This window comes from Asterias rubens, chromosome 7 (genome assembly GCF_902459465.1).
Source record: "Asterias rubens chromosome 7, eAstRub1.3, whole genome shotgun sequence".
In the NCBI taxonomy this organism is placed as follows: Eukaryota; Metazoa; Echinodermata; class Asteroidea; order Forcipulatida; family Asteriidae; genus Asterias; species Asterias rubens.
The window spans coordinates 12,513,097-12,726,986 of record NC_047068.1 but is presented as its reverse complement, the minus strand read 5'-3'; the positions used below and the strand labels follow the sequence as shown (position 1 = coordinate 12,726,986).

The window sequence follows — 213,890 nt, the reverse complement described above, 5'->3', positions numbered from 1 at the left end:
ACTAAGTACATACCAAATAAATAAACTGTGCATTCGTAGGACATGAGTGTGTTAGTTTTGTTTGGCGTGGAATGGGGTGCATGCTGGTCTAGCTATAGCGAACCAGGTTGGTCCCTAGCTAGACCAGCATGCACCCCATTCAACAGTTAGCGCGTGCGCAATGTGTATTTTGCGAAAAGGGTTCAATTGGGGAACCTCTACCGGGTTTTCGTACGTGTTAAAAAAACCGAGCGTGAATGCCCTTCTCTCTATAATAGGTTGGTAAACTTTTAAATTAAGGGAAACCATTTAAATACATTGGACACCTTCGGTAATTCTCCAAGACCTGTCTTCTCACTGTGTATCTCAACATGTGCACAATATAACAAACCTGTGAAAATTTGAACTCAATTGGTCGTCAAAGTTGAGAGATAATAATGGAAGAAAAAAAAACCTTGTCACACGAAGTTGTGTGCTTTCAGATGCTTGATTTCGGGACCTCAAAATGAAATTCTGAGGTCTCGGAATCAAATTCACATATTTTAGTGGAAAATTACTTCTTTCTCGAAACAGACGTCCAGATGGAACCGTTTCTCACAATGTTTTATATTATCAACCTCTCCCCATTACTCGTTACCAAGTAAGTTTTTTTGCTAACAATTTCTTGAGTAATTACCAATAGTGTCCATTGCCTTTAAATGGCAAAAACTTGCAAGCGTCTAACATCACTCTAACATCACCGGTCTCACTAGGTAGAAATATCGCTAGAGTTACCCGCACTTCTCAGGCGGAGCTTGGGTGGCTCACGCGTGCCCAGCAACTCGGTCACGCTTCGGCTCAGGAGTGGCATTTTTATTAGAATACTCGATGAATTTAAAAAATAAAAATAAAAATCCAATATGTAGGCTATATATAAATACGATCCCGCCCGATAAACCTCTATTAGAATTTTAATTGTTATCCCGGTTTTAGGATTACTCGATAATGTTCAATCTATTTTTGTTTTCGCAATTTGTTTAAAAAAAGAATTGACATATTATTGCATAAAACATTCTCCGCGGTATAATTTTTTTCTGAGTTAAGTCAACAGCATAGTCAACATGATATACTGGGAGCATATTTATACTTATTAAATACTAGAGATTTATGCGAAGCTGTTAAGAATTTAAATGCTGTTCGAATAGATTGTTAATTTGAGCGGTTATCTTTTCTAATCGCGTATAACAATTTCTTTGGGGAATTGATTGTCTGATTTGAGGATTTTTTTATTTGACAGAAAATATAATAACGCGATACTTAAATTCCGGGAAAACTTTTTATGCATATAAATATTTTAAATATCACGACATACAAAAACAAGTCATATGACTTACTCTTTAAGTCAGTTTTCGATTTCAACATTATTTATTTCCAATTTACAAATTTATATTTGAAAACATAACAACAAAGGTATTTTGTAAATTCGTCCTGAGAACCACACGACTTTATGCAGTTAACTTGTTTTCGAAAATCCAGCCCCTATCTTTTAAACCAGCACACGTCACAGAGTGTTATGAAGGGTAATTTTCAAAATAATTAGGTAGTTTTATCCCGCACTTTAACATAATTTGTTTCTCCACAAGACACTACATTCAAAAAGCTGCAAAAGCTTGTTTTTCCCTGCAAATTCATTCAATTTAATACCTGGCTTATTAAAGTACGTTTGTCACTTGCATCATCAGCCAACACACAAAAATAGTACTTCATTCAACAGTTTGGCATTCACTTATAGTTAAAGGCATTGGACACCTTTGGTAATTGTCAAAGACCTGCATCCTCACTTGGTGTGTTCCAACATGATATGCATAAAATATACAACTCTGTTAAAATCATTGGGCATCGAAGTTGCAAGAGAATATTGAAAGAAAATTTATGTGTTTTTATCTGCCACATTAAATGCTTCAGTAAGAACAAACAACCTTGTTGCACAAAATCAGTATTGGCCCATTGATATCGAGACCTCAAAGTCTCGAAATAAAATTAAAATATTTTAGTGGAAAATTAACTATTTCTCAAAAACTACGTTACTTCAAGAAAGTTTTTATGCTAACAACCATATTGAGTAATTACCATTAGTGTCCAGTGCCTTTAAACGGAAACAAAATTGAATGCAGCAGTAGCTAAAGAAGAAACCTTAGTTTGAATGAACGAGGGGAACAGTGATTGAAGTTGAATTCGTTTTAATGAAAATTAATTATTTTTGTTGCTGAAGTTGACCGGAAAATTCGTTTCTAAGTGCATTACTCCCCCACATACACATTTTCTCGAGAAATGCAACAATTACCAATGACAAATGCCCTTAAACGTATTTTTGTATTTTGAAAAATGTCTCTCAAAATGTTTTTACTTTATTTTAAACTCGGATAGTTAGAAAGTCAATTGTGATAAAAAAGGATCTACAAAAATAAAAAATATTTTGTTGTAAGATGCTTGCTCCATTTTCAAATCTTACGACTTTAAGAAAAGTGGAAATGCACTTGTGACTTGGTTCCTGGGCAGTTTGCGTACATCTATCTAAGAGAAAATCGCTTAAATTTTGACTAGAACGTATGGGACAAACCAAATAAATGAATAAATAAACAAATCAATACAACAAATATAGTCCCTTAATGAGTCATTGACCCAGATGACACACTGTACAATTGCTGGTTTCTTTGTTCTTAGTTCTTGTTTCATTATTAATTGTACTCAATATGGGTATAAAGATTGTTCCATAGTCATTATTTCAGTATGCTGTTGGTAATAATCACCCGGATTAAAGAGCGAGCACTCGGAGCCATCGGAACTCGTCGGCGTGCGTGCAGAAGGCCTGCTCAAAACGACCGGTTTCTCGGACGACAGGCGACAGTCGGAATACTCCCCGGGGTTCCGGAGTATATCCTCAAGAGTCTGAATGTAGTTCTGGGCCAACACCAGCGTGGAGATCTTAGAGAGTTTCTGCCGGTGAGGGCCTCGCTTAGGCTTCTTGAAGGGAAGTACTTGCCGGAGTCTCTCGAAGGCGTCGCACAGCATGTGCATTCGTTCTCGTTCTCGTTCGTTGATGCGGTCCCGTCGCTCGCCGCTGGATCGCCGCCCGGTGTCGGCAGCTCGATGCTGACGTTCGCCGTGCTGCTCGTGATGGCTCGTAGTGATTGCAAAAGATGCTTCTGTCCCGTATTTACACGCACTGGCGTTGTTTACTTTGAGACGGGTGTGTAGCAACTTCTTCGCCGTGTCGAAACCATCAACGCCCCGCGGGCTTGCGAAGCCCGTCTCGGAGGTACCACCCATGCTCGGTGATGATGCATAGTGGAAAGACGTAGGGTACGGATCAGGTATACTACTCTGTTCCGTCACGTAGTTATATAAGTCAAACTGTGAGACGTGTGGCTGATGGGTCAGTGGTTCGACCACCGGGTCATAGAACATCATGCTCTCGGCTGTTGTCTGCTCACAAGGAGTCTGGTAGTCAAGAAAACTCATCATCATCACACACTTCAGTCGAAAAATAATTTGAGCAAACTTTTGTTTGCGAAAAATGAAATTCAGTCAGGATTTTTTTTGTGTAGAAGAACTTACAAAATAATTACCAAGTTGAATCCGAATTTGGCAAGTAGTCTATTTCTGTAATGAACTCGCAAAATAATTGCCGAGTTGAATCCAAATTCACTCAGCAAACTACGTTTGTCAAAGAACTCGCAAAAATAATTGTCAAAAGTTGATCCAAATTCAGAGTGGTGTTTACTGTACCTCTTTTTATTTTTACATCGTATTGGGCATGGCATGCGTACCACTGACATATCAAGATATGCCGACTGACGTCACTGTCTGCTGACACCATAATCATCTCAGCAGTATTGTGATTATTGATAATACAAACAAAAATTAACTCACCGCCAATTAAATTTTATGAGTGGGGAGTGGCCAAAACTGTCATACAAAAATGCACATTTTGAGGGCGTATCCCATATCATCAGTGACGCGTGGCGTAATACCACCATCATGCCCAGCATAACGTACCGTAATTTGGTTATAGAAATACATAATTATTGAGCAACAAATTAATAATTGTGCAGGTATCTCGTGGGTTAACGTAGAGACAATCGATTTACGGTGTTTTTCGTATAGGGGACACGTGATTTGTTAAGCGAGATAGTGTTTTTCCCACGGGGTCAATTGCTAGCATGGTGTATGTATAGTTGTTTGGGAGTCAGTGCTCCGTTTTCCATTTAAAGGCAGTGAACACTATTGGTAATTACTCAAAATAATTTTTAGCATAACGAGTAATGGGGAGAGGTTGATAGTATAAAACATTGCGAGAAATGGCTCCCACTGAAGTGACGTTTTCGAGAAAGAAGTAATTTTCCACGAATTTGATTTCGAGACCTCAGATTTAGAACTTGAGTTCTCGAAATCAACCATCTAAACGCACACAACTTTGTGTGACAAGGGTGTTTTTTTCTTTCATTATTATCTCGCAAGTTCGATGACCGATTGAGCTCAAATTTTCACAGGTTTGTCATTTTATGTATATGTTGAGATACACCTAGTGAGAAGACTGGTCTTTGACAATTACCAATAGTGTTCAGTGTTTTGTATTGTTTTAACGGGCACATACATCACAAGCCTCGGCTTTTAGGATGATGCCTTTATGTGCAAATGTGGAAATTGATGTTGCATTGAATTGAACAGTCCAACGTGAAAAGAAACTAATCCTCAAACCAGCATGAGCCCAATTTCATAGAGCTGCTTGCTAAACACGAACATTTGCTCAGCATGAAATTTCTTACTTGATAAAAACAGGATTACCGATTACCAACAAAATTTCCATGTTGCATACTGCTTGTTCTGGAAAACCTGTTTTTATCAAGGCAAACATTTCATGCTGAGCAAATGTTTGTGCTTAGCAGCTCTATTAAATTGGGCCCTGGAGACAATCATACCAAAGTACTGATCTTAGCAGAAAACAACTTTTACCCATTTTGTCCTATCGGAGATTCTTTCCTCCCTATCTGAAATAAACGTGTCGGCTTGAAAGGTGGTTGGATAAAAAGAGGGCGCTATCAGGAGCAATTTGTGCACGGGTGGTTTCGCTTGGCCACAGCGGCCACTCTGGGCCCAATTTCACAGAACTTTAAGCACAAAAATTTGCATAGCATGAAATTTCTTCCTTGATAAAAACAGGATTACCAACCAAATTTCTATTCGTTGCATATTGCTTGTTAATACTGGTATTCAGTTGTTGTTTGCTTGTCCTGAAAATTTGGTCGGTAATCCTGTTTTTATCAAGACGCAACAATCTCATGCTAAGCAATTTTTGTGTGCTCAGCAGCTCTTTGAAATTGGGCCCTGTAGACAATGATTCCAAGACGCTGATCTTAGCAGAAAACAGCTTGTTCACAGTGTCCCATGGAAGTCTCGTCCCCTGAAATAAGCCCAAATGCGGTTGATTCAAAAGAGGGCGATATCAGGAAAATTTGTGCACGGGTGGTTTCGCTTGGCCCAAGCGGCTGCTCAGGTCTATCCACCGCTTGAATGGGCTAATCATTCTGCACAGATTATTGTGTATAGGAGGTACATGTATGTCGTGCGTGCATGCAATGGGCGCGTTCGTTTAGCTTCCCTGGGTCGACCCCGCAGTGCTCACTCGGGTGAGCCCCTGACAAGAGCTAATCGAACGATCACACTCGCACTCTCGTGGTGACGGCATGCACCTCAGGTCACCCCCAAGTGACCCACTCCACAAGCAGGGCACTGAGGGCGAGCCCCGTCAAAGCTATTCGAACGTACCGGGGCAGACCGGGGTCGACCCAAGGAAGCTAAACGAATGCACCCAGTGTATGAGATTGACGAGTGTGATGCACGATGGGACTGAACATTAACCAATGACCGTGCTTGATACGTTTGCCCATCTCAGCGTCTTTGGTTAGGGCAAGGCGCTGGGGACGAGCGAACACAGGTTAAACTAGAGAAGGCAAAATCTATTTTTTTTATATAAATAAACGTCTTTGGGATCATGCAATTTATAGATTGTGTAAAAACAACAATCAATCCAAACCTGGGGGCTTCTGTGCTTTTTAGGGGACGTGATAAACTTGGGTTTTTAAGTTGGTCCTATCTGGCTTGGGAAGCGGATAAGTACTTTACGATAAATATGTCAATATTCAAATAAGTAGGATTTGAAACTTACCATACTGATCGAAACGTCGAGTTGAAACCAACGGTTCTTTCAGAACCACCCTAACTTAATATTCAAATAATGCCTTTTCGTCTTGGAAGATTGCCTTGGAAGATTGCCAATCCAATTCAATTCACTTTATTTTTCACGATTGGAAGTTAATTTTGGCCTTTAATACAACTTCCAAAATTTACATAAAATTATTATCTACCATAAAACAGAACAAAAAAACAGTACAAGCCACAAAAGTCTATAAAAAATATCTATAAAGTCTATAAAAAATATCTATACATGAAAAGCTGCAAGTAATATAAGCCCGAGATCTTCATGATGAAAATGAAAATCATCAGAAACAGACATGTTTCTGGCAGACCTATCCGACAGTTTGATGATAAAGGCACAAAACAAATATTATTATTTTTTCTTCGAGAATGTGAACCATTCAGGATACATGTATTGCAAACCATCAACACACATAATTAACAATCCAACAGGAAAACTTGAGTTAAAACACACTAGATGTATGCCTACATTAAGTTCTGAAAGTGGCACAAGGATTTGTTTTGGTGTGTATTTTTCCGCAAAGGTTTTTTTTTTAGGGAGACGGCTGGTGCTCCTTAATCATTTGTACATGAATGTGAAGAAGAAAAAAACCTTGGTGGCTTGTCATCATATTTATGAAAGCATCAATTGAGCTGTTTAGTCTTATCACCTAACCCCCTTTCAACCACAAAGCACCGATGCACTTAAATACAAGTTCTCTAAGAATGCACAGACAAACAATAATAATAATAATAATTATAATAATGGATTTATAATGCTCACTTCTCCAGAAAACCGATCAAGGCGCCTACACAAAATGATTTGCGAATTTTGGCTGTGTTAATCAAATTAACAACTCTTTCTTTATTTGATGGAAGCGGTCTTTAATATAGTTGTAGATACGACACTCCATCTTCATCAGTCCTCGTAGCTTCTCTTCAGCCTCTGACGTCAGTTGTTCCTTATGCGCCGATTTGGTCGCAGTTGTCTGCTTAGCTGAAAATAATATTAAATTCAATCAATAATTATAATGAAACCTAATTTAACGTAGTGAGTGTGTAATTCAAGAAGGCATTTCAAAGTATTTTAAATATTGTGTCCCCATAGTTTGTGTCGTGTCATAGACTAACTTTATGGCAAATACTCGGTACGCGCGTGTAATTGGGCGTGTAATGAGTGTATTCTCAATTGAATGAGGAATGAGGTGCATGCATATCAGTAGTCATCGTGCATAAAGTACAGTCTACATTTCTTGCAAAATTGCTGGACGAAATCGTTCCCTGAATGCGAAACACTACTAACCTGCCATAGATATCGGCTGTTTATACGCAGAATATATATTGCTGAACAAATCTGGTGCAAGACGTTCAACTACACGTAAAAAATCGTCAGTTTCCTCGGACACTCCAACTGCAAGTGCACCATTAACGTGTTTTACGGCGTTGTTGTATGCCCACTCACCAGCGTCACTTGAAAATGAAGGAATTGAAAGGCAAAACGGAAATTTTAAACAGGAAAACAAGGGGGGAAATGGAACTTGGCAGAAAATGATTTTGTCCAGAAGGATGTATACAATGATGTGCTGTTGATTAGTTCTTACTCTTTTTATGATATTGTTATCAAACGAAAGACAACATGAGTAGCATGGGGCTCCCCAAGGTCAAATTCAGGTTTGCGATGAACTCATTCAACAGATAAAGTCTTCATGAAAATGTGGAACAATATACTCATGAATATGGTAAAACATGTCATTTTATTGGAGACTCTTTCTGAGCGAAACTTTACACATGACGTCATTAGACAAACAAATGTAATTTGTTTTTCTTCTGAAAAAAAATTGCACTTGAAGGAACAAACAAACACCGCCTAAGCCGAAGTTAAAAACCTGGGCCCAATTTCATAGAGCTGCTAAGCATGAAATTTCTTCCTTGAAAAAAACCCAGGATTACCAACCAAATTTCCACGCGATTTTCAGGATAAGCTCTTAACAGCCGAATACCAGTAATGTGAAATATGCACCAAATAAAAATTTTGTTGGTAATCCTGTTTTTATCAAGGAAGAAATTTCATGCTAAGCAAATTTTTGTGCTTAGCAGCTCTATGAAATTGGGCCCTGTTTTATTTTATCCACACATGGGATTAAAGGACCTCTCCTACATGGATTAGCTATTTTCTCTATGATCGTAAACGAAGGGTCGTGTTTCACGGTTGTCACTCTACCTGAAAGGATATGGGCTTGTTTTAGGGCGGAAAGTGGACAGTGGGTGTTTACGGCGTCTTTTTCGGAGTCAATAATGTGACTGCCTTGCGCAAGGCTAGCCCCAATCACCCGTTCACACAGCTCTGACCTTACAAAGACCATGTCGATCACCGCGATCTTTGTATTGCTTGTTATTTTGATGTTTTTGATGTGGTTTTTATCTCCAGTCGAGTTCACTATTCAGCGTGTGCTCATCATGGTTGTTGGCTCTAGTGCCCGTTCTCGTCTCTTGGTGTTTTTACATCTGATTTTTATCATACATAAGTCACGGGTTCAAACCTTTCCTGATGCTGAGACTGTCAGAAATGAGTATTTTGTGTCTTCAGACCAATACTTGTGTCTGACTAATTTTGTTGTGTCATTTTCACTTTGTGCTTTTCAACAAGTGTTCTGCGCCTCTGATCTTTTTGTATGTAAGGGGCGCAATATAAAATTTAAATATTATTATTAATATTATCTCAAAAATGTATCAAGTCGGGACACAATCGCAGTCAAAATCAAGCAATAATGCAAAGTAAAGGTAAGTAATTTTCTCGGCCACGCTCTCGGCAACTTTTCCATCGTAGTAGAAGCGGCATCTATGTGTGAATGAGATAATTGCAGAAACACCTTCTGTGTTTAAACAGATTTGGTCTGACAGTAACAATTTTTACGTTATTGGGTGCATCACAAAGCTAAATTTAACTTGGAGCCCATTTTAAAGTTTTTTTTAAAATATGTTTTGTTCCCTGGGGGAAAACTGAGTTTTCTTACCTGCATCGTGGGTCCCAACCGCAGAGTAATATCAAAGTTGGAAACAGTAAACGATCTTTCTCCATACAGAATGGCATTTCCTGCAAAATACACTCACTCGATGTCTGTATATAAACAAAATGCAACACATAAAAAAACCCTGGTCTTTAATTGTTATCGAAAAAAAAACACCTTTGTGTTTGAGGCAAGGCAAGCCCAACACAATACAGAAACACATTCAGTCTGTGTTTAAATATAGTAACACCTTTGTAAATCGCACCTTTGTGTTTGAGGAAAGGCTAGCCCTAACACAATATAGAAACACATTCAGTCTGTAAACAGATTTGGTGTGACAGTAACAATGTTCACGATCAAAATCATGTCTCATGTAACTAATCAGTGTTGTTTTGACTAATATATTTTTAGAGTGAGCTGTTGCCTCATTGACTTATTAATTTAACTTTTCTTTCCATCCCCTCTCTCTTTCCCTCTTTTTAATTTTTAATTACCAAGCCAGTTTTCGCAATGGTTTCTTTCTTGGTTGTAAGGATTAGATTACATGCAATGTTGAACACAAAAACATTGCACTGGCTAATATATAATGAGCTGTCAGTTTTAAGGACCTCTCTTTTGTACATTTAAAGGGAAGGTACACATTTGGTAACTACTCAAACAAATATTAACTTAAAAACTTACTTGGTAACGAGCAATGGAGAGCTGTTGATAGTATAATACATTGTGGGAAATGACTCCCTCTGAAGTAACGTAGTTTTGGAGAAAGAGGTTATTTCTCACTAAAATAATAAAACACTTTTATTCCTATCTGAAAGCACACAAATTCGTCGCAACAATTTTTTCCCCCATCATTTTCTCACAACTTCGATGACCGATTGAGCCCAAATCTTCACAGGTTTGTTATTTTATGCATGTGTCGGGATACACCAAGTGAGAACACTGGTCTTTGACAATAAAAGTTACCAAACGTGTACAGTACCATTAACCCTGTATATAATTATTGCTGTGCATAATTTGTAATCCATACCTGACACTTTATACCTGTTATTCTGAATTAATATTATTAATCAATCTGTCTGTTTATTGTTATATAATGTTCGTCTTTGTGTCTATACTGGTTGAACCAAGGCCAGTTTTCATTTCCCACGTGTGGGATAATAAAGTTCTTATCTTATCTTATCTTATCTTATCTTATCAGTAAACCTACCGGAATAGTGTTGTTACCGCCTCTAGATTTGGCCATCTCCGCTCTATTGAACATCATGTTCTTCACGACATAGTCTGGGTTATCCTTGTCGCCATAAAAAGAGTAGCTGAAATAAGACTTAAATCTTTCGACCGGATCACGAGTTATACTAATGTAAATGGGAGGAGTTGGCCTGCAAAATTGGGAGAAATGAAAAAAAATTCATTAAAAACTGTATATTAACCCAATTCAGCAGATGACATCAGCTTCACAATTTGGGGAGTCAAATTAAATATAATGAGGATAATACATAAAAGCGATGGCCTTTAATAGCTTTTGATCCAAACTGAACCATCGTCAGAGGCATACAAAAAAAAACACCCAAAAGATAAAACAGATTATGATTTTTATACATGGTTCTCTTACATTATTAATTAACGCATTTTTCCAAATGTGTTTCACAATCAACTCACTATGCTTGAATTGAATTCTTTTAGGTATTTTCCGTTAACTCAAACGAGGAAATACTTGTGAGAACGGTGCATTTGTCATAATTTACAATTCGCTTGGAAATGTTTTCGATTTCATTTTGAACTATTTAGCCCACACACGGTGCAACAAACAAACAAACAAACAAACAAACAAACACACAACTAACAAACTAACAAACAAACAAACAAACAAACAAACAAACAAACAAACAAACAAACAAACAAACAAACAAACAAACAAACAGACAGACAGACAGACAGACAGACAAACAAACAAACAAACAAACGAGCGAGCAAGCAAGCAAGCAAACAAGCAGCTAGCAAGCACGCAAGCAAACACGCAAACACGCAAACAAACAAACAAACAAACACCAAACACAAAAACCACCTCTCATCTTTTCCTGAAGTCTGTGCTTAAGTATTTGACCGTGGCCTTTGACAATGATTTTAGATTAAAGGAACGTTACAGAAATTGTATGAAACACAAATCTTGAAGATCACAGATTTACATAAAACTTACATGGTCTAATGATGATGATAGTAGAAAACATCCCTTGAAATATGTCTGTCTGAAATGTCATGTTTGATGAGAAATAAATAATCTAACTTCGCGTTTGGAGTTTATCGCTCAGTGAGCGGTTTATTCATTTTTATTTTGGCATCGATGCAATGCACAATTTGTAATCAATTTTCACTATTCTCTCGTTACCCAGATGGCCGATCGATCTCAAACATCTACAGTTTTGTCAGTTTATGTATAATGGTGGATTACATAAAGTGGTTACACTACCAGCAACTGTTTTGTTAGCAAAAAACAATTCTGTAAAGTTCCTTTAAATGGGTTCATGTATAGTGGCATGTTTTTATAGAGATTAAATTTGTAATTAGTGTGGTTCGTTATCTACGAACGCAGTATAGTTGTTGGTGTTAAGTTAGGGGATGTCCAAAGTTTGCAATGCTAGAGAGGGGGCTAGAAACCATAAGATTATGTTTATATTTGAGTTATGTACATACATTTTTATATTTGAGTTATGTGCATACATTTTAAAAGAAACCTACTTTGGGGAAGGGCAGGTCCTCAAAAGTAGTATTGTCTGTACGACTTGAACATTTTGAAAACTTGTGACGGCCCCCCCCCCACCGTCCCATATTTCATCTATTGTTTTATTCTCATTTACCATTGAAATTCCATATGTCTTGTATGTCCGGAAAAAAGAACCTTCCCTTTTTGACTGAAGATTCTGCGTTTGTCACCTTCGACCTGTCAGAAAGAATGTAAAACAGGATTATGACCCTATATAATGAGAATGACATCTACAGTTACAGTGGAATCAGCTTAACAATTTCCGCATGAACGAAATTGAGTTTGTATAGGGAATGTAATTTCATAAACTTAGCAACATCTAATTATTATATATGAGTTACACCTACTTATCACCATGTTACTTTATACAGCATGTGGCCCCTATTCGCCAACAGTGACAGTGATATACAATTGCTAAGATCGTCTTGCTGGTGCGAAATTATTTGGTTTTTACCATTAAGAACACTCATCAATTTTACAAAGTGGTACTGACAGCAGCGAACAAAATCAGGCGAAACCGGCATTACAAAATACGGCTAATTGCTAGAACATGTAGACACAAATTTGCGTTTGGGCTGTGCATACGCAGCAAGTACCTTTCAAATTATACATGGAGCTTATTCTGCCTATGGCCAACACTTAAAGTCACCTGGAAATAGAATTTGTTTTTCTTTCAAACATAAGAGTATATGCTTACGAACAATAAAACAATTTTTTTAGTAATTGTTTGTCACGATTTATATGTTTAACAAATATATAAAGTTGTTTGGGGGGCTGACTCCGCCTACCCCTTTTGTGACGTCAATCGAGGCAGACTTTGCCTGCAATGCGTATAGTAAACACACGTGCAAAGTACATGTACGTCCAAGTCGTGAGTTGGTGCATTTCAAAAAGTGTTTTTCTGCATTCAGCAGCAATACACTTGGTCGGCATTTTTTTTTTAAACGAACAAACTCACGACTTGGTCCGTACACATGTACTTTGCAATTGGGTTTACTCTACGCATTACAGGAAAAGTCTGCCTCGATTGACGTCACGGACAGCGCCCTCTCGGGTCGGGGTCTACTCTTAAATTTGTAAATAACATAAGAACTGATTTTTTAAAACCTTAGTTAACTGTTTATTCACATTCCACTCATCAAAACACATATATTAGTGACAAAAGCTTTATTTTGAAAAAATACCACTTCCAGGTGACTTTAAAGGAACACGTTTTCTTGGATCAGTCGAGTTGGTCTTTCAAAGGCGTTTGTAACCGTTTGCTACAAAATGCATATGGTTGGAAAGATGTTTTAAAAGTCAAATACAATGATCCACACAAATATGTCTCGAAATTGCGCGGTTTTCCTTTTACGTCGTCGACTAACACGGTTGGCCATTTTTGTGAGTGAAAATTTGTGTGGATCATTGTATTCTACTTTTAAAACATCTTTCCAACCATTATGCATTTTATAACAAATGGTTACAAATGTTTTTTATACTGCCAACTCGTCCGATCCAAGGCAACGTGTTCCTCACGTCGAGATAGAGAGAAGTGCTTTTATGAAATTTGTTGGATAATGCAGATAAAGGAGCTTTTCAAATGAGTTGATAAATAAGGGTTTTGCATGCACAGAACGGTCTAACTGAAATTGGTAGGAAGGCCCTATACTACAAAAATTTGAATAACGCAAACAACTATAAAAACATTTTGTGTTACCTTCGAGAATTTGACGACGACATGACGAAATCCCTTTCCGCTGAGTTGTTGTTCAACCAGGCCCCCCATCGTACGGCTTCCAGTTTTAGGGATGCGAATGAAAATCACCTTGAGATTTACCTTCACACAAAACGAATAATAAAATAGAAGACACAGGATAAAAAAAAAAACCAATCACAATTATACAGCTCGGGGATGTCTATGTTGTGTGAAAATGGCTTATAGGTAATTCCCGGGAAATTCCCGGGTAATTCCCGGGAAATTCACGGCTGGAACTTTTGGTCGATCTTCTCACAATACAAAACAACTCCCTGGAACTTTCCGGGAAGTAACTTATTCCTGGGAAATAATTAACCCTGCTCAGGGGTATGGTTAAGGAAGTTAACCCCGGGGTAAAATGTTTTTCGTAAATCGACCGTGCATGTTCCTTGGAAGGATAGTGAGAACGGTTGCTGGGGTGGCGGTGGGGTTAACTAAAAACTCCCGGGATATTCCCGGGAGTTTATTTCATGGGAAATGGCTCTGTAGCGTGAAGAAGGCTTAAGTGTATCATAAAAAGTCAAGTGGAAATACGTGTAATGAATGGAGTTGGATAGCAAGCATAACAAAAACAAGGGATGGCCTAAAAACAATGAATATAGCGAGACAAAAATAGTGGGTGCGGTTGAAGGGAAGAGGCTGGTTTGACCACAAGAAGATGGAAACACAAATGACATTATCAAGGGTGGGAAAAGGGAAAAAAGGGATATCTGTGGGGATAAGGAGATAGCAAAACAAAAGGTTTATAAGTAATTTCCTTCTTGGATGTTCAGACCATGGGGGTTGAATGGTCTGAATTTTTTTTTTCTCTTTTTTTTTTTTTTTTTTTTTTTACTTACATCGTCAGTTTTGGGTTTCCAAAGCAAGGAGGACTCCATTCCTGCATCAGGTTCGAGTGTGGTATTTCCATTCACACAGTCTGATAAGTAAAAAAGTAAAAAATGAATTAAAACAAAAGTTTCACCGAAAAGCTAATATACTATGATTTGGTAGGCCTATATCTGACCTTTGCTATTATAGCAAAATTAGTAAAATTCACTCCAATGCACGGTCTTGTAGGGATAACCAAGAGAATCAGTTTTTCGTAATTACAAGACCAGTACTGTTTTAGCAAAATTAGGTTAAACCTTTTATCTTAAGACAGACCTGATGGACATGGCCGTTGACACTTTCAACATGCCTCTGTGGAAAGAAATACTGCGGTCTCACATAGTGTAAAAGCTAAATATATATAACCAAAAAAAAAAACAATATTAAAAACAAAATTTTGTGTACTTATAGAACCTTTTAAAAAGTTATTATGCTCTGTAAAGCAGGCTGTGCTTCTCTACCATTTTGGTCATGCGCTCTGGGCATTATGTAGTGTCTAGTCTTTTGTACGCTTTGTATAGTCTGTTGCGTCCTGTCACTGTCTTTTGTTATGTGTGGGGTTGAATACCTGCGGGTAATAGTGGTTAATACTTGTTCAGCCCCTGATCCAAATCCGTTACTTTTGTTTGGGTTTTCTCCATTTGGGTTCGTCCTTGGCTAGGGGATGTATTTATGGTGCGTTCGTCTAGCTTCCCTGAGTCATCCCCGGTGTGTGGCGGCTTTTTTTCCAGGACGAAGGTGGGTAATTATCTGCACACGTTCGTCCTGGAAAAAAACCCGTCACACACTGGGGTCGACCCAGGGAAGCTAAACGAACGCACCTATAGTTGTATTGGCCCTTTTAAGATGTATATTAGGAGTAGGGTACACTGGGGAAAGATGAGACACTCGTGGTAAATGGTGTGTAGTGCTTGAGATATGGTTCCGCTTCCGGTTGGCGGAAGTAAAGGTCAACAATTACATAGGGTCAAGGTAATCCAAGTTCAACATTTAATGATCGAGGGTGTAGAGCTGTTTAGAAATTAAACAGATAAATATTGTAAAACTCAATTTTTTATTTTGTTCTGATCGGATGCAACATTATTTTGAAAGTTACGGGCACATGGTGCGTTTGGCACTCACTAGTCATAACAGGGTTGGTTAATCGTGATACTCAATAGACCTTTATCATTGTACAGCCATCTTGAATTGATGTCAATGTAACCATGATGTAACCAAGTCTAGGCTGGAATAACAAAATAGTCTGGTTCCTATGAGCAAAGTTATTATTTAGCATTCATTATTGTTATTCGATACGATGAACATGACCAAGATGGAGGCAGCATAATAAAAGTCTATAATTATAGCTCTACCATGGAGGACCATGGCTCTACACAGTATTTACCTTTACCATGTGATATTGCAAATGATTCATTAAGCAGGCTCGTCGTAACTCCGGCGTCTCTTACTCTACTCAGTTTGCTCACGTTGCGTTCACTCGAAGATGATGAGTGTCGGTAGTTTCCTATCCAAGCAAAGGCCAGGAGGAATGAGGCGACAAAACAGCACACAGGCAGAGACTTCTTTAAATCCTTGATCGTCATCGTGTCAATTATTATTCAGCTTCATGGAATCTGGAAATCTGTTTAATACACAGCGGGAGCAAGGAGTTTCTAGCAAGCTTTCGCAAGCAAGGTGTAATGAATTCCTTTAAGAATAAATAAAGCCTTCTTGGTGCACAAAAGACGCACGCTTTTGTTTCCTTCTTCTGTTGAACACCGCTGAACCGTAGCAATAATGAGGGGTGCATATAGCCAAAGATTATAGAGCAAGATGCTGAACTCGGGCTGAAATGGCGCCCATGCGTATTTCACTTTCCAACACTAGATAAAGCTTCAGTTCCGCATATTGTGCCTTGCGTCGCTCTATAATCTTTGATATACATGTAGCAAAAGCTCGTCCACTTCACCATCAGCTCTGGTCAGGGAAGGTTCTTTAATATTAAGATAGTTTCCTTCACTATATGTTCCTTTGGCCAATGTAGCAGAATTGGACTTGGCTTGGTGGTGTTTGCCCCTCACCGGGAAGAACCTGCGCATTGGTTAATGTTGTAAGTGATAGATATTGACTATTATTCATTATTTCGCGTATGCAGTTGCAGGCATTTTTTTTTGGCTCGGCATTTACAGGCCAATCTAATTTAAATTGTTGGTAACGTTATACAATTATCTAACTCTTGCCACAAAAAAAAGGCAACGGGAGGAGTGAGGCGACGGTAAAAAATTCTAAGCGCCCAAACTAATGACGGCAGAAAGATCATAATATAGGTATTCCACAAATGTGTGTAAAGCGTCCAGTATTAAATAATAGTCGTCGTATCAACACGTTGCTTAAAGGGAATGTACACGTTTGGTAATTACTCAAAACAAATATTAACTTAAAAACTGACTTTGTAACGAGCATTGGAGAGCTGTCATGATAGTAGAAAACATTGTGAGAAACGGCTCCCTCTGAAGTAGCATAGATTTTGAGAAAGAGGTAATTTCTCACTAAGCTAGAAGTCTTTTATTCCTCTCTGAAAGCACACAAATTCGTCCAACAAGGGTGTTTTTTCCTTTCATCATTTTCTCGCAACTCCGATGACCAATTGAGCTCAAATTTGTACAGTCTTGTTATATGCTTATGTTGGGATACACACACCAAGTGAGAACACTGGTCTTTGACAATTACCAAAAGTGTACCTTCCCTTTAAATAATAATGTCGACAAGTTTTCTGGGCGTTGTTGATGGTTGCCTTGTGCTCTGCTGGTATGATGCTCCGGTCTTTGTGGGCCGGCGCTATGCAAATACTTATTGTATTATATTGATCTTCAGGTACTTTGATGCTTTGACAAGGCTTTTGAAAACCATCTTCACCTCCATTTATTCACACTGTCTTGTCGGAGTGCACACGCACTAAAATATTAAAATAAATGCCTTTTCTTCTGTGAGATTGCCCGCGACCTGTTGCATGTAAATTGTCTCGTACATGTATATGGCCCTAGGAAACCATGATCATCATGCTGAATATATTACAAATAGACAAGTTTCTGTCAGACCTATCTGACACTTTGGTGACAAAGGCACAATTTTGTTGTTTAAAGGCAGTGGACACTTGGTGTATCTCAATATATGCATAAAATAACAAACCTGTGAAAATTTGAGCTCAATCGGTCATCGAACTTGCGAGATAATAATGCAAGAAAAATAACCCTTGTCACACGAAGTTGTGTGCGTTTAGATGGTTGATTTCGAGACCTCAAGTTCTAAATCTGAGGTCTCGAAATCAAATTCGTGGAAAATTACTTCTTTCTCGAAAACTATGGCACTTCAGAGGGAGCCGTTTCTCACAATGTTTTATACCATCAACCTCTCCCCAAAAATGTTATGCCAATAATTATTTTGAGTATTTACCAATAGTGTCCACTGGCTTTAACTGTTTTATTTTTTCTTGAGGATTGGAAACACTCACTGGTCCATTTGCTGCGAACTATCGACACACATATATTAACTGACAATAGCATCAGCAAGAAAACTGGAGTTAAAACAAAACCATTACAATAATTAGTCACAGAACAATCATTATGAAACAATTTAAAAGTTGAACACAAGAGACTCATTTTGAAAGTTCTTCTCGGGAGGCGTACGGCTGTGCTCTAAACAAAGAAATTTGTTGAGCCAAATTTGAATCCAAACAGAAAATGTTTGTTTGTTTGTTATATGTGTGTAAGTGCGTGTTTGTTTGTTTGTTCGTTCGTTCGTTTGTTTGTTATTTGTTTGTTTGTTACATAACTGACGAGCAATGTATGTGTGAAAGATTGCTGACAAAAACGTTCAAGGTCGTTATAGGCATCCAAATTGTGTGCATGGATCACTCATACATGTTTCTGTCAGTCTCAAAAAAATAACATGCATTAACAGTCAACGGAGGGTGACATATTCTGTTCATTTACGAGGGAGCAATTCATTTTGACCGAACCCTGATCTCTGTCTAGACTTGATTTCAAGATTGCGGTTATTCCTCTGCCGATCAGCCACGAAAAACGTCACCAACGAGTAACTATCACACGCCCTAACTCGCAATCTCTCTATGGGTGTGTTCGTTTAGCTCCCCTGGGTCGACCCCGGTGTGTGTATCTGCACACATTCTTCCTGGGAAAAAACCCCGCCACACACCGGGGTCGACCCAGGGAAGCTAAACGAACGCACCCTATGATCGCTAGCCTGAACATCACACATTGAGGCTCTTGAATAAAGACTGGAGACCAGTTTCGCGATCGTAGACTTAATAGATACAAGAGGGCGCTATTTCAGGCAATATTGACTTGGCTACCGGGTCGACTAAACGCCATGATCGCAGCCTTGTAAGAAGTCTAATGTCTGTCAAACTGACTGATGGATAGCGGGTCAGGCCCACTGGTATACGCGTTTAGACCGACTACAAAACAGAAAAGGGAACATATTAAGGTAGGGATGGAAATTATAAAGACGGGTGTGCTCCATGAGAAATGTTGTTTACAAAGAATTATAATATTTCCCCGTCACAGACAGGAAACATTAATTTCATACTGACTCAACAATGAGAATGAGATACATATTGTAGAAAAGCAATAATTTACTAGAATTTAGTGTTCGTAGAAACAAACACAATGTTTTTGGGCCCCGTCTGGTCAGTGTTATGTTCATGTCAGAACATTTTAGCTGAATCAGTTAAAAAGTGTTGACCCGATGAGTGTATAGATTTCTAAAAATCCATTGCGTATTCATGAGTTATGATTTTTCCAAATATTAAACTTTTATTTGTCATCAAGCTTGTATCATCTTGATGTTCAGACTTAGTTGTCTGACGAGTCTTAAGGTTAAATTCAATTCCAATCTTGAGGTTTGGTGTAGATAAGCCCCCGAAAACACATTTTTTGAGAAATTATACAAAGACAAACTTTGACTTTCCGGTACGACCGGAAGGAGAGGTCATACGATTTTGGCATTTAATTTGTAAACGTTGCCCTTGTCTTTATCTATCATATTCCCAAATATGAACACTATAGCTTCCAAATTCAATAAAGTACAGCGCTTAGAAAAATTTGTCATTTTTTCAACTTAAAAAACCCCTGTACATTCGACACCTGATGACGTCATCATCACGTAATGACAGCTGGTTGATATTGGGGTTCAATTGTCCGATGAATTTGTTAACCGTTTGTAAATATCTTTTGAGTAGTATTGGTTCTGTTTGCCGCAAAACCTCTATTATTAAACCCATATTTAGTGCACTACCTACTTTGATATAACTAATTTGTATATCATCAATAATCCTGAATAATCACCCCAAAAATATTACACTCTCTAATTCTTCCCAGCCTTGGAATAATTACAATACTTTTTGATAGACGCAGCAGCAGAAACCCACGCTATAATACTAGGCGTTCTCTCCAACAGTCACGGTCTGCTGCGCTGAAATTGACTATGTCCAGAATTTGAAAGCACCTCTTTTGTTTAAAGTTGGGCTAGGAGTACCTCGCTCCTACGCATCTTCAACTCAACGGTGATTTGCCCAATTTGTCAACAAACAAAAAAACACCGCATTAGTACATTTTTTGGTGCGGAAAATGGAGAACTCAGATGTTCAGAGTTCCCCAGCTGGTGGACATTTTGCTGCGGTGGTGCTCGCTCTTGATGGAGACTTCGGCACGGGGAAGAGGAGCGGGAACCCCCACTGGCTCGCCGGGCGGCCCCTGGAAGATTTTGCCGTGAGATCGGCGCTTCTCTCTAGGCGTAAGTTCACACGAAAACCTGTTGCGCTAATGTATTACTGGAACATCGCACATGCACAGGCGTTGTCCTATGCAGGCTAGATAAATATTTTATCGCTTGCCTAAAATCCGGCCAATTTCAGCAAAATGTCATCAACTTGCATTCAAATTCACGCATTTCGTATCTAATTAAACATTCAATTTCGTTTTAGTGTACACGATAGCAACAAGAATGTAACATTAATGCCATAATGTTTTTTTTTTTTTGCCAGTAGCCTTTGGACTGATTGCATACAGCCTTCTCATACTGGAAAAGAGTACTGTGTCTGGAAGAAGGGCTTATAGCTTTTCACCATTTTTCTGCTCAGATAACCAAATCAATTACCAATTTCAAAATTTCAGATAACTTGACGTGTGTTTTTCCCCTTTCTTTTCCAGAGTTCGACAGCGAACATATTTACGTTTACACGAGCCAGCCAGATGTAGCCAGGCGGCTGGCTGATAACCTCGGTGCTCAGGTCTTCCTCTCTCAGAGACAGTCAGGAAGCGGCAACACTCCTGAAATAACGGCGGCACAAGAAGTTCTGAGTCAATTTACCGGTAAAGCTATAGTCTTGGTCCAAGACGTCATTATCTTATACAATTATACAATACTCGTGAAAACCCGAGAGGGGGTGCGCGGTTCTTCACGACTGTACCAAGAAAAGACTTGCGCAAAGCTATCGGGCGGCGATACGGCGTGCTGTCATGCCGACATGGTAGTGAGAATATGGGTGCGTTCGATTAGCTTCCCTGTGTTGACCCCGCGGTGCTCATTCTGGTGAGCCCCTGACAAGAGCTAATCGAACGATCACTCACCCTCTCGTGGTGAAGTCATGCACCTCGGGCAAGCCCCAAGTGACCCGTTCCACGAGCAGGCCACTTGGGGCTGACCGGGGTGAGCCCCTGGAATGACGTCAAAGCTATTCGAACCTAGCGGTGGCAGATCGGGGTCGACCCGGGGAAGCTAATCAACTGCACCCTACACAAAGTTAGCAGGCGATAGTTACTGCACGCTGCCCATGCAAATTAGCGCCGGTATAGGAAATAAACCATGCGAAGGTCTTTAAACCAAGACTAAGGTAAAGTCAGCATTTCCCCCCAAAATCTCTATTTTACAGGTTATTGATCTCATTATGGGTTTGGGGGGGGGGGGGTTACCTCTCCTCTTGTTACGCCACACAACACCCGCTATCGTCAATGCTAGACTGGTTCCCTGTAAAGACAGTCACTGGTCTTACAGGCCCAATGATTTCATTTGATGCAGTTATTTCCTTAAAGGAACACGTTGCCTTGGGTCGGTCGAGTTGGTCTTTAAAAGGTGTTTGTAACTGTTTTTTATAAAATGCATATGAGTAGAAAGATGTTGTAAAAGTAGAATACAATGACACACACAAACATGCATCGAAATTGCACGGTTTTCCTTTTACCTCGTCGACTATACACGGTCGGCCATTTTGGGGAGTCAAATTTTTGACTCCCATAAATGGCCGACCGTGTTAGTTCGCGCAGTAAAAGGAAAACCACGCAATTTCGAGGCAAACTTGTGTGGATCATTGTATTCTACTTTTAAAACATCTTTCCAACCATATGCATTTCATACAAAACGGTTACAAACGCTTTTGATAGACCAACTCGTCCGATCCAAGGCAACGTGTTCCTTTAATGGATAAACGTGCTGTGACGTACCAGCTTTCCATTATCTGTGCTAGGATTGGTCAATGATGATGATAATACATGATAGCATTGTCAACGGATTGCATGTAGTGTACGTGAGCATAATGTTGTGTTTACATGTACATATTGTTGTATCGGTTTATAGTCATTCATGTGAATTGACTGCGAATCTCCGTGTGATATTGAATGAACGCGAGGTCAAAGGTTTATATCTGGCGTATTTAGCCTTTTTGGGGTATGTTGGCGGACATATTGTCCAATGTTTGGTTTGGGTGTACACAAACAAATTTACCCAAACCCAATAGACCTTATGCATATGACGTCATTTCAGTAGGGCGCCCTCACCTAGAGGTCAAAAGGAGGTTGTTCATTGGCCAATACTGTGCGCCGCGCGTACAAATCTGTGCGTCTCGATTGTTTCGTCACCGTTTTTCCTCTAAGATGGCGGCTGGATGACGTCAATGCATAAGGTCTATAGTGTAATCGTATCTGGCGTAATGCACGACCCTCGAAGTGTGACGTCAGGCTACGTTCTTGGGATACTTTAGGCAGCGACTTAAATATTTCATTGCTCTTCTATTGCCAGAGGTAGATGGAATAGTAGTCATATCAAGCACTTCGGTACTCCTTCAACCGCATCACGTGACCGAAGCCTGTCGTCTGATTGGTGAGGGCTACGATTCCGTAGTGAGCATAAGCAACCGTAACCAAGCAATAATATGTCGAACTGAAGACAATGTAACAGGTGAGTTTCTGTAAAAGAATTAACAGTGGGTATAATTGTGTTTCTTTTTACACTGTGTTGCCTGTTTTATACAAAAATGTGTAATGTAAAATGTATATGTGTATTCCATTGCTTTTCTGGCAGGTAAGATACCACACTGGCTCTAAGAGAAGGTTTATAACTTTACAGAGCTGTTACAACATTGCAAAAAGGATAGAGCGTATACATGTAGGCCTATGTGAGTACAGGGTCGAACTTGAACACTTGGGATTTCTTCAGTTGCAAAAGTTCCTCGTAAAATGAACGTTGTGCTTTCTTCCAATTTGCTGCGTACAACTTGTGCATTTAGGAAGTCCAGGTTATGTGGCTCTTTTGCAAACGTCGTGACGCAAACATCGTATAACGTCGTCAAGATGCAGGAATTTACTATATCAATGCCGTGAAACAGTTACGCTTTGTTTAGAGCCTTCGTTTGATATTTTGTTTTTCTGTTTTTCAAACTAACTCAGAGGATCCACCGATGGAGTCATCGGATCATCGGGTTCCCCAAGGGTCACTAAATATGGGTCCAGTTATCCAGCTAGAGGGGTATAAATGCAACGTGAATGGCCTCTTCTTCTGCGCAACTAGGGAAGTCATAAATGGCGGACGAATCATAGGAGACAGGTTTGGCATTTTCACAGTTTTAAAACAAACTTTATTTTCCATGGAAATTTCAGTCAAAGGATTATTCGATATTGGATCACTTAGTTTGGTAACACATGAGTGATTTTTCAAACAGTGTCTTTTTGAGGCATTACTTTGTTCTTTAGTGCATGATCCCAAAGAAAATGTGAACATTAAAATACAATGGACACTAGTGGTAGTTGTCAAAGACGAGTCTTCACTTGGTGCTTTCAGATGCTTGATTTCGAGACCTCAAATTCTAAATCTGAGGTCTCGAAATCAAATTCGTGGAAAATTACTTCTTTCTCGAAAACTAAATTACTTCAGAGGGAGCCGTTTATCACGATGTTTTATACTATCAACTTATCACCATTATTCGTTACCAAGCGAGGTTTTATGCTGATAGTCCACTGCCTTTAAATTATTAAAGTGAATGCTTTTTCTTTTAATGGAGCTGACTGGTTGCCGGTTGCCCCGTGTGACATGGAGCTCTACACTTTCATTAAAACTCGTCCTCTTTTTCTTTTCTAAGGGTCGCCACGGTAGAAATCGATACCAAGTACACACCCAACTTGAATCCCAACCACGACTCCGACTGGCTGCTGATGGAGCAACGAGTCATGCGCATTGGCAGTATGGATAACGATAGTCTGGTGCCGGTTTGTCTGGTCGTGTTAGCCGGCGAAAGCGCTATTACTGATAACCAAGTGTACGATGGAGAAAACGGTAACCAATAAGGTTAAACCGCCTTTAAAGGGGCTGCATGCGCTGGGTAATGACTCTGACTATGGCAATAATAATGCATTTTGAGAAACTTTTTACTTCGAAATTTACTGCTCTGGATAAAAAAAACAAAAATTATTTCCTGAAGATTGAATCTGAGAAGCGTAACTGAGAGTAAAACTTTTCTTATTGCATATTTCTTCACTGGAAACAAGGGATAGGTCTATTCATCAAAATGTCACCTGTTGACGTCGATCCAATCCACATTGCATGCAACAGACTATGTGCGTAGCCTAAGCGGGTTTGTCTGTGTACGGAGTGACCTTGATTGATTGTGTGTCAATAATGCTGTGAAAATCAACAGTTGTTATGCATAATTTATTGCACCCCTTATGGTAATACACGTGGTAGTGTATTGAATTGATTTCATTATCAGTTAGTCAACAACTTTTACATTTTGTTTGGCGTCGAAATGCTGACGTACCATAGAAACATAATTAGCACACACATTCCATTTTTTACATCCGGCCCTGTGGAGACATCTTTTGTTCTTTCCTTTGTCCTTGAAATTTCAGAGCCTCCTATAGACTTTGTACACATTCAAAACTCCTTGCGGAGCACCCATGTCTTTAGAATAACCCTATGGAGTCCTTTTTATTTTCCGTTTTTTTTTTTTTGTCATTGGTCTCCACAAGGTCGTGAAAATTAAATCAAGAAAACACTTTATATCCCCTTGGGGAATTTGCCGAGTTCCCTTGTTTAGGTCGCCTAAACAAAAATTACAATGTTTTTAAAAGTATGTTTTCGGCCCGCCAAAAAGCAGCCTATAACACTTCTACGCATTCGTGTAAAATTTAGTTTGCCCCTACAGTAGAAGCCGCTAGTTTAGTTATGCGAACTTATTTTATATGCAAAATATCAGTCAGTGATTATATCGTGCTGACAGATGTTCATGCTAGCAATGAATTATCATATTATCTGTGAAAATGATGGACACAGTAAAGATTTGTTTTATTAAAGGCACTGGACACTATAAGCTGTTGGAAAGTTACTCAAATAATTTGTTAGCATAGAAACTTAATACTTGGCAAATTGAGAGCTGTTGATAGTGTATAACACTTTGTCTGAAGTAACGTAGTTTTTAAGAAAGTGGTAAATTCTTACTCAAGTATTAAAAGGCTTCGAACCTGAAGTACTTTAATGTTTTAGGCATATGAGAAGCACACGAATGTATGCAAAAATTGTGGGTTTTTTTTTTCGTGGAACTTCGATGACCAATTGAGCTAACATTTTCACAGGTTTGGTGTTTGGTGCATGTGTTTGAATACTTGTCTTTGACAATCTACCTTATAGGAGGTTGATTAAAAAAAAGGGCATGTATCAAAAGAAGTTTTAAATAGTTCGCCAGGGGGGGGGGGGCACATAATCTCCTGCACCGTCTTATTTACTTCGTGTTGTCCCTTTTTTAATCAAGGTATTCGGTACAGCAGTTACAATGTGGGTGATGTTGAAGGGATCCGGATGCTTCTGGAAAGAGAAATCGAAGTGCAGATAATCACCGGTGGGCCTAAACTCTTTTTTTTTTTTTTGGGGGGGGGTTGTTTGTTTATTTGTTTTACAAAGTTGCAGCCCAATGCAGCGAATAAGAGCAGGGGCCAATTTCATAGAGCTGCTTAAGCAAAAAATTTGCTTAAGCACGAAAATAGCTCGCTTATTTACCACATGTTACTGGTCAAAGTTTCATGCCATGTACATTGCTTATGACTAGTATTTAGCTGTTGTTTACTTAGCATAACATTAAATTGAGTGGAGTCTTGGCCGGTAATCTGATTTTACTAAGAAATGAATTTTTCGCTTAAGCAAAATATTGTGCTTAAGCAGCTCTATGAAATTGGGCCCTCTTCGCGTTAGGGACTATTAGGAGCGTATCCGGAACGGCGACTTCGGCTTCAGCTGCAGCTATGGCCCTTTTCGAAACCACGGCTTCGGCTTTGGATTCGACTCAGACTAGCTTGGCCCCGCGGTTGACAATTGCGCGAGTTTTGCGTATACGTGATCGGGGCTTCAGCACCGAGGATGGAGCTTGAAGCCGAATCCAAAGCCGAAGCCGTCGCTTCGAAAGGGCCTCTCATATCTCAACCATCTTCCCTCAATATACTCCTTTACCTTTTCTCTTGCCTTGGTTGCCAGTCCATTATTATTGTTGGCCATCTTTTGTTATTTCTTCTCCATTGGCAGTGCTTCGTTGTCCTTTTATGATGTATCTTAAACCCGGTCCATACATCCTGCGAATGCGAATGCGAATGCGATACGAATGTTGACGTCACAAATTCGCAACGAATAATTCGCAGCCAAATCTTTTTTTTTTTGCCAAATCTAGGAATAATCCCCCATTTTGCATTTTAGTAATGTTGCGAATTTGTGACGTCAAGATTCACTTCGCATTCGCAGGAAGTATAAACTGGGCTTACCCCTTGTTTTCTTCTGTATTTCTGTGCATCTATCCCTGATAAAATGGAAAAGCATAGTATCATGAGTAAAAAAAACAATTTCTGAGTGATGTAATTACCAAAACAGTATTAACACAAATTTTATTGACATCAATTTCGTAAAAAAAAAAAAAAAAATAGAAACGGAAAACCTCGTCGTAGAAAAGGTTGCTGAAAAAGTAGGAGTTACGACGTCAATGCTGTGTGCAGCGGATAAAGCAGGGACACTCAACACGTGGAGACTGGAGAGGAGACTAGGCTGGAATCGTGTCGCCTTTATGGGTGGGTTGAAATGTCGAAAGTCGTATTCAATTGACAAACATTCTCTATAGACCACTTTTGCCACTTTTCCTTTGACAGAGGGCGCTGTATGTTATAACAATAGGTCACATTATCTATTGCTCTATTCCTCGAGATTGGGTGCGTTCGATCATGGTTCGATTAGCTTCCCTGTGTCGACCCTGCGGTTCTCATTCGGGTGAGCCCCTGACAAGAGCTAATCGAACGATCACTCACTCTCTCGTGGTGACGTCATTGCACCTCGGGCCAGCCCCAATTGATCCGATCTACAGGGCACTTGTGGCTGACCAGGGTGAGCCCCTAAAATGACGTCAAAGCTATTCGAACGTATAGCGAGGGCAAGTCGGGGTCGATCCGGTGAAACCAGTCGGACGCACCTCATAGGTGCCTGTGTGGCAGGGGATTCTACCCCCTTACACGTGGAGACACTGCACCCCCCCCCCCCCCCCCGATAAAGCGAACGGCGTACAAACTTCTTCTGATAGTTCCCTCTTTTGAATCGCCCTTCTTCAGATCATTACTAATTTCCCATAATGGGGGAAAGAATCTCCGGGGGACTGCTAGATTTCTCTATTATGACACTGGAACCAACCGAACCGGCCCAAGTCGAATTTTTGAAAAAGCTCAACTATTGCTGATCTTCTGATTTGTTTACACAGGGGGAAACTCCGCTGGTGATCTCGACTGTCTCCAGCGGGTCAGTGATGGACACGGGGCTGTCCCTTGCGATGCCGGGCCGGATGCTTGCAGAGCGGCTACCTTCGTCTCCCGTAAAGCCGGTGGAAGGGGAGCATTCCGGGAATTCTGCAACTTTCTTATTGCACTGTTGGACAGAAATAATAACAATACGGAGATGGAAGAGGCTTACCTTTGATGAATATTTCAGTTGCCTGAAATCTTTATTGCAACTTGCCAAATCATAATTTCGTTTTTAAATTCACCAATTTGCGGCAGAATACTCAAGAGGTTTGATTTATAAGAACATTTTTTGTCAACCTCGTTTTATACTATCGACAAGTTTGGGTTGTCTGATATTGTGTTAGGTCATTTCTAGTAAAGCGCTATGACTATGTTCTTTGGAATAGCGCTATACAAGTAACTGTTTTGTAAACATCATTATAAAGTTTAGACACTTTTAGTCATGACGTCCTTGTTATTTATTTCAATGTTTTCTCCAAAGTGCAGCGCCCATTGGAACCAAAGTCATTGATATCCTGAAATGGACTGTTCCACGTATCCACAACGCACAGCGCACATGCACGCGCGTCTCCTGTCCGCCATTTTGTGTGTACATGCAGCTCAAATTTTCACATGTTTGTTTCTGCATAAAATGTTGAGAGTTGACAATTACCAACAGTGTCCAGTGTCTTTAGTCAACAACTGGGAATACGGGAATAATTATGAACTTTAATAACATAATAGAGCTCTTTTGTATACTACATGAACATTCTGAGGGAAAACTGAATATTTTTTTATAGGTAGTGAAATGTTAAGTATTTTCTTAGAGCCTAGGAGTGAATACCTTTGTAGCCTATTATGCAACTTAGAGCAGCAGACTTGATTACCATAATAGCCAAATGACTGAGAGCACTTGTAATCTATGGTTATAGAAAATAATATAACAGTACAAACCTAAGAAATTTCAGCTCATTCCATTGTACCGCGCGGCTGGTGTACTGTCTAAATGCTATTAATCGAAACAAAATGCCAACGATTGATTGCCGACACTGAAAATGTATACCATTCTGACAAATAATGACTCTTCAAATTAAAATGTTCTGAGCATGATCAAAATAATCAAAAGCAGCCTTTCACATGACTGATTTAAAGGCAGTGTACACTATTGGTAATTACTCAAAATAATTATTAACATAAAACCTTTCTTGGTTGATGGTTTAAAACATTGTGAGAAACGGCTCCCTCTGAAGTGCCATAGTTTTCGAGAAAGAAGTAATTTTCCACGAATTTGATTTCAAGACCTCAAGTTTAGAACTTGAAGTCTCGAAATCAACCATCTAAACGCACACAACTTCGTTCTGACAAGGGTGTTTTTTCTTTCATTATTATCTCGCAAGTTCGATGACCGACTGAGCTCAAATTTTCACAGGTTTGTTATTAATTTTGTATGCATTTATGTTGAGATACACCAACTGTGAAGGCTAGTCTTTGACAGTTACCAATAGTGTCCACTTCCCTAAAAACAAAATTGGCACAGTAAATAATATGGCTAATCATTATATGATTTTTTTTTTTAGCTCCAAGGGTGGGTGAGATTTGAGTTAGCTTTCTTGCCGAAAGAACTTCATTTGTACGGTGAGGGCGCACTGCTCTGTACGGCTTGTTTTCTAGTTGGCAATTTTACAAAGTTTCTCACAGCTCCGGGATCTGGTAAGACGACTTTGGCTACCCGAGTTAAGTTAAGTTTTTTTTTTTTTTTTTTTGGGGGGGGGGGGGGATGATGACGTCATTACTGGTCGAAAAATTACCACCACAGAAAGTTCGCTCGTCAGCGCCTTGCTTTAGACTGTCCGGAGCCGAGTGAACACACAAAGTTACTTTATATGGGGTCCTGGCAACAGAGGGCGCTGTTGAAGATAAAACGAGGAGCGATCGGTTTATTTTACACACCCGGAACCGTCCGTGTTTACATTTCATGGAAGTACCGAGTTACTTAGACAAGACCCATTCATTGAGGTCACCGAATTTAAGTCACACATCTATTTGTGAGATTCACTGCCTCCGTTTTTTGTTCACGAGAAGTAGAGACTGTGGTGGTGTGGTGTGGTAAGATTAATTTTTTTTGTATTTTTGTTTGGTCGGTTTCAATGCCGAACAGAGCGCTAATTAGAAAGAGCCTTCACCCTCACCTCGTCACACGCCTTTTTAACAACTGAATTGCAAAAGAATGCAGCTTTTTATGCGCCCTTTGACTGTGCCAGCAATGTTATGGTTATCCAGGTGTGTTTTTTCCCGCAACTTTTAGAACAATTTGTTTTATACATTGTAATGTGTAATACTAATAGTATGATTTTTTCTTATTTATAATCTCTGTATATTTTCCTGTAATTCGAACTCCGGTCGCCATGGGAATTTGTTTTTAAATAATAAACCAATAATGAATGAATGAATGAATGAATACTTCTCACAAAAGCCATAGAGTCAGGACAGCCTTACTGAGTGGCTAGACCCAGTGACTGGGGCGCTAGATTCCTTTATTCGAAATTTTGACATTATCGGTCATCTAGGATTCTACTTTCTAGGGCGCTGTACTCCTATATTTTTTTTCGAAATATAGGTCGTCGACTGTTGCGGTAGCTTGATGAAGTTCTTTTGCTGCAATCAGGGGCCTTTTTATTAGTCTCAAACTCCGGTCTGGGCTTCAGCCTCCAACTTGGGCTTGTGCGTACACAGTGGAAATGGAGTCAACTCAAAATCAAACACTAGCCCACCTTGTTGAGCTGTTAATGGCTCCGCTTTTAACATCGGTCACATCGCTGTCGCCATTACATCGGTCTCATCACTGTCGCCTTTACAATGTCGCCATTGTCGCCATTACAATGTAATGGCGACAGTGATGAGACCGATATTAAAAGCAGAGCCATTAACAGCTCAACAAGGTGGGCTACACTCAAACACCAGCGCACGGAGCCGGAGCCCGAGGCGAGGTTTGATAAATGCTTCAAGTTAAGACGCTACCATACCACACAATTATAAATATTATTATGAGCTTATTATATATATGCATTGACATTACTTCTAGAAACCATAATGCTCCCCTACTTCTAGAAACTATAAGGCTCCCCCGTGAGCCTTAATAGTTTCTAGAAGTACATCTTAGAGGTAAAACGATGACGAAACAATCAAAACGCACAGATTTGTACGCATGGCACACAGGTTTGGCCACTGAACAGCCGTTTTTTTGCCTCTAGCTAGGTGAGGGCGCCCTTATGATTTCATGTGCATCAAAAAAAGGTCTATTCCAACAATTTGTCCTCTCTTTTTTTTTTCAAAGCTACTTCAGGCCTTCTACTTATTGAGTGTTGGTAAACGTTTGATGTACCCAACCTTATTCATCCGACCAAGAAATTGCAGACAGATGGCTCGCCACGGTCATCATCATCGCCACCATGCAGCTCACCACCATGCAGCTCGTCACCACCATAGAGCTCGTCACCACCATGGAGCTCATCATCACATTGCAGCCCACCACCACCATGCAACCCATCACCACAATGCAGCCCATCACCACAATGCAGCCCAAGGTGGTGGTTTACCCAGTGTTGGGATCCAGTTCTCGCGTGCTGGGCGGCTATCCATTTTTTTGTCGATGTGCATGGGAATGTTCGGCGGCGGTTTTATATTTGTTGGGGGGGTCTTGATGGTCACTAGGGATATTTTAAAAGGTAGCATCATGCTCAGTTTGGGATTACTCATGGCCATTTTCTGTGTCATCTTTTGCATACGGGGTCGGAAACAACAGACGAACATGGCAATTGTGACCCAACCAACAACTGGGACCACAACTCTTGGATATAACCCGTCAGGGACACAGCCGGCTATCGTCCATCCGCCAGCGGTGGGGGCAACTGGCGTTTATGGCCCCGGGGCAGTAAATAGCTACCAGGGGCCGCCTGTTCATCAAGGACAACCACAAGCTTACCAAGCACAACCCCAAGAGTATCCGCAAGTTCCTCCAGTACAGTATCCGCAAGTTCCTCCAGTACAGTATCCGCAAGTTCCTCCTGCACAGTATCCGCAAGTTCCCCCAGCACAGTATCCGCAAGCTGGAGCTCCCTACCCAACTCAGTAAGGTTTCTTTCCTATCTATTAGGACAGATTTTTAGAGGAAGGCACTATCTTGAACCATCAACCCATCAATTTTACTCAACCAGCTCAAGTTTTCTGTGTACGGTTCACTGTTAAAGGATTTGGGTACTTTTTCAAAATGTCCATAGATTTACATTAAACTTTCAGGGTTTGAAGATAATGATAGTGGAAAGCTTCCCTTCAAATCTTACTTACTGAGGGCTGTAGTTTTTGAGAAATGAGTAAAACAATGTCATGAAAGTACGTTTGTAAATGATTAAAAAAAATTTCGTCTCATGAGATGAAAATTATTTTCATGACAATGTTTTACTCATTTCCCTAAAACTACAGCACCTCAGCACGTAGTATTTTCAGGGAAGCTTTCTACTATCATTATCTTCAAACTGTGTAAGTTTAGTGTAAATCTGTGGACATTGTGTTTTTTGTCCTACAAAAGTTACACAGACCCTTTAAACAATTTTTTAAAAACTTTTTTTAACCATTATACACTTTCGGTATAGAAAAAAAAAATAAGTTCACAGATTAACAACTAATTTACAGGGTTTACAGAAGGTAATGATGAAAGACTTCTCTTGAAATCGTGTTCCATGAAATGCTGTACTTTTTGAGAAAACATTAATACAATATAAATTCTCGATAGCGAGAATTACGGATTTATTTTAAACACATGTCATGACACGGCGAAACATGGGGAAACAAGGGTGGGTTTTCCCTTTATTTTCTCCCGACTTCGATTACCGATTGAGCCTAAATTTTCACAGGTTTGTTATTTTATACATAAGTTGTGATACACGAAGTGTGGGCCTTGGACAATACGGTTTACCGAAAGTGTCCAATGGCTTTAATCAGTTTGATATATTCTGCATTATCAAAAGTTTTTCTGTGTTGAATCTTCTATTGCCAAAAGAGCAATTCAAATTATTGATGGATAACTAAAAAATGGCTGATGATACACTTCAAAAATCGTTGTGTTCATTTTTCCTTGGACCTGCAGTGCCTTGGGAAAATAGAACACTCTGGGGATCACCTCGTGAGTCGTAGTTTTAACCGTAGTACACGCAGCAGTCAATATTTGTATGGACCTTTATCATGGTGCAGTCATTTTGAATGTCTCCCATTGATCTCAATTTAACCAAACCAAGGCTGGAATAACAAAATAGTCTGGTGCCTATTAGAAAAATTATTATTAGCATTCTTTATTGTTATTTGATATGAAGAACATGACCAAGATGGAGGCAGCATAACAAAGGTCTATACTATTGCCTCTTGAGAGTTTCCATACACTGTGTTTGATAATGTGTTTTATTCATGTAGTTGTATTTTTTATTTGTTTTATCGCATTCCTTGCTCAATGGCTCTCTTTATTTCCACAGAGCACCATATCCCCCGCAACCGGACAGTCAGGAAAGTATACCAGAAGCCCCACCCCCATCCTATGAGGATGCTGTTAAGCAACAGGTAATAACAGAATGAAGAGGGTCACCTGCAATTGTTTGATACTGTCTACTGTTTGGGGGAGGGGGATGGGTTGTCGTTATGAGTAGTCTATCATACAAACTCCAGCTCTGTAATGTACATTATGTGGGCTTGAATCCTGACATGGTCAGTGGCAACATCTGTATCCTTGAGCATCATTGCTCCACTCCACCCAGGAATATAAATGCAAACTGGGTAATGGCGAGGTAACTGCACTGTGTGCCACGTCTGGGTTAAAGACACTGGACACTATAGACTGCAAGTCTCGTGCTCACCGGAGCGAGAAAGCATCACCAACAAAAAAAATATTTTTTATGAAATCAAATCTTTGCTTTCAATTATTCTTTGTGCCGAATCTTACCTTTTAAAACAAAAAATTCAAATAATAGGGTTTGAGTTTATGTATAGACAAAATTAAAACTCTGGGACTAGGATGTTTATTTGATCTTTATTTTTTTTAAACCCCCTGTTGTAAATCTACGCCCAAATGTGAAACTACTCTAAGCTGGTTTATACGCGGACGCACGTGGGCGCCAGGGCGTTAGATCAACGCGTTATGCAGTTTAAAGAGTAAAAAGACGCCTAAGTGACCAATGAAAGGGCTTTCCACCCGGCGCAACCAAAACAAACTTCTGCTTTATTTGTTTCAAGTAACCTGACCTGAGGTCAAGTTTAAATTTCTGTTTTTCTCTGCAATTATGTTGAATTTATTTGTACTTTTATATATATGTTGTTAATTAGTATTACATTTTCCACAACATATGTAATTTTTATGGTCATAAGGTATGTTGAACTGAAATAATGGACGAAACAAAACAAAACAATGTGAAGTAGCGTACTTTTTGAGAAAGAAGTAATTTACCACAAATTTGATTTCGAGACCTTAGATTTAGATTTTGAGGTCTCGAAATCAAGCGTCTGAAAGCACACAACTTCGTATGACAAGGGTGTGTTTTATATCAATCATATCTCGCAACTTCGACGACCAATTCAGCTCTTTGACAATTACCAATAGTGTCCAGTGTCTTTTTAACAAAAGCACTTTGCATACAAGTTGTGAATAATGCACATAAATACTGTTAAAAAAAAACACAGGTTGAAAAAGACCCTCTTGGCTTTGATTAATAAATTCATTCATTCATTTCACATTTTTTTCCATATCACTATGAGACGAAATTACAGAAGTGCATGCAGGAAATAGACAAATGGATTCAGTAAACAAACAAAAGAGGCATATATATTCTAAACAAGAACTTAAAGATGAAGTGATATAGCAGAGCTTGGAGAGGGATGCCTTAAAGGCACTGGACACTAGTGGTAATTACTCAAAATAATTATTAGCATAAAACCTTACTTTGTGACGAGTAATGGGGAGAGGTTGATGGTATAAAACATTGTGAGAAACGGCTCCCTCTGAAGTGACATAGTTTTCGAGAAAGAAGTAATTTTCCATGAATTTGATTTTGAGAACTCAGATTTAGAATTTGAGGTCTCGAAATCAACCATCTAAACGCACACAACTTCGTGTGACTGGGATGTTTTTTCTTTCATTATTATCTCGCAACTTTGACGACCAATCGAGCTCAAATTTTCACAGGTTTGTTATTCCATGCATATGTTGAGATACACCAAGTCTGAATCTTTGTCTTTGACAATTACCGATAGTGTCCACTGTCTTTCAAGGACGGAAAGACAGACAAACAAGCGGACAACAAAACATAGAAAAATGAGCAAAACATAGATACATAAATGATTGTGTAGAGCAGGGGTTGGTAAACAGAGAGAAAAAAAAAACAAGAAGGAAAATATTTAAGTGAAAATAAACACTGGACTCACGTGAGTGGTCTTCCCTTTCAGTCGCTTGGGATTGTGGCTCTATGAATGAGGGTTGAATGAGGTTGAATTAGGTTGACCACTGGTTTCATGGCTTGAAATAACCATTGGATCAGAAAGTCACAAAGAAACAATTCCAATTCAAAAGTCTATATTTTAGACTCTTAATTTTAAAGGTAGCATCATACATGTATTTTGGTAATAGCTCCGAAAAAAAGTAGGTCTTTCCTGATATTATGAAGATTTATAATGGCAGTAAGTATTCTGCAAAATTATTTCATCGAAGTGTGATCCCTTTTTGTTAAAGTTAAACACTGAAAAGTAAAAGTATACTTCTGTTCTCAGATACTATTGAATTTTTTTTAAATATTGCATATTTCTTTAATTTTTTGTAATATTTCGCTTGTATTTGTTGCTGATTTTAAACTTATTTTTTATACCTTTGCTAATGACTTTGTGTTTCTTTATAGGATTTTGTTTTTAAATTGTACTCTGTTAGCGCCATGGAACATTGTTTTCGATGGATTTGGCGCAATAAAGTTTTTATTTTTATTTTATTATACTAGACCTTTGGTAAAGAAATATTTCTTAAAACTTTTCTTTAAAGAATTATTAATTGTCATATTATAAAATAATTATGATATTTAACAAACCATATCATGCGCACACATCTACAGTAGAGTGCTCAAAGCACACATATATGTGGAAAATATATGTATAATAAATAGGGTAGATGGCCTTAGCTTTCGATCCAAACCGGACCTTCTTCAGAGGTTGCGGTTGTTTAAAAATATATATATATTAGAAAAGCAGAACTAATTGTGAAACATGTTGGTGCTTTTGATATGCATTTTATGGTATTAATTACTGTACTAATATCTCTGAAATATGGCATGGACATTTTGTACTTTGTTTGTTTTCTTCCTTGTTGGTCATTTAACAATGTTTACTACAAGTGTTTTTCTGCATTACATGAGATCTAAGGTATTCTTGACACAAACTTATAGAAGGGAAACAGTTCAATGTATTGTCTTCGAGGAAATAGTTGGAGTGTATTCATTGCGTTTTTGTACCATGTTTAAAAACCTTAACACTAATCAGAAATAATATAGACTAAAAATTAGTATTAAAAATATTTATCGTCTTGATAAAAAAACATGAAATTTGTCTTCCCTGTGTATTATAGGAGAAAAGTATTATAATATACTAAATCGTTGGTTGACTGGGCTACACACCCCTATGTTAAAAAAAAATGTAATTTTTACGTTAGGGTTTAGGGTTAGGATTAGGAAAATACAACAGTGGTGTTGCCCTAAAGCGTGCTGCCCGGAACATTAAAAAACCCTGTGGTTCCCACTACTGCTACAATGAAAAGATTTGAATTGCCTATGGGAGCTATCGGGCAAGATATGGTAAAGATGTGTTCTCTAGAATGGTCAAATGTTGTGGGTTCGACTCTCGTTCATGTTATCATGCCTGTGGGTTTTGTTTTATTTTATGAGGTTCAGGAAAGTACTGAATGTATCCCTTTTTAAAGGCAGTGGACACTATTGGTAATTACTCAAAATAATTATTAGCATAAAACCTCTCTTGGTGACCAGTAATGGGGAGAGGTTGATGGTATACAACATTGTGAGAAACGGCTCCCTCTGAAGTGCCATAGTTTTTAAGAAAGGAGTAATTTTCCACGAGTTTGATTTCGAGACCTCGGATTTAGAACTTGTGGTCTCGAAATCAACCATCTAAGCGCACACAATGTTTTTTTCTTTCATTATATTATCTTGCAACTTCGATGACCGATTGAGCTCAAATTTTCACAGCTTAGTTATTTTTTGCATATGTTGAGATACACCATGGGTGAAGGCTAGTCTTTGACAATTACCAATAGTGTCCACTGCCTTTAAGATACAACAGTGTAAATGTAAAAACATAAATAGTATTCTTTATACCTGCATGTAAGTTTAACATGCATGGATTGGCAATGGTCATCTTATTAGATATAAGCCAAGAGTTATGCTATATGGAGTGGGCGGGGCCTCTCCCCTCCCTTCCTCCCGGCAAGGATATAAGCAGACCTTCCCCTGAGTTTGAACAGTTCATAGACAATAAAGTACGTCCGATGTCATTGGGGAATTATGTTTCTCTTGAGAGATGCTGTCCCTCATTTTTTGCAGATTATAATTATTAGCTGAAGGCGGTTGATTCACAAGAGGGCGCTTTATCAGACGAATCACCATACTATTGTTAGGGCACTGGCCTGGTGACCAGTGTTTTGTCTTTGTCTTTTTCTTCCACTCTGTGCTTTTTAACATGTGTTCTGCGCCTTTTATCATTTTGTATGTGAGGGGCGCAATATACACTTTTAAATATTATTAGTTTGTAGACACTTCGCGGGTGGGGAGGGGCTTCGCTCCACCCCAGCGGTCAGGTCTATCAAGGACCGCTGGGACTGGCTAACCAGTGTGCAGATTCTTGCTCAGCGCTTTTTCTACGGTGTGGTACGTGGGTGTGATGCAAGATGAGAATTAGCCTTTTCTTGATAGACCAATGAGCGTGCTTGATACGTTTGCCCATCCCAGTTGAATCTCCTGCCAAACGGCGTCATTTGAGGAGTTATAATTAATTAATTGACCTCTGCATTTTCATAAGTAATCAAACTGAGCAATTGGAAATAATAAGATTCAAGATTTGTTTTTAAAAACTACGACTCTGCTCCCAACCTGCACGGTCCTTGTTCTATGGTGAGTTATACATTATATTATAACACCCCTTACAAGTATTCTGCCAGCTCATTGGTTTAGAGCGCGTCACATGACATGTCTTAGTTTTGCTAGACGACGGTTGTGATAGTGCGTCGGTTTGCCGTGCGCTAGTCCGAAGACTAGCACACGGCGTGCATTACCCAGACGTCCGTTGCGTGTACGAGAATGATAAATTAATAGTCTGTAACCATTTCGGATTGCACGACTACATGCAGCACAGTTAAGGTTTTTGCAATCTGTATTCGCGTCGTCCGTGGATTGTAGCATTCAGGTCTGTGACTTAATAATCATTAGTACAGTATTTAGAAATGTTTGGGGTGTTATAAAACAAATATTTACTGCTTTTACTCGTGCCATGGTTAACACTATGACTCCCTCGGTGATCCCCGGAGCGTTCTATTTTCCCTCGGCTTCGCCTCGGGAAAATAGAACGCTCCAGGGATCACCTCGGGAGTCATAGTTATAACCATGGCACTCGAAGCAGTCAATATTTGTATACTATTGTTTGTAGCAGAGGGCCGGTGTATCTGTCCGTTCCCAGAGATTTAGACTGGTCCCCTGTCCTTTTTCCGAAGGATACAGACTGCTTTTACAGAACCAGTGATTTCGTTGTCATGTGAGGTTTATGACAAATATGATCTTTCATGTTCGTGCAGTGTGACGTAAGCTTTCTATATCTGCGTTTTGATTGGTCCGAGGTGACGTTTGACAGTTGCACTTTCGGCAGATTTTCAGGCTACTGCGAAACCGGTTTTCCCCGCGCTGCCGGTGCCCCCCATACGGCGGGCTCTAACTCATAAGAGGGCGCTATCAGACGAAATCTCAACGCGATTCGCACAACAACGGGACAAAATTATCCGTCTTTGAGCTGACATTGCGGTGGTACGGTGAGTCATGGATTTATTTTGATAGCGGGTGTTTTTCTGATGTTTCTGATGTTTCTCAATTGTGGTATCTAGTATTAGCGAGTGGCATGTAAGTCAGTAGGAGTTTTCCCATTGAATGAAAGAACCACGGAGATCAAAGACTGTAGAGACTTCTTGCTAAACTGTGGACCCTTAGTCAAGAAAGCATGGACCGTAATTGGCTTATTCGTCATTAATGGTGAGTGCACATTGGTAATGGTAACCCGTGTACTGATGATGAGTTTTAAAAATCCACTGTGTTATTTCACGGAGGTAGAAATGTTTCATGACCGCAAACCCTTCATTTTCGTATAAATTATGATAATTAAGACGTTCCCGGATTTTCCATTCACTTCGATACTGCATGAGTACAGGTCTAAGCATTCTAGGTTGCAATGTATGTAGAGCGTCGATTACAGGTCTTGGATTTCATCTTCGAGAGGGCAAGGCCACTTCCATTTGTGAATTTATTCTTACATTGGGAACTTTTAAAGGGGGCACCAGGGCAAAGACTAGGAGCAACAGAGGTCATCAGCTTTAGCATTCGTGACTTACATAATATTCCAGGCCTGAATCACTATAATACTGAAAATAAAAAGGGGCGCCAGGGGAGAGACGTATTAAGGATTTTTTTTTGGGGGGGGGGTGGGGCTAATTTCCAAAGTGAAAATTATTCAGTGGGACATGTTATCCCAAAAAGTGTGCGATTGACTTAATGTTTTGTTGTCAGTGTTAATCTATGTTGTTAGTGAAATGGTGAAAAGGCAATGACGAGTCAATTAAACCGAACAGCCAAATAATCGCCTGTATATTTTATCTGCACCTAGATATTGAACTCTATTATATCTTGGGCGAACTTTGGACACAGTGCTGTTGATATTGTATTTACCTTTGCGACACCATGGGGCACAGGTCACCAACTCTTTGAACCAATGTTTCCATGGTATGTGCCCTCGTTAAAGGGGAGGTCACATTTGTTTAGTATCACTCTTAACATTAATTGCAATCAAAACGTTTGGTTAGATCTACAGCAGCTTTCGATTATAAATAATTTTGATAAACAATTCACTTCGACGTAATGTATAAAAATAAGATACACATTTCAGTTTTATTGTATGCATCTGAATTTATATAGGATTGTAGTATGGTTCCCCAACGGCCAAAGGTGAACTTTGCCTTAAACCCATGACAAGAAATCAATGATATTTCTCGGGTCACACCATCATGAGTTCATAAGGTAGCTTGTATTGCTCCGTACACAACAAACCACCGATCGTTGAGCGTTGGGTCGGGTCAACTTTAGGGTTCAGAACAATATTTGTAAATAATTTAAGATGCGTGCCCCCGGTGCAATCTACGTCATTATAATCATTATAGCCGTTTCACACAAAATGTTTGCACACATTTAAAGAAAAGAAAAAAATCGAAAAGTGGCAATATTTTGTTCTTGTATATGGAGGAATAAAAGCAATGAGCCTTTTTGAGATATGATGGACACTATAAGTGCACTGTTTGGTTTGGGTGTATTAAGACCAAAATAACCCAAACCTGTGCCATAGTATTTGTACATGCACCAATTATGTTTTATTTTCAGATTGTTGTAAAGTTTAAAAAGGCAGGTTTTATATTGAGTAGGGTTACCATGTCCGGTATAAGCATAGGCTTGTTTGCGATCATGGGTGATGTATTAAAGGAACACGTTGCATTGGATCGGTCGAGTTGGTCTTTGAAAAGCGTTTGTAACATAAATTATTTGCCTCAAAAATTGGACTCCCATAAATGGCCGACCCATGTCGACGAGGTAAAAGGAAAACCACACAATTTCGAGTGATACTTGTGTGGATCATTATATTCTACTTTTAAATTATCTTTCTAATCGTATGCATTTTAAAACAAATGGTTACAAACGCTTTTTCAAAGACCAACTCGACCGATTCAATGCAACGTGTTCCCTTATCATGAATGAGGTGGTTATATATACAGTACACCTGTTTTGAAACGAAAGCGCTTTGCGAATGGTGGCTATGGGAACAGTAGCACAGCTCAATGATAACAATGTTTATTTGACCTCGTCCAATTTGTTCGGGGCCTCTCCATGCATTAAAATTAGGATTGGCAAGCTCTATGGTTTGGAAGTTGCACATTCTGTAACGCATGCATTTAAATTAGTATTGAGAAGTTCTTTGAACCCGCTTCCCAAAACCAAAGGTACTTTCCCTTTGAGTTTAAAATGATGTCATACAGAATAAAGTTAATAACAGTGACTTTATTTCGAAGAACAATGTATAATAGCACTATGCATATTCGTCATGTAGGTGGGGTGGGGGGGGGGGGGGGGGGGGGAGGTGGGATGGGGTGGGAGGTGGGGTGGGGGGGGGGTGGGGGGGCTGGTGGTGGTTTTGGTCAGCACTGGGTGAGCTTTAGTCTAAACGATTAGAGTATTGACTTGGCTTGGCTTGGAGACCAGCCGCGTGTCGACCTCCAAAACGTGGCACGAAACTCACACACATAAGGTTTATGGTTAAACCATTCTAATCGGGGACCCCATCTTTTGGGAACAACTCCCATTGGTTTTGTTCATGATTTGTGTGCATACTCTCCAACAGGGGACCTTCGCCCAACCGGTACACAATGTCATCTTTTGTCATAGGTCATTGTCTTGAATTTACCTACACACACCCACGCACACAACCGATCCGGTTAGGGGTCCTGCTATGGTTGTTTTATTAAAAAGAATTCTCTTATGGGGTCCAGGTTGAACAGACAATTTCCTTATGGGGGTCCATTGTTGGTTTGGGTAAAATACCCCACAAGAACACTCCCGTAAGCCCTCATACACAATCACACAAACACATGATGTAAGCCGAGGACACCTCCTTTGATCTCCCAATATTTTGTTTTTAACCAATAATCTGTATTTTTTTCTGAAAAGGTGACCGCATCATGATGGCAACAGGCACTGGACAGACGGCAGGACTTTGGGAGCTGGCCGGTGAGCTCGGGTCAAGTTGGAAAGCAATCGCAAGGAGTCTGGATTTCACTGAGCCGCAAATTGAGAACCTACTCGAGGATGTACCCCGTGATTCCCATGAGAGGTGTTACAAGATGCTCCTGAAATGGCAGAAGAAAACACACCAATACGAAAGGAAGGAACAGCTACGGCAGGCATTCGAGACGGCAGACCGTCTGGATTTGATTCAATTGGAACGTCAATCCAACTGTTTGGAAGGTACTTTTTAATTTTTTTTTTAATTCAGTGTCAGTGTGCTTTCTGAAAACGAATAATATCCATTCCATTATTATAAAAACATGCATATATAGTTAGTTTATTTTATTGATCGAAGATTATTCATATGTAAAACAGACAATTATTAACCAATCATTATCAGTATATAAAGCGTCTAAATCAAAGGTTTGCTCGAAGGCGCTGAGGCAAAGAAGAAATTATGAAGTCAATAATGCTCCTGAAACAAGTGGGCTTTCAGAAGTGACTTGAACATGGTGTGTCCCCGATGTGAATTGGAAGTTTATTCAAGAGTTTGTGTTCTTATAACTCACGCCATAACGCGTCCACTAGTGTTCAACTTTAACCAAATGCCAACGTTAAACGGGCTGTGTCGTCATAATATTATAACCAAACAAATTGCATTAACTCTACATGGAATTATTAACTCTCATTCTCACCTATTATACAGCTCGCTCGCGGGCGCTCTCCGTGGATTTGCGTGTGTTAGTGAAGGAGGGCGTGCGCCTTCAGGGGTGAGAGTTCAGAATTTCTTCAACAGCCACAGGCCTGCTTTGTTCAAGACGGCATAGCCCCTTTAACCAACAACCCCCATTTTTAATAATCAGGTTAACTTGGACAGGAAATGTTTTTTGAAACTATGTTTTGGGAAATTCAAGTAGTCTACTCATGTCATGATCATTTAATAAGTGTGGGTTTTGTAATGGACGATTTCTTTTCAACGAACGTTTTTCAATACGATCAATAATTTGTACTGTATTTTGACTTTGATTTTCTAGGCTTGAGTGAGCAACTAAACAGAGATCAGTTCATCAAGAAGATGAAGATATTTGTAAAGAACAAGATGAGCAAGCTCCCTTTGATTCCATGGGTTTCAACAGGCTGTGTCAACGTAGATCAAGTCTTCACCAACGTTGTGCTCCTCATTGAGTTTGCCACCGCATTTCTCCCGCTCAAAATTCCCTTGGAGTCATACAATTCCATCTTTGACACATTGCGTGACAAAAAACTGGGTCTTATCAACGTGTCACCTAATCGAATTCTTCTCCTTGGCCGTACGGGCAGCGGGAAAACAACCCTATTGACCAAGTATGCTTTTGATTGGTGCATGGGGAAGCAAGGCTCACTTCTAGCCGATACGCCACTCGTCATTGTGCTTCCAATGCGGAAACTTGATCAGCACAGTAACCTAGGACAAGCTGTCTTAGACCACGTACTACCGTCTGAAACCCGATTCAATGCTAGTGCCATTGAGAGATTCTGCGTAGACAACCCCGATGATGTGGTGATCCTCCTGGATGGCTACGATGAATTCAGAGGGAAGGGACTCAAGCATGAGAATTGTGGCAATATTGTGAAAATGCTGAGGAATGAATGTTTCACTTCTTGCCGTGTGGTGGTAACCAGCCGGCCCGGACGAGCTGGGGATTTCCAGAATGAGTACGAAAACTATCGCCACATAGAGATCACAGGTTTCTCACCCAAGGACATTGACGAATACGTTTATAAGACATTCCGAGGACCACAAAAGCCTCTTGGAGATAAGCTCTTGATGTACCTTGAAGAAAATCATCTGAAGACTGAGCTGGCCTCCCTACCACTTATGCTCACTGCATTCTGTCAACTGACAAAATGGACTGATGGAAAGGATTTTGGAGAATTGAACACCATCAGTAAGTTATACGACCGATTGGTAGAAAGTGTGTTCGCGCATTATAAGAGCAAACCAGGTCAACAGATGAACATCACAATACAAGAACTGTTCCTTGAGCTCGGGAAGGTTGCCCTTGAGGGCTTTCTCGGCGGTCCCGAAGAAGAGATAATCTTCTCAGAAAGTGACTTCTCAAAATCCAACGGTACACAGATCATCGAGCAAGGACTTCGTGTAGGTTTCCTCTACAGAGATGAGGTTTCAAGCTTTCGCCCACAGAGCTACAAGGAACTTACGGAGTCGCTCTCAGCCAAACTTACGGAATCGCGCAAGCTTTCGCCAGACAAAAATATTTCATTCGTCCTGAAAAGTTTTCAAGAAAAATTTGCAGGAAAGCATCTGGCGTATCTGTGTGATGGTGATGAGAGCAGTTGCCAATTGTTTGCTGACTACTTACAGAAAGTTGACAACCATCAGCGAGTTCTGGACTTGGCCAACATTTTGGTTTTCGCGAGTGCAGCTAGCAAGAACGCTGCACACTCCATCATGTCTCATGTCACGGATATATTCCAGTTCGAGCAAGGTAAAAACATCAAGCAATATCTGAAAGGGAAACTCCACTTCAAAGAATGCCAGAAGACACAGCGTTTGATTGAATTCTGTCTTCAACTTAACTTTGAAGCTGGTTGTAACGGTGCGTTTAACCACCTGTTCAACTCTCTCTTTGGTGACAAGTGCCATATACGTATGGTGGAAATATCGAGTTACGTAGCTAAGGCTCTTGGTTATCTGTTTTGCCATAGTTTCCAGAAGTCATCCAATGAAACAAGAAGCGATGCCAGCTGTTCAAGTGAAGTGGAGAATGTCTTATCGGTCAGAAGTGTCGAGTTGATTTGTGTAAGGTTAGAGTCGAGCACAGAATTCCGGGAGTTCCTGAACTGTTATCATGGATCTGAGGAACTCATACAGAGGTACATGTCTGAAAACATCGACTCTCAGAGAGAAAACGTTACGAAGGCCCAAAACATCCGTGAGGTGCTCCAATCAAGTGGAGAACAGATGCCAAGTTATCTGCTAGATCGACCAGACTTGACATTTTTCTCGGTGCTTCCTATCTGGCAGGATGTAAGACGACGTCAGGTTGATGACTTCAACTTGGGCTTCCTTCTGCCTGCCTTCAATAAGTGTTTCCTGCAGGAGTTGGTGCTGAACGGAATGCGCTCAGAAGATTGCTATTGGTCTGAAATGTTTAACATGATGAGTGAAGGCTCTTTTAGTGAAATAATAAAGCTGACACTTAGCTTGAATGGCCTGAAATTCTGCCAAACCGCTAGCTTTGCATCTTCGCTGAAGTCAACACCAAAGCTGAAGTATTTGAAAGTGTCCGGAAACCAAGTTGGAGAAGACTTTGTTGAAATGCTTCCACCATTAGCTGATGTTGAAAACATCATCTTAGACAAGGCAGAGATGTCATCTGATGCGATTGTGAAGCTCTTCGAAAAAGTAAAGACGTACCCCTGCCTCACCAAATTGGATCTGCGTAGAAGCAAACAGATGAATGATGCAGCCACGCACTCTCTGTGTAAACTCCTCGACGAGAAACGCAATTGGAAAGAGCTTAGGGTTTCCCTGTATGATGTCAACGCATCAAGCCTGGTTCTCCTTAAGGACAAGCTAGCTCTTGCTCATGGACTTACTCACGTGAACCTCGTACATTCTCCAGTACCAGACACCGTGATAAGCTGCACAGCCTCCATACTTTCTGACTTACCTAATCTTGTAGACCTAAGGATATCAGGGATACCCCCATCTACATCGATGTGCTCTTCAGAGACGGTCAAGCTTCTCACGCAAAAACTGCGTAAGACACAGCGACTTCGATTCTTGAGCATTCTCTACGTGAAGATGACTTCGCTGGACTTCCTCAGCATGCTCAACGCCTGTAGATGTGTCGACTCGTTGAAAGTTTTCAGGTAGGATTCGATGCACTCAGATCCTCACAATCATGGTCCCAAGCCGTGGTCTCGTAGGTGAACATCAAATATACATTGTTTTCTGAAAGGGTACCTTTTGCCATAACTATTTTGGTGAATTCTTATTTATTTTTAATTTTTTTATTTTTTTATTCTTTTTTTTTTTTTTTTTTTTTGTGGGGGGGGGGGGTCCAGAGGTAGCCCTTCAAAAAGTAAATGGTTTCTGTGTTTGATTTGTGTACGCGCTGTGCACAACTCTAAGTCAATAGTAGCCTTGCACGAGTCCACATTTTATCATAGATGGTGGTCAATTACATCATCCTGTGCAATCTATATATAACTCAATCCCGCAACCAGCCCTATTACTAAAACAAAGACGGTCGTATGATTACTACCATGTTTATTTTATATGCAGGTATTCTAGTCCCTGTTTGCCCGAAGGCGAAGACGTTGAGCGAGAATGTAAGAATGCGAAGGAGACGTTTCTTCAACTCTGGGTGTAGACTCCATCTTGCTATTCCGAGTGATGATTAGTCTACCCGCAGAACAAACTTTAAAGGCTTTCAGAAGAAAAACTCTTCGATGATATCAGTCAACATTTATTTGAGAAGTCCTATAAATCTTAACTTCAAGGGACTGTTGCCTTCAATTATAAGGCAGCCATTCGTTTGATTTATAAATATTCGATCCGTTTTTCTTTTGGAGTTTGGGGTGTGTCGATGTGTTTGTTTGCTCTTTGTACCCACCGATTTCCTGGATGCTAAAAACTATAAATAAAAAAAACCCATTGGTATCTCAATAGACTGTGCAATTCTCGCGCTCACCGGAGCGAGAAAACACCACAAACGAAAAACATAGTTTTTATGAAATCAAATCTATGCTTTAAATTATTATTTATGCCAAATCTGAACAACATCAAAAATTATTACAGCTTCAAGTTATTGTTTCGATTCTAAAACAAAATAATACTATTAATGGACACAGGTAAAACTCTGGGACTAGGATGTTAAGTTGATCTAAAACAAATTGAAACCCCCATTGTAAATCTTCGCCCGAATGTGAAACTACTATAAGTGGAAAAGACCGAGGAATTCATGGTACCGCATTTTAGTTTTTTGTTTACTCAAAATAATTATTATACCGCAACACACACAGATAATTGTTTTTCGATTGGTGGAACACGCGTCACTTGCCGCTCAACTGCCGCGACGCTCCACAAATTTAATATTAGAGTCCAATATCGAAACTTAATGGACGCTTCGCAGCGTCGTTTCTAAAATAATCGTTCACTGCCCGTTTGTCCAAACGAGGCAAAGTCGTGTCGGGGTGAACAAGGTTACGTATCTACATGCTATAGTCATCCACGTTGTCTATGATTGATTAAAGGCACTGGACACGTTTGGTAATCATATAATTAACATTTAGCATAAAAATCTTACTTGGTAACGAGCAACGGAGAGTTTTTGATAATATAAATCATTGTGAGCAACGACTCCCTGTGAAGTGACGTAGTTTTTGAGAATGGAGTAGTTCCTGATTAAATTATTTGAATCTGAGAATCAGGCATCTGTATACTCACAAACATTTGTGTGACAAGGGTATTTTTCTTTCATTATTCTCTTGCAACCTTGATGACCAACTGAGCCCAAATTTTCACAGGTTTGTTAATTTAATGCATATTATGTTGGGATACACCGAGTGAGAATACTTGTCTGTGACATTTTTTTAAATTTAAATGACGAGGAGCTATAATTGGAATATTCAAGATGTGGCCTGAATAAATTATGCAGAAATAATATAGGCCTACTTGTTAAATAAATACAATAATATTTGTATTACTCGACCCATTTTGGTCTATTTTAATTAGTGGAAATCAAACCAGTACAGCCGTCTTTGTTTTATCTTACATTCCAACTTTTTTTTGCAAACCTCACGCTTATTTGAACATGATGTGTCACGTAACGTTTCCCATCAGCCATTTTGAGGTATGGTGGACTGTGTGCACTCTAAAAACTCCCGGGTCAGAATTGCTGTGCTGTTTGACCCGGAATCCATGTCAATGTGACCCGGAATCCGTGTCATTGTGACCAGAAATTTGGTTAAAAGCGGAGATTTTGACTCCGATTCTGGGACACATTGACAAGGATTCCGGGTCAGACAGAACCAGAAATGGGTCTGGCCCCCTGGTACCCAAAACCGGGTCAATTCTGACCCGGGAGGTTTTAGAGTAAGGACACAATAATAACTATGGCAGGCACTATTATGCAGTTTGGGTAAAGTTGTCTATACACACCCAAACCAAAGTAGTACCATCCATATCATATAAATACATAATATGCATACGCATTATTCCTATGGTGGCTTACCATATATCTCTTGAAAAATTTGAGAAGGCCTATTATACCCACGAAATTCGAAATGGTTAACACTGATAACGTAGAATAACTATTGGCCAATATGACGTTCACTAAAACATTCATAACTTCGGAATAATCTATGTTGGACCTAACAAAATAGGCCCAAACATTGTACTAAACCATCCTATAATTTAAATGAGAGTCGTTCGTGACGCTAGGTGGCAGCAGGTTTACCAGGTTTCACAAAAAAATGAACGCATGCGCAGAGCAAAGATACAGTGAGACTTTAGTCTGCTACCACCTAGCGTTCAAAGCCTCCCATTAGGAAACAATAATAAAACTGTCCCAGCTTGATGAAGAGGAGACAAATTCAAACCTCTTGATATGAATCCTTTGAAGCGTTCTGGAAGTTTCTGGATAACCTTGACGGCCTCTGAGCGAGAAGTAAAACTGGCAAAGACCGATGAGCCTGTTCCTGTCATTTGAGCCTTGGCGAAAGAATCCAACCACTCTAAAGCTTCCTGAACTTTGGGGTACAGTTTACTAACGAGCGGCTGGCAGTCGTTTGTTCCTCCATTTTTTAATATGATATCCACTGTCGTAGGGGGCGTATTTCGAATAAGGTCGACATGTCCAAAGATACGGGTAGTGAGCACTTGGCATTGGGGTGAGACGACCACGTACCAACGCTCTGGTATAGTGACTGTAGTCAACTCGTCACCTATTCCCTCTGCCCATGCCGAGTGGCCGTGTATAAATATTGGAACGTCTGCCCCTAGAGTCGCCCCAAGTCGCTGAAGTTGTCCAATTGTAAGGTGGGTCTGCCATAGTTGATTTAACCCGACGAGGGTGGTTGCAGCGTTGGAACTCCCACCTCCTAACCCTGCGCCGATGGGTATGCGTTTGGTCACCTTGATTGTGGCACCGAGGAACTCCACGCCGCATTCATCTTGAAGGAGTTTAGCAGCACTTAGGATGAGGTTATCGGAAGGACTGACGCCTTCCATGGGCGTGGCTAGTTTGATCTCTCCGTCCAGTCTTGAGGTGAAAGCCAGTTCATCACAGAAGTCCAGAAATTGGTAAAGGGTTTGTAAGTTGTGGTATCCGTCCTCTCGCCGACCGATGATGTTCAGCATGAGGTTTAACTTGGCAGGTGCGGGAAGTTTCAGATGGTTAAACCGTATCATTGTGCTAGTTTGCGGGTTGTCCCGTCTGCAATCTGTACATCAAAATTGCCACTGTCGTAGTGATTCTTTCAATTGGGAATTTTGTTCTAAATCGATTCAAAAAAGGAAATCCTTAAACAAACTCGGGAACACTGTCGAGGATCATGGCAATTCTATACCACAGGTATAATTGCTTCCCCTCTCTAGACACACTGCCTCAAAAACCTTGTGTTTGTAGTAGAAACTTCTAGAACGGATACTGCTGTGGAAACAAATGACAAAACACAAGTGAAAAGAAGTTGGCAGAATTGTTGACAATCCCGTCGATTTTCATACTATCCTTGTCCTCCAATCAGTTGACTTTTTACAATCACTCGCCTCTTCAACCACAAAGCAAACCCACCACTCGACTCGACGTATGGTGGAGTGCACTTAATTTACAAAAATGATCCACACTCGTAATATGTACCAAAATGATTGTGTCACTGTAAACAATATAGGCCCATATGAATCCGTTTGTTTTCATGGTAAACATGTGTATATTGTTTTTTAAGTCTTTCTTGTATCCTTACCTCATGGAGCTATCAACCCATCCACCATTTCCAAACAGTTATGTCGCCGAACCAATCAAGGAAATAAAAACAATTCAACAAGCACAACAAATTGTTGGCCAATATTTTGGTATTTCTCGTTCGGTGTAAATCCAGGGGGTTTCCCCCGGTCGATTTAAGTTTTTTACGCCCACACGCTCTGCATTTGAGAGGTAGGTCACACAGCGGACACAGCTGGTCTTTTCCCGCTCGAAAATTGCTGTAGTGTTACCACGGGTGATGGTTATGCAGCACACTTTGCCGTACATTTGGTCATATTATTAGAGATCACCCGTTCACAAATTTGCATGCCACAAACCCAGCTTTAAAACAGGGCAAAGGGCACCAATGTTAAGAATGCGCGTGCGTGTGAGAGTTACCGACATTTACCGACAAGAGAAAAACCCTTTGACAAGTGCGTCGCTACCTATTCACTCTGTAAACAATTTCCAATGAACACATGTGATAAGAGGTCAAAAAAGGTAACTGCAGACACGGAAGCTGACGTACTCGTGGTGTCCGATTACGCTCGCAATGATTGTTTGTACATGAGTTTTGCAAAATGTCATCAATCAGCATGCGAACAAGTCTATTAGGAGAACCAGAATAATTTTGTATCAAAGAGTTGATTTTTAGGACTCCCTCATCACAAACTGTTTACTATGTGGTTCTGTATCGTGATTCTTCTTGTCGGTAATTGACGGTACATGTCGGTAATTATAGAGGGACCGTGGCGGATGTGTGACCTCGTGGTGTTACATGACGTTTGTAGGAAGCGGTCGGGAGTCCGTCAAAAATGAGTGGCCATGAAAGATGGAAACGGTCCTTCCATGCCTTGCTGATACAAATCCTACCTCCATGCTGACATCATGACACAAGTAAACATTACTACGGCCCAGACTGGACTAGCAACATGTGCATGTGCGTGGTGTATGGGTACGTTCAGATTGAGCTTTTGGCTGTGTAGCAATCAACGGATATGAACAACAATCTCAAACGTCAATAAAGTGAGTAGACCATGATGTCCTCTGTTAACATTTCCCTCAACATGGTTTCATATCAACTTCAAAGGTGCACTTTGATCATGCTTTGAATGAGGGTTCTGGTGAAATAATTTATTTTTAAATGTTTTTGAAAATATGGCAATTAATTTTGTGAAAATATTATGGGTTTGCCGCTTTGATGATTTGATGATTTAAAAAAAAAAATGGGCCATGCATGATCGGTCTAACACAGCTCATATTATAATTAGCAACTTGTGTTTAATTGCATTGATATTGAAAACCAGATTATAAGAGCCTCTGCACGGTGTTCATGGCCACATGGTTAGACTACAAGATTTGCAATCACAAGGTCGTGGGTTCGAATCCTTTAGCTAACTACTGATTCACGAGGACTATAATAAACATTGTCGTCTAGCTACTAAATCACTATTTCTTGATTTGTGCAGCTTATACTCATAGTCATATGCGTTAAATGCAATGGACACTATATTGGTAATTACTCAAAATAATTATTTTAGCTTAAAACATTTTGGGGTAATGAGTAATGGGGAGAGGTTGATAGTATGAAATTTTGCCAGAAACGGCTCCCTCTAAAGTGTTGTAGTTTTTCAAGAAAGAAGTAATTTTCCACGAATTTGATTTTGAGACCTCAGATTTAGAAATTGAGGTCTCGAATTCAAGCATCTGAAAGCACACAACTACGTGTGACAAGGGTGTTTTTCTTTCATTCATATCTCGCAATTTCGATGACCAATTGAGCTCAAATTTTCACAGGTTTGTTATTTTGAATATGCATGTTGAGATACACAAAGTGAGAAAACTAGTCTTTGACAGTTACCAATAGTATATAGCCACTGCCTTTAAACCAATGTTTGTATGAGAGAGGTTGGCTGTTGCCAGCTTGGTGTTTCTATCCCCCGGCGCGGTGGGAGTTTGCTCAGTTCCCTTGATAGGAAGATCATCTAACAAATATTATGCCGGATCTGAAGGGCATCGCACATCGCTAGTCGTAGTATGCTCGCAGACGTATGCAATATCGTGATTTGTTTTTGTGTGAAATCAGCTGTGTTTTGTTGCACATTGTGTTATCTTTCAATTTTAGCAAGACAATCATTTCCAAGTTAATAATAATAATAATAGTAATAATAATAAGTTGAGCTATTCATTTAAGTTCATGTAAAGAATATACAGTTTTAGTGTAGATTCGTAACAAATCTACAATGAAGTGTAGATTTGTAATCTTAATCTACAGTTGAGTGTATAGATTCGTAAAAATAGTCACACTTTCATCAATAGAGTGACGTCACAATAATGAATAAATCGCAACGTGCGCAGACATTGTGCAATGTTGTTAAAGGAACACGTTGCCTTGGATCGGACGAGTTAGTCTTTGAAAAGCGTTTGAAACCGTTTGTTATTAAATGCATATGGTTAGAAAGATGTTTTAAAAGTTTGACTCAATAAAATGGCCGACCGTGTAAAAGGAAAACCGTGCAATTTCGAGGCATGTTTGTGTGGATCATTATATTCTACTTTTAAATTATCAATCTGACATTGCATTTCATAACAAAAGGTTTCAAATGCTTATCTAAGACAGCGATTTGCGATGTTCCTTCAGCGGGTCACCATAGAAAAGCTATTTTGTCAGTACTAGAGTTTGGAATTCTTCTTTATTTCCTTTCAGTTTCACAGGATATTTTGACCGCATGCATACATGTATACCCGTATTTTGATGCGCAGGATCTCAGCGTACGTCCGTAAACATAAAGGCTGCACAACACTTGTTATTGTACAGGTTCCACCATATCAACAAGATTATATAGTTTTCACGGATATTTGAAAAGTGGAAAAACCCACCGTTGTTCGGTGAATGACTCATTTGTTTCTGTTGATGTTCATGATAGATGCAGTCTTCCTGCAGCACACTAATCCCCATTGTTATTTATCTACAGGGATATGCGGCGTTTTTTCATGCGTGACCTCGGTTTGAATACTAAAATAGTAGGGCCACTGATTTTCCGTTTCAGAAAAGTGCAAATTCCGTTTGGCAAAAACATGAATTCCGTTTCAGGCACAAAAAATTCCGTTTCATGTTTTGTTATATTAGATAAAAGGTTGTTTAATACCCAGGGACATACTTATAAAAATCAATTTGAGATAAGTTGCACTGTTGACTTCGTAAAATGTTCATTTGAACTGACAAATTTCAAAAAAATACTTTTTTTTATAATTGTGGATTATTTTGTATACTGCTGTTCTAAAAAGGTTGCACTGTGACTGCAGTATCAATGCACATGATGTGATAGACTTGATTCCAAGTCTAAAACTGCAGTTGATTCTCTGCATCAGCCACATTGTAGTCTAATGTCAGGAGTGTATCCACAAGAGGGCGCTGTTTCAGCATGATCAAAGACTTGGGAGCAAGTCTATGGACGTGACCATTCTCCATCCACAAACAAAATGTCAGCCATTTTGTTTTCGCTTTGGCGACAGAATGTTGACAGTTTACGGTTTTATTTTAGACCTTTCCGAGATGAAAAAACATTGTATGTGTTCTTATAGATCATAGGTAAGCTAGTTTGTGTATTATTGTTGGTAAAAGAGAGGGAGAAAATGCAATTTGGGTGAACAAAAAATGTTTAAAACGTGCCGCGAATAATGCCCTTCGCTTAACCATGTTAACAACGTGTGTACATCATGTATGTAAACATTGAGGATGGTGTGAAGTAGAACAGAATGATCCACGGTTACGATCTCGTACTTTTTAATGGTCTGATTTCTGATGCCTTTTTAGTTTAACAAAAAGAATCTTAATAAAGAATGCAATTTCAATAGTTTTGGCGTCAAGAAAAAAAAAAAAAAAAAAAAAATCAAATTTTCTGAAATCCCGTTTTCCGTTTCAAAGGGCGGATTCCGCGAATTCCGTCCGTTTTCCGCGATCGCGGAAAATCAGTGGCCCTAAAATAGTCAAAAGGGCTTCTGGAATTCGGTCATTTTCAGCTTTTGCTGAAAAGTCTCAACCAAAGTAATGTACCAGTAAACTGAAACAAAGAGCATATCTGTCGTTATGTATAAAAACAATCGGTGCAACTCAAATTTTAAAAAGAGAAATTGGCTTCAAAAACAGAGAAAACAAGTCACAAAAACACGGAAAATGTTCATGTTATGAATGTCGGCAACAGTACCCAATTAGTATGTATGGATAGATTATTTCATATCGTTTCTAGTCCAGTCAGGATACAGCGATTTCCACCGTTAATCCAAATCTCACATTTCGAAAAAGTCAACTATTAGACAGAATGGTTTTCTTGCACGGGTGATTAGGCCTACTTCTAACATCGATGACATTAAATTATATGGTTTGCGGTAACACCATATGTAGGCCTATATCTATCTTCTTGCCAGGTAGAGTTTGTTCTGTAGAGAACTGTCTTGCCATATACACATGGTGTTATCGCAAACCAAATATACATTGATACCTCATCGATGACATAATCACTTTTATTCCAATTGCAGGTGTCTGATTGTTACCGAGACCAATTCTTCAGAGAAATAATTATTATCCAATATGGGGAAATTTGATCACTGGGTTGGATGTAACGGACCACATTATTGCAATGACGTCACCTCGCTGCCATCTTGGAGGTAAACGCGCGTCGCTCGTGATGGGCCAGTAAGCAACAGTCCGGCCAAAGACCCCCCAACTCGAATAACGTCGAGTTCATAATGTCTTATTCCAACGTGTCTTGGTTGGACGTGCCTGGTTTTTTTTTAAGTTAAAACGAATGGAAACAAATACGAACTCCCTTCAAGTTTCATGTCTTACTTTTCTGTATTAAAAGGTGACCGCATCATGATGGCAACAGGCACTGGACAGACGGCAGGAATTTGGGAGCTGGCCGGTGAGCTCGGGTCGAGTTGGAAAGCAATCGCAAGGAGTCTTGGTTTTACTGAGCCGCAAATTGAGAACCTACTCGAGGATGTACCAAATGGCTCCCATGAGAGGTGTTACAAGATGCTCCTGCAGTGGCAGAAGAAAACACACCAATACGAAAGGAAGGAACAGCTACGGCAGGCACTCGAGACGGCAGGCCGTCTGGATTTGATTCGATTGGGGGCGAGAGCAGAAGGTTTGTCCAGCTCCTTATTTTATGTCAACTTCAGTTTTATGTTGCAGTGTGATTATTTACATGACTTATCTCCATGTCATAAAAACACACACACATTTATTTATTGATGATATGATTTAACACAAATTAATCGTACACATTACACTTCCCTCGTAGTTCATTGTTTACATTCCTGAAGGTAAGATGATATTTTCCAGCACGAGTTTCCGATTGTACGATTATTTTTAAAATGATAACAATGCCACTGTGCAAAGAAAATGATCAAACTTTGACAGGGGGAAATTGCAACTATAGTATTGTGAAGCTTTTGTAAATACCAGGCTCTTGTTTTCATCTACCGGTAATCTTTAGATGGATTGCACATGACGTCATTGACCACCATCTTTGATGTAAAACAATGGGAAACTGCATGCGTGTGTACGCGCTACGCACGACTCTCGGCCAATGAACGTTCCCGTGTGCACGTTTCATCAAAGATGGCGGCCATTGCAAGACGTCTATTGCCGTTAAACGAAAACAAGTTGTGGCGGGATGTTTTTGTAGATGTCTCTGTGAATTTTCAGTACACCTTTCTGAACCGTAAATTTCTTTTTTTGTTCAAGGCTGGAGTGAAGAACTTAACAGAGACGAGTTTGTCAAGAAGTTGAAGATATTTGTAAGGAATAAGATGAGCAAACTCCCTTTGATTCCATGGGTTCCAAAAGGATGTGTCTACGTAGATCAGGTCTTCACCAACGTTGTGCTCCTCATCGAGTTTCCCGCTGCCTACCAGCCGATCATAAGTCCCTTGGAGTCATACAATTCCATCTTTGACTTGTTGATAGACGAAAACCTGGGTCTTATCAACCTGTCCCCAACGCGAGTTCTTCTCCTTGGCCGTACGGGCAGCGGGAAAACAACCCTTTTGACCAAGTATGCTTTTGATTGGTGCATGGGGAAGCAAGGCTCACTACTAGCCGATACGCCAGTCGTCATTGTGCTTCCAATGCGGAAACTTGATCAGCACAGTAACTTAGGACAAGCTGTTATAGACCACATACTACCGTCTGAAACACGATTCACTGCTAGTGCCATTGAGAGATTCTGCGAAGACAACCCCGATGATGTGGTGATCCTCCTGGATGGCTACGATGAATTCAGAGGGAAGGGACTCAAGCATGAGAATTGTGGCAATATTGTGAAAATGCTGAGGAATGAATGTTTCAGTTCTTGCCGTGTGGTGGTAACCAGCCGGCCCGGACGAGCTGGGGATTTCCAGAATGAGTACGAAAACTATCGCCACATAGAGATCACTGGTTTCTCACCCAAGGACATTGACGAATACGTTTATAAGACATTCCGAGGACCACAAAAGCCTCTTGGAGATAAGCTCTTGATGTACCTTGAAGAAAATCATCTGAAAAATGAGCTGGCCTCCCTACCACTTATGCTCACTGCATTCTGTCAACTGACAAAATGGACAGATGGAAAGGATTTTGGAGAATTGAACACCATCAGTAAGTTATACGACCGATTGGTAGAAAGTGTGTTCGCGCATTATAAGAGTAAACCAGGTCAACAGATGACATCGACAGTTGATGCCATCACTCTACAAGAATTGTTCCTTGAGCTCGGGAAGGTTGCCCTTGAGGGCTTTCTCGGCGGTCATGAGGAAGAGATAATCTTCTCAGAAAGTGACTTCTCAAGTTCCAATGGTCCACAGATCATCGAGCAAGGACTTCGTGTAGGTTTCCTCTACAGAGATGAGGTCTCAAGTTTTCTACCACATAGCTACCAGGAACTTACGGAATCGCTCACGCTTCCACCACACAGAAACATTTCATTCGTCTTGAAGAGCTTTCAAGAAAAATTTGCCGGAAAGCATCTGGCGTACCTATGTGACCGCGACGAGAGAAGTTGCCAATTGTTTGCTGACTACTTAAAGAAAGTTGACAACCATCAGCGAGTTCTGGACTTGGCCAACATTTTGGTTTTCGCCAGTGCAGCTAGCCAGAAGGCCGCCCGCTTCATTATGGTTCATGTCACGGATATATTTCAAGTCCAGCAAGGCGAAAACATCAAGCAGTATCTTGAAGGGAAGCTCCACTACAAAGAATGTCAGAAGGTCCAGCGTTTGATTGAATTTTGTCTTCAACTTAACTTTGAAGGTCGTAGTAACGGTGCATTTAACGATATTTTGAATTGTCTGTTTGGTGAAATCTGTCATATTCGTTTGGTGGAAATACCAAACTACATAGCTAAGACTCTTGGCTACTTGTTTTTGCATAGTTTCCAAAAGAAGACATCTGATGAAGTTACAGGAAGTGATGCCAGCTGGCCGGGTGAAGTGGAGACTGTCTTATCGGTCAGAAGTGTCGACTTAAGTTTCGTAAGGTTAGAGTCGAGCACAGAGTTCCGGGAGTTCCTGAATTGTTACCCCGGTGCAGAAGAGCTCATGAGCAGGTCTTTGTTTGACAGCATCGACTCACAGAGAAGAAACGTCATGAAACCCCAGGAAATCAGTCAGCTGCTCCAGTCTATCGGGGATGAAAGGCCAGGTTATTTCAGAGATCGGCCGGACTTGACTTATTTCTCAGTCCTTCCTATCTGTCAGGAAGTACGACGGCGTCAGGTTGATAACTTCAATTTGGGCTTCATTCTTCCTGCCTTGAAGGAATGTATACTGCAGGAGTTGGTGCTGAATGGTGTGAAGTCAGAAGACTGCCACTGGTCTGAACTGTTTAGAATGTTGAAGGAAGGTTTATTCCGTGAAATAACGAAGCTTACACTTTGCTTAAACGGTTTGACATCATGCCAAACCGCTAGCTTGGCATCTTCTCTGGAGTCAACACCAAAGTTGAAGTACTTGAAAGTGTCCGGGAACGAAGTTGGAGAAGACTTTGTTGAAATGCTTCCACCGTTAACTGATGTTGAAAACATCATCTTAGACAAGGCAGAGATGTCATCTGGTGCGATTGTAAAGATCTTCGAAAAAGTAAAGACGTACCCCTGCCTCACCAAATTGGATCTGCGTAGAAACAAACAGATGAATGAAACAGTCGTGGACTCAGTGTGTAAACTCCTTGACGAGAAACGCAACTGGACAGAGTTTAGGGTCTCTCTGTATGATGTCAGTGCAGCAAGCCTGGTTCTTCTCAAGAACAAGCTAGCTCTTTGTCGTGGACTTACTCACGTGTACCTCGTACATTCTCCAGTACCAGACACAGTGATAAGCTGCACAGCGTCTATCCTTTCTGACTTGCCTAACCTGGTGGACCTTCGTATGTCAGGAGTTATTCCATCAGCATCTGTATGTTCGTCGGAGACGGTTAAGCATTTCTCGCAAGAACTGCGTAAGGCACACAGACTTGAATTCTTGAGCATCCTCTACGTGAAGATGACCGCGCTAGACTTCATCAGCATGCTCAACGCCTGTAGAGATGTCAACTCATTGAAAGTTTTCAGGTAGGCATAATGATTGTATTTTTCTGGTGGCTCATACATTATAATTATTTACGATAGCTCTCATACGCCATTTTCTATATAGAGAGCTCGTCATTATATCGCCGTTATTGGGTTGTAAACAGGCGTCCTAATTGACGCTATCCGGCGGACGCAACATCACGGCAATATAACGTAATACTGCGGCGATATCTACGGCTATATAACGCCATGTTTTCTCACAGGCTGGTGTTGGCAAATAATGCTCATATTCGCTAATACCTTGAAAACTCATATTTGTATGACGTTAAATCGCGTAGATCTCAATATAAGTATCGCCGTAGTAATCGAGATATGACGCCGTATAGTATTGTCGGTTGTTTTCCTTTCTGCAACTTTTATAAGCAACTGCCGGTGTGTCCGCTTATGGAGCCATTAGTTCACGAAGTATGCGCAATACTGGATTGTGTATGTCTCCTAAATGTTGACTGCAGCTGCAGTACCGCTCTGGCACACTTTTCACGCGGCATCTGCTTGATTTTTGTTTCAGCCTCGAAGAACGTCCGTTGAGTTTGTCAAGAGTATAATATACAAGTATTGACTACTTCGAGTGCTATGGTTAAAACTATGACTCCCGAGGTGATCCCCGGGAACAGAACGCTACGGGGATCACCGAGGGAGTCATAGTTTTTAACCATTGCACGAGTAAAGGCAGTCAATATTTGTTTTATAACACCCCAAACATTTCTAAATACTGTACTATTATTATTAAGTTACAGACCTGAATGCTACAATCCACGGACGACGCGAATACAGATTGCAAATACTTTTACTGTGCTGCATGTAGTGTCGTGCAATCCGAACTGGTTACAGACTATTAATTTATCATCCTCGTACACGCAACGGACGTCTGGGTACTGCACGCCATGTGCTAGTCTTCGGACTAGCGCATGGCAAACCGACGCGCTATCACACGGCCGTCGTCTAGCAAAACTAAGACATGTCATGTGACGCGCTCTAAACCAATGATCAGGCAGAATACTTGCAAGGGGTGTTATAATACGGTCTACTACTACCCTTGTGCTTGGCCAACCTCAATCATATTAAACAATGGTTGGCATAAAGTATACCACTGTAGGGTCAGCCCTTTCTCCTGGTCACGATCATGAATAAATTCCCTATGTCGAATTTCTTTGCAGGTATTCCAGTTCCTGTTTACCCCAAGGTGACGACATTGACCGAGAATGTAGAAAGGCGAAGGAGAAATTTATGCAACTCTGGATGTAGACTTCATCTTGCTATTCCGGTTTATATCTTAAATAAGACTCCATGGTTCGAGCTTATTTTTATGAAACATAACTTTTGGGCTTATTGACCGCATTGGCCGCCATTCCTGAGGTTAGAAAATGAAACCCATTGCATCATGACACATTGAGTGCGGCTATGTGAGCAACCCTTGCCATGATTTTTATTTTCAAATCGGACATAAAGTTAATGCGCTCACTCCTGAAATACTACTGACGCCTGTGCGTTTTACGCCAAAAATGTCGTAGCCCATGATTATTGTTACGATACTTGTAAAATCTTACCTGTTTCAGGTAGGACTCTTCGACCCCACTTACAAGATAAATTAAACTATACACTTTACGCTGCCTTTAGTGTGCTGAACGGTAATTTTGATATTTTTCTTACCTTTCGAGAATTTCACTAAAATTCTAGCAAAAATTTTGCCTTAGCCACCTTCATTTTTGCTTTGAGAGAACATGCCGCGGATTTTCACCTGATTAACTTCATTTTACTATATGTATAAATAATTATTTTTGTTAAAGTATATTTGGAAACTGTTGGCCAAAATGCTGTATACAGTTGTATTAATCTGAAAACGCATCGCCTTTGCCTGTAGTTGCAAATTGTTTTTCACACTGAAATACTAGCCATTAATTTGAGGTTTTTCAGGTTTTTATGCAGAAGAACATTATACTTAATGCGTATGTAAATATAAGCGTTTGGATAACTCTATAAATTTAATGTCAATACAAACTTTGGCGTTGTAATATTTAAGTAGGCCTAATAGGCCTACACACATCAGCTTTGGATACTAACATAATGCATTTCAGATTTTCGGCAACATCTCAAAACCGCTATATCCACCTTTTGAAATAAAATTGTCACACGGTTAGTTTAAACATCATGCAGGCCATTAACTATTTTTTGCAGGTTAATTTTACGGTAAATTTCTACGACCATAGTAGGATTTTAAAAAACAACATTGGGTTTTATCAAACGTACTGACAATCCCTTTGGAATCTTAATTCATAAATACCTAAAGACAGTTTATCCATTCTAAATGGTCGGGAGGGCATCACGTGGGGGTGTTTGAACGGATGATATAACACCAGTAAAAAGTGTTGAAACATGGGCGTGACACGCAAGCTTGCACCCGTGCTTATATAAGACAGCTTCTTCATTCCTATTGGTCGAGAGCAACGGCTGGAACAGTTGCGCCACATCACGCGATACGCGCGACGCGCATAGCAATCTCCTTATCAGGAGTTAGTTGTTTACCCGAGGGCCTTACCATTTCATAGCTGGAGGGGTGTTGTGTTGAAAGAAATCATTGAACAATTATAATTTTTGCATTTATTTTTACTTTTTGAACAAAAAAGTGTTGATGTTTTTTTGACCGGGAGTCAAAGAATGAATGGGAATCAAAGTGTGTTGAATCGGTTTTCAACTAGTGGTTTAAACCCGCCGAGGCCTGGTTCTTGATAATTTACCTCGACTTCGTCTCGGTAAAGTTATCAAGAACTAGGCCTCGGCGGGTTTAAACCACTAGTTGAAAACCTCTTCACCACACATTGATTCCCTTATTAAAAGGGTGAGGACATAAACGGAGATTGCAGTATACTACTTTTACGGTAAGACAATAAACAGCCTAATAGGGTATTTTTACACTGACATGGTATTGACTTTCTGTGAGTTCTCTTGAGAAAAAAGAGGAACTTGTATCCATCTTTAAATGTTTATATAAAGTGCCTTATATAAGGAGAATGGACGAGAAAGTGTAGATTCGCGGGAATGTACGAGCCGAAGGCGGGTTTATTGTACATACCTAAGATTCTATTATTTTATTAATCATGAGTGATGTCACATGAAAAGTTTAAACAAAATTAATCAAATGCCGTTTTGAATATTGTACTATAAACATAATACATTTTTGCAAAATTTATTTTCATTGTAAGCTAAATCTGAAGATAGTTTATTTTACAACAAATACTGGCTGAGACATTGTCGAAACTTGTGTGTGTCAAAACTGTATAATCATAATCTATATATCGTCTGTAAACGACGATTAATAGTGGCAGCCTTGTCTAAGGTTCTTTATAACGAACACCGCTCTGAATTCACCAGGTGTACAGCATGGGGTCGAAGCACGGGTTTTCAACCTCGTACAACGAAGCCGAAAAGCTTCGTTGTACCAGATTTAAAGTGCCGCGCCAGTGCGTATGCAGTTCGTCTTTCATAGAGCTGCTCAGCACAAAAATTTGCTCACCATGAAATTTCCTCCTTGATAAAAACAGGATTACCAACCAAATTTGTTGCATATTGCTTGTTACTGGTATTCAGCGGTTTTGCTTATCCTGAAAATCACGTGGAAATTTGGTTGGTAGCCTAGGCGTGTTTTAATGAAGGCAAACATGATGTCATGCCAAATAAATGTTGTGCTTAGCAGCTCTATGAAATTGGTCCCTGTGATTTCAGAGCGGGGTGCTATGGAAAACCTGAAATCTAGTGTACAATTTTGAAACTTTGAATGGCATTATTTAAAATACTTATCATGACGTAGTAGCCAATTGTCACAAAATCTAGCGTAAAAACGATGGTGTTCGTGTATGACCGCAGCCATACAATGTCTGTGGATTTGATTTTTACACAAACATCTTTTTGTTTGCATCGGGTTCTTGAACCAAACGAATCGGATGCATTCTACATTGTCAACGAGCATTAGTATTGAAAATAAAAATAAGGCCTACTTCTTATTGGCGGGTATATAGAATATGAACTTCTGCTGCAGCCTCAGTTATTTCGGACTTTAATTTGGTGTGTTTAAGTCGTTTTTGTTGTTAAATTGTTGTCATTTTGTGGTTTGTTGTTGCTGGTAGTTAAGCTGGTAGTTGCTGTTGTCGTCGTTGTTGTCGTTGTTGTTGATGATGATGATTATGATTATGATGACGATTTTGCTGCGCTGCTCATGCAGCTGTTGTTGATATGGGCCCACAGCACTTTAACAATTAAAGAGTTGAATCCACCAACACTTGCGAGAGTTCGGTGAGTGACAACACTTTGAAAGTGTTGAGTCCAGCATTGTGTCACAACTTATATATAAAATAACAAACCTGTGAAAATTTAGGCTCAATCGGTCATCAGAGTCGGGAGAAAATAACGGGAAAACCCTCCGCACGGTTTACCGTGTCATGACATGATTGGTTTAAAATGAATCCGTAATTCTCGATAAAGCATTTCATGAAATAATATTTCAAGAGAAGTCTTTCACCATTATACCTTATGTAAACCCTGTAAGTTATTTGCAAATCTGTGAACTTTTATTTGTTTTTCTGTTCCGAAAGCATTTTTAAGTAAATAGTCAACAATTTAAGTTCCAGTTTAACGTTTAAAAAGCTGTTCCAACAATTCCAGGGAACTTTTTTGAGAAATGTTGACTCTTAAAGCCATTAGGCCTATACACTTTCGGAACAGAAAATAAAATAAAAGTTCACAAATTAACAAATAACTTACAGGGTTTACAGAAGGTAATGGTAAAAGACTTCTCTTGAAATATTATTCCATGAAATGCTTTACTTTTTGAGAAAACATTAAAACAATTATAAATTCTCGACAACGAGAATTACGGATTATAGTAAACACATGTCATGACACGGCGAAACGTGCGGAAACAAAGGTGGGTTTTCCCGTTATTTTCTCCCGACTCCGATGACCGATTGAGCCTAAATTTTCACAGGTTTGTTATTTTATATATAAGTTGTGCAAAAAATAGTTAATGGCCTGACGTTTCGACCCTAGCAGAGTCTTTCTCGAAGGCTAAATGACAACACAACAAACATGAACAGGTAACTAAGTGAAACATAAGCAGTGAAGTGGAAATACATGAATGGGGTTAGAAAGCATACATAAAAAAGCAGGGGGTAAACAATGAATAGGGGGACAAAAAAGGGGGGGGGGTGAAGGGAAGGGGCTGGCTTGACCACAAGCAAGAATATGGAAACACAAAGGACAACATCGAGGGTGGTGAGGTTGGGTAAAAAGTAATTTATATTAGTGAATGAGGCTCAGGCTAAAAGGCTATGGGGAAAAAAGGAGACGGCAAAACAAAAGGTTTATTAGTCGTTTCCTTCTTGGATGTTCAGACCATGGGGTTGAATGGTCTGGAGGCGTCTAATCCAGAGTTTCTCCCTACTCAAACGCACAGTCTCTCTGTGGTTGCCTAGTGCCTCTATGCCCTGTAAGATCATGTCAGAAATGGAGTGATTAGGAAGATTGAAGTGATGACCTACAGGTGTATCTAGCTTTTGGGTCTTGACTGTAGATCTGTGGCCGTATAAACGCCTCTTGAGTGTAGTTCTTGTTTCACCTATATATTGAACACCACAGACTCTGCAAGATATGAGATAAATGAGATTAGTGGTGGTGCAGGTGACATGACCCCTTGTCTTATGGGTGGTACCGCCGGTGTTACTGGTGAAGGAGTCCGATTCCCTGATGTGTTGTCTACAGACGATGCATTTGGAGATGTTGGAACACCTAAAAGTTCCCTGTGGTAGAGGGGGATTAACATCATCATTAATGGGAGGGACTTCTGCTCGGACAATGAGATCCCTGAGACTTGGTGGGCGTCTGTAGGCAACTATGGGTTCTTCCTGCACAGCACGTTGAAGTCGATCTGATGTGTGAAGAATATGATGGTTAGAACTGGTTATTTTACGAATGGGAGGAAGTGAGGGGTGGAAAGTGACAACAAAAGGAACTTTCCCCGTAGGACTCTGTTGTTTCTTTGGTCCTTTGGAAAGTACTGACTCCCTAGAACGAGCCTTGACTTTCTGGATAGCTCGATGGACTGCTAGAGAGCTATGACCCCTGGAAACAAGGTGTTTCTTAAGTTCCTGTGAGTGGTGGATAAAATCAGAATCATTAGAACAGATTCGACGGAGTCTGAGAGCCTGACTGTAGGCTATGCTGGTTTGCAGTGTCGGGGGTGACAGCTAGTGGAATGTAGGTATTGGTGTTTATCTGTGGGTTTAACGAAGAGATCTGTGGTTAAGCCTACAACCGTCTTGAGAACCTTGACATCCAGAAAGTGTGTATCCTTGGTTGAGTATTCGCTCGTGAATTTGATGGTCCTGTGGAAGGAATTTATGTGATTAATAAAAGCTTTGAGGCTTGCTTCATCGCTTGTCCAGATGAAAAAGATGTCATCGATATAGCGCCACCAGACCCAGGGACGGCAAGGGGCTGATGCCAACATGCGCTGTTCAAGATGGCTCATGAAAAGGCACGCCATTGATGGTGCCATACGTGTGCCCATTGCAGTACCCTGTACCTGTAGGAAATTCTTACCCATATAAGTTGTGATACACGAAGTGTGGGCCTTTGGACAATACTGTTTACCGAAAGTGTCCAATGGCTTTAACGCTTTGCGTTGGATCAACAATTGTAAATGCTAGATTTAACAAGTCTCCTGACGATGACTAGAGCAAGCTAGTCGAAACGTTGAGACCAATTCAGAACTGACTCCGCGGCAGTACAGTTAATTACGATCCTATAAGCTAAAGTAGTAGTCCAGTCTAATTTCTATACCATCCGCGCTGGTAAGAGTTTAAAAAGCAGGACAGTTCTTTTCAGAACTGAGAAGTCTCCCGAACCTCTGATTATCTACTCCACGGCAGTAGAATAAAGCAAGACAGTTCCCTAAGAACAACTCTACCTGGCAAGTAGATACACACATGGTGACCGCAAACCAAATACATAGATTTAACAAACAAAATGCTGGATCCACACTTTCACAGTGTTGTATCACCGAACTATTCCAAGTGTTGGGTTCGACTTTTTAGTTTTCAGAGTGAGAGAAATCTGCAAAGGGCCGGAGAGTGTTTTGAAAGCGCATGATATATAAACAATGTATTATTATCACAGAAGACAATCTTAGCCTACGAACTGACCCTGTGCCATGTATAGTAGCCACAGGTTTGTGATCGTAAAAGACGCCTTGATCTTCATCGCCCTTTCTATAGTGCCAACGCCCAAGGTTGGGAAAAACACGAATGTACAAAAAAGATAGCCACAGTTTTCTTAGGACACATTTACACATTTTGTTACAATGTGTTAAAAATTCGAGACATTTTGAACATCTTGAATGATTTGCTAGCATACTGGACGGCCACCGTGCCAAGCGCCGTGTGTTTGTCAATAGAAAGGTCCGTTGCAAGTTGCCAACCCCCTTATTTTAAATTGAGGGCCATACGTACCTCCACAGAACATTTTGTGTTAAAATAATAATACAAAATATATGGTAAACGAATTGACAAATGCGAACAACGACCCAAAAAAGGAAGTCAACTGCCAACAATAGACGTGTTTATAAACTGACAAGACAGTTATATTTTGATGCGGCACTCTACTCGTGAATAATTGATTAATTGAATTAGACTGGTTTGACTAATCGGAAAACTGCGCTATACAGAGGCACGGACGAGACCGAAATGTATACTCGGCAAAAAAGTAAACAAAAGTTGACGTCCCTAGCAACCGCATAGGGAGCGATCAATTTACACGGTACCGCCATTTTGAATCGATACGTTTTGTGTAGGAGCGCTCGCGGGAGGGCAACGAATCTACAGGAGAGTTTAAAACTCACGAATTTCGTCTGGAAATTTGAAAATTTCCCATGGTAAATGCTGACGAACGAAAGCAGAAAATGTGTAGACACTACTGATTGCAGCAAGAAGTTGTGACAACCGTCTTATTCGGAAGAAATATCGTTTCGGACTAAAATTGTACTCTTTCAAAATCCAAGATGGGAGACGTTGCCGATGCAAGATTCGAATTTATCTCAGATTACATTCTGAAAAGTTACAAACTGAAGCCGGACAAGTGGGCAAAATGTATTGGTGTAGAGGACAACAGGATTCTAATATTGGAATTCCTTGAAAAAGCAGACATTCCACAGCTAGTTTTCACTGTAAATGCAGCCGGTTTGATCACACCGTCCTCTGAATTTCCACAGTCGCTGAAGAACAACAAGGCAATATATTTTATTAAGAAAAGTAGGGAGGCCCTCGGTAAAGACAGCTTCAAGCAGAATGTTGTGTATGGAGATCTGTCATATTCACCATTGGAGCAGCTTTCTGCTCTTGTGGATGAGGTTTGTATTTTATTTGTCTTAAATTCAAAGTGAAATCAATTTAGTTTACACCATTTGTTTGGTTGACATGTTGGAATTGGACTGGGCCTAATTTATTTCTGATTGGATGGGACAGTGGGGGAATGTGGGACCAGAAAGGTTTTCCAAGTTTCCGTATCCTGCCATTCTCACTTTTTCATTTGTGATGAAATGAAAGAGTATTTAAATAAATAGTTGTAACTTGTAGTGATCTACCCTAAACCAACTGCAAAGCGTGAGCTAACTACTAAGCGCGAGCGTGCGCGCGGTTGGTTTGGAATTAAGAATATTGTGATTTAGAAGATAATTAATAACAAGGTTTGGAATAAAGAAAAGGAATGTAAAAGGAAGAGTTTAGTTTGAGCTAGACTGGAGAACAGGAGGGTTCGAGAAGAGAACTCTTAATAAAATCATTTATCGTGACATCAACTTACTTTCGAGTTCAACTTGTCATTTGTTTGTTCGGATAACTTTCCGTATGGCGCCACCACTTTTTCACTCATTTTTACAAAAAGGGATATATCAATCAGGTAAATTAGATACTATATTATTTTATTTCGAATGAAAAAGTGGTGGCGCCATACGGAAACTTTTCCGTTTGTTCTGTGGCGAACTTTAATTATTCAACGTCAACTTCAAGTTCAAGCCCTCCCGATTAACTTACTACTACTACTCCGCATGTACGTGAGGAAGAAGGACCCAAACCCAACCAAGAATATTACAATAGTAACACCCAACCAAGAATATTACATTAACTTAACAAATTATTTGTTCCTTTTTTTGTAAAAGTTAGTGAAAAAGCGTTGGCTATGGATGGCAGGATACAGAAACTTTTTAAAAAGTTTAAAACTGAAAGTGAAAAGAATTGTAAAACAAGTTTAACTTCAAAACAATTGCAAAATTTTTACTTGGAGATATTCTCTGATGTTGCCGTCGTTCCACACATTTAAAATATTTAATAACTTAAACCCCCATGAAATTTACATTTCCATTTGCATTTCCCTTCCAATTCCTTCTTCAATGTTCTTCTTGTCCTCTTCAACAGGTTCTTGTACCCCTCTTGTCACATCCATGAAAAAAAATTAAAACCAATTTAGAAAAAAATTTACGACCTCGCCACCAACTTTTTTTGTTCAAGTGGTTTTGGAGTTAATTAACGGCGGATAAATTGGTGGTGACGTGCGGAAAATTATCCGTGATTTAACCTCCACAAAATTGCAATATTAGATAAATGTTTCTGATGCTGCCGCCTTTCCAAATATTTAATTTCTTTATCCTACATTTGCGTTTCCATTTCCCATCTGTTGCTAACTCCTTCTTCAATGTACTTCTTGTCCTCTTCAACAGGTTCTCGTACCACTTTTGTCAAATCCAAGAAACCATGAGCAGTGGCCGTACGTTGTCTCTCAAGATGTCTTGAGACACGTTCACAATCTGAAGAGCAGTGTGTACGTAGTCGCTGGTCAGGTTAAGGGGAAAACTCTCCTCCCTCTTCCAGTCGGCTCAGAAAAAGTGGAGTATGCTGCAGAAGCAGAAGAAAAGTGAGCTCTTTGTCCTTACAGTCTTACATTTTTGCGTTGATTGGGCTTGTAAATTGGGCCTAATACGAGCAAAACGCCTCTCTTAATATTCATGCATGACGTCATAATTCTTTCCCAAAATGAGGCTAAAGGCGCATGTCGGCCACCACTTGCTGTGGCTGCGCCTAGTATGGCCTTTGGGTTAGAATTATGACATACTCATGCATAAATATTAAGAGAGGCATACAGACTTTGCAAGTCACGCGCATATATGAACTTTGAAACCTGTTAAACTTTTTTTTTTGCAACAGACCAGTGATTGTCAACAGGGCTCAATATTTCCTTTGGACCACAGCTCACGACAGGACATGTCCGGCAGTCTTTTTTTTTGTTTTTAATTTAATAGTAACACTTCACTGTGTGATAGATCTTGTAAAACATTTTCAGCTATGTACGAACTCAGTGGTCTTGTGGATTTCTCCCTTAAATTTGAGTCCTGCTAGCAGAATAAATTAGTAGTTTTTACCAATGTATTTAGCATGTAAGCTACATAAAGATGGTAGTGTTTTTTTTTCAAAAATGTACAAACCCTCCCCTTTTGAATCTTTTCTCTTCAGAGATGACTCGTATGACAGGAGTCTCGTCCACTCCATCGAATCAGTCATCATTGATTGGACACATCAGATCCGAGATGTGCTCAAAAGGGACTCTGCTCAGCCCCTACTGGAAGGTCTGAACCCAGGTCCCCACGTAGAGATCCAATTCTGGAAGGCTAAATGTGAAAACTTGGAGTGCATCTTCCAACAGGTACACTAAAAGCCGAGTCACACTGCAGCGATAACAAGAAGATAACGATCACGATGCAAAGAGAACGCATTGTATTGGTTGAATTGCTCCACATGGATTACGCACACGCTCATTCAACCAATGGAATGCGTTCTCTTTGCGTCGTTATCGTTTTGTTATCGCTGCAGTGGGACCGGGCCTTGAGAGGCATTACCCTCAGATATAAACACATGAAAGGAAGAACTGGACAGGAAGTTCACTCGCAGTCTTCTTTGGATGAATATTAAAGTATCTATCAGGTCTTTAGCCTGGTGCTTTTCCTCTGGTAAGAGGCACTTCTGTAAGGAAAGGCTCACTTTGTTTAGGAAATTTACATAGGGCAACACAGCAGAAGCATAGGGCACCAGAGCAGTTGATGTGGATATTTTTGAGAACTAATTATGCAGCCCTTTATATGAAAGACCAATACCAAGATTTGGGTGATGGGGGACATTGTATCAATCTTGGTCTGATATTTTTGTAATGAAAATCTTAGGTGCAAATGCTGTTCAACGTGAATGGTTGACAACCTTGTGTCCTCGTTGATTTTCATTTAATATTGTGATTTGTTTGCGTTAATTGTCCAAACAAAATGTGTTGATGAATGGAGGTAGAAATAGTATTTTAGCATTTCATTTTTCAATTCAATTTTAAGACCCCCCCCCCCTTCTCATTGAATTAACTCGATGAGGCTGATTTTGGTGTGTCTATTTACAATAAACCAAGTCTAGACATTGAAAATTGTGGGATAAAAAAACAAACAATTCCATGGTAATTGCGTCCTTAACTAGTTGACACTGGATGTCGTGTTAGCACACAGATTCGTGGCGGGAGATGTCACTTCTTTTATTCTCCTTTTTTCCACAACGAAAACGATTAAAGTAACAAGCTAGGCCCTTTGTATAACAGCATTTTACTTAAATTTCGCCTTAAGACCTTAACCCGTTGCGCAAATATACATATCTGCATTTTAAGCTATTTTTTTTTTATTTGCTATGCAAAATTTATGGACTGCTATGCACAATTTTGAGTTTGCTATACAAAAAAGAACATTGCATAGCAGTTTTGCTATGCAAAAAATTTGGATGAAATCGTTCTCTGGTTGTGTATATAATAAAGCATGTTCTTCTAATTTTGTTGGCAATATTAAACAATTTTTTTATGAAATCTAAAACTAGAAAACAATGGCATACCTTTGATTCAAATGTTATCTTTTTGATCTTTGTTTTCCGCATTTTTTTCCTTTGAAGTATAAGGGAGGGCGTGTCGTGTAGAGTAGTGAGTGGTTGTTTTTCAGTTGAAATTTGTTTTTTCTTTGAGGTCTGTGCGGTCTCTTTTGAAACTTTCATTATTTTGATAATAATAATAATAATAACAACCGCTTTTGATATTCTGACTATTTATTTTTAATGCTAAATGATGTTACCTTGTTTTAATTTGGCAGCTTCGCGACCCAAAGGTGCGCAAAATGAAACAGCTCCTGGAGAGGACAGAAAGTAGCTACCTGCCATCTTTTAAGAATATTGAGAGGGACGTAGAAGCTGGTACGTAGAATAAAAGAGAGCAATAACATCACATAAAACTTTTCTGCTGTTTCATTGGAAAAGATGGTGCAAGTCTTATACATTTTCGAAATATAAAATTGTTTGCATTGTTTCTTTGAACACTTTTCCTTTCTTCAAACCATAGCACTTGAGGAGGCCCAAGACATCACCACCTACCTGAAGCCCCTGGCTAGTCACATCGAGGGCTTTGAAGAAGTGGATTTCAATGAGCTACTCCCTAAGCTTGGCCCTCTGATGCATGTAGTCTGCCTGATCTGGAGCAACTCCCAGTATTACAACACAGCACCAAGGATCATCGTGCTCCTACAGGAGATCTGTAATTCACTCATTGATCAGGTGAAAATGCAGGGCTTTAAATTTCATTGATATTGGTGGAAAATGTTATTACATAGATATAGGTGTTAAATTTGCATTGAGGATAGGGATTTTTTTTTCACAGAACTCGGGAAAGTACCGAGTATACATTGCTAACACACACCGGTGTGTATGGGTAAATAAACAAATTTATTACAGATGTTATTTTTGCATAGGGTTTTTTAGAATATTACTTGCTCTTACCATTACATCGATGTGTATTAGGCACTGTATTTCGAAATGTTAATAAACTGCCTCTCCTTCAAAATTTTAACAAACTGCCTCTCTCCTTTGAATTTTCTTTACAAACTGCCTCTCTCCTTTAAATTCAGTGCCGCAATTTCCTGTCGCCCGATGAGATCTTCAAGATGGAGTGTGAAGAATCTCTGGAGAAAGTCAAAGGTGCCCTCATGGTGCTTCATGGGTTTAAGAACCTCTATTCCGAGCACCGTGACAAACTGAAGGACTACTTCAAGGATGGCAGAGAGCCCATCCTGTGGGAGTTTGCCTCCTCCATGGTGTTTGCCCGTATGGACAAGTTTATGGAGAGACTGGAAATACTGGAGGTAAGTCTGGACTGATAAAGTAAATCAAGTCTCACGTTGTTGGAAAAATGTAAGAGTTTACTTCCCAGTTTACTACCATTTCAAACAAAATACCTTTATGTCCCTCACTCACACAATCGTTGCGTCAGTAAACTTACGTTTGTGAACCTTGACACGTTGTCTGAGATCGTATTACCGAGCTTGTTCAATAGACCGATCCATTAAGCTCCGCCCCATTGCGTATTGACCAATCACAATGCAACGAAGGTCCGACAAATAAGGTCCGACATGCATGCGCGTATGCTTGGCGCGCGCGGCAGAGTTGTGCAGAAAGGCATTGGAGAGGCTCACATGTTCTTGCTCACATGTGCGTCGTGGGCGGAGCCTAATGGATCGGTCTATTGTTTGCATAAGTGCAGAGTGTTACTCAGTCCTTCTTCAGTGAAGTTTGTTGTGCTTTCCCAGAAGGATTGGCTTTCTGTTGAGATCTTCGCCATGAATGTTTGATATAAAATTTGGTTTTACATGTGATGCACTATGACTTCACAGATGGCAACATGTGTAGTGTAATATAAAAACGGTACCTCAAAAACCAATACAAGTCATAAAAGTTATCATATTTTTTTTGTTTTTTTTGTTCTAGAAACTTTTTGAGACCACCGTTGAGTTCAGCAAGTTGGAGAAGACAGAGATGGGAGGCATGAAGGGAAGAATGCTGAGCGTTCAGGTAGAGAAAATCCATGAGGAGTTCCTGGAGTACGTCAAGGTCTTCTCGGAGAGAAGCTACGATGGATTGGACCCACAGTGCCAGGTAAGACGCCTCGGCAAAAAAAACCATTGTAATTCAAAGTACCTAATCTAAAATTAGATACGGCTGAAAGGAATATGACTATGTGGCTTGGGAAAGGGTTAAGGTCATTTCAGTGTCACGACTAGTTTTGGTTCAAACCGCTTCTGTTGTTTATTATCTTACTACTGAGGTTAATTTCCATCACTGATAGATTCACAAGTAAAGGGCGCTATCAACCAGGAACTGCTATTCCCCCTGCTATTAAATGTTTTTGGGTTTTTTATGACAGGAGTTCCTTGATGATTACAATGTCTTTGAGAAGCAAGTTTATGACTTGGATCGACGTCTTGGATCTCTGCTCTGCCAGGGATTTGATGACTGCTCTGGCCTGGAATCTATCTTTAAGGTAAGTTGGTTGGCCCAGCACATCTCCTCTGAGTATAAGGGCGTCTTCATCCACAGCTTTAGCTAGATCAGCGTGTCTGCCAGTGTTGAAGAACAGGCAGACGCACGCGATCTAGCCGTAGCTGTAGCCTTAGTTGGACACGGCTTACTTCGGACAATGCCTTACTTCTCTCCCATGTCAAATAAGCTTATGTCAAACTCATCTTGTTGACTTGGAAAGCACTTCTTGATCAAGCCCCAGTGTATTGACCCAATTCACCTGACGTCATCATCAGAATAATCTTGGATGCGCCATTTAGTGGCCAATGTCACTGTGCGTTATTCAGTGAAGAGTGCATTTTAGGCGACGCAGCGTTTACACGTTAACCTATTGCCCACCAAAATGGTGAGCGTGGCACAGTCGCCGCGTGTGATGTGCGTGCAAGGGATCAATATAAGAAATAGTGTGTTCATACCATCCTCGGCACAATCTGAGATCATCAAAGAAACTACTGTTGAAGATTCCTAGATCTCATTCTTCATCAGGTGAAACAAGCAGAGAAGTAAGAAGCAAGGGTGCTGGACCCTTTGGATGATTACTTCTATTTTTGACTGCGGACCCCTCTTTACTTTGTTATCTCAATCAGAGAATCTGACTTGTTTTGTCAATTCAGGAAGTGTTAAACAAACAGTTGTTATATCCGATCTAATGCGCTGTGTTTATGATGTAGTGGTGCCCATATTAATGTAAGTATGTGTGTACTTCCACAGATGCTGGACTGCTATGGGCCGATGCTTGACCGTCCAGTTATTAAGGATGACTTTGAGCCCAAGTACCCCGTCCTCCTGTCCATGTTCAACTTCGACCTGGACAGGGCCAAGGAAATCTACGACATACAGATGGGCCAAATCGGCCAGAAGGACGGTCGGGCCCCGCTCAACAAAAACATGCCAGAGGCGGCCGGGGCACTCAAATGGTCCATGGAGCTCCGCTCGAGACTAAGCAGCCCTATGGCAAGTTTTAAGCACATTGAACACCCGTAAGTAATTTGATTCACCCCGAAAACCCACTTTTGAATATTTGAGTAATTATCATATGGAGATTTGTTTTTTATCAAGTCAACTTTCACATATAATTCAAGTCATTGTAGTCAGCTTAACAGTAAAAGAAAACAAGTATTTTTCACTAAGACCTGGGCCCAATTTCATAGAGCTGCAAAACGGCTGATTTTGTACTTAATGTGCAATTTTCATTTCACAGCGCTTCTAGCAGTATGCATAGGAAAAGCCATGCTATTTTTCAGCACTATCTGTTTGCAAATGATAGTGGACTCGCAAGCTGTCCATCCAATCCTTGTGAAATACACTTTTGCTTAAGCATTTTCCAGCTAGACTAAGCAGAAATTTTACCTACCGTCGAGCAGCTCTCTGAAATTGGCCCATGATAGTGAAACCGCTTTATTTGGTTTCAAAGACTTCTGACAATTATTCTCAATTTACAAAAGCCAGATGGCTGGCAAGGTTGTAGACTTTGAACCTAGATACATCATAGGTGTATAGATTGCACTTTGTTTCATTGAAGCTACTCTCAGACCATCTCTGGCTCACAGGCATTGGCTCTGGCTAGATTACTCCATTCACACTACACTTCTACAATGCCAGTAGCCGAAGTCATAATATCTGTGATATCTTCTTCTACTACAGTCTTGCCATTCATACTGCACTGATCATCAATTGCATGCCTTTGCACTTGGAATGAATGCTATTAGCTTGAGGTCCTTAAAACCACTGTGAAAGGAACTGTACACCTTTGGCATATTACATAATTGTCCCCTTCATTAAGACAATGAGAGGCTTGTTTCATTTGAATATCAATAGTATACATGCCTAAATGCTTGTACTGTACCCTTCCCCAACTCAAGTTTGCTCTTTCCCCTATCAGCATGATCAGCACAAATGATAATTTTGAGAAACAGTTTTCCATTATCCCCAAAATAATATTATAGAGTTCAACTCTCCTTGATTCTGCAGAAAGTTCAGTAAAAATAAAACAATCTGTCCATGTTCTGATGAACACATTTGGGAAACTCCCTGACTGTGGAAATTTGCAATCTCCCTGATTGCAAGATACAAATATTGGTAGCTCTGAAAGTTGCCAATAGTTTCACATGAAGTTTACTGAATGTTATCAAGAAAAACCTGCTAGAACGGGGAAGAAGCTTTTCCTGTAGGGCTCTTAAAATGAAGTACATGACACACCCAATATCTAATCTTGCTTATGTAACCATTAATTACAAATTTTTAATTATTCAGTTGATAATACAAGCCAACTAATACTTGGTGTCACTAACCAACGGTGTACAGACCCTCTGATGTGCAATCCGACGTGAACTGCATGTTCTTAAACTATTTGAGTACCATCCCCCACACTATGTTTTTCTGATTTTCTGATTCTCACATTGCATCAAACCATTTTGCATGTCCCTTTTCTTTGATTGATATCTTGCGGTACCCTTTCATCTTCTTTGAGCTGAGCAGAACTGGAGTCAAGAGGTAACGAAAGACGGACATCCGCCATTGACCAAGCACTCCTTGGATTTATTTTTGTTCTTTTTGGATTTGTTTTGTGGTATTGTTTGATGTTGGGTTCCAAGCATTTCCCATTTCGTTGCTCAACCATGAATTTTGATTTGAAAAGCAATGAGTTGCAAGTTGAAAATGGCACAATTGTGTTGTTGAGCGGCAGGATTTTGCCACAAGGAAAAATTATTTAAGAAATATGATTGCAACTGTGCAACATGCAAATTAAACAAAACAGCTAGCTATTTTATTCAGTTAAACCATCAATGCAAGAAAATCAGACCACTCAAATGGCTTATGTAGTGAAAATGCCATTATCGCACATTTGGGCTGCAGACTTGAGCAAGAAGTTATCAACAAAATTCAGATTCAGAATTTTTAGGTACATGATTGAGGCACAAATGGTTCATGCATCAGGACCCTACCATCAGACTCCCAAGTTTAACCCCTTTTGAAGCGTTTATTATTCCTTGCTTGCTGTCTTTGCTTTTGGGTTTTTGTTTGCAGTCATTTGGTTGTTATTTGTTTGAATTCTTTTTTGCACAGTTTTGCATGTATTTCCTTGCTTTTTGCACGGTTTTATCCAGGTGAAGCTTTAAAGGTGTATTACTGTTTATGCACATGCTCAGACTTTTCAATTTTTGCTTTGTATGAGTAACTAAACTAAATTGGCACTTTCTTGTTTACCTTTCTTTGTTTTTAGTGCAGTGGGTTAAGGGGAGAATACCATGGTCATTCAGAAACACTTGAAAGTATTTTGCTGGTTGTGTTGGGTTATTTCTTGTTCATTATTTTGTGTTTACATTTGAATGATGAAGCAATGTGTTAAAGTCTTTTCTAAAGATTTTCTTTTCTTTCTTCAAGCGGGTGTTGGGGAAACTACCTGTTGGTCAAGGAGGGCTATTGGGGTTGTACCTGTGGATTTCTTTACAGATGTCTTTAAACAAAACTATGGAAAGCTCATGATTTTAAGTTTTTATAAGTGTTTTTGTTTTGTTTTGTTGATTGGTTTTGTCTCTTGAGTCAACTGTTACACGCAACAATCTAGCCACATAATTTTTCCCCAGCATTCCCGCTCATATATTTGGCCCACTCATGTATTTTACCTGCAAAAGAGGCCTCAAGTCAAAGAGCAACTGGTCCCCTCTCATTAAACTTTGATCTTATGTTGTCTAACTGTGTAGCTTAGGGTGACTGTGTAGAAAACATGATTCATTTTAAAAATGGAATTGCATCAAAATACTTGCATTTTCACACACTTGTACTAATAATAATAATAATATCAAAGTCTTATATAGCGCACATATCTACCAAACAAGGTACTCCAGGCGCTGAGTATTGACCTTACGCACATGACGTCATTTCAGTAGGGCGCCCTCACCTAGAGGTCAAAAGCAGGTTGTTCATTGGACAATACTGTGCGCTGTGCGTACAAATCCGTGCGTCTCGATTGTTTCGTCACCCTTTTTCCTCTAAGATCGCGGCTGGATGACGTCAATGCATAAGGTCTAAATACAAACTTTCAGAAAGATAGGTTATTGCAGTGATGAATTTTGGGACCCAATTAGTTAGCACCTTATAAGGGTTTACAAGGTGCTACGGCGCATACAGCAGCCACAACCAGGAACACCGGGGCGAACCCCTTCTCTTTTCGATAAGTGCACTGGGTTCTTTTACATGCGTTACACAACACATGGGACCATGCTAAGCATCCTACAAGCGCTCAAGAGTTATTAACAAGCATGTAGTCACATTTGGGAGCCAATCAGCACTGTTTTTCAGTACGTCCCTTCCAGGGGATAGTGACAAGAGGCACACATTTGGTGCGCTGCCCATGGTTTCAATGCTGGGAAAATACCTTCAGACAGTGGTTGGGACTTGCTGTTCTTTGAATTTATGATCGACATTCATCTCAATATGCGTTTTCAAATGAAAGACCTGTGTGGACTAAACAGTAATGATGAACTGTACTAAGTATAATGTATGCACATAATTAATTTTAGAGATAAAATAACTGCACACTTTGTAATCCTCTTATTGGCAACGCATGTGAGGTGAAATGATTTCACAGTGTTCTGGTTCTTTGGTTTTTATATAGCAACGGTTCATTTTTGTGTTCTTGATATATTGTTGGTACTAATTTTTGCAATATGTTTACAGAGCCCAAACGGTCGTTCTTTGGAAGCACTTTTATATGATTACTGTATTGTCCTGTCTTTTAAATGAGATGGATAAAAAAATAATGTCACTAATTGCTTTCTATTTAACAGGGTTGTTTGTTATCTTTTCAAACCTGTGTTTTTTCTTTCTTCATTTTGAATGTTCTTTGTTTTAAAGAGGCCAATTTTGTTGATGTTTTTTTATGAAAGGCCTACGGAAATTTACCAAATTAAATGTGCATTCACTTAAACGTAGGGTCATAGATTGGTAAAGTGCAAAAATTGATGAACGTAAAAACTCACTTGGTGAGAAGCTGTTGATAGTTTCAACTATTTTTTGGAAAGGATTCCCTTAGAAGTCAGATAATTTTCACTTCAAAACTTTTCAATCTGAGAAATGATTTATGCATGAATTGATTCTCACATTGCCGAGGGTTGGTGTCCGTTCGCAAATGCTGCAGCCAGAGATGCAGTTGGTGCCCTCTGTCACCTCGATAAATGTGGATGGATTCAAAGATAGTTGGAAAATACGGTGACGATTTTCGTCGCTGTTTACTCAGCAAGTTTTGGTACTATTCAACGGAAACTTTCACATAGTGACTTTTATGATCTTTTTTAAATCTTTCTTTGTAATTTTGCCTACAAAAACCAATCTATGACCCCACCTTTCAGCTCCCAAAGAGAAGTTTTTTGTAAACATTTGAAGATAGTGATGTTTGTAAGTTTATGTCTATTATTGCAGATGTCAGTGTTTCCCCTGCTCATTCAAACATCATGAGCTCACCTCGCTAGATTTGTTGACCAACTCACTCACGTTTTGGGTCAATATCACCGCCTCCCTGTGAAGATTCACCATAAAGAAAAATCTGGACGTGCGCATTTTGTGTCACGTACAAGCCATATTTTTAGCATCTATGTTTGAAGACCTGAAAATTTGTGTGTGCAGATTGAGGCGTATATTGTGTGAGTTTGCAGAATGCGTGAAGTTTGTAGCATATCCCGCTCAGTTCATTAGCCAGGGGCAATACTGGTGGATGTAATATTTTTGTGATGCTTTAATGTTTGTATGACCTTAAAAGTTCACTTTGCTAGAATTAAGAATGATACGAGGGTAGTGCACCAAAATTGATTATTTTGTATATACCTTTGTCTTAGGATCATCCAATCTGAAGAGGCCAATACGGTGTTTACTAAGTACGAAGAAATGATGGATCTGCTGAGCAAGTAAGTTTCTTTCCGATGGAAGTTACTGGGGAATGTTTCCATTCATTGCCAGGTTATTAGCAAACCAAAGGAACACAAAAGTAACAAATGCGTTTTGAGATTTCAGAATGTACTCTTAAAGCCATTGGACACTTTCTGAACAGAACAAAAATTAAAAGTTCGCAGATTTACAAATAACTTACAGGGTTTACAGAAGGGAATGGTGAAAGACTTCCCTGTAAATATTATTTCATGAAATGCTTTACTTTTTGAGAAAACATTAAAATAATTATCAATTCTCGATATCGAGAATAACGGATTTATTTTAAAGACATGTCATGACACGGCGAAACTAGTGAAAGCAAGGGCGGGTTTTCCTGTTATTTTCTCCCGACTCCGATTACCGATTGAGCCTAAATTTTCACAGGTTTATTTATTTTATATATAAGATGTGATACACGAAGTGTGGGCCTTTGGACAATACTGTTTACCAATGTTGTGTGATTGCTTTAAAGCGGAATGTCTTTATAAAAGCGGTTTTTATATTGAGGGTTGACTGTATTTAAGCAGTCAGTGCTAAATAACAGCTGGGCATGGAAGTAACCAATTGACCACTAGCCATGAGTTTTTTCTTTAAGCATTGGTCCAGTAATAACCCCCTCCCCCTGTTCAATTCCTATCCTACTAAAAGCTAAGTGTTCTTAATGAATTGAATTTAATAAATGACAGGTACAATGACATGGTATATAAAGAATGGACAGCAGGAGTAGATGAAATCTGTAAAGTCAACCTCAATCAGCCTCTTGTGACACGAAACAAAGACACAGACCTCATCAGTGTCAACTTTGATCCTAAGGTAAGAGTAGGCCCAGTTTCATAGAGCTGCCTGAGCATGGAAAGTACCTCAGCACAAAATTATTATAACGCTTACCAGAATATGGTTACCTGCTAAAAAAAACATGTCTTATGTACAATTTATGATGGGTATTCTGCTTCTTTTTGCTTAGCAAAATTTTTATTGGCACTATTTCTTGCTTAAGCAGCTGGAGTTTTGAGAATTTTGTTTTGTAAGTGGTCAGATGTTGTGGTCTGTTTTGTCAGTTTTTGGTTTTTGTTTTTTTAAATTCTTATAACTATAATCTGCTTTTTCTCGTCAGCTTGTTGCCGTCCTCCGTGAGGTAAAATACCTTTTGATTCGAGGAGAAGAAGGCATCCCCGAGAGTGCAGCAGGCATCTACGCCAAGCATGAAACCCTGAGGAAGTTCACCGCCAACCTAGACCTGACCGTTGCCTGGTACAACAAAGTACGTGAGACGGTCCTGGAGGTGGAGTTCCCCTTGGTCGAGAGTCAACTGGCCGGAATCGACCAGCAGCTCCAGAAGGCCGAGAAGGACCTGAGCTGGGAAGGCGACGGGGTCTGGGAGTACATCCAGGAGACGCGGGACCAGGTGCGAGACCTGGAGAAGAGGGTGCAGAAGACCAAGGATAACGTCGACCAGATCAAGAAGATCATGGAGGACTGGTCCAAGACGCCACTATACGAGAGGAAAGAGCTGAAAGATATCGCCCTTCTGGCGCTGGACGACAGAGAGGAGAGGTTGAACAAGAGGTACGGGGAGATCACCTCTACTGGTGAGAAGATACACAGTTTAGTTAAGGTAAGTTGTAGAGCGTCAGGATGTTGTGTAGGGCCCAGTTACATAGGGCTGCTCAAAGCAGATTATATTTCTTTACTAATGTTTGCTGTGGGCAAATAAGTAGGACACACTGGGCACAAACAAGCGGGAAGCTGTGCGCATGACACGCTCTTTTGGTTGGTTATTGTTTTCCAGTGGGCAAAATAGTTTTGAACAAAGTAAACTATTTTGGGGGAAGCCTGAGCTGATGAAGTGCTGTTTTGGTTGGTAATCAATTTCCAGTAGGAAACATTGATTTGGACTAAAGCATTTTTTCTGTCGGTAGGAAAATTTGTTTGAACTAAGCAATTTTTCTGTAAAGATAAGCCTCCATAATGTGTGCATATAGGTCAGCCCTTGTACTCTTTAAAATTGTCCTACCAAGAGCTTGGTTGAAAGATACATTTTAAATAATAACCTCCTTCAGCTGTCAAAATAATTCTTCCTCTTTTTATTTTAAAGGAAAACTGCGAGCTGTTCAAGGCAGACCCAGCCACCGACACATGGAAGGCGTACATCGACTACGTTGACGACATGCTGGTTGATGGTTTCTTTGCCTGTATCAACTGTAGCATGACCTACATGCTGGAAAATACAGACACCAAGTGTATGTCGCCACTCTTTGAGGCTAAACTGGAACTCCAGGTGCGTGCCGTTTGATTTTTGATTCATGACATAATTATGACCTGCTCAAATGAAATGATAGTCGATTTTCTTTTGTGTTGCTCGTTTTTATGATCTCTTTGGAATATGAAAAATAGTATATGCTGTTGCAAACTTCTTACCAACCAATGCAAATAAATAGTTAGTGGTCTAACAACACAGTAAACATTAAAGGAACACGTTGCCTTGGATCGGTCGAGTTGGTCTATAAAAAAGCGTTTGTAACCGTTTGTTGTAAAATGCATATGGTTGGAAAGATGTTTTAAAAGTAGAATACAATGATCCACACAAATTTGCCTCGAAATTGCGTGCTTTTCCTTTTACTGTGCGAACTAACACGGCGGCCATTTATGGGAGTCAAAAATTTGACTCCCATAAATTGCCGACCTTGTTAGTCGACGAAGTAAAAGGAAAACCGTGCAATTTTGAGGCATGTTTGTGTAGATCATTATATTCTACTTTTAAAATATCTTTCCACCCATATGCACTTTATAACAAACGGTTACAAACGCTTTTCAAAGACCAACTCGACCGATCCAAGGCAACGTGTTCCTTTAACAGGCATACTGGTGTAACAAAAGCAGTCAACTGGAAATAAATGATGGAGATGAAAGTACACAAAGAAAGCAGGGAGTGAACGAAGAGGAGGGTAATAAAAAAAAAGGGGAATTGACTTGTTTCATAAAAACCTAAATTTTATAGGGTGTGCGAGAATTATTGTAACCATTTTCTGTGACCTCCACATATCTACCATCCTCCGATTCTGCCTATCAAAACGGCCCCATATTTATTACATTTATCCTGCTAACTGCTACTTAATGTTATTCTTGCTATACTCCATAGTTACATGTACTTGTCGATATTTTTCATGGAAGTACGGAAATAAATAAGTATTTGAATTTAATGGAATTAAATTGAAACCCTGTACGCAGGTCCCAGACATGGTCTTCATGCCATCGTTGGACTACGGTATCGCTGACGGGTTCTATGACCTAGTCGAGATGCTAATCAGTGATATCTACAAAATGGCCTCCCTCGTCAAAAGACTGGCCGAGCACAATGGATCTGAGCACTACCAGGTGAGTTTTATATGCCTTAGCTGAATTTGCGCCTATGGCTTGATCATCATGCCTATTTTCTATACCATTCGTCCGGCTTATAGTTAAAAAAGCAGGACAGTTCTTTTCAGAACTGATAAGTTTCCCGAACCCCGAACATCTACTCCGCGGTTGTAGAATAAAGCAAGACAGTTCTCTAAGAACAAACTCTACCTGGCAAGTACATACACGCATGGTGTTACCGCAAACCAATATATATTGATACCTCACCATGCAATGCCTCAAATCCTAAGTACAGTACTTCTTAAAATCCCAGCTTAAAACACATTTGATGTCTCAGGCCTTTGCCCGCTCATTGTAATTGCATTTTCATTGTCATTGTCATTTGCCATGTATGTATTTGTAAGTTTTGATTATCCATTCATCTAGGTGCCTTTAGCACTCTAAGGGTGGATATGTGCGCATTACAAAGTTTTGTTATTAATATTTTATTATTATTTTTTGTTTTTTAGACTGACTTGGAGGAGATGCTTGACCTCTCCGACATGAGGCAAGAGCTGATGGACCGAGTCAACACCATCATGAACAAGGCCCAGGAGTACCGTAACTCCTTTGATAACTACGCCTATCTGTGGGTGGACGATCGTAAGGAGTTCATGAGGCAGTTCCTCCTGTACAACCACGTCTTGACCACCGAGGAGATCGAGGCACACGCTGAGGATGGGGTGCCAGAGTGTCCCCCGACGTTGGACCAGTTTAAGGAACAGGTTTGTTTGTTTGTAGCTGAACAATGTAGTTATATATAAGAACTAGAGGGTGCACTAGCAATGCTGCATGCACAAACGCATCGGGACCGCAAGTAGACACGCATGCCATTTTTTTAGGTAAACATTGTACGCGCAATATATGCAAAGTACACGTCGGTGTCATAGATATAGAATATGTTCAGTGCGCCCTCTAGTTCTGTGAGATAACTCTATGAACTGTCCTAATCAAGCATTCTAGGGGATTTTTTAATAACGTCTCTTGAAAACTAGAGGATTGCAGGGCTCTGATTAACTCTGGACTGTCAGTGATTTTAGCGTCGAGGCTAGTAAACTCACGATCCGTCACCCGGTGGGCTCTGATTAACTCTGGACTGTCAGTGATTTTAGCGTCGAGGCTAGTAAACTCACGATCCGTCACCCGGTGGTCTTGTAGTTTTCGTTTCGATAATATTATTTTTTAGTCGAGTGTATATTTGACTTTTAATTGCGTTGTTGCATCACATTTGCTCTGTACTCCAATAGACCTTTTGTCTGCAAGGAGCTTCTTTTAATATGGAAAGGTTTGCGGTAACGCCATGTAATGGCTACTGCTAAATGAGTTAGCGTGGTTCGGAAAAGAACCATTGGTCTAAACGTTGGTTTCTTTTAGTTAACCAGTAATATTGATAATTGAGAACCATTTCTTTAAAACGTTATCCTCATATGAACTTGTCTGTCAGGTTGACTCCTATGAGAAGATTTACAACGAGGTAGATGAGATCGATGCGATCCATATCTTCGATACGTGGTTCCGAGTTGACGGCAGACCCTTCAAGCAGGCCCTGCTCAACATCATCAAGAAATGGAGCTTCATGTTCAAGCAGCACCTCATTGATCATGTCACCAACAGGTTAGTCTGCTAGTCCATTTGTCAACCTCAATCCGCCTTGTCCGTGGCATTTATGCCCCCATCTCAATTTGTTTTTAAATGTGATTTTTTTTTTAAATCATAATAATAATAATAATAAAGCGCATAACACATGGAGCCCCAATGCGCTGTTCAAAGTCAATTGAGAAAAAGCAAATAAAATTGTCTGTGTTTATTTGGAGAAAGTCTTTGATGTTTCGAGAGAGTTTGCTCCAAAGAGTGGGAGAAGACATAGAGAAGGCACTTTGGCCGTATGACTTTGTCGATGCCGATGAACAGACAAGAAGAGACTGTAATTGGGAGCAGAGATTTCTTGAAGGCTTATATTTGTGAATAAGTTCTTGCTAACATGTTTTTAATTTGATCTTCATGTTACAAAGAAACAGTTCTACTTAAATGAGCAGAAAACTTTGCTTACTGTGTTCAGCCGCCCTGTGAATTTGTCCTCATCTTGTTGCCTTGCCTAAATGACCAGTTAGAAACTTATGTTGACGCATAGATTGTGATGATTTTATTTTTAATGCGGTGTTACTAAACTGCCTTGCAATATAATAAAGACTAAAAGGTTCCAACTCCACGTTTTATTCCTTTTCAACCCCCAGCTTGAGCGAGCTGCAAGAATTCATCAAGTCAGCCAATTCCGGCCTAACCACGCCAGTAGAAGAGGGTGACTATCACGGTCTAGTGGATTGTATGGGTCATCTGATGGCCGTTAAGGACAGGCAGTCGGCCACCGATGAGATGTTTGAGCCTCTGAAGCAGACCATCGAGCTCTTGAAGATCTATGACCAGGAGATGCCTGAGGAGGTCCACACACAGCTACAGGTTAGATTTCCTTGACCAGGAGCCAACTTCATAAAGCTGTTTTAAAAGCATAAAATACTGCTTAGCAAATTTCTTTGCTAAGGAAAAAACTGAGTGAGGCACCAGTTGCAACAATGTATAACTTTACGGAATTCTTGATCGAGTAAACATCCCAAAAGCAATTGTGGTTGAGTATCATGCACAAGATTGCTCAGCCACTGTATGGTAGTTTTTGTCAAAATCTTTTTGAAGATCAAGTGCTGCTCAACCACACTGATAATTCTTCAGGGATGAAATTGTTCATACTTTTGGCTGAATTCAGACTTTTTATGTTAGCCTGGTGAAGAAAATCAGGCAATATTTTTGTCCACAAATAAACAAATCCATAGGTTTTGGTCTACTTCTCTAGTGCTTTGGATACTGTTTCCAAAAACTCCTCCGAATCTATAACCCCAGTGGTAACCAAAATGTGAAAAAGCCATCATTTCAACATACCTTTTTCGTAAGTAATGACTCTCCTGATTCTTGCAACCAATAACAAAAAATAAAATGGTTTGGGTGATGTGTGGTTGGCCTGTGTTTGATTGATTTAAAATAAACCTGAAGCTGCTTGGGTGCTTTTTCTCAAAGGTTTAACCACAGTGTTATTTTGTCATTTGATACCAATTTAGGAGCTTCCAGAACAGTGGAATAACACCAAGAAGATTGCCATCACTGTCAAGCAGCAGGTGGCGCCCTTACAGGCCAACGAGGTCTCCATCATCCGTAGGAAGTGCACCTCGTTTGACGTAAGTCTGGGAACCAGATCATATTCTATAACCAATGTTTAAAAACCATTTCACATTGATAACATTTTGGAAACCAGATCACATTCTCTAATAAAATATGAAAAAAGTTGCTGTTAATTATGCGCAGACCATTGAAACGGTCCTCCACATAATTCCATTTTTTTAAGCTATTTTTAGCATGTCGATTTTCTGAAACTGAAGGAAACTTTTTGTCTTTGTTTCTCAGGTCAAGCAGCATGAGTTCAGAGAGAGATTCCGCAAGGAGGCACCGTTCATCTTTGATTTCAATGATCCGTACAGAGCTCTCGATGAAGTAAGTCAACATCAATTTCCTTTTTTTCCCCCTTTTTTTTTCTTATACATCATCCACATTGATTGTTATAATACTACAAAATGTAGATATGTATATAATAGAACCAAATCTTGTAAAAATCTCAATTCAAACAGTGGTAGCTTTTTTTGAGATATCGCTGAAAATTCAGAGCGGTTATGTCCACGCTTGAAGAATAATCAGTCTTGGATTACGCAATCTGAGAAACTTTTCTGACAGTTCGGCTTATCAGATTCAAATTTTTAGGCATAAAAATTGAAAAAGTAGCACCATTTTCTCCTTAACTAATGTTACAATTTCGCTTCTGAAGTATGGGTCAAATTAATTTGAGGATGTTGCCAGAGCTAGACACTTGTGTTCAGACAAGATTTTTGATTTGATATCAAGCAAGAGTATCTCTTGGCAATTGATCCTTTACAGACAATTTTATAGAAGTATACCATCAAACCCTGCCTTTTTTATGTTGATGAAATTTACAAATGTTTTGTTGTTGTTTTATTTCATTGTAGTGTCACATGACCATCTTTGAGATGGAGACCCTCATGGCGCAGCTTCAAGAATCAGCAAGTCTGTTTGAGGTGAACGTCACTGACTACAAACAGCTCAAGGCCTGCCGCAAGGAGGTCAGGCTACTGAAAATCCTCTGGGACATGATCGTCATTGTCCGCTCAAGGTAAAACATTAACAAGAAAAAGATTATGGGAATACTTTGTGTCTTCAAAGTTTTGGCATTAACAGTTATGACACCTAAAACTTGTTGGTTAATTTGGTTTTTTTTTTCTTTCTTTAAAATGATATATTTACAATTTAAAAATGTATTCATTGGTCGAGGCCGATTAAAAACATTTGATTAATATAATATTTAAACCATAACGTTAATAACAAATTGGAAAAGAGAAAAACAATTGAATGAAGCAAAAGTAAATCACCACAAATCAAAGGAGCCATCCCATCACACTGCATAAAGCATAACCCAGTGAAACCACCCGAGCCCAATCTGGAATTTTTATATTTCAGAGGGCAAGCACATTTTTATTTTGAAAAGGGCACTTCCATTGGAAATGAAGTCTTATTAAAACTCTTGACGGAGCACCGAGGCTAAGACCAGCCGTCGGTTTCACCAAACTAAGGAGTAATCTTAGGACTTGGGGTGATTTAAGATCCATAACCATAGACAATAGGACGCATTGAACCCATTCTACGTTAGGACGAGTTACTCAAATATTTCACGTTTCAACCCCCCGTAGTATCAACGACTGGAAGACCACTCTCTGGCAACAGATCAACGTAGAGCAGATGGAGATCGACTGTAAGAAGTTTGCCAAGGACATCCGCTCACTGGACAAGGAGATGAGAGCGTGGGATGCCTATGGCGGGCTGGAGTCGACCGTCAAGAACATGCTGACGTCACTGCGGGCTGTGAGTGAGCTGCAGAATCCGGCTATCAGGGATCGGCATTGGCAACAACTTATGCAGGCCACAAAGGTAATGTGGCAGTTTTTTGTTTTGTTTCACATCTTGAATTTGCATTTTATAATTTTTGTATGCTATACTTAAAGCAGTATTGAGTAAACAGAGTCCAGCATTCTCTTGGAGGCAATCAGACAATCATTTTATGAAGCATAACAGTGCAAGCGCCAATAACAGGATGGATAAAATTGAATTGAAACATTGAATTGTCAACCACTGGTTCTTTTTAGAAACAACACTACCTAAAAGAGATCTACACATGGTGATCTAATTAGACTCCCAACACACAAAGTTTCAAATCCTTCTCCTACAAAAAAAAAACCCAAAATGAAACAAAAAAATTCCCCTTAGAATATTGTAAACAAGACAGTAAATTTTAAAAATTTTAAACATTTATTTTGATACAGGTGAAATTCATCATGGACGAGGAGACTACCCTAGCCGACCTACTGGCCCTCAACCTGCACAACTTTGAGGACGAGGTACGCAACATCGTGGACAAAGCCGTGAAGGAGATGAGCATGGAGAAGGTCTTGAAGGAGTTGGATACCACCTGGTCTACCATGGAGTTTGAGTACGACAAACACCCACGGACGGGGATACCGTTGTTACGGTCCAGCGAGGAGCTGATTGAGACGCTTGAGGACAACCAGGTAACGTTGATCGGCTTAACATGGGTCTTTGACTGTGGATGTCTTGTACCTCTTTAGAGAAAGCTTCCCACAGCCCTGCTAAATGTTCTAATATTCACACAGTTCTTTTCGGAGCCACCATTAATTCAAAAGAGATTTGATTACATGACTTGCCCATTAGATTTACTATACATTTTTCAATTTAATTGTTGTTGTTTTCTAATTCAAGTCAATATTTAATTCTCTCAAAATATAACATATGTACAAGTGATACATAGATTAGCAAAATAGTAAGCACAGAAGAAGTAGGGGGAGATTTTATCTATGTATATCAAATAAAAAGAGTTTGAGACTGTCAGAAGCCACAAGGTTTGTAGAAGACAGCCTAAATATACAGACACTGTTTAACTGTGTAGATATGACACCACTTTCCATATACCACTTTTTGTTAGCACCTTGTTTCTTCTGTATTCCCTCACAGGTCCAACTTCAGAACCTGATGACCTCTAAGTACATCGCCCACTTCCTTGAGGAGGTCTCCGGCTGGCAGAAGAAGCTCTCCATCGCTGACTCTGTTATCAGCATCTGGTTTGAGGTGCAGAGGACGTGGTCTCATTTGGAGAGTATCTTCATCGGGTCAGAGGACATCCGCAACCAGCTCCCTGAAGATTCCAAGCGTTTTGATGGAATCGACACAGATTTCAAGGTGCTTTTGCAGTTTTAATGTTTTCAATATCACAAATAAACAATATGATTTGAAACATTACATGGTTGTAGTTCGGTTTGAAAAGCTGTTTTAGAACACCATGGAAAGAAATATATTCAGCTATAGGTCCATTTTGGTTCGAATAAGAAAACAAGTACAAAACAATCTTCAAAACTTTAAAAATGGCTGCCAATTCTTTGTTATAATTTTGTCTTAAGGCAGATCTATGGCGGTCCTACAGCCAACTATCTTTCTCATGAAATAGTCTGACTGCATGCCAAATGCCATGCTTGCATCATCAAAGGCACAACTCGATCAACAATCTGCTGTACTGTAATAATAATGGAGCCTTTCAAAGCTCACATATTCACCACAAAGTGCTCAAGGCGCTATACATATTTAATTCCTAGTTGTCGGGCCATTTTTCAATAATTTCTGAAACCTTTTCAACTCCCTTTGGAGTATACAACCTTGACAGTCTTTCAGTAGCTCAGGGATGGAATATACACAATACCAACTCAGCCCTTGCAGATCCCCATTTATTTGACCCTTATATCTCCTCTTAACCTATCCAGCTGAAGATTTCACATTCCTATGAATCACAATTTAAAGTAAGATTTTTCTAACGCTTTACTTTTTACCTTTGATCAGGATCTGATGGCAGAAGCTGAGAAGACTCCCAATACAGTACAGGCAACAAACAAAGACGGCTTGTTTGAGAGACTAGAAGCCCTGCAGTCAAAGTATGTTTCAAATGTCTCCCTGCTCCTTAAGATTTTCATGAAATAGTCGAAGATTGCTATCACAGAGATGAAAGACTTGGCCCTTGATGTGATCAAACCATCAGATATCTAATTAAAACTATGTAGAAAGTCTGTGATCTCTACATGAAATCTACTTAATAATGATAACAATACAGCATTTATAAGGCACATTTTCCTGAAAACAACTTTCCTCAAAGGAAAGGGGACGGTCAAGTAGAAGTGTAAGTTAAGTTAAATTGTTGTCACATTGTTGAGAAAGCAAACATGAACAAGTTTGTTTTAAGTTTCTGCTGGAAGAGGGTGATACTGTGCAATCGTCTGAGGTCTTCCAGAAGTGACTTCCAAAGTCTTGGTGCTGCAGCAGACGATTTAGTGGCTCTTGAGGAAGACCAGCAATTAGGCTGAATACGAAAGTCAAGTCTATTCGCTTTTTTCTCAATATGAAAAGGGAACTTTTTTACATTTTCACACAATCTCAGTTAAATGATTGACTTGTTCTTCCTCTAGTTTGACCATCTGTGAGAAGGCCCTTGCGGAGTATCTGGAGACCAAGCGTCTCGCCTTCCCCAGGTTCTACTTTGTCTCTTCGGCTGATCTGCTGGACATTTTGTCTCAGGGAAACAATCCAACCCTGGTAAGAATCAGTAACAATTCTCATTGGAATTATGTTGGACCATTAGCGCTAGGGATTACCCTTCATTTAAAGGAACGTTACAGAATTGGTAAGAAACAAAAATCGTGAAGATCACAGATTTACATAAAACTTACACGGTCTAATGATGATGATAGTTGAAAACATCCCTTGAAATATTACTGTCTGAAATGTCGATAAATAAATAATCTAACTTCGCATTTGGAGTTTATCGCTCAGTGAGCGTTTTATTCATTTTTATTTTTGGCATCAATGCAATGCAGAATTTGTAATCGGTTTTTCACTATTCTCTCGTGGCCTAGATCACCGATCGATCTCAAACTTCTACAGGTCTGTCAGTTGATGTATATGGTGGATTACATGAAGTGCTTATACTGCCAGCAACTGTTTTATTAGCAAAAACCAATTCTGTAATGTTCCTGTAAGCATTAAAGGGAAGGTATTCATTTTGCATAAATTACTCTTAAAATTATTCGCCCCCCAGTAAAAGTTTGTTAAGAAGCCTACAGCAGCCATTGATAGAATAAAGCATTTTGAGAAACATTTCACTTTGAAGTAATGTGGTTATCCAAAAAGATGTTTTTACCCCCAAATTTGAGTCTGAGAAGCATTACTGTCAGTGCAGTTTATCAGATTATGTATTCCTTCGAGGGATTATTTTCCTGCGTGGACATTGTTTACTTCAAAATGTGACTCAAAAACTTTAAACTAAATTGTCAAATCATTTTATCCAACAGTGCACTCACTTGCATTATATTCTGGTAATAATAATAATAATAATAAGACTTGTAATGCGCACATATCCACCCTGCTGGGTGTTCAAGGCGCGGTAATATTATGATGATATTATAATAATAATTACACCGCATTTATAAAGGCGCACTAAATTTGGTCTAAAACCATTCAAAGGCACCGGTCAAGATGGAAAAGAAGGAATTCTCAAGTGGTAGGGAAAGCAAGTGTGAACAGGTGTGTCTTAAGTTGCTGCTGACAAATTGAGATGTTGTGTATTTCCCTGAGGTTTTCAGGAAGTGAGTTTCCGAGCCTGGGTGCTGTACTGGACAACAAATATACAACAAATAGGTTGGGCCACCTACAACATTGAACATTCTGACATTTGCATCAATATTTCATTCATCCTGATAGGTGCAACGTCATCTTGCCAAGCTGTTTGACAACACTGCTAAGCTGAAGTTTAAGCAGGATGATGATGATAACGACACTAAGGAAGCCCTGGGAATGTACAGTAAAGAAGGAGAGTACGTGGAGTTTGACAGTCCATGCGAGTGCTCTGGACAGGTATGATTTTTAAAAGAATCTCTCCGGCGTGTGTTTTTCAGAGTTTTTCCTGCTCTTAGATTTTCTCAAATACCTCATTGAGCATTCAATTTTCTTGAAAGAATTAAAGAAATAGTCTACATTGTGTTCAAGCCTGCAGTTTTGTATTTCTGGTGATGCACCGAGTCTGTAAACCTGGGTCCATTTTCATGAAGTTGTTAATAAGCAATAATACAACAACAAAAACGATCGGGCACCAGTTGCACGATGTACTAAGCAAGTTTTAATGCTTACAGTCTTTATGAAATTGGGTTCTATTAGAATTAGAGGGAACCCTGGTCTGCAATCCATTTTTCTAGGATTTTTCACATTTTGTCAAATCTCATCCCTGAGTTTAACTGTCCTCCTTTGAAGATGCAGATGCTACCTCCTATTTCTCAATACAGACCAAAATGGTTTCCCTGCTACTAATATTTCTTGTTTCTGTTTTTCCTACTCAGGTTGAGGTCTGGTTGAACCGTCTGATGGATACCTCCCGCTCCACGGTCCGGAACCAATTCAACGAGGGTGTGAATACCTACGAGGAAAAGCCAAGAGAGCAGTGGCTTTATGACTTCCCTGCCCAGGTGGCCCTGGCCTCTACCCAGGTCTGGTGGTCAACAGAGGTTAATATTGCCTTCGCTCGTCTGGAAGAGGGCCATGAGAACGCCCTGAAGGAATACAACAAGAAACAGGTATGGAGATATATTTGGTTTACGTTAACGGCCTGCTTCCTTTTGCACTTCATAGTACAATACATGTGAGGCTTGTATTCGTATAGGAAGAAGAAGCTGTGTGTATCTACTTGCTAGGTAGATTATGTTCTCAGAGAACTTGCTTTATATTCTGCTACCGCGGAGTTGTTGTTTTTTTAAGTCGGGAGACTTCTCAGTTCTGAAAAGAACTGTCCTGCTTTTTAACTACTACCTGGGCGGAGGGTAGAAAATCAGCTGGACATCTACTTTTGCTTGTGGATCGAAGAGATTTCTCATTGTTAACTTCACTACTGCAGAATGAGTTCTTAATTCACCAAATAAGATAGGTATGGGGGCACTTTTGGCTTAAAAGTCACATCCAAACTCAAAATAGAAATTGTTTTCTGCCTCATGAATTTCAAATCTAGAACCCTGACTTATCTTCCTAAATCTTTACCTTAACAGATCCTGCAGCTGAATACCTTGATCCTGCTTCTGGTTGGTGACCTGTCTAGGGGTGACAGACAAAAGATTATGACCATCTGTACCATCGATGTACACGCCCGTGATGTGGTTGCAAAACTCGTCCTTAACAAGGTTAGATAAGTCCTTTCAGTTATATGTAACTTTCGTTTCTTGTTTCTTGTTTGTGTAGAGTTAATCAGAAGTGAAGTTTCAAAATGAAATAAGAAACCTTCTTGGGGGGTGTTTCATGTCATGTTCCAGTCACAAAAGAATGTTCCTGTGGGCACACACCCATAGTCCATCTTCTGCCAGAATGTTTCTCTAGACTGCATAATTGTGCCGAGGCACTTGAGCAGTCCTACACAACTGAATAGCCGTATTAGTATTTTGAAAGTTCTAAGCGAAAATGAATGGTCTATGTTAATACACGCTCAATACTTATCCGATCTACTATACTTCCATATAGAATGTTCTCACCATTCGATTTTTGAAATGTTCCCTTAACCAAAATGACCCAGGGTATGCATAAAGAAAGTAAATGGTCATGCGTTTTGACCCTTGTTGAGGATTTTTCAAAGATTAGTTGTTTTTGACCCCAGTAGAGTCTTTCCCAAAGGATAAGACATTTTGATCCAAGCAAAGTCTTTCTTAAGTTGCGAGATATTAATGAAAGAAAAAACACACTTGTCTCACAAAGTTGTGTGCTTTCAGATGCTTGATTTCAAGATCTCAAAATCTAATTCTGAGGTCTCAAAATCAAACTCATGGAAAATAACTTCTTTATCGAAACTACGTTACTTCAGAGGGAGCCGTTTCTCACAATTTTTTATACTATCAACAGCTCCCCATTACACGTTACCAAGTAAGGTTTTATGCTAATGCTTATTTTGAGTAAGCACCAATAGTGTCCACTGCCTTTAAAGATAACACTTTTTGACCCAAGTAGAGTCTTTGTCAAAATCTGACACTTCATTCTAGCAAAGCATTTCTCAGAGAATATTTTTTTTAAAAGACTGCTAACATCAAAACCACTAGCCATCAACCTATTTTACATTTTCTATAACTGTTGCTGAATGATTATCTCTTTAGATTGAGAACGCTCAAGCCTTCCAGTGGTTGAGTCAGTTACGTCATCGCTGGGATGATGATGGCAAACATTGCTACGCTAACATCTGTGATGCCCAGTTCCGCTACTCCTACGAGTATCTCGGTAACACGGCTCGTCTGGTCATCACCCCTCTCACTGACAGGTGCATTTCAAACCTTGCAATTGTATATATTTGTGTGCTTTCAGATAGGAATAAAAGACTTCTAGCTAGAAGTCTTGTATTATTTTAGTGAGAAATTACCTCTTTCTCAAAAACTACGTTACTTCAGAGGAAGGCGTTTCCCACAATGTTTTATACTATCAACAGCTCTTCAGTGCTCGTTACCAAGTCAGTTTATAAGTAAATATTTGTTTTTAGTAATTACCAAACGCGTACCTTCCCTTTAAAAGGTTTTTTTATAAAGTCTTAAATTTTGCTTTTTTTAAATTTTTTAGTAATTCTGATTTCTTGTGTACAGATGCTACATCACTCTGACCCAGTCACTCCATTTAGTGATGAGCGGTGCTCCTGCCGGCCCAGCAGGAACCGGTAAGACTGAGACCACTAAGGATCTTGGCAGAGCCTTGGGTATCATGGTCTACGTCTTCAACTGCTCCGAGCAGATGGACTACAAGGTGAGAGGGTTGACGATGGACTTTGACCCATGTTCGTGACTTGTTGTTAAGCATAAAAACATTGCGCCTTTTTGTTTTATTACCAAATTTTTATTCGCAAAAATAAAATTATATTAACTTGTGCGAGACAAAGAAAGAATCTTGCATTCTTAATTAATGTGACTAGTAATCTTGTGAAACAGATAAGGGTTTGGCTTCACAAAGCGCTAAGATTCATCTTAAAATAAGTTGTCAATTAAGAGCTATTTGCAGTAAAGATCAATCTTAGCTCTTTGTGAAATCGATCCGGTGTTTTATGAGTGTGTAGTAGCAACATTGTTTTTATGTTAATATGAATGTTTGTAATTGCCAAGCACCTTTGAAAAACAAGAAGTTAATCCCCCCCCCCCCCAAAAAAAAAAAAAAAAAAAAATGAATAAATATATTAATTTATTATTGACTTTTCAAACCTGAATTTCCGTTATTCTCTGTAGTCCTGTGGTAACATCTACAAGGGTCTGTCTCAAACTGGAGCCTGGGGATGCTTTGATGAGTTCAATCGTATCTCCGTTGAGGTGCTGTCTGTGGTGGCTGTCCAGGTACGTTGTTCATTCTTTGTGAAACAAAGGTCTCTGCAGATCCTTAAAAGTATTTAAAAGTCTTAAATTGAGCTGTCCAAATTTAAGGCCTCCAAAAGCATTCAAAAGTATTGACTTATTTTAGGTTGTATGAAATGGATGTAGCGTTTGATGGGTTTTCCAATCAGCTCCTTAAGAACCAAATTATGCTGCTTGTAAAATATAAGCAAGTGTGAGCGGGCTGTTTCTACCCTGCTTTTACACTTATTTTTTGTCTTTAATTTTGTGAAGGGTAACATTAACAGGTATTTTAAAGACCCCATGCAAATTTAACATCTATTAAAAACTCATTAACTTATCTCAATTTATACAACCACCACCCCTCTCCCTCATCCACAGGTCAAGTGTGTCCAGGACGCTATTCGTGACAAGAAGACCAACTTTAACTTCCAAGGGGAGGAGATCACGATGGTTCCTACCGTTGGTATCTTCATCACCATGAATCCCGGCTACGCTGGGAGGACTGAGTTACCAGAGAACCTCAAAGCTCTCTTCAGGTTGGTCATTTTACACTAGTTTTGGGGTTAAACGAATACATCGACTTTAGCGCGAATAGAACCAGCGACTTCCAGATTAACCTGTCGGTGCTCTACCACCTGGGTTAATTTACATACAACTGACTTCATTCTTGCTCCCTTAACTTGTCCATGCAAAGCTTCATACCTTATTCTTTTTGTATTTCTTGTTTATGTACAGACCATGTGCCATGGTGGTCCCTGACTTTGAGTTGATTTGTGAGATCATGTTGGTGGCAGAAGGTTTCCTGGAGGCTCGTCTACTTGCCCGTAAATTCATCACACTGTACACACTGTGTAAAGAACTGCTCTCAAAACAGGTAAATTTGGTTACAAGTTCATTACAATGGGATACTAGGGGGCAGCAATCTTATTACTTGACTTGGTAATTACATTGTTCTTGGACCGTTTTTGAAACTTCAGCCAATTCCCCCTGATTCTGCAGAAAGTTCCTTGAAAATAAACCTTTCTGTACAGGTTCTGATGAACAGATATGAATGATTATGGACACTTTTCCCCCATTATTATGTTGAATGTAGTTCAAAATATCTCCCTGATTGTTCTACAAAATTCTCTGATTGCAAGATACAAATGTTTGCAGCTCTTGGAATTGAAATATAAAAATTATTAATTTGTTTAAGATTCTTTTTGCTGAAGGTTCATTTACTCCTTTCTATCACGAATTACCTCCCAATGCTTCATCTAACACCCTTAATTGTTTATGTCCATACCTCAGGACCACTACGATTGGGGCTTACGTGCCATCAAGTCCGTACTCGTGGTGGCCGGCTCCCTGAAACGTGGCGATAAACAGCGTCCAGAAGACCAGGTCCTCATGCGAGCCCTTCGCGACTTCAACATCCCCAAGATCGTGACAGACGACTTTCCCGTCTTCATGGGTCTGATCACGGATCTGTTCCCGGCCCTGGACGTGCCCCGTAAGAGGTCTCCAGACTTCGAGGCTCTGGTTAAGAAGTCCACGCTGGATCTAAAGCTCCAGGCTGAGGATAACTTCATCTTGAAGGTGGTGCAGCTTGAAGAGCTCCTTGCCGTCAGACATTCTGTGTTCGTCATCGGAAACGCTGGAACAGGGAAAAGCAAGGTAAAAGCAGGGTGCATAAAACATCGGTTGCTAAATATTTGTTTTCCATGTTGTAAATATACACTTGGTTATTTAAAAAGAAGGTCAAAATTATATTTGATCTGAGGAATTGCATGGTGAGGTATCAATATATATTCGGTTTGCGGTAATACCATGTGTGTATCTACTTGCCAGGTAGAGTTTGTTCTTAGAGCACAAAGTAGAATAAAGAAAGACAGTTCTCTAAGAACAAACTATACCTGGTAAGTAGATACACACATGGTGCTGCTGCAAACCAAAAGGTCAAAATTCAAAGATAAACACAATATAACAATTTATTTATAAAAGACCTATAAGAGACATTTATGGACTCTGATTCTGAAGACAATTCTTGTTTGGACAGTTTGTTCCCGACATAAAAACCAAACATCACCGGTTTTGGGCCATAAAGAACTGAGAATGTATAACAACTTTGGTTTTTGTTTTCCTTCAAAATTGTGGGTTTTTGAATTGAATTGAATTGAATGGTTTATTCATCAAGTTTATAAAAATACATGAAATTTTAAATCCTTTTGTGGGTGGGTTGAAAATAGATATTTGGTTTTTATGAAGAGAAAAAAAGACAAAATACCCAGCGGCCAAGATCGTCAATTTTAGTCTGATTATACTACAAAGCAAAAGTTGTTTGTTTTAAAGCCAAGTAAAGCCATTATAAACTACTGATGTTGGAGACCTCTGATCTAAATATCTCGTTCATTTGAGAAATATTGGGTTGATTGGTGGGTCAAAACAATTTTTTTTTTTTTTTTTTTTTTTTCCCCCTCTCTTTAAATGTTGACTATTCTGAAGGGCCCCTTGGATGCCCTTTGATTATGAGACCCTTGACATTTTTATTCACCGGACTCAAACTCTGGTGTTTCAAGTCATCAGAGTTTGGGTTTGAGTCCCAGTCATGGCACTTGTATCCTTGGCAAGATACTTTACCATAAATGCTTTTTCATTCTGAAGGAGCTAACTGTTTCATAATTGTCTTTTTGATTATCAGGTGTTGAAGGTTCTGAACCGCACCTACACGAACATGAAGCAGAAACCTGTCATGCAGATCCTGAATCCTAAAGCAGTGACCAACGACGAGTTGTTTGGAATCATCAACCCTGCTACACGAGAATGGAAAGATGGTCAGTAGATGTCCTTGCCCTATTTTAATCAGATTTCAAGTTTTGTTGACACAAAAAAAACTGATTGTCCTCTCTGAAACAAATTTCCTATTGTCTAAAATACTATTACCGACTGGCTTGACTGTTCAAATTATTAAAAATTTGTAGGTGAAATTTTCCCTGAATTCACTTTTTGTGTGTTAAAGTTTAAGCAACTCAAGCTACACCACTTGCTGTGAACTTCGTCTCATGGTTTTGCTCAATGTTGATGGACTCGTTGTTACTTTTCCAGGTGTTCATATCCCCTTTGTGGGACTTTGCCGTGTTCCCTTGATGGGAAGATCATCTATAAATAAACAAACAAAAAAAACCAAAAAAATTAAAAATAGGGTTAGAGAAAATCAACTTGACAAAAAAAGTAATCTGAAATCCCTCTCTTTCAGCCCCTTCATCCTCTCCAGCAAAATTCAAATAATTTGATGAAATCTCCATTCTTCACTGTCCAGGTTTGTTCTCTGTGATCATGCGAGATATGAGTAATATTACTCACGACTACAACAAGTGGATCGTACTGGATGGTGACATTGATCCCATGTGGATCGAGTCTCTCAACACCGTCATGGATGACAACAAGGTATTATTCTATCTCGCCTGTGGTACTCTAGTTTAATTCTTAATGGGTCTAAATTCGATAAAGACAAACCGGAGAACTGAACTGAATAACTGTACTTATTTCTTTCCCATTCTGCACTTGTGCTCATTGGTGTGGCAGATAGTATTGCACTACATACTTTATCTAAATGGTTGACGCAGATAGTATTGCACTTTTTATCACCAAATAGTCTGGACTGGTTTCACACTCATTGTTCATTCTGGTTTTTGTTTCTTTTTAACTTTCATGGGGTACAATTGTTTTTGTTTTTTTGTTTTTTTTATGCAAGTCGCCTGACACACAAGGCCTGAAGGCCACTTCAAGGTGTGGGCTACAATTATTTTTTTCCAGAGGCCGTAGCCACCTACTCCTAGGGCGGAAACGGGGTTATCCCTTTCCCTACGAATGTAGGCTTGGGTATCATCAATTTGAAGCCTAGCCGGTGGAGCAGAAAGCACTACCTCCCCAATTTTATGTAGCAAGTGTCACGACCGGGATCCGAACCCACACCCTGCTGATCAAACACCAGTGCTTGAATCCGGTGCTCTTAACCGCTCGGCCATGACATTGCCACAAGTTGTTATAAATTGTAGGATATTAACATTTCTGCGACATTTTCATTGCCTTGCGGTGATTCTGGTTCTCGTTTTAAGAACATGGATAAAGTTAATAATCGAACTGTTACACCAAATTGAAGTTATTGATGGTTAAAGATTTATTTCACAGGGTGATATCTTTTGCAAACAGTCCAGGATGTGCACACTAAATGTAGTGGAAAACTACATGACTTTAAATGGGGTCGTTTTTTATCAATGTTTTATAATATTAACAGCTCTCCATCTCTTTACAATTAGGTTTTTATGGTAATTGATTTTTGGAGTAGCCTAGGTACCAAAGTTATACCCTCCCTTTAAATTTGTTCGCGTGTGAAACCTAAATGATTTCATTGTTATTGTTTTCTTTTCAGGTTTTGACGTTGGCCAGTAACGAACGCATTCCTTTGAGTCCGTCTATGCGTCTACTGTTTGAGATCAGTCATCTGCGTACCGCCACTCCTGCGACTGTATCCAGAGCTGGTATCCTGTATATCAATCCATCTGATCTGGGCTGGAACCCGTGAGTTTCAAAAACTCTTGTTGACTTTTAGAAGTGAACACTTTTTTCTAAGCGGAAATTTGTACACTAGTTGCTGTGAACAGGGTCCAATTTCATAGAGCGGCTTAAGCAGAACATATTGCTTCACAACTTTTTGCTTAGCAGAAATGAGCAAGATATCAGTCACAAATTGTACATGTGACATGGTATTTTGGCTGGTAACCTTGTTCTGGTAAGCAAGCATAATTTTTGTTGTGCTTACCTGCTTTTGTGCTGAAGCAGCTCTGTGAAACTGGACCTAGGTTAAAAAAGAAATCGGCAAATTGCTGCGAGCCATTTTCGTTCTTCTTGTTAATGCAGTCGAGATGGTTTGGGCAGTTGAAGACCCAACAACACAAATGTGCTGCAGTCATTGAGTACAATTCTCAGCATTGAGGATTATTTGTCTGCTCAAAAATAAACTGCAGGGAAACTCAAAACAGTAGAAATTTTTTCTTAATTTCGCTGGTAACAAATTTAAACAGTTTCTCAAGCTCGGATGTTGTAGGTGTGTAAGTGAATTCACGTCTCGATTAATGACATATAAACCCCTTTTCTTGTTTCTTTCTAAAGGATTGTAACCAGTTGGATTGAGACGAGAGAGGTGCAGTCAGAGCGAGCCAACCTCACAATCCTCTTCGATAAATATCTCCCACCGGTGCTTGATACCCTCAGAATACGCTTCAAGAAGATCATTCCAATCCCAGGTAATAATCAAGTGTCCCCCCCCCCCCCATCCCTTATGTTAGACCATTGAAGATATTGTATGAGATCGGTAGTTATTAAAAAAAATCTTTTGAAAATAATTTTAACTCTACATTGCATATGGGGGGTTAAACATTTAATAAAAACTATTTTTGTTGGGAATGCATTACGTCTATTTGAGTGGTTAAAGACACTGGACACTATTGGTAATTGTCAAAGACCTGTCTTTTCGCTTGGTGTATCTCAACATATGCATTAAGTAACAAACCTGTGAAAATTTGAGCTCATCAATCGGTTGTCGTAGTTGAGAGATATTAATGAAAGAAAAAAACACCCTTGTCACACGAAGTTATGTGCTTTCAGATGCTTGATTTCGGGACCTCAAAGTTCTAAATCTGAGGTCTCGAAATCAAATTCGTGGAAAATTACTTCTTTCTCGAAAGCTACGCCACTTCAGAGGGAGCTGTTTCTCACAATGTTTTACACTATCAACCTCTCCCCATTACTCGTAATCAAGAAAGGTTTTATGATATTAATTATTTTGAGTAATTACCAATAGTGTCCACTGCCTTTAAGCGGTTTGCGCTGCTAATTCTATTCTTTCATTCTCTGTAGGGGTTATAAATGAGCTTAGAACTAAGAAGTAATATTTTTGTTGCAACAGTTCAAAAAAATTATGAAAATTTTGCACCAGTATCTCTTAATTAGTTAATCTTCTGTTCAATTCAACTGGTTGAGGATTCTGTTACGCTTTTTATCCGATGGTACAATATCAACTGTTTCACAGCCAAATTTTGTAAATCAATCAGAAAAGTACTTCCTCAAGGACCGTTTTAAACTCATTCTTGATGAATGTTTGTTCACCCTGTACCTTACAGAGCAAAGCATGGTGCAGATGTTGTGCTACCTGCTGGAGGTCTTACTGACCCCAGACACCACCCCACCAGACTGCTCCAAGGAACTCTACGAGCTCTACTTTGTCTTTGCCTGCGTCTGGGCTTTCGGTGGTGCCATGTTTCAGGATCAGGTCAGTGCTAACAGCTGGTTCATTGAAAGCAATATCGTAACCCATAATGTGCCTCAACTGGGGCGATTTCTGTAGAATAACACCTAGTTACAGGAAATCCGTTACATGAAGGCAAAACACAGATATGAAGCCCCAGTCTTGCAAAGCAGGCCCCATATTCAAAGAGCTGCTACCAAGCACAACAAATTGATTTTAAATGTTCTGCTTAGCATCAAAGTGTGGGTTACCAGTCACAGAAGGTATATGTGATATGGTGTTTGGGCTGGTAACTTTAATCTAAGTCTAGCGTTACTTCAAGCTATTAGTAGCTACGCACAATAAAATAGTGTTATCAGTTAAATTGTCACTTTTTGTGCTCAAGCAGCTCTATGAAATTTGGCCAAGTGGGTCACTCTCTAGAGCTATATAATAATAATAGACCGTATTTAATTACCCCTTTTTGCTATGAAAAGTCGCCATTTTGTAGGGCAAACTGTATGCGCGTCCAAACGCGTACATCATCGAAGCACGCCACACGCAACATTCCCGGTTTGATTTCTCTGGCACATGCACGCACACACATACATGCACGTTCCACACGCACGCACACGCACAGATGGCATCTTGTAGGTCAGATATTCGTGACGTCATATTCAATTCGGTCTATAAAGACTTGTATCGCGCACATATATACCCCGGTGGGTGTTCAAGGCGCAGAATCTAAATATACACCAATGGTTTTAAAGTTCCCTTCCGTTTCAAGAAGTACACTCACATAGGATTCAATCTCAAATCAAATCTTTAAGTGTTGACTTTTTCGTCGGTAAGTTATAAATCCATTCTTTTCGTTTACCCTTTCTATGCAGTTGGTCGACTACCGTGTGGAATTCAGCAAGTGGTGGGTGACTGAATTCAAGACCATCAAGTTCCCGGGTCAAGGGACGGTCTTTGATTACTACATTGATCCCGGCTCCAAGAAGTTCATCCCATGGACTGAGATGGTACCCAAGTTTGAGTTGGACCCTGAAATTCCTCTACAGGTAGGGAAGTGTCCGATCAGCTCAAAGTTTTTCTACTTATATTTTAAAACAACGATGTAGGAAAAGCGGTAGTCGTTGAAAATTCAGATTTAAAAACTTGTACAGCTTTGTTCATTAGCACATTTCAGGACTTAATGAGAAGTGCATGCTTTAATAGTGAGAATTGCAATCCTGTGGAGAATGCACTTGCACCATGGACTTATTTTGATAGGATTTGTGGTTGTTCTGGAAAAAAAAGGACCAGTATTTGAGAACTTGACATCCTGAGAAAAGCAAGTATACAGATAAGCTGTTATAAAACTGGGATGGAAGTGTAAAAAGAGGCAGAGAATAAGAAATGTTACATTCACTTCCATACACAATATGCCTTTTAAATTTTGAAATGGGAAAACGCCAACAATTTACCAAGAAATGATTTTGCGTAAAAAGTCTCTGTTTTGCCATGAAAGGGCCCAGTAGTGGAGGTTTTCTCAGTGAAGTTGTCACCTTTGAAGTTAGCACCATCTTTTAGCACCTTTGTTGTTGTTAAGTTTTTCAGTTCAATGTCATTGATTTGAATATTGTTCAATCCGCAGGCTGTCCTAGTACACACCGCTGAAACAACGCGTGTTCGGTACTTTACGGATCTGTTGATGGCCAAGGGTCGCCCCGTCATGCTCGTCAGTAACGCTGGTCTCGGTAAAAGCGTACTCGTCGGTGACAAACTCAACGCGCTGTCCGAGGACTACATGGTGGCCAATGTACCCTTCAATTACTACACTACGTCAGAGATGTTGCAAGGTAAAGTACTAGGGTGTATTGGAACTGGGGGCTGATAAGGCCAGGGCCCAATTTCAAAGAGCTGCTAAGCACAAAAATTTGCTTAGCATGAAATTTCTTCCTTGATAAAAACAGGATTACAATCCAAATATTCCATTTGTTGCATATTGATTGTTACAGGTATTCAGCTGATGTTTGCTCATCCTGAAAATCATGTGGAAATGATGTTGGTAATCCGGTTTTTATTGAGGCCGAAATTTCATGCTAAGCAATTTTTTGTGCTTAGCAGCTCTATGAAGTTGGGCCCAGGTCTGAATCGGCGACTTCGGCTACAGCTATGGCTAGATTGCACGCTCTGCCTATCCTTCAACACTGACAGACGTGCTGATCTACATGTAGCTGTAGCTGAAATCACCGTTTCGGACACGACCTATGAATCCTGTATCATGCTGTCATCATCTATCTTGGTTCCCTGAATCCATAAAGAGTAATGAATGCTAATATTTCTTTCACAATAATGAACCAGACTGTTTTTCTTCCGGTCTCGTTTGAAAGAACATCAAGATCGCCACATCATCATGAAGGTCTTTAAGCATTAGACATTGATAAGAAAAACTCTCAGAAACTTGATCATTCTTTTCTAGTTAGATATAGTTTTATCCCATAATAGTTTGCCTTACAACCAGACAGACTGAGCAAGTTTATTTTTCTACTGACCATTGCTGCCAATTGTTTAGATTTTAGATATGACACTTTGAAAAATTGAAACACAATGTTTTTGTACAGATCCAGTGAATGATGGCACTGCACCCCGTCCCTCAGCCAGATCGAGCGGCCATGGCCTTTGTGAAATAAAACAAAGAGACTTTAGGCCGAGTAAAAAAAAAAACATGTTTCACGTCCGGGTTTTTCAAAAAAAGGAGGAACAGGGGCTTTTTATTTTTCATTTTTTATTTCAAGATGGCCCCCATTCTTTGTTAAAATGTCAAATATCCATTGTTTTTTCTACTGCTGAAATACACAACACGTAAATGAAACAATTAAGTCGAGGCATTCAGACAAGACATTCAGATTGTTTTGCTGAGATCATTTAAAATAACAAGTGCATAACAAAATAAAATAAAAAATAAAATAAAAAAGGAGGCGGCCTGTAAAAAGGAAGCGGGCGGGGACGCTAAACATGTTTCTGTTTTTACTTGGCCTTAGTTATACCATTCCATTATAATTTGTTTCTAGGTGTCCTTGAAAAGCCCCTTGAGAAGAAGGCCGGCCGTAACTTCGGTCCGCCAGGCAGCAAGAAACTAGTGTACTTCATTGACGACATGAACATGCCAGAGGTAGACACCTACGGTACCGTGCAGCCGCACACCCTCATCCGCCAGCACATGGATTACAAGTGCTGGTACGACCGCACTAAGCTGTCGTTGAAGGAGGTTCACAACTGCCAGTATGTGTCATGCATGAACCCAACGGCCGGTAGTTTCACCATCAATTCCAGACTTCAGGTAAAGAAGAAGAATCGGCAGAAGTTGTATTTTATCAATATAAACCACAAGGGAAACTCACTGGGTAAATTTTTAAATGATTTTGGGGGTTGAACAAAGAAAAATTGACTAGAGTGGGATTCGAACCAATGACCTCTGTATTAACATGCCGGCGCTCTACCATTAACTGAGCTGTCTAGCCCTATGTTGGCGGTCTCCCTATTTTTGGCAATATCTTTGTTCAGGGGTGCCAGTCAGAAGCCATTAACGGTTAACTGCCGTGTAGCCAGGGATCACACCCAAATTACGATACAACCTGGGAAGCGGCAGAAGTCGTATTTTCTTAGCTTTTACTGACATTGATGTGTAAATTGTTTCATGTTTTAATCCCTTGAAATGACTATTTTTAATCTTGAGGAAACGAGCCCAAATTTTCACAGATGTGTTACTTTATGCACATGTTGGGATACACCAAGTGAGAATACTGGTCTTTGACAATTACCAAACGTGTCCAGTGCCTTCAATGGTCACAAACTGATTCTTCTTTATCTACAAACAGCGTCATTTCTGCGTCTTTGCCTTGAGCTTCCCTGGAGCGGACGCCCTCGTGCACATCTACAGCAGCATCCTCTCCCAGCATCTGGGGCTGATCACAGCGCCCTCTTCAGTCCAGAAGATGTGCGGCACTGTCGTCCAGGCGGCCCTGGACCTCCACAAGAAGGTGGCCCAGACCTTCCTGCCGACTGCCATCAAGTTCCACTACGTCTTCAACCTCAGGGACCTCTCCAATATTTTCCAGGTTAGGATTGTGTTTCTGTTTGCTTAGCGGCTCTTTCTGACAAAGAGCATCTTTGACCTCAATTTTTTTTTTTTTTTTAATACCCGGTTATTTTTCAATGATTTTGTTTACGCTGATGTGACAGCAGGATGGCAAGCCAAAAAAAAACACACAAACAAGATGTTTTTATCACAAATTAAACAAAGAGAAAATGGTCATGATTGTCAAAATCAGATCGATAGCATGTTAGTTAAAAGACGCTATTGTATGCCTGGCTAGAATGCTGGCCGTACATATAAATTTCACTGATGTGCTGTAGCAACTTCATAGAAACTGGTCCCACTACGATAAACTTGTCTGACATGTACATCTTGGCTTTACAAACAGTGCACAACACCCCATGCAAAATACAGACTGTACACGTTACATGGTGTTTTGGCAGTAGTCTTAATATCTGGGTAATTTAGGTCCTGAAATTAGGCCCTACTCTGATAAATATTATATTTAAGAATGACCTGGGAAATGTGTGTTCTCATTTACTCCACAGGGTCTTTTGTACTCAACCTCCGACTGCCTGAAGGCGCCAGTGGACTTTGTGCGCCTATGGCAACATGAGGCCACTCGTGTCTACGGTGACAAGCTTGTTGAAGATAAGGACATTGAGATGTTCAACAAGACCATCCATGACTTCAGCAAGAAATATTTTGAGGTAAGTCGGGATGTTCTGCTAGTTATCCAGCACTCTTGTAACAATGCAAGCTTTTGGGGACACTAGATGGCAGCAGACTAACCAGGTGAATCCATTGTTCTTGGGAAAACTGCGCATGTTCAGAATGACATAAACAATGGAATTTTCCCAGGTAAGTCTGCTGCCACCTAGATTTCAAAAGTCTCCCACTGGCGAGAACCCTTGAACATCATTTGACTGGTTGTTCGTAACTCATTTTCTTTTTTTCTGATGTTCTAAAATGTGGCATGTCCTGGCCTAGAGGTTTAGTGCATCAGACCCAAGTTCTGGTGGCTGAATCATGGTCACAGCACTTGTACTTAAAACTATAATTGCTTCACCCAGGGGTAGGCCTGAATTGGTATATGTGAGGGCAGAGATGGTTCCTGTGAAAGCTTAGAGCGCTACAAACTTCTTAGCACGGGCTGTATAATACCTCAGGTAGCTGAGCAATAGTTCATGGTTTTCACCATTTTTCGCCTGATTCACACAATGAATGAAGCCCAGGTTTTCTCACCTTTTTTATTTCATAATTGTTGATCACACCAAAACGTAAACACTGTCTACAACTATTTTGTCAGCTCTACCAATCCTGTATAATACCTTCAATACACAATACAATATTACCTAATTAAATTAGCATTTTCTTGTTATCGTCTCACTCTTGCCCAGGATGTCGATGAGCAAGCGATGATGGCCAAGCCTAACATCTACTGTCACTTCGCCAGCGGCATCGGTGAACCCAAGTACCTTTCGGTACCAGACTGGCCAGACCTAAGCAAGCTCCTGGTCGAGGCCTTGGATAGCTACAATGAAATCAACGCTGTCATGAGCCTGGTGTTGTTTGAGGACGCCATGCAGCATGTGTAAGTCTTAAAATTGCATTTGAAATTGTTGATACTTTCAAAAAGTCACTAGACGCAAAGATTTCCGAGTCATTTTTCAAGCCCAATATTGTGGCGTGCATTTCCAGGCTGAGCGGTCAACCGCATCGGACTCAAGCTCTTGTGTTTCTCATCAGGAAAAGAAGAACTGACTGTCATTATCAATATCAGTGTAACAAACTTCCGTGAAAGTTGATTTATAGGTGTTCTGGGATACAAATACTTACATGAGTCATTGTGAAATCTTTTTTGTCAATGTTTTCTTCCATGTTACAACAATGTGCTTTTCTCTTTGCAGCTGTCGTATCAATCGTATCCTGGAGTCGCCTCGAGGTAACGCTCTTCTCGTTGGTGTAGGAGGCAGCGGCAAGCAGAGTCTTGCTCGTCTGGCTGCGTACATCAGCAGCTTGGAGGTGTATCAGATAACATTGAGGAAAGGTTACGGCATTCCAGATCTCAAGGTAAAGTTCAACATTTCTATAATTTATAATAATTTCTACTTTAGTCACTTAAAAAAAAAATTGAAAGTGTTCTGAAAGGGTAACAGTTGACACCCAGCAACAACCTAATGACTATGTTTTATCTTGTTAGGTGTTGCCACTTGGCCTTTGAGAAAGCCAGCTTTGGGTTGCTTACAATATGTGTGATTTATAAATACATCACTGCCTCTAGCTGCCGGGCAACCTTGGTAGTCTAGTTGGTAAGACACTGCTCTAGAATTGCAAGGGTCGTGGGTTCGAGTCCCACCCGAGTAACATGCCTGTGATATTTTTTCACAGGACTCGGGAAAGTACTGAGTAAACAGTGCTAACACACATCGGTGTATGGGTAAAAACCAAAATTAATATTCTTTATACCCGATGCAAATTTAACATCTATTATACATCACAGGTGTTTGTGTTCATAAGCAGTTTACAACTTTTAACTTTTTTTTTCTTTCTGATAAAGCTTTTCCTTTCAAGCACGTCAGTGGTCAGACTGCAGTTCTTTTGTTATCAAAGTAAAAACAAAAATTTGCAATGAAAATTTGATTTTTGTCTTGACCCATCAGCTCGACTTGGCACAGACCTGCCTGAAGGCCGGCCTGAAGAACATTGGAACGGTCTTTTTAATGACAGACGCCCAGGTCGCCGATGAAAAGTTCCTGGTCCTCATCAACGATCTCCTCGCTTCGGGAGAGATCCCGGGCCTGCTTGCTGATGACGAGATTGAGAATGTCATCGCAGGTGTTCGCAATGAGGTCAAAGGTCAAGGGTTGCAAGACACACGTGAGAACTGCTGGAAGTTCTACATTGACAGGTTGCGACGTCAGTTGAAGGTAGGGAGTTATCAAATGTTCAAAAGGATAGGGGAGGATTGTAATTTTGTTTATTGCTGTTTATATACAAGTATACAATAGAAATTGCCTTGTATCTCATGCTAACATTAAAATACAGAAAATATTGTTGACAATTATGGAAAACATTATTTATTAAGACATTAACAAAATAATAGTTTATACAATTCAAAATTACACCCAAATTACATATTACTTATACAAATAGATGAATAAAGCATTCGAAAGAAGCATGAGCTCATTAAAAGATCAGCCAATCATAAAAACCACAAAGATAAACATCTGAAAAGTACCCCTAAAATAAAACACACACACTAGCAAACATTCCCTGCTAACCTTTAAAATACCCTTTTTCCTTTCCCAACCAGGTGGTTCTTTGTTTCTCCCCCGTGGGTAACACTCTCCGTGTACGAGGTCGTAAGTTCCCAGCCATCACTAACTGCACTAGCATCGATTGGTTCCATGAGTGGCCACAAGAGGCCTTGGTGTCTGTCAGCAAACGATTCCTGGAGGAGGTGGATCTCCTTGGGGTAGGTTTACTTTTGGATTTGTGTTGTTGTTGTTGTTGTTGCTGTTTTGTTCTTGGTGTTTTTGTTCTTCTTGTTAATGTTTTGAGGTTTTTATTTTGAAGAAATACACATCAGGTGAAAAGAATGTGTCTGACTTTTTAGAAAAATATGTTAACTATATAAGTTATCACACAAGCGCGAGTGGAATACGGAAAAATATAGCGCTTCTGCGTCCCATATCCAACGGGGCCGATGGCCGAGTGCGCGTGTGATAACGTATTTATCTTCAAGCAAACTTGGCGCGTGATATAGAACACACAATACGCATGGTAGTGATATTAGCCGTGCAATATAGGTTTTTATCACCACTCCATTCTGCCAATCTGATTGGAGGATTAGCGCGTACTTGAAGATAATATGTTTTGTTTTTTGTTTTGGAATAGAAGAAAAAAACAGATATAAGTTTTGTTACAAACGTGGCCATTTGAAACAGACACATGTCCCCAGTTGTCACCTAATGGCCCAATTTCATGGCTGCTCAATGACACAAATTACTTAGGCACAAGACAATATTGTGCTTACCAAAGTTAGATTACCAGCCAAAAGACCATATCACACGTGCTGTTTAGAACTGGTTTCCTGTCCAATTTTTGCTAAAGCAAAGTTTTCTGCATCAGCAGTTCCCTCAAATTGTAAATCAACAACAAATTTTACAAAGAAAAATCGAACATAATGTGTTTCTGTCTGGAAAACTAAACGAGCAACAATGAAGTTTTCATGGTAATGTTTTTGTGTTAACTCTTCTTTGTAGCCTGAACTAAAGGGTTCCGTTGCGGAGTTCATGGCCTTCGTGCACACCAGCGTCAATGAGATGAGCAAGATCTACCTGCAGAATGAGAGACGCTACAACTACACCACGCCCAAGAGCTTCTTGGAGCAGATTAAGCTGTACCAGAACCTACTGGGCCAGAAGAGTAAAGAGTTGACTGCTAAGATGGAACGTCTGGAGAATGGTCTGACCAAGCTGCAGAGTACAGCACAACAGGTAGGGAAGAAACTGAAAGAGGCTATCTTTAAAAGAGCCTATCTTTTTATTTGTATATATCTGTATATTATAATTTTATTCTTGTTGTATATTGTTGCTATGCCTTTCTTGTATGTATTGTATAGTCTTCTTTACGCAGAGAAGACAAATTTCATGTTTTTTAACGTGACAATAAATATTTTAACCTTTAATCTTTAAGGGGGGGGGGGGGAATATATTGTGGCCTCAGGACCATAAGTTGACTAGAGCAAGCTAGTCAAAACAATGAGACCAATTAACATGATTAAGAGCTCACTGCACAGCAGAGAAGTTAATAACCAGAAGTCCTCTTGTCCTGCTGATGTCCTACCTTCCGCTCAGGTAGTAGTAAATAAGCAGGACAGTTCTTTTTAAAACTGGGAAGTGTCCAGAAAAATTTAAAAAAATAACCCCTAGTGGACTCGTCCTAAGTTTTGAATAACTCCTAGGACTAGTCCTAAAAATAGGACTATCTCTGTGAAATGGATCCCTGTGGCCACATTTGTCATGAAAATACCAATCCGTCACTTAAAAAACGATTTCTTTTGATTCATTTTGGAACACCAGGTGGACGACCTGAAAGCCAAGCTGGCCTCCCAGGAAGCCGAGCTGAAGCTCAAGAATGAGGATGCAGACAAGCTGATCCAGATCGTCGGAGTAGAGACGGAGAAGGTCAGCAAGGAGAAGGCCATCGCTGATGATGAAGAGAAGAAAGTGGCCGCTATCAACCTGGCCGTCTCTAAGAAGGCCAGGGAATGCGAGGAAGATCTGGCCAAGGCTGAACCTGCTCTCAAGGCCGCCCAGGAGGCTCTGAATACCCTCAATAAGGTACCCTCCTTCTTCCCCTACTCCCAAATTTTATTTGAAAGGTTCGGGTTAGAGATTGGTGTATGTCACCGATATGCTGATTTATAGCTAATTTATCAAGCAACATAAAGTAAAAGTCATATGAAATTTAAAAATAATAATAACCAGTTTTTATATAGCGCTTTTCACACCCGAAGGGCCTCTCAAAGCGCTTCAAACTTCACACTTCATTCATTCCAAAGCCATCTCAGATCCCTGGACAATTTCAGCTGAACTCGGTTCCTGCGTGCTGAGAAAACAGCAAAAAGAAGTTCACACCTTGTAAATGATTACACGGTGCTTAGAAAGCAATAGGTCTCATACTTCAAAATGTAGCTCCACATACCTTGCAAGCAAACATACTGAGTGCTTTGATTCGCCCATCTTATGATGAAGCGCTATGTATAAGAACCCAGTATTGATAGTTACAAGGGATGAATGATCCAGTATTAAGTGTGAATGTGGATTCTAAACCAGGGTCTAAAGAGATAACATACAGCGAAGTTTCCTCAAACTAAAGTCCACTGAGTACAGTTTCCATAACTTCCTATGTTTTCTTCCATTCCAGAACAACTTGACAGAGTTGAAGTCTTTCGGTTCGCCACCGTCCCAGGTAGTCTTTGTGTCTGCTGGAGTGATGGTGCTCCTCGCTCCCAATGGGAAGGTACCCAAGGACAGAAGCTGGAAGGCAGCCAAGGTTATGATGGCAAAGGTAATTAGTGAGAAAGAAGTAATAAAATGTAACAAGCGAGGTTGGGCAGAAACCTAAAGGTTGTAACTTTATTTGTTTTCAATTGTGTGTGTATTTGATTTTATAAAAATGTTTTATCTGTATTGCATGATTGATCAGCTTCATGGATGTAATACAATGCAAATTCTCTTCTTGTTTTTAGTAATATTATATTATTGCTGGGTACAATCTACGACCAAGAAACAGTTAACCACTATTTTCACGCTTAAGTTTTCAAGTAACTTTGGACTTGACGATGTTGACATTCTTGTCTGTTTTTTTTTTTACAACCCTAAAAGGTGGACGCCTTCTTGGATCAGCTGATCAACTACGACAAAGAGCACATCCCAGAGAGCAGTCTGAAGGCCGTCAGGCCCTACATCGATAACCCAGACTTTGATCCCGAGCTCATCCGCAGCAAGTCAAACGCCGCTGCTGGTCTGTGCTCATGGGCCATCAACATCGTCAAGTTCTACGAGGTGTACTGCGATGTTGAGCCCAAGCGTCTGGCTCTGCAGAAGGCCAATGATGAGCTGCAGGCTGCCCAGGACAAACTCACCATCATCAAGGCTAAGATTGCGGTAAGTGGAAATAGGCATCGACAGGGATTTCGCTGTTTTTAAATCGAAGATCTGTTTTTTTTTACCCCCTCCCACCAAACGAAAAATACCAAAAATTTCAAAAAGAAAAAAGGGGCAAATGAATATTTATTGATCAAATTCATAAGAAAATTAAGATAAAACCATATGGAAAACCCCAGATTGCAGAGCAGGACTTTCAAAACCAAAGATAAATGTAAGTAAGCGGGCTTCTCACCCTACAGCTTCTCGCTCGCAAGCGCTCACTCTTTGCGCTCGTAGTTCAGATTGGTTTTTTCTTCAACTGTCTGTCACATCCCTTCATCAAACAAAAGTATAGCTGAGTGATCTTTGACACTTGCATTTACAGTGTTCTTCTCATGTACAAGCTAGCTTATGGGCAGATACTCACAAATTGCAGGTCGATATACAAGCTTTTTTTTCCCCATTTGTTTCTTCTTTTAGATTTATGGTCAAATTGACAAAAAAACTTTAACATGAACCATTTAATATGCTGCACATTGCACAGTAGATCTTTTAAAAACCAAACATAAGCATCAAGTAAAACACACATTTTAAGGATTTTCAATTCAGCCTCATTTTAAATTATGTTTTGAATTCCCTAAGCAGTTTGTGTACAATCAGTATACAATGTTTCTGCACTTCCAAACTCACATTTTAGTCACGTGCTATTTGGGAAATCACAACGATTTTTTAATGTCAAGGCAATGATAGTACAATGAGTTTATTTACAGCAGAAATAGTTATGAAACTAAAATGACGCAAATGTTGTCTTGATTTCCCTCCAGGAGTTGGATTCCAATTTGGCTGAGCTGACCGCTAAGTTTGAGAAGGCAACGGGAGACAAACTGAAGTGCCAGCAGGAAGCAGAGGCTACCAACAACACCATCACACTGGCTAACCGCTTAGTGGGTGGACTGGCCTCTGAGAATGTCCGCTGGGGAGAGGCCGTGGCTGCGTTCAAAGAAGCTGAGAAGACATTGCGTAAGTTGGACACGTATTCAGGAATAGACCGATCCATTAGGCTCCACCCATGGCGCACGTGTGAGCAAGAACACGTGAGCCCCTCCAATGCCTTTCTGCACAACTCTGCCACGCGCGCCAACCATACGCGCACGGATGTCGGACCTTAATTTGTTGGACTTTTGGTTGTGATTGTTCAATAGGTAATGGGGCGGGGCTTACTGGATCGGTCTATTGGGAGTGTCGTGGCTTAGAGTGGTCTAGTGCAGTGGACTGGTTTTGCTAGTGTGGGTTTGGGTTTAGAGACACTGGTCCTTGGTTCAGGTTATCGCACTTTTGTCCTTGAGCAAGACACTTTAACCTGCTTGAGCCCAAATGGTGACTTTATTAATAGTCGACTGTGCACTATACCCTGCTTGAGCCCCAATGGTATAGTCAAGTGCGCACTGTACCTTGCTTGAGCCCCAATGGTGACATAAAGTCAACTGCGCACCATATTTGGCTTGCGTTAACACAATGTGTATATCCACTTGCTGGGTAGATCAGGTTCTTTCGAGAACTTGTCTTGCTTTATATGTTCAACTACTGCAGAGTAGATTTTTCAGAATTCAGGAGACTTCAGTAACGCTTCTCCAATTAAAATGTTTGGGCATAAAAATTGATATCTTTTTACATAACCATGTAACTTTAGAGTGAAATAATTCTCAAAATTCTCATACTATCGATGGCTTCTAACTAACGCGTCTAACCTAAGGTTTTATTGCAATTAATTTTAAGAGTGATCACCAAATTTTTACCTTCCCTTTAAATCATGTGTTCAATGTTTTTGTTTTAATATTCAGCTGGTGATGTGCTTCTGATTACTGCCTTTGTTTCCTACATGGGATGCTTCACTAAGAGCTTCCGTCTGGAACTTATGGACAAGATGTGGCTGCCGTTTATCAAAACACAAAAGGTAAGTTGCAAGGAATTCATTTATTTCTGACAGCAACTTTGTCTTTTTCCTCAAATCTTTTGTATTTATAGTTTTGTTTTTCTGTTTTGGGGGTGTTCGAGAGAACGTGAGCATCCCAAGACACAATTGAAGGGGCTTCGCTGTTATTCTGATAGCCTTTTTGTGTATCCTCAAATAGTTTCACTTTGTCAAATCACACTATTCTTTCCTCTGTTCAAGATTTATTTGACAGCTTGGTTTTTTTTTGTTCACTACATTTCTGTAGTGCATTTGTATCACTCTGTTAAAGAACAAAAACTCCCAGTAATTTCCTTCATGTGCATTTCCAGTTAAATCCACTTCATCAAACCACCCTCTTTTTCCATCTTTTCAAGTTTGTTTGAACGGTGTTGTGTTTTTCAAAGCTCTGTTTTGTTTTTTTATTGGATGTGTATGAAACATAAAACCCCCCAAATTTTCCCTCATACAGTTCCAGTGAGGTTCACTTCCTTTAACTACCCTCTCTTTCCACTTTTTTCCCGTAGGTTCCGATTCCCACCACCGAGGGCCTTGACCCACTCAGCTTGCTGACGGACGACGCCACCATCGCCAGCTGGAACAACGAGAGTCTACCCAGCGATCGTATGTCCACAGAGAACGCCACCATCCTGTCCAGCTGTGAACGCTGGCCGCTGATGATCGATCCCCAACTCCAGGGTGTCAAATGGATCAAGACCAAATACGGGGAGGATCTGAGGACCGTCCGTCTCGGGACGCGCGGTTACCTGGACGTGATCGAGAGAGCGATCGCCAACGGAGACACGGTACTGATTGAGAACATGGAAGAATCGGTGGATCCGGTGTTGGATCCCGTACTGGGACGTAACACCATCAAGAAAGGAAGGTAAGTACTTAATAATATCACATATCCAGGGGCCAATTTCATAGAGCTGCTTTAAGCAAAAAAGTTGCTTAAGCACGAAAATAGCTCGCTTATTTTACACATGTTATTGGCAAGAATTTCATGCCATATACTGCCATATAGTGCTTGTGACTGGTATTTAGCTGTTGTTTGCTTAGCATAACAATTGAGTGGAGTCTTGGCCTGTAATCGGATTTTACTAAGCAAGGATTTTTTGCTTAAGCACAATTTTGTGCTTAAGCAGCTCTATGAAATTAGGCCCAGGAAAGCTTGATGAAAGAATATGGCCACACAAAACATTGGAAAGTATACATCATTTTCAGTGAGAGAGTGTATTTTGAATTGCTTTGGTCATTATACTTAATAATGACCACTAGCATTCATCAAAACCACTGGTTTGTGCATGATCCAGATAAGTCCACTGTTTGGAAAAGCAAATGCATGGAGATAACAGGTGTAAGTTGCCAGATATAAAGGATGTCTTGTTAGCCTCTTTCTTTAAGGGAACATTCCTGTAATGAGGGCCCAATTTCGACATGCAATACCCATTGCAAACCTGATGTACATGAGTAGGGCGCCCTCGGCTATAGGTCAAAAGCACCAAATTTAAGTCGTGGCTAGTCATCACAATGCGGTTTCGAATCTTGGGAACCAGCATTTGTGTCTGTGAGCTAGACACTTAAAAACTATAATTGTTCCTAACTTACAGACTTTGCTGAGTAATAAGCAGAAGTAGAAGTAGAAGTATATATTTCACCCAGGTGAGATAATAAGGGAATCAATGTGTGGTGAAGAGGTTTTCAACTAGTGGTTTAAACCCAACGAGGCCTGGACTTAATAATTTTACCGAGACGAAGTCGAGGTAAATAATCAAGAACCAGGCCTCGGCGGGTTTAAACCACTATAATTGAACTATTCAACACACTTTGATTCCCATTCATAAATACCTTTTCAGTCAAAAAACATCAACACTTCTTGGTCAAAAAGTAAAAATAAATGCAAAAAATTATAATTGTTCAATGATTTCTTTCAACACAACACCCCTCCAGCTCTTTTAAACCCATCCAGCACGAGGTAACACAATCCCTAAAACATTTTTGCTTTGGGGTTTTTCTCGCAGATACATCAAGATTGGTGACAAAGAGGTTGAATACAACCCTCTGTTCCGTCTGATCCTTCACACCAAGCTGGCCAACCCTCATTACAAACCAGAGATGCAGGCCCAGACGACACTCATCAATTTCACTGTCACCCGGGACGGCCTGGAGGATCAGCTCCTCGCTAACGTGGTGGCCCAAGAAAGACCTGATCTGGAGAAACTTAAGGTACCATAAACCCACATACCTTGGGCTGATTAGTTTTTAAACCTCAGCAGAACACTCTATGTATTCTGGGGCCTTTCTCAAACCTTGGCTTGAGCTTCAGCCTGTTCCCGGCCCTGTCATGCTCTCGGCCCTGGCATGCTCCCGGCCCTGTCATGCTCCCGGCCCTGGCATGCTCCCGGCCCTGTCATGCTCCCGGCCCTGGCATGCTCCCGGCCCTGTCATGCTCTCGGCCCTGGCATGCTCCCGGCCCTGGCATGCTCCCGGCCCTGGCATGCTCCCGGCCCTGGCATGCTCCCGGCTTTGTCTGCTTAAAAAAACACAGTCAAGCCCAGTTCATAGAAGGCCCCAGGTTATGTTAGCTTGTATTTTTTTTTCTTTCTTTTACCTCAGTGGTCCCTAGTTCGAATCCCACCTCAGACTAAAGCCTTGTATGTGGATTGGGTTTTCAGTCCCTTGTGATTGTGGCGCTTTTGTCCCCATATCTATATGTTGAACTTGGTTCTTCCTGTTATTTGCGCTTGGGCTTGGGTGTGTAAAGAAAATATTCAGCAAGGAACAAACAAGGGCGAAATGGAATGGTCCACTGCAAATGCATTTCATGTGCAGTTTGATTTCAAACATTGTATTAAGAATTACAAGATCTGGGTGTTTCTCAAGTGGATTTAAATTTCTCATTCCCACCCTTTCAGTTGGACCTGACCAAGCAGCAGAATGATTTCAAGATCATCCTGAAGGAGCTGGAAGACAATCTCCTCTCCCGTCTCTCCTCGGCCGAGGGCAACTTCCTGGGTGATACCGCCCTCGTTGAGAATCTGGAGACGACAAAGCGCACCGCCGCCGAGATCGAGGTCAAAGTAGATGAGGCCAAGATCACGGAGGTGAAGATCAACGAGGCGAGAGAGCTGTACCGTCCGGCCGCCGCCAGGGCATCCCTCATGTACTTTATCCTGAACGATCTGAACATGATCAATCCTATCTACCAGTTCTCGCTCAAGGTGGGTATTTGTTTTTTTCTGATCTAAGAAAACAACTTGTGGAAAGGTGCGGTAAATACCCGTGCTGTTAGTAACGGGGTAAACAAATCTGGCCCAGACGAAACGCAATACCAAACCGGCTCTTCGTAGAGCCAACACTCACACAAAAGAGATTTACACGGTTGTACCCGCAAGTTTTCTTTTTACTAATAGTTTCTTCCTAAATCTGGGCCCATTTTCATAGAGATGCTTAAAGGCAGTGGACACTATTGGTAATTACTCAAAATAATTATTAGCATAAAACCTTTCTTGATTACGGGTAATGGGGAGAGGTTGATAGTATATAACATTGTGAGAAACAGCTCCCCCTAAAAGTGACATAGATTTCGAGAAAGAAGTAATTTTCCACGAATTTGATTTTGAGACCTCAAGTTGAAAATTTGAGGTCTCGAAATCAAGCATCAGAAAGCACACAACTTCGTATGACAATGGTGTTTTTTCTTTCATTATTATCTCGCAACTTCGACGACCGATTAAGCTCAAATTTCACAGGTTTGTTGTTTTATGCATATGTTGAGATACACCAACTGTGAAGACTAGTCTTTGACAATTACCAATAGTGTCCACTGCCCTTAATTACAAAAAGTAACTTTAGGACAACAAAATTATATAAGATTACCAGCAAATTTGAAAAACTTCTGATTATGTAAGCTTTGTCCCGGTTTTGTTGAATGTAACTCTACATATCTCTCTGATTGTTATAAGAAACCTCCCTGACTCTAAGGTGCAATTGTTGGCAGCTCTGTGCACTACGTGGATGATAGTGTGATACACCTCGGGTAGTTTTAGAGTTGTGCGCTCAATTCTTTAGAAGATGTTAAAGTTTCAACTGGATAAAGCATCTTAATGTTTGGTTCCCTTACACTGATGTTTGTAAAATGAGCTACACTGACACCATCACCCGAGACACAAATCTCAATCCAAACGAGACTCAACAACTCATGAGGGACAAAGCAACCTGGCACCACTTCATCAAAGCTGCTTCTACTATTCCGTCTAAGGGCGAAGGATGATGATGATGATGATGATGATGATGATGATGATGATGTTGGTTAGCACTGTATACTCCCTTCGTACTTTCCTGAGTTATGTTTAAACAAAAATAAAAAATAAAAAAAAAACAAAAAAAAAAACAGGCATATTACTCTGGTGGGACTCAAACCCACAACCTTTACAATTCTAGAGCAGCGTCTTATCATTTAGACCACCGAGATTGCCCAGTAGCTAGAGGCAGTTTGAATCCTATACTTTTGCAGCAGGTACCAAAATGATTTATACAGATGTTAAGTTTGCATCGGGGTAAGGAATATTAATTTTGATGGCTCTACCCTTACACCAATGTTTAATTCTTTTGCTGCTACTCCAACCTTTACAGGCTTTCAACGTAGTATTTTCCAAGGCTATTGAGAGAGCGGAACCATCAGATGAAGTCAAGGAACGTGTGATGAATCTTATCGACTTCATCACCTACTCAGTCTTCATCTACACCACAAGAGGTCTGTTTGAGCAAGACAAGCTTATCTTCACAACGCAAGTGGCTCTCCAAGTAAGTTAACCCTCTCATGCACAATTTATTTGAGTAATCATAAGTTAGACATTAATTGTGCAATTGTTTCTTTTGCACATGGCTACCCTTTCAGAAACAGCTCAAAATACAATGTAGCATCTTAAAAAAGTCCTGTTTCCCATTCTGGAAACTGTGGTGTTGCGGTATTAATTTTTTCACTTTACAACTATTTTTCATGAACATATTTATTTCTTAATACAAATGTTGTTTTAAAATATATCAAAAAAGAATAATCTGAACAATAAAAATACTCTTAACAGTTCTTATAAAATGAGTTGTAGCTTATATATTGAAACACAAATGACTTGTTAAATATTATTGAAACCAAATTAAAACTCTGGAACAAAGATATTTACTTGCTCTTAACTTATTTAGAAACCCCTTTTGTAAATCTATGCTCGAACACTATGCAATTTAACAAATAAATCTAATGCGTATCGCAGTTTAATCAGAGCGCTGGCGCCTCAACAACCAATGAAAAAGTCTTTTCATCCTGAGCAACCAAAACATGCGATAACATAAGTTTCAAAGATCACTACCCCCCGCTCTTCCCCCACTTGAACTTTATCTAAGATGGGTTTTTAAAACCTTGGTTATATTTTTTTGAACTTTTGCCTTTTTTAGATTCTTCTGATGAAGAAAGAGATCAACCCTATTGAGCTGGACTTCCTGCTCCGTTTCCCGTCTCAAGTCAACGTCACTAGTCCAGTGGACTTCCTCTCCAACCCAGCCTGGGGTGCTATCAAGGTAAGTCAAACATATATCCGAGAGGGTGCTGTTGTTTTCAGGCTGGTGCTACGGGTCCTTCTCAGGGACATTGTTCCTGTGGCAGACCACAAACCACCTGTGGACACCTTGCGTGCCGGGACTCTGGCCTGCAACAGGAGGAGCTGCGTACAGCAATGGAAGACCATTAGTTTGGAGGGCCCTCATTCCATGCTCCGCATCGACTGCATAAATGTTGTTGTTTTTAAACTAAGTGTAGAATTAGAAGAACTTTACATAATTATGTCAGTTTCTTTGGCATCGTATTTATTTCCCCCCTTAAAGAGTTTTGGTACCTTTGTTTATCAAGTTTTTGGTCATGAAATGAATCCCTACTCACTGTGAATGAATATGTATGTCAAATAATTTACCTGTAGAAGTTTCAGCCTCATTAGTTGTCAAGTTTTTGAGAAAACAATAGTGAAAATCACAGAGCAATGTTTTCAGGAGAGTCTTATCCGTCGAACTGGCTAACAATATTTTTTGTGTCGCTGAGACAATTGTTTTGGTTGTAAAACTGTTTCAATCATTTCTCAAAAAATACAGCACTTTAGTAAGTAATATTTAAAGGGAAGCTTTCTACCATCACAACCTTTAAACCGTGTAATTAAAATGTAAATCTGTTGACGTTGTGTTTTGTGTCAAACAAAATATACTCGGACCCTTTAAACAACGCACAAAAACGTGAAATGAAATAATACTTCTATCTTTGTGACTCAAAGTTTCCTAATCTCACTTTGTCCGTGATAGTCGCTAGCCGCAATGGAAGAGTTCCGTAACTTGGATCGTGACATCGAAGGCTCAGCCAAACGATGGAAGAAGTTCGTGGAGAGTGAATGCCCAGAGAAGGAGAAGTTCCCCCAGGAGTGGAAGAACAAGTCGTCCCTGCAGAAGTTGTGCATGATGAGAGCTCTGCGCTCGGACAGAATGTCATACGCAGTCAGGTACAAAACATTGAACCCTTATTGTGTCTTTGTCGGGGAGAAGTTAAGTCTTCCACAAGTTGATCGGTTACTAGCTAGGGACTGGTTTATAATCTCTTCAAAAAAATAGTTGTAACATGAAAATTATAAATTCCACGGCCACACAGTTTTCAGAATTTGACAGAGAACTCCTGAGTGTGCGGTTGTGACATGTTTTTTTTCTTTTTTTTTTTTTTCTTTTCTTTGGGGGGGGGGGGGGGTAAACAGTTAGTGTCTACATATGAACAGTTTATCACTGAAATAAATGGTACGTAAAAGGGTTAAACACAGTGTTAACTTGAAGTGCCACAGGTATTTATCGTAAAGCACTCAAGGCGCATGAACAAACGGAAGAAAATCAAGTTTTTTTTCAACCCCAACTCATTCGTTTGTATCTCTAAGATATCGGTGTGATGATGTCAGTATTCAAAGGCTTTTAGTCTGTAGGGTTCTATGAGAACAAATTTGTGTATGTTAAAAAGTGCACGACTTTTGAGTATTTTACAGTACTAATGGCACATTTCCAGTCAAATCTTGTTATGTTACCATGTGTTTGTTGTTTCAAGGTATCAATTGGTACAGTACCAATTTTAATCCAATGGTTGTAGATTTTAATCCTTCTTTTGATATTTTTTAATGTGGTTTTTGTGTTTTCTGTTTCCTCCTGATTTTCAGGAATTTCATTGAGGAGAAGCTCGGCCCTAAGTACGTTGAGAATCGCGCCGTGGAATTCTCCAAATCCTTTGAGGAGACCGGACCGGCCACGCCCGTATTCTTCATCCTCTCTCCGGGTGTGGACCCGCTGAAGGACGTAGAAGCTCTCGGCAAGAAGATCGGCTGGACGTTCGACAACAAGAACTTCCATAATGTGTCACTGGGACAGGGCCAGGAAATTGTTGCAGAGCAGAGCATGGACCTCGCTGCTAAGGAGGGTCATTGGGTCATCCTCCAGGTCAGTTTAATCGCATTTTGTTTCAAGTTTTTGATAAAAACAAGGGCCCAATCTCATAAAGCTGCTTTTAAGCACAACAAAAGTACTAAGTACAACAAAATTATGCTTATCAGAATAAGGTTATAAGCCAAACTACCATGTTATATATGTACCATTTGTGATTGGTAACTAGCTTAGCAGTGATCCAGCCTTATATTAGCTTTAGCCGCCAATTCGCACACGGCCACTTTTAGGAAGTACATGTAGCCTCCTTTGTTATCGTAAAAAAATACAGTTGTAAACCCTTATATTTAGTTTAAATAATAACTTGCAAAGTGTGCAACTTTTAATCATGTCCAATTTGCTGTAAAACTGGCCTCTGCCGTTTCATTTGTTTTCTGGAGGAGAACTTTCATGCAAAAAGAGAAAAAAAAACAAATTAGAAAATTAGATATCAAATTCTGTTTTCATTTCTTGCAGAACATTCACTTGGTGGCCAAGTGGTTGAGTACCCTTGAAAAGAAGCTGGAAGCTACCGGTGAAGGTAGCCATCCTGACTACCGTGTCTTCATGAGCGCTGAGCCCGCTGGCACCCCAGAAAGCCATTACATTCCACAGGTTCGTACCTAGTCACACCCGTTATTTCTAGTGTAGCAGTGGGTGGGATTTGGTCTAAATTGCGGTTGTCCACAAACACTACTTAAAGGTCTTATGTATGAAGTACAAAGCTATCACTGTTAAATATGGCTCTGGTTGTAGTAATGGTGAACTTTATTGAGAAGCCATTTTATTGAGTTGTACTAAAAAAATAACATGATTTTAAAATGGTGAAAATGGCAAATCCAATGCTTAAAAAGAAAATTACATTCACAAGAACATACATACAATAATAATATTAAAAACATGAAAGCTATGATCAGGTTGAATACTCAGAAAAATGGAACAATAATGTAATTCTGACATTAAAACTTCACGTATAAAAGTATAAACCAGATTGAATTGGAGTTTAACAGTCATATTGATAATAATAGTATAAATTTCACATCATTTGTAAAGGCGCACTGAATCTAATATAAAATTGTATGAAGAAAAACTCTAACTGACTATTTTTGTATTTCAGGGTATCCTTCAAGCCTCTATTAAGATCACCAACGAGCCTCCGACCGGTATGTTCGCCAACCTCCACAAGGCTCTCTATAACTTTGACCAAGACACTCTAGAGATGTGCGCTCGTGAGGCAGAGTTCAAAGCCATCCTCTTCTCTCTGTGTTACTTTCACGCCGTGGTGGCAGAGAGGCGCAAGTTCGGCCCCCAGGGCTGGAACAGAGTGTATCCTTTCAACACTGGTGATCTGACGATCTCGGTCAATGTGCTCTACAACTACTTGGAGGCTAACTCTAAGGTTTGTGGCTTTTTTCCTTTTTTTCTTTTTATTTGTCGCTATGTGGGACGTGGAGGAGTGAAATTTGGTGAGGAACCGAAACTTATTTCTGTTTGGTCTGTCAGCAAGACATATTTTATCTTTAAATACAGTAGTTACTTCAATTAAATTCAACTCGATATTTTTTCATAATGCTCCTCTCAAAATATAACATTCACACAGAGAATTACATAGATAAGCAAAATAACAAGCACAGGAGATGGTGGGGAACGACTTAATCCATGTAGACCAAAATATAGGAAGTATGAGGCGGTCAGATTAAACCAAAGCTTGTAGAAGACAGCCTAGACAGACAAACTACAAACAAGGAGACAAGACAAACAGGTACAAAAAAACCCATTAAAAAAACACTGGGTTGCAATGAAATTTGCCATAATGTTTACTTTCTCTAAAACTGTGTGGATAGAAAAGAGCCACTCAAGGTCTACTATTGGTTAACTCGAGATTCGATACCAAATTAAGAAATGTTGGTAATTCCACAAGATATTTATCTCAGTCACTTAGGGTATACCTTGTATTAATTCTTGACTCTATCCAAAGTTGAGACCTGTTGATAATTCTACAAGATATTTATCCCTGTGGTTGTGTATTCTCTTCACTGTACTTTTAGGTGCCATGGGAGGATCTTCGCTACCTGTTTGGTGAGATCATGTACGGAGGTCATATCACCGACGACTGGGACAGAAGACTGTGTAGAACCTACCTTGAGGAATACATGCAACCAGACATGGTAAGTAAATCGTTTTACATAGTTGGGGTTGAACAAAGACAAATTTACGATCTCTGGATTAACATGTCGGCACTCTACCAACTTGAGCAAGGTACTTAACCAAAAAAGTTTTGAAGGTAGTGCAAGGTGCCCCTGGTGGCCTTTGGTTTGGGGTGATAGCCCAAATCAGTTAAGTGTCACCCTTTCCTTGTAGTGACCATCCGTGGCTTGTTTATGTTAGGCCATCTCTCATTAAAAAAAAACCGAAACAGAAACAAACTTATTATTATTATTAATTATTAGGCAATTTCACATAAAAATACAAAACAACAAATACTTTATACGAATAGAATAACAAGATTCCACTCTTACCTCAATCCACAGCTCGACGGTGAAGTATACCTGGCACCAGGCTTTCCCATCCCACCCAACTCGGACTACGTCGGCTACCATCAGTACATAGATGAGATACTCCCGCCTGAGAGCCCTTACCTCTACGGGCTTCATCCCAATGCCGAGATCGGCTTCTTGACCACCACCTCAGACAATCTCTTCAAGGTGGTGTTGGAGATGCAGCCTCGAGACAGCGGTGCAGGAGCAGGCGGTGGAAGCAGTAGAGAGGAGAAGGTGAGGTTCTTTTCTGCCATTTCATCATGAAAAGGCACTGGACATGTTTGGTAAAAGACCTGCCCTCGATTTCACCAAACTCTTCCTTACTTAGGATTGATCTTAGGACTTAGGACGAGTTAAGTTCTGTATCCAAAGGCGTAGGACGCATTTGAACCAATGCTAAGTTAGGACGAGAGTTAAGACGGGTTACTCTTCCTAACTATTTTTATTTTGCTGATTATGTACTTAAAATTCTTGTTAAGCGCCTGTGAACGTTTGTCTTTTAAATGGTTTTGGCCCTATATAAATGTTTTTATTATTATTATTCTTATTACCTGTAAACAGATCAAATCCCTGCTGGACGAGATGACGGAGAAGCTGCCGGATGAGTTCAACATGTTGGAGATCATGGGCAAGGTAGAGGAGCGAACCCCGTACATCGTGGTGGCCTTCCAGGAATGTGAACGTATGAACATGCTGACCTCTGACATGAGACGCTCGCTCAAAGAGCTGGACCTCGGGTTGAAGGTGAGTTCCTCCTCCCCCCCCCCATTGCTTTACAACCTCTGTCTCAATATCGACCTATGGATGTTCTCACCCCCAACATAAGATGCACACTCATAGAGCTTGACATTGGGTTGAAGGTGCGGTCCTTCCTGTTACCCCTCCCTTTCTATTACAACCGTTTTCCAATGAGACGCCACAAGGGATAATGAGACTTCGCTTGGGGATGTGTCCTTGTTTGGTACAAGGTTAAGATAAGATAAGATAAGATAATAACTTTATTATCCCACACTGGGGCAATTAAAACAGGCCATGATTCAAACAGTACAGAACAAAACGCTTAAAATTATTTAACAATAAACAGACAGATGAAAATATTAATTAAGAATATCAGGTGTAAAAAAAAAAGCATCTAGCATGGATTAAAAATTATGCACAGCAATATTGATATTCAAGGTAAAATGTTCACATGTTGTTCATGCGTTTATAGTGAGCCAGATAGGAGAGTTTGTTGTATTTATGTTTAGACAACAATATGAAGTACATACAAATCTTGAACATTTTGGGGTGTTTGATGAAGTGAATGATGTGTCTAAAGCTGTAGATTTTGCCTGTGTTTATTGTGCATGGTTGAAAATGTTTGGGTTTTTATGTTTCTAACCCACAGGGTGAGCTCACAATTACATCGGACATGGAAGATTTGAGCAACGCGCTGTTCCTGGACCAGGTACCAGAGACCTGGAATAAGCGTGCTTACCCAAGCATGTTGGGTCTGTCGGCCTGGTACGCCGACCTGTTACTGCGAATCAAGGAGCTGGAAAGTTGGACGGCCGACTTTGCCCTCCCCACCGTCGTCTGGCTGGGCGGCTTCTTCAACCCTCAGAGCTTCCTGACCGCTATCATGCAGTCCATGGCTCGCAAGAACGAGTGGCCCCTGGATAAGATGTGTCTGCAGTGTGACGTCACCAAGAAGAACAAAGAAGACTTCAGCAGCCCGCCCCGCGAGGGCGCTTACGTTCACGGACTCTTCATGGAGGGCGCAAGATGGGACACCCAGATCGGCATGATCGCCGATGCGCGCCTTAAGGAGCTGGCCCCTAGTATGCCCGTCACCTTCATTCGCGGTATATCGGTCGACAAACAGGAGACGCGTAACATCTACGAGTGCCCGGTTTACAAGACAAAACAGCGTGGGCCCACGTTCGTCTGGACCTTTAACCTCAAGTCCAAGGAGAAGCCAGCTAAGTGGACTCTAGCCGGTGTAGCTCTTCTGCTACAAGTCTAGAGATAAATGGAAATAATACTCAACAACTTCGATACTTTCTGAGGTACGATGTACACAGAGTTCTTGGATATTATGCAAAACTTAGCATAATAACGAAAAACTACTTTCAGAGTGGGTGTATATCTTCCAACTTTGTTATAAAAATATACAACATATAAACAAACAAATTTCATTCATACAGCAAAAAATACAAACTAATTTCTTGAATCAGATTTTTCCAGATTCACAATCACTGGAGGATTATTAACTAGCAAGTTTTAACATTTGATGTTTACTTTTAGGTGAATAAGGGAATAATTGACTATGAAGGGATACATTGACCTCCAGATTAACAGGCTTGTTGCTCTACCAACCAAACTATCTAGCCCTATGTTGGTAGTCCTTGTTTATATATAGTTGTAGTTTACCCAAGTTTACGCTACAACCTGAGAAGGACCAACACAGGTATCACCTTCAGAAGATTGTTGTGAAATATTTTGTGTGACCAAATTCAGCAACACTCTCTTCCAAGTAGCCTGTCTTGGGGTACTTGATGACAGCATTATTGAACAAAAAACAGAGATAATGTAAAGGGTAAATAAAAATGTTAAAACATTTTAAAACATTCAATGAATTCTAGAACTTCTTTGGTTATATGTATATATTTGTTGATGTAAATATTCCAAATGCTCTTGAGTTTAACAGTTTCCGTATCGCAGTTTGGGGATGAAATGTAACAAAAGTTTGTCGCTACACTAAAACAATTCCAAAATGTGAAATATGTGACTTTTATTGCAAATATGTTTTTTTTTAGACTAACATTTGTAAATGGTCACTTATAAGGTGATTCCGCCAGCGGGGTCATGGCCCTGGCTTCTGTCTAGATACGAAAACATTTTTTAAAAATCATTCAAAATCTTCTGAATTTAAATCGCAATGTTTTCTATCAAAAAGTGTCCTTTCTCTTGTACTTGAATAAACTTGCCTAATGATACTGTATCTTCATTCTAGCACCCCAGTTGTGCCTTTAAAGTTTCTAACAATGAATTATTTTAGAACTGAGAATGTATGTCGAGTCAAGATTTTGAAATTTTGAAAGCAATAATAACCCCAGGTCTTTTGAGCGATTTACTGGGATCCTTTGTAGCTCTTTAATAAAACCCTACATCAATATGGTAAACTAAACACCCAAACTGTTCAACTCTAACTATAAGGTGGTTGGTATGCCTTGTAATTATGTATCAGTTTAGGAAGTGCAATCCTCAGTCCAACTAAATCAAACAAAACATGCAGTAAGATTTTGAAGGGGTGAGGTGGTTGGGGGTATTAAGAAAGGTGGCCATGTTTACACAGGTTTCAGTAGCAGTTCTTTACCAGAAATGTATGGGTACTTTTTTGTGTGTTTTATATTTGTAAAAAAAAAAGAAAATCTTAAATGTGTTCAAGATGCAGTCATTTGAAAACTCCATCCAAATTTGTGTTTTATTCAAGCTATGTTTTGTCTTTGTTGAAATCATAAAAAAATATATATTGAAGGACAAACTTGGACCATTGTACAAATTGACTATTTGCGTTTAAAAGGTTATCTTTTTCTAGTTGATGCCTAATTTGTTCTATGTTAGAAATGCCGTCCATATGCTTAATCATTTTGCTCATTCATACATAATTTTTTTAAGTTAGTTATGTTGTACAACTTATAAATCAATAATCACAATATCGTTGTGTGCCCTGAATAATAATTACCTTTTGTTGCTCTTCAAAACTGTGTTTCCAGAAAAAAACGAGTATGAATACAGTATCTTTGTTTATAATGTCATCAGGAAAGTTAAATTTTGCATGGGAATGGAAAAAAATTATTTCTCAGGAGTACGTGTAATTCTAGCAACAAAAACCAATAATCACGCTCTACTGTTTTGGGGTGTTTTTACTCCCCTTTTCAAAAGAGTTTTGTTTGGAGTATGGAGTTGTACTTTTTGTTCAGCAGAATAGGTTGCTATATACTCCAAACCTTCTTTAGGGCACACAGCAAACTACATATTTTTTTATTTTTTTCTTCCAAAGAGCTGTTCTCAGCCCATTTTCCAAACATATTTTAATAAAAATCAATGTATTTTAAGACAATCCGTCCGTTCAAACGTTCAAATAATAAAAACTTCTTGTTGGTTTTCAGAGTAATTTTTTGATCCGTCCAATTACAAAATAAAAATACACTCTTCCAGTTTTCTATAAGAATGAATGAATCTTCTATATTTATTCAGTTTTTTCCATATATATTATTTTATATTTTCAAAAATGCACAACTATCTGTTGCTGAGCAGTTGTTTAGAAAATTCTGTGTTTAATGTTAAGAGAATGTTTTGTTTGAAGAAATAAAATGTGTCTATTAAAATGCGTTATTTAAAACAAAACTACTATTGTTGGATTTATTTCACCATATATACTTAAAAGGCACTGGACAAGTTTGTCAAAGACGTCACTTGGTGTATCTCATCAAATGCATGAAATAACAAACCTGTGAAAATTTGAACATCAATCGTTCGTCCAAGTTGCGAGAGAATGGAAGGAAAAACGACCTTGTGTTCTTTCTGATGCCTCGAACTTGAGGGAGACCTCAGCTGAGGTCTCGAACTCACTTCAAATACTTTAGTGAGAAATGAATTCTTTCTCAAAGACTACATTATATCAGAGGGAGCCATTTTTCAATGTGTTATACTATCAACAGCTCTCAACTGCTCATTACCAAGTAAGTTTGTATGATAAAAAATTGTTTTGAGTAATTACCAATAGTGTCCAGTGCCTTTAATATGCCCCCAAAACAAAAAGAAGCCATTTCGTTTGACTTGAACTCTGGTACCATTCAGAAGGGCTTTTCAAAAACATAACCAAAAAGATCAATATTTCCCCAGAATAAAGCTGATATCCTTGTTAACTACAAAGGCATCAGTAAAGCACATACTGCAGCATCTAAGAGCATAATATCCCAATTTCAAGAGTGGCCCTAATTTGATTCAAATAATTATGCTGGACTTGCTCCTTGTGAGTATTCCACTTTTGGACAAAAAGTTGATAACAAATGCTGGATCGATCATTCAATGACCCAAACTTGATTAAATTCTGGACTTGCCCCCTTGTGATTTGTTTAAATTTTGACCCAAATTCAATAAAAATGCTGGAATAAAAAATTGTTAACGGTACACATTTTTATTTTGTTCAATATTTGACCACAATTTAATTTGATATAAATACTGGACTAACTTGTGAGCTTTTCAATATTAAATTAACAGAAACTCTATTAAAATTGGATTTGAATAAAAAAAAAAAAAAAGCTGACCATACCAAAATCTTTAACCAAAATTCTGTAAAATGCCTGACCTCTTAAGATTTTTTAATTTGGCCCAAATTTGATTAAAATGCTGGACCTACCCCTTGTCATGATTTGAAATATTATGAATTGTAATAAATGTTACTGTATTGGTTTATAATCACCATACAAACTTTTGCTTTAATATTTGCAAAGATTATGAAAACAGGACAATATTGATTCCTCTAAAATGAAAACAGAGAGAGGGCGCTGTTGTACTTTTTTGTAGTATTGAGGCGTGGTTTGTTTACGTTTGTACATCATCTACAACATGGGGTCCTACTAAAAGCCGACAACTCGCCGACAACGCCGACAACTCGTCCAGAGCGCCGACATGCCATGCAGTTACCAGTGCAGTAGTTGCCCTGAGTAACATTATTCACATAAATGTCGAAAAATTAATGGTCTAAGCGGGAGCCATTCGATTCTTTGAGAACACAGTAAGTCTAGCCTGTAAAGCTTACGTACAATATAATAGTACTGGTGATGGTCACTATCAGTCACTATATTATCAGTCACCTACTCTAAGTCTAAGATCTAATTATTATGACTCTGAGTGAAGGAGTAAGTAAACATGTTGTTCCAGTCTCGGTCTCCTCATTGATTGCTGTTTGTGTGGACAATAGTAGGCCCCCTATACATTACCATTACATTAATTTAGTTTTTTTTATAACGTAACCCCGACGGCGAAGCCTGAAGCTTGCGGGAGGAGGATTACGTTATCGCAACTATACACTATCACTATAATCAGTCACCTACTCTAAGATCTAATGAGTGAGGGAGTATTGTAAACATGTTGTTCCAGTCTCAGTCTCCTCATTGAATTGATGGAAAAGTTTCTGTATGGCGCCACCACTTTTTCATTCGATATGAAATAATATAGTATCTAATTTACCTCAATGAGATATCCCTTTTTGTAAAAATGAGTGAAAAGGTGGTGGCGCCATACGGAAAGTTATCCGAATTGATTGCTTTGTTTTGATTTGAGATTACACGGATGGCAAGGATTATTCTTTGATTATATTTATTCATGAACTGCTACATGTCTGTAACTAGGTAGCCATGTTTTAACCGTCTAAAGTCTGCCAAGAGAGGGCGCTATTACAATAACATGTAAAATCACCACATCTTCCTTTCTTTAAATAAAGAAGTTCATAATATGAAGTTATTGTCCTGACAGTGTACATGTATATAGTTCAAAGTTCACATTCCAGTTGATACGCGTATCGCGATGCGGTAGTGTTATGAAGACGATGCGGAAAAGTTCAGTGTTAATTCTCGAAGACTGGTGTTTATAAAAACAACTAAATTTCCTCAAGAAAACTTTAAATTTAAGAACTTGAAGATAATGCTGTAAACTCATTAACGCTGTAAACTCATGAACGCTGTAAACTAATTAACGCTAAGTTTAACTGTGACTGTAAGTAAGGTTTGGCAAGTCTCGCGATTTATAGATCAAGTCTTATCGGTGGCTTAACAACTCGTCCGCTCCTGGTCATAGTAGCTGTTGGTTGAGTGATGTCGTTGTTGTTCGGCTCAACTGCTGTTGCGGTCGTGGTTGTTTCGAAATCCTGTTCTTTGGATGATGGCTCGATGAAATCACACTGCTGTGGCGGTTGTGAAGCAACTCTCAAGTGCCGCCTATTACGACGTCTCGTGCCCTTGCCTGTATCTACTTGATATGAACGGTTTGGCAATGCGGCTGTAACTACTCCGCCCTGAGACCACATATTCTTAGTCGTATCCAGCAGCCTCACGGTATCTCCTACTTGAAGTAGAGGAAGGTCACGGGATCCACCCTTTTGTTTTTCCTTTTGTGCGTCCTTTCTTTGCTTGAATGCTTTACTGTCCAGATGTTTAAAACCAAGCAAGCTGTCCACAATGGGAAGATTGGAACGAATTCTTCTGTTGTACAGCAGCTCTGCTGGGGATTTCCCGCACTCAAGTGGTGTACTGCGATAAATCTGCAAAGCTCTATAGATGTCTTGGCCACTGTTAACTGTTTTGCGGATCATGTTCTTGAAAATTTTCACAGCATTTTCCACCAATCCATTTGACTGAGGATAGTGGGGACTCGATGTGGTGTGTGTGAAGTCCCAATCTGCTGAAAAGCGTTTGAATTCAGCACTGGAAAACTGGGGTCCATTGTCGGTGAACATTTCATGTGGAGTTCCCTGTCGCGAAAACACAGACTTCAAGTTGTTAATCACTGTGCCGCTGGTTGTGCTTGTCAATGTGCAAATTTCTACAAATTGTGAGAAGTAGTCTACAATGACTATATAGTTCTTACTGTTGAGTGTGAACAAATCTGCTCCTACCTTTTGCCATGGGCGGTCGGGAGTAGGGTGCGGCTGGAGTGTTTCTGCCGTCTGCTTTGGCTGGTATGTTTGACATGAGTTGCAATTTTTTACCATGTCAGCTACATCTTGGTTGATGCGAGGCCAATACATAACTTCTCTGGCTCTACGTTTACATTTCTCAATGCCGAGGTGACCTTCATGGATTTTCTCAAGCATGCTTCGGCGCATTGATGTTGGGATGATTATTTTAGTTCCCTTGAACAACATGTCGTCTGCTTGTGAAAGTTCATCACGTGCGTTCCAGTAATCGCTGATTGCAACTGGACATTTGCTCTTCACGTCGGGCCAACCTTCATTGATGATTGTGCTCAGTGTCTTGAGGGTTTCATCGCGTTTTGTCTCCAGGGCGATTTCTTTCTTCCTGTTAGAGGACACTGGCATGTTGGTCAATATTGTATTGACATAGGCTTGAATGTCATCCTCTTTGGAGCTGTCTTTATCTGCATGAGGATCGACTGCCCATGAAAGTGTGTCAGCGGTATACATTTACCCGGTGTGTAAGACACTTTCAAGTCGTAGCGTTGTACTCTGATGAGCATGCGTTGTACTCTTAATGGACAATCACACAGTGGTTTAGTGAACAACGGAATGAGTGGTTTATGGTCAGTTTCCACTTCTATTTGTTGTCCGTAGATGTACTGGTGAAAGCGTTCACATGCATAGGTTATGGCTAACAGTTCCTTTTCAATTTGGGCGTATCTTGTCTCGGCCGCTGTCATGGCTCTGGATGCATACGCCACTGGTGCCCATTCATTATCATACTGTTGTAGTAGAACTGCACCGAGCCCATTCTTTGATGCATCAGCTGATAGCTTGATGGGCTTTTTGGGGTTATAGAACCTGAGCACTGGCGCTGTTGTCAGTATAACTTTCAGTTCTTGCCACGCCTTTTCCTGTGCTTCAAGCCACATCCATTGATTCTTCTGGTCAAGCAAGCTGCATAGTGGTGCTGACTTGGTAGATAGATCTGGAATGAATTTGCCCATGTAGTTGATCATCCCCATGAATCTTTGTACATCATTCTTATTTTGAGGTTTCTGCATGTTGAGGATAGCAGAGACCTTTTTGGGATCAGGCAAGACTCCTTGGTCGCTGATGACATCTCCAATGAAGGTAAATTTTATCACCCCAAACTCACACTTTTCTCGGTTCAGTTTGAGATTATTACGCTCTGCTATCTCTAGTACTTGTCGGAGATTCTGGTCATGCTCTTCGCGAGTTGAACCCCAAACGATGATATCATCCATCATTGTGTTGACCCCTGGCACTTCAGAAAAGAGATCATGGATGATTTTGTGGTATACCTCTGGTGCACTGCTGATGCCAAAGGGAAGACGAAGGAAACGATACCTTCCAAACGGTGTGATGAACGTGCAAAGTTCTGAGCTGGCATCATCTAATTTGATTTGCCAAAATCCGCTTGAGGCATCAAGTTTACTGAAGAATTTTGCTCCTGCAAAGTGTGCTGTAATTTCAGCACGAGATGGCAATTTGTAGTGCTGTCTCTTGATTGCCCGGTTTAGATCTCGTGGGTCCAGACACACTCGGAGCTTGCCGTTTTTCTTGTCAACGACGCAGAGTGACGACACCCAATCTGTTGGTTGGTCTATCTTTGTGATCACCTGCATTTGCTCCATTTTGTCCAGCTCTTCTTTGAGCTTTCCCTGTAGAGGAAAAGGCACTTTCCTACATGCATGCTGGACAGGTATGAAAAAGTTGTCTCTGCTAGACTTACTGAGCACATTAATCATCACAACCTGTTTGAACCACTCCAGTCTGCATACCGCAATTCACATAGCACAGAAACTGCCCTCCTCAGAGTACAGGATCACGTTCTCAAAGCAATTGATCAACAAAAAGCTATTTTGTTTGTTATGTTGGATCTCTCAGCGGCGTTTGATACGCTAGACCATGGCATCATGCTCCACCGCTTTCAAGAAAGCTTTGGTATATCCGGTAATGCCTTGCAATGGTTTTCATCTTATTTCAACTGTCGCACTAACCATGTTCATGTTCCTGGAGCGGACTCAACTACCACTAATCTTGACTACGGCACCCCGCAGGGCTCTGTTATTGGACCTTTGTCTTTTACACTTTACACAGTCCCAATTGGGGAAATTCTACGTAAGCACAATATGTTATATCACATGTACGCTGATGATATTCAGATATACTCCATCATCGACCCAAAGATCCCGTTAGATGCAGAATGTGCATTGTTCAATTTATCTACTTGTGTGAAAGACATTCAGCATTGGATGGTGGCCAACAAACTCAAACTTAACGCAGATAAAACTGATTTCATCATAATTTCCTCCAAAACTGCCAGTAAAGCTCTTGGTCACCTCAAGTTTACTTTTGAAAACACAACTATTTCACCTGCCAAATCGGTACGAAATCTGGGAGTTGTGTTTGATTCCAGGATGTCAATGGATGATCATGTTGCACAAATGAGTAAGAACACCAACTTTCACCTACGAAATATCGCCAAGATACGTCCTTACATCGATGAGGATACATGTCATTCCGTTGTTAGATCACTTGTGCTGTCAAGACTAGATTACTGCAACTCGCTTTTGAAAGGAACCACAAAGAAAAACATAAATCGTCTCCAGAAAGTTCAGAATAAAGCAGCCAGACTCATCTTTAAGACCGGTCGTCACGACAACATTTCACCACTATTTCAGAAATTGCACTGGCTGCCCATCTCAAACAGAATTGACTTCAAACTTTGTCTTCATGTCTTCAAATCCCTTGCCCACCAGTCACCATCATACATATCCGACATGCTACAACCGTATGTCCCACCGCGTTCCCTACGCTCTTCCTCAGAGAACCTCTTGGCTGTACATCGCACCGTCTCCAGAGCTGGTTCGCGTGCTTTTTCTGCTAGTGCTCCAAACCTGTGGAACTCATTACCATCACATCTTCGCCATGCAACTTCACATAAACAATTCAAAAAACTACTTAAGACTCACTTGTACAGAAATACTTGACTCGTTTACTTCACTTTACATTGGAACATCTTGGGTTTGGATTTCTTTCTTTGTTGCATCTTCTGTAGGCGCTTTGTAACCTTGGGAAAAAGGCGCCTCATATAAATGCTGATATGTATGTATGTATGTATGTATGTATGGCATCTTCACTTGTTGTGATGTGGTGTGTTCCAGGTAGGCATCCTAACCCGGTGAACACATCTGCAAAATCTTCTACTTCGAGGGGTGTTTTAGTGATGTTTAGTACTCTTTTTATGAGGTTCATCTTCTCACAAGCTTGCAACCCTAACAATGGCTGATGATTACCTGGTGTGACTAGAAATGCAATGAAGTAGTTCTTACTTTTGTGTTGCACTTTCACCATACATTTGCCGGTGATGGGTATGTCTACTCCCGAATATCCTGTAGCCTTTACTTTTGCTGCGTGAAGCTTTGGCTGTGGTTTCATTTGTTGAAACAGCTTTTCAGGAAGGAGATTTGCTTGAGCCCCTGTATCCAACTTGTAGTTTGCTTTTATACCATGTGTATGGAGTTGAAGTTTCCATTCATCGTTGCCTGAATCACTGTCTATCACATCCACAAAGAATTCTTCCATATCTTCTGGAGTTTCAGTGACGTTGTGTACATTTTTCTGTCTGTACGGAGAGCTTTGTGCACCCTTGCAGGCTTTTGCAAAGTGATTTATTTTTTCACATTTTGTGCACGTTTTTCCATGAGCAGGGCATGCACCATACTCGTGTGTTTGGGCACATCGATAACATGTCTTGTTACCCTTATTCAAAGCATGTGGAGACTTTTTGGAGAAATTTCCTTTGCCATTCGATCTTCGATCTTTTGCTCGTACTGCATCTACTACTGGCTTGCCGGATGGAGCTAGCTCTTTTGCTTGTAGCTTTGTGGTTTCTGCTGCTCTGCATAGCTGCATGACTTTTTCCAGAGTGAGGTTATCTCCCCTTAAGAGTCTCTCTCTTAAGCTATCCTCTGGAATTCCACAAATGATGCGATCTCTGATTAGCGAATCTTTAAGCTCGCCGAATTCACAAGATTTACTGCGGGTACGGAGTTCCGTAGCATACTGATCAATGGTTTCTCCTGGTTGCTGATCTCTGGTAAAGAATCTGTGGCGTTCAAATGTGATATTGCGCTTCGGCATGCAGTATTCCTCAAACTTCTTTAGCACAACATCTTGTTTCATACTATCATCTTCCGATTCAAAAATAAATGTGTTGTAGATGTCGAGGGCTGCCTCCCCTATGATATGAAGGAGAGTTGATGTCTGAGTCTTATCATCTTTCTCAGTTAATTCTGAAGCTATATTATACAATGTATATCGCTGCTTGAACCGTTTCCAATTCTCGGCAAGGTTGCCAGTCAGATCCAATGCCGGAGGTTGTGATAGATGGGGTAGATGTGCCATTTTAGTGTTCAAGATTGTCCTTTTATTGATGAGTATTATTGATCTCTGTCAGGTACATACCCCTATTATAAAGCCTGTAATAGCTAGACAACAGGAGGAGCAAAGCCCGTCCCCCAACGTATGAGATCAGTTCGACAAGAAACGTTACAACGTTTTTTTTCAATGTCTTTTTATATCATCAATTCTTGAGTTTTATGGCTGATTTATGGCTCACCTTCTATCAATCTTCAGCTATACTGTCTTGACAGGAGAAATCTTCACTTCTGACACCATGTTTTGATTTGAGATTACACGGATGGCAAGGATTATTCTTTGATTATATTTATTCATGAACTGCTACATGTCTGTAACTAGGTAGCCATGTTTTAACCGTCTAAAGTCTGCCAAGAGAGGGCGCTATTACAATAACATGTAAAATCACCACAGTTTGTGTGGACAATAGTATACATTACCATTACATTAATTTATTTTATTTTTTATAACGTAACCCCGACGGCGAAGCCTGAAGCTTGCGGGAGGAGGATTACGTTATCACAACTATAGTTTTATTTGCAAATTGTTGTTCTATTCTTGGGTTGTAGTAGTTGTTTAATCTTAATTCTAATCTCTTCTTAATCTTAGTCTACTCGTAACTAACTTATTTATAACTAGACTAGCTAGACCAATTCCTCCATGACTAGACTATAATATAAAGCCATTGTTGTTAGCTGTATGAGAAAGGCTCGTTGTTTCAAAATTTGTCAATATTGGTCGCAGTGTAGTACGGACATGACCTGGTTGCGATTTTTAAAAAAACGTAACCCTCCCCCCAGCGGCATAGCCGAGGCTTCGCCGTTGGGAGGAGGGTTAATATTGCAACTAGACATGACCGATAATGACGGATTTAAAAAAAAAGTAGTTCATTTCTAGACTCTAAAAAATAGTCTAGAGCTACACAATGTGATTGTCCTCCAGTTATTGAACCACTTGAGACGTTGAGTTCTTCATCTCCTTCTTTTTTTGGGGGACCCGAATGTGCACAAACAGATCCTTCTGACTCTACAATGTGCAAAAAGAACTTGCATCCTTTGATCTTGAATACATTTAATCTTCACATAGTGTGTAAATTTTCAATGCTTTAATCATTTCAGTTTGTGGGGGTCCAGGGAACATCTGTTCAGCAGACCATTTAGAACAAGAATTGTGCCCCCAACAGTTATTACCTGTAATTCAATCTGTCTGCCTTCTGATTGTACCCAGTCAGTGGTTCCAGCATAATGCATATTAATTTGTTGGTGTGTCTCAACATGCATAAAATAACAAACCTCAATCGGCTCAATCGGTCATCGAACTTGCGAGATAATAATGAAAGAAAGAACACCCATGTCACACAAAGTTGTGTGCGTTTAGATGGTTGATTTCAAGACCTCAAGTTCTAAATCTGAGGTCTCGAAATCAAATTTGTGGAAAGTTACTTCTTTCTTGAAAACTATGGCACTTCAAAGGGAGCCGTTGCTCACAATGTTTTAAACTATCAACCTCTCACCATTACTCATCACCAAGAAAGGTTTTCTGCTAATAATTATTTTGAGTAATTATCAATAGTGTCCACTGCCTTTAAACAAAAAAGGCATCAGATTTAACTACTGGTGCAAGTTTTGTATATTGGAAAAGTAATGCAGTGATACTCTATTACAGGGCAGTTGACAGAGATGATGGCAGCCTGATGAAGTTCTGTTGCTGCATTTAGACACTGTACCACACAATTAATAAATGTTATTATGATGAGATTCTATTGCAATGATGATCATGTTTTTCTCTCTTTTGAAGCTACTTCAGGCCTTCTTGTAGAGTGTCGGTGAACATTTGATGTAGGCCTACTCAACTTTGTTCATTCAACCACTAAGAAACTCCAGACGGATATGACGCCCCAAGGTGCCCCACCCCAAGGTGCCCCACCCCAAGGAGCCCCACCCCAAGGTGCCCCACCCCAAGGTGCCCCATTCCAAGGTGCCCCACCCCAAGGTGCCCCACCCAAAGGTGCCCCATTCCAAGGTGCCCCACCCCAAGGAGCCCCACCCCAAGGTGCCCCACCCCAAGGTGCCCCACCCCAAGGTGCCCCACCCCAAGGTGCCCCACCCCAAGGAGCCCCACCCCAAGGTGCCCCACCCCAAGGTGCCCCACCCCAAGCTGCCCCATTCCAAGGTGCCCCACCCCAAGGTGCCCTTCCTCCCATACACGTACCCCAGACTCGTAATGCCGGGAAGCCTTCCATGATCTTGGGAACGGGCCTTTGTATGTTCGCCTTGTTCTTCGGACTAGCCGGGGGGGCCATATTGTTTGGTGGCCGGGGCACTGTTTTAGTAGCCCCAGGTGCCATCATGTTCGTTATTGGTGTCATCTGTGCCATTTTCACTGGCATATTTTTCATGCGGTGGCAGAAGCAGGAAAAGGAGATGAAAAATGTGACACAACAATCAGCTAGGTTCAGAACTCTTGGATTTAACTCGTCAGGGACACAGTCGGCTATGGTCCATCCGCCAGCGGTGGGGCCAACTGGCGTTTATGGCCCCGGGGCAGGAAATAGCTACCAGGGGCCGCCTGTTCATCAAGGACAACCACAAGGTTGGCAAGTACAACCTCAAGAGTATCCGGAAGTTCCTGCAGTACAGTATCCGCAAGTTCCTCCTGCACAGTATCCTCAAGTTCCTCCTGCACAGTATCCTCAAGTTCCCCCAGTACAGTATCCGCAAGCTGGAGCTCCCTACCCAACTCAGTAAGTTTAATTTACAAAAATGGGATCGGAATAGAAGAAAGGAATATCTTGCACCATGCAAAGATTCTGTTTAATTAAATAGTAGACTTTATAAGACATAAGAAACTTTATTACTCTAAAAAAAAAAAAAAAAAAAATCATTACTCGCACAAGTTTAAAAATCACAAAAAAAAATTCAAAAAGTGACAAATATTGCAAAAGAAACAATGTACACGGATTTAAGAATATTGTCCATACACACCCAGTCAGACCATGTAAACTACCAGATACAAAAATTATTTATACTACTATTTTGAGGGGAGAAGGGGGAACACTCAATTTCCTATGTAAACTGCAAAACAATTTTGTTGTAAACTTGTTTAAAAATATGACATAGTCTGCGTTATAGGCCTAAATCAAAGGTTTTTGTTAGGAATCTTCTTTCTACAAGAACAAACAACATTAATGATTGATAACTACCAACATTTTGAAACAAAATCTTTTTAATAATTGTGTTATAGAATGATCATTTTGAAGCTTGCTTTCATATAACTGATAACTTCCATAATTACTGTTATTTTTTGTCTATTCAGGACTCTAATAATTCTTTTGCATTATGAATTAAGGGTTGAATGACCATGATAATAAATCTTCCAATAATAATATTTTACTTTTAATAATTGTAACTATTTTTGGATGCTATGCGCATCGCTATTACAGAGCCTACTTTTTCACATCTGAAAGAGATCATGTTAAGGTTTAAGGTGCTGCGTATTAATTGTTTTACAGCCATCACTCACACAAATTAGACTTGTAGACAAGTCTGTCCAGAGTTTTCTCGCAAGACTGCTGTGGCCCCGCGAGACTACTGCTCTTACGACTACAGTCCCGGAAACCTGCAGTATGTGCGAGAGCAGTGATCTAGCGAGGGCACCGCCACAACTCGACTATCTCACCCTGGCAGACCATTAACGACTTGTCCACGAGTCTACACACATTAATGACTTATTGACTCTTTGTCCCATCTGAAGGATAAAGCAAAGTGGCTGGCCTATAGTGACTTTCTTAAGTGTTAAGACTGGGACTCGAACCCACACTCTGCTCATCAGAAACACAAGAGCTTGAGTCTGATTTGCTTGACTGCTTGTCCACAAAACTACCCACTCTTTAAAAACTTCCCCATCTCACCTTGATACATGTAGTTGATGTGTGTATAATTGCTGAAATTGCTGTTTTTCCTTTCATTTTACCACATTCCTCGCTCAATGGCTTTCTTTGTTATTTCCACAGAGCACCATATCCTGAGCAACCCGACATTGAGGCAAAGGAACCGTCAGCTCCACCCCCATCCTATGATGACACTTTCAAAAAATAGGTAATAATCTAACAACGGGGACACCTGTATTGTTTTTTATCTTCAAGTACGCGCTAATCCTCCAATCAGATTCGCAGAATGGCCAAATAAATATTAATAATAATAAAAATAGTTAATGATAAATGCTCACTGAAATTTTACCATATGTCTATGATAAAGCCTAGAACTATTTAGACTCTTTTTTTCTTTAGTGAAAGGAAGCTCCATACTCTAAACAAAACTGTAAATTGTTTTTAAATTGTTATCTGAAATTCTATTTGTTAGATTTGCCAAAGTAATTCATCTTGAGGTGCCCCCTCCTAAAAATAGAGCACACACCGACAAAGGAAACATGGATCTGGTCTACAGCCGCGTTCGAATTGGACTTTTTGGTCTGGTAACTTATACCAGGGAGTGTAAGTTACATGCTAGGTCACCAGGGTCACCATTCCTGACCAGATAACGGAAATCACGTGACAGTATTGTTCAGTTACCGGAATGGTGCAATCGCATTTGCGGCATTGTTAAGTTAACGCGACTCGAATCGGCCTGTTCTGTTCAGCCGTAATTTACCACCCCGGTAAGTTACAGACTGTTTGCATTTTGCGGCGGTAAGTCCAATGGGAGCGTGGCTTAAGATACTTGACCATGGTCGAGAGAATTTTTTCTTAAAAGTTTTCTTTTTAATAGTATTTAACAAAGCTTTTTATGTGCACATAGCCAAAGAGTGCTCAAAGTGCCTTTAGGAGAAAAAATAATATATAGTATAGAAATATTACAAAAAACATATTTAGGCCTATTTTATTGTGATAACTTTTTGATGCTTTTTGAATATATTTTGTATGGTATTAATACTCTTTCTCTGAAATAAGGCACCAATATTTGAATTTTTTATTTTTTCAGGGAGGTAGTTTTTCGGTAATATTTCAATATTAGTGTAGGGGTAAAACACAAATAATATTTGTTGACCCTGATGTAAGTTTAACATACATTGGATTGGTAAAGATCATCTCATAAGATATGAACCAAGAGTCATGGGGAAGGGGTGGGGCCTCCCTCCCTCCCTCCCTGTCTGCATACTTGATACAGCTTTAATGTGTACAGTGCATTTAGTTATAAAACACACGATGGTCACTTGTCAAAGTGGTTCATGTTTGGTAGGAAATATTTGAGGGCAATTTTGGGGTATACCATCTACCCCATACCGAGAGTTCTATGGAGTTATTATGTGCAGTGGTGAATTGATCACAATCAGGCTGGAGGTTGGGCTGGAGTTTTGAAGGATTTAGGATGAAATTTGTTCTTCAATCCTCAAACGAGGTGGAGGATTGCAAAGGACTGGGGTCAGTAGATGTATAGGTCATAACAACAACTGCTTATTCACAGGGTCAGGCATTCTAAGTCTAAACACTTCAGTGCGGAGTGACCTATAGGAGATGAGGAAATTAGAGGGATTGGTTCTCACTCTAGACAAGTTGCCAAGTCTCAGAAGTTTGTAGGTTTTTTTTAGAAATGTAATTAATAGCGAATGTTTTTACACCATTTGGTTGATAATCAGTGACTGAAATACAGATTAGCTGAAATACCCAAACTGGTATTGGGGGAAAAGTGGTATGTGTGAAGTCTCACACACTACATGTGGGGAATTTTTTTTTTTTTTAAAGATAGATTGATAGATAAAAAAATGGTTTATTAAAAAATTGTCCTCGCAGCACGAAGGCCGATTTACAACAATTTTACATTTACAAAATAATACAAATTGAAATTAAATAGAGTAGAATTCTATTAATGGAGCCACACTTTGACATTTAAAAATATTGACATGTAAAATTAAATTAACTCAAAACGGGTGTGGCAATAAACCACTTATCATTAGACAAGAATGGAAAAGGTTTTATCAAGAAAAAAAAAGTCACCTTATGATAGTTAACTATTTTATTTTTTTCAAGATGGTTGTTGAGACTGTGAATGGAAAGTACTAATTAAGCATTTTAATATTTAGTCTAAATTGTACTTTATAGAGTGTTGAATATGCATCCTGTGTTAAAGCCATTGGACCCTTTCGGTAAACAGTATTGTCCAAGGGCCACACTTCGTGTATCACAACTTCTATATCAAATAACAAACCTGTGAAAATTTGGGCTTATCGGTCATCGGAGTCGGGAGAAAATAACGGGAAAACCCATACTTGTTTCCGCACGTTTCACCGTGTCATGACATGTGCTTAAAATAAATCCGTAATTCTCGTTAACGAGAATTGATATTGTTTTACTGTTTTCTCAAAAAGTAAAGCATTTCATGGAATAATATTTCAAGAGAAGTCTTTCACCATTACCTTCTGTAAACCCTGTAAGTTATTTGTAAATCTGTGAACTTTTTCTGTACCGAAAGGGTCCAATTGCTTTAAACAGAAAGGTCAGCACAGGACTGACTTGAAAAAATAAAGGGTCACACTGCCTTTGGATGTTGGGAACTATTAAAAGATATATTCAAGTGTAGGGCTATGTAATTTACTCAAATTTTATTTTCAATAATTGTTATTAGCAATTTGTATTGACTTGTCATAATGACAAAAGTCTTTTGGGCATTGTCTTTCTGTGTGGATTTAATAATGGTAAACAAATAAGACTGAAATAAAAATTAATGCCAAATATTTTTTCTCTACCTAGAATCACTGAATTTGTGTATAGTATTGCAGTTTGGTCTGTTAAATACATATTATATTTGTATACACTCAAATTGAGGCAGATTCTTGGTCCATGGGGAGTCATGTAGTAGGAACTGCACTGATGCCTTTTAAGTAGCTTGGCCCTTTAAGTATCTTGGTCATGGATATCAGCTAAGTTTGTGGATTTTGTTTGTATTGGAATATATATTAAGCCAACAACTGAGAAAATCATTCATAGGGGCCAATTGTTTTATCAAATTTGTATTCAATATTTGGGTCTGCTAAGCAGAAATGAGCCGGTGTCAGATGCAATTGTGTCCGCCATGCAATACTGTCCGCTCCGGACATTTTTGCATAAGTATGAAATCGTGTCCGGGGCTATGCCAAAACCGTCCGGTGGACATGTAAATGACTGACTGTACCTAGACCAATTCGACGCGCACCGGGCACGCAAGTGTTTGATGTCATTTGATGCGGTGTCTTCAAAAGACACCGCAGTTGGTAAGTTTCAATTGAGGGCGCTACCAATGTTGTTTCGTCGGATTGGTCTATATGCAGCATGAATATTCACGTATTTTATGAACGGCCGAACATTTCCCATGTAATTCATGACATCCACTTAGCTTGTAAAAACAAATGGTGAACGTGTTCCGTCGACCAAGGGCGTTTAATTTACTGCAAGGACGATTTTGCACGAAGGCGGACACAACTGCATATGCGGACACAATTGCATTATGCAGCAGCGTCCGGGCGGACACGATTGCATATGCAAAACCCTCCGGCAGACATTATTGCATATACAATACCGCCTCCGGATAGTTGCATAGAGGACATAATTGCATGCGACACCAGATACCAGTTACAAACTGTATGTGTGAAGGTAGTTTGGCTGCTATCCTTAATCTGGTAAGCAGGTCTATGAAATTGGGCCCAGGTTGGACTCCTCAGTTGAATAGTGTGGTGGCACTATACGTCCTACTTACCAGGGCTAGAGGCCTAGGTGTCCAGAGAGTGATCATCAATGGAAAAAGATTATTATGAAGAAAACTTTCCTAAAGAGTGTAACACTGTTTTGATGAAACTTTGGCTACACATGTAAAATAGTAAAATTTAACTCTCTTGTCCGAGTGGTGTCATTTTTGCTCTTTTGAGAGTGAAAGTCAATCTGTACGGTCACTCTTTTTGAAATTGGAGCGACTTTCACTCTAAATCGAGTTGAAAGTAGGGCTACCCGTCTGTTTGTCCGCCATTATAGCGGCCCTTTGCAAGAGTGGTGGGGCCTATGGCGGACAAAACTGTTGGTTTTCACTCTTTTACATAAACAGATGACTTTGCACATAAAAATACATGATGTTGTTGACAATCATTATGCTGTCATGTTCACTCCATTCATAATAATAAAACATAGTTTTCTTAGTTTGGACATGTTTTGATCATAGTTCGCCCCCAGCCCCGGGTTTGTGCTCAACCCATGAACCCCGTCACAGCGTTCGACATCCGTTTTGTTATAATGCCTACCATAATTCGATTGCAGGAAAACAAACAATGTCAAGTAAACACAATCATACTAAGCGAATATTGCATGTATTGTTTAGTTCGACAATTAATGTAAACACTTTCATTGGATGGAAAGTACCTAATTCTTATAACTTATAACTATACAAATTATAATGAACCTTGGTCAAAGATTGTATTTCTCCGACCGACACATCTTTTGGAGTTGACCATAGGCCAATTTCTATAGCTGCTTATATACAAGTACCATTGTAGCCAAGCACAACATGCTTACCAGAATAGGGTAACCAGCCAAAACGTCATATCACATGTACAATATCTGACTGGTATCCTGCTTTTTTTTGCTCGGCAGAAAATTTTAGCAATATTTCTTCTCATATGAAATTGTGCACTGTTGTCATCTCTAAACATTATCATGACGTAATGGACAAGACAAATGAAACAAAATCGCCCTCTTGGGACATTGAACCATTAATCAATTATTTGAAAATATATATATCTGTATGTGTATGTGTACGTCACAGAGACAAAAACTGGCATAAAAGCAACAGTGTATATATAATTATTATTTATTTACACATCTGAAATAACATAATAATAAAGAACAGCAATTGTACTTTAGGAGTCCTTCTACTGCAACATAAAATTATTATGTTCAGAACATAACTTTAAATTCAACTTTGTCTAAAAATAGTGCAAAAACTTACTTTCAAAATGTATGTCTGAAACAGATGCACATTTCAGGGTTTTGTCCTTGTGGCTGACCCCCACTCTATAAGTATTTGTAAAATAATCGTTTAATCCCCCCCCCCACCCGAACGGCTGCATGATTATGGCCAGTCCATTTCCGCTAGATGAGATAATCTCAATCAAAACTTGATTTAATTTTCACACTAATAACGGAAAGATGCTTAATGCCTTGCTCCACAATGAAGGCCTTACTTATACGTTTGTTGATGTTCACCTTTGAACAAGAAATAAGGGAAGAACCAGAATTTCAGAACTACGTTTAACACAAATGTACAAAAGCAAAAAGAAAAATTAGTAAATTATTCTTACATTGCATTTTGATCATTTTTTTAACATTACAAAAATGTGTATAACATTTGTGTAACGATTAATTTTGATATCTCCATTTTGTATTATATCACTTTTTCAAATATTTTACTCACTACATTGTCCTGTAATTCAACCCTTGGTCGCCATGGAAAATGTGTTTTTAGAGATTAAACATTAATTAATTAAATACTTTATTCACGCATACCATAATACTTAGGCCTACAGACATTTAGTAAAACACATTTTAAGTATAAAAATATAAAAATATGAACACCGAAAATTTTGACAAAAACGAAGGAGCAACATACAAAACAAAAGTTGGGCTGCCTATAGGAGAAAATGAAATAAAACACTACCCACAGAGGTGTGTTACTCCGAAAGAAAAATTAATGAATTTCCAAGTCAAACACCTTTTATTATTAAATGCACTGGAGACTATTGGTAATTACTCAAAATAGTTGTTAGCATAGAAACTTACTTGGTAACAAGCAACGGAGAGCTGTTGATAGTATAACAAATATAAACAAATTGCTAGAAACGGCTCCCTCTGAAGAAACGTAGTTTTTGAGAAAGAGGTAATTTCTCACTCAAATATAATAACGGACATCAGCTGAAGCCTTCCATCATGAATCTGAAAACACACAAATTAATGCAACAAGGGTGTTTTTTCTTTCTTTCATTATTCTCATGCAACTCCGATGACCAATTAATTCGAGTCCAAATGTTCACAGGCTTATTTTCACAGTTATTTTATGCATATTATATTGGGATACACCAAGTGAGAATACTGGTATTTTGACATCACAAATCGTGTCCAGGGCTCGATTTCACAAAGCACTAAGATTCATCGGATGAGTTGTCTGTAGTGTGTATAGTGACGTCACATTTTTTTTAGAAACTATGCTCTATTTGCAGTTCTAAGATCAATCTCAGCTCTTTATGAAATCCACCCAAGTGTCTTTAAACAATAACTAAGAGCAAACTCAGCAACACAACTGCGAAAATGACTCCCATCAATCGGCCAGCACCACCGAACAGGGTCAGTGCACTGCTCTTTGAGGGCTTGGCCACTGTCCTGGTTTTAGTCGGGTACGTGGTATTCTCCCAGCCGTTCATGATGGCCTCTCGGGCCCCCTTCCAGGGATAGGGTCCGTTCAGTCGGTAGTTGGGTGGGTAGGCTGGCCCGAAGAAGCAACGGAGCGCTAGTTTGGGGTCCGTCAGGAGGAGTTTGGTGAAGTTGGGCTTGGCTCCGATCTTCTCTGCGATTTCGTCCGAGTATGGAACAGGTGTATACTACAATATAAGAAAACAAGGACAACATTTAACATATGAAGAAAAGAACAGTATAAACGGAGGCCCTTTGAAGGCATTGGTGTCCGCAGAAGTTTATCTTTTAGGCTTCAATATTGTTTAATGGAAGTGCCCTAAGAAGCTAAACGAAATTGACCCTGCCTTCTGAAAGATGAAACTCCAGGCCTGTGCATGAAACGTGGTTTATAAAAAATGAATACGAGATGGAACACTTGAAGGTAGTTGGTATCTGTTGGCTTGCTGGGTTAAAAGCACCTATTTACTTCGAGCCTTCGAGAAAGACTCTGCTATATAGGGTCCAAACGTCAAGCCATTTAATAACTCTTTTTTCTTCATCTATACCATAGGTTCTTGTGGTTTGTAAGTTGTTTGCCAACAGCTAATAATATTTTCTATATCAAACTAAGTCTAAACATTTTTATTCCAATGTTTTTACAATTTTTGAACGATTATAAATACTTACAAATATGCGATGCCTTCCAAATTTCTCAAAAAACATATCTTTCCTTCTCTTGACATCAGTGAGTCGTTCTTCGACGTCTGGTAACTGGACGTTACCGAGGAAGACCTGAGCAGCCCAACGGGACTGTAGCTCAAATACCGGGCTCTGTGCTCCGGATGTTGCCAGGTACCCGACTGCTGCAAGCGTTGGGTGCGTACGACGGGCGGGCCAAACGTGCATGTACAACTCCGAATCTTCGACGCTCTCTGTAAAAAAAAAAGAGAAGTTTTGTTTTAATGTTAAAGCATGCAGACTGTTGTCATTTTGAAAAAAAATTCAAACCCAAGTAATGTTTTATTCTTAAATCCTTGGGCGTTGTTTCTTGTGTAATAATTGTCGTGACATAATCTTTACTTTTTGATTTTGTGGTGCTTTTCAACTTGTGCAAAAAAAATGTGACTTCTTATTTTTGAAAAGTAGTAAAGTTTCGTATGTCTTTGTCTACTATCGTAGCTGTGGGTTTCATTTGCAGTATTTTCTACCCCTGTGTGTGAACCACATTATACGTGATGCAAAACGAGTGAAACAAACTGGTTCATCTTTGTTGTTGTTGTTATTATTATATATTTGGCAGCATTGATACAAGAAAACAGCATGCAAGCAATCATTAGAAGCTCAACTGTAATTGCAATGCGAGGAACTTTGCCGTTGAACGGAGAAACCCGATCCCTATTGGAACTTCTACGCAATTGTCACTTGTCACTCGTCACTCGTTTGAATGCAAATAATATAATAAATTGGTCTGAGGATGATCCAAGGCGGCCTGTGATGCTCCAACAATTATATATTTTCAGATTATGTCAATTACAAAATCAGACGACCACAAGATATTATGAAGACAATGTGTACGATGAAAGACCGACTGTGGACAGACGTCCTACTAAAAAGAAACACCCCAGAAAGTTAAAAATCCATCACTCACCACCAATGATCTTTTCCTTAAAGAACGGGAACTTGAAATCGTACCCGGTCGCGAAGACCACGGCGTCCAACCCCTCGACCCTGGTGCCGTCCTCGAACACGACTCCCCCGGGCGTGAACCGCTCAATCCCCGGCTTGCACTTGATCGCACCGCACACGATACGGCAGTGTATCTCGTCATTCACCATCAGGTAACCGTTGAACAGCTCTCTCTTGCACCTCATGCCGAGGTTGTCGATGTCGAAACGGTCCTCGATGATAGACTTGGCAATCTTGCGGGTGACGGCCTCGGGGACCATGCCACGCCAGCGACGGTTGACAAAGGAGTCTGTTGGGACACCCTTGGGGCCGAATCTCCCGACGACCCACGAGCCGTCTCGCATACTCAGATACACCTGCAACAATGACATAAGGGAACTTTAGTATCATGGTGCGGCCGCTTTTATTTTCGCCCATTCAAATTAATGTAACCAAACCGAGGCTGGAAGAAGAAATAGTCCGATTCCTGTTTGTACAATTAATATAGCATCCATTACTGTTATTGGATACGAGGAACATGACCAAGATGGCGGAAGCATGCACGGTCTATGTTGAGCGCCGCTTTACACAGACATTGCCATGAAAGACTTCTCCCATTATAAATTATTTCAGTTGTTCGAAAAGTTGTACACGTCACTTCGGAGCAGCCCAATCACAACACGATGGATAGCAAACGTCACTGCACGTTCATTCAATGAAATCATTGCATCCAACGACAGAAATCAATGGGTCTGTAAAACCAGTGCCTGCCTATATTCTTCGCCGACAAAGACAAGGGGTAAAGACTAAGGGACCATTTTACTATTGTATATTTGGTTTGCGGTAACACCATGTGTGTATCTACTTGCCAGGTAGAGTTGTTTTTAGGGAACTGTCTTGCTTTATTCTACTGCCGCGGAGTAGATAATCGGAGGTTCGGGAGACTTCTCAGTTCTGAAAAGAACTGTCCTGCTTTTTAACTATTACCAGGGCGGATGGTATAGAAATTAGACTGGACTACTACTAAAGCTTATAGGATCGTAATTAACTGTACTGCCGCGGAGTCAGTTCTGAATTGGTCTCAACGTTTCGACTAGCTTGCTCTAGTCATTGTCAGTCTACTATTATAACCTTACCTGACTGGCATGGCGGCTCGTGTCTACAGCCACATCCCCTGCAGAATGTGAGGACCCTGAAAGAGTAGCAAAAATGGGGGAAAATAATATATTACTTTTCCTCACGCTTTTTGGGGTGTGTTGGTTGAACTATTCATTGTGCATTATTTTTTTTTTTTTTTTTTTTTGGGGGGGAGGGGGGGGGGGGGTTGGGGGCATAAGAGGGCAAGGGTTCTGAACCCGAACCCCTCGGGTAACGCCATTGGTCATTGTTCGTACATCAGATGAGTAAACAAAATGTTTGACTTACCTACAACCAAGACTGTTTTGCCAGCAAACTGTTCACCGCTCTTGAATTTACAACTATGCACAATCTTCCCCTTAAATTCATCCATGCCTGGATACCGAGGGATGAAAGCCTCGTTGTAGAGCCCGGTGCTGACAATCACGGCATCGAAAACCTCTACGGTGACACCGACCCCCTCGTTTTGATCCCTCGGCCGTGAGGTGACCACCCATCGCCCCGTAGCCTCGTGGTCTTCGCTCGGTGTCACTTCCACTACTTCCGTAGCGAGTCGGATGCGCTTCTCAAGGCCATTGTGTTTGATGAAGTCTCGGTAGTAGGTAATGAGATGTTTTGGGGTGAGGTACGGAGGAAACTCCTTGGGGAAAGGGAAATCGCTTATGGCCATCATTTCTTTGCTGGAGTTTGTGATGAGACATTTGTAGATTGAACCTCCGTTGTAATCATCAAAACTGTCCATTTCTGGAGTCGCCCATACGCCTCCTGATAAGAAAGATGTTATTTGAGTGAATGTATTCCATCTTTAACTCAACAATGGGTTGAATTGAATTAAAATTGTATTTGTTAGTGGACGGCATGGTTCTTGGCAGTTGTGGAGCATGGTGGTGGGTTGGGTGGAGGGGGTTGATTGGGTGGGCAGCAACCATTTTAGGGGCTATTCTGCACAATTAAATACAACCACAGCTGATTTGAAAGCATTGAAATTACTACATGAATGCTTAACAAAATTGTGTTTTTTACTCTGTTAACTTTTAATAGCACAGATTTGAAGTGGATGTAGGGCGCCGGACATCAGTTGGAGGGAGGGGGGGGGCGTTCGCCTGGTAGGGTTGTCATACAGCTAAACATATAGAGGATACCACGGATTTAAACGAACTTTTTAGATACATTGACACAAACACACCATTGACAAAATAACAGTCTGGACCGAGAATCGACCTCGGGTATGACGTAAAATGCAGTGAAAGTTCAATGAGACTTCCCTATTATATTAATTATTTCACGACAACTAACCTGCTTTGTCACCCCGTTCGAAGCAGACCGGTTCCAGGCCGCACTCCAGGCATGACTTGAGCGAGAGAAGCCCGCTGACTCCTCCTCCGATCACGGCGACTCGCTTCACCTTCGGCATGATGAAATTAATCTTCAAACGTAGAACACACTGTCTTGCTAAGAATAATGTTTAGCTGTACCTCCTCTCAGTGTCTGTAAGGCGGATGTGATAGTATCTGTGGAAGGAATACGGAAACATTACTCTCTCTCGCTCCATCCTTCTCTTATGGTATATACGTTTGGTAATTACTCTAAAAGACTGTGGCAATAGTAACTTTTAAGTTACTATTGCCATCATTTTTACTTAATGGAACACGTTGCCTTGGATCGGACGAGTTGGTCTATCAAAAGTGTTTGTAACCGGTTTTTTTTAATAAAATGCATATATGGTTGGAAAGATGTTTTAAAAGTAGAATACAATGATCCACACAAGTTTGCCTCGAAATTGCGTGGTTTTCCTTTTACTGTGCGAACTAACACGGTCGGCCATTTATGGGAGTCAAAAATTTGACTCCCATAAATGGCCGACCGTGTTAATCGACGAGGTAAAAGGGAAACCGTGCAATTTTGAGCAATGCTTGTGTGGATCATTGTATTCTACTTTTAAAACATCTTTCCAACCATATATGCATTTTATAACAAACGGTTACAAACGCTTTTTATAGACCAACTCGACCGATCCAAGGCAACGTGTTCCTTTAAAAGAAGTTAGAAGTACAGCAGCCTTGGATAGTATAATGCATTTTTGAGAAACATTTCACTACGGTTACGGACAGATATATCAATTTTTATTCGCCAAAATTTGAATATGAGAAGCGTTACTGCGGTAACGCTTGGCATATTTGTATTCCTGTAGGGATTATTCTTCCTGAGTGATGGACATCGCTCCGGAGTTTCGGCGATTTCTAAAACAAAAACGCGAAATTGGGTTCATTTCATGGGTTACAACTATATTAAGTATTAAGTATATTATTTTTTCTCCTTTAAAGGTAGTGAACACTATTGGTAATTGTCAAAGCCTAGCCTTCACAGTTGGTGTATCTCAACATATGCATAAAATAACAAACCTGTGAAAAATTGAGCTCAATCGGTCATCGAACTTGCGAGATAATAATGAAAGAAAAAAAACACCCTTGGCACACAAAGTTGTGTGCGTTTAGATGTTTGATTTCGGGACCTCAAGTTCTAAATCTGAGGTCTCGAAATCAAATTCATGGAAAATTACTTTTTTTCTCGAAACTATGGCATTTCCAGAGGGTGCCGTTTCTCACAATGTTTTAAACCATCAACCTCTCCCCATTACTCGTCGCCAAGTAGGTTTTATACTAAGAATTATTTTGAATAATTACCAATAGTGTCCACTGCCTTTAATAATGCACGCACCAACTAACTTGTAAAGGTTGAAGGGCACCGATTTCGCATGCCAAAGTGAACGCCCGACTGCTCTGTAAAAGCGTACAATGTATACAAAAAATCCGTAACATTTACGGTGATTTACCTGGCAGCTATAATAGGGTGCCAGGTAAAGTGCCGTAAATTTCACGGTGAAAGTTTGCATACTACCCATTCAAGGCACAATTTACAGAACTTCCACTGTGGAATTTACTGCACTTTACCTCGCACCCTAGCTGCCAGGTAATGCACCGTAAATTGTACGGATTTTTTGTATTTACAGTGTTATGCAAAATAACAACAGAACCTGTATGTTGCTGCTACGCTTATAGTTTGTGTTAGAAAAATACAAAATTAAGTTGGACTGCAGCTGGTATACTTTCAAGCAAGAAACTTTTGCAAACTTACATAATACGGGTTAAAACTGCCTCTGTTTGGACCCAGAAAATTGACACGTCTCGCTCCCACAGTAAAAGCGTCAAGAATGAAAGCAATCCTTGGCTACTTCACTTTTTTTCATCAAAAGATCCGGGATGTTTTGTCTGCATGAATGATCACAACACTAGTTAGTCAAGCCATGGAGGTAGAAGCTGGACTCTCTCTAGTCATACATATTCATGAACGACAATACAATTGGTGTATTTTTAATGCATTACAAGTTTTTTCTTTGGGTGTGTTTCAGTGGATGGAACTGGATAGGACTCGCTGGAAATTCAGTGTTCTGAATCCAGAAGGATAGAGGCATGCATAGGCCTAGGTCTTACTAAAAAATAATTTCCGGGGTCTCGCTTGAAAAAAAAGTTCCGCTGGCTATCCAAAATTATTTTAACGGTAACAATACAGGACGTTTTTATTTCCAATTGCCCGGAAATTGGGAATAATTTTCCGGTTATTTTTTATTGTTGTGAGTGAAAATAGGCACCAGTCAGACTTGCACTGCTTGAAAGTAAACTATTTTTTATTTTAACCAGAAAATAAAAGATATATTTTGTGTTTCCATTTTTCAGTAATGGGACTTTTTTTTTTTTTTCAGCAGCAGAATATTTCTGGTTTGTCTGTTTGGAAAACTTCTACTCGAGGAGTTCCGAAGATTATTCACTCACCGAACTCGTTAAAGGCAAAGCATGACTTTGGTTTTGGGAACCATTTTATGATTTCTTTTAAACAAGTATTACTATTTATTATAAGTGGTTTATTTTATTTTATTTTTGTTTAAATCAAAACGTAATCAAAAGATCGACACCATTCAAATTTACAAAGGTTTTACAAAGTTAATTAAAAATAGGAATTAACAATAAACGGGTTTAAACAATGCACACACACAAAACAATTGTTACTAAAAATAAATGAAATCCCATATAAAATGTAGGGGTAGGCCTACATTCATTAAAAAATAACCTGTGAACATTTCATTTTAAAAGGTGATCGCGTTTTCATCGTCAAAAATCCGGCGCAATACTTATGTCCTTATGTACTTATTTTGGGGCAAAACAACTTATAAATTTTTTACATTACCACACTACTTTTATTTGTTATGCTTCTTACCGAAAGTTTGTATGTAATATATTAAACTCAAGACTGATTTTCAAACGTGTACCATCCTTTTAAAGTGATTGTGATAAACAAGTTTACACTTTTCTGTCCTAAGAAAAAGTCACCGCTTAAAAAATTCAATGAAATTTGGGGCCGGGTGATTTACTGAAAAAACGACGCAATTACACGTAAAACCACTTCTACGAATTGTGCGTATACAACATCCTTGAGCGCATATAAAGTCTGTGACAATACAAAGAACAGGATTTCGGACCACAATACCCAAAGTATTTGGTCAATACAAAAAAATACCCACAAAAGTTTTCAGTCAATACAAACAAAGTTTGTCACTGAAGTAACGGGGTAGCCCCTCTTAGCAATTCAATTCACCTGATACCCGGATACATATAATGCCCTGAGAAAAGAATTGTTTCAATGATTGTCTTTTGACCGAATGACGTTTGTTTGCTCATTGACGAAGACAAATGTTGGGACCCCGGATTCAGATCCCCGTCTCTGAACGTATAAGACGTTAGTATTTCCTTGTACTAAAAAGGGAAATCCCCTGTCCCCGTCTGTATTTGAGAGAGCAGAGAGCGTGTGAAGAACATATGTGGTTCCAAAGCGTTTCCTCCTACAGGCACTGTACACGTTTGGTAATATTGTCAAATACCAGTATTCTCACTTGGTGTAATCCCAACATATGCATTAAAAAAATCCTGTGTAAATTTGGGCTCAACTGGTCATTGAATTTGCAAGAGAGTAATGAAAGAAGAAAAAAACACTTGTTACACTACTTTGTGTGCTTTTAGATGCATAATAAAAGGCTTCAGCTATGAAGTATTTTATTATACGAGTGAGAAACTACACCTTTCTCAAAAACTATACGTTACTTCAGACGGGAGCCGTTTCTCACAATGTTTTATACTATCAACAGCTCTCAACAATTATTTTGGGTAGTTAGGCTACCAATAGTGTCCAGTGATTTTAAGTGCTGGTGCTGACAAAATATAACTGTTATTTCAACTCGTCTAGACGAAAGACGTGAGTATGTCCTATAGTGCTAAAAGGGGGAAGTTTCCAGTCTGTTTTTGACAGAGAGAGTGTCACGAAGAAACAATCAGAATCCATTGTGGTTAGGTGGTTATAGACTGCAGGAATTGCAATCACACGTTGTGGGTTTGAAAGGGGTTGTCCCCCAATGGGAAAATAACATGGGCCGAAGGAGGACTCAAAATTAAATTGTGTTGTTGACCACATGTTTCTCTATGAGCTTAGATAAAAACTTGGTGTTAGCGACAGGACGATAGTTCTTGAGTTCGTCTGGATTCAGTGACCGCTTCTTAATGAGAGGGTTGAGTACAGTATGCTTTAGAATACTTGGGAAAATGCCTGTAGTGAGAGACTTATTTATGATGCCTGTTAAAACCGGTAGAAATAGGGAAACATCTTTAAGAAACCAAGTGGGTACAGGATCCAATATACAACTTTTTGTGGCAGCTTTGTTAACAAGCTTAATAACATCTTCTTCAGACACTTGACTGAATTCAGGTAGTTTACATGCTACACAAACATTGTGGGAATTACCACACGTTACACTTGATTGAACATGTTTCATACTAGAATAAATGTTAGCAACCTTCTCTTGGCAATACACTGTAAAGTCATTACTTAAATCTTGTGCACACTCATATGCGGGTAACACTTTACTTGTATTATTCAAGAGCCCATTAACAATTTTAAACACAGTCTTTGTATCAGAAGCAGATTGCAGCTTTTCCGAAATATGCTGCTTTTTAGCTTCCTCTATCCTGCAATATTGACTGTTCTGTTTTGTTCAATATAAAGCTGGTGATGAACTTCTAGACGAGTCTTGCGCCACTTCTTTTCACACTTTCGTCGAATTCTGCGAGCTTCGTGTATGTTTGAGTTATACCAGGGTTGTCTAATTCTTGTCTTACGAGTTTTCATAGAGACATGGGCAAAATTGTCCAAGGAATTGATTGTGCACTCTTCAAATGCCTCCGTCAGACAATCGATATTATCAACTCCAGCTATAATGTCGTTAAACTTCAATTTCAACTCTTTCTGAAAGTTGGCTGTATCAATATTGTGCGAAAGTTCCGATTAGTAGTAACTTGTTTTGGGTTTCTGCTTTGTCCAGCATGAGCTGAAAATCAACAACATGGTGATCTGAAAGCCTAACACCAACTGTACAGTCCATGATGAGATTGTCTTCAGGTCGAGACAGGAACAAGTCCAGTGTATGGCCACATATATGGGTTGCCTCATGAACATTATTGTTGAAAACCAGCACTCTCAGCAGTTTCCAGAAAACGGGTGACGTCTGTTTTCCCCGGGCAATCGACATGAATGTTGAAGTCTCCCAACAGGACGACTTTGCCGGCTAGCGAGTTCACGCATATTAGAAAGTTCGCAAAGTCATCAAGAAACTGTGAAGTCTTCAAACCATTATTTCTGGATGGGGGAGGTCTATCAGGACATAGTAGATCTTGCGTCCTGTGTTTGAAATGATTGTGTACTCAAAAGTAGCAGATTTGAAATTGAATGGTATAATCTGAAAAGTGATTCATGAGTAAAGTTTTCCCCATAGAAATTGGTGTTCGTGCAATTATTATGTGCAGGAACACCTCTTTTGTGTTCATTTTGAAGAGAACATGTTTGGTCAGAAATGAAACAAATACAAATACCCATGATGAGGTTGTCAGTATCGTTACATTCAAATTGACATTGAACAATTTTGTCAAATGTTAAAGTAAAGATTATTGTGTTTCAAATGTCATTGAATACCGTAGAATGGTGCGTTACAATTCGATTAGCTTCCCTGATGGGTCGACCCGGTCTGCCCCCGCAATGTTTGAATAATGTGTAACATTGTTAGGAACAGCAGATATGTTTTTGGTTTGCATTTATGGCTTTCCATAGTAATTTCCAAACTCGGTTGACAGAAACTTGGGCTGGCATGTGACGCTACAATAGGAAAAAAAGGTCCGCAACCTATAACGAATCCATTCCAGACGTCAGACACAATTGGGCTTTAACTTACAATTCCAGACAAAACACCTCTAGCACTTGACACAATACACAAAAAACCCTTTTGTATGTGTAGTCCGGGATTGTTGGAAAACATTTCTGATTTTGTAAAGTTGTTTTCAATGGATGGGGTCACAACACTCAGAAAGATCCGGGTCCAATTGTACCCACTTTGAAGACAGGTATAAACAGGGTAACAATGTCCCATTTTCAGTGCAACAGGTACTGATTATAGTCACTGGAGTCAGAGGCTCTCTAAACAGATGAATACCTTAAGGTTTTATACAGAAATGGTATAGAAAGGAAACAAATTGTTGCAGACAAGCGTTCATTTGATCATCCGTGAAATAACAAACCTGTGAAATGTGAGGGATTTAAAATTGAATCCAATGATTTGTAGTAAGAGAGAAATCCAGTTAAAGATTATTTTAAAACAAATCCCAATAATTTAAAATTCAAATATAAAAGTTTTATATTTTGTCCCCAAAATTACGATCCTTTGTATTAACATTTAAATTCTTCCCATTTTTTTTGGAGTGATAACTTTTTTTTCTCTTTTTTGTTTGTTTTACTTTTACTGAGTTCCTCCCAATAAGTCAGGAGACTGAACAATGAGCAAAATAATACACACTCACGAACATGAATGTAAACATGGGTCATGAAGATGAGCAGTATACTGTTCGAAACGTAGAGACCAAACCGGCTCTTTTCAGAGCCAATTACATTCCCTCAGAAGAGATGTTATACATTGTACCATGCAGCAAGTTCACTATTTAGTATTTATAGTTACTTCTTGTCCTTCTTGTCTAAAAACAGGTGTTGTATGTGCAATTTGGTTTTGAGGTTTTAAGATAGAGTGTTCTCGAATAATTATGACCTAATTTCAGAGGAAAATATTTAAACGAAAAAATAGCTAGGGACCTACTTCATAATCAGTAAGTTTTAAGACTGTTGAACAATGATGCTTGTTATTCTAAAGAATCCTGAATAAACCATTCTGTAAACAATTTGCTCAGCAAAGCGAGCACTAAACCGATCAGATTTCCATTAAGCAACATTGGCTTCAATAATTCAATATTAATCAAGAACAAGAAAGCAATGAAAGTCGCAAAAGTTAGTCACACTATCCAATGAATTGCAAACGTATATCGGGTCAAATATTACAGAACGACAACGGCGCAAAATAGGAACCTGTGCTCCTGTACTGAAACGTGAACACACACCATGGGGCGCCATTTTATTAATGTTATTGATAACATGCAGTCGTGATTGTCTGTACTACATAAACAAAGTTTGCTGAAATGGTGTCCGGTGCACATTTCACATTTCAGCCCGAGTTGTCTTTCAATCGAAGTGGAAGAATAAACGCGAGGGGTTTTCCAAATGTGTTTTTCATACACTTTTAAAGACTGAATAGTATTTCAGCAGACCACAATTGGTTACAAATCGAACACAAATATTTCCATGCGTATGATTATTTTTACCATTATTTACAATAACTCCATGTTTCAGGCCTTGAGTTACATGTTGGCCTTGGTGCCCTTCCAAAATTGTCCAATTGACTTTCCAATGGTTTGCCCTTTCAACATGTTAAAAAAAACCTCCAGGCCCGATGTTTATTTTATTTTTTTATCATCAATAATCCCCTTTCATCCATATTTATTATCAATATTTTCAGATCCAAATCGTTTTTATTTACATAAGAGGATTAAGCAAATTATAAAATGTTCTGTTTGGTTTCTGCTTTTTGAATTGACTCACTGGTCCATAGAGGAAACCAAGTAAACACGCCCCTATTATGTACCACTGTGTGTAATGCAGAATACGCTGTGAAATCATACGAAATACACCTTGGTTGAGAGGTTGTAGCGTAGACGATTTGTATAAGGTCTAGAAGAAATGAATTCTACTAAACCTCTTCGATGCGTACCCGATTTTTCACTTTAGATTTAAGGCTCTCCCACGTCCTTCTTCCTAGGCAAAATTCTTAACCCAGCAACAGAGTCTGTATAAAGGCTCTTGTCCAAAATGTGGTATTACCTGGTAATTTTTTTGAAGTTGTCCAAAGCCATGTTTTCTAATTCCCATGCAGAATGTAACCTTCCTTAAATGCCTTGTGGCAGAAAACTGATCAAACTTCCACACTCAGTTGTCTTGAAACAACATTTTGACTAGGATGTACGCCCCCTTTCCGGTAACTTCTCGGTCCGTCCTTCTTCCGGTTACCATGACAAGCTATTAGGAGCCTATGAAATATTTGCCAGCAATTCAGAAACAAGTTGAATAACTTTACGTTAAAGGCACTCGACATGTTTTTTAATTTTGTCAAATACCACTATTCTCACCTGGTGTATCCCAACAGTATGAATATAAAACTAACAAACCGGTGAACATTTTTGCTAAGTAGTTAGTCAAGGAATTTGTAAGAGTAAAATGCAAGAAAAAAACATCCTCGTTGCATAACTTTGTGTGCTTTCAGATGCATGAGACTCAGCAGTTTTTCATTGAGTTAGAAATTACCTCTGTCTCAAAAAAACTACGTGACTTCAGAGGGAGCCGTTTCTCGCAATGTATTATATTGCCAACATCAGCTCTCCATTGCTCGTTACCAAGTACGCGAACAATTATTTTGAGTAATTACCAATTTCGATTTCAATTTCAATTCACTTTATTATCCACGATGGGAAATTCATTTCGGCCTTTAATACAACAAATTTACAAAATGTACATAACATTATTATCTACCATAAAACAGACAAAAAACACTTCAAGCCACACAAGCCTATAAAAATATATATATATAATATTACATGAAAAGCTGAATTTTAAAAGATTTATTTTACAAAAATATTACAGAAAATCTATATATATATAAAAAAATAAATCCCAATTATAGTGACAAGTGCCTTAAATATGCTTAAATAGTGTCCAGTGCCTTTAACAGGAAAAGAGCAATAAGGATTCAAGGTTATGCTGCAACATGTACAATGCTTCAACGCTCTGCTAAACATAAGCCCTAAATGTCATGTTTTGAGTCTATCCGACCCGGATGCTTTTTCTGCCTCAGTGTTAGTATGGACAATAATGCGCACCTGTGCTAGGTTAAACCATAAACCAAGCAACTCTGATGCAAAGTGCTCTGTGTGTGTGCTCACTCAGCGATTGAGCACCAGTTTTCAAACAACTGGAAACTTTTTGCGACATATTGTATTAAATTGGCATTTACACTACACTCTCCCGAAAACAACTACTCTTCAATCTGCTTTAAAACAAAAATTAACTCTAGAATTATTGTATTCCGTTGGCAAATTTTCTGAAGAAATAACATTTCGAAGACTTTCAAAGCTATACAGATATTTACAACATAATGCAGAATCGGGCGCAGTCCATGTTTTCGAGCGAAAAAGTTGTCAGCGAGGTCTACGGCAAAGAACTTCTAGGTCGTCTTCTGGGACAGGGTGACGGGCGGGCGAAATGTGTCGTCGTTAACGCCGAGACAAACTGGACTGATCTGGAGGAACAGAACCCGTGGCTAAATAGCAATGTAAGTCTGTTTGTACCCTTTACATTTTCAAAATCAATTATCTAGCTTTTTTGCATTATTTAGCCTAGGCCTACCTACTACTCAAGGTTATTTAAAAAAAAAAAATGTTCTCCCATGATGTAAATCTAATAGTACAGAGTATGCTACTTTGTAAGGCGCCAAAATCCACCAAAATTAAGGTGCCCCATCAAGGCGCAAAGAGTGCCATCCTCGGCGCACAGTAAAGAATAAGGAAAATTAGACAAAGAATAACCGACTCGGTTTTTAGTAAGTCATATCTAACAGGCAAGTTTTCAAAATAATCTTAAAGGTCTCAACACTAGAAACATTAAGAACTTGAAGTGGTTAAGTCATTCCAGAGAGTGGGTCCAGTATGCGAAACAGCCCTGTGATGGTCACCAAAACACTATGGATTATGCCTTTATGGTGTCGACCTACGGATTACGGACCACTTGATTTTTTCTATCTCGACATTTTCCCCATAAAAATTATTGTGAGATGAAAAGTAAAACAAAATTGCAAAAAGTTCGTCGATGTTCGTCGAAACTCTCTGCTGATCTACGATCGGTGGGGACGGCACACTCACGGTTATTACAAAAATAATAATAATAACAACGGGAGGAGGGGGGATCTAGGCCTATATACGGGAAATTTCTTCTGTACATTAGAATTGCCATCTTCAACAAATTTCAGATATATTTTTTGTAAGGATTTCCTTTTTTTAAATCAATTTAGAAAACACAAATTCTCCATTGAAAAGCACTACGAAGTGACAATATTTTGATGCACAGAAAAACAAATTGCGCTTAGTTAGGTCAGTTTTATAGTTTTTTGGGGGGTCGCAAGCCTGCACATGCGTTAAATTAGATAAATATACAAACTTTAATCCTACCAATCTTAAGTTGACTGGAAATATTGATGAAACATGATACATAAACGGGCACGCAGGGCGTGCAGGTGTCAGACCCAAATGTCCATCCTCCCCCGGATCCGTTACCTAGCCCCCTCATATCATGCGGAGCTAGGATTAGGGCCCGGCGATTGTGTTGAAACTTCATCTGGTAGTGACAGCGCCCTCATTTGACTAAACTCGGCCTAGCCTTGGCCTTGCAACTTACCTTTTTTTTGTACGTCGTTTGGTTTGCTCTCGAGTAGAGGTGTCACGTTCTTGGGTGAGAATTCCTTTTTAACTTTTCAGGCAGAGGCATTTCATTTCAGGATATGTGCCGTAGGGCCAATCCACTTCTTATCATTGTGGCTCTATTTATGGGCATGTTTGCTTGAACACACATAGCCTAAAAGATGACTCAACAAGTTAACAAAGTTAATTTCATCGTCATATTTCATACACTAAAAAGTCATAAATTTATTTATGTTTATTGTAAGTCAGTTTAGTAGGTTTTTTTTTAGAGCCGGCGGACTTACCCTTGCTGTTCCCATCCGTACACTTGTCTATCTTCCATCCGTTGGAATTTATGGAATTTGTTGGGAGAGTTCGCTAACTTTTTGAATGTTTATTTGCAAGAAAATGTGTGAACCACCAAACGATTTTGCTCTCTGCTATTGACTGACTATTGTTTACAAGGTTCTCATTCTCTTGGGATCAAAATAGTACTTTTCCACGTTGTTATATATTGCGGGATCGAACAATGCAGTCACAAACCTGTGTGGGCACGACACAAAACTTTGTACCCTGACATTGACAGTGCACAGTGCATAGCATTATATAGCAATGTAATTTTTTTGTAGGAGGCAGTTAATGCATTTTTTTAAAAGAATGTCTCTCTTTAGTCATAACCAGAAAGACACAATAGGAAAAATATTAATTGTGTAAAAATAAACAAATTTATCAAACCAGAGGTTTATCAATTTGAACACATTTAAAAACAATGCAAAAATTTAAGTGATTGTATTTGTAAAAGGCAGAGTACAAAAAACCAGTTGATCGTCAGGGTGTTTCCAAAAAGGGGGAATGGGGGCCTTTTTATTTTTTATTTCTTTCAAAAGGTGACCACCAATTCTTCAGTTTAAAGTCACCATTTACGACCAAGTTACAACTCAAAAGATTAATAGTAAGTGAAAGGAGAAAAACACAGAAAATGATGTTTCTTTAAAAATAAGATGTAAAATATAAAATAGTAAAAAAACAAGGATGTGGCCTCAAAAAAGGACGGGGGAGGAGACAATCAACTGGCTTTTTTTTTAGTTTGGTCTTACAGGATTTGATGCCAGTTCAGTGCTCGATTTCTAAGTAAGATTCTTTAAAAAGGTATCAGGATTGTTAGAGCTGGCAAAATTGTCGCAGACAGTGTTCATGTTTTGTGTGATCAACCGCATTACATGGAATAAACCTGTGAAAGTTTTGGGCAATCTGCAGGAGAAAATTTTAAAAAAAACATGAACAATTTTCTGCATTGTATCACCATACATTTTTTATTTTTTGTTTATTATCTTGCAGGCAGGTTTAGTGGTGAAAACAGACCAATCCATCAAACGAAGGCAGCAACTTGGGCTAATCAAACTCAACGTAGATTACCAGACAGCGAAAAAGTGGATTCAAGAAAGATTGGGCTCTCATATTGAGGTAAGCAGAGTGTCGGTTAAGTCCAGGTCATGGCAATTGTATCCTTGAGCAAGATACTTTTACTGTAATTGCTTTAGTTTGCTAATGGGAAATTAAGTTGTAGGTCCCCCAGTATACATGTACTATGATGATTGTTTTTGACATTGCAGTTAAAGACACTGGACACTATTGGTTGTCAAAGATCAGTCTTCTCACTTGATGTATCTCAACATATGCATAAAATAACAAACTTGTGAAAATTTGAGCTCAATTGGGCTTCGAAGTTGTGAGAAAATAATGAAAGGACAAAACACCCCTCGCCACATGAATTTGTGTGCTTAAAGATGGTTGATTTCGAGACCTTAAATTCTAAATCTGAGGTCTCAAAAAACAAATTCGTGGAAAATTACTTCTTTCTCGAACACTATGTCACTTCAGAGAGAGCCGTTTCTCACAATGTTTTATACTATCAACCTCTCCCCATTACTTGTCACCAAGTAAGGTTTTATGCTAATCATTGTTTTGAGTAATTACCAGTGGTGTCCACTGCCTTTAATGAAGTGTGTAATGAAAGCACAATTCCTTTGTATTTATAATATACCAACAGATTGATGGTGTTAAAGGCATCCTCAAGCAGTTTTTGATCGAGCCGTTCCTCCACCATCAACAAAATGAAGAGTTCTACTTGTGCATCTACTCCAGCACAGTTTCCAAGGATGTCATCCTGTTCCATCATGAAGGAGGGGTGGATGTTGGAAATGTGGATGAGAAGGTTTGTGTTTCGAAAACAACGATTTTTTAACCAATCCTATTTAGTTCCTATTAAAGATAGTGGACACTATTGATAATTGTCAAAGACCAGTCTTCTCACTTGGTGTATCTCAATTCATATACAGAATATAACAAACCTGTAAAAATTTGAGCTCAATCGGTCGTCGAAGTTGCGAGAAAATAATGAAAGAAAAAACACCCTTGTCACACGAAGTGGTGTGCGTTTAGATGGTTGACTTCGAGACCACAAATTCTAAATCTGAGGTCTCAAAATCAAATTCGTGGAAAATTACTTCTTTTTGGAAAACTATGGCACTTCAGAGGGAGCCGTTTCCAACAATGTTTTATACTATCCTCTCCCCATTACTCGTTACAAAGTCAGGTTTTATGCTAATCATTATTTTGAGTAATTACCAATAGTGTCCACTGTCTTTAAGTGAGTAAAAAAAAAAATTATGAGAAATCACCTAACATCACAAAACTAAACGCCCACTTCAAGGTGAGGGGTACATTAAACTGATCAGCCCAAATCAATTGTCACCAGGGGCACAGTGCCACCAACACCTCAAACAGGGCTGAAACGTGATTACCCCCTTCGCAAAGTCCGTGATGAGGATGTAGGCATTGGCATCATCCACTCGGAGCCTGGCTGCCTTTAGAGAGGAATTCACTACCTCCCAACCTTTTAGTTTTATGAGGCAAAATTAAATGCCTTGCGTATGGCCACAAGTGTCATGAACAGGATTCAAACCCACACTGACAACACCTGGGCCCAATTTCATGGCTCTGCTTACTGTAAGCACAGAATCGGCGCTTATGGAAGCAGGGAAATTTGGGGTTGTGCGTGTGCGAATTCCCCGTTAATAATCACTCTACGCTTACACAGTTATCGCAGAAATTCGTTGCCTGCACATAAGCGGTGAATGGTGATCGTAAGCGCATAATTCGGCAGTAAGCAGAGCCATGAAATTGGGTCCGGTAAGGCAAGACCTCTCAGCCATGACACTTCACAATTATTGTGGCAGACCTGATACTTCACAGAGGCAACAAAGGCGAATGCCCCCATGGCCCCTGGTTACTGCCTTGGTGCCCTTGAAATTTACAATTTCCTCATAGGGTGCCCTTTACCAAGAAGAAATTGCCTTGGTGCCCTTGCCCCTTCTAAAACAATGGGTGCATTCGTTTAGCTTCCCTGGGTCGATCCCGGTGTGTGGTGGTTTTTTCTTCCAGGACGAACGTGGGTAATTATCTGCACACGTTCGTCCTGGGACAAAAAACGTCACACACCGGGGTCGCCTAGGGGAAGCTAAACGAATGCACCCAAAGCATACATTTCTGTTTTGGGACAGATTTGCTGAGGGTTTGGTGGGAGATGTAGATCAATTAAAGCCAATTTTGAAATTTGAATTTGACTTTTGATTTCTAGGGTGTTCGTCTATCACTGGGGTTGAAGAACAAGCCAACAGACCAGGTTATCAAAGATGTACTGCTGAAGAGCGTTGACGATGCAAAGAAACAGTGAGTAATTCCAGAAGATGCATGTCAGAGTTAACTGATGATTGGTAGTGACGATGGTACAGTTATGAAGGAAATTTGATCATTATCGCCATGGTGACTACATGTTTATTGTTCGTTTCCATTGTTCAGCATCTTTAGTGACTTGGTGAATATTTTCTTGTCTTGTCTCCTTGTCTGTAGTTTGTCTGTTTAGGCTCGCTTTCACAAGCCTTGGCTTAAAGGCAGTGGACACTATTGGTAATTGTCAAAGACTAGCCTTCACAGTTGGTGTATCTCAACATATGCATAAAATAACTAACCTGTGAAAATTTGAGCTCAATCGGTCATCGAACTTGCGAGATAATAATGAAAAGAAAATAAACCTTGTCACACGAAGTTGTGTGCGTTTAGATGGTTGATTTCGAGACCTCAAGTTCTAAACTTGAGGTCTCGAAATCAAATTCGTGGAAAATTACTTCTTTCTCGAAAACTATGGCACTTCAGAGGGAGCCGTTTCTCACAATGTTTTATACCATCAACCTCTCCCCATTACTCGTCACCAAGAAAGGTTTTATGCCAATAATTATTTTGAGTAATTACCAATAGTGTCCACTGCCTTTAATCTGACAATACATTATTTTTGTTATCTTGAATCTTTCAAAATTTATCTTTATCCCAGGATGTTGAGCAATTTCATTCAATCTCTCGTTGAATTTTTCCGAGATCTTCACTTCACTTATTTGGAGATCAACCCATTAGGTAAGATTTTGTTAGCCTTTTTTAGAGACCTCCCAAATAAAACAATAGACTTGCCTGTTTAGCCTCACCCCCTCCTCAAAGGGAAGGTTATCACCCATTGATTAGAAGCCTTCGAAAGTAAAACCTTTTGAGAAACATTTCACTTTAAAATAATGTGGTTATGTAAAAAGATGTCAGTTGTTATGCCCCAAAATTTGAATCTGGATCTATAATTGCTTCGTAAAATGTTTGAGAGGTAGTGCATTTTCCCATTGTGCTCTACCATGCCTACATCCTTATGGACTGTAAAGGGGGTAACTAGAAGTATGTGGCAATGTGCGCATGGTGGTAGATGATTTGGGTTGCAAGCTCAAAATCAGCTAAGTGTAGCCCTCGCCTTGAAATGGTTGTCCGGTCTTGTGATTTGCAATATCTCATTAAAAAAAAAAAACTAAAAGGTCTATGTCTTTCATTTATTTGTTAACCTTATATACTTTTGCAACTTTGATTCTTTTTTCCATGAATATGATAGTGGTGACAGACTCTGCGATCCATGTACTAGATGTTGCAGCCAAGCTGGACGCCAAGGCAGCCCCTCTGTGCAAGAAAGAGTGGGGTCAACCTCAATTCGCTCCAGCACTGTCTCGTGAACTTCTTCCCCAGGTAATTTAAATTTCCACCAAAAAAGAAAAAGGCCTTCGAGAAAGACTCGGCCTTTGAGAAAGACTCTCTGCTAGGGTCAAAACGTCAGACCATTAATTATTGTTTGCATTTGTACCCTCGGTCCATTTGGTTTGTAAGTTGTTTGCTAATTCTATTTTCGCGAAAAAGAAAAAGAAAAGATGAACAAACTTGTGAGAGAGTCATTTGGTTTAAAAAAACAAGTAAGAAAGAAAACATCTGATAGTTTTCTTCGTTCACAATTTCCAAAGCGTGTTAACAGTATTCTGGCAGTCTTTGACGAATTTATGCTCAATTTGGATTTGAACAACGAAAAATTTACTGGTGCGGGACTAAAACCAATAACCTCCGGATTAACGTACAGGCGCTCTACCAATAGACCGATCCAGGAGGCTCCGCCCACGACGCACATGCCTTTCTGCACAACTCTGCCGCGCGCGCCAAGCATACGTGCATGCATGTCGGACCCGAGTGTCTGACCTTCGTTGCGTTGTGATTGGTCAATACGCAATGGGGCGGAGCATAATGGATCGGTCTATTGATGAGCTATCTAGCCCTTTTGTGGTGGTCTCCCTATCACATGTATTATGAGTCAATATAATAATAATAATAATAATAATAATAACAGCATTTATAAAGCGGTAATATCCAAATAATTGCTCAAAGGCGCTGTACATTAAAAAGGCAAAACACACTAAACATTATAAAAGCAAAACGAAGCCAAAACAGAAGAAAATTATAAAACAAGGCAATAAATTTAAAGTACAAAGGGTACAAAAGGTATAATCATACTGTATACATCACAGCAAGAAATGCATTGATTTGTCTAAACACAAATAGTAAAAAGACTAGTTATATTCAGAATTAAAAAGATAAGTCTTAAGTCTACATTTAAAAACAGCTATGGAGTTCACATTTCTTAAGTCTGCAGGGAGACTGTTCCACAGCTGTGGTGCTACCCGGCAGAAAGCTCTTTCGCCAGCTGATTTGAGATTTACTGCCGGGACCCTGAGAAGAGATGTATCTGAAGATGACCTAAGTGATCGGGCAGGAGTATATGGCATTAGCAGATCAGTTAGGTATCGAGGAGCAAGGTTGTGGCAGGCTTTGTAGATGATAAGAATCAATTTGTATTGAATCCTGCGAGTCACAGGCAGCCAGTGTAATGATCTAAGAACTGGTGTGATATGGTCTTTGCGTCTAGTACCAGTAAGGATCCTTGCAGCCATATTCTGAATTCGTTGGAGGCGAGATATTGCACACTGTGGAAGACCATGCAGCAGAGCATTACATGAGTCCAAGCGTGAGGTGACGAAAGCATGAATTGCAGTTGCTGCGGCTTCATCAGTGAGGTGCTTTCTGCTGAGTCTTATGTTGTATAGCTGATAATATGCAGCCTTGCAAACAGAGGTGATGTGAGACTTATAACCCAGTGATGAGTCGAAGACGATACCGAGGTTGCGAACATGGTCCTTGGGCAGGATAGTACAGTTTGGTAAATCGATGCTTGGTTGATGAATCTTGGCACGTTGTTGGTGGGTGCCAACAAGCAAAAATTCAGTCTTATTACTGTTGAGCTTGAGTCTGTTTAGCACCATCCACTCTTGAATCTTGGCAACACACTCTTCATTTCTGTTCAAACAGGGAACGGTCGAATTAGATGAAGGTTTGAATGACAGGTATAGCTGGGTATCATCCGCGTACAAGTGGTAATGAAGTCCATACTGCGTTACCAATTCTCCCAATGGCGAAGTGTAGATGGTAAACAAAAAGGGGCCCAGTACTGAACCTTGTGGAACACCACAGGAGAGGGGGAATGGCGACGAGAGCGAGTCATTTACACGTATTTGCTGCATCCTATCAGTGAGGTAGGAATGAAACCATTTTAGTGCGCTTGATGTTATTCCAAGTCTGTCTGACATTCGTTGAAGCAAGATGGTATGATTTACTGTGTCAAATGCAGCAGACATGTCTAAAAGGATCAAAGCAACTACCTCCTGCCTATCCATGGCCATAAGCAGATCATTTTGCACCGCCAAAAGTGCAGTCTCCGTACTGTGACCCACACAGTAAGCTGATTGAAATGGCTCAAACAGGTCATTTCTCTTCATATGTTGAAGTAGCTGGTCCAACACTGCTCGCTCGATCAATTTGGAAACATAAGGTAAGTTTGAAATAGGACGGTAGTTTTCCTTGACCAGTGGTAGCCCAGCTTTTTTTAGCAGTGGCTTGACGACAGCTAATTTGTAGTCTTGAGGTACACAGGACGAGGTAAGTGAGTTGTTGATAATGGTAGTGATATTATCCACAACCTCGTTATCACAGTAGCCATGTCGGTAGAGGATCAAGTTGGCAGGATTTATTTGGAGCTTCCTTCATGAGTTGACACACATCCCTTGTAAGCAATGGTGTAAAGCAGGAGAGTTTGGTGTGAAACATCCTGCTCTCTGAGATTGGTCTAGTTTCAGTCAGATAGCAAACAGCCTGGTTTACTTTTTGATCAATGTTGCTAATTTTCTCAACAAAGAAGTGTCCAAAATCATCAGCAAGCTCTTGATCACTATCATGGCAAGGGAAGGGGGAGTCGACTTTTCTGTTGAGAATCAAGTTCATGACTTTGAAGAGATTTCTTGGTTTGTTAGCATTTTCAAGGATCATGTTGGAGTAAAACTCAGTGGCGGCATCATCTAACATTTTCGTAACTCTTACTTTCTGTTGACAAAAGAGTTTACGGTCATTAGGTGATCTTGTGCGCCTCCATCTCCGTTCAAGCTGCCTCCGTATTCTCTTTTCTTAAAAATGGTCATCAGAAAAACCGCAGGGGCGATGTCTAAGTGTGATGACACGACGATGCTCTGGGGCATGCTTGTCTAACAGCTCACGAAGAACGCGATTGTAATTTCGTACAGCACAGTCAAGATCGGTATATTTTAGAATATCCAGCATAGCGTCGCCAACATCAGCCTTGAAATCCGTGTGATTAATACAGTTGTATTTTCTGTACACCATTTCCTTTTTCAATGTTCTTGGCTTACTCAAGGCAAGTTCACATGGATACAAAAGTAGTCAGAAATCCGGTAGGCCACCTGGACATTGCGCACAAAATCTGGAGATCTTGAAATAATCAGGTCCAGTGTATGATCACTTACATGTGTTGGTTTGTCTACATGTTGCACCAAGTGAACGAGTCCAGTAATTCCAAGAACCGAGATGCTTCACTACTGGTGGGGACGTTGACATGGAAATTGAAATCACCGACGACAAGTAGTTCCTCTGCTGCAATGATACATGGTGGGCTTAGCACACTGGACATGTGTGTTATTGTATGCACCACAAGCCCCAGCGCACAACAATACACTACAATGCACTGCAGCAGAAGAATATCCTTGGCATGGGGTGCTAGTCAGATGCCATATAACCATTAGCTGCCATGTAGCCAGGGATCACACCCAAGTTTATAATACACCCTGGGAAGTGGTAGCCAGGGGATCACCTTAACCCTTTGCACGCTATCGGCGACCACAGTCGCCGAGCAGTACTGCAAGTAAATAGATGAGGAATTCTGGGAAACTATTGACCCCTGACCCTCATCCAGCTGCATGTATCTAGCTGTACATGTATGCAACGATATTTCATCTGGAAAAAATTTTTCTCACAATTTCCGATCAAAAAGCTGTATGCTAAGACAAAATGGGGACACAATGGATGTCCATGCAGCATTTCTGGAAAATTTTAAGGACTCAGACTCCGGAGAATCAGACTTTTAAGAGCTTTTTTCGAGAGATTCTGATGTGTTGAGAATGCTGTATGTGTACTGTGTACGTGTACTATGTATATGTCAACGATAACGATGTACATGAACACGACAATGAGTCGGATGGCAGCAGCGATGGGTCTGGATCGGACGATGGCCTCGATAAAAATCGACAGCAACTAGGCTTGGCGGCCGGTGATAGAATAGTGGTACTGAAACAAGCGTATCTCGGTTATTCTCTATCCAAAAAACATAATGTTTACTGCATTAGATGGGAAATAAAATACTGAGTATAAAACTTATTTTGCAATTTAGCCCAAAACACTTTCTTCACAGAGTAAAAGGTCTTGAGGAAAAATGTATGTGCATTTTAGTAGCCCCACACAGGAAATTCAGCGCCAGGGGAATACTGTGTGTACAGCCTCGTAGCGTGCTAAGGGTTAAGGGTCATCATGGTTCAAATCTTACTCCAGTCAATTTGTCTTTGTTCAAATCCAAACTATTTTTAAAAACTTACCCAGTCAGATTCCGTGGTGATTTATTATTTGATTTTATGTTCAGTAAGATTTGTATTCCTTATTAATTCATTCTACCTTGGTGTTTGTTCCGATTACAGGAACTAGAAATCGTGAAGCTCCAGGCTGGCACACCTTGTGCCATGAATCTGACCGTCCTGAATAAGGCTGGTCGCATATGGAGTCTCATCTCTGGCGGTGGCACCTCCCTTGTGATTTGGTATGTTGAATCCAGGGCCCAATTTCATTGCGCTGCTTATAAGCACAAAAAGTAGCTAAGCATATCAAAATAATGCTTACCAGAACTTGGTTACCAGCCAAAATGGCATTTCTCATGTACATGTACAATCTGTAACTGGTATCCTGCTATGTTTGCTTAACAGAAACTTTGTAAGCAATGTTTCTATGCTCAGGCAGCTCTTTGAAATTGAGCCCAGTTCTTCTTCTTCCTTTCTAGTACACATGATTGAAGATAGTCGCACTGCCAGGCCAGACACCCAGGGCAAATACCTTCTTTGCGATAAGTGTGTACTGGGTCTTTTACATGTGTTGATAGATTTGTTTTTACACACGAGACCTACATTTGTCAGTGAACAATTAGCAACAGTCAGTTAACAATCACTGATTTTAATTGTAACACAAAAATAATGAAATTTGTTTGTTTGGTTGACTTTTGTTTTCTTAAGCGCTTTGTATCGATTTTGTAAGAACAAATTTAAATAAGGTTGATATTTTTAGTATCAATTGAAAGAAAGTTAGTCTTTGCTACCTTAATTAGTACATTGGAAAGTCATGCCAAACGATTTACATTCATCTACAATGTAGGACCACGTATGCTCAATTTTGTGGGAATTTGTTGGATATGCCTCATTTAATCTTGTAAATATTTCCTTCAATCTTACAGCGATATAGCAGCAAAGCTAGATGTTTTGGATGAGTATGCCTGCTATACACAGTTCTCAGGGAAACTCACAGCCGACCAGTTATACAAACTCAGCAGGACTCTGATCGATCTGATGTTGGAAGTGCCACACCCTGATGGCAAGACGCTGATCCTCAGCAGCGCCACTGTCGACCTTATTGTGATGATTAAACTCAAGATTGGACCTGTCGTGGTAAGGCAAACCTCCAGAATTTCCATTTCCATCTTGAACACAATTCTACATGAAAACAAATGAAATGAGAAAATAGAATTAGCTGTTGTTAACAACTTGCCAACCAAAAGGACTGAGGGTATTAATGCATTAAAAATTGTTAATGGCATGACGGTAACAACAGCGCCCTCAAGAGTCCTCTATTCTGTTCTGAAAGCTGTGTGGCCGTGCGATCTTTATTTTAATTTTACAACTATTTTTGAGAAGGGATTTAGACCGAGTGCCAATGACCGGTCGGCTTAAGAAAAAATAATGCAAACTGTATTCATAAATACCTCAGACAGTTTCGCTATTCCTATTGTTGGAGAGCGCGTCACGTGGGTGTGTTTATGACCAGTAAAAAGTGTTGAAACATGGGTGTGACACGCGAGCTTGCACCTGTGCTACTTAGACAGTTTCTTCATTCCTATTGGTCGAGAGCAACGGCTAAAACTGTTGTGCCACATCACGCATTACGCGTGACGCGTACAGCATTCCTTTATAAGGAGTTGTTTACCCGAGGGCCTTACCATTTCATAGCTGGAGGGGTGTTGTGATGATAGAAATCATTGAACAATTATAATTTTTGCATTTATTTTACTTTTTGACCAAAAAGTGTTGATTATCAAGAACCAGGCCTCGTTGGGATTAAACCACTAGTTGCAAACCTCTTCACCACACATTGATTCCCTTATTTATAACACGCCTTTTTCCAAAGGATACAAAGCGCCAAATAATTACTGCAAGGTGACTGGGACAAAGTTATGAGACCTAATCCTTAGCACCATGTAATGGTTTACAAGGTGCTTTCGAACATGCTGCCAATCCATGTGTTTTACAGGTGCAATCCAGTTGTGCAAGATAACAAAATGCCTAACGCTTCAAATGCGGGATCCATCATCGGAATTTGATTCTGGAGATTTGGAGTCGTCATTGGAAACTGTAGTTGAATATTGGTTTGTGTTTTCCTCATCCAGGGACTTGTTAAAGCTTTGCTGGAATCCAAAGAAGAACTCAAGGCCAACAATATATCTTTGGTGATCCAACGAAATACTGTAGCATTCACACCCAAGGGCGTCCCCACAGGGCTGGAAGAGCTAGGTAAACACTGAAAAGTGGATAATTCTCTCTGTTTATAGACCGTTGTGATTAACCTCTTTGTTGCTATGAAAGTCGCTGTCTTGTAGGGCAAACCGCGCGTCTAAACGCATACATCAATGATGCATGCAGCAGTCTCGGTTTGATTTCTTCGGTGTTGTCTTGTAGCTTGTCTGAGTGCGTGGACTATCAAGGCCTGTAATTACACACAGGCCACAGGGGCCATGGCCCATGTTGCCCCTGGTCCGGGCTTTGGTGCCCCTTCCAAAGTTTCCAGTTGACTTTAAGATTTTCCGATGGAAGTGCCCTCTGCAAAATGTAAATGGCCTTGCCCTCTTTCCAAAGTTTCCAGTTGACTTTAAGATTTTCCAATGGAAGTGCCCTCCCGCAAAATGTAAATGGCCTTGCCCTCTTTCAAGGATGAAATTCCAGGGCTGGGCTATGTGCATGTATTTATTTTGTTTATGTTTCGCGATCTAGGATAGCACCTAGCCTATATAACAACCTAATTTTGTTACTATCAGTGATTTCAAAGAATTTGTCCACAATCCCGGCCATATCTCGTTGGGCGTCCCGTGCCCCCTTTCAATGTTGCACGGTTTTCTTCTGTGTTCCAGTCAACATTGAGCGGGGGGACGGGAAACATAATGTTAATTGTCAGGGGGAAATGAACAGGTAATGTTTATTGTAACGTGGAAAATGGGTGGCCCAAGCATTTTGGCCGGAATTGTAGATCACTGTGTTGAATCTCATCGGTGTATTTGATCTCCATCTCGGACTTCAATGTCTTGTCTACGCGAGGGCTGTATGATTCACATTTGCCATTTTGATCATCCTGCAGGTATACCCATTCACGTAGTCTCTCTTGAGGTCAACAAAACCCAAATCATACAATTGGCTCTGGGATTAAAAGCTAATCCAACGCAAGAAGGTGATTCAACTAAGATCGTGTCTCCGCCACACAAGGTAAGTCCACTCACATGTCTGATTCCCCATGTTGATGTAAGGCCACATAAAAATAAAAAAATTCATCCCCTCACTCATCCTTTTTTTAGGCCACATCCCCTTTTTTTTTCTCTTTTCTTTTTTTCAAAAGACAAATTTTCTTTGTATTTCTTATTAAACTTACTTATCTTTTAAGAACTTGTAACTACACAAAGTAACTTGACCTTATGTCTAATGGTGAATAAACTGACGAGGAGCCTGGCTGTTTTACCAACCATGGCCCAATTACATACAGCTGCCTAAGCACAGAAAGTAGCTAAGCACAACCAAATTATGCTTACCAGAATAAGGTTACCAGCCAAACTACCGTATCACATCGTCAGCGTTTTCACGAAGTAGCACTCTACATGCTTAAGGTTTTTTTTTTAGACATTTTTAGTTTTTTACATTTCTATTGATAATGCATGAAGACCTACAACTCCATAAAGTTTCAAAGCTCAGACAGCTTTACTTTTTTAATTAAGCTAATTAGTGTTTTCAATTTTTGCACAAACGTGGCATTTTTGTTTTCACGAAGTAGCACCCGAACCTCTGTTTACCAATGTAAAGCATGACGAACTCAAGTCAAAGCGAGGTAACAAAATTTTCCACAAAGTAGCACGCAAGTTGTGTGAGCGCACGCGCACTGACCTAGTTAAGTTTCATAAAGTAACACAACATGCTGTGTTGAAGTATAGGCGCGTGCTACTTTTTTTTAGACATTTTTAGTTTTTTACATTTCTATTGATAATGCATGAAGACCTACAACTCCATAAAGTTTCAAAGCTCAGACAGCTTTACTTTTTTAATTAAGCTAATTAGTGTTTTCAATTTTTGCACAAACGTGGCATTTTTGGTTTCACCAAGTAGCACGGATCTTCTCTCGTGTCTAGTTTCATAATTAATTATGCAAATGAGTCAAAATAAGATTAATTGATAAGTTCAAGTCATCAAGTTTCTAAAAAGTGTTCAGCTTCAGAGGCCTTTTTTCTCAGATTGTTAAGTTTTGCTGGTATAGCAACGAGTGCTACTTCCTGAAACTGCTGATGACATGCGCAGTCTTTGATTGATATCCTGCTGAATCCTTGCCTAGCCACAGAATTGTTAGGCAAAATTGTCTGCTTGAGCGGCTCTATGAAATTGGGCTCTGACAATATTTTTTTGGGGCTGTCCTTTAATTGTTGGCGTATCACAGCATGCAAAGAAATATCACTTCTCTTTCCTTTGTGCCAAAAACTCCTTGAGTCGGGCCTTTTGGTCTTGGTCTTAGACCTTTGGTCTCAGAGCAATGATGTCATTCATTGATAACAAGTTTCTCTTTGTATGTCTTTTGCAGATGGTTGAAGCAAGTGGCATGTGCACCGATCACCATGAGAAAAAGTCAGTAGATGTCAACAAATACAAGGATCTATTCACTTCAGAAACTAGGGTGAGTGAGTTTATAATAAAGTCACCTTTCCTCGCTTTTAATTTTACGTGTTCTTTGAAAAGTTGAACTCGCAGTATGTAAACAAAGAGATTTTCTGAGGTTGTTGCCAATTCCATTCCCCTCGCTACTTCAGCACCAGACAGACTTTAACATTTCACAAATTGTTAACAAAAGTCGCATAAACTTATTAACAATGAGAGGCTCAATTTACTAGAAAATGCTGGGGGTTTATTACCCATAGGTAGTAACTCTGCTAGAACTTATTTTGCTATCAATGTCCGACTTACGTGGAATATTGGTTATTTGTTTTTTACTGATCTTATTACAGGTGATTGTTACTGGCATGATGGTCCAAGCGGTACAGCCCATGTTGGATTATGACTTTGTCTGCGGACGCAAGACTCCATCAGTTGCTGCTATTGTTGATTCAAGCTGGTAAGAGTCAGGAGTCCAGACCCAATTAAAGTCACTTTATATTGGTAATAACTCAAAATAATTTTTAGCATAAAATTGTACTTGGTAACAAGCAATGGAGAGCTGTTGATAGTATAAAACATTGTGAGAAACGGCTCTCTCTGAAGTAACGCAGTTTTCGAGAAAGAAGTAATCTTTGACGAATTTGATTTTGAGACCTTACAATTAGATTTTGAGGTCCCGAAATCAAGTATCTGAAAGTACACAACTTTTTGTGACAAGGATGTTTTTTCTTCCACTATTATATTGCAACCTCGACGACCAATTGAGTTCAAATTTGTTTTCAGGTTTGTTATTTTAGTGCATATGTTGAGATACACCAAGTGAGAATACTGGTCTTTGACAATTACCAATAGTGTCCAGTTTCTTTAAAGGCAGGGTATACTTTTGGTAATTGTCAAAGACCAGTATCCCCAGTTGCTGTGTCCCCAAACTGCATAAATCAATTAAATTAAATTAAATTAAATTTTTTATTTTTTAACTTACCCTTTCACGTGTCATTTTTTTGTACAGTAGTGTTGATGGCAAAGAGGAATGGTTCTTATGGGATGAAGGACGTGTCAGCATTCCAGGTAAATACCTTTCAAATGTGTTTTCCTTTTTCTTAGCCCTTTTTTACACTACTCTATTCTCCGGGGTTAATAATGGCCACCCTTTTCACACTATGATCTATTTCGGCGAATGAATAACGCTGGTATTTTTGTTTTTTAAACAGTTTACAACAACATTGACGCAGCATTGAAGAACCACCCAGACTCCAGCGTGTTCGTCAACTTCGCCTCCGGCAAGGATGCTGTCCACTTTGCAATGGTCGCTCTGAAGTGTAAACAGGTATTAAAATGATTTACCCATCGTTAAAATTTGCTTTGGTGTAATTGTGAGCTTGGGAAGTTGAAATAAAAAGTGTATGTAACAACAAACTACAGTTGGTGCAACACAAGTGTGTAATACCCTTGCTGAACAAATGATTATTTTACAGTATAATGTAAGCTGCACTTCCATTATCAATTGGACTTTTCCCGCTTTATTTTCAATGGTCCACTCATAGACAAGTGAGGTTTTTGGCGACCAAATCAAGCAAAACTAATAACAGTAAACTAATTATATTCATTTTAGTTGGCTATTTCTCCTAAGTGAAACGAAAACAGTCTTAGCATGTACAATGGATTCACGCGACTCTCCTGAAAACATTGCTTTGTGATTTTCACTTGTTTTTCTCAAAAACTTTATGACTTTAAAAGGCTTTATGAGGCTGAAACTTCTACAGGTAAATTATATAACATACATCTTCATTCACAGTGAGTAGGGATTCATGTCATGGCCAAAAACTTGATCTACAAAAGGTAACGAAACCCTTCATCCCAAAGTTTTCCTTTTTAAACCAACCCCGACACATTGACTTTTTTTTTCAGATTCGCTGCATTTTGATGATGGTAGGTCACATTCCAGACCAACAAATAAGAGCTCTGATTCTGATGGCAAAGAACAATGACGCCTTGATGATTGGTCCATGTACGGTAAGCGTGCTCAGATCAAACTTCCAAACTTTGGGTCCAGTTGTGAAGAATCCTGGGAAAAATGTTTTTTTTATTTAATTTTTTTATTGTGGCTTTCTGTTAAGGTGGTTTTAGGGGAGTGTATTTTATCTTGTTTAAATGCCTTACCTACTGTAAATAAGGGAATAAAAGGGTAGCGACGAGTTCTTAAACTGCCGTTTAAAACCGGCAGGCTCGTTGCTGTGCGATAAAGGCCCGAGCCTTTATCAGGATGTTTTCTATTGTTTACTTTTTTGTTTAATCTCCCTGCACTTGCTCCTTTGTTAATTTGTTTTGTTTGTCTTGGCCAAATAAAGAACAATAAATAATAATAATAATGTGATGATCTTGGTACTCTCTGTCAGGTGCTTAGATCGTTTTGACAATCCTTTTGTTTCATACTCTGACAAGATGGTCAGGTGGTCGTCCATGAGTGTCGGGTCATCCTGTTTCATTGAATTCGTGTTTATGTACTTTGTATTGTAAATATAATGTATTTTTATTTCCTCCATGTTTGAAGGTTTTGTTTAAATAAATAAATAAATAAATAAATAAATAAATAAATAAACAAAATTCACCTGTGTACACAGCCGGCTCATCTAATGCAAGTCAACTTCATCAAGCCGGGCGGTTTCCGCTGCAATAAATTTGGGACTATCGGCGGTGGCTTTGACGATATCCTGTCCATGAAGTTGTATCGACCGGGGAGTGTGGGTCTGGTAACCCGCTCTGGAGGCTTGTCCAATGAGTTGGTCATGGCCATCGCAAGGAACACAGACGGCCTTTACCAGGGCGTCTCACTGGGTGGTGGCAAGTGAGTTATAATGTAACATTCTTGGTTGGGTTTGGGTCCTTCTTCCTCACGTACGTGCGGAGTAGTAGTAGTAAGTTAATCGGGAGGGCTTGAACTTGAAGTTGACGTTGAATAATTAAAGTTCACCACAGAACAAACAAATGACACAAGTTGAACTCGAAAGTAAGTTGATGTCACAATACACGATTTTATTGAGAGTTCTCTGCTCGAACCCTCCTGTTCTCCAGTCTAGCTCAAAACTAAACTCTTCTTCTTACATTCCTTTTCTTTATTCCAAACCTTGTTGTTAATTATCTTCTAAAAAACAATATTTTTAATTCCAAACCAACCGCGCTCGCGCTTAGTAATTTGCTCGCGCTTTGCGGTTGGTTTAGGGTAGATCACTACAATAATAATAATTTATTGAACTTCTATTGCGCTCTCTCAAAATGTACTGGGTAATGAGCAATGGAGAGTGCATAACAATAACAATTCCAGTAAGAAAATTCAAATTATAGAAAATTAATCCATCCGAAAACAATCAAGCCAATCAAATGCGTAAATCCATCCGAAAACAATCAAATGCAAGTTCCGCTACTATTTCCCTTTGTGTCACTGTAATATTTACTTTCTTGGTTGAAGGCACTGTACACGTTTGGTAATTACTAGCATAAAACTTTACTTGCACGATATCGAGCAACGGAGAGCTGTTGATAGTATAAAACATAGTGAGAAACGACTCCTTTGGAAGTAACATAGTTTTTGAGAAAAATCATCTTTTCGTCTCGTTTAACTAGAGCATTGAGACTATTTATCCAGATCAATATTATATTGAATATTTTAGGTACACTGGCTCAACCATGGTGGATCACCTGATGTTCTTGGAGAACACTCCTGATGTCAAGATTATGTTGGTCCTTGGAGAGGTATGTTTTTTTTTAGATGGTGTCCTTCCCGATTTGATTGAAGTTCATAGCTTTAAAGGCACTGGACACGTTTGGTAATTGTCAAAGACCAGTCTTCTCATCTATGAATAAAATAACAAATCTGAAAATTTGAGCTTACTTGCTTGCACAAGTTGTGTGGTTTCAGATGCTTCACTTCAAATATTTGGGTGATAAATTTTTTTCTTTCTCAAAAAAATATGTCACTTCAGATAGAGCCATTTCTCACATTGTTTTTATACTTCCAACAGCTCTCCATAGCTCGTTACGAAGTAAGTTTTTATGCTAACAATTATTTTGAGTAATTACCAATAGTGTCAATTGCCTTTAAGAACCTGCAGGGTTTGCCTTTTGACTTTCTCAGTGACTAGCCAGAAAGTTGGAAATGTTTTGCATTCTGCTCTACCAGCCAGGCTCCTAGTGGATGACACCCATGCCTACATCCTTATCGGGTAACCCTGTTTTAGCCCAAGGAGTAGGTGGCAATGTGCCACGGTGGCAGTTGATTTGGGTCGACAGCCCAAATCAGTTAATTCGTCGGTCGTACCACGAACTGACCTAACTGACTCAAATCACACATTTTTTTTAAAACAAATTATTGACAAACTCAATGCTGTTAACATTATCAGCAAGTTTCAGTGCCTAATATGTAATTACACTAATTAGTACGAACGACCATCGCTAGATTTGCCATTTTGTCTTTTCACAAAGTGACCTATCTACTACGTTGCTTTACAATGGTTAAACTATGCGCTACAGCGCGCGCGATACCACCAAGTGGCCTAACTGGGGAGCGTAGTATTTTCACAAAGTGACCGATCTCGATAGGTCTCTATTACGCATTGGTTTGTACACAGCGCGCTGCAGGCAAAAATGAAATTTTCATTTTCACAAAGTGACCTATCTGTTTAGGAATTAATTACTAATTAAAATAGTTTTAGGGATGAAAACACATTGATAGTTCTGTATGAATAAAGTATTCAGCTTTGTTTTCGTCATAAAATAATACAATAAAGTTGGTAAGCAGACTCCGAAAGAGCAGTTTGAAAAGTAGTGCAACTTCAATCGTGATTTTCTCCGAACACGTTTTTTAAAACAGTGAACGAGTTAGGTCAGTTCGTGGTATGAACGACGAATTGTAGCCCTCACCTTCAAGTGGCCATCTGGCCTTGTGATGTAAGGCGATCTCTCACCAAAACAAAAATCTTGATGGGTGGTATTTTTTGGAAACAAATCCAAATTGGCCTTTGAATGGTGTACACATTTTTAGATTGATTCAAAGTTCAATTTACATCTTTTGACCTCTGTTTTTCAAATAGTTCGGAAGCTGTGCAGAATATGAGGTTTGCGAGGCCATACGAAGCGGCAAGATCACTAAACCGGTTGTTGCATTCTGCATTGGGGAAAGTGCAGAATTGATCAAAAATGAAGTAAGTTATGTAAGAGTAAATTGATTTAATTTCAAATAAGGGCCCAATTTTATAGGGTTGCTTTTAAAGCAGGAAATATTGTTTAAAGGGAAGGTACACGTTTGGTAATTGTCAAAGACCAGTGTCCTCACTTGGTGTATCCCATCATAAGCATAAAATAACAAGCCTGTAATAATTTGAGCTCAATCGGTCATCGGAGTTGCGAGAAAATGATGAAAGAAAAAACACCCTTGTTGAACGAATTTGGGTGTTCAGATAGGAATAAAAGACTTCTAGCTAGAAGTTTTTTTTTATTTTAGTGAGAAATTACCTCTTTCTGAAATACTACGTTACATCAGAGGGAGTCGTTTCCCACAATGTTTTATACTAACAACAGCTCCCCAATGCTCGTTACCAAGTCAGTTTTTAAGTTAATATTTGTTTTGAGTAATTACCAAACGTGTACCTTCCCTTTAAACATTTTCTGCTTAGCAGAAATGAGCAAGACTCCAGTCACAAATTTGACACGTTACATTGTGATTTGGCTAGTTACTCTGGTAAGCATGTTTTTGTTGTGCTGAGTTATTTTTTGTGCTTTTAAAAGCAGCTCTATGAAATTGCGCCACGAATTGTAGTTTGTCAAAAAGACAAATGGAAAATAAAAGAGAACAGCACCAGGCAGTGCAAAACTTTGTGCTGTTACCTGTTTTTCGTATGCTCAAAACCCTCTTTTTTGTCTGTATTTTTCTTGTTTTCTATATTTAGAGCTCATTGTACCATTTTCTCTTTATTACAATTGCTTGTTGTATATTTCCATGCCCATTGTGCTTTTGACCAGTCGCTTTTCCATTGTTTTGTTTGTATCTATTTTGTTGTCAAAGCTAAATCTTTTGCATTGTTATTTTTAAGCAATTTTTACTTTGTATTCAAGTGTATTTAATCCAACTGTTTTTATATTAAAGTTCCAATTAAAAAACTGCTTGTCTTATCATTTTGTATTTTCTTTTTGTTTATTTTGTTTGCTTTTTTTGCTCATTTTTGGGTTCGTCAGATTTATTATTATGTGCATCTATTCATTTATTGTACATTTTGCGTTGCTTTGGTCAAATAATATAATAATAATAATAGTAAAAATAATAAAAAATAATAATAAATGAAAATATCCGAGTATGCCAATGTTCTACATAGTTTGTAACATGGGATTTTTGAGATGACAAGTCATCTTTAGTGGCTAATCAAAGATGTTAGCAGTCTATTTGTTCAAACTAATGACTTCTTCCATAAATACTTTTCCCTTTTTTGTCAAATTCTACCAGCCGGGCAATTTTGGTCATTCTGGAGCAGGTTATGTTACCATGGAAACGGCAGTTGCTAAAAACCAAGCTTTAGCCGAGGCTGGTGCAGTTGTTCCAACATCTTATGATGATATCCCCAAGAAGCTTGCGTAAGTAAAGATGTTAATGAAGGCTCCCTGGGGGGGGAGTCCCAGGGAAATCTGTCCACTGGAGATTCTGTTCCCCATATATATGGGAAATTAACATGGGCTGTAGGAGGATGATTCAAAAGAGGGCGCTATCAGAAGTAGTTTATACCTGTACCATAGAGTTATATTTAAGAACTAGAGGGCGCACTGGCCTATATACACGACCCGGCATGCCCGCAGGCGGCCATTTTCTAAAATAGGCATTGTTTAGCGTGTGTTTGTGCGGCCATTTTGTAAATTAAAAAAACAGCATCGCGTAGCGATCAATAAACACAAACTTCAACGTGTGTTTCTTATTTAACGCGCGTGCAGAATGGCGCGCTCTAGCTCCTTGCGGTCCCTTCGCGTTTGTGCAAGAAGCATCCCCAGTGCGCCCTCTAGTTCTTATATATAACTCTATGACCTGTACACAGTTTTTTTTCCGGCCACACCTGGCTTTTAACTGCCACCACAAACACACCTAAACATAATGCATTTTCTTGTATACTGTGTACATACTTCTTTTTTTTCAACAGCAGAACAGATTATTGTTGACTCTCTTTAAAACCAGGGCCTAAGGCCCAATAATGAGCAGTATATTAGTCACAAATTCTACATGTGAAATTGTATTTAGGCTATTGTGTTTAGCAATATTTTTTTCCTGAGCTTTGCTGAAAGGGAAGGTACACGTTTGGTAGTTACTCAAAACAAATATTTACTTAAAACCTGACTTGGTAACGAGCATTGGAGAGCTGTTGATAGTATAAAGCATTGTGGGAAACGGCTCCCTCTGAAGTAAGGTAGTTTTTGAGAAAGAGGTAATTTCTCAATAAAATAATAAAAGACTTCTAGCTAGAATTCTTTTATTCCTATCTGAAGGCACACAAATTTGTCCAACAAGGGTGTTTTTTCATTCATCATTTTCTCGCAACTTCGATGACCAATTGAGCCCAAATTTTCACAGGCTTGTTATTTTATGCTTATGATGGGATACACCAAGTGAGAAGACTTGTTTTTGACAATTCCCAATCGTGTACCTTCCCTTTAAGCGAAAAAAAGGAGCAAAGTTCAACAAAATTATGCTTGTAAAATAAGGTTACTAACTAGCCAAAATACCATGTCACATGTCCATTTATGAATGGTATTCAGTTCTGCATGATATTTTTGCCTAGCAGAAAATTTTAACGAACGTCTGGATTTTTGTTCTCTTCTTAGCGAGGTGTATGTGCGCCTAGTCTCCGAAGGCAAACTTGTACCCAAACAGGAAGCACCACCACCCAGTATTCCTGCCAATATGAAACCAGTGAAAGGCAAGAAGAAATGAAGTGACAATTGATCTTGGTCAATCTTGCTCCGATGGCTGCCATTTTCTTCCCGGCATGGCTTGTTTTCGATCATAACTCATGTAATTCAAATGTGTACAAATATGACACCGTTTTATTAGATGCAATTAGTAAAGTGTAGGCTGCAATCCAAAGAAATATCAAGCACCTGTAACTTAAATCAAAACCTTGAAAAACTTGAAAATTTCATACAACTGTGTTTCACTGGGGTTTTGAGTGTCAGTTGGTTTTTTGTTTTTTAATCCTAAATCTCGGTCAACTTCTTTTTGACTCACACTGTAACGTAGAAGTTAATGGTTGTTCTGCCGTTATTGCCATATTTGTATTGACGAGTACATATTGTGTTTTCACATCTAATTTCTCAACATTTATTGCTGCTCTCAAAGACACTGTACACTATTGGTAATTGTCAAAGAATTAAAATATTAGTCAAAGAATGAAAATATTAATGAAAGAAAAAAACACCCTTGTCGCACCATGGTCACACGAAGTTGTGTGCTTTCAGATGCTATATTGCGAGACCTCAAATTCTAAATCTGAGGTCTCGAAATTAAATTAAAATTACTTCTCTCTCGAAAACTAGGTCACTTCAGAGGGAGCTGTTTCTCACAATGTTTTACACTATCAACTTCCCCCCATTACCCGTAATCAAGGAAGGTTTTACAATAATAGTTGTTTTGTGTAATTACCATAAGTGTCCACTGCCTTTAAATTTATTGTAAATGTTTTATTTAAAAAAATATATAAACAAAAATCTTGGTTTTACCCATACACTGATGCATATTACTCTGGTGTGATTCCAACCCGAGACCATTGGTTTTCTAGAGCACATGTCTACCACTATTACCACTAGATCACTCAGATTGCCTAATTGTTGTAAATTTGTATATATTTTTTTTTTTAAAGGCACCATACATTGTGCATTTGTATTGTCTTATATTTATATTATGTATATTTTAACACAAAATGAAATATTGATTTTTTTTATAATAATATATGAATTGACTTATATTCAAAGGGTTCCAGTAGTCACGGAGAACTTTATAAATAAATTGGTGTATTAACTACAACCAAGACATTACACACTAGGGGCCTACTGACATGACGATACTCAATATTTTGCTAAGGCAGAATTTCATTTTGCATATCAGCGTACTATTCCTCAAGATGCTTCAGGGCTCAAATTATTTAGGCTTGTAGATTGAAAAAAAAATTGGAAAACATGAACATGCTTGAAGGCAAAATTCCCTTTTTTTTTAACCATTCAATTGTTTTAATCCTATTATGTTATATGAAAAATGAAAACTAACATGTGAAAATTTCATTTCAGAAGATTGTAGTGTTTTTGAAGTATCACCCAACTTTTTGAAGTGGTTTATAAATGTCGACGCAGGAATAACAATCCAGAATTGTCTGAGAAGGTTGTAAATAAACGAATATAACTTCTTTTACTTTTTTAATGGTAGGTAATTTGTAAATAGTTTGTTACAGTGTATGTTTAACTTATTAAAGCCATTGGACCCTTTCGGTACAGAAAGAAGAAAAAAAAGTTCACAGATTTACAAATAATTTACAGGGTTTACAGAAGGTAATGGTGAAAGACTTCTCTTGAAATATTAGTCCATGAAATGCTTTACTTTTTGAGAAAACGGTAAAACAATATAAATTCTCGTTAGCGAGAATTACGGATTTGTTATAAACACATGTCATGACACGCGAAACGCGCGAAAACAGGATTGGGTTTTCCCGTTATTTTCTCCCGACTCCGATGTCTGATTGAGCCTAAATTTCCACAGGATTGTTATTTTATACATAAGTTGTGATACATGAAGTGTGGGACTTGGACAATACTGTTTACCGAAAGGGTCGAATGGCTTTAAATGAATTTTCTATGAAAACACAGCCAATACTCACATAATTTTTTTTTAAACGTTTTGACTAGTTTCACTAGTCATCCTCAGAGCGAGTGTAAGTTAACATGTATCTATTATTTATATGTCTCTGCTATGACTGTCAAGCCATGGAGGTAGACAGAAAGTCAAGCCATACAGTTTGAATTCTTTACAATGTATTGCATGAAGTACTGATGACCACAACACCTTTCATTGAAACCAAGAGGCTTTTATTGTATATTTTTGTATTACAAAACATTCTACCACAATGACTGACCACCAGTGGCATAACTAGCATGGGGTAAATGACACCCCCCCCCCACCCCATTGATGCCCATGCACCTTTGGAAAACCCCACTTTACTTATATATCGGCCTAGTCGTCAGACTTGCCCTGTATTGTAATACGGTTTGCACCACCCCTTGAAGAAAATGATTCATTCCTTCAATCATAAAAATGCAAATTAGCTGTAGTCCACAAGGTCCTTACTCTATGGTATAATAAACTCACCATGAAATAGACGTAGTGAACAGTGCTGTTGACCACTTAAAATTGTATATCAAATTATGCCAGTTAGCAATAAACTGAACATTCACTAGTCATTATTTAAAAAACACAAGACCACTGAACTTCCAAGGGGCAAACTACCAACTGCCCACTGAAATAAAAAATAATTGCACAATTTGTAACATGAAGAAGATGCGTTAAAGCTGTGTTCAACGATTACCTCCGTGCCCCTTGGTTTTTGCCTTGGTGCCCTTGAAATGCTACAGTAGAAATTTACAAATTCCTCTTAGGGTGCCCTTTACCAAGGAGAACATGCCTTGCGACCCTTGAAATGCTCCAGTAAGAGCAAGAGCAAGACAACTAAACTCCCAAGGGGCAAACTACAAACTGCCCACTGAAATTAAAAAATAATTGCACAATTTGTAACATGAAGAAGATGTGCTAAGCTGTGTTCAAAGATTGCCTCAGTGCCCCTTGGTTTTTCGCCTTGGTGCCCTGCAATGCTCCAGTAGAAATTTACAATTTCCTCATAGAGTGCCCTCTACCAAGTAGAAAATGCCTTGGTGCCCTTGCCTTTCAATTAACAGATCATACAGGCTTGTAGACCAATCACCTGTCTTTGTCCTCCTTGCTCACTCGGTTAAGGGCTTGAGACAACTTAGTTACTCGCTCTAAAATTTTACCCCGGTCGTCCTCCACTAACCTACTGCCACACTTCTGCATGAATTTATCCGGATGCCAAAGAAGTTGCTGAGACCTCATGAACCTCTTCATCTCCGTCTCGTTATTCTTGTCCACGTCGCACATGAGAACTTCCATCATTTTATCCGGGTCATCATGACGGCATGGCCAAGGTAGATCGTCATACCCTATCGAGTCTAAAACCGTATCCTCTCCGTTAAACACTTCCGCACATCTTTGTAGATACTCCTCCTTCTGCCTAAGAAGTTTCTTTTGGAGGCGTTCCGAGCGCCTCTGTCGGTATCGCTCGTGCTCCGCCTGCAACTTCTCTTGGAATTTCCGCTTCTCCTCTTTTTGCTGATCCCTTTCCTTGTCTCTTTTGGTACGATGGGTTCTTCTTGATGGGTTGAATTGTTGCTGCTGTTTCTGATGGTGCTCTGAGGCAATCCTGCTGGCCCATTCATCATAGGATTCTTTGCTTTGACCGGTATATCCTATAATAATAATATTAGTTGGTGTTTATAAACAGTTTTCACGCCCGAAGGGCATCCCAAAGCTCTTCACATTATTACCCCTGGTCAGTTGGCCTTAAAGCATTCGTTAAACTATCTCAGCTCCCTGTGGAGTATACGCCCTTGTGCAACAAATACGCGCTACGCCACTCGGCTAAACCAGCCCTCACAGGTACCCATTTACCCCTGTGAAAAAAAACATTACAGACAGAAATATGTGAAGGGATGTTTTCTACTTTCCTCATCATTAGACCGTGCAATTTCAAAGTAAATCTGTGATCTTAGACAAGCTTTTCCTTATCAATTCTGTGATGGTCCTTTTAGTATCATCATGTAGTTGTCAATACCAAACAACACAGATTCATATTGATTGATTGATTGATGTACCTTGTTCATCCCAAGTGGTGTTTTCTTCCCACATGCCTGCCGTCTCATCTGCCCACTCTTCTTGTACTCTCGCCCGCCACTCCGCCTCTTCCTTCCGCTTCAGCTCCTCCTCACTTGCCTCTGCAGAATCTTGGCTCAGGTGCTGTTGGGAAAGACAATAGTCATAAACTTGACTATACATACAATTGAATCAAAATTTAAAAGATGCACATTTTCTCAAGTTGGTTAAAAATTCACAATATTGTAACAAGGAATAAAAAGTCTTATTCACTGGTTTTCTTTTATTATTTATTTAAAGTTCTTTTATATTCCATGGTTAAATTTTCTTTTCCCACAAATATTATACAATTTGTATTGCCATAATCTACATTAAGAACTTGAAGAAATAGAAGATCGCAAAATTAAAACTCAATTATGGTTTGGATCAACCTGGTCCCGGAAGGTCAATACTATCGCACAGTCTTACATGAATATTGATAGCCATGAGAGATAGCGAATTGAACATTAATCTCCCTTTGCCCCAACACAACTCAAAAGAAATTTAGAGTTTTCAACCACCGTTTCTTCTCAGAACCGACACTACCCATAAGAGATAAAGACTTGGTGCTGCTGCTAACAACACCTGATTTTGATTTGAATCAGCATGATTTTGATTTTAATTTGATTTTGAATGGAATGTTCACCCACTATATTGGAATGTTCACTCACTGACCCTGTTCAAAAGGGTATCAAAACAATCGCAAAACTAACAAATACAAAATGTTCCTTGCAATGCATACTTCACTAGATTCCTGTTGCAGTTGATCAGCATCCCTAAGGAGCTGTCTACAAGTGTGCCCTCGGTTGTTAGCTACATCAAGGATGTTTGGCGGGCAACTTTTCAATATTGGTATCACCAGGTCTTTGAAAGCTGCAACAAAACAAAAACATTGTGATTAAGTGAACATTCATCATTGTTTAGGGGGCTGGGCAACTAGAATCAAAGTCATGACTTTTGATTTCTATGTCCAGTTGTGACTACCAGTACCACTTTTAGTTAACTAATACAGTTAGTAATTGCACCGCCACTATATTACTACAAAAAAAATGCAGCGCCACTATTACCGAAAAAATTGTCGCAATTCTAGTGTCAAAGTCGCAACTATTGAAGGCACTTAACCTTTGGTAATTGTCAAAGACCAGTCTTCTCACTAGGTGTATCTCAACATATGAACAAAATAACAAATCTGTGAAAACTTTAACTCAATTTGAATTGGTCTTTGAAGTTGCGAGACAATAAATAATGGAAGAAAAAACACCCTTGTCACACGAAGTTGTGTGCTCTCAGATGCTTGATTTTAGGGACCTCAAAATCTAATTTTGAGGTCTCGAAATCAAATTCAAATAATATTTTACTGGTGAAAAAATACTTCTTTCTCGAAAACTACATTACTTCAGAGGGAGCTGTTTCTCACATGTTTTATACTAACAACAGCTCTCAATTGCTTGTTACCAAGTAAGTTTTAAATGATTAATCCCATCATACAAAAATAGCATATAGCAGCTTACCATGTCGGTGGCCATGTAACACTCTTTGCAGAGCCAGATGTAATGGAGTGTCACCCTCAATGTCCTGGACATCCACCCGGGCGCCGTGCTTGAGCAGAACGCGTAACACCGCATCGTCGCCGGAGGTACAGGCAACATGAAGAAGCGTTCTCTGTAGCCGAGAAGTAACGATATTTAAGTCAAACTTGTGGTGCCTTTTCAAGAACGATTTCACTTTAATGACTTTACCTTGAGAGACATAATCAAACAATCTCTCCGCTTTTGTTTTCCCCATTTCAAAAGCGTAGTAATATGGTGTAATTGTAAGGTGAGACAACCGGTACACAATCATGACATCGACAACAAAAACACAGTTGGATATCATAACTATTGGTGGCGCTCTTCATACACAGCTCTGATTGATCGGTTATCTCTATACTAGTGGGTGCGCCCAGGTGCTAATTCTTTTAAGTTTCCTCGGGGACGAGCCTCCAAGGGAAAACCAATCAGATATATTTTCACACAAGTAAACACATTTTCCTTTAAATTTGTACTTACATACATCAATAGAGTAAGAACAGATACTCATGATACATCAAACAACCAAATAGTTTGTAAAGCGCCTTTACATCAGATGAAGGCGCTGAAAAGAGCAGTACATGCACTGATATACGAAAATGACCATGAGGCATTTCTCCCATTCCAAAGCCAAATAACCTATATCCTATCAGTTCTCAAAAAAGTTGAAGCTCCAGAATGTGATACGTTGTTTTAATTACACAGTCTATCTTAATTGCATGGGAAAACGTTTTAAATTATTCAATGAAAAAAGTACCTTGTGTTTATCGTTTATGTTATTGCGCTTTTTACTTGCCATCTTTTGTTTAAACTTTTACTGCAATTTTAGAATGTTTAATGTATAGTATATAATGTGTATTATTTTTTTATGAGCTAGGTCTGGGAGAGCACATCTTTTTTGATGACAGTTTTTGGACTTTTGCCCTTCCCTGGACGGCCTGTGCTTGTTTTATTGTTTTGCTTTTTTTTTGTCCGAAGAATTAAAATAAAATAAAATAAATAAAATAACAGATTTTGAGGCTACAAAAAAACAGCTTTCAGATTCATCAGTCAGTGGAGTGCACCCCACCCCTGTGTGATACCTAGGTCCTTACTCTATAGGTGATACCAACCTCTGTGTGTAGGCTGCCACACCAAATAAACTCTACCAATGCTAAATGAATATTAATAAATACTCACAAATTCATAATTAAAAGTTGCTCAGCCTCTTGACAATACAGGACAGCTAGCCGTTTGGGATTTCTGCCGAAGCCTACTTTGGTTTTTTTTTAGTTAAAAGTTTAGGCGGTTTCCACAGTAATTAGAGGCCCTGAACAGGCGCTACATGTTCAAATAATAGAGTAAAGCAAGTTGGGGAAAAATCATAGAGCTATATATATTGACTAGAGCGCTAACTTGCTCCGCGTTTTGAAGCCACCCTGAGCGCAGACATGTTTGATGTGTTGCGTGAGTTCGGAACGATTTTAATTTTAAGAGAACACACATTGCCGCGATTTGTTTTTAATTCGGCATGTGCGCTTTCGTACGCGACTGCCCATTCGCGCACGTCCGCGCTACGAAAACCGTCAAAGTCAATAGCTCTATGGGAAAAATACTCTTTTATGAGAATGCATGTGAGCTCACTAAAGAAGCAAAGCTTATAAGCTTGAGCACCAAACAGGTACACCCGTTGAGCCCAAACCAACCACCCATGAGTAACTAACAAAAAACAGTAGATCTAGTACAAGATTGCTGGGCTTAAGCTAAGGGGTGTACATGTATTACATTATTACATACATTGTGAACTTCACGGAACCCGGAGGCTCTAGAGGTCATTTTTGTTTAGAAAAAAATGTCCTGTGACCAATAATATTCCGTGAAAAAAATCTGATTTATTCCCTCAAACCGACTTTGACTACTTCACTGTTAACCTGTGTGTGAGGTATAACCAATACGTAACAAGTATTATGCCTATAATAAATTAACAATATTATTCTCATACACACATTAATCTAATTTGGATACATAATATTAGTGGTTAAACGTATTGCTGAAACGCAGACTATTTTTAGACTCACAAAAACCATGGAGGGAAAAAGAACAATCCAACCCGAGCAAACGAAACGATTTAGTTTATAACTACAAAACGTCATATAAAAGTCACTACTAGTTACATTGATCAGTGACCTAAACATCTGGAGAACACACTTTACAGACAAAATTTGTATAATTATTTTGTAAACGAATCATAAAGTAGGCCTATTAGTAAGTCATTTAATTATCACAAAATCAACAAAAATACAATGAACCAATGGTGATTATAGGCCTACCGTTGGCCTACGTTTTCCCATACAAACGTTTTTATGAAATTTGAACACTTATAATTAACCACAAACAAATTCCCTTTAAAACCGGAAGATTTGATTCCAAACAAGATTGCATACCAACAGATATGCACAGCTTTGGCCTACGCCAGCCAGTTGTTTCCCCACTTGCGTTCTCTAAATTAATCAATATTGAGCGAGGCACCCACCTCACCCACTCACGTCACGAGTGAGTGCTAAAGAGTTGGCGAGGAAACACGGAAGAGTGTTGCAATAGAAAATTGCATTTACACTAAACGTTTTATATACTTCTCCACTATTCTGGTAGCAGAAACTACTTTTCCACTATTCTGATAGCAGACAAGCAAAATGGACACTAGAAAGATGTTGTAAAAGTATACAATGATCTACACAAATTTGTCTCGAAATTGCGTGGTTTTCGTTTTACTTTGAGAACAAACATGCCATCGGCCATTATTGGGAGTCAAAAATTTGACTCACGGCCGACTGTGTAAGTCGACGAGGCAAAAGGAAAACCATGCAATTTCGAGGCGTATTTGTGTGTCCGATCCAAGGCAACGTTTTCCTTTAAGGAGATATAAAGTAACTGCTTTTCTGGTAACAGAAAAGTAGAAATGTATTTTCACAAAACGTTCTACTTCCAGGTGGCAGAAAAGTAGAAAGGTATAACAATTCATATAAACAGCCCACAAAATCTGCTTTTCTGCTATTCTGACATCAGAAGAAAAGCAGATAGCCACTTTTCGTCCTCCATTCCCACACACACTCAAGATTGAGGCGGCATCTGAAAATTCTACACATAGATTGACTAGACTAAAATAAAATGTTTGTGGGCGCACAGTCTGATTTGTGTGCGTACATTATAACAGGTCAATAAAAACTATTTTTGAAGGATAACGTTTTGGTGGTCATGCATGTAACTGTGAAAATACTGGCAGCAAGTACGTCGGTTTGGGAAGAATTAGAAGCACATGATTTCGGGGGTGTTTTATTTGTGGGATAATTAGCTAAAATTCAAAAACGCCGATCTGCCAAATAAAAGAGAAGCTTAGCTGTCAAAAATATAATTGGTGTTCTAGATGCTGAGAGACTTAAAAGAATTGTTTGAGTATTATTTCGAACATTGAACCTTATTTTTTGAAACTTGCTAACGGGAGTTGGTGTGTGGCGCGCGCGCGCCCTCTGTTGACGGTGCTATGTCCAAACTAGCCCCCTGCGCCCTGCGAATGAAGAGGATGGGTCGCTAAAAACTTGACTGGACTGCCAGCTGCAATGTCGAATTTTACAAGAAAATTGTGGTATTTTAAATCTTAAAATCATTATTGAGGTGAGCCGCACTGTTTCAATATGACGTCGACTCCAAGGAGTTGCGTAATGCTCCAACACTTCTTTATTTATAATTCAACTCTTGGGCCGAGAGAAGGCGAGGTGAGAGCATTAAAAATGTGTTGCATCTATTTCGTGAAAAAACTTTTAATCGGTGTTTATTCAAATTGTTATGACAGTTCCATGATCAAGTGAGAATGGGGGTTTCAGTAGAGTCCCGAATTAATTTACTTACAACCCTTTTTAAACTCACTGTGTCTTACTTCTTGGCATGTTTTGCTGTAGTGTAGCCCCAAAAATCGTATGACTATTTGCAATATAAGTAACGTAACCCTCCTGAGCTGCCGATGGTGGCCAAGCTGAAGGGTTGCCGGTCCTACTAAAAGCCGACAACTCGCCGACAACGCCGACAACAAGTCCAGAGCGCCGACAACTCGCCGCCAACAAGTTTTAATTACCTCAAAAATGGCCAATAAACCATAGATGTATTAGAACTATATGTGTTCTGTAATATAAACATAAAGTTAATGGAAAAACTTCACGAAAAGTGTGAATTTTTAACCAGAAAAAAAACTGAACGTTCACGGAAAACGGTCGGACGCCATCTTGGCTTAAAATCGTGTTCGGACCAGTCCATTATGATGCGGGTGAGTCAGACTTAGCAATAGAGGGCGGGCGTCATGCACTGTGCACACTGCAGTGAAGGTCTTCATATGAAGCCCGCCCTCTGTTGTTGACAAGTGCTAAATCTACCCGTATCATAATGGTCTGGTCCAAACACGGTTTTTAAGCCAAGATGGCGTCCGACCGCTTTTCGTGCAAGTGAAGTTTTTTTCTGGTTAAAAATTCACACTTTTTGTGAAGTTTTTCCATTAACTTTATGTTTATATTACAGAACACATATAGTTCTAATACATCTATGGTTTATTGGCCATTTTTGAGGTAATTAAAACTTGTTGGCGGCGAGTTGTCGGCGCTCTGGACTTGTTGTCGGCGTTGTCGGCGAGTTGTCGGCTTTTAGTAGGACCCAGGGTTGCTACTACAACGAGCAGACGAGCCAGTTTCGAATCGTGCCGGCCGAAATGGTCAAACACGTATCCTCCACTGTCCTGTTTTCACGGTATATGGCTTTTTCTTTGAATTGGAAAAAAAACACACAATGAAGTGCAAGTGTCTTGTTTAAAAGTTGGGTCGATGATTAAAAAAGGAATTTAGTTTTTGACACAGGATATCATAAACAATGCACTTCTTTACAATTACAAACAGGAAGAGAAGAAGATACTGTACTACTACCCAAGAAACACGTCCATCGATAATCAGATTAAGAACGTAGGCTTGTGTGAAGCAGTCATCAAATTCACTGAGTAAGTATAGTTTTAAAGACACTGGACACTATTGTAGTATTGGTAATTGTTAAAGACCAGTCCTTTCACTTGGTGTATCTCAACATGCTTGAAATAACAAACCTGTGAAAATTTGAGCTCAATTGGTTGTCGAAGTTGCGTGATGATAATGAAAGAAAAACACCCTTGTCACACGAAGTTGTGTGCTTTCAAACGTTTGATTTTGAGACCTCAAAATCTAATTCTGAGGTCTCAAGATCAAATTCGTGGAAAATTACTTCGTTCTCAAAAACTACGTGACTACAGAGGGAGCTGTTTCTCAACCTCTCCCCATTACTCGTAACCAAGTAAGGTTTTATGCTGATAATTATTTTGAGTAATTTAAAGTAGTGTCCACTGCCTTTAAATGAGCCAAATTTACTGGCAACCTAGTTCTGCACATTCTCATTGAGATGTTTACACAAATTGCTCTTTGAGTTACAAAGACGTTTGTGTACATTTGTGCCATCAGTGCAAACCCTCATTCTCCTAAAACAGTACTTCCGCTGGGGTGTAAAATAGCCTAGATGTACGCCCATTTTGGACCAAGTCGCCTGTCGCCGCTATGGTCTCTAAATGGTTAAACAAAATTAATCTCTAATTATTTTATTTTCATTAAATCTTGCAGGACTTTTGCTGATAATAAGCCGTGCGAGTCAATGCATACACAGAAGACGAGACACCTGTTTCTTCAACCAGAGAGAGACTTCTCAATGGTTATGGTAAGTAAAGCTGTCAAAAACGGCTCCAGAAAATACAGTAAGTCAAAAAAGATCAACTGTTGCAGTCTTTCGGACTCTGGAGCGCCTTGTCATGAGCTGAGCCAATGTAAATGTTATGTTAAGTTCACTTGTCTGAAACAAAAATTTGTTTGGGTTGACCTAGAGGCGCTCCTAATTTATTTGGTTCGGCATGACTCTAGCGGGCCTGTCTGGCCCCTATGCTTTGATATAATTTGTGTGGTTTTGTTATCTGTGTAGGCAATAACTGTCCCTTTCAGTGAGAAGACAAAAGATGGGAAGACATATCACGAGTATCATGAAGAAGACATCCAAGACTCTGTATACTCGGCAGTCCTCAAACATGCATATAACCTCTTCAAGGTAGGAGAACTTAAAGGAACATTACAGAATTGGTTTTTGCTGGCAGTGTAAGCACTTTATGTTATCAACCATATACATAATACTGACAAACCTTCAGAAGTTTGAGATCAATTGGCCATCTTGGTCACAAGAAAATAGTGAAAAAAAGATTACACATTTTGCATGACATCGATTTTAAAAAAAACTGAGCGATAAAACTACATGTACAAGCGCCAAATCAGTTTTATGTATTTCCCATCAAACATGAAATTTCAGACAGAAATAATTCAAGGGATGTTTTCTAATATCATTATCTGTGTAAGTTGTATATGAATCTGTGATCTTGGACAAGTTTTTTTCTTACCAATTCTGTAATGTTCCTTCAAATTGAAGGATTTGCATTTATAACTGTTATAATGGGTGTTGCTACAATTTGCCCAGGAGAGGCTATTGGCAAGATCTTGGTTGTTACATAGTAGTATAGCACCCACTTCACATACAACGCCTGTCTGTATGATTTTGGTGTGCATGCAGTCAAGATACAGTGAATTACAGTTGTTGTGGTCTGTAAATATGTTTAGTAAAGCTAGGCCGTATTTTTCTCTGACTGTGTTTGTGCCGTGTCGTGGTTGAGTGGTATAGTTCATTTGAGTGGTCTTGTTCATCGGACCCAAGCTCTGGTGTTGTCAGCAGCGGAGTGTGGGTTCGAATCCCAGTCATTCAACAACATTATATTTCCATTTCACATTAAAAAAATATTCCAAGTACATGTATCATGCAAATGAAGATTTACATTAACACAGAACACACTAATGATACTAGATAATAATTGGAAAATGTTTTTTTTTTTTTTTTTTTTTTACCACATTACTTTCAGGTAAGCAGTTTGCAACGGCTCAATTTCTTAAAACTTTGTACTTTTAAGCAGTTTGTGACGGCTAAATTTCTTTAAACTTTGTGCTTTTGTCTGCAGCTTTTCATGGGGTCTTTCACAACAATAATGGAGAATAACGGCATCGACCAGTTGAAGCACAGACAAGAGCACTTCTACAGTCGGGTATGGGCGGATTTTTTCGTTTCAGATACCTTAAATATGTTTTCTTAAAGGCACTTGGCACTATTAGCAATTACTCAAAATAATTGTTAGCATAAAAACTTACTTGGTAACGAGCAGTGGAGAGCTTTTGATAGTATAAAACAATGAGAGAAACAGCTCCGTCTGAGGGAACGTAGTTACCCACTAAATAATGTAATACTTTTGCTGAAGCCTGTTATTATGCATCTCAAAGCACACACATTTGTGCATCAAGAGTGTTTTTTCCGTTCATTATTCTCTTGCAACTTCGATGACCCGTTGAGTCCACATTTTGACATGTTTGCTATTTGGTGCATGTCTTTGACAGTTGCCAAATGTGTCAAGTTCTTACTACAAGTACTTCAGTCTAATTAAAATTTGTGTCACTTTGAAAAAAACAGGCAAACAATGTAAAAAGCCTGAAAAGTCTATTACAGCCGACAGTGTGTACACATAGGTCAAGCTTTGTACTCGTTAAAATGTTCCTTTTTCTCAAAGTACGAAATGTCATGCCCGGATCTATATGAAATAGACCTTTTTAAGAAATTACCATTGTTGAACAAATTGTATGGTGTAGAACTCAAACCTTCTTATGTACATCTTACCTTGTTTGTCTTGTAGTACCTGACAACATTGAGGCTTGGACACAGTGACATTCTTGAGATCCATAATGGCATCTTATTCCTCCCGCTTGACAAGAACACCTACTTGAGGATGCAGTGTTTTATCAACCTGGTGGAGGCCTCTTTCAGGTAAATTTTCTTTTTGTTAATTTGTTCACCCGTTGATATCAAACGTAGGTCAAAAAAAAAACCAGAAAGAATGACAGATTTAGAACATGTCTTGCCGCTGTCGCTTCTTATTTGAGTTATTTGAGTTGAGCGCTACCAATGCAGGATAGCTGCACGACACATCCTTAACTACTCAGCAAACTGCATTTATTTTTCAGAATTTGAAGTTACTCTGAGAGTTTGGTACTTATAATAAGGAAAGGAATTCAATGAATTAAAATAACTACGTAATCAGTTGACAGGGTACCTCCGAGTCAGTTGGTTCGGTATAATAGCTTCAATTCCGCAGAAATATCTTAGCAAATTTTTGTGATACCAGTCTTAGAAACCTGTCACAGATGGTACATGTGACATGCCATTTTGGCCGGTAACCTTATTCTGATAAGCATATTTTTGTTTTGCTTAGCTACCTTTTGTACTGAAGCAGTTCTATGAAAGTGGCCTTGGCGGGATTGATCATGTATGCCATGTTCCTTCATTTTTTTAAAGACACTGGACACTATTGGTAATTGTCAAAGACAGGTCTTCTCACTTGCTGTATCTCAACATATGCATGAAATAACAAACCTGTGAAAATTTGAGCTCAATCGGTCATTGAAGTTGCGAGATAATAATGAAAGAAAAAACACCCTTGTCACCTGAAGTTGTGTGCTTTCTGATGCATGATTTCGAGACCTCAACTTCTAAATCTGAGGTCACGAAATCAAATTCGTGGAAAATTACTTCTTTCTCGAAAAACTACGTGACTTCAGAGGGAGCAGTTTCTCACAATGTTTTATACTATCAACCTCTCCCCATTACTCGTTACCAAGTAAGGTTTTATGCTAATTATTGTTTTGAGTAATTACCAATAGTGTCCACTGCCTTTAATACCTTGTAAATTGTAAAGTATTTTGTGTTTGTTTGTTTATTTCAGTCAAATCAAGTATACAGCCTTCCTATACAATGACCAATTGGTTTGGTAAGTCTCTTACTTTAAGGGTTTGGGGACTTTTTGTAGGACACAAAACAAAATGTCCACAGATTGTTATTAAACTTACACAGTTTGAAGATAATGATAGTAGAAAGCTTCCTTTAAAATATTACTTACTGAGGTGCTGTAGTTTTTGAGAAATTACTCCAACAATGCACAAAAATCATTAACGTATTTTACTAGTACTGGTATTTGAATACCAACACTGGGAAATATGTTTTACATGCTAAAATAGTTTTTGAGTTTTGTGTCCTACAAAAAGCACCCAAACCCTTTGAGTGTTATTATGTTAAAGGAACACGTTGCTTTGGATCGGATGAGTTGGTCTATAAAAAGCGTTTGAAACTGTTTGTTATGAAATGCATATGGTTAGAAAGATGTTTTAAAAGTAGAATATAATGATCCACACAAGTATCATTCAAAATTGCACGGTTTTCCTTTTACATCGCGAACTAACACACTCGGCCATTTATGGGAGTCAAATGGCGGACCGTGTTAGTCAACGAGGTAAAAAGAAAACCACGCAATTTCGATACGCGTTTTATAACAATTGGTTACAGAACGCTTTTCAAAGACCAACTCGACCAATCCATGATAGGGGGACAGAAATCTAAAGTTACGAGTAATCTAAACACCATATTTTTATCTGCCTTTTAAGTTGTTGCCGCCACAGGCTAACTAGATTTTGAGCAGTCAATTGACTCGGACGTGTTCCAGTAAAAACATAGACAATACAAGCATGATTTGAACTGCAAATTGGTTAAACATTATCACCAGAACTTGCTCTTTGATAACGCATTATTTTTGAACTTGGTATAATTATTATTCAGTAAACAATTCACGTTCTGTCTGTGGCAAGATTTGTTCTTCATTTTCTGTTAATGTTTTTTTTTTTCTTCTTTTCTTTACAGGAGTGGTCTTGAACAGGACGATATGAGGATTTTGTATAAATATCTAACCACTAGTTTATTCCCTTCATCGTTAGACACGGAGGTGAGCATGAAATAATATAAATAACACCAGTTTCCAATTATCCCTCTGAAGGTCCGGTCACAAAGGCCTCGATAACGAGAACGAAAACGAGAACGATAGAAATGCACGCCCACGATTGGTTGAATTAGTGTGGCTGTATTCTGTGTGGAACAATTCAACCAATCAAGGGCGTGCATTGTTATTGTATTGTTCTCGTTTTCGTTCGCGTTATCGGGGCCTGTGTGACCGGGCCTTTACTCTTGCTAAGTATTTTTCTGTGAGCAGACCAACCGTTTGAAACCTCTCAATCGTAGGGTCTGTGTTGGGTGGAGTGACTGTGGGCACAAAACCAAGCAGTGTACAGTTGCCTGATCAAGATTTTAAAAGTGTGTAAACAAATTATTTCAGTACTGCCATATAATGCTATCAACAATGTGTTGTGTTTTAAACCAAAATAAATGTGTGTACATCTACTGTGTATATGCCGTCACTAGATAATTAAGCAGCCACAGCCAGGGACAACCGGGCGAACCCCTTCTCTTTTCGATAATTGCACTGGTTTCTTTTACATGCGTTACACAACACATGGGACCAGCGGCTTTACGTCCCACCAAAGGACGAAGCAATGGTCAAGTGTCTTGCTTAAGGACACAAGTGTCACGGCTGGGGATTCGAAACACCAGAGTTTGAATTCGGGGATCTTAACTGCTCGGCCTTGACACTTCCATGATATCATATTGCAGGCTGGCATAGATAATCTCTTACTCTAAAGGATGGGTCAGACCAAAGTGTCCACTCCATTCACACACATTTCAAGCATGTTCAGCTACGTTTTTTGTGTAAAAATGAGTTTGGTGTGATGGGGCTTTTAACCTCACTGGATGGTATTGAATGGTCAGACAGTTGATCAACTTCTGTTTTTTTATTTTATTTTCCAGCTTAAAGAATCTGCAATCAAGGCCAATCAGACATTAGGAAGTACTCACTTTGGCAAGTAAGTCAGACCGTATCCAAACTAGCGGCTACAGCTACAGCTCCAACTGTTGCTAAGGACGTCCTATACCTCAACTCATGATGACAATGACATCTAGCCGTAGCCGTAACTGTAGTCGCATTTTGGACTCAATCTTATTAATCCTAACCTTCCCAAATCCTTCAAAATCCCATTCGGGTCAAGAAAACAAATGTTTTCTGGTTCATGAAATGTCTGTTCTTAAAATCAACCTGAGTTTTTAAGGAGTGCTGGTCTTGTTTTGCACTCTACAGACAAGGTTTATTTTGGAGTTTGTGTTAGATAAGTGAATACATCAATATTATTATTGTTAAGTGGATTATAAATGATGGTCTGACGATGGTATTTTCTTTTTCCGTGATGACAGATTTGTGACGGGGCCAACGGATCCAAATGATCAGCAGTCCTCCAGCCAGGTCAGACCGCCCAAAATCTTTGTCAGTAACGGATCGCATGTTGAGGAATTACACCTTGTTGTATATAGGGTACGTATATATATGATAAAGACAGCTATTATAAATGGGTAAAACCAAAATCAATATTCTTTCTCCTGATGCAAGTTTTACATCCATTAAAATGATAGCTATTTGATGAGGTTCTTGGCGTGGTGTTTCTCCTGATGCAAGTTTTACATCCATTAAAATGATAGCTATTTGATGAGGTTCTTGGCGTGGTGTTTCTCCTGATGCAAGTTTTACATCCATTAAAATGATAGCTATTTGATGAGGTTCTTGGCGTGGTGTTTCTCCTGATGCAAGTTTTACATCCATTAAAATGATAGCTATTTGATGAGGTTCTTGGCGTGGTGTTTCTCCTGATGCAAGTTTTACATCCATTAAAATGATAGCTATTTGATGAGGTTCTTGGCGTGGTGTTTCTCCTGATGCAAGTTTTACATCCATTAAAATGATAGCTATTTGATGAGGTTCTTGGCATGGTGTTTCTCCTGATGCAAGTTTTACATCCATTAAAATGATAGCTATTTGATGAGGTTCTTGGCGTGGTGTTTCTCCTGATGCAAGTTTTACATCCATTAAAATGATAGCTATTTGATGAGGTTCTTGGCGTGGTGTTTCTCCTGATGCAAGTTTTACATCCATTAAAATGATAGCTATTTGATGAGGTTCTTGGCGTGGTGTTTCTCCTGATGCAAGTTTTACATCCATTAAAATGATAGCTATTTGATGAGGTTCTTGGCGTGGTGTTTCTCCTGATGCAAGTTTTACATCCATTAAAATGATAGCTATTTGATGAGGTTCTTGGCATGGTGTTTCTCCTGATGCAAGTTTTACATCCATTAAAATGATAGCTATTTGATGAGGTTCTTGGCGTGGTGTTTCTCCTGATGCAAGTTTTACATCCATTAAAATGATAGCTATTTGATGAGGTTCTTGGCGTGGTGTTTCTCCTGATGCAAGTTTTACATCCATTAAAATGATAGCTATTTGATGAGGTTCTTGGCGTGGTGTTTCTCCTAATGCAAGTTTTACATCCATTAAAATGATAGCTATTTGATGAGGTTCTTGGCGTGGTGTTTCTCCTGATGCAAGTTTTACATCCATTAAAATGATAGCTATTTGATGAGGTTCTTGGCGTGGTGTTTCTCCTGATGCAAGTTTTACATCCATTAAAATGATAGCTATTTGATGAGGTTCTTGGCATGGTGTTTCTCCTGATGCAAGTTTTACATCCATTAAAATGATAGCTATTTGATGAGGTTCTTGGCGTGGTGTTTCTCCTGATGCAAGTTTTACATCCATTAAAATGATAGCTATTTGATGAGGTTCTTGGCGTGGTGTTTCTCCTGATGCAAGTTTTACATCCATTAAAATGATAGCTATTTGATAAGGTTCTTGGCATGGTGTTTCTCCTGATGCAAGTTTTACATCCATTAAAATGATAGCTATTTGATGAGGTTCTTGGCGTGGTGTTTCTCCTAATGCAAGTTTTACATCCATTAAAATGATAGCTATTTGATGAGGTTCTTGGCGTGGTGTGGCCCTGTGTATATCAGGCATGTGAGACTTCCTCTTTTCAGCTGATTTCCTCTTTTTGGGTTTTGACTTTCCTCTTTTTTTCTTCACTTTCTGTGTACAAAAGTGTAGGAAATGTATTTTTTCCTCTGTTTGTTCTTGTCCAGCATGTCCAGTTTTCTCTTTTCCTCTTTTTTTTCATGGATAGTTACTCACATGCCTGGTGTATGATATCCTTATCATCCCATTTAAAGGTATTTTTCATTTAGGTTTTAACCTTTCTTGTATGCCCTTGTATAGGTATTTTTATAAGTACCGGTATTAAAAAAAAAATTATATATTTTTATAATTTATATTTAAATTTATTGTTGTGCTCTTTATGACCAGCTGGAGAGGAGAGCCACCTGAACAGGATCTGTGTTTCTTTTAGGCAATCCTTCGGGCTCGAGCTGTTTCTTTTTCCTTCCTCTGTACAAACACAAACATTTATACATTTTTGTTTTTTCAATTTATTGTCGTATTCTTACGTACCTGGTGGAAAAGAGAGCCTCTAGACAGGAACTGTGTTTCTTTTAGGCAATCCTTTGGGCTCGAGCTGTTTCTTTTTCCTTCCTCTGTACAAACACAAACATTTATACATTTTTGTTTTTCAATTTATTGTTGTATTCTTACGTACCTGGTGGAAAAGAGAGCCTCTAGACAGGAACTGTGTTTCTTTTAGGCAATCCTTCGGGCTCCAGCTGTTTCTTTTTCCTTCCTCTGTATTTAAATTGCTGTTTAATAGCTGTTTCATTTAATGTTTTTACCTAATTAATGTGCATTATTTATTTATTTTTTCTACCCAAGAAATTAAATAAATATAAAATATAATTATACAGAAAGTTTTTTGTTGATGTGTTGGCGTGTCGTGGCTGAGCGGTCAAGTGCACTGGACTCATGCTCTTGTGTTTCCGATTAGCAAAGTGTGGATTCTAGTCTCCATCTTGATCCAATTGTGTCCTTATAGACCATTGTTGCTTAGTCCTTTGAATCGGATGTAAAGCTGTTAACTCATGTAACATAACCCAGTTACACTTATTACTATGTGATGCAGGGGTTTGCCCCAGTGTCTCTGGCAGTGGCTGCTGAGTGCACAAATTTCAAAGGTTTGTGCCCAGTAAGGATTTCTCTCTCAGCTTTTGACAGAGTCTGCAAAACTATACAGATTTATAAATTCACCATGCAATGTTTTGTGTTTTTTTTTTATACAGGCCCTGAGCGCAACTGTGTGTTTAATGGTAGATGGTAAGAACACTTATTTGCTATTATAAAAACTGATCATAACAGTCAAAACTTGGTCTCCAGTTTTTGGAAGGCTTTTTAAAAAGAAAATGAGGTTTAAACACAAATTTGTATCACAAATGACTAATTATTTAGGGTTGATCAAAGAAAAATTTACTAGAGCAGGATTGGAACCAACAACCTCTGGTTTAACGTGCCAGCGCTCCACCAATTGATGAGCTGTCTAGCTATCTATGTTGGCGGTCTCGCTATTTTGTCAATATCTTAGTTAGGGGATTCCACCCAGAAGTCATCGTCCATTAAAACTACCATGTAGCCGGGGCGGGGATTATAACTAAGTTTATGACCCTTGAAGCGGCAGCCAGGGGGTCACTTTATTTCAGAGTTTAGATAATAAACCACAAGGAAAACTGATGTTGACAAAATAGGGAGCATGTCAACATAGCGATAGATTGCAAGGTTGTTAGAGGTTGGCACGTTAGACAAGAGGTCGCTGGTTCAAATCCTGTTGTAGTATTTTATCTTTGTTTAACCTGTAATCATTTAAAATTTACCTAGTGTGATTTTGTTGCAGTAGTTTTCTTGTTTGGAGTTTTGGGTTTTTAAGCACTCTCGTTTTTGTGTTTTTCATATTAGGGTCAACGATACCGCCCTTAGATTGGTATAAAAACATTGATGCCTTCATCGGTCCCCAACTCAGTAGTCTAGCGTCGGACATTGGTGAGCAGTATGCAAATAGGAAGGGAACCAGGTAAGAACAAGGTGGTTTGTAAGGAGTAATTGGGTGTCGTGACTGAGCAGATAAGAGCACCAAACTCAAGCTCTGGTGTTTCTGTACAGCAGAGTGTGGGTTGGAGTCCGGGTCATGACACTTGTGTACCTGAGCAAGATAATATAATTACTTCTCTCCAGCCAGGGGTAAATGGGTACCTGTTGGAAGCCCTTTGAGACGCCCTTTGGGCATAAAAAGCACTATATTAAACAAAAATTATGAGAAGTATAGGAGAAGATATGTGGGATTGAGCAAAAGCAAAAAAACTAGAGCAGGATTTGAACAAATGAACTTCATCTTAACGCACCGGGGTTCTATTGGTTGAAACTATGCTCCAGTAACCTTTTCAACTCAAAATTATTCTAAATTTACCCTGTCAGTTTACCTTGTGGTTAATAACTTGACACATTATAATTTGATGCTAATCACCCCTAAGGTCTCTCAAATCGGTCTCATATTTTGAGTAAAATTGAGGAGAACATGGTACTGTACCCCTAAAACCACACACTTTTTAGATTCTCCCCTACTGTTTATGCTTCTAGATAATAACTACATTTTGTAATTGTAATTATGAGCTCTATTTAGAGACCAAGGTTTCAAAGAGGCCTTAATGATGTTGTTTGTTTCTTCCCAGTAATGCAAATCAAGACTTCAAGTTTGTCTACTTTAATCAGATGAATCTTGCCCAGAAAACCACTGTACACAATCGCAAGACGGCCAGCGCTACCATCAGCCCAGAGATGGTACGCCTCATCAGCGACATAAACGCAGATTTTACAAGGTAGGGGAAATTTAGAGTTGCTTAAGCACATAAAGTAGCTAAGCACAGTTAAAATTATGCTTACCAGAATAAAGTTACCAGCCAAAACACCATTCCACATATGCAATCTGTGAATAGTATCCTCATCATATTCGCTTAGCAGAAACTTGTTGCTTAAGCAGCTCTATGTAATTTGGCCCTGCTTGTTGCTTTGAACTTAATGATGAGGCTGTCAAGTGTGAGCAGCCCTAGGAAATGGCGTGTTGCTTTATAAACTTGGTCCAATTTCAATTTAACTGAGTTGCTTAAGCAGACAATTTTACTATAATAATTTTCTGCTGAGCAAATATGTCCATGATACTAGCCACAACTGGCGCATGTGATTTGGTGTTTTGGATGGTAAGCTTATCTCTGTAACAAAATTATGCTTTACTTGCCAAAACACCATTCCACATGTGCAATCTGGAACTGGTATCCTGCTCATATTTGCTTAGCAGAAAATTATTATAGTAAAATTTTCTGCTTAAGCAACTCAGTTAAATTGAAATTTTTTTTCATCGGGCCCTGCTCATTTCCTGGACATGGGGCTGTTCCAATGTGAGCAGCTCTAGGCAATTGTGTAGCGCTTATTAACTTATACTTGTTTTTATGGATTTATTTTGTTTTTATGTACTTGCAAATATGGTTGCTTATTTACCTGTTAAGTGATTTTGACTATTTTATTGATAACTTGATCATCTTTTCAAGCTATATGCCAAATATTTGTGTGTTTCATCGATTCTTTCAGACTCCTAACTTGAGATGCTGTGTGCATTTTGTTTTAATTTCACACCACGATGTTCTTCAATTGTCTTTTTTCTCCTTTCTCTCACATATTCCATGCTTTATTTTTTATATTTAAGTTGTTAACCTTTGATGTATATGAACATATTTTTATTTATAGTTCATTTTCCTATTTTTGTTTGTACATAAATTGTTATGTATACTTTACTAATTGTTTTACTACATGTATTAAAACCAGATGTCTACAGACCGCAACTGTTACTTTGCATTTGTTTCTCCTAGCCCATCTGGAAGTACTTTTGTATTGTGATGCATCATTTAAATGGCTAAATAGTTAATAATAATAACAATACTCTAAGAACCTGTGTATTTCCAATCTTACCAGTGTTAGGCACAACCCTTTTAGATTAGTTTGTCACCATAGTGATCTCTGAATGGTATGCGTATGTCTCAGATTAAGCTATGATTAGATGATACAATTGGGGTCGAGTAGCCGTTGGTGTCAAGTAGCCATTGCGTGTCCGGACTGTTTAGCTCCTCTAGGGACTGCTCGCCAGGGCAACTTTGATTAATGCAGTCACTGATGATGTGGACAGCTGTTTGGAAAGCAGCTCCACATTCACAGGCTGCATGGTAACCGTGGCAATTGATTGTTTGAAATTGCAGGTCTGAGGAGGATGGGGAAACGTTAATGAAGACGATATCGGACTGTTGGGTCGTAGGAAAGAAATCTGACCAGCGAGAATTCTACGTCGTCATCAATCAAAAGAATGCAAACCTTATAGAAATCAATGGTGAGTTTATATTAGAAGCAATCCTGGATTATTACACAGTAAAACAGTTTTATAATTTGTCCAGCAAATAGGGCAAAGTATACACGGTTCTGCCCAGGATTTCTTTAGTGGTGGAAATGTTTCCCTGGAAACCATTGCGAGATGGACCAGTTACATGATAGATCATGGACTCAAATCGAAGAAGTGCTCAAAATTAATAGCAAATACCCTATATTACATTTCGTTAAAAAAACTTTTGAAAGAAAATTGCAAGTTTAATTTAAAAAACAGGAAAAATGTTTTGTGGTTGGAAACAGGAAATTCTTAGTGGCAAATGGGGAATCCTGAGTGGGAACCCCGAGTATTCCTTATGGTTTTTGGAACCGTTTGATTGTAGTAATCCTATATAAATGTATATATTATTATCTACATTTTTAAAATTCATACTTTTATTTTCTGTATTTTTATAAACATGTATGTTTTTTGTTGGAGGGGTCTGGGAGGGCACATCGCTTGTGATGACAGTTTTTAAAACTTTTGCCTCACCCTGGACGGCCCCTGCCAACAAAAAATTATGTCCGAAGATTTAAAATAAAATAAATATAATATGTATACAATTAAAACTGACATGTGCAAATTTCATTTCATTAGTGGTTATGTTCTTGAGATATGGCCGGAAATCTGGAGGGATTTATGTCCACGCAGGAAGAATAACTCCTGATAGGAATATGCAATCTTAGAAACTGCACTGATAGTTTCGTTTCTAAGGAACAAATTTTGGAGTGTAACAACTGAAATCTTTACACATAACCACATTAATTGTTCAATAGTGTAAGCGTATGCGTGGTGAGGGTGTTGCTGAAGGTTAGCAGGAAGATTTTTGTCTTATAAACTATATTTTAGTTTTAAAGAAACTGGACATGATTGGTAATTGTCAAAGACCAGTCTTTTCACTTGGTGTATCTCAACATATGAATAAAATAACAAACCTGTGAATGCATAAAATAACAAACCTATGAAAATTTGAGCTGAATTGGTCGTCGCATCTTCGAGATCACTATGACAGAAAAAACACCCTTGTCACACGAAGTTGTGTGATTCTGAGGTGTTGAAAACAAATTCGTGGAAAATTACTTCTTTCTCAAATACTAGGTCACTTCAGAGGGAGCCGTTTCTCACAATGTTTTATACTATCAACCTCTCCCCATTACTCGTTACCAAGTAAGGTTTTATGCTAATAATTATTTTGAGTAATTACCAATAGTGTCCACTGCCTTTAATTGTGACTTTACTGATACCTATGCATGAGCTCTAATAACATTTTGTTTCTCTCCCGCGCCCCCTCCCCCCATTTTACAGAGGAAGTGAAGAGATTATGCGCTGCACATTTTACCAACATCTTCTTCCTGGACTAAGGTAACAAATTAAGTGCCATGGGACAAGCCTGGTGATGATCTTGTGTTTTTCATTTGAATAAAATACCTCATTGAGTAATATCTTTTTGAAAAAATATTTACTGTGAATGTGATGATTATCTGTCAAAAGTATCGAAGTACACTTTACACATCTCCCCCGAGTGCTTAATCAAATCATTTTGAATCTGGGATTGTGAAATAGATTCGGGTCGAGTAAATATTTCAAATTATATACCTCATTTAGCGAATCCTCTAATCTGATTGGTTAAAATGGAGTCATGGAATTAGCGTCATAGTTGACTATGCTTGGGGCATAGCAATCGACTGGGCCGGCCCTGAAAATAACAGTCGCAAATAGGTTGCTCGTGCGTACTGTTTGTACGACTAGCGTTCTGTGTCCATTAGCCAAGGTTTATTATCTTTATTCGGTATATAAAAGAAATATTGACTGCTTAATAATCTGGGAACAGTTAATATTATAGGCCCTCGGTGATGTCAAGACAATGACTATGCCCTCAGCTTAGCATTGGTCATAGTCATGGTTTTGACATCACCTTGGGCCTATAATTTTAACTGTGCCCCTCAAAGCAGTCAATATTTCTATACTACAAGCCCCTGCAGTCTTGTGGGTCTTCACCCACAAGTTCAAGCCCTGAACACCATTAGCAAGAGTTGAGCTGTAACCATAGCTGCTAAAAGACCAACCTCGTTCCCAGGGGTGATTGATCTCGCCGCGCCATTATTTTACCAGCATGCCTTGCTCGATCATAACCCCTGGAAGTGTGACTTTAAAATGTCCAACTATATTGGATATTGCAATTAGTCCTGTGGTTGATATGTTCTGTGTTGGGCGTTATTCGCGCACAGGCTGGATGCGCTGTGTGGAAAATTGTAGAATACATACTGTGATAAGTCATAAACTTGGCAAATAGTGTTGCATAACAAAAAAGTGAATACGTACATCTTTATACGCACGTGGTTCGGCATATAGAGCTTTTTGAAGACGCACTGCGTTTCATATTTTGCGCAAATATGATAGCCAATCAAAGACACAGATCGGAGTTTCCCACCCAGGGGTAAGAGATAGTACGCAGAGCTAGTGGGTGATACAGCGCGCTGCCCATGGTAGCGAGGTTGCTAATAGACCTTTATCATGCTGCCACCATCTTGGTCATGTTCCCTGTATCCAACATCAGTAATGGGATGCTAATGTACAAAAAGGAACCAGACCAATTTTCCCTTCCAGCCTCAGTTTGCTTAAATTGATTTGATTTGGATTAAAAACAAGATGGCCGCACCATGATAAAGGTCTATTCTTGTTTCCAAACACAAAGCTTGTTTATTGATGGGTCTGTAGAAGTAAACAAATCTGATACAGGTTTTCTATTGAGGAACAAAAGTGGACAACCCATTTTCCCAAAAATCTGGTAGAGTAAAAACAGAATTTATTTCCACATACAGTCTTTTTTCAAAACTTTCATTTTCTGCCATCAGATATTTTGAATTTTTACATTTCATCATACACAGGCGATCCGAAAGTGAACAAACGCAAATTTCCAAATTTTGACTAGCAGAAAATGTAATGAACGTTTCGGTCCAAACCAAATTTCAAAATTGGAATAAACATTTTGGTCCAAACCAAGTCTCCAAATTGGAATATTGGAATGAACATTTCGGTCCACACCAAAACTCATAATTTTAAAAAGGGGCTGTAGTTGAACGTAAATGGTCCTCCATATTTTTCTCCTATGTTGATATTGTACATAGTGTACATAATGTATAATATAATTTTTTTATTAAGATATTAATATACAAAGTACAATATGATGTGCAAATATTATAACATCATCAGAAGGTTATATGATGATGGTGAATCAATTACTACATCGAGCCATATTGGCTCTACAATGTGCCGTTTCGCTCACTTACTCTGAAACAAGTCTTTGTTTGGTTAAAGGATTTTGGGAACACAATGTCCACAGATTCACATTAAACTTACACTGTTTGAAGATAATGATAGTAGAAAGCGTACCTTAAAATATTAGTTGCGTGAAAATGTGGGCTCAATTTGTCATCGATTAGTAAGAGAATATTGAAAGAGAAAACACCCTTGTTGCACAACTATGGTGCTTTCAGATGCATAACAAAGGCTTCAGCTGAGGTATTTTTTAATTTGAGTGAGAAATTGTCTCTTCCTTAAAAACTATGTTACTTCAGAGGGATCTGCTTCTCACAGTGTTACCAAGTAAATTTTAAAATGATTTTGGGGGTTGAATGAAGAATTAACTAGAGTGGGATTTGAACCAAGCAACCTCTGGATTAATTGCAGGCACTCTACCAACTGAGCTATCTAGCCCTGTGTTGGCGGTGCCCCGTGTGGTTTGTATTGATAAGTAAAATGCCAACAATTATTATGGGATATGTCCAGTGGTGTCCAGTGTCTTTAAAGATTATCTCAGCCTTTGTCTTTTCTTTTTTTCTGTTATTAATCAAATGTACACACTCCCTACAAACAATAACAAAAGTCATTCTTTTTTAGGACCGGAGAAAAACTCAATTTTGAGCTCAATTGGTCGTCGAAGTTGCGAGATAATAATTAAATAAAGAACGCCCTTGTCACACGAAGTGGCTTGATTTCGAGACCTCAAATTCTAAATATGAGGTCTCGAAATCAAATTCGTGGAAAATTACTTCTTTCTCGAAAACTACATTACTTCAGAGGGAGCCGTTTCTCACAATGTTTTATACTATCAACCTCTCCCCATTACTCGTTACCAAGTAAGGTTTTATGCTAATAATTATTTTGAGTAATTACCAATAGTGTCCACTGCCTTGAAGCACCAACTAGTATAGAATACTAACTACTTATAAACACATTGGTGTATGGGTAAAAATCAAGGTCTTATCGAAGATCCTCGAGGCAGCTATAACATGATTAAACTTTAACTTATGCACAAAAGAGAAACTCCATCAAAATAGCCAAATATGTTCAGTTATAACAATACAATGGTCAAGTAGGATTTGAAATTTTGCATGGAAATATGATATTTTAAGGTTTGAGGTAACACCATGTAATGGTACAACTTCTATTCGAGTTGGGGTGGTTCTAAAAAGAACCACATGTTTCAGAATTTTGTTTATGCCTCTGAAGAAGGTCCGGTTTGAATCGAAAGCTATGGCAATATACCCTACTCATTTTATATTGTATTATACATAGTACATTTTCTTGGGTTTAAAGTGTGCAATAGAGCCTCAAAATGTGAAGACGAACATGATGTATCAATAAAATATTACTTCTCTTTTTATCTGAAGAAAAACAATTGGTGTACCTACTTGCTTTATTTTTCTACCTGACCATCCATTTTTGTTCAAGAAATAACTATTGCTTTTTTAATAAATACATTCATTAATTTTATACATCATGTAAGTACAGATAACGTATAATTTGTTCTTTGGTCAATTTATTGTTATGAAAAATTAATTAAATAATACGTTAGATCCACAGGATAAAAAAACAGCCTAGCAATAGGAAGATAATGTGTTGTCTAATTAGCATGGATTAATGTTTGGAAGGGGTTGAGGGTGTCCAATTAAGTTGATTATTATTCAACTTGCGTAACTACTTGTGTTTTGTAATCTATAAATCATGTCACATTATTTACAAATGAAAAGAGACTGGTTAATGCCATAGTATGGAAATCTACATAAAAAATGTCGGCCATTCTTCCAACGAGCTGTGCAGGCATAATTTCGGGTGCGTTCGTTTAGCTCCCATGGGTCGACCCCGGTGTGTGGCGTGGGTTTTTTTCCAGGACAAACGTGTCCAGAAAAAAACCCGCCACACACCGGGGTTGACCCAGGGAAGCTAACGAACGCACCCACAACTTGTGCCTGCAGGAAGTCTAGGCTCTGCCTCTTTTGTAAAAATGTCACATTCACAGGTTAAATAGTCCGTTGAAATTACCCTGTATTTTCTTGATAATACAAGCAAAATGAAAAACGTAAAATTTTTGAGGTTGGCAATTCTGCACTACAGGAAAAAAATGCGTTCAGACTAGAGCGAAAGTTAAACACCACTTTTGTTAACTTTCGTAAAACACCATTTGATTGTTATCGTCGGGTTCCATTGGTATCGATTATTGTGCTGATGTGAGTCAGCTATCAATGTTATGGTCGGGTTCCGTGTATCGACTCTTGTGCTAATGTGAGTCAGCTATCCATGGTATGGTCGGGTTTCGTGTATCGACTCTTGTGCTAATACGAGTCAGGTATCCATGCTATGGTCGGGTTCCATTGGTATCGATTCTTGTGCTAATGTGAGTCAGGTATCCATTTTCTCTACGTTTCCGTCGCCTCCTCTCGGCCGACGACGGATAGTTACGATACGAACAGAACACAATCACAATCAATACGATAAACACTATCGCCAGAGTGGTACCGACTGTACCGGCAATGATGGCGGTATCGCGGTCCTCTGGACTCAGAAGTGTCACACTTTGAACCGTTGAGGCTTCCCGCCTTTTTCTACTCCACACGAGTTCAATTGTTGTCTGCTCCATGCTTGATACTGCACTGCGTGTTGCGCAGTCTGTACTTTGACGGACTACAGGTGAATGATAATTGGACGGGTGGCGTAATGCGCACGCTTTATCGCGGCAATGTATAATTACCAGGAGTGGGACTAGGCGTGCACAATTAGGTGGTCTGCCAATCGGTTCATCTTTACATTTTTCGTCTTCGTGGAAATTCTTGTGTCTTCAGTGAACCACGGTTTTGCCTTAAGGGGAACAAGAAAAACCAATGTTAAAGTTAGCGTCAGAAATATGGTTGTAAGGGTTGTACTCTGGTTAGACTTGACTCAAGTCCCAATCCCGTGCCATCCCCAGAAAACTACTGTTTTGTGATGCTCTGCATTCTCAAGCCTGTTCCGCATTCTCGGGGCCACATTTTGACCGTACTGTTTGATAGTGAGTTTGCGTGATATGCTTAGGGACCTCTCACACGAGAATGGAACTTGAATCAAGTCTGGTGGGCTCGAGTCCGCTCAGGCACGACACGCTATCAATTAATCTTGGGTATCTGAGTTTTTGTTACCTTCACTGTAAATTTCCAACGGCGATAAACTTACTGTCCTATCAAAGTGAGATTGTCTAACAGTAAGTGTTCTAAAGGTTAACCATGCAAATATAAAGTACAAAAAACAAAAATGTAAAAATAAAATTATTTTCCAAATTAAACTGTCCATATAACTTAATAATGCATTGGGCGACATCTGACTCAATTTCACATAGTGGGTCTCAAATATAGTTACAAATAGAGTGGAGGCTTTCATGCAATATTTATGCCGGGTGGTGCGATACATGTTTTTCCACTTCTAATTCATTTATATGAAGGGGGAACCCCTCCCCTCCCCATTAAAACTACGCTCATAAATTAGCAAAATTCTCAATCAAGTCTTGTTACGGTACACTAGCTACAACAAACAGTCGTTTTTTTTGCGTATGGATCTACAGATTCAATAGAGATAGTGAATACCATCAGCGGAAGTTCCTATACTCAATAATACTGGGGTTCCATAGCTGGTCTTGTACACACACAAACTGCCCGTAGCTGCAGCTCGATAAACATCTATTTTGCATATAAATTATACGCGCATCTAGTTACAATACAGTTTCCATGATACCCATCGCCGTTACCTATATGCAGACACCTTTATATGACTGCATAGCGTAAATGCCAACCAAGAGTATAAAAGTTATATTACAGTATATCTTAGAAATTGAACATCTGAATGTGATAAATCAATGATGATATGTTGTGTGGATTTACTGGGATTTAGTCGCCAAGCATGAAGACCCCACCACTTAGGTCACTGAGCATCTTGATTTGTCAAGTACTCCTAAGTACTGCGGTTACAGAAAACTACGTCACTTGTTATCCAACCAAGTTTGAATATTATAAAAGAAGCGTTACCGGTAGCGTCTAAGAAAATGTTTAGGTCTATAGGGATTATTTTTTTCTGTGTTGACATATATTCTTTCCGGATTTCCGGCGATCTCAAAAACGCAACCACCTTTTGAAATCAAATTTCAATGGGTAAGTTTGGTTGTATATTGCTAGTTTATTGCTCCATGAGGATAGAAACATTCGAGGGGTCCAAAAACGTATACAGGCCCTTTACAGGGAAAGACTTGATAATATACAACGTAAATAACGCATTTTTCAAATGTCATCAAAATTACAGCTCATTGGTACCCGTTGATATTTTAAGCTTGTGACATTTAAAGGCTAACAACAGACCGAGTCCAATTTCATCAAACATGAGATAAATGGCGATTTCTTTTTATAGGGCACTTACAAGCAGAATTTACAGTTTGTATTTGAGGTGCATGCTTTATTTTACCGTATAAAGCAAAGCAAAAGGTATAGCGTAGCTTGCAGGCAGTTCTTGTAAGCAATGCAAACAAAACCACTTATGCTTGGCGCATATTTATTTTTTACCACGTCTTGATCCTGGCAGAGTATATCTCACCTTATACGAGAAGGACTCGAGACGTCAGGAAGAATTGTTGAACTATTTATCTCATTCTGGCTCTTAAAGGCAGTGG

The 213,890-nt window shown here is 39.4% G+C and overlaps 13 protein-coding genes across 18 annotated transcripts; 9 read left to right on the top strand and 4 right to left on the bottom strand.

Annotated features, from left to right (window-relative positions):
- Positions 1 to 6,297: 6,297 nt before the first annotated feature.
- Positions 6,298 to 16,460, bottom strand: LOC117292699 (uronyl 2-sulfotransferase-like). Of its 2 annotated transcripts, none has more exons than XM_033774837.1 (8): positions 15,978 to 16,460; positions 14,563 to 14,642; positions 13,685 to 13,804; positions 12,080 to 12,162; positions 10,432 to 10,603; positions 9,231 to 9,334; positions 7,520 to 7,686; positions 6,298 to 7,213 (listed from the first exon to the last, which is right to left on the bottom strand). In XM_033774837.1, the coding sequence occupies exons 1-8, from the start codon at positions 16,174 to 16,176 to the stop codon at positions 7,062 to 7,064; spliced, it is 1,077 nt and encodes a 358-aa protein (XP_033630728.1). In that variant the 5' UTR covers positions 16,177 to 16,460; the 3' UTR covers positions 6,298 to 7,061. The 2 variants fall into 2 exon arrangements, with proteins under 2 accessions (XP_033630728.1, XP_033630730.1); XM_033774839.1 differs by having other exon boundaries at positions 15,984 to 16,460.
- A 3,760-nt stretch (positions 16,461 to 20,220) lies between these two features.
- On the top strand, positions 20,221 to 24,700 carry LOC117292429 (N-acylneuraminate cytidylyltransferase A-like). Its single transcript, XM_033774461.1, has 5 exons — positions 20,221 to 20,386; positions 20,803 to 20,964; positions 22,667 to 22,825; positions 23,314 to 23,470; positions 24,003 to 24,700. The coding sequence occupies exons 1-5, from the start codon at positions 20,221 to 20,223 to the stop codon at positions 24,205 to 24,207; spliced, it is 849 nt and encodes a 282-aa protein (XP_033630352.1). The 3' UTR covers positions 24,208 to 24,700.
- Positions 24,701 to 29,521: 4,821 nt separating this feature from the next.
- Positions 29,522 to 33,484, top strand: LOC117292681. 2 transcript variants are annotated; one of them, XM_033774817.1, is made up of 3 exons: positions 29,522 to 29,766; positions 30,995 to 31,788; positions 33,183 to 33,484. In XM_033774817.1, the coding sequence occupies exons 2-3, from the start codon at positions 31,037 to 31,039 to the stop codon at positions 33,280 to 33,282; spliced, it is 852 nt and encodes a 283-aa protein (XP_033630708.1). In that variant the 5' UTR covers positions 29,522 to 29,766; positions 30,995 to 31,036; the 3' UTR covers positions 33,283 to 33,484. The 2 variants fall into 2 exon arrangements, with proteins under 2 accessions (XP_033630708.1, XP_033630709.1); XM_033774818.1 differs by lacking the exon at positions 29,522 to 29,766 and adding an exon at positions 29,838 to 29,940.
- A 5,204-nt stretch (positions 33,485 to 38,688) lies between these two features.
- LOC117292684 lies at positions 38,689 to 47,313 on the top strand. 2 transcript variants are annotated; one of them, XM_033774821.1, is made up of 4 exons: positions 38,689 to 38,767; positions 41,718 to 42,014; positions 42,809 to 45,653; positions 46,069 to 47,313. In XM_033774821.1, the coding sequence occupies exons 2-4, from the start codon at positions 41,729 to 41,731 to the stop codon at positions 46,154 to 46,156; spliced, it is 3,219 nt and encodes a 1,072-aa protein (XP_033630712.1). In that variant the 5' UTR covers positions 38,689 to 38,767; positions 41,718 to 41,728; the 3' UTR covers positions 46,157 to 47,313. The 2 variants fall into 2 exon arrangements, with proteins under 2 accessions (XP_033630712.1, XP_033630711.1); XM_033774820.1 differs by having other exon boundaries at positions 38,729 to 38,984.
- A 3-nt stretch (positions 47,314 to 47,316) lies between these two features.
- LOC117292687 (4-diphosphocytidyl-2-C-methyl-D-erythritol kinase-like) lies at positions 47,317 to 49,840 on the bottom strand. Of its 2 annotated transcripts, none has more exons than XM_033774824.1 (2): positions 49,749 to 49,840; positions 47,317 to 49,435 (listed from the first exon to the last, which is right to left on the bottom strand). In XM_033774824.1, the coding sequence occupies exon 2, from the start codon at positions 49,195 to 49,197 to the stop codon at positions 48,319 to 48,321; it is 879 nt and encodes a 292-aa protein (XP_033630715.1). In that variant the 5' UTR covers positions 49,198 to 49,435; positions 49,749 to 49,840; the 3' UTR covers positions 47,317 to 48,318. The 2 variants fall into 2 exon arrangements, with proteins under 2 accessions (XP_033630715.1, XP_033630714.1); XM_033774823.1 differs by having other exon boundaries at positions 47,317 to 49,438; positions 49,749 to 49,838.
- Positions 49,841 to 50,692: 852 nt separating this feature from the next.
- Positions 50,693 to 60,951, top strand: LOC117292685 (NACHT, LRR and PYD domains-containing protein 3-like). Its single transcript, XM_033774822.1, has 4 exons — positions 50,693 to 50,773; positions 54,613 to 54,900; positions 55,503 to 58,344; positions 59,520 to 60,951. Exons 2-4 carry the CDS (start codon positions 54,624 to 54,626, stop codon positions 59,605 to 59,607), a joined length of 3,207 nt encoding a protein of 1,068 aa, XP_033630713.1. The 5' UTR covers positions 50,693 to 50,773; positions 54,613 to 54,623; the 3' UTR covers positions 59,608 to 60,951.
- Positions 60,952 to 66,212: 5,261 nt separating this feature from the next.
- Positions 66,213 to 127,094, top strand: LOC117293116 (dynein beta chain, ciliary). Of its 2 annotated transcripts, XM_033775334.1 has the most exons (68): positions 66,213 to 66,757; positions 68,123 to 68,316; positions 68,913 to 69,102; positions 70,565 to 70,664; positions 70,810 to 71,021; positions 71,372 to 71,605; positions 72,228 to 72,395; positions 72,664 to 72,780; positions 73,530 to 73,798; positions 75,297 to 75,311; positions 78,653 to 78,721; positions 79,430 to 79,556; positions 79,858 to 80,358; positions 80,839 to 81,021; positions 81,972 to 82,118; positions 82,610 to 82,864; positions 83,584 to 83,753; positions 84,374 to 84,596; positions 85,247 to 85,363; positions 85,590 to 85,676; positions 86,204 to 86,367; positions 86,942 to 87,179; positions 87,572 to 87,817; positions 88,278 to 88,502; positions 89,154 to 89,245; positions 89,774 to 89,900; positions 91,065 to 91,217; positions 91,697 to 91,930; positions 92,396 to 92,527; positions 93,485 to 93,645; positions 93,962 to 94,118; positions 94,592 to 94,696; positions 95,075 to 95,232; positions 95,432 to 95,570; positions 95,987 to 96,352; positions 97,377 to 97,509; positions 97,995 to 98,122; positions 99,108 to 99,256; positions 99,848 to 99,981; positions 100,858 to 101,006; positions 101,852 to 102,025; positions 102,601 to 102,805; positions 104,021 to 104,289; positions 104,828 to 105,067; positions 105,594 to 105,755; positions 106,446 to 106,639; positions 106,956 to 107,118; positions 107,709 to 107,975; positions 108,362 to 108,523; positions 109,314 to 109,547; positions 110,133 to 110,393; positions 110,980 to 111,123; positions 111,441 to 111,722; positions 112,529 to 112,724; positions 113,546 to 113,658; positions 114,183 to 114,541; positions 115,680 to 115,884; positions 116,574 to 116,879; positions 118,294 to 118,464; positions 119,110 to 119,232; positions 120,001 to 120,194; positions 120,888 to 121,164; positions 121,624 to 121,761; positions 122,264 to 122,545; positions 123,195 to 123,314; positions 123,678 to 123,920; positions 124,248 to 124,430; positions 125,074 to 127,094. In XM_033775334.1, exons 1-68 carry the CDS (start codon positions 66,410 to 66,412, stop codon positions 125,689 to 125,691), a joined length of 13,401 nt encoding a protein of 4,466 aa, XP_033631225.1. In that variant the 5' UTR covers positions 66,213 to 66,409; the 3' UTR covers positions 125,692 to 127,094. The 2 variants fall into 2 exon arrangements, with proteins under 2 accessions (XP_033631225.1, XP_033631226.1); XM_033775335.1 differs by lacking the exon at positions 75,297 to 75,311.
- A 10,611-nt stretch (positions 127,095 to 137,705) lies between these two features.
- Positions 137,706 to 138,268, top strand: LOC117292428 (proline-rich proteoglycan 2-like). The gene is made up of 2 exons (XM_033774459.1): positions 137,706 to 138,003; positions 138,225 to 138,268. The coding sequence occupies exons 1-2, from the start codon at positions 137,706 to 137,708 to the stop codon at positions 138,266 to 138,268; spliced, it is 342 nt and encodes a 113-aa protein (XP_033630350.1).
- LOC117293055 lies at positions 137,958 to 141,459 on the top strand. The gene is made up of 3 exons (XM_033775268.1): positions 137,958 to 138,559; positions 139,829 to 139,913; positions 140,178 to 141,459. Exons 1-3 carry the CDS (start codon positions 138,349 to 138,351, stop codon positions 140,353 to 140,355), a joined length of 474 nt encoding a protein of 157 aa, XP_033631159.1. The 5' UTR covers positions 137,958 to 138,348; the 3' UTR covers positions 140,356 to 141,459.
- Positions 141,460 to 145,907: 4,448 nt separating this feature from the next.
- On the bottom strand, positions 145,908 to 152,288 carry LOC117292205 (dimethylaniline monooxygenase [N-oxide-forming] 5-like). Its single transcript, XM_033774168.1, has 7 exons — positions 152,159 to 152,288; positions 150,320 to 150,534; positions 149,312 to 149,788; positions 149,023 to 149,078; positions 147,870 to 148,263; positions 146,909 to 147,153; positions 145,908 to 146,427 (listed from the first exon to the last, which is right to left on the bottom strand). The coding sequence occupies exons 2-7, from the start codon at positions 150,435 to 150,437 to the stop codon at positions 146,095 to 146,097; spliced, it is 1,623 nt and encodes a 540-aa protein (XP_033630059.1). The 5' UTR covers positions 150,438 to 150,534; positions 152,159 to 152,288; the 3' UTR covers positions 145,908 to 146,094.
- Positions 152,289 to 159,428: 7,140 nt separating this feature from the next.
- On the top strand, positions 159,429 to 183,493 carry LOC117292204 (ATP-citrate synthase-like). Its single transcript, XM_033774167.1, has 20 exons — positions 159,429 to 159,881; positions 162,340 to 162,465; positions 163,052 to 163,216; positions 164,642 to 164,733; positions 165,392 to 165,471; positions 165,983 to 166,113; positions 170,502 to 170,620; positions 171,305 to 171,515; positions 172,511 to 172,634; positions 173,473 to 173,597; positions 174,952 to 175,044; positions 175,373 to 175,479; positions 176,032 to 176,090; positions 176,234 to 176,349; positions 176,931 to 177,035; positions 177,644 to 177,867; positions 178,691 to 178,772; positions 180,110 to 180,220; positions 181,516 to 181,643; positions 182,877 to 183,493. Exons 1-20 carry the CDS (start codon positions 159,705 to 159,707, stop codon positions 182,983 to 182,985), a joined length of 2,484 nt encoding a protein of 827 aa, XP_033630058.1. The 5' UTR covers positions 159,429 to 159,704; the 3' UTR covers positions 182,986 to 183,493.
- Positions 183,494 to 184,934: 1,441 nt separating this feature from the next.
- Positions 184,935 to 188,872, bottom strand: LOC117292624 (NF-kappa-B inhibitor-like protein 1). The gene is made up of 4 exons (XM_033774748.1): positions 188,532 to 188,872; positions 187,763 to 187,893; positions 186,984 to 187,125; positions 184,935 to 186,578 (listed from the first exon to the last, which is right to left on the bottom strand). Exons 1-4 carry the CDS (start codon positions 188,860 to 188,862, stop codon positions 186,013 to 186,015), a joined length of 1,170 nt encoding a protein of 389 aa, XP_033630639.1. The 5' UTR covers positions 188,863 to 188,872; the 3' UTR covers positions 184,935 to 186,012.
- A 3,266-nt stretch (positions 188,873 to 192,138) lies between these two features.
- Positions 192,139 to 209,322, top strand: LOC117292623 (vacuolar fusion protein CCZ1 homolog). The gene is made up of 15 exons (XM_033774747.1): positions 192,139 to 192,340; positions 193,505 to 193,602; positions 194,249 to 194,342; positions 194,601 to 194,723; positions 195,676 to 195,759; positions 196,399 to 196,529; positions 197,485 to 197,529; positions 198,453 to 198,534; positions 199,452 to 199,507; positions 199,893 to 200,010; positions 202,749 to 202,782; positions 203,416 to 203,530; positions 204,186 to 204,332; positions 205,761 to 205,888; positions 207,227 to 209,322. Exons 1-15 carry the CDS (start codon positions 192,260 to 192,262, stop codon positions 207,280 to 207,282), a joined length of 1,392 nt encoding a protein of 463 aa, XP_033630638.1. The 5' UTR covers positions 192,139 to 192,259; the 3' UTR covers positions 207,283 to 209,322.
- The last annotated feature ends 4,568 nt before the right edge of the window (positions 209,323 to 213,890 follow it).

What these genes read in the sequence shown, in the direction of transcription:
- LOC117292699 (XM_033774837.1), bottom strand. Translation starts at nt 16,176, where the DNA reads ATGACGATCAAGGATTTAAAGAAGTCTCTGCCTGTGTGCTGTTTTGTC. An exon ending in TCGTCGTCAAATTCTCGAAG is followed by an intron (nt 12,163 to 13,684) that starts GTAACACAAAAT and finishes TCTTTCTGACAG; the next exon opens with GTCGAAGGTGACAAACGCAG. An exon ending in AGACATATGGAATTTCAATG is followed by an intron (nt 10,604 to 12,079) that starts GTAAATGAGAAT and finishes CCAATTTTGCAG; the next exon opens with GCCAACTCCTCCCATTTACA.
- LOC117292429 (XM_033774461.1), top strand. Translation starts at nt 20,221, where the DNA reads ATGGAGAACTCAGATGTTCAGAGTTCCCCAGCTGGTGGACATTTTGCT. An exon ending in AACTGAAGACAATGTAACAG is followed by an intron (nt 22,826 to 23,313) that starts GTGAGTTTCTGT and finishes AAACTAACTCAG; the next exon opens with AGGATCCACCGATGGAGTCA. An exon ending in GGACGAATCATAGGAGACAG is followed by an intron (nt 23,471 to 24,002) that starts GTTTGGCATTTT and finishes TTCTTTTCTAAG; the next exon opens with GGTCGCCACGGTAGAAATCG.
- LOC117292681 (XM_033774818.1), top strand. An exon ending in GGAGCTCCCTACCCAACTCA is followed by an intron (nt 31,789 to 33,182) that starts GTAAGGTTTCTT and finishes TTATTTCCACAG; the next exon opens with AGCACCATATCCCCCGCAAC.
- LOC117292684 (XM_033774821.1), top strand. Translation starts at nt 41,729, where the DNA reads ATGATGGCAACAGGCACTGGACAGACGGCAGGACTTTGGGAGCTGGCC. An exon ending in TCAATCCAACTGTTTGGAAG is followed by an intron (nt 42,015 to 42,808) that starts GTACTTTTTAAT and finishes TTGATTTTCTAG; the next exon opens with GCTTGAGTGAGCAACTAAAC. An exon ending in GACTCGTTGAAAGTTTTCAG is followed by an intron (nt 45,654 to 46,068) that starts GTAGGATTCGAT and finishes TTTTATATGCAG; the next exon opens with GTATTCTAGTCCCTGTTTGC.
- LOC117292687 (XM_033774824.1), bottom strand. Translation starts at nt 49,197, where the DNA reads ATGATACGGTTTAACCATCTGAAACTTCCCGCACCTGCCAAGTTAAAC.
- LOC117292685 (XM_033774822.1), top strand. Translation starts at nt 54,624, where the DNA reads ATGATGGCAACAGGCACTGGACAGACGGCAGGAATTTGGGAGCTGGCC. An exon ending in ATTGGGGGCGAGAGCAGAAG is followed by an intron (nt 54,901 to 55,502) that starts GTTTGTCCAGCT and finishes TTTTTGTTCAAG; the next exon opens with GCTGGAGTGAAGAACTTAAC. An exon ending in AACTCATTGAAAGTTTTCAG is followed by an intron (nt 58,345 to 59,519) that starts GTAGGCATAATG and finishes ATTTCTTTGCAG; the next exon opens with GTATTCCAGTTCCTGTTTAC.
- LOC117293116 (XM_033775334.1), top strand. Translation starts at nt 66,410, where the DNA reads ATGGGAGACGTTGCCGATGCAAGATTCGAATTTATCTCAGATTACATT. An exon ending in CGTACAGAGCTCTCGATGAA is followed by an intron (nt 85,677 to 86,203) that starts GTAAGTCAACAT and finishes ATTTCATTGTAG; the next exon opens with TGTCACATGACCATCTTTGA. An exon ending in ATCGTCATTGTCCGCTCAAG is followed by an intron (nt 86,368 to 86,941) that starts GTAAAACATTAA and finishes AACCCCCCGTAG; the next exon opens with TATCAACGACTGGAAGACCA.
- LOC117292428 (XM_033774459.1), top strand. Translation starts at nt 137,706, where the DNA reads ATGACGCCCCAAGGTGCCCCACCCCAAGGTGCCCCACCCCAAGGAGCC. An exon ending in CCAAGGTGCCCCACCCCAAG is followed by an intron (nt 138,004 to 138,224) that starts GTGCCCTTCCTC and finishes ATGCGGTGGCAG; the next exon opens with AAGCAGGAAAAGGAGATGAA.
- LOC117293055 (XM_033775268.1), top strand. Translation starts at nt 138,349, where the DNA reads ATGGCCCCGGGGCAGGAAATAGCTACCAGGGGCCGCCTGTTCATCAAG. An exon ending in GGAGCTCCCTACCCAACTCA is followed by an intron (nt 138,560 to 139,828) that starts GTAAGTTTAATT and finishes TTATTTCCACAG; the next exon opens with AGCACCATATCCTGAGCAAC. An exon ending in ATGACACTTTCAAAAAATAG is followed by an intron (nt 139,914 to 140,177) that starts GTAATAATCTAA and finishes TCTATTTGTTAG; the next exon opens with ATTTGCCAAAGTAATTCATC.
- LOC117292205 (XM_033774168.1), bottom strand. Translation starts at nt 150,437, where the DNA reads ATGCCGAAGGTGAAGCGAGTCGCCGTGATCGGAGGAGGAGTCAGCGGG. An exon ending in CGAGCCGCCATGCCAGTCAG is followed by an intron (nt 148,264 to 149,022) that starts GTAAGGTTATAA and finishes TCATTGTTGCAG; the next exon opens with GTGTATCTGAGTATGCGAGA. An exon ending in TTGGAAGGCATCGCATATTT is followed by an intron (nt 146,428 to 146,908) that starts GTAAGTATTTAT and finishes CTTATATTGTAG; the next exon opens with TATACACCTGTTCCATACTC.
- LOC117292204 (XM_033774167.1), top strand. Translation starts at nt 159,705, where the DNA reads ATGCAGAATCGGGCGCAGTCCATGTTTTCGAGCGAAAAAGTTGTCAGC. An exon ending in GATTGGGCTCTCATATTGAG is followed by an intron (nt 162,466 to 163,051) that starts GTAAGCAGAGTG and finishes ATATACCAACAG; the next exon opens with ATTGATGGTGTTAAAGGCAT. An exon ending in CTCGTGAACTTCTTCCCCAG is followed by an intron (nt 166,114 to 170,501) that starts GTAATTTAAATT and finishes TTCCGATTACAG; the next exon opens with GAACTAGAAATCGTGAAGCT.
- LOC117292624 (XM_033774748.1), bottom strand. Translation starts at nt 188,862, where the DNA reads ATGATTGTGTACCGGTTGTCTCACCTTACAATTACACCATATTACTAC. An exon ending in TGCAACAGGAATCTAGTGAA is followed by an intron (nt 187,126 to 187,762) that starts GTATGCATTGCA and finishes CTTTCCCAACAG; the next exon opens with CACCTGAGCCAAGATTCTGC. An exon ending in CACCACTTGGGATGAACAAG is followed by an intron (nt 186,579 to 186,983) that starts GTACATCAATCA and finishes TTATTATTATAG; the next exon opens with GATATACCGGTCAAAGCAAA.
- LOC117292623 (XM_033774747.1), top strand. Translation starts at nt 192,260, where the DNA reads ATGACGTCGACTCCAAGGAGTTGCGTAATGCTCCAACACTTCTTTATT. An exon ending in GAGACTTCTCAATGGTTATG is followed by an intron (nt 194,343 to 194,600) that starts GTAAGTAAAGCT and finishes TTATCTGTGTAG; the next exon opens with GCAATAACTGTCCCTTTCAG. An exon ending in AAGAGCACTTCTACAGTCGG is followed by an intron (nt 195,760 to 196,398) that starts GTATGGGCGGAT and finishes TTTGTCTTGTAG; the next exon opens with TACCTGACAACATTGAGGCT.